Genomic DNA, 250,421 nt, shown 5'->3' with positions numbered 1-250,421 from the left:
AAGACTCGATTTCTAACCCCTATAAATAGGACCAACTCAGACCAAACACCAGAGCATCAGAGGAAAAACCCAGAGAAAAAAAAGAAAGAAAGAAAAGAAAACCAGAAACAGAAAGAGAGAGAAGATCGAGATCGGAGACCCAGGCTCGCGCGAGACCCAAGCAGCCTGGGGCTCGCGCTGGCCAGCATCGCGCGCGGCCAGGGGCTTGCGCGAGACCCAGGCAACCGCTGGCCGGCGCGGCCAGGGGCTTGCGCGAGACCCAGGCAGCCTGGGGCTTGCGCCGGCCAGCGTCACGCGCGGCCTGGGTCTCATGCGAGCCTTGGTCGCGCGCGGCCTGGGGCTCGTGTGAGCCTGGGTCGCGTGTGGCTTGGGGCTCGCGCGAGCCTGGGTCGCGTGCGGCCTAAGGCTCGCGCGAGCCCCTGGCCGCGCGCAACGCTAGCCGGCGCGAGCCCCAGGCCGCGCTAGTGAGGTTTAGCGATGAGGTTCTCTCTTTCTCTCCCTCTGATCTGATCTGAGTAGCGATGAGTTTCTCTTTCTCTCCCTCTGATCTGATCTGATCTGCATAGCGGTGAAGTTTCTTAAATTTGTTTTGGGTATTTCGGCATGTATAGACTTAGAATTTTTTGAAAAAATTTTGGGTTAGAAATCGAGTCTTAGAGACTCAATTTCTAGGTGGACACTGACGTGGAAAAAATGCCACATCAGAACTGATACAAGCATACAAATCGAGCCTCAAAGACTCGATTTATAGTCCTAAAATCGAGTCTTTGAGACTCGAGATGCTAGTAAGTTATAATGTTTGTAAACGGAGCCTACTAACTATATACTTACGATTTTAGGGCCAATTGGCCATTTTGGCCGAAAAAATGCCAACACACGTTTGACGTTTCTCTCTCTCTTTATTTATTTATTTATTTATATTTATTTACGGAATTTAAATGAATCTGTCTTTTTCTCTATTTTTGTTTTTATCGATGGACCCTTTCCGCGGAATTCCCATCTGGACTAAGACTAACCCACTTTATACTCTCCACTATTTGGCCATATTTTTCTGTCTTTTTCTTTTTTTTTTTTTTTTTTTTTGTCTCTTCAGATTGAAACAAACAAATTTCATTAAGAAAGCAATGCAATCTAAGAGCATCTCTAGTTGATTAGGCAAATTTTTGTACTGTTTGGAGAATAAACAGTAACTTTTACCTTTTAACTACCCGCTTTTTTAAATACATTTTCCAACAGATTCTCTATCTCATTTAAATATTATTTCTTCATTCATTATTTATTCTTTTTTTAACAACTATACATCTTCCAACATTTTGTTATTTAGTACCTAATTATTATAATAGAAAAAAAAAAAAAAACATTTGAAGAATGAATAGTAGCCCATCAGACTTGATGAGCTACTGTTCATGAGCCAAAAAAATTTGCGGGTATAGAGAATCCATTGGAGACTAGTTTTATGGTGTCATTCTCTATTATAGAGATTTTTATGCATTTAGCTACACCATTGGAGATGCTCTAATTAGTCATTAGATACTAATCTTCTTCTTTTTTTGTCCAATTCATCATCAAGGTTAATCAAAAGCCTGATTGTTTGTCTGGGACCAAAAGCTTGTTGTAAATTAAAAACTATTCCTATCAAGTCATAAAGTACTTAGCTTGTAAAGTATACTAATTTAAGTTTACACTACTATTTTAGATTATTAGAGCATTCACAGCAGTGGAGCTAAAAATTTAGCTATTTGGCCCCATAAAAATTTACTTTATCTATTTTATCTACACATATGCTGTAGCAGTGGATCTATTTTAGCTTTCAACACAATAAAATAATATAAATATCACAATAAAATAAGATATCTACTACAATTAAATAGTATATCCACTACACACAATCATCACAGCCACACACACACAACCACAACCACAACCACCACCACCACCACCACCACCACCACAGCCCACAACAAAGAAAAAAAAATCGACCAAGCCCACACCCACCAGACCCACCAGGCAACACCCACACCCGCCACCATGAAACCCACCCGAGCCACCCACTGATGTTGACAAACCCAACCACAGCCCATTAATGTCGATGAACCCAGCCACCCACTGACTCCGATCTTCCCACACAACCACAACCACCACCACACCACTGCCCACAGTAGAAAAAAAAAAAAAAAAACAAAAAAAACAAAAAACGAAAAGCAAAAAAAAAAAAAAAAAAAAAAAAAACAACCAAGTAAAGGCGAGATGGGTTGGCGGCATGGGTCTATGGTGTGAGCCAGTGGCGTGGGTCGGCGGCGTGGGGGTGGGCTGGCAGCGGTGAGAGGAAGTTGAGAGAGAGCTGAGAGAGTTGAGAGAGAGAGAGAGGTGAAAGTTGAGAGATGATCAGAATTGAGAGAGAGGTAATATTTTAATCGGGCAGGGATTTTTTTTTTTTAATCTCTATGCTACAGTGCATATCCATAGATAGAAATGCACGGTAGCAATGAAGCTAAAAAAAAATAGTTTTTGCTCCATTGTTGTATGCTTATTTTTGTGTTTTGGTAGAGCTAAAATAGCTATATAGCTTTTTAGCTCCACTCTACAAGTGCTCTTATACATAACAGGGATATAGAAAGAAAAAATTTATTTCTCATTTTTCTTTGACTCTTTTAAGAGCATTCACATCAACTTCCTCAATTTTTTAATCAAATTAATCCTAAAAACTCTATTTTTTTTAGTTGGGTAAATTGCAAATTACACACTTGGAGTTTGGTGTTGTTTGGATTTTACATCCCGACATTTTAACAATTTGATTTTACACCTTGAAATTTGGTTCCATTAGCAATTTACACCCCACAATTAGTTTTTGTCATTAAGTGACACATGTAATTATGCATGCTGACGAGTTTTATTTTTGTCAAATTATCAACAAACAGTACCGTTTTAGTGAAGACCAAGAGTGGACCTAGCACTATCCAAACAGTCCCGTTTTGCAGTGTAAAAACACAAAACTCAAATCCAAAACTATACCATTTCAGCCAAATTCTAAAATCAAAATCATTCATGAACCCATCCACCTGAAAACTACCGGCTCATCATGACATGAACCCATCAGCTAGCCCGACAATGGCCACAAATATGGCGAGCAACAATAGAGAAGCTCGAAGATGGAGGATTATGGAAAGAGGATACGACCGTTTATCTTTATCTATCTATCAATCCAAACCAACGGCGTTGATTTGCAAGTGTTGTAATAAAATTCAAATTCACAAAACCTAAACACTATTGGATGGATTTAATGGTATGCAAGCCTACCACTCCCAATTACTGTATATATCATGTTTTTGTTTTGTAAAATTAATTGTGATATTTTTTTTTTATTATTATTATGGATTAGAAAAGTGGAAGTGGAAGTGGACCAAGTGGTGATAAGAATGAGGTGAAATTGAAGCTGTATTCATTCTAGTGGAGTAGTTCTTCCTTCTTTAGGCTTCTCTAATGTTGCTCTCCATATTAGTGGTTATGGCCTTGGCTGCTACCGGGCTATGGGTTCAAGATGAGCCGGTAGTTTTCAGGAGAATGAGTTCACATTGAGTTCCTGCTCTGCAATTTGGAAGTAGCTAATACAAGTTATTTTGATTTTAGAATTTGGCTGAAATGGTGTTGTTTAGGATTGGAGTTTTGTGTTTTAACATTGGGCAAAACGGTATTGTTTGGATTGTGCCAAGTCTGCTCTTGGTCTTCACTAAAACAATACTGTTTAGCGCTGATTTGGCAAAATTAAAATGCATCAGCATGTACATGTGCCACTTAATGGCAAAAACTAACTGTATGGAGTAAATTGCTAACGGAACCCAACTTTAATGTGTAAAATTAAAATTTTGAAAGGTTGGGTGTAAAATCCAAACAACTCTAAACTTTAATAGTGTAATTTACAATTTACCTTTATTTTTTTTTTTTCAATACAAATGCATGAACCTCAATAAATTTGTCTTCTTTTTTTTTTCTTTTTTCTTTTTTTCCTCTTTATTCACCTGCCAAGTGCCAATAGTCACTCTCAAGTCTCATCTCATCCAATTGTTTTTTTTTTTTTTTTTAATATAATTATTTACCCAATGTTTCACTTTCCAAAGTTCAATATGCACCACAAGATTTTAAAAATATTTCCACTCTATAATAATATAATATACTTCTTCTACCATTTTTCCTTTTTTCTTCTTCTTCTTCTTCCTAATTAGCACCTTTTTTCTTTTTCCTTCCTTCAGTTTACCACTGGTCAAAATTGGAAATTAACACTGTTTGTCAAACAATATAATTAGTAGGCATTGTTTTCAAACTATATATATTACTAACATCTCGAGTTTAAAAGACTCGATTTATGGCCTATAAATCGAGTCTCAAAGACTCAGTTTTCATTGTCTGATCACGTCCGATGTGGTATTTTTTCCATGTGGCATCCACTTGGAAATCGAGTCTTTAAGACTCGATTTATGTTTAGGAAAAAAAAAATTAAGATAAGATTAAAAACATCTCTCGGCCTCTCTTTTCTCTCGTCCCTGTGCTTCTCTCACATTAACAACTAACGGTGACCGCAACCACCGCAAAAACACTAACAACCACCACATCCACACAAAAAAAAACAACCACCAATCTCAATGCTATCATAAGTAACCCATAAACTCACTGATCACAACCCACGAAAACCCATTCACCGCCAAAACACCAACAATCACCGTGATAGACGAACCCCAAAATCCAACTCACCATGACCGCCGCACACAGCCCAAACACCCATATATACCGCCGACCCAAAATACCCAACTCGCAGACCCACAGTCGTGAACCCATGACTAACTAACCAGCAACCAAAATCAACCACCGCCACCTCCATAACAACCCCACCACCACCAAACAAACATAAACACAAAAAACAACAACAATGTTTTCATTCTAAGCTTTTTTTTTTTTGGTTCCGTTAACAATGGAGAGAAAGTAAGGCTTCTTCTCGGCACTAAAAGAAGAAGTAGTCTGAGGACTCTCACCGTCCAGGTCACATGCCAACAGCCCGGCTCGAATCGGGTCACCCACGATAATGTCCGGTTTACTCTAGCAAAAGAAAAGCCACCATACGGCCCAACATAAGGCGGCGTTGATAGCGAGATCTAGTAGCCTAAGGCCGTTGGGGGAAACATTGACACCGCTGATGGAGGGTTTGGACCAAGACGAAGCGGAAATCAGAGAGTCAAAGAGAAGTGGGTCAGGTTTGGGTCAGTGGATGAAAGGACAACTGGGTAGAACTCCTTCAGTGACAGCTTCTTCCATGGGTTACAACAACAGCATTAGTAGCAACAGCACTGATAATGTTTGAATAATATTAAATGTAAAGTGTTTTTTTTTATTTGTTTTAAATGGTCAGCTTATAAATCAAGTCTTTAAGATTCGATTTCCAGGTGGACGTCACGTGGAAAAAACGCTACATCAGACGTGATCAGACCATGGAAACCGAGTCTTTAAAACTTGATTTATAGACCTAAATCGAGTCTTTAAGACTCGAGATGTTAGTAATATATATAGTTTGAAAATAGTGCCTACTAATTATATTGTTTGGCAAACAATGTTAATTTCCAATTTTGGCCCCATCTTATGCAACAACACTTCTACAGAGTAGAGTCAGGTAAGTCTATTAACTTGATTTTGTGAAATTTCTTTCATTTTCTCTCCCTTAGATCACTATTTCTCTTTTCCATCATTGAAAGAAAGGAAGGAAAATAAAAATAAGACAAAGGGGAGAGAGAGAGAGAGAGAGAGAGAGAGAGAGAGAGAGATGTTCAAAAAGGAGCTCGACCATGGAGATTTGATTTGAAGTAATAGAGAGAGATTTGAAAGTAGGAAAGTGTCTCTCCACATTTGCCGTGACACTAGTCCTCGCCAAGTTTTTTGCACTAGTTTATGATTTACGATTTTTTTTTTGAGTTTTTAATTATATATTTGTTGATATATTAAAATAACTACACCGATATGAATGCTCTAAAAATAAATTTTAGCTCCGCCACTGCTTAAGCATAAATTTAAATTTAAAGAAATTCACTTGGATATATGTGGACCACTTAGAATCAAGACAAATAGCAAGATGAAATACTTTGTTAACTTCGTTAATAATTATTCTAGATATGAGTACACATATTTGCTTAAGTTAATTTGAGGCGGTTGAAAATTTCAAACATTACTAGACGAAGGTTGAAATATAGTTAGGTGACAATAATAACGAATCAATGATAAAGAGTTTGAACATTTTGACGAGTACTATGTAAGCAACAAAAAAACGATATTGTTGAAAATTGATAGATACATAAATTTTTTTTTTTTGAAACCAGACCAATAGAATTTCATTCATTCAAAGAAACAGAGTCCAAATACATAGCCTCAATAGCAGGAGGTGGAGTTTCCTCCATCCAAAACATGTCCCCATCAATAGACCTAGCATATCTAGCTAAGGAATGAGCAGCTAAGTTGGCTTCACGTTTAACACAAGTAAATGACTTACATCTGGAACCAGCAGCCAAAACGTGGATGTCTACATAAACATTTCCCAGCCTAGAACGAAAAGCCCGTATAGAAGATAAGCACCTTATGACCGTGGAGTTGTCACCTCAATCATCAGCTCCTCGAATCCGGTATCCACAGCAAACTCCAACGCTCTCCAGCAAGCAAGTACCTCTGCCTCCTCACCGTCAACCACACTCGGTCCTTTGGCTGACATAGCAGGCATAACTTCCCCCAGGTTGTTACGGATCATAGCGCCAAATCCAGATGAGCTTGTATCAGAGAACACAGCCGCGTCGAAATTCAATTTGTATATGATCCAGGTGGAGGACGCCATTTCTGCACAATAGTATGTGTACCCGAAACAGATAAACGAAGCTGGGTAGCCTGGAATTCGTCTAAGAAATCTTTGGCTCTCTGATTTAGACGTCCAGGTTCTTGAATAACTCCTCCATGTACGATCGCATTACGTTGGTTCCAAATAAACCAGCATTGAATCCAGAAAAATTCCAACTCCTCATCCGTTAAACGGTTCTGCATATGCTCAACCAGCTGCACCATATCATCCAAGCCAGGCACTTCTTTTTGCAGTCGGCGCGAACTACCAACCCAGATATCTTGGGCTAACCCGCACTCCCACAAGACATGATACCCAGATTCCTTCGCCTGTAGACACACTCCACATCTGTCATCAGCTAGAATTTTACGACGAGCTAAATTAGACCGGGTAGGTAGGATGTCCATGCAAGCTCTCCAGCCAAAAATTCTAATTTTATTCGGGATCTTAAGCTTCCACAACTTCGCCCATATAGAACTACCCATCACCTCCCTTGAGCTTTCACCCAAATCAGCATCCTGCTTGGCTAATAATCTTGCAATGTGGTATCCTGATTTGACCGAGTAGTCCCCATCTTTGGTATGCAACCAAAAAACCATATCAGGCACATACCTACGACTTAAAGGAATACGGAGAATAGCCTCTGCATCAGAGCTATGAAAATTAGCCTCTACCATCACACGATCCCAAGTGTTCGTCCTCCAATCTATAAGGTCAGAAACTCTCCACTCCCATTCCTCCTCTACCGGTGGATGAAGCACCCGATTTGTGACATGATTCGGAATCCATTTGTCCGCCATAACCTTAATTGTAGCCCCATCTCCCACTCTCCAACAACAACCTTTTTTAAGAATTGGTTGGGCTGCCATTAAACTCTTCCACATATAGGAGCTATTCGGCACATCCATAGCCTCTAAGAAGGTGCATCGAGGGAAATATCGTGCCTTAAAACACTTGTAAAGCAAGGAGTCTTTATCTTGAATCAATCGCCACCCTTGCTTGGCAAGCATAGCCAAGTTAAAATCCTTCAAATCACGGAAGCCCATTCCACCTTCCTTTTTTGATCTAGTTAGCACCCCCCAATTTTTCCAGTGAATTTTCCTATCCTCCCCGATTTGACCCCACCAAAACCGTGCACATAGAGCATTAAGCTCATTGCAAAGTTTAGCCGGCAAAAGGAACACTCCCATAATGTATGTGGGGATGGACTGAGCTACAGCTTTAATCAGAACTTCTTTGCCTGCTCTCGAAAACATCTTCCCTTTCCAACCTTGCATCTTCTTCCAAACTCTGTCCTTCAAAAAAGAAAAGGCTTGATACTTTGATCTACCAATAAGAGTAGGCAGCCCCAAATATGATTCGAACCTGTTCACCTCCTTGACCCCCAACATATTTTTTATGAAATCTCTCCGGTCACCATCTGTATTATTGCTGAAATAAATAGATGATTTCTCAAAATTTATACATTGGCCAGAAGAATCTGCATAAAGCTGGAGAATATCTGTCACACACTGCACTTCCTCCTGAGACGCTTGGCAGAAGAGTAGAGAGTCATCTGCAAAAAGGAGATGGGAAATCCGGGGTGCACTTCTACAAATTGCCACTCCAGTAAGTAGCCCCTCCTCTTCTGATCTGGCTAGCAAAGCTGAAAACCCCTCTGCACACAACAGAAATAAATAGGGCGACAATGGGTCACCTTGGCGAAGACCTCTAGACGGTGAAATTCTTCCATAGGCTTTGCCATTGATACACACTAAGAAAGAAGGTGTAGACACACAGCACATCACCCTGTCAATCCAAGCATGGGGGAAACCCAGCCTGGTCATTATGCCCTTCAAAAAATCCCATTCAACTCCATCATACGCCTTGCTTATATCCAACTTCATAGCTAAAGAACCTTTCTTGCCTATTCTCCTACAATACATGGCATGCAAGGTCTCATATGCAACAAGGACATTGTCAGTAATCAGTCTGCCTGGTACAAAAGCACTTTGAGAAGGAGCAATCAACTGAGGAAGAATCTGTTTCAATCTGTTAGCCATAACTTTAGAAATAATTTTATAAATAACGTTACAAAGGCTAATAGGCCTAAAATCAGACATTCTTTCAGGAGATTTCACTTTAGGGATAAGGATGATATGAGTAAAATTAATATCAGGAAGCATAGAAACAGAATTCAGGAAATCTAAAACAGCTGCAGTCACATCATCACCCACTATATGCCAATATTTCTGGTAAAAAAGAGCATTCATACCATCTGGTCCAGGCGCCTTTGTTGGTCCCATCTGGAACAATGCCGCTTTCACTTCCTCTGCACTATATTCCCTGGACAAGGCTTCTTGCATATCAGAGGTCACCTTTTGTTGCACTGCATTGAGACATTCCTTCATTCTTTGGCATGTATCTGATCGGAAAATATTCTCAAAATACTCAATTGCCACACCTACAACCCTCTCTGGTTCCTCCACCCAGTCATTATTCTGATCTCTAACCCCATGGATGAAATTTCTCCTCTGCCTTTGAGAGGCTTTGGAGTGAAAATACTTAGTGTTTCTGTCTCCATGCTTCAACCAAGAGACCCTTGACCTTTGTGCCCAGTAAATTTCCTGTTTAAGTAGCAGGTCATCAAGACTTTTACTTGCAGCCAGGAACTCATCTCTATTCTCCACTGTTGGGTCAGCCATGCTCAACTCCTCAACCCTTTTTTGGATTCTCTTAATTTCCACCTCATCTGGGTGGGTTTTAGAATCACCCCAAGCCTGCAAATCCGAACCACACTTGTTGATTTTCTCCTTAACTCCCAGCAACCCCGGTTCCATGTTTCCTGCTAGCCTCCATGCCTCCCTAATGACCATCTCACAATCATCCTGGGTCAACCAAGCCTCTTCAAACCGGAATGCTCTTGTGTTTCTACCCCGGTATCTCAGTATAAACCGAGCATGTAGCAAAACTGGTCTATGATCAGAAGCATGAGAGAATAGATGAGTGACCAAGCTTTCTTGGAATTTTTCCTTCCACCCCGTATTAGCCACCACTCTATCCAACCTCTCCTTAGTGTTTTCCAACCCCGGTCTTTTGTTATTCCAAGTGAAAGGATATCCCACAAAACCCAAATCCGCCAATCTGCAATCATCCAATGTACTACGAAAATCATCCATTTGTTTAAACGGAGGGGGAAATCTACTTTGTTTTTCAGAGGAGTTGAGAATAGCATTAAAATCCCCTATACAACACCACGGACCATCAACAAATGACTGTAAATGCTTGAGAAGATCCCTGATTTATGTTTCTGACTTGCTTCAGGCCAACCATAGAAGCAGGTAAGCATCCATGCAAAGCCATCCTCCTCAACAACTCTAGCTAGGATATGGTGCTCAGTGAAATTAATAACTTCCAGTCTAACCTCGTCTTTCCAAATAAGAGCCAAGCCTCCTCCCCCAGTGGGCTTCTTCACAATAAACTTATTCTGAAAAGGTAATTCTCTACAATGATACTCGAAACCATCTCTGTCTAGGCGTGTCTCCATTAAGAAACATACTTTGGGAACATGATCCCTCACTATTTTGTGAAGGCTGCGAACTGTCCAAGAGTTCCCAAGCCCTTGGCAGTTCCAGCTTAATAGTTTCATTGTGCTCGGCAAGGATGCTCCTGCACCCCCGCCGTTTCATTGTTTTCTTCCTCTTCCTGCAGTCTTCCATGCTTCCCACACTTTCCAATATTTGCTGTATCTGCTACAAGGTCAGCTTCCTGCACTCCTCTCTTGCCCAACAACGGTTTGCTAGTTACTTGTTTAATCATGCTCAGCCCACACTCCATCCGAACTAGTCTAGTCCAAGTGGGCTTTGGTTTTGAAACTTGAAGCCCATTCTGCATGTTGGAATCCACATGAGAATCATCAAACCTATTAGTCACCCTGTCCACTTGATTCGGTGCCAACTCATTCGACAAACTCCCTTTGCTAGGAATTAACTTCTCTGCCTCAGTAACCGAAACTGATGGCCTACACCCTTCCATAATAATTCCTTCCGTTACGACATCTACCTCCACAAAATCCGGAGAATTTCCAGAATTTACTTCCTTTCCAAACCCGTAACCGTTAGCCACAGTAGGGTTCGCCTGGTTTTTTGCTTCTGCCACCGCTGCCCGCTCCAAGTTAACCTCTCCAGCCCCGCCTTCATTCCTGTCACCGCTATGCTTGTTGGATCCCATTCTCACCGGCGAACGAGCCCGACTCCCTGCTGATTTCATCCATTCACCATATTGGCATAACACTTCACTCCCATTTTTGCTTCGTGCGTAGTACTCAGCACAGTGTTTCAGGTCGTGGCCCAGGAGTCCACAAAAATGGCAAAACAGGGGATGACGCTCATATTTGTAACTGACCCAAGAACGTTGTCCGTCCGAACCTCCTATGAAACCACCCCGTCTCAATGGCTTTGATAAAGGGACAACAACCTTAACACGCATAAACCGGTTCTGCCCTTCCCTCACCTTTCGTTTTTCCACCCCGACTACCTCCCCTAATCTACTCCCAATCTCGGCAGCAACCTTGGATGAGGACATGTCAAAGGGCGCCCCCCAGATCTGTATCCAAAGGGCCACCGACTCAAATTTCACGTTCGCCGCAGTCATGCCGGGCTGCCATCTTCGCAGCATAAGCACTTGATTGTCAAAAGACCAAGGACCCTCGTTCAGCACTCTGTCCAAGTCAAATTCACGGCTAAACTTGAATTGGAAGAGGTTAGAACCTACTTCAATGATTTGCACCCCTTCTTCCAGACTCCATGCCCGCCTTAACGTGTTTTGTGCAGCCCGTTTATTGAACGGTTTGCATGTGAGGAATTTACCAACCAGATTGAGGGCACAACTCTCAATTTCCTCCTTTCGACCCTCATCGGATATGGTTATCACTTCTTCTTCTTCCGTTGTCAGCCTCATATTCTCTAATCCATTTATCACCTCATCAGCCATGATACGACAGAGCCTATCCCACAGAAAAGAAAAAAGAAAAGGCAAACCCTTAGCGGACTAAGGGATGGAGAAATCTCGCACTTAGTCGAGAGAGCGGACTAAGGGTTGTTAAATTTTAACAATTAACCAAATGGCATAGATACATAAATTGAATATACATAATAGATTTTTTGGTACACACTATATAGGGTCGGTTTAGATATAATTTATTATTGAAAACTGAAAATACTATAACAAAATAATTTTTAAATATATATATAATACCATATGACCCAATTAATTTTTTTTTTTTTACGAAAAAAGTATTTATAAGTCTCGTAAATAATATGTAAGACCCATTTCATTTTAGCAAAATGCAAGAACGCACGTTTTCCGTGCGTTCCAAACACACGAAGGGACCAGCTTCTCCGAATTTTTTAGTAGAAATCTGCCGACAGCCACACACATTATCATGTTAATAACTAATAAGTGGGATGCTGCGAACGGCCAGAGTTGAAGAGGAGAGAATCTAGCTGAATCTTGCTTTTTCTTTACTTTATTCCAATGCTCCTCGCCACGTGATTCTCTAGTCCCACCCGGGGCAGCACTTTGTAACCACTCGACATTGTTTACTTCAATTATTGGTTACTTCAATTATTGTTGGTTCGCATCATGCGTTTAATTTGCATTATTATTATTATTATTTGCATGATATCACATCAATGTGATCTGTGTGGGACTGTGGCTCGGCAGTCGGTGGAAGTAGGGAGAAAACATACACGAACACGAGTGATATGATGTATTTAATCCGTTTATTTTTTTAAAAGTTTTTTAAGTTGAAATTTTTTTATTAAAGATATTATAAATAAAAGTAAAAATTAACTAAAATAGTATAGTAAGACTTATAAATAATAGTAAAAATAAGTTAAATTGTAATAAAAATAATTAAATAGTAAAATAAGTTGGCAAAAATAATTTTTTCTAAACAGACAATAAAACTCTTCAATTATTTGGAGGTAATAATATAGAGGGTAAATTCTACAAATCACCCCTGAGGTTTGGGCTAATATCCAACCAGGTCCATGAGATTTCAAAATTGTCCACTTTAGTCCCTAAGGACAATTTTATCCTGACGAAGTTAACTTCTATTACTTATTTTTCTTTCTCCCTCTCATCCCTCTGTTTCTCTCTTTCTCTTGTTCAACCTCTCCTCTCTTATCCGCCGCCCCTTCACAAATTTTCCAAATTTGTTCAGCCAAGTTAGGTCCTCCACACCACTCTCCACCAAGCCTAACGCTGTAGCGACGTTCTTGAAGGTGATGGTAGGCGATGGTCTCCGCGATGGTTGGCGATGGTCAGCAATGGTCTCCATAGAGCGTGGGTCTACAGTGGTTTATGGTTTTGGTCTCAAGTAATGGATTTGTGGGTTGAGTTTGATTTGCAGTGGGGGTGGTTGTGGGTTCCAATGGAGTTGTGGGTTTACTACAAGTTTTTTGGATTTAAGTTTTGTTGAAGGATTTGGGTTTTGTTACTATGGATTTGGTTGAGTTTTGTGGCCAATAGTGATTGTGGGTTAAGATATGGTGGTGCTGTGGTGGGTTTGTTGGGTTTTTTTGGATTTGGGTTTTGTTGCTGAGGTGGTGGTTGTGGTTGGCTAAGGTGGTGGTTATGGTTGGCAGAGGATGACGATGATTGGACGGGTACAGAGGATGACGATGAGACCGCCTTAGGTGAACTCTGCTTCATTTTTTCTCTCTTTCTCTTGCTCTGGTTTTTTTTTTTTGATAAATTTTTATTTAGGGAGAGAGAGAGAGAGAGAGAGAGGGATTGATATGTGGTGAGGCTTGAGAGGGTAAGGAGATGGAGGCAGTGGACATTGAAGGGCCTCCGCTCTCAACCAAAAAAAGTGAGGGTTTTTTGGATTTGGGTTTGTTTGTGCTCAATTTGCATTTTCACACACACAGAGAGAGAGAGAGAGAGAGAGAGAGAGAGAGAGATGAGCTAACAGAGGCTACCGTGAAGAGAGAGAAGAGAGAAGCTAACAGAGGCTAACGGTGTTTAGGGACAAAATTGACTTTAGGGACTAAAGTGGTCAATTTTGAAATCTCATGGACCTGATTTGTATTAACCCAAACCTCAGGGGTGGTTTGTGGAATTTACCCTAATATATATTGTGGGGGCCAATAATTTGTGGGCCAAGCCCATTTATTCGCTGGGGCCGAAAGGCCCAAGCCGAGGAAAGTTATAGCCTAGGCTCGGTAATATAAGTACAAAATAGCCTTGGGATACAGCCGAGGATGATTCAGTCCTCGACATGTCCGAGGTCTCACCGGAAGGAAGGGCAAAAACGGTATAGGACCAGCTTGGAAGAAAATCTAAAATATCTGGGTCAATAGAGAAGGATACGCTGGAAAGTATAACGACCAGGGAAAGCTGCCCTTACTGTCATTCAACACTCTGCACCTGACAGAGCCATACTCTTCAGCTTTTACAACCACTCCCAACCACTCTAGGTATGGGCTGATGGGACAAGTATCAGTCTGGGAAAAGTCGATCCTACACGTGGACGAAGGATAAGGAACACATGCAAGTATAAAAGGAAAAGAAAGGAATTCAGAGGGGGGGGCGAGGAAAAATGGCCAAAAACCAGAGCCTTCCAGCCCGCCTCCAGGAGAAAGACTCCTAGGGCGAAAATGACTTAACCATGTATGAACACCACGAAAAACCCATCGTCTGGTGACTAAGGCCTAGCCTTTTAAACCCACGCTCTACAAATGATATTGTTTGGGCCTTTTTACGTACGAACCCAATACTGTTACGGGTCGTTACGAATCGTGTCCTTACATATATAATATCATGGTGTGAAATATTTATAGTAAAAATTTATATTATGTGAGAGATCTCTCATAATACAAAATTTCTAATTCCTCTTAAAAAATAAGAGTTTTGCTATTAATTATTGTTGACTTGCTAAAAAGAGGTAAGTTTACTTTTACAAGCCGTGATGCATAATTTGCCAGAATCTGGTTGAATCTTATTTGGGTCCTATTAATTTGTGTCATAAGGGCACATATTAACAATCTATTATAAGAAAATTTTTATGAGAAATTAAAAAAACTATTAAAATAGTGAATTATTTTTTCTTTTTTCCATAATTTTTAAAAAAAAAAAAAATAGATTACTAATATATGCTATAAGTGGCACACATTAGTAAGTCCCATCTTATTTTTTCTGTACTCTAATTCAATGGTCCTTGCCATGTGATTTGTAGTCCCACCCGGAGCAACACTTTTGTAACCACTAACCACTCGACATTGTTTACTTCAATTAATTGTTGGTTCGCATCATGCGTTTAGTAAGTGGGGAAATGTATTCATCAAAAACTAAGTGGGGAAATGTGATTCAAATCCATTGCCACTAATAAGCAGGGACAGAATCATTATTTTTATCTTTTGATACCAAAAAATAAAATAAAATTAAAAAAAAGAATTCAAAGAGAAAAAACATTATAAAATTCAAATTTAAATTAATAAATGAAATAAAATTAATATCTATTCAATGTTAATAATATATATAATATCACATAAAAAAAATCACTATTTGTTAATATGCTTTAATTTAATCATCTATAGTCTATCAAAATAATTTATCAAAATGAAGCAATATGTTAGCCCAATCTTATCTTGTGTGCAAGACAAGTCTTCTACTTATACTATAAGTTTATTAATCATAGTTAGTGTATGACTAGTTTAGAATTTAGCCTCTTATACCCAGGTTATGTTCATTATAACACAATATTTGTATTACACTCTCATATATTAAAAATGTAGCCCTTAATAGTTTCCTCCGTGGAAGTAAACTATGCTAAATCACGTAACTCTTGTATTCTTGTGTTGCTCTATTTTATGTTTTCACATCTATTCTAGCATATTCAATATGGTATATCAATACTAATATTCAACAACGTTCATTGATTTTCTATTAAATTTTACAATAATTTATCTTTCAATATACAAAGTCAAAGATTCCATTAGAATTTTTTTTTTTTGGTTTCATTTTGTTATGAAACTTAGATTTGACAATATAATTAATGACTGAAAATGCTCATACCTTTTTTTCTTGGCGAAAAATGTGCCCATACCTTAGTTGCACTAAAATTTGGAATAATTAATACAAGTATAACCACTTTACAAATAAATTGGTAGGTTATTGATTTTTATGACCTTTTATTAGATGGAGTTAGTGTGCATTTGGATGCGGATGAAAAAATTAAATTATTTTACTATTCAGCTTTATTTTTGCTACTATTCATGGGTCCCACTGTACTTTTTTGTACTATTCATAGATTTCATTGTACTATTTCAGCTGATTTTTACCATTATCTAAAGTACTTTCAGTAAAAACTTTTCAGTTTTAGTAAAATAAGCGGTTCCCAAATAGACCCTTACCTTCAAAACTATAAAAAAATTATAATCTTACCCCGTAGACTGAAAATTTAATGCTGGTAATCAAGAATCATAAGTCATTTGCATTAAATAAAATAAAAACGTCATAATTAATCTTAGTATGATATTCGTTTTTGTTTTGCTGGTTTTGTTTTGTTTTGTTTTTTGTTTTTTTTTTTTGTCGGGGGGAGGAATCACCCCCTTGGTCTTCAAGAGTTCAAGTAGTTCTACCATTTCACTTACGGTGTTTATCATGAGAAAATGGCGATGATTAAACTAAAAAATGATATACTCTAATCTTCTTTATTAATTCCACTTGCAAAAGAATGGTTTGTAATTTGTTTCGCATATGATTGCATTGTTTGGTGAATGGTTGTAATTCTTGAGAGTTCTTAAGATTGTGACTCTTCATGAAAGAGTGCAAACTCTTCTATTAATAAAAGAGATCTCAAAATATCAAAATCATTTTAATTCTTTTCAAACGTTCAATCATATGTAATTAGTATCCTTACAAAAACCATCCTTATCTAAAATCATTATTTATAACATATTGTAGGTATACTTTAACAGTTTTCCCCCAGTCTAAAACTTTTTAAAAAATAAATTGCCAATACTAGTTCTATTGAGAGTTTAAAAACAATTATCCAATTTAGTCTCAAAAAAACCAATACTTAACACGGCTTGAAAGTTCCCTACTCCTCTTAATCTTCTATTTTCTTCCAACAGCTTGCCTTGGTTGAATAGGTCTCATGGTGACTGCATTATATATTTATATTTGCAAAGGAGTGTTTGGGTAACCAATGATAAATAAATAGTTATTAGAGATAGTGAATGAATGAGAAGTAACACGAGATTTTTAAAACAGAATAATGACAATTTGTGCTTATGAAACAAATTATATATATTTTTAAAAGTTTTCGTAATACTTAATATTAACCCAAATCTTAGGATAATTTTTTTGTATTTTACTTTTATTTTTCTTGATTTTTTTTAATACATTCTAGTTTTTATACTTTAATCATCTCAAGATTTTTCATTAGGAGGGAACAAGTTTATACTAAAACGAATCCTTATTCCTTAGGGGGAAGAAATACTAATATTATCAATTAAATGAATTTATAAAAAATTTCTCCAAAAAATTGAATTTATAAAAAATTTAAATGAAAAAATAAAATAAACTAGAAAACAAAAGATTCCAAAAAGTGGGGTATTCACTTTTCATTTTCTCTCTTTTTTCTTTTTTCTTTTTTTTTTTGTATTTTGTATTCAAATCGTGAAATTGAATAAAGAAAAAATTACTCATTTTCATATTTAAGGGTACTTGGTAAGTTGTTTTAAATACATAATTTGAGTATAAAATACATCATACACAAATTTGGCATTGTTTTTAATAAAAAAAAAAAAAGTTACTTTTTTTACTTACATCAATCAAATGGGCCATTTGTATTTTCACTTTTCACAATATTTATAGAATTGCCATTGTATTAGGCTGTGTTTGTTTTGGCTTCAAATTATTTCCAGAAATGTTTTTCCGTAAATGTGGGTGTTTGGTTGCGCATGGAAAATAAATTTTCCGGAAATACTTTTCAGTTGACCATGTGTTGGGGTGTAAAATCATTTTCGTTTTTATTTTACTTTCAAATCTCATTTTTCGGAAAACACAGAGAGAGAGAGAGAGAGAGAGAGTGTGAGAGTGAGATCGCGCTCGCGCACAGAGAGAGAGAGAGAGAGAGAGAGAGAGAGAGAGAGAGCCCATCGCCGGTGACCCACGAGCCTTCGACTTCGCCGGCGACCCAGAGCCTTCGCGCCACAAACCCACGAACCAATCTTCGACTTCGCCGGCAAACCCAGAGCCCAGATCACGCCACGAACCCAGAGCCTTCGACCTAGAGCCAGAGCCTTCGACCCACGAGCCTTCGACTTCATCGGCGACCCAGAGCCTTCCCGCCACGAACCCACGAACTCACGAACCAATCTTCGACTTCGCCAGCGAACCCAGAGCTCAGATCACGCCATGAACCCAGAGCCTTCGACCCAGAGCCAGAGCCTTCGACCCACCGATCTTCGACCCAGAGCCTTCGGGCAACCTAGAGCCTTCGACTTCGCTGGAAACCCACGAACCGATCTCTCTCTGTGTGTGATTTTGATTTCTGTGTGATTTTGATTTTTGTTGTTGTTGTGGTGGTGTGGGTGGTGTGGGTGGTGGTGTTTTGGTGGTTTTTTTGTTGTGTGGTGGTCGGTTTTGTGTGGGTGATGGTGGAAAATAGCATTTTCAGAATATTACCAAACACATGAAAATATTTTCTAGAACAATTTTCATAATGCAACCAAACACTTGAAAATATTTTCCTTTCCCGAAAATAGTATTTCCGAAAAATATTTTGTTTTCCGGAAAATATTTTACGGGAACCAAACACAGCCTTAGTTTTTTATGAAAATGAAAATAATAAAAATGTGTTTTCATTTTTTGTATTCAAATTCAACTTTTAGAATACTGAAAATAAAAATTGAGTACAAATTTTTAAATCAAATAGGTTTTTTTTTTTTTTTTTAAATAAATACCACTGAAAATTTCAAAATGAAAACAAAAAATACTACTTTTTTTAAGCTAACCAATCGGGATCTGATAAAAAAAAAAAAAAAAAAAAAAAAAAAAAAAAAATTCAAAAAAGAAAGAAGAAGAAGATAGGCTAAGGTAATACTTGAGATCCGAGTACATAACGCACATGCCGTCTTGCAGTAAATAATGGCGTTTCGAGGGTCTTATCGTCTATGTTCGCGTTCAATGGTGCGAGGGTATTATTGACATTGACAAGACGGCAACCGAAATCACGGGATCGATTACACTTTTATTTTCCTTTTTTTTTCATCGAAAAGAACAAAAAACACGGAAAGCAATTTCGTTTTGTCTCTTTGCATATCAGTGTCACGTGGATGTCCTTTGAGCTTCTGCAACGGCAGGGTGGAACCCACATCAAATATTTTTTTTTTGAGCAGCACCCACATGGCCACATCAGATATTTGATTTATCACTGCAAATGGTGGTCCCCCTCCTAACCAAACTCTGTTTTTTCATATTTCAAAATTAAAAAAATATATATTTAAAAAAAATCCTAAGCATGTGGATCTGTACACCACGAGTCAGAAAAAAAAAAAAAAAAAATTCTCTTAAATAAATTTGCATAGAGTAAATCTCAGATATAATAGTTTAAGGTTGCATTTAGATAATTTATTTTTTGCCAATTTATTTTAGGCAAAAATCACATTTTCGTCTCTATATTTTCATGCGATTCCACTTTGATCCCTAACTTTTGTTTTTTTATCGCTTTTAGTCCCTAAATCAAAAAAGCGATCTCGTTTTTGTCTCTACTGTTAGTGCCCCAACGGCAAAATCCTAGGTGGCAAACGGAACACCCTATTAGCTGACATGACACTGATGTGACGATTAAATATTATTAAAAAAAATATTATTTGGCATTTTTATATACCACATCAGCATTTTAATTTTTTTAAAAGCCATGTCAGAAAGTTAAAAAAAAAAAATTTAAACAAAAACCTTAAATCTAATTAATTTAAAATTTTAATTAAAATTTTCTTTTCTTAATATTCATGTTCTTCAACTTGTTCTTCGTGTTCTTTATAGACCAAACCTAGCAACCAAGAACTTAAACCCATATCAGAAGAACACAAACAAAAACAAGAAGAAAATACTAACAGGAAATTTTCTTCATGTTCTTCTCAAATCCAAGAAGTATCCAAACCAATTTTTAACGAACCCCAAATCCAAATCTAGCAACCAAACCCAATCTCCATCAAATCCAGAAGAGCAAAAAATAAATCCAAGAAACAAATCGGCCCAATTTCAAAAAACAACATACAAATCTATATCAAAAGCACTTGAGAAAAAAAAAATAAAAAAGCAAAAACAAAAACAAAATTAGAACCTAGAATACAGACACTAACCCCACAAACCCAGACACAACACAGGCTACCACAAACAACACAAAACTCAGAGAAACCCTAGCCTGAATCCAAAAATCCGACGATACTGAAGCCGTAGAGTCCAAAACAAGAAAGAATCGGATGAGGCCGAGAAAGAGCTCAAAAGAGTAAGTAGGGGAACGGGGATAGGGCGAGGAGATGAGTGAGAGAGAAGCAGAGAAGAGGAGCTGTGAGAGGTGGAATGTGAAGAAAGTGAGGAGTGAAATGAGTGATGGAGCAAAAGAGAGTAATGGGTTTTTACTAGTGGACGTGGTGGTGGGTTTGATCTGCCACCATAAGGTCTGATCTGGCACTTCTCTCTGCAAGGTCTCCACCTTCGACACCGTCAAAGATTTCTAGTGGGACGTTTCTAACCTTCCTCAATTCCCTGATTTATTTATGTTTTTGTGTCTATTACTATGATTCTTGATCCGGGTTCCTCTTCATCTTTGCCCTCTTTCGTTTTTGTATGTGTTTATGGGTTTGTTTCTTGGATTTATTTTTTGTTTTTCTGGATTGGATGGAGATTGGGTTTGGTTACTGGATTTGGATTTGGGATTTGCTAGAGATTGGTTTGGTTGCTTCTTGGATTTGGGAAGCACATGAAGAAAATTTCCTGTTAGTATTTAATTTAATTTTTTCTTTTTGTTTTTGTTTGTGTTCTTCTGATATGGGTTTGAATTCTTGGTTGCTAGGTTTGGTTTGTGAAGAACATGAAGAACAAGTTGAAGAACATGAATATTAAGAAAAGAAAATTTTAATTAAAATTTTAAATTAATTAGATTTAAGTTTTTTGTTTAAATTTAAAATTAAAATTTTTTTTTCTAACGTGGCTTTGAAAAAAATTAAAATGCTGACGTGGCATATAAAAATGTCAAATAATATTTTTTTTAATAATATTTTAATCGCCACATCAATGCCACGTCAGCTAATAGGATGTTCCGTTTGCCACCTAAGACTTTGCCGTTAGGGCATTGATGGTAGGGACAAAAACGAGATCGCTTTATTTTATTTTATTTTAGGGACTAAAAGCGGTGGAAAAAAAAGTTAGGGACCAAAGTGGAAATCGCGTGAAAATATAGGGACGAAAATGTGGTTTTCGCCTTTATTATTTAGTTTATTTTTGATATTATTTATGGGCTCCACTGAACTTTTTGGTATTATTCATGGATCACACTGTACTATTTCAACTAACTTTTACCTTTATTTACAGTACTTTCAGCCAAAAGTTTCCAGTTTTAGCAAAATAAGCGGATCCCAAATAGACCCTAAGTGCAGTAAATCGTTCTCCAATTAAATTTAAAAATATGAATACATTAATATAAAAAAAGATAATTATTAATATTGATTGATAAATTTAATCCATGAAAATGTTTGAATTTAATTAAAGAAACTAATATATTGTAACTCAATTTTATTAATTTTCTTAAATGTGTAACTAGTCAAAGATATGGCTAGACAATTTTGACTTAAATAATTTTTTATGGACAAAATTTTTTGAAAAATAACTAATTCGATATTTACAACAAGAGATTAGGAATTTGAATAGTTGAACCACAGACACTGTAGGGATATTGGGCCCAGGAGCTCATTATCCATATATGTATTGGACCTAAAACCTAAGTTGAGGACTAGAAATCGTCCGAGAAGGAATAAACATTATCAAGGGAGCTTGTGTTAGTAGATGACGAGGTCAGTTTTGGACATAATGGCACAAGAGGGTAGGCCGAGGACAAATGTCACCTCGGCTAACCAAAGACGAGGTCTGAATAGGTGGTTTGCCGTCCAGGGGGATGTTCCAAGAAGTTCTACTGGCATGGATAAGCATTGCAAAAATAAAAGTACAGAGGGGAGTCCTAAAATATCTAAGGAGAAAACTGCTACCACCGCATTAATTGTTCTGCAACTAACTCTCTGGTCACATTAATATGGAAGTGATACCTAAACAGTGGTTCTCAGCCTTACAGCTATTACCTAAAGACTTTAGGAATGTGCTAATGGGACAAGTATCAATACTAACCATCTGGCCTGCATGTGGAAGGTATGAAAGGAGAAAAGAGTATAAAAGGAGGAAGCAATGAATGAAAAGATCGGAGATTTGTAAGAGAAAGTATTGTAACAGCTAATCGTATCTGTAACCATTCTCAATCAATATATATTAAAACAGACCTCCTCGAATTGTGCTGAGTATAAATTTACTTAGACAATTCCAGTCCATTTCTATTTAATTGTCTGTTAAATTCCATTCTAACTATTATCCCATTCATTAGATTTTAGTTCTCCAACCCACTCTCTACAAATTAATTGTATTGGGCTTGGATCCAATCATTCTTTGGGTCAAGTATCCAAAACGCGTCCCTACAGACACCATTGTTGGAATTTGGAAACACCACAAAGTGCTATTGATTTGGATTTAATCTAAAATGTTTTAGGGGTTTATCCAAAATTTGTAGAATCTAATTCTAAGTAAGTTGTAATTACTCAACAAAAATTAAAAAGTTGTAGTTATCGGTCTTTGGTTACATTTGTTTGAGATGACAACAATTTCAACCCTACCCTTAGTGGTGGAGTTACAAATTTTTTCTAAGGGAGATCAATTGCAAAAACAAAATCTCTTTCCCACAAACGGTGCCAACTGATAATGCTTAAAAAATTAGTAGGCTAGATGCTTCGGGCTTTAATGATTTGGAGGGCTTGAACAAGGAAAACAATGAATCAAAGGAGACCGGGGTTGATCGGCCAAAAACCCTCCGATGATGAAGTTAGTTTCTCTCTTCAAAATCTGGAATTCCAAAATTTCTAGGAATTGTGTAAAAGGAAAAACTTGCCTTTATTTGTCAGGAAATGAGTGTTTATATAGTGCTATGGAAGCGGTTATTTGTCTTGTAACTTTTCCAACATTTGTGGAGGTCAGAAGGTTTACACTTCTCATAACCGCTATAGAAGTTAGGATATGTACTCTCATTTTCTGTAATTGCTAATGGAAGTTAAGTGCTTGACAGGAGATTGCAATGATGCATCAGGATCTCACCATGTGGTTTGGTTCACAAGCTCAGGTAGACGATCCTTGTATTGAGGGTCGTCCATATCCGGATGACCTTCCTAAGTTTGGATGAGCTCTCCTTAATAACCCATGGACAGTAGCTGAGCATTAGGCTCAGCTTCTATGGCGCTTTACATCCTATGGAGGACAAACCCATAGACGAGCTTACATTCCATGGACGACTATGCAAGGACAAGCTATACTTGCCTTTCCCGTCAATTGCCCCTTTGTCCTTGCATTGTCCGTCCTAAGAATGTCCTCTATTATTTATTTATTATATATATATATATATATATTTTTTTTTGGACACGTGGTCCAATTTGATATGTTTCAATCATGGCTTTTCGTCTTTCAAGACAGATGCCACGTGGCTTATCTTGATTGGCCCTGTCGCTTCGGATGCTGAATCTCGTTGCCTAAAAATAGTAGAATTCCTCTCTTACTCTTCTCATTTCCAAAATTTTCCTTCCTGACACTTGTCGTCTAAAGGTTTCTCTGCGTCCGTAGTCCTCTTCCATTTAGAGTCAGGTATTCTCTCCCTTCTCATCTTTAGGTTTTCCTTTTAGTTTTCTTTAAAAAATGTTTGAAACTGTCATCTCCTCGACTAGCAATAGTATAGATAAGGCTATAGACGAGTATCACGACACAACCAGTTATAGTGGTTCTAGTAGTAGCACTAGCAATAGTAGTAGTGGGGGGAATACCACGGACGAGGGATACACTTCTGGCGTCCCTAGAGTCCCTTTAGAGGTTTTTCAAGCACAACTTAGGAAGAGGGCAGCCTCTAAGTCTCAAGTTGGCACCTCGACGAGTGTCCCTCCGTCTAGTCCTTTGGACGAGGTGGAGATAGGGTACAGTTGTGCAGTAGGTGTCCACTCCAAAACAAATGAACAAAGACTTAACAACCTTAGGACGTGGTACCAAATTCCAAACAAGCTTAACCCTAGGTTAGCCATCCGTGGAGAATGGTGCTGTAACCCCCATTTTGAGATAGGCATCTATAAGGCTTACTTTTTAGGGGGGTTTAGGTTACCTTTAAACGCTTTTGCTAGGGAATTACTCGTTAAATTAGGTTTAGCAGTGTGTCAGTTTAATCCTAATGCATGGAGATTGATTATCTCTATGCGAATTTTGTAGAGGGAAGTGTTTGGGGGGGACTGTCCTCTTAGTGTGGACGAGTTCCTCTTCTGCTATAAACCCTTAGAAATCAACCAATCCCTTGGCTTTTATCAATTTACGGCTAGGGGTACAAATTGTAGGCTAATAAAGTCCCTAGCCTCGTCTGACAAAAATTGGAATACGGAGTTTTTCTTCGTCTTTGGTTTCTGGGCTGGGAACCCTGTGGACGTTGGCAGGGATACATTTGCCCCTTACACTGGGGAATTAGGGAACCTTCGTCTTGAAGGTATGTCCCTCCTTCTTTTTCTTTTTTATTTTTTTATTTTTTTTTATTTTTTATTTTTTTATTTTTTATTTTTTTATTTTTACAATTGTTGGACGACCTTCTTTGAGCAAGTTTTACCATGACCGCGTCCATAGGGCTCGTCTTCACGCTAATAGGAGTTTCCATTCATTGGTTACCCTTCAACATCTTGCCAAGTGGGGACTTGGCCTTGAATCGTCCGTTAAAGCCATCGCTCATGAGGTTACAGTTTGTAGACGTAAGTTTTTACTTTATAGTTATGTGAATGTTATATGCTATACCTTCTGATCTAGTTTTAACTTTCACTTATCATCATTTTTTAGGAATGGAAACTATGAAAGAGAATAGGGGGAAGGAAGTTATGGACGAAGGGAGCAGGCTTGATTGTCCTTCTGCTGGGGACAAGAGGAAAACCTTGTCCAAGAATCTTGACTTAGGAAACCTCCCCAGCCATTGAGGGAAGAAGGCCAAGCACGGGTCGTCCAAGGCAAGAGTTGTCTAGCCTAATCCTCCCACGTCTTAAGCGTCTATCCAAATCTTTGATGTGGACTCGTCTACCCCAGTTGATGTCACTCTATCCAAAACTGTGCCTATCTCGTCCCAGCCTTCTCAAAGGATTCCCATTAATCTTAATGAAAATGAAGACCTAGCTTGGGGATGTTTTGAGAAGGCTGTGTCTGATGAGGACATAGCTGCATGTTATGACATGTCCTTAAAGGACTTCGAACACTCTGGTGTTCATGATCTTTTTAAGGTATGTAATTCCATTTTTACCTCGTCCTGGTTACTTTATACTTTTTCTTGTCTAACAATTGTTTTTGTTATTTACCTTTTTATAGGCAATGTCAAAATTCATCGCGGTGTCCAGGAAAGCCACAGAACTAGACAAGACGAGGATCTTGCTGGAGACTAGAATCCAAGAAGTTAAGGACGAGTGCAAAAAGTAGGCTGAGGTGGCGGCTAAGGCCAAGGATGAGGCTAAGGAGCTGCAAAACCATGTTGAGGAGTTAAAGACCGATGTTATAGAGAAGGATACTCATCTTGACCACCTCCAAAAGAGGAATGACGAGTTGAGTACCCTTCTTGAAAAAGCAAAGGGAGACGCGGTTGCAAAGTTCAAGGCATCCAAGCAGTTTACTGACTTGATGGACACCAACTATGCAGCCAGGTTTGAAGACTTTAGGATGGACACTATGGAGAACTTCCTTGAAGTTGACTTTAGCACCATCAAACTCAATCTTGGTGGGGTTGCCACAAGCTCCCTCCTCTAGACGAGCTTTGAAGATGTCAACATAGAGGACAATGCCACCACCCAGCCAACTCAGGACGACCCTAATGCTGATGCCCTTCCTTCATGAAGACGAGATTTAAATTTTTTGTTTATCCTTGTATTGTTTCTTCTCTTTTTCTCCTTTTATTTGGTCCGTTGTTTTGGACCTTTTAATGTAACTTAAGTACATTTATCTCGTCCATAGTTTTAGGACGAGTTCTCAAACAATTACTTTGTTAAGCTTTACTTTTTATAAGGGTTTTTGGACGTAGGTCATCCATCCTTTAATTGATGAATGAATGTTTATTTTCTTCATTTTCTTTTTATACTTATTAAACATGTTGCATGGACGAACGTTTTTTGCACCCAAGATCCTGATCTCAACCTTGGCTCATCCATGATAAAAATTTATTCATGTTTAGCATCTTCCACCGTTCTTTAAATTTTTGCAAGTATAACTTGTCCATGAATGGTGTTCCTTTTGTTAGCCTTATATAGGCTCAACACAGCATTACCCCTCGTCTATAGGTTGGATGATTCTATACTCTCGTCTCTGTCTAAATTGCCAATTTTTGCTCGTCCATAAGTTGGACTTGGTTTATCAAATTCTTTTATAGATTTTGAATATTTCTTTTGCGTGCACGTTTTTTTTTTCTCATCCATTGGTTGGGTGAATACATTAGGTTTTACCTCGTCCATTGGTTGGACGAGAACACCTTAGGTTCATTTTTCTTTGCTTTATCCTTATTAAGGAAAGCTTATAAACATTACATCCCTGCGTCCAAAGAATTTACTCGTCTTAGGCCTTTAGCCTTTTTGCAGATTAATCTGAACGAAATCAATAGGAATAAGAAAACTAGGAATTCACACATTATGTACATGACATAAATATTGTTCATAGGTAAGGCACATGCTTAGAAGCTAATGCCTTTAGGGAATTTTAAAGATACAAACAAATACTACAAGTCCATGACTTCGTCCATAATTCACACCACATAGTTTAAAAACTATCATACCCTTAAAGAGTTAACACACAATATATAATGCTAACAACACGTAGGTAAACAAAACATTCTTTGGCTCGTCTAGGATGATGCTTGTCCAGGCTAGAACCTTACTGGTAATACCTTCTTAGGTGTTCAACATTCCAAATATGCTCCAATTTCCTCCTGTCCAAGGTCTCCAAGTAATAGGACCCTTGACTTTTGCAATTGATAACCCTGTAGGGTCCTTCCCAATTAGGCCCTAACTTCCCATAAGCTGGGTTTCTAGTTGCCAAAGAAACCCTTTTTAAGACAAGGTCCCCTATGTTGAAACGCTTAGGTTTTACCATTGCATCATATTGCCTAACCATGATGTTTTTATATCTTGCTGTCCTTTGCTCTGTATCCATCCTCACTCGTCTATTAGATCAAGGTTTAGGTGGAATTGCTCCTTGTTATCTTCGTCTTGATACTTCATACCCTGTGATTGGCCATATGCAATTCTGCAGGTATAACTGCTTTATTTCCATAGGCTAGCTTGAAAGGATTTTCCCCTGTAGGGGTTCTCACAGTCGTCCTGTAGGCCCACAGAACACCTGGCAGCTCATCTAGCCATACTCCTTTTGCCCCTTCAAGCTGAGTCTTGATGATCTTCAATAAGGATCGGTTTGCCACTTCTGCTTGACCGTTTGCTTAAGGGTGGGCGAGTGAGGAGTAATGATTCTGAATTTCGAAGTATTCGCAGAAGTCCTTGAAAAGTGCATTATCAAATTGTCGTCCGTTGTCTAATATCAATACTCTGGGCACCCCAAACCTGCACATAATGTTCTTTCAGACTAAGTTCTTAACATTCTGTTGCGTGATCTTTGCTAGGGGTTCTGCTTCCATCCACTTAGTGAAATAGTCAATCCTAACCACCAAAAATTTCATCTGCCTGGTTCCAAGTGGAAAGGGACCCAAGATATCTAATCTCCATTGTGCAAAGGGTCATGGGCCATCATCGGGGTAAGATACTTCGATGGTTGCCTGGGAATATTGCTAAAGCGTTGACATTGGTCACACACCTTGATGTAAGCCTTTGCGTCTGCTTGAATAGTTGGCCAATAATAACCTACACGGACGACCTTATGAACCGATGCTTTTGCTCCTGAGTGGTTATCACATGCTCCTTCATGAACCTCCCTTAATACATTATTCGACTCATCCGGGCCTAAGCACCTTAAGTAGGGCTGAGAGAAACCCCATTTGTACAACACCTCATCTATGAGAATATACTTGGCAGCTCTGATCCTCAACTTCCTGGCCTTGTCCTTGCTCTCTGGAAGCCTTCCATCCTTGAGGTAGATGACTATTGGAGTCATCCAATTTTCTTCTCCTCAAACTTGTTGTACCTCTGGTAGATCTATGCTTGGCATGTCTTGGACTTTATCAAACTCGTCTATAGCCTCCCCTGCCGAGGCTGCTTTCGCCAAAGCACCTGCTTCTATGTTTTCCTCCCTCGGGAGTTGAACAAAACTTGCTTTTTTGAACTTCTTGACGAGCTGCCTTACTTTGTTTAGATACTTCTTCATCCGGCCTTCTTTAGCTTCACACATTCCATTCACTTGATTGATAATTAACTGAGAATCCCCTTGGACTATTACTGACTCCACCCCTAGGAACTTAGCCAATTCCAAGCCTCTAAGGAGAGCTTCATATTCGGCCTTATTGTTGGTGGTTTGATATTCTAGACGAGTTGCATACCTCAACTTGTCTCCTTCCGGGGATTTGAGTATGACTCCAATTCCTCCTGCAGATAATGTAGACAAGCCGTCCACACTGATGACCCATTTTTAAGCTTCGTCCAGCTCGTCTAGTTCTCCTTGATTTGAGGTAAGCACCACAATGAAATCTGCTAGTACTTGTGCTTTTATCGCATTTCTTGGCTAGTACCTGACATTAAACTCACTAAGTTCTATAGCCCATTGGATCAGTCATCCTGCGGCTTCCAACTTGTTCATTGCCTTCTTTAGTGGATGATCCGTCAACACATTAATGATATGAGCTTGGAAATAATGCCTTAACTTCCTAGAGGCTGTAACCAAAGCGAAGACTAGTTTTTCCATTATTGGATATCGTCCTTCTGCCCCTCTTAGCATTCGGCTTGTATAGTAGACCGGCTTCTGCACCCTTCCTTCTTCTCTAATCAAAGCCGAGCTCACTGCATGTGGGGACATTGCAAGATATAAATACAACTCTTTACCAGGCATGGACGAACTCAGCAAGGGAGCTGTAGTGAGGTAGGTCTTCAGGTCATGGAAAGCTTTCTGACACTCGTCCGTCCATTCAAATGCCTTTTTAAGAACCTTGAAAAACGGTAAACATTTGTCAGTAGCTTTTGAGACAAACCTGTTAAGGGCAGCAACTCGTCCAGTAAGAGACTGGACTTCTTTGATACTTCGTAGAGGCTTCATATCTAGTATTGCCTGAATCTTATTGGGATTTGCCTCAATTCCCCTATGCGAAACCATGAATCCAAGGAATTTTCTTGATAAAACTCCGAAAGTACACTTGTTGGGATTCAACTTCATGTTTTACTGCCTAAGTGTATTAAAGGTTTCTTGCAGGTCGTTCAAGTGCTTCCCCTCATCCAGACTCTTCACCAGCATATCATCTACATAGACTTCTACATTCCGTCCAGTCTGTGGATGAAACATATGGTTAACCAACCTTTGGTATGTTGCCCCTGCATTCTTCAGACCGAAGGGCATCTCCTTGTAATAAAACAAGCCTTGACTGGTGATAAAGGATGTCTTCTCTTGGTTTGCCTCGTCCATCGTTATCTGATTTTATCCAGAGAAAGCATCCATGAAACTTAGCAATCTATGACCTGTAGTCGAGTCCACCAACTGATCAATATGTCGTAATGGATAGCTATCCTTGGGGTAGGCTTTGTTTAGATCGGTGAAGTCCATACACATTCTCTATTTGCCATTAGCCTTCTTGACCATTACTACATTGGCCAACCAGTTTGGATAATAAACCTCTCGAATAAACTTTGCTGCAGTCAACTTCTGAACCTCTTCTTTAATGGCATTGTCTCTCTTAGGGGCAAACACTCCTTTTCTTCTGTCGTACAAGTTTAGAGGAAGGATATACATTTAGACGGTGGGTAATGATACTAGGGTCTATACCCGGCATATCCTCATGACTCCATGCAAACACATCAATGCTCTTCTTTAAGAACTGGAAAAGATCTTGCTTCGTCTTCTTTTCTATATCCGCTCCAACCCTTGTGTACCTCTCAGGGTTATTCTCATCTAAAGGAATGTCTTCCAATGCTTCAGTGGGCTTTGCCACAACTCTCCTCTCCTTAATGTTCATTGTCTGAACCTGTTCGTCCATGGCCAACATGGCCAAATAGCATTCTCTTGCTGCTAGCTGATCTTCCTGCACTTGTCTTACCCTATACTCTGTAGGGAACTTGATTGACAGGTGGTAAGTAGTCGTGACTGCCTTCCAACTATTTAAAGTTAGCCTTCCGATTATGGCATTATAAGAGGATGAACAATTTACCATAAGGAAATTCACGTCCTTGGTTATCTGTTGTGGGTATGCCCTCGCCACCACAGGTAATGTAATAGTGCCTACAGGCTGCACTTTCATTCCTCCGAACCCTACCAAGGGCGAATTCATTGGACGAAGTTGATCTTGTCCAAGCCTCATTTGCTGAAAAGCAGGATAATACAAGATGTCTGTTGAACTTCCATTGTCCACCAACACCCTTCTGGTTATATAGTCAACAATAAGCAAAGTGATGATGATGGTGTCATCATGGGGGTGGTGAACCCTTTCAGATCCTTGTCCGTGAATGTGATGGCTTGTTCATCCGTTGCCCTTGTCTTTGGTGATCGTCTAGAGAGTTGTACGTTCTGCACTACCTTCAGGTATGTCTTTCTGGACTTGAAAAATTGCCTTGTTGAGGTTCCTCCTATGATAACTCTTATTTCTCTGAGCGGGGGGCATGATGACTCTTCTACTTTTCCCTTTAACTTCTCGTCCTTGTGATCTCGTCCAAGGAAATTTCTCAATTTTCCTTGCCTGATGAGATTTTCAATCTGCTGCTTTAAATTGAAACACTCGTCCGTGTCATGCCCATGGTCTCTGTGGAAGCGGCAATACTTGTTCCTATTGCGCTTATTGGGATCTCCCTTCATTTTCTCTGGCCATTTCAAGGAAGGATCGTCTTTGATTTGCATGAGAACTTGTTCAAGTAGTATGTTCAAAGGCGTGTATTGTTGACTCCATGTCGAAGGGCCTGCCTTCTTGTTGTCTCGGTCTTTCTTCTCTCTCGTCTGCCCCTTCTTTGGGCGAGGACCTTGTTTAGAGTGGCGCGGGAGATCTGCTTCCATTCTTTCAGCTCTCTTCCTTTTCTTGGCTATAATCGCGTCTTCTGCATTCATAAAATTTTAGGCTGAATGGATGAGTTCAGCCATGGTTTGAGGCTCTTTCTTGTAAAGTTTATGGATGAATAAGTCAGAGTTAACTCCATTATGAAAGGCTGCCAATAACAACTTATCGTCCATCTTGCCCATCGTCAGGGCTTCCCTGTAGAAACAAGTGATGAAGGACCGCAAGCTTTCATTCTCTCCATGTTCAATGGTTAACAGGCTGGACGAGGAACGTTTGTGCCTTTGTCCTCCGATGAAATTATTGACAAACATCTTACTCAACTCTTCGAAAGAACTCACTGTGTTCGGAGGTATCTTGCTGAAGCACACTCGTGCTGGTCCTTTAAGGGTGGTAGGGAAGGCTCTGCACATAATCTTGTCTAGAACCCCTTGGAGGTGCATTGTAGTCTTGAAAGTAGCAATATGTTCGAAAGGGTCATGCGTTCCATCATACTAATCCAAGGAAGACATCTTGAACTTCGGAGGTAAGGGGTGACCATTGATGGAAGCCGTGAAAGGGGAATCTGTTCAATGAACTAAATCCTCTATGGGATTTGCCTTTCTCATGTTCTCCCTCATTTCATCCATGACCTTCCTCATTTGATCCATTTCCTTCTCCAAGTGTGGCAGCCTTTGTGAAGTGGTGCCTTTTGACTGGCTCTTGGGCTCAGCATTTCCTCCTCTATCTTCTTGACTCTGTGCTTGTCCTTCAACATATCCTTCATGACACTGTCTCCTTAGATTAATCTCCCTAGTCAACTCTAGGTTCTGACGAGTTAACTCCGCCATGGACTGTATGTGTTGAACGGAAGACGGTTGCGTGACAGGCGCTGACTGGCGATCTCGGTGGGGATTGCTAGAAGAATCCCTTCTCTCCTGGTGGCTTGGGCTAGTGGCCCTTGATCTTGTCCGAATCATGCAGCCTTTTCGTTGAAGAAAGATCAATTGCAAAAACAAAATCTCTTTCCCACAAACAGTGCCAACTGATAATGCTTAAAAAATTAGTAGGCTGGATGCTTCAGGCTTTAATGATTTGGAGGGCCTGAACAAGGAAAACAATGAATCAAAGGAGACCGGGGTTGACCGGCCAAAAACCCTCCGATGATGAAGTTAGTTTCTCTTTTCAAAATTTGGAATTCCAAATTTCTGGGAATTGTGTAAAAGGAAAAACTTGCCTTTATTTGTTGGGAAATGAGTGTTTATATAGTGCTATGGAGGCGGTTATTTGTCTTGTAACTTCCCCAACATTTGTGGAGGTCAGAAGGTTTACACTTACTTCTCATAACCACTATGGAAGTTAGGATATGTACTCTAATTTTTTGTAACTGCTAATGGAAGTTAAGTGCTTGACAGGAGATTGCAATGATGCATTAGGATCTCACCACGTGGTTTGGTTCACAAGCTTAGGTAGACAATCCTTGTATTGAGGGTCGTCCATATTTGGACAACCTTCCTAACTTTGGACGAGCTCTCCTTAATAACCCATGGACAGTAGTTAAGTGTTAGGCTCAGCTTCTATGGCGATTTACATCCTATAGACGACAACCCATAGACAAGCTCACATTCCATGGATGACTATGCAAGGACGAGCTATACTTGCCTTTGCCATCAATAGCTACAAGCCTAAAAGTTATTTTATAATTATTATTTTAAGTTAGAAAACAAGCCACTAATTGAAAGTTAACAAAATTTTAAAAACTTGGAAAAAGGGTACAGTAGTGGAAAGAGAAAAGAAAGGAAAAATAAAATATCTTTCTCTATATGTGTTTGGATGTAAGAAGAAAAGAAAGGAACCAAAATCTTCCCTTGTTTGGGATTTAAAAAGAATGGAAAGGAAAATAATTGTTATTTACTTTTATACCTTTAAATATATGATTTAAAAGAAAAATAGAAAGGCATATTGGTAATTTTATAATAAACTATAATATTCTAAAAATTCCTCTTCCTTTCCCTCTCTTTCCACCCAATTTGGGATGTTAGCAAAATGGAGAGCCTTATGAAAATTTAATCACTCCAAATTAACCCACTTTTATCTTCTCTCATCTAACCAAACAAGGGAAATGACTTTCCTTCCCTCCTTTTCTTTTCCTTTCACTTACTTCCCCCCAATCCAAACATAGTGTAAGAGTTTTTGCCAGCACACGGTAAACTAAAACTACTTTAGTTGGTTGGTTGGTTGGTTCTAAACTGATGTCTAAATTCAGTTCCTTTTAGTTTTTACTCTTTAGTAGTAAACAAATAAACACAGAGAGAGCAAGAGAGAGAAAGAGAGATACATGGTGGTTTTGGTTTGCACGGGAGAATAAAAGCCTAAAGCTGAGTTGACGACCATGAGCTAACAGCAAGAGGACCGGTGGCGCAAGTCATAGTAACTAAGACATTTGTTTTAGTTTTTGTTTGTTTTTGTTTTTAATGTTGATCCTTGGTGATTTGGAATGTAGAGAATTTGAATTTTTTTAGCATTTGGAAGGCCATGGGGTTGAGGAATGGGCCATCTAATGGGTATTTTGTTTTTGGGTTTTTATTTTTTTTACCAATTTAATTGGTTGGTGTTTTTGGATTACTGCAAAATTTTGATGGGCCAATTATAAATGTTTAGGATCTAAATTTTACTTTTTGATGGATCATATTCAAAAAAGAAAAAGAAAAAAAAAAAAGTGAGCAAGCCAAATTCTAACTAAAATTTTAGGTTTGGGGGGGGGGGGGGGGGAGGGAGGAGGTCAGTAAGCAAATTTTTGTTTAAGTTAGTAATTTTGTTGTGTACTTAGGCTAGTGTTAATAGAAAATTCAAAAAGCTAGGGGGGCCATGGCCCCAATGTGGCTCTGCCACTACCTGCCTTGCTCTATTTCGCGTGGTTTTTTCCTTGCCCTTAGGTAGTGATGGGGCGAGAACAAGTTTTGCTTGCCCTGTTCCATCTCAACATTTCCCGCCCCAAATATGAGTATGTTTATTTAAGATATATTTAAATTATTTTTATATACTCATTTTTTTTTACACATAACATATTTATAATTTATTTTCTTACATATTTTGATCTCCTAAAATACTTGCTTTCTCTCTCTCTCTCTTTAATAGAGGGCTTATTCATTTTCTGATTCATCTTTTGGTTTTATTAAAGTGTTTTTTTTTTTTTCCAAAAAAAAAGGTAAATTACGAATTTGTTCCTAATGTTTACATTTCAAATGTGTCAATTTGGTCCCTAACATTTCAAATGTGTCAATTTAGTCCATAACATTTCGGTATTGAGTTAAAATAGTCTTTACTGTTAATTGATGGATGGAAAATGCTGACGTGGCTAATGGTGATATTAAAATATCAATTTTTCCCAACTAAGTTGCCATGTGTTTTTAATTTAAAAAAAAAAAAAAAAAAAAAAAAACTGAACCATGCATGATGTTAAGAGAAGTGCTATTGATTATATGTGGTAAGTTGTTATTGATTCTAAGTAGTAGCAGACCCTGCGCATTGCGCGTGATAATATTTTTAGGGTAGTCTTATTAATATATATATATATATATATATATATATATAGAGAGAGAGAGAGAGAGAGAGAGAGAGAGAGAGAGAGAGAGAGAGAGAGAGAGAGAAAGAGAGAGAGAGAGAGAGATGGGTTCAAGTTACACCGGGTGTAACTTTAAAGAGTTACACATTTTTTAAACCACTGATTTAAGTAGATCCAATGGTAAAAAAAAACCCTCATTAATGCTAATATTCTAATCCATCTCATTTATTATCCCTTATTTAATATATTCCATACTTATTTCTAAACCCAAAAAAAACTATAACACCACTATTGCTTTTAGTTGTTCTCTATCTCTACATTTCTCTCTCTAGAACACTCTCTCTTTTGTTGCATCTCATGCCCAAATGTTTATCATCATTAGCAAATTGTTACGAAAGTTAAAAAATAGATAAACATAGGGACACTCTACCAACAAAAACAAAAGTTAAAAACGAATATAAAAAACTCTGATTTTGAAGATAAATTTGATTTTTTAAGGGGCCATTACAATGACCAATGGCTTATTTCGAACTTTCAGCCTCTGAAACAAAAGGGTAAATTAGTTGATCTTCATAGCTACAACATCTAATGTTGTTGCAGTGGATCATGTCCAATCGTTTGTCATCATTAGCACATAGTTTACAAATTAATTTACACAAATATTATAACATAAGGAACTTAAATCTACAAACAAAAACAAAAGAGAAGGATAAACACTTTCTTAAAGAATAAAAAAAAATCCAAAGAAGATTGTTCTAGAGAGAGAAACGTAGAGATAGAGAACAACTAAAAGCAATAGTTGTGTTATAAATTTTTTTGGGTTTAGAAATAAGTATGGAATGTATTAAATAAGGGATAATAAATGAGTTGAATTAGAATATTAGCATTAATGAGGGTCTTTTTCTTACCATTGGATTTACTTAAATCTAATGGTTTAAAAAATGTGTAACCCTTTAAAGTTACACCAGGTGTAACTTGAACACCCTTTAAAAAAAAAAAAAAAGGTGTAACTTGAACTCATCTCATATATATTTATATATATAATTTGGACTAATTTAAGAAAGAGTAATGTAATTAATAGTTATATTTTCATTAATTATAGCGAAAATCACATATGTAATATATATAATTTCTGTTGTACAAAAATCAAAACAATATAACTTTTCTTAAGAATTCAAAAGGTAAGTTAATGAAAATATTAATTTTTAATAAATTTATTTATAATATTTTGTGTATCATTAAAAAGTATATAACATTTGGAAGTTATTCTTTTAGTTTTAAACAAAATTTCTCAAACCCAATTTTTCTACCATACAATCAAAAACACTGAGAAACGTATTTAAAAATTAATAAAACCCAACAAAATTAAAATTTAAAATAAAAAAGAAAGGGAAAATAAAAGATTGTAACTATTTTTTATTTTAGAAAAAAAGAAAGAGTACAATTCCAAAGGGGAAAAAGTAGAGAATTAAAAAAAAAAAATAGAGGAAGTATTGTGTTAATGTTGTCATAATCTAATCTAATCTAATCTAACATCTAATCCAACATGTGAAAAATGAATAGATAAATAAATAATATTAAACACAAAATTTAATTTTTTTTTTCTTAAAAATCTCAAAGAATACACTAATAAGATAAAGATGATGAAGAATAATATAAAATATTCATATACACTTGAAACAATTACTCAAGCATTTAAGAATGTCATATAACAAAAGCATAACAATTTACTACTAATTTGTTAAACAAAATATTTATAAATAGTGAAAGGAAATTGCAAGAAGACCATTGTTTTCAACTACATTAACTGTTCTTCATCAGCTTGTCCAAACTATCCTGTTGTTTTCCAAATAAACTAAAACTTGACAACAAATATGACATATTATAATATGATTTTTCCCCAAATTAGATCAACAAATAACACCATTCATTAAATGTATTTAGTGTTGTAAATAAAATGATAAAAAAAATTGCATCAAGGAACACATATGAATTAGTCAATAATATGACAATGAGGGTACAAACCTCTAGTTGGAGATCCTCCTATGGGCAATTATCAGGTTGTATCTTTTCTACCATCAATAATTAAGCAAGACCTGTAAATACATTTTTAGTTATAAACAATCAAAAGTAGAATTCTAAAAAACACAAATATTCATCAATTTAAAGTAGAAATGCAAGAAAAAAAATCCAACAGAAAATGAAAAGAGAGAGAGAGAAAGTTTTTTGTATGGGAATCATATGCATAGAATGGAAGAGAGTGGCAAATTTATAGTAAGAGAATGAAAATAAGAAGAGCCAAAATAAATGAAGATAAAAAGGCAAAATAATATTTAAATTTAAAACTGCTCAAGAGGAATATATGTAGACAACAGTTTTGTTTTGATTTTCCATTGATTTATTGTTTAGTTATAACATCAGAATTAAAATAGATGAATATGTAAAATTAAAACCGCCTAAAATGAATTTGTAAAGTCAATATATTTATATACCTAATATTGTAAAAAATTAAAGATAAAAAATAAATATGAAAAAGACTGATGATGTGGCAGATGAGGTGGCTCAACCAAAGCGTAGTAATAATAAATGATACGTTTCAACTTTTAGATATATATAGATAGATTTGAATCCACAACTTAAATTACTTTTTTGCCCACTCATAACAACTAATAACAATCTAATACTTAAGATTTCTTATAAAAGTGTTTCAAAAATATTGTAAACATAGTGTTGAAAAATGAAATTTAAAAGCAAAATGTGGTTACATAAAAAAATGTCCAAGCAAGATTTATCAAAGAATATAAATTTTGGACAAGTTTATGGGACCCAGAATAAATGCCCTCTCCAAAATTAACAAAGTCAATAGTTGATATATATATATATTGAATAACCTCACACTCATGTGCAAAAGAAGTGAGGTTAATTCTTTGTCAAATTGATGGCTCAATGTCATTACCATTAAAAAAAAGAAAAAAAAAAAAAGACCCATGGACAGAGCAAAAAGAAGAGAAGGAGGAGCACGTAGAGGTTTGGAAAAATTTCAGGAACAAGTTTGTATGTGGAAATATGTTAGTTCCTTCCTAAATCTCTCTCTTCCTCTTTCTCTAAACCGAATTTTCATTTGGTAAAACAAATAGGATCAGGTTTTATAAGGAGTTCCTAACTCCATATACAAAACTTGGAGTACGAGCCCTTGACTCGCAAATCCTATTTGAGAATTACCAAATAAAAATTCTCTTAATCTTTTGTCCAATATTTTTTCAATTAAAATCCTTGACTCTACCAAATCAAATACATCAATGGAGTCCTTGACTCTACCAATTAAATAAATTAATGAAGTTCTTGACTCTACAATAATTAAATTAATGGAATCCTTAACTCTACCATTATGAATTAATTTGATAGAGTCCTTGACTCTACCATGATGAATTACATCAACTGAGTCCTTGACTTTACAAATCAAACAAACAAATAGAGTCTTTGACTCTACCATTTTGAATTAAATTTATAGAATCCTTGATTCTACCAATTTTTGTCTTCGACTCTCCACCATTTAAACAATTTGGAATTCTTGACTAGGGCTGTCTATGGGTCGGGCGGGTCGGGTTTTTGCCAAACCTGCAACCAACCCGTAACAGTAACGGGTTTGTCAGTTCGGGTTGCCGGCAGGTGGTGGTCGGTTTCGGGTGAACCCGATTATCACCGAAATGCTTCGAAATGCGGCGAGATCTCGCAAGATCCGGCTAGATCTTGCCAGATCCATCTAAGATCCGGTGAGATCCTGTCGGATTCGACGAGATTTATGGCAAATCGTGATGAGAAATCACTGTTTCGGCCAGATTCGGTGTTTATTGTGCCAAAAATCGACAGATTTAAGTGAAAAAGTGGCCGGAATCTGAAAAAAAGTGGTCGGAATCTGAAAAAATGGCCAGAATCTGGAAAAATGGCCAGATTTTGAATGGACTTCGGTTCAGGTCAGTTTCATGGGTTTTGAAATTAAAAACCGACAACCGACCTGCTGGGATTGGGTTAGTGAGGTCGGAACCTGCGTCCGACCGCTGGAGTTGTCGGATCAGGTGGCGGCAGGTTGGACAGGTTGGGCGGGTTGTCGGTTTCCATGGACACCCCTATTCTTGACTCTGCCAATTTAAAATAATATGCTTCAATGGAGTCTTTGACTCCTAAAATTATTTTAAATAGAGTGGGGGTTTCTAATTCTTTCAAATTCCAATATGACTAATTCTTTGGGATTCCTAATTCCTTAGCCAAAGTTGGAATTTCCAAAATAAAATGATCATAAAATTGATGTGAGGAAATTTTCCAATTCCCAATTTCTAAAAAATGTTCATAAAAATAAAATTGCTTCAAATCAATTTTCTTTCCCTTAATTAAATTTGGGAACTTCAATCAAACTATCATTGCTTGTTAAAATTCCTACAAAGAGGCAAATGAAAGAAAGGGAAATTTGCTTGGACATTCAACTTCTTAAAAAAAGAATCCTTGGTTCAATTTCCATAAAAACATGGTCCTTGACTTACCCTTGAAATTAAAATCAATTATGATAGGCCAAAAATGAATAGACCCCTTGTGATAGATTAATTGACTAATTAGCCAAGTTTATTAATTAATCAAATTAACATGCAAACGCGTGGTAGCACAAACTAATCACCAATTAAACTAAATGCAGCGGAAAATAAATTGACACGGTGATTTGTTTACGAATGGGGAAACCAATCACGGCAAAAACCCCACCGGATGATTTTAAGGTCATCACTCTCGAAATTTCACTATTATCACAACAAGCAGTTAGTTACAAGTAAAGAAATCCCAATACCTTATACCAACCTACAGTTGAACCCTTGCCCCAATACCCAATTGGACTTATACTATAGTGACAATTTTTCCTTTTGATGCATAGCTCCCAGTACGTGACTAACTATTTGCGCGGATCCCATTATGCGACTTCAATCACCAACTAGAGAAAGTTGTTAGCTGCAAAGTTCTTCAGTTCATCCCAACGATGAAGATCAAGAAGATGCTTGGTCACAAAACCCTGCGGTGCACAAACACAGTAACTTCTTTACAAGAAAGATGAACTAGGGCAAATCTGTGTCTCCAGTCACAAATTGCTTGAACAAACTTTGCTCAACACTTGTGTAACTTGTGAACCCTTTGACGACCCTTAAAATAATCATTTTATATGTCTAGATTTGTGAGAATAGAAAGCCCAAACACATAAACACGGATTGGAGTAAAAAAAGAACTGAAAATATGTTTTTCATAAATCTCAACAGATACTCTATATGTCGAGCTATTGTCGAGCCACGGGGCTGAACAACTCTTTAAGCTCGATAGATGGCTAGCTTCCGAGTTTTAATGACAGGCACTTTTCAGCTTGAATCTTGGATAGACTTGCATAGCTTCAACACTTGATCTTGAAACAAAGTTTCTTGAATTATTAAACACATCCTAGATCTACCCAAAATACAAGTAAAGTGCGTTTTGTTAAAAGATTAGCCAATTACATAAAATAGTAATATATGTTCCTAACAAGTAAATCACATATGTCCTAACAAATTATCTCATCCAAAAAACAAAATTAAGTCAATGCTTAATTAAACACCAAGTATTTGACTTAAATGTCCATCGTTTAAATTGGACAAAAGCATATTTGAGGATTTTAGATCTAAAACCTCAAAATAAGAATTACGAATTAGCTTAATCCCCGTCAAGGGTACGTAGGCAACCTAAATAAATTATTAGGTGCAGCCACAAATAAATAAAAACACATCCCCTCAAACACAAACACAAAAAAATAAGAAGAAAACTTATGTAGAAAGGCAACATGGTTGGAATCAAAGGGTGTTCCCTTGAAATAAGGAATTGTATTTAAGAGATACATTATCTTGAATGGGCATTACTCACATCAATAAAACCTATATGCCAAAAGACCTATGGGTGAAATTATGTTTGATGAACTTTATTAAATAAAATTTTTTGTTAAATTATATTTAACAATTTTTGTTACACATAATTTGAAAATCTTTGTTAAACAAAATAGAACAAGTTAAACATAATTTGACAATTTTGTTAAACATAATTTAACAATTTTTGTTAAACATGAGTTAACAATTTTCGTCAACACATAGCATTTCTCTAATGTTAATGAATCGGATCTAAAAAGGCTCTTGATTATATATCTAAAAATTTAATAACGAAGATACACACTAAAAATGATCCTTACAAGCGACATTAATATTAAGGAATGTAAATCATGCATTTTAAAATGAAGCAAGAACAAATATGATACATAAATCAAAATGTTGAGAATGAGAGATCTGGATTAAACTGAAAAATGAAAGAGTTGAGAGAGAGCTACTGATCTGAAACTGGAAATAATCAAATGACTCAAACCGGCAACAATCAAACGAAAAAATTAACTTAATGTATGAGAAAAATAACACAGAAGCCAAAATTTTCTTCTCTATACATTAATTTATTTCTCATTCTCTTTCTGCCTCTCCCTCTCTGTTCTGTCCTTGTCTTTATCATCTCTCACACTCTAGTTCAGATTGGTGGTAGCTTTGGGTTACAGTGGCTTCGGTGGTGACTGTGGAGGAGCACGAGGTGGCTGCGTTGAGTTTGGTCTGGGTTATGAGAAGGAGTACAGCATTGGGTTAGGTTTGGGTTTTGAAGAGGAGCGTGGTTGTGTTGGGTTGGGTCTGGGTTTTAAGTAGGAGCATGTCGTTTTGCAATTTGGGTTTTGGTTGTGGTTGATCTGATCTCTCTTTCCTTTTCAATTAATCTTTATGCTTCAACAGTGTTGGCTATGTTTTCTTCTTCTTTTTTACTTCCATTTCTTTCTTTTGGCTTTTCATTTTCTTTTCAACTTTACTACAGATGGGTTGCATCTTGTGAAAAATTATTTTTGTTTTTGTTTCGATTCTTTCTCCATTATTGAATATTTAAATGGGTGCCTTGACTTTTTTTCTTTTTAGTAGCTATGTTGGTAGGGAACATTTAATTGAAATCAATAGCTACGTTTGGCATTATAGCTTGTAGTCATCATTTGGGTATCAGAATCAGGCCATAGGCAGTGAAGATGATAAGATCTCTTATTCATTTTGAGTTTTATCTATCTTTGTGTATCTGTGAAGAAGAAGATGAGTTTTCTCTTTCTTGTTTTTAGTCCTTAGCGAGGAACTTTGTTGTTGTTAAGGTTGTCAAAATCGGGATCCTACGTAGGATCGTGAGAGGTAGGTGTGATCGTAGATTATAGGATCGGATTGTGGATCGTAAAATCCTACATATTTTTAGATTTAAAGCAAAAAACACATTGATTGTTGGAAAAATAGTATGGAGTAAATAAGAAATTGATGTTTTCTATGTTCAGTTGAAGATGTTATTATTGTTATTAAAAATGGTAAAAATCCTGAGTCCCACATAGGAAAGGAAAGAGATAATATATGAGTTTATATGCTCATGAGTTGGACATTGGGTTGGGCCTTTGGTATATGTGGACTGGGCCTACTTGTTTAAATAATAATATTTTATTATTTTAATTTATGAGTTAGTTAGTCTATGCACAGTAGTTATTATTGAAACAAAGTGCCTATTCAGTAACGTATAATTTTTCATTGTCTCTCGTTCATAAGAAACCACTTTTTTGAAAACTCTCCAAGTGAGAATATTTTTGTGCATTTTCATTTTGTGTCAGAGAGAGAAAGAGACATCGAGTAGTTTGTAGAGCACGACTTTGTGTGCTTCGTTTTTGTGTTATAGATCATTTTATCCTGGAAGGCAGACGTTCGTGAGTCTCAAAGCACCACAGTGATTGTGTGAAAGGCAAAATTTGCTTTAAGGAGATTGTGTTAAACACAAAACTTGATCTGAATCATTCATCCTTCACGCATTTGGTCTGTGAGTTTTTAATTATATGCAGATTTCTTCTTATATATATTTAGTATTTGTTTATTACTTTTGCCTATCACATCTATTTGTGTTATTGCTTATATTTAGATCTGTATGTTGTTCCTTTTGCTTTATCACAAAAGTAAATCGTTGAAATATATCTAACATTGATAATAACTTTGTATGTTGAATAATCACGTAAATTGTGATTTTATCCATAAAAAACAAATATTTGCATCGCTACGTCTATACTATGATGCATTTTACATGTTATATATCGCTATGTCTATACTAACGAAATAAATATATTTATGTTTTGACCCAATGTATCTAAAAAATTCAATAAATGTTTAATTAGCAACCAAGTACCAAAATATTTATCAACAAATATGGAAATATTTTCCAAGTTCTAAGTTTAAATTCCAAAATAAGTTATCAAATGGAAACTAGCTAACTAAAATATGAATTCTAAAAGTAAGATGAATATTAAGGTGAAGTGAACATTTAATTATTCTCATTCTAGGTTTCTTATAACCACGGTCATAATCATCACCATCCGGTTCATCATCTTTGTAGACATTGTATATTTGTATATAAGAGCTGCAAAAGAGATCAAGATACAACTTCACACTTAACTATTTAAGTTATACCACTCAGCAACAATTATAGAGCGTACTCAAAAAAATCAATCAATCAATATACAAATACAAGAAAAACATTTTAGTAATATTAAAACACAAATTAGTATATTGATCAAATAAATTTAACAACATTATAGCTTAAAAGGTAGCAAAGCCAATATAAATTCTTCATTTAGAAATAATGAAACATTCCTTCATTTTGATTACAAGTGAACTAGAAACTAGAAAACATTTGCTTAGGCTAACATAATTATATTAAAAAAAAAAAAGTCATACCATCACAACATAGAAAAATAAAAACCCTTAAAGCTTCATTAAAACCAAAAATTTATCCCATAAAAAAAAAAAAAAACCAAAAACTGATATTTTGGTAGGATTGGTAGGATCGGTAGGATCCCATATGATCCTACACGATTCTACATACGATCTTATCATTTTTACGATCTTAGTGCGATTCTAAATGTGTTGGTGAGGTGAGATTGTAAAATTGTGCGATCCTACGAGGAGGAGAGAGTAAAGTGTTGTTGCCTTTGAAAGAGATAATTAGTGTGTGTGTGAGAGTAAAGAAAAATAAGAGAGATTTTTCTTTAGCTGTGAGACATATACAAGAATTATTGTAATTGATTTGATAATAGTGAAATTATTCGGAGTTTTTTTCGTGGTTTTTTCCGTTCAAAGAGAAAATGTTTTTCACATAAATATTTGTGTTCTTGTATGTGATTATTATTTTAGATTGCTAATATTTGTGATAATATCATTTGGGACCCAACGTCACCGACTTTAGTTTGGATGGTGAAACATTTTTCATGTGTTATGTGTTTTGCATATTAGGGACAATAGTGCTTAGCTAGGTGAAGATAAGTTCAAGATGCAAACATGTTGCTTTTGTTGACTTTTCTTTTACCAAGTTTTTTCTACATTTTCAACTTGTAGGTTAATTTGTAGGAGTTAATGGCTTGTCTCCTTAGTATAGTCTTGTTTTCCATATAAAGGCATTCTACTGATTGAATCCAGCATCCAATAGAAGTATTGTATTCAATAATATAGAGATTTGCCGCCACGGAAGCTTTGATAAAATTAATTTGATATTTAAAAAAAGAAAATATCTTTTCAAATGCTTTATGATAAATCTCACCACACTCAAATAGAATATACAAAGAGATTATCAATAAAAAGAATTCTTATTAATGCTTATAACATTTACACACTTTACTACACATCATTCTATTTCACTCACCGCTTATTTCCTCACACTTATGGATTGGTGGATGGCTAGGAATAAAATTTCCTTGGGTTTGATCTAAAGATTACTATTATTGTTGTATCTATTGCTTCATTAACCAATAGTCAGTTTATTTTGAGACTTGGCACCAAATTGACAGTGGCAATAAAGGTTAGTGGTAAGATTAGTCTTGATAAAGCCATTAATGTCGTAGGAGGTAGAGTGGCTCTTTCAAGTCTTTGATTAGGCTTATGGGACCAAGAGTTTGAGAGTAACATACATTATATAGTCTTGAAATTCAAAAACTGAGTTGCTCGGTATACAAGAAAGTTACAGTTAAATAGTTTAAACCTAGATGGACCAAATTAAATACGGATGGGGCTTCGAGACTCTCAAGGCAACTGGGTTAGGGGTTTCCCTTGAGCAATAGGTACCACTTCTAGTGTTGTAGTTGAGTGTTGGGCAAATGAGGGATGGACTGATTTTGGCATTACAGCACTCCTCGAAGTGGAGTTAAACATTAAGCTGTAGTAGATCTTGTTACCAATCAATCCTTCATTAACAAAACACTTTTGGCACTCTTGAATGTTTGCAAGGCCTTGTTGAGCCAGTTTTAAGTTTTAACCAATCTCGTGTGAAGCATGTTTTCCATGAAACAAATAAGTGTGCTAATGTGCTTGCTAAGTGAAGATGCCAACAGCTGGATATTCAGGCCCTGGTGTGCTACTTCTAATCTTCTGGCCATAATTCCCATGCATTGTGCTTGAGTGTACTGGTATTTGCATGCGATTGACACAGCTCTAGTGCATGTAGAGTGCAAAGCCGGTCCCCATGCTATTGGTCGAGACTTTGAATGGCCTTGGATACTTAAGCATGGAACTTCTCAGGTATGTCAAGGAAGTCCTATCCCCTAAGTACATATTTCCTAACTTTTGTCTAAGTTGTCCTTTTGAGCTTCAACTTAACGAACTCCTCTAACTTTTGCCTGAATTGCCTTTTGATTTTCCATTTAGTGAGGTGCGTTATCTCACCATATTTTTTTTCCACACGTGGTTATTTGGGAAATTTTTCTTGGTCCTTCCTCCAGAGGTTCCCTTCGAGAGATGCTATGTAAGGTTGAATTTAATCAACCATTTTATTGGCTTTATTCCGTGCCAAATTTGCTTGTATTTCAGCATTTAGTAACCCTGTATTTAGGTGAGCTTGTTGTAAGGGTAGTGAGTGAGATAGAGTGAAGTTTACTCAAGAGTGTGCAAGAAAACAGAGACTCGCGGCTGCAAGCCGCCAGATGCAGCACACGTGCCAAGCATGCCAGAAGATGAACAGTCATGCTAGCTGGAGCACTACAGGACAAAACAGGACAACTGGCCATACGGTTATCTCGTGACTGGATCTCGCGACTCAGTCAAGGCGCGAGGTCAAGCCGCGAGCCACCCCTGTTTTGTAAATCTTGACGTTTCACATTCCTCTCTTACTCCAGTTAAATACCTCTTTTACCCACAAATGAATTAGAGTTTCCAGAGAGAATTTTGAGAGAGAAACCCTCAAGAAAAACAAGATTGATTCACCCACAATCTATACATTAGAGTCTTTTCAAATTCCTCAACTCTCTTCCTCTCCATTGTCAAATCCTTGAGAGTCATTTTACCAAACCTTGTTCTTACCATATTCATCACTGTGAGAGGGCTGTTTGGATTTCTGGGAAGCAGCTAGGAAGGAACCAATCTACATTGGTTGATGCTATGGTCTAGTAGCGGAATCCGGGAAGCTAGAAAAGAAAAAGGTTCGGCGCAACCTCGTTGGAGTAAGAAGCTTGGAGGGCTTAGGTGCACTGGGTAGATTAGGCTTGGAGGGTCTATTGCTGTCCATATATCCCAACTATATTTTCTAGTGGATTGTTTACCGCTTGGAGGGCGGCAGAGAGGTTTTACGCCGAGGGCTTCGGTTTCCTCTTCGATAACACATCGCGTGTTGTCTTTGTGTTTGTATCTTCCTTCCCTTTTATCTTTGCCTTTTTATCTGCTGTGGGTTGTGATTTTAATTTGGCTTAGATAGTTTTTCCAATTCCATATTATAGCTTATGTTAATTTTCCGCACACTAGTTGTTTGACATAATGCTTGAATTGGTTAAGTTGTAATTTGGGGGTCTAAACGTTCAAGGGTGTTTATACACATATTTGAACATTCAATTGGTATCAGAGCAGGTACACTTTTATTGGTTTCAATACCATTATGTGATCCTTGACTCCCTATTGAGATAGATTGGTCTCAATCCCTAAATGCACCTCCATATTTTGATGGTAGTAATTATGCTTTTTGGAAGGTTCGCATGAGAGCATTTCTTTGCTCAATTGATGAATCTGTTTGGAATGCTGTTGAGATTGGTTGGACCAGACCTAAGGCAGCCAAATCCACATGGGATAAGGCAGCACTTGCTACATCTAATGCTAATAGTAAAACACTCAATGCTATTTTCTGTGGTGTGTCTCTAGATGAATTTCACAAGATCCCCCACATTACCGTTGCCAAAGAAGCATGGGAGATATTGGAAACCACCTACGAAGGCACGAAGAAGGTAAAAGACACCAAGCTGTAGATGCTAACCACTCGGTTTGACGAGTTAAAAATGAGTGAGGATGAGTCATTTGACTCTTTCTATAGCAAACTGAATGAAGTAATTGTCAGCAAGTTCAATTTGGGAGAGAAAACGGAGGACTCTAAAATTGTAAGGAAGATCCTTCGATCTTTGCCGGAAAGTTTTCGTGCTAAAGTGACAGCGATTGAAGAGAGCAAGGACCTTGATGACATCAAAATCCAGGAGCTGGTTGGTTCTCTTCAGACTTATGAGATGTCACTGCCCAATCAACGGAAAAGTAAATCTCTTGCTCTTAAGACCATTAATGAGAAGGTGGAAGATCAAGACTCATCGGGAGAAGATGTGGTTGACAAAGATGTTACATACCTTGTTAAAAATTTCAGAAAGTTCTTGAAATTCAAAAATAATGGCAAATTTGATGATAAAAGAAAATTCCAAAGTTCTAGAAGGGAGAAAAGGGAATTCAAAAAGAAAGATGGAAAAGAATCCCAACCTACACATGGTGTCACTTGTTTCGAATGCAACGGGCATGGACACTTTAAGAAAGAATGTCCGAATTATTTGAAATCAAAAGGCAAAGTGTATGCCACAACATTGAGTGACTCGGATTCATCCAACTCAGAATCTGAAGAAAGCTGTGATGGAGAGGGGAATTACTCAGCTTTTATGACTATTGCTCATGTTGAGTCTTCAGACAAGTTGAATCTGCTTGTACGAGACCTTGGAGAACATAGTGACGAAGGATCACTGGGAATTGTTGAAGAATCAGATGCTGAAGAAGATGAAAGTACAGCCAATCTTCAAGAGAATTATAACTCACTCCTGGAGAAGTCGGGTGAGTACACAAGGGTGGCCAAGGCTGTTGTGAGAAAAATGAAGAAGACAGAGGAGGATTACAAAAGTCTCCTAATTCGATATAGGGAGGCCAAATGTGAGATAGAAACACTGAATGGTGAGCTGTCAGAAGCTTACACAAAAGTGAGATTTCTTGAGTAAGAGGTTGTGCAAGCTAATGTTAAAATTGAGAGGGTCACCACCAAGAAGCTAGATGATGTTATTTCATCTCAAAAGAGCTTTTTAGACAAATCCGGGTTGGGATATACCGGAGGAAGTAGCTCATCTGGAAATGTCACTAAAGAAGTGAAGTTTATAAAGGCCAAAGAATCAGCCGATGTTGGTCCTACTGTTGAGAAGCCTAAGATTGAGGAGAAGAGAAATGTGGGGAACGAATGGTTGTTGAATTCCTGTAATCAATCTGTGGGCAGGTCTGAATCTCGTGCCAAGTCACGTCCACGACCACAAAGAGGTCCTAGAGCAACTTATGTGTGTCATCATTACGGACTTCAAGGGCATACTTGACCAAATTGCCAAAAGTTGAGAGCAAAGAATAGTGCAACTCCTCAAAGGTCACGAGGACCTAGAAATGATAGAAGAAATTGGGCAGGTGAACAATCTAGAGATCAAAATGGTGATCCCGGAATGATGAACGTGATGAAGATGATTGGTGCATTCACCAACTGCTTGGAAAGCTTCTCACGAAGGTTTGAAAGCCCTAACTCCCGTATCCAATTCTATAAGGAAATCACCCCAAACGCAAGTGACGTGTGGGTGAAGAAGGGTACTCATGCATAAGCATTACAACATGTCCATGCATTAATACTTCCTATGCTTTGCGACGATGTTTGTTTGTTTGCTTGTTGTTTTTGCTGTTGGTTGTTTGCTTGTCTACTTGTGCATACTTTTGATTTTTTTTTAGTTTTTGATCAATCTTTTTCTTCTAGTGTCAAAAATCCAAAAATCACATAAAAATTAGAAAATCAAAAAGTTTGATTGACATTGTTGAGCTTTTGTCTCAAAACTTGTTTTGCCTTGTACCTTTGTACTTATGACTTTGTGCATTTTCGAGCATTGCTTGTTTCTTTGCACTCATATCACTGTGGGAGAAATCTTGAAATCTATGTGATTGTTGTAAATAGATCTTCAAACTTGTCATGAATGATTAGTGAATGGTTATGATGATCTTGAGACATGCATAGACTTGTGTCTATATATCTTCCCACTCTTTATTTTTGTTTTTGCTAAAAAGAGCTCACCAAATGTAAATCTCCAAATGAAAAGAGATATTGAGCTGCAAAAGCCTGTCGCACATTCTAGTATTCGACTAGGAAAAAGCGTAAGCGACCTTATATTAAAGTGAATGTTTATTCAAAAAGCCAAAGGCTAGTTCATTAAAGTGAAATATCAAATATCACTCTTATAATGAGAGGTGATTGTCTCAAAAAGGATCAAAAAGATCAAATGGTATGATTGAAAGTGGAGTCAAATATAAAGCTCCAAGATATGTTATCAAGTTTTGTGGGAGGTCATATATACATATTTCTATAATTGAGATAGATCACATGATCTAGTGCTAATTGTGTATGCCTTGGTTGAATTGATCATTGAAGTTTCACATTAGACTAAGGACTATCTCATTGTTGATATCCACACACAACACACAAGTTTATGTTCAATAAATGCCATAATCATTTGTGTGATTGTACTTGATGAAATGTGTTTTCACATGCTCAATCTTTGTTAATTCAAGCACAAAAATATTTTTGAGTGTTTTAGGTGTTTTTGGAAAGTATTTTGTTTAAAAAATCTAAAAATTTCAAAAATCCATTTTTGCCCTGTTTTGGCGTCTCTGTCGCGGGTAAGTCAAGTCGCGAGCCTCAGTCGCGTCTTCGCGGGTCATTTTTGGCGACTTGTTCGCGAGTGGAAGGTCCAGTCGCGAGGGTTACTCACAGATTTTCACGGCTCAGCTCGCGACTTCCTCGCGGGTAGACCTTCCAGTCGCGAAAAACACTTAGAAAAATTTTTCAAACTTTTATTTTTGAGTGTTTTGGCGACTTAAACTGGCAACTTTGTGGCGACTCTCTTCAGTCGCGAAAAACGCGTGTTTGGCAAAAATAGGGGCAGTTTTTAAATCTTTTTCAGTTTTCCCTCGAACTTTTGTGACTGTTCATCTTCTTTCTCAACTATCTCCTTCCTAAACACTCCGTGCTCCCATTTCCAAACTCCATTGTTGCGTCATTTCTTCTCAAAATCATCAAGAAAAGGTATGGGTCTCGTTTTCCTCATCTTATTTTCCCTACTTAATGAATGTTTCTTGCCATTTGGGTACATACTATGTTCGAAACATTCCTCTCTTTGTTTGATGGGTATGGCTTGTTGTGTTTGTTGTTGATTTCATCCGTTTTCATGTTGATTGGTTACAATGTGTTTAATCTTTGGTCTGATATTTGCCTGTTGTTGATTCTCAAACTCTTTTGTTAGATGGTTTGGTATTTTTGTGACTTGCTTTTTTTTTTTCACTTGTTTGTGTGTTGTAGTTGGCTTACGACATTGGTTTACTGTGTTTTTATGATTACATAACATGTGGATGATGGCATCTTGAAAGTATTCCTTTAAAACAACTTCTTTTTCTGAATGTTGTGTCTCACAGCCATGTGCTCTATTTTGGGTGCTCTGATCCTTCATTTTGAATTTTTATGTGGTCTGTTTTATGCTATCCGTTCTTAATGTTCGAATGCTGTCTTTGTATGCATATCATGATCATGGTAGACTGTCTAATTGACAGTTATTTTAGAATTTGTGTCTCTCTATGCTTTATTATTCTTTCACCTTTTTGCTGCACCTGTCGTAATGTGCACTTTAGTATTGTTGGTGGTTTGTTTGGGTCTGAACTGTATTAAGTTAGCATTTGTGTCTCAATTTCTATGGTTTTCACTCTTATTTGCATCGAATCATGTTGATATTTATCTTGTGTGGTGCTGTTTTTTGGTTCTTTGCTGTGGGCCTATTCTCTTGCAAATGTCTCGTCGATTCTCTAAGGGTAAAGACTTGGAGTTCTCACCCAATGGAAAATCCATCAGTGTTTCCTCTCTTCCTCCAAAACTGAGAGTGCTTACAATTGTGATGTTTCACAATTTGTACCCTTTATCAAGCACTGGGTATATGAACCTCGGACGTGCTTTGTTTCTTCATGATCTAATCTCTGATGTAGAAATTGACATCTGTGCTCATATCTTTCATGTTCTGCGTAAAACGGTTCTCCGAACTGAGTCCCAAACATGCATTCCTTTCTACTGTCTCATTTCAAGGATCTTGAAGCTCAAGGGAATTTATCCAACGGCAGATGAATCTCCTCTCTCGAAACCGAGTCCAATCAACATGCATACATTCAATGCAAGCATTGGACATAGTCAGAAGAGAGCCAAACCAGAAACTTTCGCATCTCACAGTGGCTCTCATTTCAGCACTCTCTCCCTTGATGAAAAACTTGATCACATTGTATCCTCTGTACACGAGTTGAATACAAAGATGTCTGATCTCACATCTACTCTACACCATCACAGCACTCGATGGGATATGAAGTTTACCTCACTTCAAACTCAATTGGATCAAATTCAGAGAAGGCTAGAAGAGGATGTATAGCCTATTCCATGACAAAAAGGGGGAGTGATAGGCCTGATCAGAGGGGGAGGATATTACCTAAGGGGGAGTGTTTTTGCATTCTTCTTCAGTTTATTTTCTTCAGTTTAAGTTGATATATTGTGTTTTGTACCTTTTTGTACCCATGTGCTTATGTAAGCTTTTAGGGTTAATGTTTTTATGCATATTCTGTAGGCTTTATGGTTTGTACCTTGCTTTATGCAGCCTTTTATGCTATGTTGAAATCAGTACTTCTATCTAAATGTCCTGCATTTTGATTTATATACTGTCACTCTTGTGCCCTTGTAGGATTGTTCCTAGATGCATATACTTTGTGTATTATGCATTGGTTGAGTGTTGAGCATACAAGTATCTTGCCTTGTTCTTGTTAAGTTGTATGTTCAAGTGTTCATTCCAAGTGTGAATGAGCACTGTGATCACTACCTTGTGGTGATTACTTGGTTGATCAAACCTTGATTTGAATCTTCACTTCATCTTTGCTTGATCACCTTAAGCTTGTTTCATATGCATTTTATGTTTTTCTGCATACAATGATCATGGTGTATTGTTGTGTTTCAGGAGTTTCATGTTCTTATGATTCAAGTGCTTCACAGCTTCTAGAGTTAGGTGTGAGTGAGTTTTGTTCAACTGTTCCCAACTCACATGTTAAGTCTAGAGTCTGTTTTAGGGTTTTGTCACGGAATAGCCAAAGGGGGAGATTGTAAGGTTGAATTTAATCAACCATTTTATTGGCTTTATTCCGTGCCAAATTTGCTTGTATTTCAGCATTTAGTAACCCTGTATTTAGGTGGGCTTGTTGTAAGGGTAGTGAGTGAGATGGAGTGAAGTTTGCTCAAGAGTGTGCAAGAAAACAGAGACTCACGGCTTGGCCTCGCGGGTGACTCGCGGCTGCAAGCTGCCAGACGCAGCACACGTGCCAAGCATGCCGGAAGGTGAACAGTCATGCTAGCTGGAGCACTACAGGACAAAACAGGACAACTGGCCATACGGTTATCTCGCGACTGGATCTCACGACTCAGTCAAGGCGCGAGCCACCCCTGTTTTGTAAATCCTGACGTTTCACATTCCTCTCTTACTCCAGTATAAATACCCCTTTTACCCACAAATGAATTAGAGCTTCCAGAGAGAATTTTGAGAGAGAAACCCTAAAGAAAAACAAGATTGATTCACCCACAATCTATACATTAGAGTCTCTTCAAATTCCTCAACTCTCTTCCTCTCCATTGTCAAATCCTTGAGAGGCATTTTACCAAACCTTGTTCTCACCATATTCATCACTATGAGAGGACTGTTTGGATTTCTGGGAAGTAGTTAGGAAGGAACCAATCTACATTGGTTGATGCTACGGTTTAGTAGCGGAATCCGGGAAGCTAGAAAAGAAAAAAGGTTCGGCGCAACCTCGTTGGAGCAAGAAGCTTGGAGGGCTTAGGTGCACTGGGTAGATTAGGCTTGGAGGGTCTATTGCTGTCCATGTATCCCAACTATATTTTCTAGTGGATTGTTTACCGCTTGGAGGGCGGCGAAGAGGTTTTACGCTGAGGGCTTCGATTTCCTCTTCGATAACACATCACGTGTTGTCTTTGTGTTTGCATCTTCCTTCCCTTTTATCTTTGCCTTTTTATCTGCTGTGGGTTGTGATTTTAATTTGGCTTAGATAGTTTTTCCAATTCCATATTATAGCTTATGTTAATTTTCCGCACACTAGTTGTTTGACATAATGCTTGAATTGGTTAAGTTGTAATTTGGGGGTCTAAACGTTCAAGGGTGTTTATACACATATTTGAACATTCATGCTATAACCGATCAAAGTTGTCAAAACCGTACCTGAGTTGTTTGGTTTGGTTAGGGGTATAAAATGCGGTTGTGTTCAATGGCAATGTACCATTTTGGTATTATTGGTGTTATATATATATATAGACTTAATCAAATGCCACTAGTCATACTAACCAAGGGTATGCATAAGTCGGGATGAGGGGTTTTTTTTCAACCCAATCCAACCCAAGTGGATTGGGTTGGGTCAGATTAGACCCATGAGTTGGACAATTTTTTTTTTTAATTACGATTATTATTATTAAATTAAGCATTAGAATAACACCATCACAAATAAGAGTAAATTTATAACTAAATAATCACGAGCATAAAACCAAACCAATATAAACTATATGAGAAAAACTTAAGGTATAGGTTTTATTTAGGTAGAAGGGCAAAAAAGTAAATAAAAAATTGTACAATATATATTTTTAAAATTTTAAATATATATTAAATATAGGTGGGTCAGGTTGGGTTAGGCGGATTTATGAATTTTATGATCCGAACCTAACTTGACCCACTATAAATTTTTTCTTTTCATAATCCAACCCAACCCACCAACTTTTTAAAACTGACCCAATTTGATAGGTTGGGTTGGATCTGGTCGATTTTAGTTGGTTGGCGAGTTGGTTGCACGCTTCGAATACTAACCTTAAAGAATCAAGCCCATATCTCAATCATTTATTATTATTATTTTTTTGTAATAATAATTTTATAAACTTATATATTTGAATAAAATACACATTTGACCTTTAAAGTTTAGGATTGTTTTTATTTTGACCATTCATGTTTGATCCCCTAGCTCTGCCTTCTAGTTCCATTAGTAGTCAGATAATCTATAATATGTTTTTTTGCCCACAACAATGAAATTCTTGCAGTCCACAGTATTTTAGAGCTAATATTTCATGAAATAGTTAAAATAAGGCACTTAATAGTTAGATTGCTAATGGAAGTGGATGGCAAAACCAATATGATAAAGAAATCAAATATGATAGGCCAATATAAAAATTTTGAATTGTGAAGGCCAAAATGAAAATAAATTCAAAATTTAAGAACCAAAAGTTTACTTTAATATGTACTTTTTTATATTATGAATTAATATATTTAATAAAAGTATATATATTTTGCAAAAAGCCCAACTCAATGCCCATCCCATTTGTTGGCCCAAATATGCTCAAGGCCATGTAATTATTGCTGGTGCGGGCAAAGTATATGCCTACAATTTGAACTCTATTTCTTCAAATTTTTTTTTTCCTAATATTTGAACCTACAGCAGTAGTAGAATTTAGATATAGTAGATTAGTTTTTCAATTAAATTTAAACACATAATTGTATTGACTAATAAAATATAAATAATTTTATATTTTTCAATAAAAAATAAATTTAGTGTTGCTATATGTTTAAATTTAGTTGAGAAATTTATTGCACTGTACCTATTTTTTACTCCCAAAGAAATTAAAAGAAAAGAAAAGAGGCCGCACATATTGCTTTTCAAAAAATGCTAAGAGCAAATATAGTAGTAGTGATAAAAACTAAGGTTATGTTTGGTAATAGTTTTCGTTTTTTATTTTCAAAAACTTGTTTTTGGGAATATAAAGAAAAAAATTTTCTTGTATTTTTGAAATCAAAAACATGTTTGGTTAGTTGAAATTAAAAAAAATAGTTTTTTGAAGAAAAAAATAGAAAATACTAAAATATGTTGTTACTAGGATTTGAACTCTAATGCTAACTCATTAAATGAGACAGATTTATTAAATTAAATGCGTATTTTCATTAACTTTTGAAAATTAGTGTGGTTACACGATTTTCCTGGCCCAACTTATGTTGATTAGGCCCTGGCCCAAAGCGCAACCCACAATAATTATTTGTAGAGGATGGGTCAAAGAACTTGGCCTCAGTGAACTTGTTCGGTCTAATGCATGGACAATATGGTTTGCAAAAAGAAAATAGAAAACACCAGAATGGATCTTTCTCAAGTCTGATTTTACTTCTTTTTGTTCCTGATACAGTTCTCTCCTCCCCTTCTTTGAGGGACTCTACTACATTATATATTCTTCTTATTTTCATCTCAGCCTTACACCTGTTAATCATCCAAGCATCCACTTGAGCACCTGTCCCATCAGACGCCCTCATCAGACCCTTTGTGAGTTGCAGAGGCCAAGGCGGTACTGTTCAGGAGTCTTTTCCTCATTAATGCGGCCAAGAGGGTGGTTGGGGCGCAATTAATGTGGTGGTAGCCTTCCGTGAGATATTTTGGATTTAATTCATTTTATATGTTGGGAAGACGAGCTGAAATGGCTGGGGCAAGTTCCTCGTTTGGGCTTCGTGATGTCCGAGGAGGAGTTACTCCTCGGACAGGTTTCCTTGGCGCTATTGGGGTTGAATAGCGCTTCATATGAGGCTTTTCTTTGGACAGGATGCTCCTTGGACGGGCCTGAGTTTGGAATAGCCCATCATTTTTGGGCCGGGCCCCACAATAGCCCCTCAAAACTCCGGTTTTTACCTCCCTTCGAGGGGAAAAGCGGGGTTTTGATGTTTGTGAGTGGAGGGAAATAAGGAGATCGTGGGGCGCGCGTGCAGACCGTTACTTTTGACGCGCTACAATTTACGAGGCGTGGCCATTAACTTCTGGAGGCGTTATGTTCCCTTCATCCAACGGCTTGGCGTGGATCGAACGGCCATCGTTTTTTTCCGTATTTTTAGGCAGGGATGATCTTTTCTCTCTCCTCCCGGCTATATAAGACGTCAGAGGGGTTCAGTTCCTTCTTTCATCTGCATTTCACAAACCTCAAAAGACTCCAGAGAACTCCATCGAATCCCGGAGATATACGAACACTTGCGTCCGTTACGCCGCCGTAGCCGTTTTTGTGAAGCGTTTCATCCAAGAGAGATTTCCAGGCGTCCCCTTGAGCGTTTTGTGAAGGTACCAGTACATTTCGCTTTTCTCTCCGTTTCAATTCCCTCCTCGGACTTTACTTTTCTTCGTGGTCTCTACTTTCATTTCCCCCTTTCAGTTCAGATGGGTAGATTCGAAAAATTAGTAAAAACTCCAGCCGCTATGGAGGCCTTTAGGGCTAAATATCACATTCCCCCTGGGGTTAGGCTGTGGTACTGTCCTCTGGAAGGAGTATTGACAGATAGAGTTGTGGGAGAAGTCGTTATTCCCATGATTGCTTTCATAGAGGGAGGGATGACACTTCCCATGCGTAGGATCACGAGGGAATACCTGTTCAACCATAGGTTGACGCCGTATCAGTGTGCCCCGAATATGTTCAAGATACTAGGCTGTGTAGATGTCTTAAACGAGCGGATGAATCTAGGCCTTACTTGGCACGATGTGGCTTATCTGTACGAATGTCACCGCCTCGGGGATGATGGGTATTATCTTAAATCCCGGAACGAGGACGTTAGGTTGATCTCTTGTCTTCCAGTTTCCAATAAGACCGTGAAGAATGACTTCCTCATTGCTTCTGGGGAGTGGTTCGACGGTATTCATTGTCCAACTCGGGCAGGAAACCCAGGTGCGGCACTTTTAGGATTGATCCTTTTTGGGGAAAGGATTTAGTGTTGAGGGGTTATTTTTCTTGCTTTCTTTGTAATTGGAAAATTTCATGGTCTAACCTCACTTTTCTTGTTTTGTTTGCAGACAAAAGTCACGTTGCTCCTCGGATAAGCCTTGTGAACATGCCAGCGCTGAACTATCTTCTTAGGTCGGAGATTTACGTCGCCCAGGACGGACAGTTGCGTGCGGCCCATCTGGTTCTGGGTTACCAACCTCTGAGCAGCGCTTTTCAGGCAGTCGGTCACGCTATAAGGGCTGGCAGTCCGAGGCTGGCTAGAATTGACGTGTCCCAGGACGGATTCCTAGCTGACCACGATTTGCCACCAGTTGTGTTGCCAGGTGTCAGAAATCCCTACTTAGCAGAGCAGCTACCTTCGGTGAACGAGCCTGGCGCTGCTGCTTTGGTTGAAGAAGAGGCTGAATCATCTCGTCTTTCCCTTGAGGAAGAGATAGATAAGTTTTATTTCGAGGAGGAAATTCAGCAAAACCTCTTGGTGGAGCTTTCTAATCCCGAAGCAGAGCAGGACCAACATTCCGCAATTGGTATTCCCTCAATCGTTATCTGCTCGGACGATACTTCAGACGAAGAGGTAGAGCCCATGGCAGGAAAGGGAAAGACTCTAAAGGAGCTGATGTCCTCCCGAAGGAAAGGTCAGTCCTCAAAGGTTCAGTCATCGAAGGGACCAAGTCCATCAAAGGTCAAAACCCTTCCCCCTGTGGTCCCTTTGGGCGTCTCGGACCCTGGCCTTAAGGTTAATCCGGACCTGAAGAAGAAGAGGCCGGTTGACACTCCTGAGGAAGGTGAGGTGACTGCCCAGCCGACCAAGCAGTAAAAGACTACGAGGGCGCCAAGGAGCAGAAGGGGTAACTCCTCGGAGAGCCGGGATGAGGAGAACCTTGCTGAAGTTCGCGCCTCCCCTCGTACATGGAATCCCAAGCTGGAGCTGGATGGGGTTGCCATCTCCTACAATGCTTCGGTCCGAGAGTATAATCGAGGCCGGGCAGGGTACGTGGCAGATGCCTTAGAGCAACCCTTACTCCTTCCTCGGGACATGGAGGCCTATAGGCGATTCTCTCAGCCCGAGCTCTTCCTATCCCTAAAAAGGGATCTCGCGTTGGTAAGTAATCCTTTTACTGTTCTATCAATTTATTTACCCCCGTTAGATTTCTTTCTCAAAGCAACCTTGTTTCGTTCGCAGATTACTCAGCAGGTGTTCGTGGCTGATGAGTTCTGCCGCGATAGCCGTAGTCGGGTTGAGGCTGAGACCCAGGCTCGGGCGGAGATGGAGAAAGCCTTGGGATCCCTCAAGCACGAGCACCTCCAACTCACGGACGAGTTCAAGGTGTCGGAGAACCGGCGCAAAAGTGCAGAGGCTGGTTTAAAGAGTGCTGAGACCCAGGCGGAGGACCAGCGCAAAGAGCTGTACACGACGCAGCTTAACCTCATCACCGAGAGGCAGGCAATGCAGGATCTCAAGATTGCCCTGCAAAAAGTAGAGGATGAGCTGAGGCAGGTAAAGGAGGAGGCCCAGCTGATCCGAGAGGCTACAGAGGCCGAGAAGAATGCTGCTCGCCAGCTCGGGGCTGAAGAGACGGAGGCCAGGCTGTCTGAGGAGATTCCTGAGGTATGCAGGGAGTACTGCGGCATTTCTTGGGCTCATGCTCTCGACGCTGCAGGAGTTCCTGCGGATTCGGCACTAAGACTGCCCGAGAGCATCTTCTATCCTAGGGAGATTCGTGCGAATCCTGAAGATGCCCAAGTGGCTTCGGAGCAGGACCTGGCGGTGCCTGATGCCGTCCTTGTGCCTGATATGGCGGAGGATCCCGCCGCAGACTCTACCATCGAGGTTCCTCCTCCTCAACCCGAGCAGAAAGAAGATCCTCCTGCTCAAGCTTAGCCTTTTAGGCTTTCAGTCTCTGTAAATAGTTTTTATTTTTTATTTTATTTTATTTTTCTTTTAAATGAGAGTTATCCTACTTTCCCCTTTTTTGTAAGGACCTCTCTTTCTAATGTACTCGGAATATTAATATAAAATGTTCGTTTTGTTTACTACGGATGTGCGTTAGTAGTGTTCTTTTTTATTTCAAACATTTGCAACAATGTAGACACAGGTTATTAGTCAAAACAAAAACGGGTTTTTGGCGCTGCGCATTTGACGATTGCGATGGTACTAAACTGCGCGCACGCATTAAAATGATTTCCTTTAAGTAATAATCTTCCAATCTATCACAAGTAATAATTTCCCCAAAAGTCTGTGGTCCGAGGAGCCAGGCAGGACTTAGGTTCTGCTTAAAACTATGAATTGTCATGAGTAATAATTTCCCCAAAGTCTGTGGTCCGAGGAGCCATGCAGGAATTAGGTTCTGTTTAAAACTATGAACTGTCATGAGTAATAGTTTCCCCAAAAGTCTGTGGTCCGAGGAGCCATGCAGGACTTAGGTTTTGTTTAAAACTTATAAATAGTTGGCTTAAGTATTACTTTCCCCTGAGTCTGTGGTCCGAGGAGCCATGCAGGACTTAGGTTCTGTTTAAAACTTATAAATAGTTGTAATGTAGACTGGCAGACGGCGAATAGTCATAAAAGAAAACGTATGCTAAGCCTTTCTTATTAATAATAATACCTCCTGAGGTTATTTACATTCCAAGGTCGAGGTACAGCTTTTTCATCCAAATCTTCTAGGTAGTAGGCGCCTATTCCGGCCACGGATGTGACACGATATGGTCTCTCCCAATTGGGCCCCAACTTGCCCCAAGAGGGGTTCTTTGCGCTGCCAAGAATCTTCCTCATCACGAGATCACCTGGACCCAGAGGCCGCAATTTGACGTTAGCATCGTACCCTTGTCTCAGCTTCTGGTGATAGTAGGCCATGTGAATTGTAGCCTTTTCCCTTCTTTCCTCGGCTAAGTCCAGACTTCTTCCTAGCAACTCATCGTTATCGCTTGGTGTAAACGAGCTAGACTTCAACGTGGGGAAGTTGTTCTCGATCGGAAGCACGGCTTCAGCCCCATAAGTCATTGAGAAGGGGGTTTCACCGGTTGAACACTGCGGCGTTGTCCGATAGGTCCACAAGACGTGCGGTAGTTCTTCTACCCATCTCCCCTTTGACTCATCCAGTCTTTTCTTCAATCCGTTCACTATGACCTTGTTTACGGCCTCGACTTGCCCATTTCCTTGGGGGTATGCAGGGGTGGAATATCGATTAATGATCCCGAATTCACGGCAATACTCCCTAAAATTCTTGCTGTCAAACTGAAGACCATTGTCGGAAATGAGTGTTCTCGGAGTTCCGAAGCGGGTGATAATGTTCTTCCAGATGAATTTCTGGGCGTCCACATCCCTGATGTTGGCCAAAGGTTCAGCCTCCACCCATTTAGTGAAGTAATCGGTTCCGACTATTATGTATCGCTTGTTCCCCGCAGCCTTGGGGAAAGGCCCGACAATATCAAGACCCTATTGCGCGAACGGTCATGGACTGGAGAGTGGGTTGAGAATCCCTCCGGGTTGGTGGATATTTGGGGCGAATCTTTGGCACTGATCGCACTTCTTAGCGTATTCCTGGGCCTGTCTCTGCATGTTCGGCCACCAGTATCCTTGGGTGAGTGCCCTGTGCGCCAGCGATCTTCCTCCGGTATGACTTCCACATACTCCCTCATGCAACTCTTCAAGAAGAGACTCGGACTCTTCTGGATGTACGCAGAGTAAGTAAGGTCCAGAGTAGGAGCGCCGATAAAGTTTGCGGTCCTCTGATAGCCAAAAACGAGGAGCATTTCTACGTATCTTCTCGGCTTCTAGTTTTTCTTCCGGTAAGATATCGTCTTGGAGGAAATTCCTTATGGGGTCCATCCAACTGGGGCTCTGTCTAATCTGATGGACTTGGGTTGGGTTTCCGCTGATGGGAGCGGCCTTGACTAGATCTTCCACTAAGATCATTCGTGGCAAATTACGTGCCGAGGACGTGGCAAGAGTGGCCAGCGAGTCTGCATGAGTGTTTATGCTCCTGGAGATGTGCGTCAGACTGAAGGATTCAAAACTCGTCTGTAGCCATTTGACTTGTCCCAGATACTCTTGCATCCTAGTATCTCGAGCCTCTAGCTCTCCCATCACTTGTCCGACCACTAATCTAGAGTCCGAGAAGGCTTCTATTACTCTTCCACCCAATCTTTGAACCATTGCCATTCCCTGAAGTAAGGCTTCGTATTCGGCTTCATTGTTCGTAGCCGAGAATCCGAGTCTTAATGATTTTTCAATGACAGCGCCGTCTGGCGATATTAAAACTATCCCAACTCCTGATCCTCTCTGGTTGGCCGCGCCATCCACGTAGACCTTCCAATGCATGGTCTCCCCGGCTGAAACTGCGCCAACTAGTTTTCCACCCAGGTTTTTCTTCTCGGTCATCGTTTCTATAGAGGGCTCAGCAAACTCCGCTACCAAGTCTGCAAGGACCTGTCCTTTGACGGAGGGTCTGGGCATATATTTAATATCAAAAGCCCCCAAAAGAGCACTCCACATGGCGATCCTTCCTGTGTAGTCAGCGCTTCGAAGCACGGCTCGAAGGGGAAGCTGAGTCAGAACGATGACCGTATGCGCCTGAAAGTAATGAGGAAGCTTCCAGGTTGCATGCACTATCGCCAGAATTGCCTTTTCTAAGGGTAGGTATCGCACCTCGGCCTCATGTAGTGATTTGCTCACATAGTACACCGGTCGCTGCACCCCATTATCATCCCGTATCAGTACCAGGCTTACGGCGTCGGGAGCTACGGCGATGTAGGCAAACAGCACCTCGTCTGCCTCCGGACTGGACATGATGGGTGGTCGGGACAGGTAGTCTTTAAGCTGTTGGAAAGCCTGAACGCAATCCTCCGACCATCTAAACTCTTTCCACTTGTTTATCAGGAGGTAAAAAGGCCGACATCGATCCGCCGATCGCGATATGAACCGGTTTAATGCCGCAATCATGCCAGTGAGCTTCTGCACCTCCTTCGGGTTCCGAGGAGTCTGTAGACTGTTAATGGCTTTGATTTGGTCGGGACTTACTTCTATTCCCCTATGGGTGACCATGTACCCTAGGAATTTCCCAGATCCGACCCCGAATGAACATTTGGAGGCGTTCAGCCGCAACCGGTGCTCCCTTAAGATAGCGAAGACTGTTCCAAGGTCTTTCACGTGCTCGGACACCCTTTTACTCTTCACAACCATATCGTCTATATATACTTCAATGATCTTGCCCAGTTGTGGCTCGAACATCCGAGTCATCATCCTTTGGTAGGTTGAGCCCGCGTTCTTTAGCCCGAATGGCGTCACCTTATAATGATAATTTCCGATGGGCGTCATGAAAGCCGTTTTCTCCTGGTCCTCTAGCGCAAGAGGTATCTGATGATAGCCCTGGAAGGCGTCCAGGAAGCTCATTCGGGGGTGCCCCACGGTTGCATCCACCAATCGATCGATTTTGGGTAGAGGGAATGGGTCCTTGGGGCACGCCTTGTTCAGGTCCGTGAAGTCCACGCAGACCCTCCACTTCCCCGTCTTCTTCCTTACCACCACTGTGTTCGCCAACCATTCGGGGTAAAAGACCTCTTTGATAGCCCCTGCTCTTTTCAACTTGGCCACCTCGTCTCTTACGGCGCTAGCGTGTTCCTTTGAAGGGCGTCGGGGTGGTTGCTTCCTCGGAGTGGAAGAGGGGTTGACGTTCAGGTGGTGGCAGATGAGGCTGGCATCAACTCCAGGGGCATCGTAGGTGTCCCAAGCGAATACGTCGACATTTTCTCTGAGAAATCTGACCAGTTCCTCCTTTTCTTGAGAGGGCAATTCAGAGCCGACCTGAAAGAACTTCTCCGGGTCATTGCTGACAGCAACCTTATCTAAACCTTCACACCTTATCTCCTCGGCCAGCCCCTCGTCTTGCTTTGTCGAGGAGGCTGGTTGCTATAAGCTCTTTGGGGCCGAGGACTCGACCAAGGGCCGATGTAATATGGCGGCCACCACACACTTCCTGGCCACGGCCTGATCTCCTCGGATCTCTTCCACTCGTCCTCTGGATGGGTATTTCACTTTCTGGTGAAGTGTGGAGGTCACGGCCTCTAGGCTGTGGATCCATGGCCTTGCAACTATCGCGGTGTAGGGTGAATAAGCGTCGACCACGATGAAATTCACCTCCACCACTTCCGCCCCAGTCTGTACGGGCAGTCGGATTTGCCCCTTTGGCGTAACGAGCTTCCCCTCGAAGTTGAGGAGGGGGGAGTCATAAGCTGTCAAATCTTCCGGCTTCAAATTCAGCCCCTTGTATAGGTCGGGGTACATTATCTCCACCGCACTTCCAGAGTCTACTAATACCCTTTTCACATCGAAACCCCCAATCCGCAAGGTGACCACCAGGGCGTCATCGTGAGGTTGAATTGTTCCTCTCTTATCCTCATCCGAGAACCCCAGTATCAAGGAGCTTCCCTTTTTTAACTTTTTGGGCTCCCTTTGCCTGCCTTCGGAGGGAAGGCGATCCACGGCTAATACCCTGGGGATGGGTGGCCCAGTTCTTCCTGGTGCAGCGAGGATGACATGTATCGTCTCGGTGGGGGGTCTTAAAGACACGTCCCTTCGAGGTTCTTGTGTTGCTTGGCCGGGATGGCCGCTCGATGGGTGCAGCAGGTGACGTAGCTTTCCTTCTCGGACCAATTGATCCAGGTGATTCCACAGATTCCTGCAGTCCTCAGTGGTATGCCCGTGGTCCTGATGATAGTGGCAATACAAGTTCTGATTACGTCTGGCAGGGTCTCCAGCCATCTTTCCCGGCCATCTGAAATAGGGTTCATCCCTTACTTTCTCCAGTACTTGTTGTACCGGCTCTCTGAATATGGCATTCACTGTTTGCGGGTTGCTCTGCCCAGCCTGTCGCGGAAAATCCCTCCTCGGCTGACCAGGATTGTGACGTTCCGTCCTGAAATCATTTGCTTTAAGGGGGACAACCTTCTCCTTTCCCTTCCCTTGCAGCTGATCCTCCTCCACTCTCTTGTACTTGTCGATTCTATCCATTAGCTGTTGGACGTCAGTAACGGGTTTTCCGGTGAGGGATTTCCTCAAGCCATGCCAGGTAGGGAGACCGCTTTTGAACGTGCTGATAGCAACATTATCATGGTTGTCATCCAAATCGTTATACACCTCCCAATACCTATCCGAGTATGCTTTCAGAGTTTCTCCTTCATGCATGGACAAGGACAGTAGCGAACTGAGAGGTCGAGGGACTCTGGTGTTTGTAATAAAACGGGAGCAAAAAGCTTGAGTGAGCTGCTTGTAGGAGCCTACGGAGTTTGTCTTCAGGCTGTTGAACCACCTCATTGCCATCGATCCCAAGCTGGATGGGAAGATCTTGCACATTAGGGCTTCGTTTTGCGAATAGATCGCCATTTTTTGGTTGAACTGACTCACGTGCTCTACCGGGTCGGTTCTGCCGGTATAGATGACGAATTCCGGTTGGTTGAAGCGTCTTGGCAGCTTAGCCCCTTCGATTCTACTCGTGAAGGGTGACCTTGAGACCTGATCCAACGCCTTCTTCATGGCGTCGCTCCCCGAACCTTTGCTGGATGGGCTCTCATACTTCCGTATTGGGCGTGGTTCCTTTTCGTAAGAAAAGGTCTCACTTGGGGGGGTCCTTGACCTTCGTCTGTAACTCATGTCCTCCGCATTAGAAGACTCGCCTGAGTCAGAGGGAGATCGTCTTCGCTGTACACGTCGTAACTTCCTTTTCAAGTCATCTATCTCTCGCTGCATGGCCTGGTGACTATTTCGCCTCTGAGACACATGACTTCCTGTCTGAGTGTGACTCTGGCTCGTTCGGATAGTATGCACACTTCCCTCACGATTCCCCCTGCCGCCTGGGTTGGTTGGGTTATTTTGCCTCTGGGACTCGGCGGGTCGTGTCCGTTGGGAGTTAGCTTGGTGAGGATCCTCCTGGTGTGGATCTAGTTCTTCCATGCTCGACCGTTGCACTAGCTGATGCCCTAGCTCTTCCCACAGACGGCGCCAATTGTGGTTACACGATTTTCCTGGCCCAACTTATGTTGATTAGGCCCTGGCCCAAAGCGCAACCCACAATAATTATTTGTAGAGGATGGGTCAAAGAACTTGGCCTCAGTGAACTTGTTCGGTCTAATGCATGGACAATATGGTTTGCAAAAAGAAAATAGAAAACACCAGAATGGATCTTTCTCAAGTCTGATTTTACTTCTTTTTGTTCCTGATACAGTTCTCTCCTCCCCTTCTTTGAGGGACTCCACTACATTATATATTCTTCTTCTTTTCATCTCAGCCTTACACCTGTTAATCATCCAAGCATCCACTTGAGCACCTGTCCCATCAGACGCCCTCATCAGACCCTTTGTGAGTTGCAGAGGCCAAGGCGGTACTGTTCAGGAGTCTTTTCCTCATTAATGCGGCCAAGAGGGTGGTTGGGGCGCAATTAATGTGGTGGTAGCCTTCCGTGAGATATTTTGGATTTAATTCATTTTATATGTTGGGAAGACGAGCTGAAATGGTTGGGGCAAGTTCCTCGTCTGGGCTTCGTGATGTCCGAGGAGGAGTTACTCCTCGGACAGGTTTCCTTGGCGCTATTGGGGTTGAATAGCGCTTCATATGAGGCTTTTCTTTGGATAGGACGCTCCTCGGACGGGCCTGAGTTTGGAATAGCCCATCATTTTTGGGCCGGGCCCCACAATTAAAAACTGAAAACAGTCTTTTACATATTTTCAGTTTCCTTCACAAATTGATTTTTGAGAACGGTTTTTGTTTTTTGTCCATTTTGAGTTGCCAAACAAATTTTTTTGTTTCAAAAATAGAAAATTGTTTTTGAAAATAAAAAATAAGGGGAAAAAATAGTTACCAAACATACCCTAAGTTTCTTAGTGTTGAAACAAAAAATCAATCTTTATTTGAGTTTCATATCCAACTTTGCTCAGATGAAGCTTCGGTAAGTATAAAAGTTTTATTATTTATTTATTTTTTGTGTGTTTGACGGTAGAAAGAATGAAAATTTCTTATTCCAAAGCTTCTTTTGTGTGTGTGTATTTTTATGTTATCAAGTTCCAGCAAAATTTTATTGATATTTTTTTTTCTAATATAATATGCATTATGTGATTTTAAACTTTTAATGCATTGAAATTAGCTTAAGGTTTTCTGTCATGCTACGTGTAATAGAAAATTATAAATTTTATGCAGTGATCTACATTATGTTATAGTGTGGACAACTTGGCATTGAAGCGTGTTTATAGTATTATTTCAATTTTACAAGATACTAGTCGCTAACCTATTGTGTATAAAGATGTAAATTATTTTTTTTCTCTTTTTCATTGATTGTACATTCGGATTCCAGTTTCATAGTTTCCTATCCTTGATATGAAACAATAAATTACGTAATGGAAAATAGAAATCAAACTTAAGTTTAAATTAAAATGAAAAATCAAATCCTTTGCATCCTCAATTATCCATTAAATGAGTGAAACCCAAATTTAAAGAACTACTTAATCAATATTTCATATAAATTAAAAGACAACTTTAATGAGTTTTTTGTATCTTCTTTCTTTGTTGTTTCGTAGTAGTCACTGAATATGTCATTTTTTTTTCCTTGATTACAGATGTTGGTGTGAGTTGCATATCGCTTTGAACATCAAATTTTTTAAACTTTGTAGAATCACCTCCTTATTCACTTGATAAGTTGCTGTTATATTCATTTGAAGTATCACTACTATAAGCCTGGCAATAGAACAGGTTGAGAAATGCATTACAACATATAGAAGTTAAAAATCAAATTTGTAATTTTGCTATATTAAAGAATACGTACTTTTGTTGTTTTATCAAGCTCAATTGCTTTGTCATTTTCTTCAAAAGATTCAAAAACTTTCTTGATGGTGAAGAATTCCCATCCATACTTGAGATTATAGTCATTTAGTTGTATTTGGAAAACAAATTATTTTCCATTGAATTAATGAATATCAATCAAGTAAAAGCAAGTCTATAGTACATAAAGCAATGTTAAGGACACAATGTTATTGTTCAAGGTTTTCTTTCTTCTTACCTCATTATCAGAGTCCCACATAATTTTGGATATTTCATTTATGGTTCTTCTATTGATGTTCATCTCTTCTTGAATTGTCACTTGTGATTTGAATTGTTTTGGCATTTGTACTATTGGTTGGTTACTTTTCACCAGCCTGTTATATTACATAAAGATATTAGATATGGAATTGTAGAAACTGTAAATATATTAAAAGCGTGAATCCAAAACAAAGCACTTACTGATCTTTGAAATTAGCAGTTGAAGGAATTTCCAAATCAATATGAACTCTTGTTCCACTTGTTGACAATAAATTATACTCTCCTGCATTTAATATAAAAATTTTTACTACCTTCTGATTTCATGATGTGAGATGGTCAATTCATCTTATTAACATTTGAATAAACCTGCAACTTTCTATTAACATGAAGCAAGCAAACACAACCGGTATTAATATTTCTCACTATTCACTAAGTCCTTTTTTAAGAATATGCCAATATCTACCAAAACATCCTAAACTTTGCATCAATTCCTAGTACAATGCCAACAGCTACCAATTATCACAATACAACTAACACTAAGTTTCTGCATCATCTGCTTTAATCAAACATGAATTCAATTAAACCCTAGAGAGATAAAGAATGAAACTCCTGAAGAATTCCCATCCATACTTGAGATTATAGTCATTATTCTGCAAGTAAAGTGCATCAGTTTTATATAGATAGAGTACATAAGTTATATAATGATCAAACAATATTAAAAACTATAAAAGAAAAACAAACCTGCTCATCAATTAAAATCAAATCTAAACTAATAATTTCATTATTTTTTGAGTTGATTGCATCCCACATCCTTGATATTCTGATCTTGACTTTCCAATTTTCTTTCTGTTTGTCTATATAATAATTCAAAAATATAACTTTGCAAAATACAACTTTCATTTAGATACTCCATAGAATAAATACAACTCTGCAAATGTAATTCACAACAAAATTGAAGCCAAACAAAACAAAGCAGTATAACAAAGATAAAAAAGAGTAATTAGCTTGTGAAAGATAGAAATATCCTTGGAAGCAATTTGGTAGAGAATCATGGTGTAGTCAGTTTCATGTTCTTTGTTTTAATACTTCTTCATCTAAAGAGTAAAGAAGTTTATACATCAAATTTAGCACCAACTTTGATAAGACAATAATAACTATAACAATTACAGCCCATCATCAAGAAAATTTCCTCAAGAGTAAAATTGTTTTAGAAACCACTTTAAAGAAACTATAGAGCTTTAATTTTTTTCTAAATATTCAAGAATGGTGTGACAATCTGATCAAATAAAAGATTTATTTGCATACATATAAGAAACTATATAACTCAATCACAATATAAGCATTTAAAACCTATAGGGACTTATCAAAAAAAACTACAGGGATTCGCAATGAAATATTTTAACTATATACGGTTTCATATGATCTAGAGGATAGGTGATTAGAGATGGCATCACAAAATTGTCTCTAACAGCCATATATGAAAGAAAAGCCAATAGGTAAAAACAAAATGCTATTCTAAAAGAGAACCAAGTAAGAGCATTTTTAAATATTATGTACCATGTCACCATAAAAGTGTTTTTTAGAGTATCTAAATCTATAGTTAATGATGTCTAAGCCCACCAAACTCCGAAATTGAAGCAGAAAATATATATTGATAATTTAAAATATATATTTAGGCAAAGATTCCTTCAGAAAAAATCATTACAGGCCAACACAAAAAATCTTAAAAGAAAGCTATAACCTATTAAAGGAATTGAAAAGCCTTCCCTCCACAGAGATTCACGTTACTACTAATATAGATTAAGGGAAAATGCCTAATTTACTCTTTCATTCCCACCTGATTTGAATTGCTTGTAACTTTGTCTAGAATAAGCTCCTGCTCTATTTCAATATTAGAAGTAACCGAAAGAGACTAAGACTCTCTTAAGTTCTTTAAATCTGCTCCTTTGTGTTTTAACCCAATCACCATAGATAGATAAATGTGAACAAATTAACAAAAAATAACTAAACTAAAACCAATTTTACTCAAATGCCTTAATCAAAACCAAATATAACCTAAAGACCTAAACTGAAACCAATCCATACAAATATCAAAAAACTTGATCATATTTAATGCACAAACCAAAAAGCAAAGAGAAAAACATAACTTAAAGACCTAAATAGAAACTACTCCAAACAAAGTGGCTAAATCAATTTGGAGAAGGAGATAAACACAAATATAAATAATATAAATGCAAAGCAATTATGAGTGACTTTTACAATATAAATTATGTTACCTCTATTAGCTGGTTCCTTGACTCAGAAATTGGTAAAAGCTTCTTTATACACAATATTTTTTGTTTCAGAAATTTTAGTCCATTTTTGCTTATAACCTAGCCACTGCAACGTACAATTGCCCATGACTAAAAAAAGGTTTTGGAAAATACACAATATAGCATCCATGTACTAACTTCAGAATAAAAATATGCAATATAGAAATTAAAAAAACATGATTCTTTGATAGAATACAAATTGTACATAAAGGTAGTAAAAACAATGGCAATCTTGAAATGAAACAATTAAACCAAACATAAAACCAAGTTTGAGATAACCAAGAAACTTAAATATGCAATCACATTCCAATTTCAAATTATTTCTAGAAACATTTTACCAATAAATATGCAAGAAATAGTACAAAATAAAAGAGAGATTGGTAAATATCGGATTGTCCTTGTCTTGTAGTTGTATTACCAAATAACCCAAATAACAAAATGCCAGATCCCTACCTGCAAAACAATAAGAATCCAATTTTCAGCTAACAATCAAGAAACATTAATAGAAGAGAAATAGTGTAGTGTAGAAAGTTTGAGACAATGCAGTGTAGTGCAGATTTTTATGAACCATAAGATTTTTATGGTCTTTGATCCTATTGCGTAGTTTTCCATGGGGGACTATTCATCTCAGGGTGTGAGTATTGGAAAGGCCTTTTCCTTGATAGTGTTACTTTCATTGCACACATAAGAGGCCCCGACATAATGGTATACTGTTATTGGTATTCCATAACAATTATTGCATTCATGGACCATAAGAATTGAAACAGGCATGAGAAATATGAATTTATGCTGCACTGTCCAATGGTCAGCTAAAATGAAATAGCTTAGCCAGCTAGGTGCATCATTGTCATAACATGGAGATATAATTTTTCCAAACCCAATAGCTAACATATGAATCATAAAAAAATTTCAAATACACAATCTCAAAGAATTAGAATTTAAAATTCCTTATGAATTTTGAATTTAAATCCACAAACTATACACTAAAATCAAGTTTTTAAGTGGTAGCCACATGAATCCAGATAAAAATTTACAAAACTAAATAAATAAAAAAAACTGAATAGAAAATCAGAATTATAAAGAGAGCAATAAAAATTCAGAATTATAAAGCAAGCAAAAAAAATTTCAGCCGTGAGTTGCATTGTAACAAATAATCCCTAAAAAAATATTATTTATAATATAATATAGGGTTATGGATTCCTAATCAAATTTGGTTAGGGTTATGGATTCCTAATCAAAATATAATATAGGGTTATGAATTCCTAATCAATTTTGGTTACCTTTGCCAACCGACATAATTGAAATATACAATGGGCTGAATAAATTCAGCCAGAGTATAATGCCCAGTTTTGATGGCTGTCGTCAGTGCTCAAAGGTAGAGATCGGTCCTTGTGAGTAGCACTGTGGAAAGGTCGATGATTGCTTCTTTCTATTTTGGAGCTGATAGTGTGGGCATGACTTCTTGGCGAGATTGATTTTCAGTGTTGGGTTTTGGGGAAGAAGAGGCTAGAGAAATAGAGAAGAGAAAGGAACGGCAGGGGTTTGCATTTTGGAGGAAGAAGGAGGTTTGTTTTGTATTTATCGGGTTTTGGAAAATATATTTTTTGCGTTTTGTTTTTTTGGTTTTAGAAAAGTTTTTTTTTTTTTTTTTAAAATATTGTGTTGACGTGGAAAATTGTGGGAGTTTCAAAGGTTTTGGTTATATATATATATATATATATATATATATATATATAGATAGATATAGATAATAGAAATATGCTCTTTTTGAGTGTTTTATGGTAGAAATACTGAAATTTCTTATTCCAAATGTTTTGTTTGTATGTGTGTTTTTTAATTTTTAATGTTTCTCAAGTTTCAGCAAAATTTTATTGATATTTTTTCCAATATAATATGCTTTATGTGATTTTAAATTTTTAATGCATTGTTTCTTAAAAAAAAAAAAAAAAAAAAAAAAAAAAAAAAAAAACTAAACTTTCAATGCATTGAATTTAGCTTAACGTTTGCTGTCGTGCTATGTGTAAGAGAAATTTATATATATAATTATATGAGTGATCTACAAATGTAATGTCATAGAGTGGACAACTTGGCATTGAAGTGTGTTTCTATTATTATTTCAACTTTACAAGATATAATAGAAATATGCCAATATGGTATTTTAAAAAAAGGGTAAAAAAATAATCGTCACATCTTCCATTTGGTCTCTCAGCACTAATTCCTGGCTCCTGGCTCCACTACTGAGGCTAGGCATCGTCATCCTGCACCTTGTTTATGCAATTATACTTTGTATTTTAATTTTAGTATTAATTTGTTTGTATATGTTTTATTAGCTTCTTATTTTTCTTACATAAGCTGTGAAAATACGTTTGAAATTTGTTTAAATTTCTACATCTTTTTAGTCAAGGAAGCTAATTTTAAAACTTTATTATTTATTTGTTTATTTTAATAATTATTAAATTACTTTTTTTTTTTTTGATAAAAAGGTCATAACTTTATTAAGACGAAGATAAAAACAAGGCATCTTAAGCCAAAACTTGCTCAATCATACTAAGATTTTCCTCAATCTAAGTCAGTGGCAGCTTTAGGATTATTTTATAGGGTGGTCAATAAGAAACATAAATTATATAAAATTTAAAACAATAGAGAATTTGAATATATCGACATCACAAAAAAAAAAAAAAAAATCAAAAACAAAAACTAAAATACATAAAGTTTATAATTGCTTTTTACAATGTTTCATATTTTGAAATCGTTGTATGATATTTTCATTATAAATTCTACGAGTTACACTTATTTTAATATGCACAACCAAGTAATCATTCATCTATTGATCTCCCATTTGATTGATTTATTTCAAATTTGTTAAGATCTAAATGGGCATTTAATTTTTCCAAAATTTTAGATTGAATTGGTTTGTTATTGGGCTTTTTTTGTGTGTTTAAAAATGCTAAGATATTGTTAAGAGGATTGTATTCAAATTTATTTCAGTTGAGCTTAAAAAAAAATCTAGAGTGAAGGTGTCTAAAATTTTATTTTAAGGTGTCAAAACAAAAAATTAATTAAAAAAATAATATATATAATTTTTTTTTGGGATAGTTCAAGGGGTTCCAAGTAGAGCCGCCCTTAATTCAAGTTACATAACTAACAACATTCTTAGCGTATTAAACCAAGATGTGTGCTGGCTGGCTGGTTGCCTTATCTTCTAACATGAGAAATTTGTATCCATCTAAACTCCCGAAATTTGTGATAAATTCCCTCAATAATATTACTTATTGTAGTCGGTCTCACTCACACCATTCAAAGCATCAGCCACAATTTGGGAGTCACACTCTACAATTACTTTCGGTATACCTACATCCCAGGCAAAAAGAACACCATCTTCTAACGCTTTAACTTTAGCTTCCAGCGGTCTCAATGGGAGAAGTAATTGTTTGCTTAAGGCCGCTGTTACTCTTCCCTCGGTGTCTCTAATAACAACCCCCACACCGGCCGACTAAGAGCTAGAGAAGACTGCTTCGTCAATGTTAAGCTTATACTAAGGAGGTTGTGGAGCTTCCCACTGGACACAGACCAGACTTATGAGGAATATTTTTCAACCCACCACATGTCGATTCAAATGATCATTTACGTATATTTTTTAGTCACATGAACTTTTTAATAAGTTATATGATTTGTTTAAATAATACTAGTAAATAATTTTATGAACGACCACCAAATAGGTTAGAAGACATTCCTCTAAATTAGGTTGGTGGAAAACTTTATTTTGTTTGGTTTTTAACATCGACATGGGTATAATATTGGCAAAATGATCCTTAGGATTTAACAGGCTGAATTTCCTACCGAAGAGTGTAAAGACGAAAGTCGGAAAGTCAATGTGAACAAAAAAAAAAATCTTGGCGCAGTACCTAGCTATGGGGTGTCATCAAAAGATATATAAAAAGAGTGTAATGAAATCAATAACTTTTGAAAGAACTGACCATCACTTTCACATTGCCCTAGTAATTATTTTGGATTTATCTACTTTATGATTCATTATACATCTAGATTCGAATGGTTTCATCATATTTGACCTAATTTAAATCATTATCATAAATTATAAAGTAAATGATAGGAATGGAAAGGATACATTAGGAATATAATAGAGGAAGATAAAAGAAGAGTGATGTTACAAATAAAATAATTGTTATAATTTTCATATATAATAGTTAAATTGACAAATTCTTACTGATTTTCATAGCTAAATGAAACAAGTAAAATGCAACAAATAATAAGAGAGATGTATTACTAAAAATTTGTAAAATATAAAAAGGGCATTATGAAAATTTTGATTAAAATTTTATTAAACTCTTTTTCATCTTCTTCAATTTCTCTTAATTTAGGGAGAATGAAGAAATGAATGTTCTCTCATACTCATTTTATTTATTTTACATACTTAAATTCCTAAACAAGAGAATAGTCTTTCCATCTCCCAAATAAAAGAATAAAAAAAAAAAGATTCTTTCCATTCCATTCATTTATCCTATCTCAATATAAGTAAACCAAGTTGCTTGTAAACAATTTAAATTTTGCTAATTTGTTTATTTGTTTGAGCTTGTTCATTAACCAAACAAACTATCCTGATTCTAAGTTTGAAGTTTGAGTAGACAAAGGAACCAAGCTTGATCAAACATTTCATAGTCAATATGTTACAACTCGAAGAAAAATATGTTGAAAATTTCATTTTCATTTGATTTTTTATTTTTTTTTATATATATTTTTTAAAATTTTTGGTGACGGCCGACCCAACACAAGTTAGTGGGAGACAATCTAAACGTTAGCCACAACTCTCTCAACTCTCATCCTCTCTCTCTCTCTCTCTCTCTCTCTCTCTCTCTCTCTCTCTCTCTCTCTCTCTCTCTCTCTCTCTCTCTCAAAAAAGCTTTTGCGTCCACTTGAAAAAGACAACACTGACGTTGTTTGCCTTTTCTTTTGCAAACTTCTAGTGCTTTGTTTTGCATTATGTCTCTTATCTCTCTCTCTCTCTCTCTCTCTCGCGTGGCATCCTTAACCAGTTCTTAAAACAAATGGGCTTCTCCGGCCCGTACAACTAGTGCGTGCATTGTTTTTATTCTTTTGGCTGGTAAAAATCCTAAAAGTGGGTGTTCAAAGCTTCAAAGTTTTAAATGCTTCACCGATCAATAAATATAAATATATATATATATATATATATATATATATATATATATAAAACTGAAAGGATTTTATTAAAACAAGAAATATATTAAATGTACAATCTGACCGTGAAAAACTCATAAAATAGAAAGTTCATAGACTTATAAAAAAAAATTGACAACGGTTGAATATAGTAGATTGTTAGTAATAGGTACAAAAGTGATGTTATTAGTAGGCTTAAATGAAATTTAGTAAAAATTTTCAACTTAATTAGTATGAAATGTTATAAATTTTTATATATGTAGCATTACTTTCTAGAAAAACATGAAGGAGTTTCCTTCATTTAAGAAAGCCCAATAACCAACCCTACAACAATACATGTGGAATCGAATATAGTTATAACAAACTCATTTTTAGCAAAGCTAATTAATAGAAGTACTATCATTTAGCCCCAAGAAAGGAATCGCAAAACCTGCTATTTTCTTAAACACAACATCAAGGGATGAACATGATGTATGAACTTTCAAACATGTCTTATTTATGCGATTACATGAAAGCCAACTAATAGTTAAGATGATCTCCAAGTCTGATGATCTAACATATAAGCAGTAATATCAACTTATATACCAAGTTTCATTGACCACTGGGCTAGACCATAGAGCATGAGTTACACCTTCCAGTTCCTCCCTATAGTCATCACATTTGAGGCCAGATTTACCTTGCGTTTGAACAAATTTATTTTGTGGCTAGTAGGCACGCCTTTCAAAGAAATAGCTTGATTTTGTTGAGTACTCGAGGTTTCCATAGTGTTGGGTTTGTAATTTTTTAGAGTGTTACTAGAATATTCATCACAAAGCATAGAATAAGCACCTTTGACAGAATATTGCCCTGGATTTAAAAACTTTGAAGAATATATAGGAAATGATTGTTCTTCAATAGTCGTCATCCCTATTTTAATTTTGCTAGCATTGCCAAGTTAAAACTGCAAAGCCCGTGGAATCTCGTTACCCTTTTAACCTTTAGCCTGCACAGATTGCCCTAGCTTAACCATCGAATTTTCTTCTTCTAAGATCTCTGGCCTCACTAGAAGGCTAGAAGCTAGTCATCATCATTGCAAGGTCCCTACAGAATCTGTCTGGTAGAAGGAAACATTCCATGCCATAAGTAGGAACGGACTATATGCCATAGCTTGATCCGAATTTCCCTACCCGTTTGTGAAAAGGTTTTCTCACTCCACCCAGCTTTCTCTAGACTCGCTCCTTGATTTCTGCAAAACCAACTCATTTGTTACACCCCACCGTATATATCTGGTAGCCCCAAATATCTCTCATATTCCTTCTCACTACTAGCCTGCATTGCTGTTTTGATTGAGACTTGAGTCTTCTGGTTGATGTTTTAGCTAAAGAATAGAGTGGTCTTCCCATTGTAGATCTTCTACCCCAATGCAACCTCAAACCTAAGGTGTTAATGATGCGTTGATACATAGGAAGCATGAACATGGATACTGGCACAGGTACAAGAATAGGTACAATATGGCGACACCGCAATTTTTGAAAAATTAGAATATAGGTATGGTGGTGATACGTATATTAATTATATATATATTTCAAAGCTTATAATTTTTTATTTTATAAAAAAAAAATTATTTGTTTTTAAATAATTTTAGAAGCATATTAAAGCCTAGTCACTAATAATATATACATGTGCCTACTGTTTACCTAGATAATGAAAAATAATTTTAAAACATTAACTACCTAGTGGTGGACTTTAACTCATAAAAGACAAAAATTTGAAAAGAAGCACCTATTTACACATTTTTTTTGTTCATGTGAGTGGCTAAAGATAAAAGAACTCTTCATGTATGATACAAAATAATAAAAAAACACACACGGAGAAAATAAGGAAAAAGGGTAAAAGAGCGGTAAAAGTGAAATAGATAAGCTGAAGAAGAAGAAAAAGAAGATATTAGAGTGGGAGGAGAAGAAGAAGATATCGGCGTGAGAGGAGTAGGAGGAGATCGGCATGAGAGGATGAAGTAGGAGGAGATTGGCATGACAAGTAGTGTGTTTCAAATTTTTTTTTTTTGGCTCAGTTTTTGTCCCAATTGTGTCCCCACCGTGTCTGTCATTTTTCAACAAAAAAATAATGGCTGGGACACACATGCAGCTGTGTCCAACACGTTTCCTAAGTCTTGTACATGTTCGATCACATGGGCATGACAATCCAAATGTCATGTCCGTGCTCTCTAGTTTGATACTCTATTAGAAATGCCCTGCAAAAAAGTAAAATATCGTCTGTAAATAATAAGTGGGTCAGCCAAGGCCCACCATTACAACTAATCACACCCCAAATATGTTTGTCCAACTCAAAAATCCGAAGAAGAGCACCCAAGCCTTCAACATAAAACAAGAAGAGGTAAGGTGATACATGATCACCTTGTTTCAACCCTCGAAAATGAGCAATGTAACCATTAGGTTTACCATTGATTAAGGCAAAATTGTACATTGTTGTAATTCAAGCAATCACTAGACAAACCCATTTAGGTATTGAGATGTATTGAAGTCCTGTTTGATAGCTTTTCTTGAGTAGCCTTTTGAGTAGTTTCTTAAGTCTTCAAAGTATACCACTCGTGTATGATTAAGGCATACTTAAACTAAGAATCAAGTATAGTAAAAGCATGTTTTATCATGTGTTTGCCAACATATACAAAAAATATAACCCTAATAATGACCATAGAGTATGTTTATGATTTTGCTTATGCTCTGAAAGTAATTCCAAGGTGAAGTGAAAGCTTTAGTATCTATCAATAATGTTCAATTGTTAAACTATGAGAATGCCAATTTAAAACAATTAAACAATGAAATTAGCAAGAATTCACTGAATATGTAAAGCATGCAAGAAAATCAATAAACAAATAACACATCTATATGTTAACGAAGTAGAAAACCAGGGGAGAACTTCTCCAAAGAACAAACTACTATGAGGGTAATCTACCCTAACAAAGCAATCCACCATATGAAGAGAATTTTACATTCTAGTATAAAACCTTTAATTGTAAATTCTAACCAGTAAATTATTGTAGTATCCCATTACAACTCTAGAACTTCTGAACTCTCAATATATGAGCGCCTACATGAATGATGCATTCTTGTGGAATCAAGTGTAAATTTTATAATTAAACATTAAGTTTTCTATGTATTAAAAAGAATTTTAAAATGGGGGAGAGTTTTAGGGTCAAGGACAACTAAAACAATTATTCTTAAATAAAGGAAAACAAATTGCATAGCATTATGTGACTGCAATTATAATGTTAGGAGTATAAATAAAATAACTCAAGTGAACTATGTGTAGAATTGAAAATCCAAAAGAAGAAAGTGTAAATTGGAAATATTGTAAATATTAACACCTAGAGTGCAATATCATGGTATATGTAAAATTGTGATTTTCAATTATGTTTTGTTGGGTTTAATTCCATGTCAAATTTGATTATAATTCTTCAATTATTTCTCTATATATTTCTAGGATTCAATGTAATGGGTTTAGTGTGTGAAATTGGTGAAGATAGATCATCTTGCGATTGACTCGCGAGTGGAGCAACCCGGGAAAAGTCACATGAGGAGAACATGCTGAAAGTTGAAGCGTTTAGTGCTTGATGGCATCTCACAAGTGGCTTGTGACTTGGCCAACTCGTGACTCGACTCGCAAGATGCACTGTCAGCTGTTTTGTGTGCCTTTCATCATTTCTTCACCCATACATTGAAGAGTTAGAGATTGCTTACTTACAATTCTCTACACATTTCTCTTAGTTTTCCTCTACTTCAACCACTCTAATTTCATATCACGTGAGAGGTTCTTAGTCCAAACACATACCTCACCCATTTTGAATGTTGTGAGTTGTTTTGGTGCTCTTGTCATGCCATTTTATGGTGGATGCAATTGGTGATAATTGCAGGATTTGGGAAGCTAGTGAAGACAAAGCTCGGTGAAGCACGTTGGTAACTGGGATTTGGAGAGTCTAAGTACAGAGGATAGTCTAGGCTTGGAGGGACTATATTGTAATCCTTGTACTCCAACTTATTCACTAGTGGATTAATTCGGCTTGGAGGGCCGCAGAGAGGTTTTTACACCAAGCACTTTGGTTTTCCTCTTCGATAACACATCGTCGTGTTATATTGTGTTTGCATCTCTCTTCTCTTACTCCTTGTATTTTATACTTAATTTTTAATTATGTATGCCCAAGCACTAGGTAATATTCCTGATTAATTGCACATTTTAATTACTTTTATTCCGCATCTAGTTGAGTAAATTAAAGCAATTAAGCCGTAGTTTTAAAATTGGGAGTCTAGACTAGCTCTAGTAATTTTACTATTGAGCTTTCAGTATCCCTGTAAGAATCTATAATATGTAGAGCATTAATATTGGTGGTGTCAAATTGCCATATTGCCAAATTTAACAACCAATACAAGAAAAATATGGCTGCATCCGTGGAGCTAAAGGTATAATTTTTGGCTCTTAATCTATAGTGCACAGACATCTTTGGCTGTGCACTATAGTTAAGATGTTATACTTAAAAAATATATTTTACTTGTCCTCTTATTATTATAATGATTGTTTCTTTTTGGTTGTGGTTGTGATTGTTATTTATTGTAGTGGATATATTATTTTAATGTGTTGAATGATAAAATAAAACCATTAATGTTGGGTGTTTAATTTGTAAAATGAGATGATAAAATAGATAAAGTAGCAATTGTATCGTAGCAACCAGACTTGGATTTTCATTTTGGACTATGTAGTTGCCTTATGCAATGGAAATGTCACGACAAGTGTCCATCGAGCGATTTCAGACATACAATCTTTTTCTTAGCAAAATACGTGTCTTTCACAGAAGATGCCGACTGATGATCGATACAAACTAATCATAAGTCCAACTTGACAATAATACATGCAAGAAACAAAGGAAAAATGCCTCATGTGCCAGTGCTTCGATTCTAAAGTTAGATCTCTCTTTTTTACTGAAAGGATAAGTCGCTCATGAGTTGCATACATTTTTCCTTTAGGTTTGTTTTCCTTTTAAAGTTGTTGTGAATGTTACTCTTGATAGTCTGCTTTTGGAGCAGGTGTAAAATTAATAAATGGCTTATGGGTTGGGTAAGGGAAAGCCTCATATGGCCTGTTAAAGCTTTTTCACTTTCAAACAAAGCATCATACGTTGTGGCTGAGGAGAACAGGCCTTGACCTAGTTGTCGAGCAGAACATATCATGTCCTACTCGGCCTATCCTTGTCCATTGTCATCAAATTGTTGTGATTCTATTGTAACTCCATTATATATGAAGCAATTAACAATGAAATTATATAATATATCAATGGAAAATGCATCACCTAGATCAAGATCTTATTCATTTTCTATATAAATGGAGAGGACTTCTCTCATAGTATAAATAAAATTCCACAATTAAAAATTCTACAATTAACATTGATATATTATATAATTTCATTTATTGAATTATGAGAGAGAGAGAGAGAGAGAGAGAGAGAGAGAGAGAATTAACATTTTAAAAATTCCACAATTAAATTCCACAATTTTATTAATCTTGACATATACGGTAGGTTTCATGTTAATTGGATATTATTTATATTCAATAATAAACTCATGTTTTATGTATAATTTTTAAAATATAAAGAAAAACATGAAATTAAAATATTTTATATACATATTATAGGTAGATTGTAGGAGAGGCAGAAGTGGGATAACCACAGATATGTGGTGCCACAAAGAATGTGATTACTGTTGAATCATCACTTGAACCCCTAATATAGCTATTAAACTCTTATTATCTTGGAATTTTGTAGGTATTGAGGGGTATAAGTAGAAAATATAATTTAACAATTGATTTGTCAAAATACATATAAAAATTTATTGAATTATGTAACTTTGACAAAACCACCACAAGAAGTAATATGACCCATACATGTATATGACTATCTTTGAAAATTTCAACCTTAAATGAACTTTGTGTGTGGGTTCCAATTATCTTAATTAGTAAAATTTGTTTAGGGTATTCAATAGTGAAAATAATTGTTGGTATTCAATAGTGAATTTGTTTAGAAAATTATCAATTTTAATTTTGAAAGAAAAATACTATTCACCTCCTGTATGTTTGGAAAAATAGAAATTTTTACACTCTAAAACTGCCACAAATATATTTTTTAAAAAAATGATAGGTCAAGAGATTCATTTGAACCCCTGGGTTGGATGTGGAGCAACCTATGCATAAGATAAAATTATATAAACTTGAGATTAATTTGTTTAAGTATGTAAATAAGTTTATGAGATATTAAATTATTCTTTTAATATTGATAATAACTATTTTCCATTTTCCAATAAAAAAATGCCAATGAATTCTACAAAACAAATATAAGATTTGTGATATAATTTTTATTCATAAATGATAATTATTATAAATTTTGTATCAATGACATACCAGGTTCCATTGAAAAATGTTTTTACCATATAAAATTTTTTTATTATTTTGACATCTTTTTATATTTCTTATAAAAGTGGTGTCAAATTAAAAAAAAAAATTGTTTATTAACAATTATCCTACGGAATTCCTAAAAAAAAAAAAAAAAAAATTATCCTAAGGGCACCTGTTAACATGATCTGTAAAATTATATAATAATAATTGAGTTATTTATTGTTTTTAAATAAAATTGTATATGGCATAAGTTCTTGACTAAAACCGTGCAAATTAAACGCACGATAATTCAACTCTTAAATCAATAATTATACTGTGACTGATGACATGATAAATAAAATTAAGACAACAATTTACTGAAGCTTCACATGCTTCAAACCTTATTCGATAAATAGTGCACGCTCATGGATTCCCCCAGATCCCAACCCAGTAAGTCAAAAAATGTAGTAAAAGTTGTCATTTTATGCCAAATGCAACAGCCTAATCCATCCAAAAAAAATGCGACACCTATCTTATGTCAATATGTCTCAGGTTTTTTGCCAAGTCTAATATTTGTGACTGTAACGTGCCCACTTTCTCTACTATTTTCCCACCATAATCAATATGTCTCAGCTTTTTAGCCAAGTCTAATCTTTGTGACTGTAATGTGCCCACTTTCTCTACTATTTTCCCACCATAATTACTGAATTCGGATTGTTATTTTACATTAGTATTATACTGGTGTGATGAACAATTTAATCAAGAATTTTATGATAAAAAATTAAAATTTTTTTTTAAAAAAATTAAATAATAGAGTGGATACAAACCTTGTTGGACCAAGTTTTTAACTAGTTCAATATACTTCTAATACATCACACGAAGCAAGGAGACTCTAAGGAAAAAGAAAAAAAGAAAAAAAAAAGGGTGAGGTTGTCTATTTGATGCCTCAATTTGCACATGAGTTTATATAATATTAATTTTATTATGATTGCTTTGAAAAAAAAAATAACTAAATATATTATTGATAATTATAGTGCACAAGAGTTCTTCTATTTTTTTTTTTTTTGACTTATAGATTTTAGTCACAATTTGTGTGAATTTTTATTACTTTTAAGTAACAATATCTCATCTAGAGCATGAATTGAATTTATTTAAAATTTTAATGGTTTTGATTAGAAAATTTTAGACCGTAGGGTTTAATTTAAAATAATGAAACTAACCTGCGGAAACTATAATGAAATTTTGTAATTTACAAAAGAATTTAATAAGGTTAAAATACTTGGTGAAGGAAAAATTACTTGGCTAAACCATGGCTTTTAGGAACAAATTTTTATTATATAGTATATAATCAATAATTTTAATTAAAAATTATAAAACTTAAGGTTTAATTTGAAACTACTGCAACCTATATGGAAATTATATAATTTAGCAAAGTCTAATAAGGGTTAGCCAATTGAAGTAGAGAGAATATAGCCACATGGCACAATCACAAGTTTTATGATTTAACTTTTATTGTATAGTATATGATAATTTTAAAATTTTATAGTTTAATTTGAAGCTAACCCAAACTATAAGAAAATTATGTAATTTATTTCTTTAATAATTTTAACTTGCTTGGCAAAGGGAGAATGTTGAAACTTGAGTCAATAGTGGTTTTTAGAACCCAACTCTTATTATATAGTATATAATTTTAAAACTCAAACTTTAGAAATTATGACAAATTATAAGAAAATTACATAATTTATTAAAGTTTTTAATAAATATTAATAAATTGAGGCATATATAGTATGTAATACTATACAGTATATAATTGGGGCATCCACAATTGAGGCATAAATTGAGGCATCCACAATTTTAGGATCAATTTTTTATTTTTATTATATAGTATGTAATACTCGTCTATGTTCTCTTACCTTCATGGTTGTCATTTTTAATTAAGGACAACGTTGCAAGTTTTGAGTTACAGTTCATCGTAATAAATAAAGGGTAAACATTAGTATTTTAATAAACTAAACACTAGTATGTGTGAACTAAACACAACCCAACTTTATGTGGTTCTAGCATTTCTCATAAATAAAGCCTCACTCAAATAGAGATGGTATATGTCACATGCATCACACTCAACTGTACGTAAGGTTAGTGTGTGCCTAAATACTTGTTTAAGAACTAATAAATGTCACATGATAAAAACCCCTTTGCCACAATCAAGGGACCATAAATTGCAAACATACGCTTTTCCTTCTATTACAATATTTCATATTCCTTCACAGCTTCTATCTTCTATGAGTTCTATCGCTAGCATTTTTTCCTTTTTCCTATTTCTCTTCTTACTTTTATACTTATGGATATCAAGAAGAGTTCAACAATTTCCACAATTTTGGCCACAACTTGCCTACATGGTGAGTTGTAAAAGTAGTGGAAAAAAAATAATGGGTCTATGTGGGTCCACAATTCCACCACTCACAAATTATTTTCTGGACAAGTTGTGATAAAGTTGTGAAAATAATTATAGTACTAAACTTACTTCAAAAGTTTTAATATTGCGTGCCATCTGTCATAAAAAATAACTATTAAAAGAGTTTTTGTTTGTGTTATTATTATTATTATTATTATTATATATAATATAATTTAGTACATCATGACTGAGCAACTACAATTATTGGGATGAAGTCTTTTGTACGCTACTAGTGAGATTTGGGCTTTTAATTATAAGCTTTAACAGATTCTATATACGGTTTGACTCATTAACAGATTTATTATAAACCTGCAGTAACAAGTCGTAGCTAGCAAACAAATACTTTCCCAAGAAGAGGCAAGATTCGAAGACTTAGGGTTAAAGACCGGCCATGTGGTGGCAATGTGAGCAACAGATAATCACCATTTTTTTTTTTTTTTTTTTAACTCTTTGTACTAATCGATTTTTACTTTCCATCCAAAATGGCCCATTTTCGCCAATATGTCGAGTACAATGTGATACAGACTGGTATTTTGATTGACCGATACGTCAAATTAATCCGATCATACTGGCTGGTATGATAGGTATTAACAACCAAAAAAAAAAAAAAAACCTTCAGTGGTTAAGCAGCAGTCGGAGACTAGAGCTATTGCACACAGCTAAACAAAGCCACTCTCCTAACTCTTAACTCTCAAATTCCTGGTTGAAGGTTTTAACTTTTTAGTTATAGTTTGTCATAATAAATTAAGGGTAAACATTAGTGTTTTATAAACTAAACACTAGCATGTGTAAACTAAACACAATGCATAAATTAAGCCTCACTCAAATGATGATGGTATATGTCACATTACACTAAATTCCACTTAGGTTGATGTGTACCTAAACAAATGTTAAAGAAATAAGAAATTCCACGTTATAAAAACCCCTTCGCTGCAGCCAAGAGACCATAAATAGCAAACATATGCTCTTCCTTCTCTTACAATATTCCTTAACAGCTTCAATCTTCTATGAGTTCTATAGCCAGCATTTTCGCCTTTTCCCTATTTCTCTTCTTTCTTTCATACTCATGGATATCAAGAAGAGTTCAAAAATCTGATAGTAGAAGGAAAGTTCCACCGGAAGCTAGCAGTGCATGGCCTTTGATTGGCCACCTCCACCTACTAGGAGGGTCACAGCCACCCCATATTACCTTGGGTAACATGGCTGACAAGTATGGACCAATCTTCACTATCTGGTTAGGTGTGCATCGAACTCTAGTAGTAAGCAGTTGGGAGATAGTTAAAGAATGTTTTACCACTAATGACAAAGCCTTTGCCAGTCGTCCAAAAGCTCTAGCTCTAGAATTATTGGGCTACAACTATGCCATGTTTGGGTTTAGCCCTTATGGTCCCTATTGGCGCCAAGTGAGAAAGATGGCCATGCTGGAAGTCCTCTCAAATCACCGCCTTGAGATGCTCAAACACATTAGAGAGGCCGAGGTAAATGATTCTATTAAAGAGATATTTGAGCTATTGGGCAAGAAAAACAAGGTATTTGTGGAAATGGAAAGATGGTTTGGGTACACAACACTAAATATGGTATCTAGGATGGTTGTAGGGAAGCGATTTGGTGGGGCTACGACCAAGTATGAGAATGAAGGGAATGATCAATGTCGAAAGGCGCTGAGGGAGTTTTTTGATTTGACTGGGACATTTGTAGTAGCCGATGCACTACCTTATCTAAGGTGGTTGGACATAGGAGGGTATGAGAAAGCTATGAAGAAGACAGCTAAAGAATTGGATCGAATGGTTGGAGAATGGCTACAAGAACATAAGCAGAGGAAACTGTTTGGCGGGATGAAGGAACGCCATGATTTTATGGATGTTTTGTTATCCACGGTCACTGACGAGAATGAAATTTCTAGTTATGACGCGGATACAATCATCAAAGCTACATGCCTGGTAAGGGTTTTTTTTTTTTTTTTTTTTTTTTTTACCTTTTTTTTTTAATAACCATATTAATTCTATATATATTATACACTACTAGAAACCTTGCTAAATGCTGGATAAGATATTGTTCATGACACACTCATTAATTTATGTATATCGTTAAAACACATATTACGTATTCATATGTTACGTGTTGATGTATATAAAAAATTATGGATAATGGGTATATATATTAATGATTGTGTGAACAATCTCTAACATCATATATGCATTGACAATATCAAAAAAAAAAGAAAAAAAAGATATGCATTGACAAATGTAGCCCTTTTTTTTTGGGCAAAGTAGTAGCTACTTTGAATACATAACTCATATGTGATGTCCCAAGATTTGAAAGAAACAATAAAATTTTGGATTTTTCTTTCTTTTTCTTTAGCTATTTGATAAATGATCGATGAGTCCATTCAAAATCTTTGGTCCAAGATCAAAATTTTAAATAAATCATTCACCAAAGCGCCCAAGAAGACAAAATTGTCGAAGGTTAGGACGACATTTTGGATCCTTAAAAAATAAATTAAAATTGAACAATTGATTACCTCTTGTCTTTGTGGATGTGGAGTTAGGATCATGTTTTGAAACTTTTGAATTATTTTTTTTAGTAATTGTTATTACTGCGAAATTCAGTTGAGTTATATTTTAACTTTACAGCATCAACGTAGAAAAATTTGGGTCCTCTCTTTACTTCTGTAGGCTATTTATTAATTCCCTACAATCCAATTATATTACTTTTGCAGGGCCTTATCTTAGCAGCCACAGACACCACAACAGTAACATTGATCTGGGCTCTCTCTTTACTTCTCAATAACCGTGAAACTCTACAGAAAGCTCAACAAGAATTAGATATCCAAGTTGGTAGAGAAAGGCAAGTGAAGGAATCAGATGTGAAAAATTTGGAGTATCTCCAAGCTATCCTCAAAGAAACAATGCGTTTATATCCTGCTGCACCACTCTTAGTGCCACATGAGTCTTTGGAAGACTGTACTTTGGCTGGCTATAACATCCCATCAGGTACACGACTCCTTGTTAATGTTCCAAAACTCCATCAAGACCCAAGTGTGTGGGTGGATCCGACTGAATTTCGACCTGAAAGATTCCTTACAACTCACAAGGATGTTGATGTTAAGGGCCAACATTTTGAGTTGATACCATTTGGCAGCGGTAGAAGAATGTGCCCTGGGATTTCATTTGCTCTACAAGTTACACAACTCACATTAGCTACTTTGTTGCATGCTTTCGAAATTGCAACCCCATCTGATGAACCTGTGGACATGACTGAGAAAGTTGGACTTACCAACCTAAAAGCCACCCCATTAGAAGTCAATCTTACTCCTCGCCTTGCGGCTCAAGCATATGCATAACTTGAATGATGTTGTATGATAAACAGTATCAATTCATATGTAATATGAAAATAATAAGCAAAAAACTTTGATATTATGAGTTGTACTATAAAGTTGTGTGTTTTCTCCATATAGATCACTATAAATATATTTGTTTTCTTTAGCTAAAACAGTTCTGTCAAAGTTTTAAATATTATTCTTAAGTTAAAACAAATTAGTTAGAATGTTAGTTAAATGATTAAGTTTATTATTTCGTAACAATTTAAATTTTTGGAATAATCAATAATTTATTGTGATATTAGAGTAGGTGATTTGGAGTTAGAATCTTATCTCATTTTGGGAAGCATTTGTTTGCTAGCTACAACCTGTTACAAGTTTAAATCTTATCATATATATAAAAATAATAAAATTTTTTGTCATGTCAAAATTTGTTCTCTATAGACAATGAAGTTGCGAGACGCTATATCAACCTAGAATTGATTTATTTTCATGGGTTGACACCATTCACCCAAGTCTGCAGGTACAGGTTTGAATTTTTTTTTTTCATATTTATGAGCAAGTTGGAAACTTATTTGAACACAATTAGAAACTCACTTATAGAAGCTTGAACACTTATCTGTACACAAACTCATTTATTGTTGACAGAAAGAAAACTCAACTACATCTACAATTCAATCAGTTTTAATATACAAACAGACATTAGAATCTATATAATATCTAAAAGTTAAAAGCATACCATTTATTATTATTACACTCCTATTTTTGAGCTACATCAATATAGTACTTCGGTCAAGTTCAATCAATTTGGTTCAGTTCAGTACAATTCGGTCCACTTGGTCTACATGTGTCCAATTGGTCCACTTCACTCTATTTAGTTCATTTTAGATTAATTGTGACTTAAATTGATTCTTTTTGTAGGTTGCTTTTTTAGTTTTAGGCTCAAATTTTTATTTTTATTTTCTTAATTTTTAGGTTAAAAAGTATGAAATTTTATTCTATTTGGGCTAAAATATTTAGTTTAGGGCTAAAAACTACAAACAAAATAGGCATTAGAAATAGGAGTTATAAGCCCTTTTTTTAAAAAAAAAATAAGAATAGTTATAAGCCCTAAAAAATAATAAAAGTGATAAATATTCAAAAGATTACTTTAAAACTCAAGTTTCAATAATATGGACATTATACTTATATTTGGAAAAAAAAAAATGCTACAATTCTAAGCTAATATAATAATTAAACTTAACGTAACATACGCATTAACATAGTACAATTTTTATTTATAGGATAATATTTATAGGATAATATTTACTTAGGTTTATTATGCAGATCTAGGTTAAAGACAAATAATCATATCACTAAGTACGGAAAAGTCAATAAGACAAGCAATATAATGATTCAAGAAAACCAATGAAACCGTCCAGTTTCAAGGTAAAAAACTTGGGGATGATTTAACCTAAACAATCCTTAAGACACAAATTCACTATATAGAATTGAAGTTTTACAATAGACTTTTCCCTAAATCTAATGTTACTTCTCGTAGTACTTACTCACTTGACCACACGCAGTTTCGAATCCATGGACTTTTCTATCTGAATTTGTTGTGCATAAACACCCCTGTTTGTGATTCTGAGAGCTCCACTTAAAGATTTAGATCATCAACACAAACTCTCCAGTTTGTGACTCCAAGACCACCATTGAAGGTTTAAATCTTTAGCACCATTGATGACTAATGATGGCAGCAACTTCTACAACACCAGATCTTGAATTTCTTCAAAAAATATTGTTGGTAGAAGATTTTAGAGAGTTTTGAGTATAGAAACTCTAGATCTACAATAGGAGGCACAAGAAGCACTCTTCTCTCTCTCCAAAAAACCACCTTAAAACGTGTCTTAGGGTTTTCTTTAAATACTAGGAGAATAAGATTTGAAACCCTAATCACTTAATGGGTTGATGGGCTTTAATTAAACTCTACAAAAATGCATCTCGATCGGTCAAACCATAGTCTCGATCGGTTAAACATGGCATGTTTCAAATTTCTTGAACTTGCAACTTCTTTGTTCTTGTATTCTGACTTGCAGCACCTTGAGCATTGTCTAATCATACTTATAGACTTTGGAATCTATATCTAGACAATTTTGTGTTCACGATTTGCGAATCATTCTAAACTTTTAGAATCTAACAAATTAGTCACACTTAAACACGATAACGTTGTGCTTATGAAACATACTTATAAGACCACAAACCTTGTAACTCAATGGTATTGTTTGGTTCTTTACTTACAAACTCAGCTTGAATCACCAAGAAACTTATGAATTCAACTCAGCAACTTACTGTAACTATCTCAAAAAAGACAAAACAATCAACTTGAATCCCCTACCCCTCCCCAAATGTATGAAGCTCTATCTGATTGTTGATTTGTAAACACCCCTCCCCCCCCCCCCCCCCCCAAATGGGGCTTTTTAGTAAACTTCAATGGCTATTTGCCATTGCCAATTAGGCTTTTGTGATGAACTTTTATGCTTTAGCAATAAAATATGGGCTTTGCCAAAAAAAAAAATCCACCTTGTTCCTTTTAGCAAAAAAAGTTAAAAACTAGTTGAATAGTACAATATGACTCATGAATAGTATAAAAGAGAAGTTAAAAACTCAAATAAACTGAAACTTGCATCAAATCCCAAACGGGCTCTAAGACAATAATTTGCTAAAACTAATTACTAAACTCCACATGCTACAAACTTTACTTGATGAATTGTGCACGGTCATCAATTTGTCCCCAGACCTAGTAACTTAAGAAAATCTAGTAAAAGTTGTCATTTTAAATTTTTATGCCAAATGCTATAAAATAAAAACGTTAATCTTTTACCTAGTCTAATTTACTCGTTATTAAAAAAAAAAAAAAAAAAAAAAAAAGAGAGTCTAATTTACATGACTATATTGCCCACTTTCTCTACTATTTTGCCACCATAATCCCTGACTAATCCAACGTAACCATTTGAGAAGCAAGCAAAATTAAAACTCAGATTGTCATTTCACATTAGTATTATCCTGGTGTCAAAACTGATTTACTTAAGAATCTTATATATAGTGAAAGTTCACTTGGTGTGTAAAACACTAGTGAATGTTTAGACCTCAAATTTCAAAAATACTAGCACAAGCTTATATTCAAACAATATATGTATATATAAGCTATACTCAAATAAACAAACTACTCAAAGTCATAATTTAATCACAACACAGTAGTAATTAAATGCAAAGAGTAAGGGATAGAGAGAAGCAAACGCAAGATAACACCGACACATGTTATCGAAGAGGAAACCAAAGAACTCGGCAAAAAACCTTTCCGCCACCATCCAAGCAGTAAAATGATCCACTAGAAAATCAATTGAGACACATGAATAGCAAAAGACCCTTCAAACCTAATCTACTCGATGCACCTAAACCCTCCAAGCTTCTTGCTCCAACAAGGTTAAGCCTAACATTGTCTTCTCTATTTTACCGGATCCCGCAATAAGCTCCATATTGCATCTACCATCCTTGGCATCTTCCAATGCTTCCCAAAGCTCCAAAAACACTCTCAACACTCTAAATGGGGTGTGGGTTGTGTTTGGATATAAATCTCCTTTCAATAGGTAGAACAATGGGAGAGGGAAGGAGAAGAGACTACAAATATTTCTTTTTAAGAATGAGTAGCTCTCTCTTTAATAAGTTGGGTGTGTTGTAGAAAGCTCTCTTAGGGTTTTTTCTCTTAATAGGCTCTTCACCATTTTTGTGGGTAATGAGGGTATTTATAGTATAAGTGATGGGCAAATAGGTCACACTTAAAAATCATCTAACCAGTGAAATTCACGGGTCACTCACGGGTCACCTGAGTCACAAAAACAACTAGTACAGCTAGCACATGACTCTTCAACTTCCATAGCTGGCACTTGACTCTTCAGCTTCTAGCATGTTCTCCTTATGTGACTTTTAGCTGTCTTGATCAAATCTCCACCGTTTAATACTAAACTCAATACAAATAAATCCCACAAAAATACAAGAAAATAAATTAATGAAATTACAACATCTTTTTGTCATGGAATAAGCCAATACAAATGTTATGAGAAAAATCATAACTTAACATATAGTAAATAAAGAAAATATTTATATAATATAATTTAAATTAAATAAGAGATTGAACTTTTAACTGGCTCAATATACTTCTACTATGTCACATGATGAAAGGAGAATAAACGGAAAATAAAAAAATAAAAAAAGTTAGGGTGTCCATTTGATGCAACCACAACATATTTGACACCATTTAGTATTTTATAAGATATGCACATTGACTTTATATAATGTTAGGACATATGTGATTCGTGTTAGGAACATATGTCAACATTTTATGTAATTGGCTAATCCTTTGACAAAACGCACTTTACTTGTAATTGGGTAGATCTAGGATATGTTTAATGATTCAAGAAACAAGGTTTCAAGTTCAAGTGTTAAAGTCATGCAAGTCTATCCAAGAATCAAGTGAAGAAGTGTTATTCATTAAATCTCGACAGCTAGTATCTATCGAGGTTTAAGAGAGCTGTTTCAGCCCAAGGCTCAATAGCTACTCGACAGATAGCGTATCTATCGAGATTTATGAAGTTTAGTTTTTCAAAGCTGATTTTCATCCAATCCGTAAATGTATGTTTGGGCTTTCTTTTCTCACAACCTAAACATATATAAGGATTATATTTAAGGGGCGTAAAAAGTTATGCACAATTGCATAAGAGCACAATTCCACAAGTATGAAGAAAAGTGTAACCAGAAACCTAGTTTGCCCTAATTCTTCTTTCTCTTGAAGAAGCTATTGTGTTTATACACCATAGGGTTTTATGACCAAGCAACTTCATGATTTTCATTGTGTGATGAATTGAAGAACTTTATAGTCAACATTCTTCTTAAGTTGGTGATCAAGTCGTGTACTGGGATCCGCACAATTGGTTAGTTACGTACTTCGAGCCGTGCATTGAAAATGAGAGATTGTCACTATAGAATAAGTCCAATTGGGTATTGGGGTAAGGGTTCAACTGTAAGTTAGTATAAGGTATTGAGATTCCTTTACTTGTAACTGCTTGTTTTAATAATAGTAGATTCTCGGGAGTGGTGACCTTAAAATCACCCGGTGTGGATTTTGCCATGTAGGTTTTACCTATTCATAAACAAATTACCGTGTCAATTTAATTTCTGCTGCATAATTAGTTTAATTGGTGATTTGTTTGTGCTACCACACATATTATATGTTAATCTGATTAATTAATCAACTTGGCTAATTAATTGGTTTATTCATCACAAGGGGTCAATACATTCTTGGCCTATCAAGCGGTATCAGAGTAGGCATACTTTGATTAGGTTTAATCTTTGCTGTGTGATCCATTAACCCCTGTTTGTCATGGATAGAAGACAATCTCTTATTATACCTCCTTTATTTGATGACACTAACTATACATACTGGAAAGTACGCATGAGAGCTTTCTTGTAGTCTTTAGATGAAAAAGTGTGGCAAGTTGTGGAGATAGGCTGGACCATGCCTACGGAAGCGCTGGTCGACTGGGATGATGCTAAGATCAAGGCAGCAAACTTCAACACTAGGGTATTGAATGCTTTATTCAGTTCAGTCACAAATGAGGAATTCAAGAAAATATCCTCTACTGAAATTGCTAAAGAAGTATGGACTATTCTTTAGACAACCTATGAAGGAATCAAGGTTGTCAAGGATTCAAAGTTTCAGAAGCTCACTACAAGTTTTGAAGAGATAAAGATGGAGGAGGATGAGTCGTTCGATGAGTTCTATGCCAAGCTCAAAGACATTGTAAACTCAGCTTTTAATTTTGGGGAAACCATTCATGAACCTAAGATTGTGAGAAAGGTACTCAGATCTCTACCCAAGAGATTCCATGCCAAGATTATTGCCATTAAGGAATCAAAGGACATTGACAAAATTCCTTTGACTGAGCTGGTTGGAAATTTGCAGACCTATGAGTTGGGTTTGACAAGGATAGGGAAATCAATCAAAAGCAAGAGCATGTCTTTGAAAGCCAAGAGCAATGACACTGATGAGTTTTGAGACGATGAAGATTCTAAGATGAGATCCTATATCACAAGGCAGTTCAAGAAGTTTATGAAGAATGCCAACGTGAAAGGATTTGACAAGGACCGAAAGCAATCCAATTCTTCGCAATTCAAAAGTCAAGACAAAGGGAAGAAGGATGCTAGGGATGGCGGTTAGTACACTATACCCTCAGAACCAAAGTGCTTTGGGTGTCAAGGTTTAGGTCATATGAAACAAGAGTGCCCTACATATCTCAAAACCATCGGGAAGAGCAAGGCACTTCCTGCTATGTTGAGTGACACTGAGCTTAAGGATGACTCCAATAATGAGGATAATGGAATCTTAAATGCCTTTACTACCACTGTAAATTCTGTTGAAAGGATTGTTGAAGATGTGAATGAAGAAGAGGAATTGTTGGATTCTAAGTTTGAAAAGATGGATGAGCTAGATGACATCCACACAGCCTATGCAAAATTATACAAAGTCTCTAAAAAGCAAGAGAAGTTGTATAGGTTGGCCACCAAGAAGCTCAGTGATGTGGAGCTTGAGCGAGAAGAAATATCTACAAAGTTTAATGAAGCCAATTAAACTATTGGAGCACTGAGATTTGAGAATAATTTCTTGACTAAGAAGACCAAGAAGTTTGAGACAAAACTATTCCAAGTCAAAACTCAATTGGAAAGGACTTCAAGCACTAAGCTCGATGAGATGCTCAGTCTTCAGAAATCTGCTTCTGATCAAACCGGTTTAGGGTATGATTTCTCCTCTCCTAGTATTACTTCTACTAGTACTACTGTTTTTGTTCCTCTTGCTAATAATGTTGAAACTAATAACAATAATGTTAAGAATAAATTAGCTAGTGAGAACGTAGACAATGGTAAATCTATCTTAGAAGCATCCCCTAAACTTGATAAGAAAGAGATTAAGAACCCTAGGGCTAAGAAGGGAAACTCTTAAAAGCCTAAGTAGAAGAAGAAAAAGAAAAAAAAAAAAAAAAAAGCAGCATTTTTGTCATCACTGTGGTGCAGCTGCACATACTCGACCTAATTGCTACAAGTAGCAACAACATGATCGCGTCAGGAAACCAAAGTCAATTTCCATCCTCTTTTGCTCCTCTTGGAGATCTTCTCAAAACCCTCATGTTTCTTTCAAATTTAAATGGTTTTAACTCTTCTCACTTACCACCGAATCAAGGGTTCACTAAACGGAAAAGTTCTTCCAAGGTGTGGAAGGAAAAGGGCTCCAAGTGATTCTGTCACTTATTCTCTCTCCCCCTCGTGTTTTTGTTTTGTATTACTTATGTGTTTTGCTTTATTATTTTGAATCAGTCTAGTTTTATTTATTGTTTTGTTTAACTTGTTTTTGTTTGTTTTCATTTTTAGTTTTGGTTTATTTTATTTTTCATATAAAAATAAAAAATCAAAATTGAAAAAAAAAAAAAAATACAAAAATAGTATATGTTTGTGTACATTGGTACTTGTGTACCTTAGATGGCCATTGAAACAAAATTTTCTAAATTTTGTATCTTTTATAACTTAGATGAGCATCTCTATGCACAACTAAGTAAGTGAGCTTTGTTGCTCGTGTTTGTGATGAGTAAGATTAAGTAATTTCTTGCACTTAACACTCGTATCACTCTTTTTGACGGGAAGGACTAGAAAATCTTAAGAGAAATGCATAAATAACAAACTCACCACTGTTACCCACCAATCATGAAATGACATTTATATGCTTAGTCATAGTAAAAGTGAAATGTCAAATACATAAAATAATTGGGTATTTCTTTTCTCTCTCTTATATTGCAATGCATGGTTTGCTTAAAAAGAAAAATATGCAAAGAAAAATAAAAGCAAAAATAATGAAAATGCTTTATATATGATTGCAAGTGTGTATTCTAGGAGTTGTGGGAGTTATAGGATGTATCTCAAAGGTGATAGTCCCCATCAAATAGTTATGATTGTGTGTGAGTTAAATTGATTTTCTTATATCTCAAATCGTCATAACATGTAGACACTTATGCAATCTTGCAATGTTTTTCACACACAACACGCAATATTATTTGCTACTTTTGATACATGTGCAGGTATAATGTGATTTGGCCATCACAAGTAATACATGTGTTAATGTATGCTTACTAAACTATCTTAACTTGTTTTTGAAATATAAAATTGGTTAGACATATTTAGTGTGTGTGTGTGTTTTGGGATCTATGCGCTTAACATTTTTTTTCTTTTGTTAAGAGATATTTTTGAGAGCTTAAAATGTTGTTTGGATACTTGGTTGAGTTATTTGTTTGATTGCATTCATGTCTATGTTTTTCTCTTCTTGAAAAACTGTTTTTAAGCAATCTCGACAACTCCTCGACACCTTTTGATACCTAGCCTATCTATCAAGCTCTACAGCTTCTTTTTATTGCAATCTTGATAGCTTCTCGATAGCTCCTTGATCCATCGAGCCTGTTTTTGCTGTGGACACCTCTGGATAGTTGCTCAATAGATTGTCAAAATTTAAACCTTGACACCTCTCGACACCTCTCGATCTGTCAAGATTTAAGAGGTTCTATATATAGGGTCCGCGCAATTTAAGACTCACTTCTCTCGATCTCTCTCAATACTTTTGTGTCTTTTCACCTCCCAAAACACATTTTTCTCACTTAATACTTCTTTCCCAAGAGTTTTTTGGCCTCAAGATAATTTTTCTTCAGCTGGTCTATTGATTTCTCCCTCTTTATCATACATTTACATGATTTTTTAACTTACTTTTGGGATTTTTGATAAACTTTAGGGTTTTTCAAAACTAATGGAGTTTTTGTGAAATTTTTGGCATGGGCTTTGTAAAAATGGTTCTAAATCATCATGCATTGCATCTCATTTGCATCATAACAATGTTTCATGCATTGTAGATGTATGTTTACTCTGTTGAAATAATTGTGTGTTGGTAGGATTGGGTTGAACCCATGATGTTTTTACTATTGCATATCACATGCTCATGCATTTTCATGCATACGTACCTTACATTATCTATATTCTTATATATTGATTGTGATTGGTGCTTTTCTGCATGTCTCTTTCTCTCCCTCTCTCTCTCTTGTTTACGTTAGTTGCATCATGGCACCTAAACGTAAATCTATTACGTCTCGGAACCCTCTTCGTTCTGGGGCATCCACTTCTTCTGATTCTACTCCCTCACATGTTCGGTTCCATAATGATAAAGCTGGACAGGACTTTTCAGAGAACTTTTCTAGACGAGGCATTCATTCAGAACACCAAGTCATTTTGTCGGGCTTCTCCAACACTGACCTACCCACTGTTATACACAGTAGAGGTTGGGAGTCACTGTGTGATGTTCCGATCACTTGTCCATCCATGCTTATACAAGAGTTCTACTCCAACATGCATGAATTTGATTATTCAGTACCTCTCTTTGTTACTCACGTTCGAGGTATGCACATCGTGGTCACTTCGGATATTGTATCCGATGTGCTCCATGTCCACAGGGTAGCGCATCCTAACTACCATGGTTGTGATCATCTTAAGACCGTGTCTAAAGATGAGCTCATATCTTCTTTTTGTGAGTGTCCCTCTAATTGGGGCGATCGTCAGTTCACTTCTTGTACGGCCTTTACTAAAGGTCCTAGGTTTATGAACCTGGTTATGACTTTTGTTTTGCATCCTTTATCTGATTATAATTCTATTATAGAGCCTTGTGCTTGATTTTTGCTTTCCCTCTTAGAGCATCTTACTATAGATTTTCCTTCTCATTTTATTCTCTCACTCATATATGTGTATAGGGATACAGTGACTCGTGATAAGCTTATCTTCCCTTCAGCTATTACGAGGATTTTACGCCATTTTTCTGTTCCCTTTCCCCTTTCTGACCACTTTCATGTCATGTCTGTCATAGACGTTGCTACCGTTAAACGGAGCGAGGCGCAGCTACGTTTGAGTCGGCCCGGGACGATGATTCCTCTAGCTTCTACAGCTCCATACACAACTTGTGCGCATGGATGCTCGCCTCAATACTCTCAGTAATGAGTTGTGTCAGGTGAACACCCGTGTTGGTCATATCACACGACACTAGGTTGCCATAGGTGGTTACATTGCTGCTTCTTCTCCTTCTCTACCGGCATCTGAGGATGAGGACGATGATGGTGATACTGATGCTTTTGATGCTGATGAGGATGATGATACTAGCTCTTCCAGTGCTGATGAGATGTCTACTTGATATACTTATCCTTTGTCACTTATGACAAAAAGGGAAAATTGTTTTGGATATGAGAGTAGTCATATTCGTAGGGGGAGGGTTAGTATAGGAGATTTTTGTTAGAGGAGTGTTCATAGTTTAAGGGATGTAGTGAAGATTTTATGTGTCTTTTTCTTTTCTCTCTATTTTAGATACATTGTTCTTGTACCTTAGATCTTGTGATCATGTTGTGATAGCAAACCTTGTACTTGTTGATATATATACATTTGAGGTTGTTATTACAATTCTTTCACCTATCTTTACATGTGTTGTTTCTTTTCTTTCTTAATACACATGTTTCTTATTTCTTGTATGCAATCTTATATTTTTGTTTCACATTAAGATGCCTTAATGAGTTTTGTTTAAAGTGTTTCAAAAATACAGGTTGTCAAAGTCTACTTGCCATAAACTCTCTTCTTACAAAGTTTTTCAAGAGTTTATGTTAGGATAGATTTTATTGTATTCAACAAGTAAGTATGAGTTGAGTGATTTATGACTTATCTCATATGTTCATTTATTTGTTGTGGTTTTATCACAAATTGCCAAAGGGGGAGATTGTTAGGACATATGTGATTCATGTTAGGAACATATGTCAACATTTTATATAATTGGCTAATCTTTTGACAAAATGTATTTTATTTATAATTGGATAGATTTAGGATGTGTTTAATGCTTCAAGAAAAAGTTCATGTGTTAAAACCATGCAAATTTGTCCAAGAATCAAGTGAAGAAGTGTTGCTCATTAAATCTCGACAGCTAACTCGACAGCTAGTATCTATCGAGATTTAAGAGAAATGTTTCAGCCCGAGGCTCGACACCTGCTCGATAAATAGGGTATTTGTCGAGATTTATGAAGTTCAATTTTTCAAAGCTAATTTTCATCTAATCCGTGAATGTATGTTTGGGCTTTCTTTTCTCACAAATCTAAACATATATAAGGATTATTTTAAGGGCCGTAAAAGGTAACACACAGTTGCACAAGAGCACAATTCCACAAGTGTGAAGAAAAGTGTAACTGGAAACCTAGTTTGTCCTAGTTCTTCTTTTTCTTGAAGAAGCTGTTGTGTTTGTACACCGTAAGATTTTGTGACCAAGCAACCTCATGATCTTCATCGTGTGATGAACTAAAGAACTTTGCAGCCAACATTCTTCTCAAGTTGGTGATCAGGTCGCGTACTGGAATCTGCGCAATTGGTTAGTCACGTATTAGGAGTTGTGCATTGAAAAGGAGAAATTGTCACTACAGAACAAGTCTAATTAGGTATTGGGGTAAGAGTTTAACTGTAGGTTGGTATAAGGTATTGAGATTCCTTGTAACCTTTTATTTTGATAATAGTGGATTATCGGGAGTGGTGACCTTAAAATCACCCAGTGGAGTTTTTGCCGTGTAGGTTTTCCCCATTCGTAAACAAATCATCGTGTCAATTTAATTACTGCTGCATACTTAGTTTAATAGGTGATTTGTTTGTGCTACCATGCATATTGTATGTCAATCTGATTAATTAATCAATTTGACTAATTAATTGGTTTATTCATCACAAGGGGTCAATACATTCTTAGCCTATCATATAATATGAATTTAATTATGATTGTTATGGTGACAATAACTAAATATGTTATTGTCTAAGTGATACTTTTAGTCACAATTTATGATAATTTGTACTACTTTTAAGTAATAATATCTCATTGAGAGCATGAATTGAATTTATTTGAAATTTAAATGGTTTTGATTTGAAAAGTATTTAATATCTTATAATTTAACTACACAAGTATTTAATAAAGGTTTAGCTACTTGGTATAAGGGAATAAGTAGTCACTTGCCTAAACCGTGGGTTTTAGGACAAAACTTTTCTTATATGGTGTATGATTAATGATTTTAATTGAAAAATATAAAATTCAAGGTTTAATTTGAAACTACTCCAAACTATAAGGAAATTATATAATTTAGAAAAGTCTAATAAAAAGGTTAGCCAGTTGAAGTAGAGAGAATATAGCCACTTGGTACAATCACAAATTTTTATGATTCAATTTTTATTATATTGTATATAATAATTTTAAAATATTTATAGTTTAATTTGAAGCTAAACCAAACTATAAGAAAATTATATAGTTTATCAAAGTCTTTAATAAATGTTAGCTACTTGGCGTAGGGAGATTGTAATGATCGACTTGATTCAATAGCAACTTTTAAAATACAAAGTCTAATATGAAATTCTCACAAATTAAAAGAAGACTATGTAATTCATTAAAATTTTTAATAAATATGAATCAATTGACGCTGGCATCTACAATTTTAGGATTATTTTATTATATGGTATGTTAATACCCGTCTATTTTCTCTTACCTTCAAGATTGTTCTTTTCAATTAGGGAAAATATGGCAAGTTCTGAGTTACAGTTTATTGTATAATAAATAAAGGGTAAACGTTAGTGTTTTAATAAACTAAACACTAGTGTATAAACTAAACACAACCCTTAAATAAAGCCTCACTCAAATGGAGCTGGTATATGCTACATATTACATAATTGAACGTGAGGTTGGCGTAGGAAATTTATTGGGTACTCCCCAAGCAATGCTCTCTCCTCTCACATGAGAGGTGGGCCCAATCCTCATGTGGGAGGGGGGAGCATTGCTTTGGGAGTACCCGCTAACTTCATGGTTGGTGTGTGCTTAAACTTATGTTAAAGAACTAAGAAATGTCACATTATGAGAACACCTTTGCCATAGTCTAGGGTCCATAAATAGCAAATATTCTCTCTTCCTTCTCTTACAATATTCCTTCACAGCTTCTATCTTCTATTAGTTCTATGGCCAGCATCTTAGCCTTTTTCCTATTTCTATTCTTTCTTTTATACTTATGGATATCAGGAAGAGTTCAAAAATCTGATAGGAAAATGGAAGTTCCACTAGAAGTTGGCAGTGCATGGCCTTTGATAGGCCACCTCCACCTAAGGCTGTAAACGAACCAAGTTTTGTCGAGTAGTGTATGTTCAAGCTTAGCTCGTTAGGAAAAATCAAAAGCTTGAGCTTGTGACAAGCCTAAAAATAGTGCTTGAGTTTGAGCTCATGAGAAAGCTAAAAAGCTTGAACTTGGCTTGGTTTGATTAATTAGTCAAGCCAAACTCAAGCTTAATATCAAGCTCAAACTCGAGCTCAGTCAAGTCTTTGAGCTTAAGATCTAAAAAAATTACATTATTAAATGCTTAAATCTCTAAAATTAGGAAAAAAGAAAAAAAAATAGTATACTCATTTTATCATGCATCTAGTCCTACTTATGATTAGCCATTATTCAAATTAATAATTTACATAATTAAATTCATTCATTCATCATTCCTTGTCCACAGGTTCAACAATTGTTTAAAATACAATTTTTATACTCACGTTAGATGGTGAAGGACTAGAAAAATATCTATTTGTAACTATTATTAATGAGAAAATATTAACATGTTTCATAACTTTACTTTAGATGATTGATAGGGAAGGATCATATGTGGTCTACTTAATTATTTATTTATTTTTGAATGTAACCACAGTCTAAAGTGGTTCTTGATCAGTTTAAAGGAAGGAAAAATTAAGGTAATATAGGTAGTGATCCCATGTTGGCAATATCATTATTAAGATATGTGTAATGAATATATTTAGCTAGCACATATGAATTTATAAATAAGTCTATGCTTGAATTGTTGTGTATCAAGCCTAATAGCTCATAAGCTTGTTTGTGAACAATTTTTTTTTGCTTGAGCTTAATTTGTTTATTAAACGAGCCTAAGACTAAGGCTCAAACTTGGCTTATTTATAAACAAACAAACACAAACAAGTTTTTTATCGAGCTAAGCCTGAATTGTTTATAATCGGCTTGATTCATTTACAGCCCTACCCCCGCCTATTAGGAGGGTCACAACCACCCCATATTACCTTGGGTAACATGGCCGACAAGTATGGACCAATCTTCACTATTTGGTTGGGTGTGCATCGAACTCTAGTAGTAAGCAGTTGGGAGATAGCTAAAGAATGTTTTACCACTAATGACTAAGCCTTTGCCAACCGTCCAAAAGCTCTAGGTCTATAACTATTGGGCTACAACTATGCCATGTTTGGGTTTAGCCCTTATGGTCCATATTGGCGCCAAATGAGAAAAATGACCATGCTAGAAGTTCTCTCAAATCATCGCCTTGAGACGCTCAAACACATTAGAGAGGCGGAGGTAAATGATTCTCTAAAAGAGATATTTGAACAATTGGGCAAGAAAAACAAGAAGTTTGTGGATATGGAAAGATGGTTTGGGTATACAACACTAAATATGGTATACAGGATGGTTGTAGGGAAGAGATTTGGTGGGGCTACGACCAAGGATGAGAATGAAGGGAATGATAATTGTCGAAAGGCATTGAGAGATTTTTTCCATTTGAGTGGGACATTTGTGGTGTCAGATGCACTACCTTATCTAAGATGGTTGGACGTGGGAGGATATGGGAAAGCTATGAAGAAGGCAGCCAAAGAATTGGATCATATGGTTGGAGGTTGGCTAGAAGAACATAAGCAGAGGAAATTGTGTGGTGGGATGAAGGAAAACCAAGATTTTATGGATGCATTGTTATCCATTGTCACTGATGAGGATGAGATTTCTAGTTATGATGCTGATACAATCGTCAAAGCTACATCTTTGGTAAGAGCTTTTTTTTTTGACCCCTTTGTTTTTTTATAACCATATTAATTCATGCATACAATAAACACTACTTAAAAATTGCTAAATATCAAACAGGGCTTATTATACAGTCATTAGTGTACGTTGTTTGTACATATTATGCATTTCATTATTAAGTGTGGACGTGTATAAAATCATGTGGACAACATGTGTGAAATTATAAGTACTATATAGTAGTATATATTAACGAGTGTATAAGAATATTTTCTCATTTGAAGCTAAATATCAAATACGCATAGGCAAACGAAGTTTTTTTTTTTTTCTTGGGTGGGGAGGGGGAGGTGTTGGGTAGTAGAGCTATTTTGATTTTTGAACACTCCTTTAAGAAATCCTTTGTCATATGTCGTGGCCCAAAATCGGTTAGTCGATTCAAAATTGGTGATCCAATATTAGTATTTCAAATAAGTCATTCACCAAGACGAAATTGTCTACGACATGTTACTGAAAATAGCAAAATTGATTTACTCTTATCTTATTGTGGAGTTAGGATCACGTCAATTCGCCACATTCCATTTACATTACTTTTGCATTGTAGGGTCTTATCTTAGCCGCCACAGATATGACAACAATAACATTGACATGGGCTCTCTCTTTACTTCTCAATAACCGTGAAGATCTAAAGAAAGCTCAACAAGAATTAGATGTCCAAGTTGGTAGAGAAAGGCAAGTGCAGGAATCAGATGTGAAAAACCTGGAGTATCTCCAAGCTATCCTCAAAGAAACAATGCGTTTATATCCTGCTGCACCACTCTTAGTGCCGCATGAGTCCTTGGAAAACTGTACTTTGGCTGGCAATAACTTCCCAACAGGCACACGACTCCTTGTTAATTTTCCAAAACTCCTTCGAGATCCAAGTGTGTGGGTGGATCCAACTGAATTTCGACCTGACACTACAACAAATCTAACTTTTTTTCAAGGGTCAAAATCCTTAAAAAAAAGTAATAAAAAACCTTGAAAAAAATTATTTTAAGAGTGCTGATAATCTTTTTTTTTTTTTTTTTTTTGAAACTGAACTTGGATATTTCATTAACCTGAAATTGGCTTACAACAGAGGCCCAAAGAGAGGCAGATACATGGAATACAAAAACAAATTTAGCATTTAGCCCTATCCACTAGAAGAACCCTCTGGATCATTGGGGGCTCTAAACCTCTCCACTGTTGAGATGTTCCAGTTGCCTTAGCAGCTTGTGCCAAAACATGTGCTGCCTTGTTGTATTCCCTTTTCAGGTGCCTCACTTTCCAGCTCTTAAAGGAACGCAGCAGCTCTAGAGAACCTTGAATGATCGGACCCAGCCCTCCATTACAATTGCCTACACTAATGGCTTCAACCACCACGACTGAATCGGACTCGATAATCACTTGGAGAAGCTCCAACTCCTTTGCCAAGCGGATTCCTTCCTCTACAGCAAGTGTTTCCGTGACATCTGCAGCAAAAGCTCCATTTAAGACTTTGCTACCTGCAGCAATCACCAAGCCCCTGCTATCTCGGATAACCACACCCACACAGAGTCCTGATAATCTTTGAAACATATACCATCGAAAATGAAATTTTGAAGGCCTTCCTATCCCTCAAAACAAGTGCTCTAATCTTATCATGATGGTCAAGAGATCCTTAAATAACCTTTTACCGAGATTTAAAAGATGTAAAATGTTATTTAAGAGATCACTTGACCTAAAAATAAGATTTTATTTATTTATTTTTTTAAAAACCACAATCATGCACAAAATATAAATATATATATATATATATATATATATATATATATATACACACAAAAATTAAGATTTTTTATTATTAAATTGATTCTTAATTTTTGGGTTGAAAAGTATGAATTTTTTTTTTTTTTTTCTATTTAGGCTAAAATCTTTAGTTTTGGGCTAAAAAATACAAACAAAGTAGGCTTTAGAAATTAGAGATATGGGCCTTAAAAAAGCAATAAAAATGATAAATATTCTATAGATTACTTTAAAATTCAAGTTTCAATAATATAGGCATTATACTTACATTTGGAAACAAAAAACAATGTTATAATTCTAAACTTATATAATAATTTAAACTTAAAGTCACATGTTAATATGTGTTCCATGGAGTTGGGGTGTGCATTTTTTAAATATTCTTGAATATGTTTAAATTAGTCAATTAATTATGATTTATTTAAAAAATAAGTCATTTTAAATTTTAATAATACATTCTCAATTTATATAAAACAATATTATAATTATGCAATTTTAACAACAAACCTAGTACACTAGAGAAATTCTCATCTGAACGAAAAATATTTGATATGGTACAAAAATGAACCTTCCTTTGATAGCTACATGAACTTTAATCTCTCATCTGACGGACTGGAAAATATTTTTTTAATACTTGATTTGTTTGCCATGGAAAATTTTGTTTCTTTAAATACAAATATGGTAGACTAAAGGCCCCCCTATCACAGCTTGCTGATAACAGAATGTAGGATTCTTTCTTTCCGTTTGTTCATACCCCAAAACCCATTACCTTTTCCCATTGAGTTGGTGGGTTACAGAGCAAAATATAGATTCATGGTCTTCTTCCAAAATTATAGTTTAATATGAAGCTAACCCAAACTGTAAGAAAGGGGCTTCATAGCTACTTTCATTCTAAAGGAAATCTAAGAACCAACTTGCATCGAAATTATATAATTTATCAAAGTCATTAATAAATGTTGGCTACTTGGTATAGAGAGAATGTAGCAACTTGATTCAATAGTGGTTTTCAAAACCCATCGCGTGTTATATAATATATAATTTTAAAAATTCAAAGTTTATGTAATTTATCAAAGTCATTAATAAGTGTTGGATACTTGGTGTAGAGAGAACGTAGCAACTTGATTCAATAGTGGTTTTCAATACCCAACGCTTGTTATAGAATATATAATTTTAAAGTCAAAGTTTATGTAATTTATCAAAGTCATTAATAAATGTTGGTTACTTGGCGTAGAGAGAACGTAGCAACTTGATTCAATAGTAGTTTTCAAAACCCAACACTTGTTATATAATATATAATTTAAAAAATTCAAAGTTTATTTAATTTATCAAAAGTCATTAATAAATGTTGGCTACTTGGCGTAGAGAGAACATAGCAACTTGATTCAATAGTAGTTTTCAAAACCCAGTACTTGTATAATATATAATTTAAAAAAGTCAAAGTTTATGTAATTTATCAAAAGTTATTAATAAATGTTGGCTACTTGGCATAGAGAGAACATAGCTACTTGATTCAATAGTGGTTTTCAAAACCCAACGCTTATTATATAATATATAATTTAAAAAAGTCAAATTTTATGTAATTTATCAGTTATTAATAAATGTTGGCTACTTGATGCAGAGAGAACACAACCACTTGATTCAATAGTAGTTTTCAAAACCCAACACTTGTTATATAATTTTAAAAATTCAAAGTTTATGTAATTTACCAAAAGTCATTAATAAATGTTGGTTACTTGACGTAGAGAGAACGTAACAACTTGATTCAATAGTGGTTTTCAAAACCCAATCGCTTGTTATCACAAATTATCAGGGCTAGAATAACCAAAAAACTCAAACCCCGCCCCCCGAACAAGCTGAGGCTGAGGCTCTACCTCGGGCTGTGGAGATGGCAAAAAGAGTGTTGGAGCCACGCTATCTTCGAGGATGATGCGGAGTGCTGTTTTGACCCCCTAATGGACAAAAGTATTGCCCCTGACTGGTCCATTAGTGCTGCTATCTCCAATATTCTTTCTTATTCCAAGTTTTTCATGCTATTTCTTTTGTATGGATTAGGAGAGCTTGCAACTCTGCAGGACATGTTGCCAGATTCACTACAACAAAGCTAACTTTTTTCAAGGGTCAAAATCCTTGAAAAAGGTATTGAAAAACATCGAGAAAAATTATTTTAAGAGTAAAATCGACCCTTAATAACCTTCGAAACTTATACCGTCAAAAAAGAAATTTTGAAGGCCTTCATGGCCCTCAAACAAGTGCTCTAATCTTATTTTAAGGGTCAAGAGACCCTTAAATAACCTTATTTACCAAGGGTTAAAAGATCTACATGTACAACCCTTGATAAATAAGGTTATTTAAGGGTCTTTTGACCCTCAAAATAAGATTTTCTTAAAAAAAAAAAAAAAAAACCACAATCATGCACAAAAGCCACATACTACAACCAAATACATCAAGTCCAATGTACTAATTGTCAAACCAATATATTTCCTGTATACTTGGGTGGCTCATTTTTTCAGATTTATATAATCTTATTACTTATCAACAAAAAAAAAAAATTCTCCTTTGCACATACATAGATCTTATTCCTAAGGCAGCGCAAAAACCGCTAGTTCATATAGAGCCATCAAACTGGCTGAACTAGCAACTAGAGCTCTATGCATTATATGGATAGATATCAATCAACCCAGATCATTATAAGACAAAAATTAACATCTGAATATAAGGATATTGTAAAGGTACTGAAAGCGCATGACCTTGGAACTGAATTCTTCTGTCGAAAGCCAAGAACCCATTTTCAACAAGGCAACCAAAGCAAGGGCAGCAGCTGAACCAAATTCAAGTGTAGAAGCTAATAATGGAACTAACTGTAGAAACAAGAAAACAAAAACATAAGCTGGCATTCAAAGACATTTCAAGTAGATATATAACATTAGAATTTCCATGTCACACCTTTTTTAGGACAATTGGATGAGGAAGCTGCTCTGCTAAATTTGGAAGCTTGCGGAAGAAGGTATCCTTTTCAACACTGTCTTTTAAATTTAGAATCTACATAAAATGTATTGTGTCCACCAGTTTATTTTGGAAATATTCTGCCAATCCATTGGTTGAAAAACTTTATAATAAGAGGAAAAAGAATGGCAGAGAAAAGAAAATCCAAGAAGCAACATTATGCCAAAAACAGAAAAGCAGAGCTGAGTATAAGAATTCATAGTGAATTTCATCAAAATAGGTACACAACTTGACATAGCCACCACTCACAAGGCACATCATGTAGCAGGTTACCAAGACTAGAGTTTCTCCAAAATTATTAAATACAATCAAGTTTAGGAACTCGCCACTATTTTCAATAAGCTTTGATGTATTCAACCTATGAGAAAGCCGCTGATAATCTGGAAGCAAAGAATGTGAGGCAAGAAAGCAGATGCAAATGAAAATTGAATTAAAGCAACCAACACATGCATAAACAAAATAACACAACAATTAATATATTACTACAATATAGAGGTATGAAGGCAAAGGTTGGGTGGAGATAGTGTAGCGAAGAGGCAGGGAAATAACTCATTGTAAGAACTCACAAAGCCCTACACAATACCAATCCAAAAGGCCAAAAAAAAAAAAAAAAAATTAAAATTACCCAATTCCTGAGCTTTACCCAATTCTGTTTAATCTAAAGTTGGATTAAAAATTTTAAAAAATCTTCAATGAGGGAGACACCTTAAGTTGTCCTCAACCGGAAAAGAGTACTAAATCCAACAGAAAAGCCTGCATAAAAAAATATTTCAATGTTAGAGTTTCAGTCTTGTTGAGGATCTATAGACTACTCCAATGTCTTGGGACTAAGGCTTTATATCAACAGTCAAAATCTGTTTTACTATTGCTAACTCATATGACCTTACAACTTTTGCTCAAGATATACCAACAAATTGAAATTGGTCCATCTTATCACTCACAGTGTGTTCAAGGTGACATTATGTTATCAAAAAAATGATTTTATCAATCAATAGCGAATCATATGCCTTCACTTGTCTCTATTGCGATCTCAATCTCCATCTTGCTTGTGAGTTGTGAGGAAGAAAGATACCCACTGTTTTACCCATTTATCACTGTGCAGAGTGTCATTTTGTTGCTGAACTTAAATGCATCATCTTTCAGGCAACATGATATATATAGAATATTATTTTTATTTTTGAAGACCCAAAATTTAAAACCATAACCTACTAGCTACTAGTGAAGATCTTTTTATTTCAGAATTGAAATCACCCTGAGACTTGAGTTGCATTGGATAAAAACAGCTTGTTAATGCCATGTGTTTGTAAAATATGGCTAAAACAAGATTTTCATAGAAATCCCATGATAAAAGCATGAGTGTGTTAACTAAATGCCTAATAAACTGTTAACAGGTGACAGAAAATTCATTGACATATAAATTTGTATGCAAGGAAGAATGATCACCTATGTCCTCTTAGTAAAAAGCTTCCGAAGAGCAGCAATGTGACCATCAGCTAAGTCCATGACATGGATGTAGTCTCGGACCTGTTTAACACAAAAACATTTGATATTTTGTAAGCGCAAAAAAATTGTCAATTTCATCGAATTTTATGTAATGACAGAAAGTCAAATACTACTGCCATGGTTATAAAGGATTATAAGTGGAATACAAAACTAGACATAGTCTGTGTCAAAAAGGTCCATGAGATGGGACTAATGGATATTACTGAAACTAGGGAAATTCCTATCAACTACTACTCAAAAATATTTACACAGAAAAGAACATACAGCACTACCATCCTTCGTGGGATAATCATGACCATTCACATTAAGCTCAAGCAATCTGCCAAAAGCTACTTGCTGTATTTATGGCAAGAGATTGTTTGGGATGTCCTTTGGATCTTCACCAATTCTACCACTCTCATGAGACCCAACAGGATTGAAGTAACTGAGTCATATAATTTTCCAATCTGGCTTCACCTTCTGAATATCTCGAGCAATTTCTTCAAGGAAAAGCTATAAATATAGAATATATTAAAAGTCAGGAAAGAAAAGAAACTGCACTCCTATGAACACAAGAAACAGCAAGTGGGATTAGCCAACTTCAAAGACGGATCCTATGTGTGGTATGCCCAAAATAAACATTATTAAGCACCCAGTGATACATACCTTGGTCCTTCCATAAGGATTCATAGCTTTCAATTCGAAATCCTCAACACACCGCATTTTTTCAGGTTGACCATAAACTGTTGCAGAAGATGAGAAAACCATCTATTTGGCCACAGGATAACATTACTTGTGTCAATAGTGGGCAGAGCATGCCAACATGTGATGTAATCAATAAAAAAAAATGGTTCACATTCCTTAAACAATTCTCTGTTGAAGATTCAACTGGAACTTGAATGCTATAACTACTTTCGACAAACAAATAATTAGACATTTTTAATGATTCAATAGTTACAAAGGTGGGTGATTTACAAGGCCTGTGGCGACAAAAGAATTAGATATCGAACATAAAAACTTCAATTTAGCAGTAAGACACCAAAAACAACAATATTGCTTCCACAAATATACAGCTACATATACAAATCATAGTTTATGCAATTATGATTTGAAAAGAAATATACTGGAATCAAAGATTTTGCAAAATCAAATATGACTAAAATGAACGTTTAATGCATAACTCAACAGCCAAAAATTCTTTAAGACATAGATTATTGTTGATTCACTTCCAAACCATTTGTTACAAGCGCAAGATTCAAAAACAAAATCAAATGAGTTCAAGAAATTAAATTGCGGACACACCTTTTTGCAATCATATTTTGCCAAAACCTCATAAAGATTAATAGTGCCAATCAAAATAACGGCGAGGGTTTGCAACACTCTCCCCAACAGCTTTTAGGCCAGCAAAATGGTTCAAAGCATCAAATCTGTCTCAAACAAAGCCAACGGCGCAAAATTAAGCCAATTCTGAAAAAGTTTATAATTCTGTTTGTTTCCGCAAAAAAATAGTTAACAGTAAAATTGAATGAAAACAGTGGAAAATCATAGCACTGCTAATGTAATTGAAATTAAACATACTGTGTTTGAGAAAAGAGCTTCTCCAAGTCCTTATTCCTAAGGTCACCCTGCAATCAAACCAACACGTAATGTAACCAAAAGCCACAAAACCTCAAAACGCCACCATATGGTTGCCAAGAAACTGTTAAAAAAAATTAAAAAAAAATATATATATATACAAATCTCCCGAAAATTAAAACCAGCATTGCTCAAGATATTCAAGAATCTCTAATTTCTAACCTTCTTTTCCCTCATTTTCTCGGTAACAAAACAAAACAGAAATTTACACACACACACACAAAATGAATACCAGGTGGAATTTAAGATTCTGAGAACGCTTAGGGCCGAACAAATCACGAACCCTATCAACAGCTTCGGTGACGAAATTATCAAGATTGTCGATGATCGAAACCCTAAAGCCTTCATTGAGAAGCTGAACCACAGTGTGAGAGCCAATGAAACCGGCTCCTTCGGTAACCAGAATCGTCTTTTCCGAGAAAGTCATTTTCAACTCGAACTATAAAGAACAGGTAGTTCAGATAATATGTTTAAACCTCATACATCCAACCCATACTTCAGATTCCAAAGGACAGGTATGTAATTCCATTTCCAAAGTACCCAAGCCCTAGCCCCAAATTATATTATTGGCAAGGAAGAGAAATATCAATGGAGAGAATGAGAGAGAGAAAACAAGAGAGAATACCAAAAATTCTTTGCAAAGTTCTACTAGGTAATTTCCAAATTCAATTTTTTTTTCTCGGGAAACAAACAGAGAGAGAGAGACCTGTAATCGGACAAAGGGGCGGAGGAGAGGGCTCTGACTATCAACGGCTAGTCGTCGTCGGGGATAGGATCGCCGACCACCGCGCCTCAACCTATCGTTGGAGATGAGATGAGCTCCGAGAGAGAGAATATTCTAAGAGTTCTCATTTTGTTTGGAGGATGGTTGAACACTTGAACAAAATGAAAATGGGTTTTCTAAGAGAGTGAGCAAAGACTTTATTCGAAAATTGGCTTTTTGAATCCTGAGCTCGTGAGAGGGAGGGACTTTATTCCTGTTAGAGATACAGTAGACATATTAGCTTATTGTAATAGCCCTAGTTATGTTTGTACGGGTAGTTTAGGATTTAGTCACCTATATATACTCATGTTAGGGTTCATTATAACACATATTATTATACTACACTCTTCTACAAAAAAGATGTAACCTTTAAGGGATTCCTCCATGGATGTAGGCCGTCAAGGCTGAACTACATAACCCTCGTGTTCTCGGTGTTCCTATTCTATGCTTCTCCTTTCGCATCCACTCTAGCATACACAATATAGTATAACACATCGCATTACTAATAATACATTTAACATGGTATCAGAGCCAAACTTCGTTCTTGGCATCAAACAAACATTTCTAGCAAGCAAAGAAGATTCTCACGTGCACATCACTATCAAAAGTCACACATGCTTGTCTATTGGATTTAGACTCCATGGCATCTCGCAACCAATATGGCTCTGTGCTGTGTCAAAATCCAACTACCAAGCAAGCCATGACTTAACTTATCAGATTTGCACAAATCCAAGCTTCACTTGATAAAACCAACACCACAAACGTGCTCCACGACCTCCCGCGACCAAACCCCAAAAATCTGGTCACTCAAAGAGCTTCCACGCGCCTCAATTGTCTCCGGAAAATCTCCGACGCGCCGCCTTAGATTCCTGACTTCCAGATCGTCTTATTAGCACACGCGTCGCCTTGATGGCCTCCTTGTTCGCCGATCTACAAAACTTGAGATTACAGCCCTCATCTGACCTCTCACGCGCCTCTAGGATTTCTGGTATTCACTTCACACATCGGTTGACTTTGCACGCACCAATCACACGTCAAACCATGTGATGATGTCATCTGATGACGTCAGCAAATGCCACATCAACTTGATCCACGTCAGCCCTGGCTATGTCATCAACCACGCAGCTCGCCACATCAGCAGTGTTGCCTCATCGGCACACGTCACCTTGTTGAATGTTGACCAGGATCGACTTGACCTGGATCACCCGGATTTGACCTATGAGCTCTGACCGTTGACTTTGACAGGAACAGTTGACTTGACTTTTGTTGACTTTGACTTTTTACGTTGACCTTTGACCAAAAGTCAAAATTCCCGACATAGCCTATCTTGCTCAGTTTTTCGCATAAATTCCAATTTTGGGCTCCGTTTCTTCATTTGAAGCTCCAAAATTGGTCAATTGGCATATTCTTCATTGTGGTTTCTTCAAAGGCATTCTTCAAGACATCTCCAAGTGATCTTCTCATGTTTATCCAATCTCAAGCCTTTATCGAGCTTCCACCTTGAGTTTGAGGGAGGGTGTTAGAGATATATAGTAGACATATTAGCCCAATGTAATAGGCCCTAGCCCAATCCTGCTTGTACTAGTAATCTAGGGTTTAATCGCCTATATATACTCATGTTAAGGTTCATTGTAACACAGGTTATTGTACTACACTCTTCTACAATAAAGATGTAACCCTTAAAGGATTCCTCCGTGGATGTAGGCCGTCAAGGCTGAACCACATAACCCTTGTGTTCTTGGTGTTCCTATTCTATGCTTCTCCTTCTGCATTCACTCTAGCATACACAACATGGTATAACACATCGCATTGCTAATAATACATTTAACAATTCCGAGAGTTATGTTAGAATTCCGTTGAAGAATTTAAAATTTTGGAGGAAACAATTACGTGGGATTTTAGTGGGGGATATTTGTAGAGTAGCTGTGTAAGGAGATTGTATATAGTAAGTTAACTAACGTTTGAAAGGATTAAGGAACTCGCTTTACAATTGTTGTGCAACTGCTTACTAAGATTAAAATTCCACATAGATCTCTGTTAGGTTCTAAAGACTTAGGTGTTTATGTATTTACAACTCTAATTTGTATTGTTGGCAAACCATGATCAAAATAATGTGTTTAGAAGTGTTTCAGTCTTGCTCAAAGTTATGTATTTAATGTAAAGTTGGAATCAAGCTAATGCAGAAAAAATTAATGCATTTCGGCCTGGCTCAATCGATCGAAGCTTAGGCTCGATCGATCGAAGCTCGGGCAGAATGTTTTTTCTGCAGATTTTCCAACTCAGCCCTAGTTGTTTTAAAACGTTTTAGGGTTTTCTAATTTGTCCTAAGTATAAAAGGCAAACCCTAGCCACGTTTTAGTGTTGCTCATATTGCGGTTTGTGTAAATCTCTTGTGAGATCTAGAGGAGTTTTCCTTTACACAAATTTAGGGTTTTCAAGGAGAAGATTTATCTACACCTTGATGATCAACTCGGTTGCTGCCATTGAAGTTTAAAGAAAACACAAGTGGGTGTGCTTGTATCTGGTGGTGAATCCAAGAAAGAAGGAGTCCGTGGATTCGAAGTTTGCACATGGTCGTGTTAGTAAGTTCTACTGGTTGGTAGCAATAAAAAGTCAAGCGTGGGGGCTTGTAAGTCTTATTGTATGAACTTCGATTCTTTTAAGATAGTGGATTCAAGTTTACCTTGAGGATAACTAAATCAAATCCTCCCCAGGTTTTTACCGGTTTGGTTTCCTGGGTGATCATATCTTGTGTTTTTTATCTATCCACTGCTTTGCATGATATGATCTTTGTTATTGTAATAACCTAGATTTGTTAAATTTGACTAAGTAACAACTTGGCTAATTACCTAGGTTAAATCAATTGTTTTAAGGGGTCTAAAAACTATCAATCTCGAGTTTTAAAGACTCGATTTCTACAAAATAAAAATCGAGTCTTAAAGACTCGATTTTCTACTTGATATTTAAATAAAGTTTACATAGAACTCGAGTCTTAAAGACTCGAGTTTCTCTGGGAAAAATTTTATAAACTTACACGCAATCTACAAAATTCTCAGACAAAATTATTAGCCCTCACACTCGAGTTCTTCTTTGAGGATCTCAAGTTTTAAACACTCGAGTTCTTCTCATATATTTATTTTTAAAATCTCACTCTTTTTTTTTTTTTTTTGTTTGGAGATATCAGCTTTTTTCCTTAGGATCTCGAGTTCTTCTCATATATATATATATTTTTAAATCTCGCTCTTTTATTTTTCATATCAGCTTTTTTACTGACTATCTCGAGTTTGAAACACTCAAGTTCTTCTCATATATATATATTAAATCTTGATTTTTTTGTGATTTTTTATTTTTTTTAAATCTCACATTTTTTTTTTCTTTTGTACAAATTAGCTTTTTTTCTTAGCTATTGCTTTTTTTTTTTTTTTTTTTTTTTTTTGCTTATTGCCATTTACAGTGGGTATAATTTTTCGCAGTGGTGGAGTCAGAAATTTTGAGTTAGGGGGCCGAACTATTGTGTCAAGATAAACTCAAATCACAAATAGACACTACCCTAAAAATGAGAGGAATATGTGTGTGTATGAAAACATAAATTTTAATTTGCTTATTCTAAAGTAAGTTATATACGTATGAGATACTTATGAACAACCGCAATGTTAGTCTAATAAATTTAGTGGAGATATATATACATATAGGTTGTCAAGATTCTTCTCTTGCCAAAAACACTAAGAAAGCAAGGGAAAGTAGGATGCTTTAGGTTAGCATTAGAAATTCTAAAACACTCAATTTTTATTTGCTTCATACTTTCCATTAACAAAATGGACAGAAAAGAGAACTGAATTTTCAGGTTTACATATTACAAACGGGGAAGCAATTAGCAATGAAATTACAATATTTTTTCTAGAAACAAAATTTAAGTACATCTTTTAAGTTGAGATCCTCTAATTGTGCTGATGTAAGTACATCTTGTACCATAGTAAACAATGAGAATACCATTATTTAACTTACAAAAAAGGTGTTCCCCTTGCTCTTCCCTGACTAGCAGAGTCAGTTTATTTCATTTTATTTTGTAACCACCATGTTAAAGACAAGTAAACTGTACAAAGTGAGAACTGAGAGATATGCTAAATTGAAATAAGGCTATTGCATCAAACACTGAGCTTAGGGTGGAAACAATAGACATATAAATGGTGCAGTCAACTCATCCAAACAAGCCATCCGGATGCATTTGGGTGTTGCGGGATTATCCAGAGCAAACTAGTCATTACAACCCACTTCTGCTCTTGCAGCTGTAATGGCATCTTTGATGACAAAAAAGATAGCTGAGGCCAGAAAAAAATGGAGGCTCACCAACACCTTTAGATGAATGGATGGCCTTCACATTTGGATGACCCTGTCAATTGACACAGAAACACATGAGCCAGGGAACCTTATCAGTAAGCTGGTATAGATTTACACCAGAAATCCAATAGCAAACTCAGAAAAGCAAGGGAAGACAATAATTTACTTTTGACATAAAAATAGCAATACAAACAGTTAAATCCCTAATAAGTTACAGCCAAAGTTAATAGCCTAATATTATATACTTAATTTACCAAATGGGAGTCATCCATGGAGGCAATGCAAACATGGTTTGAAGGCTAGGTAACAAGCAGTGTAGCATTCACTTGGTTTATTGGATTATGGTCTTTGGTTTAAGAATATAGTCTTCTATAGTCTATCTAGGGTACCAATAAAACACAACTTATAGAGAGGAAACTCTAGACAAATCCATAATCCTGTATTAAGGCGTAGATGGCAGTACCAAAAAAAAAGGAAAAAAAAATAAACTCTTCTTTGTTGCAGCATAGAAAAAAGAATTTACAACACAACTAATTGATCATAAACTAATCCACATGCATTGCTATATATTATGTAAAACTTTTTCAGAAATTTAGTTGAAAGGGGGAGGGGGTGGGGGAGAGGAAAAAAACTTACTTTTCTCAGATGTAGAACCCATCCTGCAGTAGTGTCTAGTCCCATGAAAAAAATGACAGCATTAGGAAATAATGACAGAGGCAAGAAAGACAATTATAAAAAAAAGTTCTTTTTACTTCAAACTCATATTCCCCCAAAAGTAGATCATGCTCTAATAGCTCCAAATAAATTAAATACATGCATTAATGATACGAAGGCTTCTAAGTCCACAATAATGAAAGCACTCTTTCACTCTTTCATATCAAGTTAAAACATTATTCAAAAACAAAGTACAAGGTTGCAACGAGCAAAACATTAGAGAAGGTTGCTAAGTGATCGATAATGAGAAATTTTTTTATACCCACTAGTGCAAGTCTGTCTGCTGGTGGTACTTGGACAATATGATCCAGCTGAACAGAATAACTCACTGCTACTACCAACATCAGCCCAAATATTTGCTCCTCCACAAGTATGGTTTGGATTCCCTGGAGGTAGTTGGTACAGATATCTGCAGAAACATATATCATCTTCATATATTCTGTAAGAACATAAGCCATACCATAAATGAAGTGATATTTACGATTGGAAGCAGAACTTACGGTTCACATACACCAGTAGTTTTGTTAAGAGTTGCAAGGGGACAATAGGAACCTAATGGGCAAGCTTCAAGACCATCATATCAAATGCCAACAACCAGAAGAAACATCAGAGACAGCTTTTAACCAAGGAAAAAGAAAAAGTACATATGTATAAGTACTACTTGATTCCTAGGAGATATGGAAGGAAATGGTTGACCTTTCATAAAATTTTATCCCAATAGTAACATTTATATGTGGCCTCCTATTTTAATAACTTGGTATCACAAATTTATTATGGCAATTGATGTCTACAAGACAATTGACGTTTGAAGTTTTATCAATTAGAAGCAGGGGCATAGCCACGATTTTTTACATGGGGGGGGCGATTTTCGACGACGATGATTATCATCGTTGTATGAACAATCTATATTTTTAGGTTGATATGGAGCTTCTTTGAGATAAGTTTGTTGGATTTCATCTTGTTTGTTGATAGGAAATTCACATATTTGTTTACGTGATCCTTGATCATGATCTATCTCTTCAGATTGAATTCTTGAACATTTGGGGGGGTGTTCATCATGCATTGAAGCATCAACATTTAAATCTACAGCCACATTTGTTTCTATAGTCACAGGTGTCCTAAATTCTGAATTGCTAACATCTTTTTTCTTAAAGAATGCATCAATTGTTTTTTGTTTACTAATAAATCTTTTAGTTTTAAGAATACGACTCAAAAATTAACCTGAAAAGAACTTAAAAAACCTAAAGAGACAAATCAATCAAAAGTATAAACAGACAACATAAACCAAATACCTAGACTCACGGCCCACTACTCCAATTTCCTTCCATAGATTAATTTTTTTTTTTTTTAATAATTTACTTACACAATGCAAGCCGGCAAGCCCCACCTGGCCCCCACTTAAGGGACAAGACAAACAACACAAAAGCCAAAAGGGAAAAGGTTGGTCTAAGTCTCAGAGTTAATTGATCAAACAATAAAGAATACAATAACAACAAACACAAAAAGACAAAAGACAAAGTAATAAGTATAAATTGCTTTGCTGGCAAAGGGAAATCACATACTGACTTACACATATTTGATATTTGATATTTCTATTCAAGTATCAGTATTTAGTTCAGTACCTCAGTTGTAGAGAAAAAGAGAGAGAAGTCAAGTAAAGAATGAATGAGATACCTTGAGGAGGCAACGGCGTCACGGAGAGTTGGTGGGGGCAGTAGCGTCACAGTGAGCCGGCGAGGTTTCTGAGGCAGTCAGGCAGAGGCGTGAGCCGGTGAGCATGACACTATTGGGGTTGGAGGCTTGAACTAAGAAGGTAAAAAACCTAAGGGCATAAGGCAGAGGCGTGAGGTGAGGCGTGAATGAAGATTGTTCATTTGTTCTCTCTTTTAGATTGTTCAGATGGTGAGGATTTCTTCTTCTTCTTCTTCTTCTTTTTTTTTTTTTTTTTTTTTTTTTTTTTTTTTTTTTTTTTTTCAGACGGTGAGATTGAATGCCTTTTGTTTGTGTTTAATTAGGTATTTTAGATTTTGGTTTGGGCTGGGTTGGAAGTGTTATGGTTTAGAAGAGAATAATTTGTTTGCTTAGGGAATTGGGGCTAGCTGGTGGGGTTGGATGTGGGCCAAGTTTTTTGGTGGGGCTTGAAGTTGTATTGGACAAAAAGTTTAGAACTCTAGAGAAATGGTTTAGAAAAATATGGCCGGGGGGGGGGGGGGGGGGGGCGAATCTTAACTCTTGGGGGGGCCAATGTAATTATTTGACATAATTTACTGGAAATTTGAAAAATTTTAGGGGGCCAGTGGCTCCGCCCTTGATTAGAAGCTCCTCCAGGTTTTTATAGAAAGAACTGCTATTCAGGACTCTCAAATACTTACGAATCATGCAGGTAAGACCATGAGGGAAGAAGAAACCCTCACAACAAGCCTGACAGTTGAGTGTTCTTGCGGGGATGACCTTTGAATCATTTAGGTTAACCTTCTGATATAAGCCAACACTACAAGCCCATCCCGGCTCACAGCCTTCTACCCATGAGGTTAAATTACAGTTCTTATTAGGTTTCAAGTAATTGGTACTCCCAGATCTTTCAAAGAAACTATTGAAGTAAAACTTCAATTCTGCTGCTGAACACAAGTGATGTGTAATGTCTCCTGTAGGAGAGTGAAAACCGCCATGAATAGATGAGGATATAGAGATGTTAACCTAAAAAGATTTTCAAGTAGATTGAGAAAAGTCAGCAAGGACAAAAAATTGATGGTTTGTAAATTGACTCTCATTCTTAACATATTGGAAATGAATTAATGTGAACCATGGCATTCTTTTCCTGATAAGTAAATATTCGTTGAAGAGAGAGTGAACCTTATCAGTAACAAAATGATAATTATGTTGAACTCAATGTGCCATACAATTACTGAATGTTCACAAGAAAAGAAAAGAAAATAATAGATCTAGCAAATTCTACAGTATCCCAAACATTCTAAGAACATATAATCTAATATACATCTATCTAGCAACCCAATAATCAGGCATGAATGACCACTAAATCATTACTCTTTCACAGTTTTTACATTGGTTCACTAACAACATGCAGCTTCTCGCTGATTGTTGAACATCTCAATTGGTTGCCAAAAATACTGAAGTAAAAAAAAAAGGATGCAAACATCAAGAGCGTATGATTAATGTTGTAAAGATTTCCCCATTTAATGAGAAGGTCATTTGAACTGAGTCATATGGTTATATGTTATTCAGCAAAATAGAGATTAAAATATCAAAAATCCTAAGCTACAGTTTTTTCCAGGATTTTCTCATCTTTCAAAGAGTAGCATTATCATTTTCTTTCTAATCAAAAGAACTTATACCATTAGTCTTCTGGATGCAAGAAGCTAAGAAATCCAAGTTGGTTGAAAAATTAAAGGCTCAATCCCAGTCAGTATTCCTGAAACAATAAACTAAGCTTCAAGATAAAATCAAATAAATTCAACCCTTTTATACTGGTAAACAAATAAAAAGATTAATGGGATTAAAAAATACACATATGGCAAAAAATTTGTAACGAAAGAAAGGAAATTAAAATGTTGATCTTAAACGCATAAATAGACAAAATTACAATATTCTCAAGCAGCTAAAGCTTCAATAAGCAACTACTAATCTAGCAATTGAATCCAAAGTACCATTAATAGCAAGAACTTCATTTAGCTTACCAAATTCACCCATTTACTTAAATTGTGCTGACTTTTCATAACCAAACGAAATCAATATAATAAGATTCAAAATCCAATTTTCTATTCTTCCATGCATTTTATTTTATTTTATTTATTTTTTATTTTTTTGAGCAAACAAAGTGGGATCACTCACCAATCCCTAATGTAGAAGCTGGACTGGTTGCCAATATCCTGACCAATAACAGCAGTCAGATTGGAAATCTGACTGTAAACGACCTGTGTGATAAGAGGAAGAGCTGCAGGGTTATCAAATTGGTTATTGTTGTAGTCATTCACATCTTGGCATTGGACCAAGTGTACCAAACTTGAGTTCAAATGTTCTTTTCACTCATTTTACCAGCCACCATTATTTAGCTTTTGGTGGAATTGTTTTAATTGGAAGGTCTGCAAACACTACAAGTGATCACTTGATACACAAAGATTACGGATCTGTTTGGATAGAACTTATTTTGTTGAAACTGAAAACTGAAAACACTGTAGCAAAATAATTTTTAAATGTGTGAATAGTGTCGTGAGACCCATTTTTAATGAAAAAGTTACTGAAAAGTGTTATTTGTGGGACTCGTGAACAATGCACAGGTGCACTGTTCACTGCTGACTTAGTCAAAAGGTATGGCTGAAGCAAAAAAAAAAAAAAAAAAAAAAAAAAAAATTTTGAAAATGCGTGAAAACATAAAACGCAGCTGTGGACGCAGATCCAAACCGCACCTACATCCAATTGTGGGGGTCAATATCAGGTGCAAAGTGATGGAGGCTTCCTTAAGAAACTTAGTGGAACTGAACTTCAATGAAGCAGAGAAAAACCATGTGTAGCAGGAATTTTATGGAATAAAATAAACTAATTGTGCTGATGTATCTTCATAGACCAGGAACTACAATTAAACAGAATCTTCCATGTGAGATAGTAAGAACAAATCTATATGCTAAAGCTGAGTATAGAACAAGGAAAACCCATGAAAGTAATGTCACTTTGAACCCAAGAAATTGTTGCAAACAACTTCAACGGTAAAAAAATCACAACAAAATAAGGTATCAAAATTCAAAAGCCTCAATTTTTTTTTTAAAAAAAATTTGTAATTATAACCCAAGGAAAAAGAACAAAAATAAGAGCACAAACAAAAGCACAAATTTCTCTAATTTTGAGCCCAATGAAGAAATTTGCATAATTTCTACACAAACTATAAGTAAAGACATATTACACAGATCCAAAGAGTTTTGCAACATTTGCAACCACCTCATAACAAAGATTTTACTAACATAAATCCCAGCAAGTAAACACATATCAAGCATTATTACCCAGAAACCAACAAAAAAGAGAGACAAAAACAGAACATGCCAGCAACCCAAATCATACAACAAGTAACAAAACAAATCTGTCTAACTTAAATCTTACACCAAACACTTGGGCTAAACCCAGATGGAATAATTATTTAAAAAGCTCAAATTTTTATAAGAAAAACATACCTTCAAACTTGAAAAATCTAAACTTCCGTTGGTAGGGACAAAAGGGATTTCAAGGTATGGGTGAGGGTGAAGCCGATTGTGAGGAAAAGGGATTTTCAAGGTATGGGATTTTCAAGTCTAAAGCCGATTGTGAGGAAAAAGAGAGCTTTTGAGGGTGAGGGTGATTTTTGTTGCACGCCGAGGGGTTGAGGATGACTGATTTGGGTGTTTGAGTGAGAGTGTTTGAGAGACTAAGAGAGAGTGTTTGAACTGAGAGATTGAGTGAGAGGGTGTTTGAACTGAGAGAGTGTTTAAAAGCGTCAGATTGATATATCGTGCAGATTTCGAGTCTTATAAACTCGATTTCTACGTGGCTGAATTGTATTGACAAACTAGGCAAAACGAGTTTTAAAAGCGCGAGTTCTAATTGATCTCAAGTTTTAGAAACTCGAGATGCTAGTTTCACATTTTCTTTCAAAACCGGGCAACTAACGAAATTATTACCATAGTAACGTTATTTGGAAAGGGTGTTCGATTTTAGTGTTTTAGTTTATTTCAAGGGTTTTAATGACCATTGTAAGAAGATTAATTAGATTTTAATTAGCGAGCCAGTTTTTAGCATTTGTTTCAACCATTTTCAGTGAGACCTTGGAAAAAATGAGTTGAAACAAGTCATGTTTTTTGTAGTGATTTGCTTTAGTTTTAGATTTGTCTTGTTTTTTTTTTTAATAAGGATAATCTTCTCCCAGAGTCCCAGTCCTTTCAACCATCTGTAAGGTTGATTATCCCCGTCCCTTTTCTTAGCTTTCAATGAATTGCAGTTTATCAAAATAAATAAATAAATAAATTTTTTACCCTTAGAGAAGCTCCTACACCGGATTTCACAAAATTGAAAAAGCAGCTCCACATAAACATGGATACAAAGCCATAACAAGTTTAGACCAAACCAAAACTCCACGAAGCATTTCAACAAACACTTTTTTATGCCACCAAAAAAAAAATGTGGGAGATTGATGTTTTGCCTAAATACTTTTGATTCAATCACTTCCAAAAACTATCCAATTAGATCAAATCCAACAAAAACAAAAACAAAAACTTCTTTTTTATAAGAAAAAAAAAACTATTCCGTATATTTAACAACCGATAAAGTTTTCAACTATAAATCAAATTTGAAATTCATGTTCATGTTTTACAAAACCTAAAGATTCCAACAAAGTGCTACTAAAGAAATACGATTAAAACTTGACCCATTTAATATAAAACAAAAGTAAGGCAACAAGAACTTAACCTAGTTAATATTGAGCTAAGAACGAAAAATAAAAACTAAAAGCAGTGAGATAGAGATAGCCGTAGTGGCTGGGATAGATGAAATAGAAACAGAGCTGAAGTGTTACCAACGTTGCGATGGAAAGAAACAACAGCAAAAAGTGGCAAGTAAACTGATGTAATACATTTTTAGTGATGTGTCTTCTCTCTATTGGCTGGGACTATAAGCTGACCTTGTAGTCCAGGACTAGCTAAGAATTTCCCAAAATTCATTATCTCTAGACAATTAAAGTTGTCAAACGTGATATCAACCTAGAATTGATTTATTTTAACGTGTTGACACTATTCATCCAAGTCCGGTACAAGTTTGAATTTTTTTTTCTTCTTATTTATAAGCAAGCTGGAAATTTATTAGAACACAACAAACTCACTTAAAGAAGCTCGGAACACTTGCCTGCAAACAAACTCATTTATTGTGGAAAACTCAACTACAAATACAATTCAATTTGTTCTAATATACAAAATAGACAATGGAATCTATATAATATCTAAAATTAAAGCGTAATATTTATTGTTGTTATGCTCCTATTGAGCCACATCAACGTAGCATTTCAGAATGTTCGGTCTAGTTCGGTCTAATTCGGTCCACTTTCATCCAATTCGGTCCACTTCCATCTATTTAGTCCATTTTGCTAAGTATACTTTTATCATGTTTAAAGTTTTCCTCCATCCCTAAGTGTGCATTTGGGTGGAAATGAAAAATGAAAATTATTTCACTATTCAGCTTATTTTTGCCACTATTCAACTTATTTTTGTTACTATTCATAGGCCTCACTATACTATTTCAACTAATTTTTATCTTTATCTACAGTACTTTCAGTAATAATTTTTCAGTTTCAGCAAAATAAACAGTATCCAAATACACCCTAAGTATATTTGGGAGGAACTTTTGCTATCCATAGACACTCATCTATCCCATCGGTACACATTTGAAAGTTTGGATTACTAAGTAGTAGGTGAAATATTTCGATCATAATCTAAGTGATAGTAACGGCTACATTTGTAAAAGAGAAATTTTATACCTACAAAATGATATTTTATCAATTTCATTTTACTGATGAGGTAAGATGGATCTTGACCCAATAATATGATAATAACAATTATTGAGATTTATGATATAGTAAAGAAAATTGAGAGAGAAGTCAAGTTAATTGAAAAACTCGACAGGTTTCTAACTTACTTTCTTGGATCCATCGCACAAACTCATCCATTCTATAGAACCATCAGCTTTAAAAAAATAATAAAGGTAGATTTGATTGCTTTATACGTTCTAATATTCGTGGTATAGTTTCTAGCCCAACGTTTGATCCTTCTATTTCCTTCTCTAATCTTGCAGGGGCATGTGCAGAATCGTTCCCTGTTCTGCATGTATGGGAAAAGCAAGAAATGACCTTCTCTTCTATTTTTCTGTCAAAATCCTTGACTTCACGCTCAAACAAACAAGCAAGCTGAAACAAAATTTGGGTTGTCATTTTACATACGAAATACCCAAAGATCTTCTACTGACTTTTTTTTTTTGAGAAGATCTTCTATTGACTTTATCGTACTTGTATATATATGGACCCAAAAGTATAATAATACTTAATCAACAATTATTGTGATTGACGATATAATAAACAAAATTGATGCGTTAATTTCCACTGTCTTAACTTAATTTCTTGGACTTATCGTTTAAATCACTCAAGTTTCTGACTTAATTTCTTGGCCCCATCGCAAAAGTTCGTTCATTCTGTACAACCAGCAGCTTTGAAGAAGAAGCAAAATTCCCCAGCACCACCCCTTTGCAAAACCTGCTCTACTTAAGTAATGGTGGTTCTAGGAATTTTTTATTTTTATTTTTTTTATGGTTGTGACTATAAAATTTAAATTATACAAAATCTAATAAAGTAATAACTTAAATATTTATTGCAACTGTGAGTCAAGTCGAAAAAGGAAAGCAAAATTGTTCTGACTGCAAAGCCAAAAAGAATATAAATGTCATCACCATCAAGGAAAACTCACAGCTACAATATTTTTCTTGGTATCATTTTTAAAGGAAAATTGAAAAATAGAGATTATTTTTATTGAATAGGTTGAACGAGTTACAAATTTGAATGATTAGCAATTTTTATCTTTTTGTTTTATAATAGGCTTTTTGTTGAATAATTTGTTCATTTGTTGTTGTTTGGTCTTGTCTTATTTTTGTTTGATTTATATTTGTTGTTATTTGGGCTAATATTTATTATTGTTGTTATTTAAGGTTTTTATTTTTTATTTTTAAATGATTAAGGATCATGTTTTGGGGGGGGGGGGGGTAGAATTAGTTTTGGAGTAATGATACTTCTACAACACTTTTACAATAAATTTTATGCAAAAAGCTGTTTATTGGTGGATAAAAAAATAATATTAGTATTAGGCCCAAATTATAATCATAACAACTTATCACATTGAATTTGTTGTGAAATTATTGTGAATGTAGTAATACACTTGTTTTTGTTAAACCTAAATTTTTGTAATTCCCAAGTCAGAGTGTTCAACATTTTTATTAGAGTGATCACAATAAATTAGTTTAGTATATATATATTTTTTAATAAGTGTATATATACATTTTTTTTACAAGTTAGGGTGATCTTGTGACCATCCTAGCTTGCATGTGGAGCCACCATTGACTATAAGCTATATAAGCTATAATAGAGTCAAACAAACAATAACTTGATAGAATAAGATAACTCCAGCTTAAATCTTCTAAATCTTTTTAATTTTTAGATAGATGTAAGACATATAACATTTATTTGATTTTGTGTGATTTATATGAATCTTTTAACACCATTGATTTTTTAAATATCATGTATCTTATTTGTGTCGGAATTAAAATTAGAGAAAAATGAAGGATTTTAATGCGAAGATCCTTTCCCATCAATGTTTCTGTTTTTGGATTTGTGGTAAAATAATAAAATTAGGCCGGATTTGCAAAGTAAAATGACATCGAGATAAGACAAGAGAAAATCTTAGGGTACGTAAGATGTAAAATGACAATCCAAATTTATTTTTCAGCTTGCTTGCCACGTATCTTGTAAGAACCACCTCCTTACTAAGTTCGGGCTATATATATTTTCCCACAAAACCATTAATTGTCACTCACCAGAAACATCAACCATGCTCTTCTCCTGCCCATTCTGCACAAATTCTATGGCTAGCATATTCACTATTTTCATGTTCATATTCTTTCTAATATGGATATCAAGAAGAGTTCAAAGAACTGCCACTAAACAAAGATCAGTTCTACCTGAAGCTGGTGGGGCTTGGCCTTTGATTGGCCACCTCCACCAGTTAGGAAGGTCACAACCGGCTCATATAGCCTTGGGTAACATGGCTGAAAAGTATGGACCAATCTTCACAATTTGGTTGGGTGTGCATCGAACAATAATAGTAAGCAGTTGGGAGATAGCCAAAGAGTGTTTTACTACCAATGACAAAGCCTTTGCCAACCGTCCTAAAGGTTTAGCTCTAGAAATCTTGGGCTACAACTATGCTCTGATTGGGTTCAGCCCTTATGGTCCCTTCTGGCGCCAAGTGAGAAAAATGGTCACGCTAGAGGTCCTCTCAAACCACCGCCTTGAAACGCTCAAACACGTTCGAGAGGCTGAGGTAAATGATTCTATAAAAGAGATACATAAGCTATTGGTCAAGAACAACAAGGTGTTATTGGAGATGGAGAGATGGCTAGGGTGCACAGCCCTAAACATAATATGTAGGATGGTTGTAGGACAACGATTTGGTAAGGCTACAACCAAGGTTGAGAATGATAAAAATGATCAGTGTCGAAAGGCATTGAGAAAGTTTATGGATTTGAGTGGAGAGTTTGTGGTCTCAGATGCACTTCCATATCTAAGGTGGTTGGACGTGGGGGGAAGCGAGAAAGCCATGAAGAAAACTGCAAAAGAATTGGATGATGTGACTAAAGAATGGCTAGAGGAGCATAAGCAGAGGAAAATTTCTGGTGGGGTGAAGGAACACCAAGATTTTATGGATGTAATGCTATCCATTGTCACTGATGATGATGAGACTTCCAGTTACGATGTTGATACAATCGTCAAAGCTACATGCCTGGTAAGCTTTTGATAACCCTATTAATTCACACATAGTATAATATATTTCCAAAATTTCATTTGCTACATATATTCAATTAGGTTAACTTGTTAAACACACGTTATTTTACACAATTTTTAATACGTGAAAAAAAAAAAAAAAACTGAAATTATAACTTTTTTTTTTTTGTGTGTTTGTAAAATTGTATAAAATAATTTGTGTAATAAACACTGCTTTATTGAATTTGTAGAGTTGATCCATTGACTTTGTAGACTAATAATAAAATATCTTAGATAAATGAACACATGCATGGCCCATGTAAGAAATACAAATTCTCTGTACTACTTTTTGTATTCCACTATATATTCTGCAAATCACAACTTATCATGTATTATTTTTACTTTTTTAATTTTATAAAATAATTGAAGTTTTAAATGAAATAAAATCAAATTAAACACATGGCATACCACAATTAATGGAGAATAAAGTACAATAAAAAAGTGGTACAAAATATTTGTATTCCCCGTGTCTCACATAAAATTCAACGTGGATCTGGAACTTCATTTTACAGAATTAAAATGTTTAAAAAATTTCATGATAATTATCTTGTGCATAATGGTTTATTTAAATCCTGAACTTGAAGGCATGTCATTTTCTTGTCGAATATTAAGCCATATATAATCAAATAGCACAAGTTTTAAATTCTTAATGCAATCTGAATTCTTGCTGCTACTAAAGATTCTTGGACCATGGCTAGAAATCTTAAAGCTTTAGCCGACCATATAACATTTTAACCAATTCATATTATGTTACTTTTGTAGGCCCTTATCTTAGCGGCTTCAGACACATCAACAATAACATTGACATGGGCTCTCTCTTTACTTCTCAACAACCCTGAGACCTTAACAAAAGCTCAAGAAGAATTAGATATCCATATCGGTAGAGAAAGGCAAGTGAAAGAATCAGATATGAAAAATTTGGTATATCTCCAAGCTATCCTCAAAGAAACAATGCGTTTGTACCCTGCTGCACCACTCCTAGTGCCACACGAGTCAATGGAAGACTGTACTTTAGTTGGTTACCACGTCCCCGCAGGCACACGACTTATTGTTAATCTTCCAAAACTCCATCGAGACCCAAATGTGTGGGTGGATCCTAGTGAATTTCGACCTGAAAGATTTCTTACAACTCACAAGGATGTTGATGTTAGAGGCCGAAATTTTGAATTGATACCATTTGGTAGTGGTAGAAGAATGTGCCCTGGGATTTCATTTGCCTTGCAAGTTACGCAACTCACACTTGCTACTTTGTTGCATGCTTTTGAAATTTCAAGCCCATCAAATGAACCTGTGGACATGACAGAGAAAGGTGGACTTACAAACCCGAAAGCTACCCCACTTGAAGTTTATCTCACTCCTCGCCTTCATGCTCAAGTTTATGCATAATTTGACTAGGTATAATAAAATATGGTGTGGTGCGATATGCATAATTTGACTAGGTATCATTTGATAAATTAAAATACGCATGGTGTGGTGCAATGAATTGGTGTATGCCATTTCCATGTAACCATTCCAAAGGCAAACATTAGAAAAGTAAAAGTCATTTGAAAAAGTTATCATCTTTGTTAATTTAGCTTTGTTTGAAAATAAGTTCTGTATTTTTCAAGTCATATTTCGTGTGATTTGTAATTTGCATTTGTCTTGTGAGTTCTATTTTTGAAGGTTGGATCTTTTTCTAAAAATGAAATTTTTTATTTTATTTATTTATTGTCATTTTATGTGTGTCTTGTAATTCAATTTGACTTATATATGAGTAATTAACCGTTAGGAATTGTATTCACCATATATATGGGGGGAGGTTATGTTTTTAAGATTATATGTGTATATATATATATATATATATATTTATATTATTTTTTGAGAAAGACTTAGACTAACACACACAGGGGAGTGGGGACTAAGGTTTAATATCACACAACTCACAACATACAAAAGCTGGTAAGATTATATGTATATAGATGGAGGATATGTGGAACTTCAAATCAAGCCAAAAATCTCAACTATACCCCCCAATACTGCCACCATGGCTGTCAAAATTCTGATTTGGATCCTACGATTCTACGATTTTACAATTCTACCTATCCAAAATGATCCAAATCTTTCAAAGATCTTTGCGATTGTTCAGGATTAGTAGGATCATACGATTCTGACAATCCCAAACAATCTTGGTTTCTTGTAATCTTCTTTAACTTGATAGAAGGTTCAGTTGAACCCAAATGAAAAATAAAATCCCATAAGACCAAGTTTTTCTACTCTAATGTAAAGACAGTGTCAGTTGGACTCAAATAAAAAAAATTCCAATAGAGTGTCACATTTTGAGGTTTTTGGCTTCTTTAAATAATACTTACAAATGAATATAGTGATATATGACAATTATATCAATGAATGTATAATTTATGTGATTATTTAACATGCCAATGTGTATTTTTTGTTTTTTTCTCAAATAATGTAGGATCTTACAATCCACGATCCAATCCTACGTCACATAACCTTCATCATCATTTTTGTTTATAGTCAATGGCAGTGATTTTTTGGTAAAAAATAAAACGTAGCCCAAACTTCTAAATTTCAAATGACAACGATGTAAGGCAAGATAAAATATTTGGGTACCAGGCTAGTTCAACAATTTTGGGGCACAAAAATTTTAAGTGGTGTCATTTTTTATTTATTTAAAATTTATTTTTATTTTATTTTTTGAGATGCAAAAATAATAATTAAGTTTTTGGATTTAAAGTCTAAACTTGCACAAATAAAAATTAATTTATCACCTAGTTATATAAATTAGTATCATTATAATTTGTAAAATTCAATCATTCCCAATCTTTAGGGGTGTAATTTGTAATTTACCCTAAAATAAAAGATTATTCAAATGCCGCACGCGTGTACGATGGTGGCTTACTGTGTGGGGCCATGGGCATGTGTATGTGGTGTGCCAAGATGCTATATGCCTATGCACATACAATAGGTGGGTTTAGTTAGTGATAGTGTGGAGGCTGTGAGCCATGTGATTGTGGTATGCTAATATACTATGTGCAGTGTGCTATGCGTGTAGTGTTTAGTGCAGTGTGCAGATTAAAAAATAATAATTGAAATAATGTGTAAAAAAAACCCACAGTTAGAGCGTTCACACCAGTTCTTCTAAAATACATAAAGTGACAAAATTAACACAATTTTTCTCTAAAATTACCCACATAAATGGGTGTTAAAATGCAAATATACCGATGCTTCTAAAGTACAAAAAGTGACAAAATTTACACAATTTACCTCTAAAACTATCCACATCGGTGGGTGTTAAAATGTGTATATTTGCACATTTGCTACAGCAACCGTGCAAAAACCCCTACAGCCTACATTTAAATAGGGGCAAAACTTGGTAAAAATGTTTCTTTTAACTCCCACGTAAAACACTATCTACAAAATAGGATCACACTCTCATTACACTCACAGTGGTTTTCAAACTCAAATTGATTCTTATTCAGTTCTCCAATTTTGGTTTAATCTTCTTTTCACCATTATTATCATTTTTTCTATTTGCCCTACTCAAATTTGCTCTTGCTCAATGTTATGTGTATGTTAATGTACATTGGTCTTTTCTATTTTGGTTTTCTAATTCATGAACAACTTCTTATATTCTAGAAACAATTCAAATATTTGTGTAAAATAACTCTTATATTTCAACCTCACCTTTGATTTCTTTCACATATTTCTTAAGGAACATGCACTGGGGTGTTGATCTTCAATATTTTCGTATTCTCTGTCCTCTAACTCTAACAAACTGTTTGGACTTTGGACCTAAAGTGTAGTCAACAACAAAAATGTAAGTATCTTTGATCACCTCTATTTAGATGCCTCATGCCTATTGGGTTCTCTATATTACGTTGTTTGCTTTTATGAGTTGTCATTCAATATTTACTTTCTTGTATTTGGTTTATATTTGGTTTCTTTATTTTGTTATCATTATCATTTTTCATATTATTATCTTCTCTTTAAAAAAAAAAAAAAAAACACTCACGTTTTCTTATATTTCTGTTACACTGTCCTGTTTTCTTATATTCCTATTGTTTTGTTCAAATATGATCATCGTGAAAGCAAGATCAATTGTTGTTTAGCTTCTAGCCAGAAAGGATATCAACGTGATGGTTATATTTTGAATGAGGTATTTGCCTTTGAAAATGGGTACATAAATAAGAAAAAGGATAATTATCATCAAGTACAAGATTTTTTACAACTAACCAACGTCCATTCCTCCATGTTTGAGGTGCCAGACAATGAATATAAGAAAAATTGAGTTCAAATAGAACTCATATTTGAAAACTTGAATATAAGAAAAAAAAATTTTAGTTGAACGCTAACTTAGAGTTTAGGGGGGAAAAAAAACTTTATTCTTTTATAATGATTTAGAGTCTGAAAGGAAAAAAAAAAAAAATAATAAAATAAAATCTTTTAACTCCCACTTAAAATATTATCTACAAAATAGGACCACACTCTTCTTTTTTAATCTTCTCCATTATTTGGTCAATTTGGTGAATGTTTATATTTTCTCTAATTAATGACTCTTTTTTAAAGAGTGGAAATGATATATATTTTTATCTCTTTTTTTTTTTAGTTATCGGGTTTGACTAATTATTTTAGTGTATTTGTTCTAAGTGATGCTCTCTCTTCCTCCTATTATTTTTGTCATTATATTTAAGTCTTACTCTCTATTTTTTAATATATTTTTTTAGGGTGACATATCAACAATTTTGTTAGAATGCATAGCAGTCACATTGGATGAATTCAGGTGAGTGAAGTGGTAGCCAATCTATCAAGTAGTTGTTAAAGACCATTTTTGTGAATATCCTACCATAAGAAATTTAATATTGTCCTTTGTTGTGCCTTTCATTGCACATTTGATGATTCTGTAAGCAATTACTTTATACGTAAATCTTTTTTTTTTTTTTCGAGAAACCTATATACATAAATCTTGAAAAAGAAAAATGATTTTGGGGAAGTTATCTTTAAAGAAAAGATTTAAAAATCGTGGAGAAACCTAAAACGTGGGTTTTTTTTTTTTTTTTTTCCTCTCTTTTTTCTTTAAAGATAAAATTATAAAATCATGGAGAAAATTGCTTCTGAATAATAGGCAAACTTTTAGGAATAAAAACACTTGGGTTTAATTAAACACATTAAAACGTGGGATTTTTTTCCCCTATGTTCTTTAAAGATAAAATTATACTAGTCACTAACCCGTGCACGGGAACTTACCTATTTGTGAGGTAGACAAAAATAATTTTATAAAAAATTTAAGAAACTATACCATTGCATGATTTGCTCTTTTATGACTTCAATTTGTGTTACAATTTGATGAAGAAGTCATTGCTTGAAAACTTCTGCAAAAAAAAAAATACAACATTGAATATTAAAACTTCAACATTAAATATTGATATTGTAAAAAAATAACTCAAAAATTTAGATATTCAAACTTCTGAAGGCCAAAAAATATTAAAGAATAAGATGATTCACTGCTTAGAAATTATTGAAACAAAACAAAATATATATGACTAAACAATAGAGAAATATAAGAGAAAGATGGGTTACATTCAAAAGAATAATTTCAATTATTGCAATCTTTTTTATCTTGTAAAAAATGGCCAAAGAGAGTTTGGTGGTTCATGTACAAAAATTACTTTTTAAAAAATACCATGAAAAACCATAAAATAATTTTTTTTTTTAAACAAAGTAGAGGAGAAGAAAATAACATAAAAAGTGCTCATACCTTTGCTTGGCTTTAAAAAGAAAAATATTGGGGTTTGCTTTGCTTTTATAGTGTTCATGATTAACCTAGCAAATTTGGAGATAAATTATCAACGTTTGAGTTTGAGTTGAAGTTGGACTTGTTAAAGAAATATAGTTTCACTTCTTGTTAAGTTTGGATTAAACAAAAATAGTTTTGTTTTTAAAAAAAAGATAATGATGAGTTTGAGTTTAAGTTGGACTTGTTAGAGAGATAGAGTTTCACTCCTTGATAAGTTTGGATTAAACAAAAATATTTTTATTTAAATAAAATGATAATTGTGGAAAATAGTTGCTTTTTAAAAAAATATATATAAAGCAATAAGTTTTACTGGTGTAAACTCTAAACAACAAAAACAATCACATGCGCAAAATCAAATACCAAAAAGTGATTTCATATAAGCACATTAAAAGAGTAATGAGAATAATTAAAAAAAATAATAATGGAGTAATAGAAGAATTAAAAGAACGTAGATTAAAAAAATAATAATAATGTAGATGACAAAAAAGAAAAAGAAAAAAGTACCAAGCTTAAGATGCGAGACTTGAGGCAAAGAGTAACTCAATATGATAGCGTCTAAAACAACTAAATTAAACCATGAAGAAAGAATACCATAGGTACTATATGGTTGCATGGAGCCATGCTTGAGCTTTAAGCATGTTAGCAATAGCTAGCCACACCAACTTCATTTTATGTCTAATTCTATTAGCAGTGGCAAAAGCAAAAGCCAAAAATAAAAATCCTAAATATAGCTCTTTCAATTATCATGGCTCTTCATTCTTTTTCAGCTTGTACATTGTTATATATATATATATATATATATATATATATATATATATATATATTTATAGTTGTAAGACGGTGGATAATTTGTTGAGTTGTAATCAGTATTCAACTCTACGTTGGTTAACCTATTGGCTTCCAACTATTTTTATGCAACCTATGGGAGTAATTTTTGGTTTCCAACTCTCTTTAAGCAACGTATGGGGTAAATAAAAGTTAAATAATTTGGTTTTAAAAAAATAATAATGATGTGGCAAGCTCTGAAGTGGTTTCAAAAATAATTTTATTTAAATATTGTACTGACATGAAAAATTGTGAGAGTTTCAAAAGTTTAGGTTAAATATATATATATATATATATATATATATATATATTTATAGATTATAAAATCATGGAGAAAATTGCTCCTAAATAATAGGCAAACTTTTAGGAATAAAATACCTAAAACATGGATAGTCAAGACATTTAAATGGATAGTCAAGACATGTGCCCATTTTAAAATATGTATGGAGCCCAGTCCAATTCACTCTCACACTAGAAGCAAACCAAACTTTGTGAAAAAAAAAAAAATGAAGAAGAAGATCAAATTCGTGACATCCAGCCAAAAATGGAATTCGACAAAGGCAACGCATGTTTGAGGACATTCACGGACAAGGAATTTTGTTGACTTATTTGGGGAAGGTACAAGTCCGTTCTCAAATTCTAGGTTTTAAATTTTGTGTTCATCTTTAATCTATCATGGACCTAATGTTTAATTTTAATTCTGTTTTTTATTTAGTTAAAATTGATAATTTTAAATTTTAAATTTAAGATGCTAACGTGGCATTTTTTAAATGCCAAATAATTTTTTTTTTAAATTTTAATAGCCATATCAATATTTAGTATGTTAATAGTGCATTCCGTCTGTCACGTTGACAATTTCCGCTAGTGAGATGATGATAGGGACCAAAATAAAATACATTTTTCATTTCGGGAACTAAAAGCAATAAAATAGAAAAGTAGAAACTGAAATGGAAAAAAGGTCAAACTATAGGGACGGAATATATATTTCCGCCTATTTTTAAGAAGCCAATGAGAATGATCTAAGGTAAAATATTATAGATGTGCAATCCTTGTCACATATCTAAGTATGTAACTCATGATATCATTATAGATGTGCAATTCTTGTCACATACCTAAGTATGTAACTCATGATATCATTAGTAGGTTTAGAGCATCGCAAGATGATTGACAGTCTTGATGGCTAGGGGTATTTTCAAGAAATTTCAACCCTTGCCAAGAGATTTCTTAAGTACCATCATGGAGAGCAGGAGAGGGACATCCGAGGGGGATAAAAAGAGAAGACTTTTGTTCAGTATTTGAAAACACTGGATGGATAGTCAAGACATGTGCCCATTTTTTAATATGTATGGTGTCCATGACAGTCCAAATTTTCTGTCCCACTTTTCCTGCTCCACTCTATACTTCACCAATAAAAACTTGCCACATGTTCACCTAACTAATTAATTACTACAATTAATTAATAATGGTAGCATTAATAAGTCAATAATGGTAATAATTAATTAGTTAGGTGAACATGTGGCAAGTTTTTATTGGTGAAGTATAGAGTGAAGCAGGAAAAGTGGGATAGAAAATTTGGACTCTATCCATGACTCTAAAATGATGTTTAAAATATAATTTAAAAAAAAAATCTAATCTATCAAATTTTAACCGGACCATCGTTTATTAATAACCAAATCTTAATAATTTTTTATAATTAAAATATACTGAACAAAGACTTAACGTTAAAGTTAGCAAAATAATTCCAAAAAGAATTATTATTTTTTAGCCAGAAACTAGAGTCATGCAAGAAGTCGTGTCCGACACGAGAAATTTTTGGTTCCATCGGGAGGACCACTGATGTGGTCCTCCCTGCTCCTGCCAACCAATTAATAAGTGCCATGTGGCCATTTTTCTGATTCAGGTCCACATCAGCAGCAACCCATGTCCTTTAACTCTGGTTAACAAAACCAAACCAAGGTTAAAACAAAAACAAAACTTACCCAGCCGGAAAGCCAAAATCAAACACGCCTCTTTCTTTCTCTCTCCCTCTAGCTCTATTTCCCCAATTCTCTAGAGAAGAAATCCCCATCCCTTTTCGTATGAAATTGAAATTCAAGCCGTGGCTACTACAACAGTGACAGCAACGGCAACAATAATGATAAAGATGAAGATAAAAATAGTGCGATGTCTTTTGCAGAGGCGAGGCGGCTGATGAGATTGGTGAACGTGGAAGCGTGCGAGAGCATGGGCGTCGCTAGATCTGCTGCTTTCGCTCAGGTTCTCGACGAAGCCGGCGTCATTCTTCTCTTTTGCGACAAGGTTTACCTTCATCCCGATAAGGTCGAAATCTCTCTCAACCAGCATCTTTGCCGAGAAGCAAAGATAGGACCCAAAGCCCACAAGCTCCGATCGATTTTGGTGGTCATGGGAATTTTGGGTTTTGGTTTTAAGACTCATGCCCCCATTCGATCTTAACAGGGATGTGGTTTATGAGATGAAGGCATACAGATTTTTTTTTTTTTTTTTTTTAATTTTTTTTATGGGAATTTGAATGTCGTTGTTGATGCTGCGAAATTGATGTCCCAAAGTTTTGAAGAAAGATTGTATCAGTGGCTTTGAAGGCAATGGTGTGCATTAAGGTGTGTTGGGTGATGCATAGTTGTGTGCGTTGAGGGGTGCACGGGCTGCTGCTGTATTGTGCGTGGGCTACTGTTGTGAGGTGCGTGGGTTGCTGCTTCAGCATGTACCAAAAAGTTGAGCACTTGGTTGGGATGGTCAGGGGAAGTTAGTTAGTTAGGCAGTTAGAGCAGGGTTGTTAATCATTGGGTAGTAAATTAGTTAGTTAACATGGATTCTGTTACATAAATAAGCTGGATTGTATTGATGAGGGTCATAAGGAATAACACATTTGATTTCACTTGCTTCCTTTATTGCTCTGTTTTTGGTGTTTGAATCTCTCTGTAAATTTTGTTCATTTTGGCAATAAAATTTCTCAATTCTTGGGCAGCTAGTTGTTGAGTTGGAGCTTGTTCCCAATTAAGGTGCTGATTCATCTTGAAAAAGGGACATGGAAGAAAGAATTCTAAAACATCATTTCCCTCCCAAAACCGGGCCACACACAATATCTAATAACAGGATCATAAGTATATTAAAATAACCACATCTATGAGCAAAGAAAACAAATTGAACCGTGCCTTATCTCTTCCAGCAGTGAGCAAGATCCAGCCGTCCCTAATATAATTAATGTACTATTTCTTTTAGTTAGTGCATTCACAGAAATTGCATAGCTACATAAACTTGGAAATAAAAAAAAAAGGGCATACGGATCACATGCTACTTGCATGCAATTAAAACATCAGGTAACAGATAGAAGTTACAAGTAATATAGAAGATACAAATATATCAAATTAAAATTAAAGTCTCTCTCATACAGGCATGTAAGAAAAAACATAAGTACATGACAGTTTCACACCAGCTTCATTACAGGCATCAAAGACTTGTAAAGTCCACTCCAATAAGAAATCATCCAATTTCTCAATATCACATTTTTAGAGTACATGGATAAATCTACACAATAGGAACATTCCGAAACTAAAAATGTCATAATAACTGGACAGGAATTTCCATGGCGGTTGTTCAAAAAATCACTTTCCAGAAATTTTATTTCATGTTGCAGTGACTCCATCTTACAAATACCATCCGCCATGCACATAAGGCACCTACTAAAACACCATTTCACTCCCATCAAATTCCTGACCATGAATAAACTAGCAAACCTTTTTTTTTCCTTTTCCTTGAGAAGGAACCAACTAGCAAACTAAGATAAATTCTCCTTGAAGAGGGAGAAATAAAAAATAAACATAAATTCTCCTTGAAGAGGGGTTAAATGGCTGACAGCCACAACTACTTGAAACTTGTTAAGGATGAGATTAGGGTAACAAAATCTCAATTTTAGTTTGACACAAGACAATAAGGGGGTGAACTTGTGTTTGGGTGGTTTTCAAGCTTGTGGGTGGCTGTTTTGATGGATGAACTCTTCAAAAAAAATAAGAGTGACTCCATCTTTTTTGATACCATTCAAAGGGAGATATACACAAAAGTTATACAAATGTTGGGTTGCAATTGACTTGAAAGGCATGCAAGCAAATAAATTGTTTGGAAAATAGTGAATGTTGCAATTGACTTGAAAGGCACTGTTTCCACAAAAGTAGCATGGTACTCCTCTAGGACTCTACAGGAAAGAAATTCATTTTATCTTAGAGATAGTGAAGAAAGGAAAATATAAATAAGCTAAGGGAAAGGATTTAAAGTTGTTACTTGTATCTTCTGCTAGGTGCTGTGAAGAGCAATAAGGTTCTTTCCCAACATTAAGGGCATGGTTGCAACAAGCTTAATTATCATCAAGCTTAATGATCATCTGCTATCTTAATGATCATCTGCAAAGTTGACCACTTCCTTTTGCTCCTCCTTAACCTTGCACTTGATATCTTAATGATCATTTGCTAGGTATCACCTAATCCTTGTTGGGTGTTTTTCTGCCTTGTAGGCTGGTGTTAAGAAGTGTTTTGGTTGTTGAAAGCCACCTGATACCTGCAAATCAAAGATTGAATAGTTAGACTAGCCTCCATACTAAGAGTGCTGGTGTAGGCTTTTTCCACTTGGTACTTACAAGACTTGGAATGTTTCCACAACAATTTGTCTTGGCTAGCACCTACCTTGGAGATGGGGGTTTTAAGAATTTCAGCACTAATAGTATGAGGGTATAGGGAACGGATTAAATCAGGTTTCCAGATGTGTGCAGAATGGTCAATAAGGTTAGACACAGTGCCAAGTTTAGATTATGATGTTGAAGAAGCTAATCACTGCTGAAATGAAAATACTTTTCATTTATATTAGTTATATTCAATTGGATGAAGAACAGTGTTGAATAATACAATTTTTGTCTAGAGGATGAGAAGGAATAACAAAAGAAAATATACAAAAAGGAATGTATTCTAACATATCCTAAAAATTAGCCTATTTTCATTGCCTTCAATATAAAATAACATTTCCTACAGCTTTCACTCCTCTCATCATCGATCTATACTTGTTAGTTGCATACTTGTCAAGAATCTTCTGAATTGAATACTCATCAAAAATCTTTCAAGTCAAATCACTTTTGTCCTGGATTTAGTTGCGTAAAACCATTTAAGAAAGAATTCTGCAAAATTAGATATAGACATTTTCAATTATAGTAACAAAGTGATAACTATTGATACAAATAAATAAACATAACTAATGAGGAATAAAAATAGCAAGTATATTTACCTGACTTAAATGATTTAAGCAATTGTTACTTTGAAGCATGCTTGTTAAGCTAACATTTGGAGAAGCACCACTCCAATAAGAAAAAGGGATCTACATTCAAATGATCTCAACATCAAATGGTAGATATTTATAAAAATGAAATACTAGTGCATATATCATTTTATTTTATTTTTTACTTGTACCTGATTTGATAGTTGAAAATGGTTTGAACTACTAGTCATTGGCATGCCCAGAGAATGGAATACCTATAAAATACTATAAGAGATTAAAATGTATGATCATTTAAAAATAAATAAAAAAGAGGATGCAAAGGGCTTAGATCATACTTGATTATTGTAGTTCTCATCCATGGGTACATTAGATGGGTGCATTGGCTGGCAGAGTTTGCTGGAAGTCCTCTCTTGGGCAGAGTTTGCTGGAAGTCCTCTCTTGGGCAATTGTTCTAAAAAAAGAGAGGAAATATTGGGCATTATTCACAACAAATAAATAATTGAATCATTGAACTAACATTTAAAATTTAAAAAGAAAAAGAGTTACTTGATCTTGTAATATCTTTTAATGCCTTCCTTTTACGCTTCTCCATGTTGCTTTTCATTCTCGCATTTGTGACTCCTTTTGGTCGCACACATGGGGGATCTAATATAGGCAAATTATTAAGTGAGCAATTAGTCTTCTCAACGTCACCAGAGATGTTATTATCCACAAAACTATTTACTCTTTCACCATAATCTCTTGCCCCACTTAACATCTCCATATCTTTCTCAACAAATTCTATCATCTCTCTAATTTTTCTTTTGCACATTTCAGTATGCCGAGTTGTTGCTGCACTTCTTGTGAAAAATTCATAAACTGAGCGCATTAATTCATTATGGTGTGATGTCACTGACAACTCATCATTTGCATCCGCTGATTTTGTATGATCACATACAACATTATCTTTCTTTGCATTTTTTGTCCATTGTTTCAAAATATACTGATCAGGAAGCTCTGTTACATTTTTCATAATAAGTATTCGCAAAGCATGTCGACATAGTAACCCCAATGTTTCAAACATTTTACAGCTGCACGTGATTTCATTATTTGAGGAGTTAAAATAGACAACATGAACCCTCTGACCACTTCCTTCAATGATTTCATAGGTGAAAGACACTCCATCAGAATTAACATCTTGGTGTGTGACCCCCAAGGCAGAAGTAATTTCTAACTCAAATCTTTTAAACATTGTACGAGTATAAACAGATGTTGCATGTTGCAAAAGTCCACAGTTTTGGACTATTTGAAAAGACGTACCTTGTTTGCAACGAAAATCTTCTTCTAACTCGTCTGTGCGCATATTTTTTGAAGCTTTCTCATACTCATGTACAAATTCTGTTGTCTCATTGTTTTGCATGCCATATGTTGAAAAACATTATTTGTACTCTCGCTCCTGGATGAAGTTTTCATTCGGCAAGAGAAAATGTTATGACTAAAAACTGAACACCACCTTTCATGTTAAGCCACTTATTGCCCACCAAATTGTAATCTCTAAGCAAGGCATCCCAACAAGACTGAAACTCTATTTCTGTCTCACAATTATAAAGAATCTTATTAAATTTACTCTTAAATTCAGGATTCCCATAATGCCTTGGTAAATTTTCTGCAGCATTTTTTGAGATATGCCATAAGCATAGGCGATGACAAGTATCAGGAAGCACAACTCTTATGGCATTCTTCATTGCTTGACATTGGTCAGTAAAAATTGTCTTTGGTTTTTGATTTCCCATTGATTCCAAGAATGTTTCAAACAACCAAGTAAATGAAGCAGTTGTTTCATCCAATAGAAATGCACAACCAAAAAGTACATTCTTCCAATGATGGTTGACACCTACAAATGAGGCACATATCATATTATACTTGTTAGTTCGATATGTAGTGTCAAAGCATATTACATCTCCAAAAGAGTTATAATCAATTCTTGATCTACCATCTCTCCAAAAAAAATTTGTCATTCGATTTTCTTGATTGACTTGAATTGCATAAAAAAACATAGGATCTTCTGCTTGCTTTTGTTTAAAATGGTTTACTAAACTTTGAGCATCTCCAGCCTCAACATTGATTAACTTTTGCTTGTTCACCGCATTATAGCAATCTCGTTTTATAAACCCAACATTTTCAAATCCCCCAGCTTCCTCAACTAAATAGGAATATGTACTTACTGTTCTTATGCCCGCTTCTTTAAAAGTTCTTATTACACCTAATTGAGCATCAGTTATTTTTTGATTCGACCTTAAAAACGGTCTTTCTTCAGGCTTTGCAAGCTCGTGATTATGATTAGAATTGAAATGAGTAACCTTCCACTCACCATTTGTCACTGTAAACCTGATACTAGCTTCACAACCAGTCCTAGTTTGTAATCTTTTGAATTTCTTATCATCCAAATGGTCACCATCTCGTGGAAATCCTTCTTTTGAACACACATACTCTCTCTGTCTTACACCATTTTTTGCATATCTGAGTTTTTCTTTTCGAACACTAAATCCAATTCGTATAGCATAATCATTATACAATTTATATGCTTCCTCCTCACTGTGCACCACCATTCCAAGCAAATTTTCAACATCTTGTAGTTCTTCATCGGCTCTAATATCTATAATTAAAAACATCACAAAACACATTTCTAAGGAAACTCAAATCAAAAGGATAATAAAAAAAGAAAAAAGAATGGTGTGTGCGTATAAACTATTAACTGTACAAATTCTAATTTTTAACTATTTTTACATTTTGGACTTAAGGTATGTTTAGAACTTAACTTGTGCTATGTTTCAAAAACAAAGAAATAGAGTGGCATCTAATAAACCCAAAAACAAAAAGTAGGTTCTAACAATTCACACCATAGACTCATAAAAATTTAATTTTTAATATCTATAAACTAGACAGAAAGAAAACAACACATAAAAATTTCATTATTTTAATTATTTCTTATCTTGGGTTTTTATCAAACACGTAGAAGATACCATATTTGTAAACTACATAAAAACAAAACAAAGCTAAGAGAATGATACATTGAAGAGTGAAATGAGTCTTTGTAACATACATACCTTGATCAATATTGGTTAGTTGCAATGGTGGTGTGTGGATTCCAGGAACTACTTCAGCCATAGCTTACAGTGAGTACAACTCACTATTCATCCAAGGGAGAAGAAAGAAAACCCAGCATAAGATTGTTTGAAAGGCTTGTCCAATGATGCGGGAAGGGAGAGGGAAGAGGATTGAGCGGGTAAAATAAAATTTTGTGTTTCAGAAATTGGGTGAGAAGTGGCTAACACAGTGGGTTAACAAGGTTTGATTTTGGCTAATTGATTTTGGGTTTCCGGGTAAGTGAGTAAGTCTATAAGTAGAGCTGAGATTTAACCTTGGTTTGATTTTTTAATTATAGTTAAGTTAATGGGTAAGGCTGATGTGGAGCTGAGTAAGAAAATATGGTTATGTGGCCTTTTTTTATTGGATGTTGGGACTTGGGAGAGATAAGGCACGGTTCAATTTGTTTTCTTTGCTCATAGATGTAGTTATTTTAATATACTTATGATCCTGTTATTAGATATTGTGTGTGGCCCGGTTTTGGGAGGGAAATGATGTTTTAGAATTCTTTCTTCCATGTCCCTTTTTAAAGATGAATCAGCACCTTAATTGGGAACAAGCTCCAACTCAACAACAAGCTGCCCAAGAATTGAGAAATTTTATTGCCAAAATGAACAAAATTTACAGAGAGATGCAAACACCAAAAACAGAGCAATAAAGGAAGCAAGTGAAATCAAATGTGTTATTCCTTATGACCCCCATCAATACAATCCAGCTTATTTATGTAACAGAATCCATGTTAACTAACTAATTTACTACCCAATGATTAACAACCCTGCTCTAACTGCCTAACTAACTAACTTCCCCTGACCATCCCAACCAAGTGCTCAACTTTTTGGTACATGCTAAAGCAGCAGCCCACGCACCTCACAGCAGCAGCCCACGCACAATACAACAGTAGCCCGCGCACCCCAGTGCACCCCTCAACGCACACAACTATGCATCACCCAACACACCTTAATGCACACCATTGCCTTCAAAGTCACTGATACAATCTTTCTTCAAAACTTTAGGACATCAATTTCGTAGCATCAACAACAACATTCAAATTCCAATAAAAAAATTAAAAAAAAAAAAATCTGTATGCCTTCATCTCATAAACCACATCCCTGTTAAGATCGAATGGGGGCATAAGTCTTAAAACCAAAACCCAAAATTCCCATGACCACCAAAACCGATCGGAGCTTGTGGGCTTTGGGCCTTATCTTTGCTTCTCGACAAAGATGCTGGTTGAGAGAGATTTCGACCTTATCGGGATGAAGGTAGACCTTGTCGCGAAAGAGAAGAATGACGCCGACTTCGTCGAGAACCTGAGCAAAAGCGGCGGATCTAGCGACGCCCATGCTCTTGCACGCTTCCACGTTCACCAATCTCATCAGCCTTCTCGCCTCCGCGAAAGACATCGCACTATTTTTATCTTCATCTTTATCATTATTGTTGTCGTTGCTGTCGCTGTTGTAGTAGCCACGGCTTGAATTTCAATTTCATACGAAAAGGGATGGGGATTTCTTCTCTAGAGAATTGGGGAAATAGAGCTAGAGGGAGAGAGAAAGAAAGAGGCGTGTTTGATTTTGGCTTTCCGGTTGGGTAAGTTTTGTTTTTGTTTTAACCTTGGTTTGGTTTTGTTAACCAGAGTTAAAGGACATGGGTTGCTGCTGATGTGGACCTGAATCAGAAAAATGGCCACATGGCACTTATTAATTGGTTGGCAAGAACAGGGAGGACCACATCAGTGGTCCTCCCGGTGGAACCAAAAATTTCTCGTCCGACACAGACATGCAGCCCATTCTGTCGTGTCTATACTCTATGCTACCTAGCCCTTAAAGGCTAAAGCAAGTTAGAATAAAATTTACTTAAACACACTTTCTTTTAAATAAATACTAAACCTCGGTGTGAAAGACTAGAAACAGCGACCAATTCCCATTTAAAATAGAAAAAAAAGAAACAGCAACCATGCTCATCTCGTACCCATCCCACACAACTTCTATTGCCAGCATTTTTGGCCTTTTCCTGATTTTTTTCTTTCTACTCTGGATATCAAGAAGAGTTCAAAGAACTGCTAGTAAAAAGACTGTTCCACCTATTGGGAGGGTCGCAACCGCCCTATACAACTTTGGGTAACATGCTTGGCTGACAAGTACTGACCACTCTTCACTATCTACTTGGGTGTGCATCGAATGCTAGTAGTAACCAATTGGGAAATAGCTAAAGAATGTTTTAACACCAATGATAAAGCCTTTGCCAACCGTCCAAAAGCTTTAGCTTGAAAACTTTTGGGCAACAATTATAGCATGTTTGGTTTCAGCCCTTAGAGCATTCGCGCCTCATATCTTCATTCTATTCTATTTTACCATTTCAAAAAGTCATTTTATCAATTATACAATACCATTTTATAATACACCAGCATCCCAACTTTTATTTTACCATACTACACATTAAAATAATATAAATTATACAATAAAATATATTTAATTCTCTCTCTCTCATTTCTGTTTCCCTTCCTCTTTCTCAACTAGTGGTCAAGTACCAGAGAAAACTCAATACACCAATCTACATAGCAACCACCCTCTCAACCACATTACCTCCACATAACAACCCGGTCACCACCACACAACAACCACCATGACACCAAAACCCGTTAACCAACAAAACCCTTCTTCTTCTTCATCCTCAGGATTCGTCACCTTCTTCACCAAGATCAATCACTTCAACCCAAAACCCCAACTACAAGAACAAGCCTTTACCACCACCACCGAGATCTTCCTCTTCCATGACCCGATCATCGACCCAGACCCACACCGCCACCACGATCTTCCATCTCCGCCAATCCACGCCAATCCCAAACCCAAAATCAACACCTAGCTCTGTCATGCCGATCCCAAATCCAAAATCAACACATAAATCCAAAATCTCCAATCCATGCCTAAATCAACACCTAGCTCCGTCACGCCCAAATCAACCCAAATCCATAACCCATAACCCCACCACACTGATCCACCACTTGAACCATGATACACCGATCAGAGCAAACCACCCCACATCGGAGCAAACCCATTGAAGCCACATTAAACCCATCGGAGCAAACAACACTGAGAGAGAGGAAAGGGAGAGGGAGAAATCTAAAAGAGAGAGAGACGAGGACATAGTTGAGAGAGTGGGAGAGTCAGAGCAGATGAGAGAGAAAAGGAATAAGATAATGTTTTTATTTTTACAATTGTGCTACAATGCAATTCTACATGTAAAATTGCACTATAGCGCAATTGCAAATTTTTTTGCAATAGTGTACATATACAATTCCTTACATTTGGCATTTGCAATCCCTAGTGCGAATGCTCTTATGGTCCCTATTGGCGTCAATTACGCAAAATAGTAGTTTGTGAGGTAAATAAAGAAAGTTAAGAGATAGTTTTCCTTGGATCTATTTTTTTGGATACTACCAAATACGGGAAGATGTGAAAAATTATCTTCACATAATGGTTTCCATTAAAACAAACAGATCGATCGCAGACCACTTATTAATTCCTCACATTACAATTATATTACTTTTGCATTCCTTTATCTTAACGGCCATAGACACAACAACAGTAACATTGACATAGACTCTCTTTACTTCTCAAGAATTGTGAAGTTCTAAAGAAAGCTCAACAAGAATTAGACAACCAAGTTGGTAGAGAAAGGCAAGTGAAGGAATCAAATGTGAATATTTTGGAATACCTCCAAGCTATCCTCAAAGAAACAATATGTTTATTCCCTGCTGGACCACCCTTAATGCCACATCAGTCCTTGGAAGACTGTACTTTGGCTGGCTATAACATCCCAACCAGTACATGGCTCTTGTTAATGATGGTTTCTTAGAAATCAGTAGGTTAAAAGTCTCGGGTGTTGATGATCTTAGGGCTTGATCCTGAAATAACAAGTACTAAGTTAGAGGGGACCGGTGGAGATCGGCCAAAAGTCCTCCGATGGTAAAGTCAGTGGATTTGTGATTCCAAGTAAAAAGGAAGTATTCTATGAAAAAAGTGTCTCAAAAATATCCCTTACCTTCTCATCGATGAATGCTTATATAACATACGTTAAACGGTTATCTGTTTAATAACTGTTCCTATTGTTGAGGAGTTCGGAGGATTCGGGGGTAACTTCCCTAACTGCCTTGGAAGTTACCTTATTTGGACATGTGTTCGATAATTGGTTAATGTAGAACTCGGCTCATAGCAGTTCAACTCGTCCCTTACGCTCGGTGGAAATCAAAGTCATCCAAAGTCCAACACGTTGTCCAATGAACTCGTCCATCCTTTATTAAGGATGGACGAGGTTATTAGGGACAACTTTTTAACTGATGCGTTCACTCCTTCCTAATTCCCTTTTCAAGTGTAGATCTTGTCCATCCATATGTTTCTAAGGACGGACAAGCTTTTCAAGGGGCCTCGTCCATTTAAAGGCAGACGAGGTCATTACTGGGACGATCACTACATGTGCTTGGTTCGCCCTAGTTGGTCTCTCATTGGACGAGCCATATGGACGAGCTCAGGAGTTGGTTTTTTTGTAACACCATCAGTTGCCCCCTTGTCCACATGGGTCGTCTAAAGGATTTGTGCATTTAATGTCAACTGTACATGCCATGTATCATAGTTTCACTGATGTCCAGTCTCGTCAATTTATTTTTTCAAGGGGCCAGCCACATGTCATATCCTGGTTGGTCGTGCCGTTTCGAATACCCAGTTAGATGTCTATAAATAGTGGAATTCCTCCCCTACCCTTCACATTTCTGAAACATTTCTTCGTCTAGAGCCCTCGTCTAGAAGTCTCTCCACGTCCATAGTCCTCTCTCGTGTAAAGTCAGGTACTCTTTTCCTTCTCGTCTTTAGGAATTTGGTTTCCAAAAAATGTTTCAAACTGTTATTTCCTCATCTAGTGATAGTACAGAGAAAGCTATAGATGAGTATTATGATACAACCAGTAATGGTGGTTTAAGTAAGAGTAGTCATAGTAGTGGGGAAAGCTTTATGGACGAGGGGTATACCTCTGGTGTGCCTGGGCTTCCTTTAGAAGTTATCCAAGAACAACTTAGGAAAGCCTTTGGTTCCAAAGCTGGCACTTCATCCAATGTGCCTCCGTCTAGTCCTTTAGACGAAGAGGAGACAGCTTATATTTGTGCTGTAGGTGTTCATTCTAAAACGAATGAACAAAGGCTTAACAATCTTAGGGCATGGTACCAGATGCTGGATGAGCTTAACCTAGGTTGCCCGTCCATGGAGAGTGGTGTTGCAATCCTCGTTTTGGGGTAGGTGTCTATGAAGCTTATTTCTTGGGGGGTTTTAGGTTACCATTGAATGCATTCGCTAGAGAATTATTAGTTAGGTTAGGTTTAGATATATGTAAATTTAACCCTAATGCGTGGAGATTAGTTATTTCTATGCAAATTTTGTGGAATGAAGTATTTGGGAGGGACCATTCCCTTATTGTGGACGAGTTCCTCTTTTGTTATAAACCTTCGCAGATAAATCAATCCCTTGGCTTTTACTAGTTCACAACTAGGGGTAAAGATTGTAGATTAATCAAGTCCCTGGCCTCATTTGACAGAAATTGGAAGACGGAGTTTATCTTTGTCTCCGGTTTTTGGGCAGGGAACCTTATGGACGTTGGCAGGGACCCTTTTGCCCCTTACTCTGGGGACTTAGGGAACCTTCGTCCTGAAAGTATGTCCCTCCCCTTTTTCATTTTTCTTTCTTTCAACTTGTTTTTTATTTGCTTCTAACTTTTGTTTATCATTTGTTTAATAGATGTTAAACGTCTGTCTTTAAGCAAATTTCACCGTGATCGCGTCCATAGAGCTCGTCTTTTCGCCGATAGGGATTTTCGTTCTTTAGTTACCCTACGACATCTTGCCAAGTGGGGACTTGGCCCTGAACCATCAGATGAGGCTATTGCTCACGAAGTCATAGTTAGAAGAAGTAAGTTTCTACCTGATGTTATTTTGAACACTTAACTTATTTCTTGATCTACTTATAATTTCTCACTTATCATCATTGTTTTTCACCTTTAGGAGTGTCAACTATGAAAGAAAATAAGGGAAAAGAGATTGTAGATGAAGAAGATCGTCCTGAGTCCCAGCCACAAGTTCGTCCATTGGCTGGGGACAAAAAGAGATCTTTGTCCAAAAATCTAGATTTGGGAAATCTCCCTAACCGTTGAGGCAAAAAGGCCAAGCATGGGTCATCCCAAATAATTAAGCCCAACATTTCCTCGTCTCAACAACTTGTCAAAATTTACGACGTGGACTCGTCCACTCCAATTGAGACCACTCCGTCCAAGACTCCTCCGCCTAAGACGACTGTGCCTGCCACATCTCAGCCTTCTCAACAGGTCCCTTCAAATATCATTGAAAATGAAGACCTGGCTTGGGAGCGTTTTTAGAAGGCTGTTTTGGACGAGGACATAAATGTTTGCTATGACATGTCCTTGAAGGATTTTGAACATTCTGGTGTTCACGATCTTTTCAAGGTAAGTAATTATATATTTTTCCTTGTCTTTGCCAATATATATTTTTTATCTAACCTTTATTTCATTTTTTTATTTTTAGGCTATGTCAAAATTTATAGCAGCATCTAAGTAGGCTACAGGATTGGACAAGACAAGAGTCTTGTTAGAGACGAGGATTCAGGAGGTGAAGGAGGAATCCAATAAATGGGCTGGGGTGGCTGCTCAGGCTAAGGAGAAGACAACAGAGCTCCAAAAATTGATTGATGAGTTGAAGACTGATGCAGTGGAAAAAGGCACTCGTCTTGACCATCTACAGAAGAAGAATGACGGGCTGAGTGTTCTTTTGTCCAAGGCTAAAGAGGATGCAGTGACTGAATTTAAGGCGTCCAAGCAATACACTGATCTTCTGGATGCCAATTATGCAGCAGGTTTTGAGGATTTCAGAGCGGACGCTATGGAAAACTTTCCAGAAGTGGACTTTAGCTCTATTAAGCTTAACCTTGCTGCTGTTACCAACTCTCTTCTTCAAACTAACTCCGAGGACGTCAATGTGGAAGACGATGCCAACACTCAGCCACCCCAAGACGACCCCAATGCTAATGCCCCCTCTTCTTAAAGACGAGACTTTTACACAAGCAATCCTTGTATTTCTTTTCTTTTCTTTTGGTTTTCGTTTGGTCCTTAGTTTTGGGACCTTTTTATGTAACTAAAGTACATTTGCCTCGTCCATGGTTTTAGGACGGGGCCTTAAACAATTATTTCAGTATGTTTTGACTTAACAAGGGTTTTTGGACGTAAGAGGTCCACCCTTTAGTTAATGAAAGTTTATTTTCTATCTTTGTGTGGACGAATGCTGTTATCTATATCAACTCCAGCTTTGGCTCGTCCATGGTGAAAAATATATATATATATATATATATATTATATTATTTTTGTTAATGTAACTCGTCTCTGTGGGTAGTATTTTTCATTTAGCTTTATTCGTCCTAAGACTTGCAAGCTGATTTTACATACTATCCAGTTTCTTTTGCCTAACTTTTCACTCGTCCAAGGATTGGATTGTTTCAGTTGGCTTTTGATTCTCGTCCTTAAATTGGACGAATATTCTTTATAAGGCTTTACCTCGTCCATGACTTGGACGAGTATGCCTAAGTTTTTTCCTTGTTTTACTCAGGAAAACTTATTGACGTTACATCTCTGCATCCAGAGAATTTATTCATCTTGAATCTTTTAGCCCCCTTGTGGGTTAACTTGAACGAAAATAACATGGAGATTTGAAGTTCACACAACATTTTGTACATAACATAAATATTGTTCACAGATAAGGCACATACATGCTAATGCCTTTTTTATTTCATAAGTACAAACTCCATAACTTCGTCCATAATCACGACATAAATAACCACAACATAAATAATAAAGTAGTAGTATCAAAGACAAACAACATCAAACATAAGTAGAACGTAAGTAGACAGACAAGCTCCAAGCTCGTCCATAGTAATACTCGTCCAGTCTCATTTTTATTGATAGTACCTCCTCAGGTGCTCCACATTCCAAGGATGCTCCAATTTTCTTCCGTCCAGGGCCTCCAAGTAGTAGGATCCTTGCCTCCAAAGAGAACTTTTTCAGGATGAGATCTCCTATGTTGAACCGCCTTGGTTTCACCATTGCATCATATTGCCTAGCCATGAGGTTTTTGTATTTTGCTGTCCTGTGCTCTATATCTGTCCTTACCTCGTCTATTAGATCAAGGTTCAAACGGAGTTGCTCCTCATTATCCTTATCTTGATACATCATCACCCTGTGATTGGCCATATGCACTTCTGCAGTAGGGGTTTTCACTGTCGTCCTGTACGCCCATAGAACACCTGGTAACTCATCTGGCCATACTCCCTTTGCTCTCTCAAGCCGAGGCTTGATGATTTTCAACAAGGATCAGTTTGCAACTTTAGCCTGACTGTTGGCTTGGGGATGGGCGGGCGAGGAATAATGATTTTGAATTCCGAAGTGTGCACAAAAGTCCCTGAAAAGTGCATTGTCAAATTGTTGTCTATTGTCAGACACCAATACCCTGGGCACTCCAAACCTGCACACAATGTTCTTCCACACGAAATTTTTAACATTCTGTTGTGTGATATTTGCTAACAGTTCAGCTTCCACCCATTTAGTGAAATAATCAATGCCCACCACTAGAAACTTCATCTGCCTTGTGCCTAATGGGAAGGGACCCAAAATGTCTAGTTCCCATTGTGCAAAGGGCCACGGTGCCATTATCGGGGTGAGGTACTCTGATGGTTGCTTAGGGACGTTGCTAAACCATTGGCATTGGTCGCAGACCTTGACGTATGCTTTAATATCAGCTTGCATATTTGGCCAATAATACCCCGCACGGACGACCTTGTGGACAAGTGACCTAGCTCCTGAGTGATTGCCACACGCTCCTTCGTGAACTTCTCTCAATACGTAGTTCGCTTCGTTCGGAGCGAAGCATGTAAGATAAGGCTGAGAAAAACCTCTTTTGTATAGCACCTCGTCCATAAGAACGTACCTAGCCGATCTTACCCTCAGCTTCTTGGCCTCGTCTTTCTCTTCTGGAAGTCATTCGTCTTTTAGGTATGATACAATCGGGGTCATCCAATTTCCTCTGCTCTCTACCTGTTGTACTTCTGGGATATCTATACTTGGCATATGCTGAATCTCATCAAATTCGTCCATGGATTCATTTGCTGAGGCTTCTTTCGCTATGGTATCAGCATCCACATTTTCCTTCCTTGGGATTTGAACGAAGTCAACTTCCTCAAATCTTTTCATGAGGCGCATCACCCTATTAAGGTATTTCCTCATCCATTCTTCCTTAGCTTCATATATCCCATTCACTTGGCCCATAATCAACTGAGAATTCCCCAAGACGAGTATGGACTTGGCTTCCACAAACTTAGCAAATTCTAGCCCTTTGAGGAGGGCTTCATACTCGACTTCATTATTAGTTGTTTGGTACTGCAAACGAACTTTGTGTTTCATTTTGTCTCCTTCCGGGGATTGTAGGACCACACTAATTCCTCCTGTGTGCCATGTAGACAAACCATCCACATGGACGACCCATCTCTTATTGTTTTCCGTTTCATCTAAATCATCATGATTTGGGGTAAACTCCGCAATGAAATCTGCTAAGGCTTGAGCTTTTACGGCATGCCTTGGTTGATATCTAATGTCAAACTCACTGAGCTCTACAGCCTATTGGATCAGTCGTCCTGCAGCTTCCAATTTGTTCATTGCCTTCTTGAGCGGATGATCTGTCATGACATTAATAACATGTGCTTAGAAATAATGCCTTAGCTTCCTAGAAGCTGTTATCAATGCGAAAGCTAATTTTTCCATTTGTGGATATCGTCCTTCTGCTCCCTTGTCCTAACTCTTCACTAGCATGTTATTACATAGACTTCCACATTCCTTCCGATTTACGGACGAAACATGTGGTTAACCAATCTCTGATATGTTGCCCCCGCATTCTTTAAACTGAACACCTTATAACAGAACAAGCCTTGATTGGTGACAAAGGATGTCTTCTCTTGGTCTACCTCATCCATCCTTATCTGATTGTATCTAGAGAAAGCATCCATGAAGCTAAGCAACTTGTGGCCCGCAGTGGAATCTACCAACTGGTCAATGCGTGGCAGTGGGTAGCTATCCTTGGGGCAAGCCTTATTTAGATCGGTGAAGTCTACACACATTCTCCACTTGCCGTTTGCCTTCTTGACCATTACTACATTGGCCAACTAATCCGGATAGTACACTTCTCGAATAAACTTCGCCACAATTAACTTTTGAACTTTATCTTTGATAGCATTATCTCTCTCAAGGGCAAACACCCTTTTTTTTTTTTGGTGGCTTGGAGGAAGGACATACATTCAGACGGTGGGTAATGACACTAGGATCTATACCCGGCATGTACTCATGACTCCAAGCAAACACATCAATATTTTTCTTCAAAAACTGGACGAGGTCCTTCTTAATCTTCTCTTCTAGATCTGCTCCAACCCTGGTACACCTTTCAGGGTTATTTTCATCCAAGGAAATATCTTCCAATGCTTCGGTGGGCTCTGCTACAACTCTCTTTTCTTCAATATTCATAGTCTGAACTTGTTCGTCCACGGCCAACATGGCCAGGTAACATTCTCTTGTCCTACTCCATGTTTTGTCGGAAACTTGACTGATAGGTGCTAGGTAAATGTAACAACCTTCCAACTATTTAAAGTTGGCCTTCCAATTACGGCGTTGTAGGATGATGAACAATCTACTACAAGGAAGTTCACATCCTTGGTGATTTGTTGCGGGTATGCCCCCACTACCACTGATAATGAAATAGTACCCACAGGCTGTACCTTCATTCCACCAAAACCTACCGAGGGGAGTTCACTGGACGGAACTGGTCTCGTCCTAACCTCATCTGCTGAAAAGCTGGATAATATAAAATGTTTGTCGAGCTTCCGTTGTCAACTAGCACTCTTCTGGTTGTGTAGTCAGCAATAAGCAAGGTGATGATGATAGCATCATTGTGAGGGTGGTGAATTCTCTCAGCGTCTTCATCTGTGAAAGTGATCGCTTGCTCATCCATGGACCTTGCCCTTGGTGATCGTCTAGAAAGTTGGACGCTCTGCACTACTTTCAAGTATGCTTTATTTGACTTGGACGACTGACCTGTCAAACTTCCCCTTATGATTACTCTTATTTCTCCGAGCGGTTATCATGATGATTCTTCTATCTTCCCGTTTAATTTCTCGTCCTTGTGGTCTCGTCCAAGGAAATTCCTTAACTTTCCTTGCCTTATGAGATTCTCAATCTGCTGCTTTAAATCAAAACACTTGTCTGTATCATGCCCATGATCCCTATGGAAGTGACAATACTTATTCCTATTGCGCTTATTGGGATCTCCCTTCATTTTCTCCGGCCACTTCAAGGAAGGATCATCCTTGATTTGCATAAGGACCTGCTCAAGTGGCATGTTAAAGGGGGTATACTGTTGATTCCATGCTGAAGAGCCAGGCTTCTTATTATCTCAGTCTTTCCTTTCTTCCGTCCGTCCCTTCTTTGGACGAGAGCCTTGCTCGGAATGACGATTGGGGTTTGCTTCTATTCTCTCAGATCTCTTCCTCTTCTTAGCAATGATCATGTCTTCTGCATTCATAAAATTTTGGGTCGAATGGACGAGTTCGGCCATGGACTGAGGCTTTTTTTCATAGAGTTTATGTATGAATAATTCCGAATTCACCCATTATGGAAGGCCGCCAATAAAAGCTTGTCATCTACCTCGTCCACGCTCAGGGCTTCTCTGTTGAAACGAGTGATGAATGACCGCGGGCTCTCATTCTCTCCTTATTCTATGGTTAACAAGTTGGAAGAGGAACGCTTGTGTCTTTGTCCCCCAATGAAATTATTAACAAACAACATGCTCAACTTTTCAAAAGAACTTACCGAATTCGGGGGTATTTTGCTGAACTAGACTCGTGTCGGACCTTTAAGGGTGGTAGGGAAGGCTCTACACATGATTTCATTAGGGACCCCTTGAAGGTGCATTGTTTTCTTGAAAGTAGCAATGTGATCAAACGGGTCACGCGTTCCATCATACGAATCCAGAGAAGGCAACTTGAACTTTGATGGTAGAGGGTGACCATTGATGGAAGCTGTAAAGGGGGAGTCAGTTCTGTGGACCAAATCTTCTATAGGATTTGCCCATCTTATGTTCTCTTTCATTTCTTCCATGACTTTCTTCATTTGGTCCATCTCCTCTTTCAAGTGTGGTACCGTTCGTGAAGTGGTGCCTCTTAACTGACTTCCAATTTCAGTATTTTCTCTATCATCATGACTCTGTGTTTGTCCTCCTCCTTCACGCTCTTCACGTGTCTGCCTTTTCAGATTAATCTCCATTCTTAATTCTTGGTTTTGGCGAGTTAACACCGCCATTGCAGCCGCCATAGATTGCACATGTTGGACAGATGATGTCTGCATGTCTGGTGCAGATTGCCGATCGCGATAGGGGTTGCTTGAAGCGTCCCTACTTCCCTGATGGCCTGGGTTAGTAGCCCTTGATCTAGTCCGAACCATCAACCTTTTGTCACGGAAAAGAAAACTGCAAAACAGTCTCGTCCCCACAGACGGCGCTAACTGATGGTTTCTTGGAAATCAATAGGTTGAAAGTCTCGGGCGCTGATAATCTTAGGGCTTGATCCTGAAATAACAAGTACTAAGTCAGAGGGGACCGGTGGAGACCGGCCAAAAGTCCTCCGATGGTAAAGTCAGTGGATTTGTGACTCCAAGTAAAAAGGAAGTATTCTCTGAAAAAAGTGTCTCAAAAATATCCCTTACCTTCTCATCGATAAATGCTTATATAGCATACGTGAAACGGTTATCTGTTTAATAACTGTTCCTATTGTTGAGGAGTCCAGAGGATTCGGGGGTAACTTCCATAACCGCCATGGAAGTTACCTTATTTGGACCTATGTTCGATAATTGGTTAATGTAGAACTCGGCTCATAGCAGTTCAACTCGTCCCTTACGCTCAGTGGAAATCAAAGTCATCCAAAGTCCAACACGTTGTCCAATGAACTCGTCCATCCTTTATTAAGGACGAACGAGGTTATTAGGGATGACTTTTTAACTGATGTGTTCACTCCTTCCTAATTCCCTTTTCAAGTGTAGATCTTGTCCGTCCAAATGTTTCTAAGGATGAACAAGCTTCTCAAGGGGCCTCGTCCGTTTAAAGGCTGACGAGGTCATTACTGGGATGATCACTACATGCGCTTGGTTCGCCCTAGTTGGTCTCTCATTGGACGAGCCATATGGACGAGCTCAGGGTTTGGTTTTTTTGTAACACCATCAGTTAATATTCCAAATCTCCATCGAGACCCAAGTGTATGGGTGGATCCAACTGACTTTCGATCTGAAAGATTCCTTACAACTCACAAGGATGTTGATGTTAAGAGCCAACATTTTGAGTTGATGCCATTTGGCAGCAGTAAAAGAATGTGCCTAGGATTTCATTTGCTCTACAAGTTACACAACTCATACTAAGTAACTTGTTGCTTGCTTTTGAAATCGCAACCCCATCTAATGATCCCGTGGACATGACTAAGAAAGTTGTACTTACCCACCTAAAAGCCACCCCACTGGAAGTCAATCTTACTCCTTGCCTTGCTACTCAAGCATATACGTATTTTGAATGGTATTGTATGATAAATCATATCAATTGATCATATATGTAATATGAAAATAATAAATAAAAAACTTTGATCTTATGAGTTGTACTACAAAGTTGGGTGTTTTCTTCATATAGGTCACTATAAATACATTAGTTTTCTTTAGCTAAAACTATTCTGTCAAAGTTTTAAATATTACCTTTAATTTAAAACAGATCAGTTAGAGTGTTATTTAAATAATTAAATTTATTATTTCGTAAATTTAAATTTTTGGATAATCAATAATCTACTACAATATCAAAGTAGGTGATTTGGCGTTAGAATTAATCTTGTCTCCTATTAGAGAAGCATTTGATTGCTAGCTACGCCTTGTTACATGTTTAAATCTGTAAAGTTGTGATTTACAACTATATTTTATGTTGGCTTTATTTCATGACAAAAAGTGCTGTAATTTCTTTAATTTTGTTCCTTGTATTTTGTGGGATTTTATTGTATTGGGTTTAGTATTAAGTTGGTGAAGACTTAAGCTTAATTGAAGATTAGTAGATTTTGCGAGAAGCTTGCGAGAAGCTAACCCGCGAAAAGGGCATGTGCGAAATACATGACTGAAAGCTAAAGAGTCGTGCCAGGTTATCAATTTCGCGAGTACTTCGCAGGTAAGGCCTTCCCGCAAGATACCTGCAAGACTCTCTGCCTTGAGGATTTTTGAGAGTGACTGTCTTACCCTTCACCCATACTATATATACCCTCATCACCCATAAATGTAATGGAACCTCCCAATATCTTGAAACTTTTTTTGAGCTGGCCTGGGCCATTTGGTACAACAGAAACCAAATAGTCTTCGAAGATATTGACCATTCCCCTGCATAGGTCTGGAACTATGCAAGGAGACTTATCCTTGACTTCAAAGAAGCAAGTACTATCTGCTATCAAAACCAGCAGCCAATGGTTTTAGGATGGAAAGGCCCACCTCCAGGTGTGTTCAAAATAAATGTAGATGGAGCTACCTCAGCTGATGGCAAATTGGCTAGTATTGGGGTAGTCATAAGGGATAGAAAGGGCGACACCATAGCAGCAATGTGCAAGACTCTCCTTGGCCAACATTCCAGCGAAGAGACGGAGATATTAGCGGTTGAGAATGGAGTGCTCTTGGCTAAGGAGCTGGAGCTGTCATAGATTTATATAGAATCAGATGCTCTTATGGTTGTCCAAGATATTCAAGCTGGGAATACAAATGGCAATCTTGGCCATCTGCATCAGGGGATTAATAGTATCCTTGAGACCTTCAATTGTTGGAAAATTCATCAGTTGAAAAGGGAATACCATTGTTATTAATACTGTTCCGTTCTGGCCAGAACGGCTGGAAAATTTCGTACCAGTCCTTAAACTGGTATGAATCACCCTCTTGTTCCACCTCAGACCAAATTTCGGTTCATTCCGGCCATTTCGGCCTGTTTCGGTGAATTTCGGCTAATAGACATATTTCGGCCGGTACCGAATCTACTGATAAATGCTGAAAGATTTTACGTTTTCAAGTTTTAATAGCTATTACCTTAATAGAGCCACCCATCACAGTTCATCTCATTTCGTCAGTAGCCTCAGCAACTTGGCCTTCTTCAGTTCTTCTTTTCTTCTGCACTTCGTCCTTTCCATTTTCTTCTTTTCTTTGTACATTTTCTTAGCTGTCCGCCCATTTGTTTACTCAATTGCCCTCCACTTTTTTTCATTGAGCTTTGTATTTTGGCATTTCTGTTCCAATTTTTTAGTTTTGTGAGCCACTCCACATGACTAGCATTATAATAATACAATTCAAAAGGAGAGTTAATAGGTTGCAAGCTTTGTGTCTTTTCTACCCTCTGTGATTTTTTTTTTTTGGGTCTAGTAAATATTATTGTTATTATATTTTAAAAAACTTGTTAGCTATTATAATAATAATTATTAATATTAAATATGGGCTTATAACTTTAAGATTCATGGTAATTTTTATAGGTTTGACCAAAAATATATATCAAAATGGTAAATATATATATTATGATGGTACTTTCAAAATAGTACACCAGTATTTATCAATATTGACCGGTACCGAAATATTCCGTTCTAATAGACAAACCAAAACGGGATCCGAAACGGTATTCATAACATCGGGGAATACAACAAGGTAGCTCATGAGCTAGCTAGTTATGCTTGATGTAATGGTACTTATCAGGTTTGGAAGTGGATTGATCCTCCTATGGTTCAACATCTCCTCCAACTGGAACGTGCCTAAATTGTACCCTTAGTAGTTTAGTTGCCTTGTACTTCAATTTCATCTTAATGAACTCAGTTTCATATCCCAAACCAAAAAAAAAAAAAAGTTTAAATCCTATCATATTTATAGTAATAATATCTGTCATGTCAAAATTCTTTATGTCTAAAGTTTCCAGATGTGATATCAACCTAGAATTGATTTATTTTCATGTGTTAATACCATTCATTCAAGTCTGGTACAGGTTTGAATTTTTTTTTTCTTATTTATAATTAGAAAGCTGGAAGTTTATTAGAACACACTAACAAACTCATTCATAGAAGCTTGAAACACTTGTTTACAAACAAACTCATTTATTGTTGGCAAAGAGAAAACTCTACAACTACAATTTTCTAATATACAAAACAGACAACGAAATTTATATATTATCTAAAGTTGAAACGTAATATTTATTGTTGTTACACTCTTATTGAGCCACATCAATATAGCATTTGGTGAAGTATTTTGATCATAATCAAAGTGATAGTAACGGCTACATTTGTAAAAGAGAAATTTTATGCCTACCAAATGATATTTTATCCAATTTCATTTTATAGACGAGGTAAGATGGATCTTGAACCATTAATATGATAATAACAATTATTGATATTTGTCATATAATAAAGAAAATTGAGACAGAAGTTAAAAATTTGAGAAGAAGTTAATTGAAAAACTCGACAGGTTTCTAACTTATTTGAGCAAATTACAACTTACTCACCTATAGTTTAATTGAAATTTAAGTTGCCTACCTGTGGTTTAAAATTTGACATTTTACCCATTTAAGATTTGACTGAAATTTAAGTTGCCTATTTGTGGTTTGAAATCTCATAATGCAAGTTCTGCTAGATTTTTATTTTTAATTTTTTTTAATCTTATTTGATCTTGTATTTTTATTTTTTTATTTTTTTGTATTTTTGGAGGAGAGAGACATAAAAGTGGAGCAAAATTATATATTTAGCCGAGTTTTTAATAGAGATAGTTTATAGAAATCTAACTAAGCTAACCTCAAATGGGTAAAGTGTCAAATTTCAAATTATGAGTAGATAATTTAAATTTTGACCAAACCACAGGTAGATAAGTTATAAGTTGTAATTTGCCAAACTTATTTTCTTGGATTCATCATACAAACTAATCCATTCTATAGAACCATGCATCAGCTTTAAAAAATAAAAATAAAAAATAAAAAAATTTAAAAAGGATAAATGTTCTCATTTTGTGTATCATTAAAAAGTATATAACATTTGGAAGTTATTCTTTTAGTTTTAAACAAATTTCTCAAACCCAATTTTTCTACCATAAAATCAAAAATACCGAGAAATGTATTTAAAAATTAATAAAACTCAACAAAATTAAAATTTAAAATAAAAAAAGAAATGGAAAAATAAAAGATTGTAACTATTTTTTATTTTAGAAAAAAAACAAAGAGTATAATTCCTAAGGTGGAAAAGTAGAGAATTAAAAAAAATAAAAAAATAGAGGAAGTATTGTGTTAATGTTGTCATAATCTAATTTAATCTAACATCTAATCCAACATGTGAAAAATGAATAGAAAAATAAATAATATTAAACAAAAAATTTAAAATTTTTTTTCTTAAAAATCTCAAAGAATACCCTAATAAGATATAGATAATGAAGAATAATATAAAATATTCGTAAACACTTAAAACAATTACTCAAGCATTTAAGAATGTCATATAACAAAAGCATAACAATTTACTACTAATTTGTTAAACAAAATATTTATAAATAGTGAAAGGAAATTGCAAGAAGACCATTGTTTTCAACTGTATTAACTATTCTTCATCAGCTTGTCCAAACTATCCTTTTGTTTTCCAAATAAACTAAAACTTGACAACAAATATGACATATTATAATATGATTTTTCCCCAAATTAGATCAACAAATAACACCATTCATTAAATGTATTTAGTGTTGTAAATAAAATGATAAAAAAAATTGCATCAAGAAACACATATGAATTAGTCAATAATAGGACAATGAGGGTACAAACCTCTAGTTGGAGATCCTCCTATGGGCAATTATCAGGTTGTATCTTTTCTAACATCAATAATTAAGCAAGACTTGTAAATACATTTTTAGTTATAAACAATCAAAAGTAGAATTCTAAAAAACACAAATATTCATCGATTCGAAGAAGAAATGCAAAAAACAAAATCCAACAGAAAATGAAAAGAAAGAGAGAGAGAGAGAGAGAGGGAGAGAGAATTTTTTTTTGTATGGGAATCATATGCATAGAATGGAAGAGAGTGGCAAATTTATAGTAAGAGAATGAAAATAAGAAGAGCCAAAATAAATGAAGATAAAAAGGCAAAATAATATTTAAATTTAAAACCGCTCAAGAGGAATATATGTACTTTTGTTTTGATTTTCCATTGATTTATTGTTTAGTTATAACATCAGAATTAAAATAGATGAATATGTAAAATTAAAACCGCCTAAAATGAATTTGTAAAGTCAATATATTTATATACCTAATATTGTAAAAAATTAAAGATAAAAAATAAATATTAAAAAGACTAATGATGTGGCGCATGAGGTGGCTCAACCAGAGCGTAGCAATAATAAATGCTACATTTCAACTTTTAGATTTATATAGATAAATTTGAATCCACAACTTAAATTAATTTTTTGCCCACTCATAATAACTAATAACAATCTAATACTTAAGATTTCTTATGAAAGTGTTTTAAAAATATTGTAAACATAGTGTTGAAAAATGAAATTTAAAAGCAAAATGTGGTTACATAAAAAAATGTCCAAGCAAAATTTATCAAAGAATATAAATTTTGGACAAGTTTATGGCACCCAAAATAAATGCCCTCTCCAAAATTAACAAAGTCAATAGTTGATATATATATATATATATATATATATATATATATATTGAATAACCTCACACCCATGTGCAAAAGAAGTGAGGTTAATTCTTTGTCAAATTGATGGCTCAATGTCATTACCATTTAAAAAAAAAAAAAGACACATGGACAAAGCAAAAAGAAGAGAAGGAGGAGCACGCAGAGGTTTGGAAAAATTTCAGGAATAGGTTTGTATGTGGAAATATGTCAATTCCTTTCTAAATCTCTCTCTTCCTCTTTCTCTAAACCGAATTTTCGTTTGGTAAAACAAATAGGATCAGGTTTTATAAGGAGTTCCTAACTCCATATATAAAACTTGGAGTACGAGTCCCTGACTCACAAATCCTATTTGAGAATTACAAAATAAAAATTCTCTTAATCTTGTCCAATATTTTTTCAATTAAAATCCTTGACTCTATTAAATCAAATAAATCAATGGAGTCCTTGACTCTATCAATTAAATAAATTAATGAAGTTCTTGACTCTACAGTAATTAAATTAATGGAGTCCTTAACTCTACCATTATGAATTAATTTGATGGTGTCCTTGACTCTACCATGATGAATTACATCAATTGAGTCCTTGACTTTACAAATCAAACAAACAAACAAAGTCTTTGACTCTACCATTTTGAATTAAATTTATAGAATCCTTGATTCTATCAATTTTTGTCTTCGACTCTCCACCATTTAAACAATTTGGAATTCTTGACTCCGCTAATCTAAAATAATATGCTTCAATGGAGTCTTTGACTCCAAAATTTATTTTAAATAGAGTGGGAGTTTCTAATTCTTTCAAATTCCAATATGACTAATTCTTTGGGATTCCTAATTCCTTAGCCAAAATTGGAATTTCCAATTCCCAAAATAAAATGATCATAAAATTGATGTGAGGAAATTTTCCAATTCCCAATTTCTAAAACATGTTCATAAAAATAAAATTGCTTCAAATGAATTTTCTTTCCCTTAATTAAATTTGGGAACTTCAATCAAACTATCATTGCTTGTTAAAATTCCTACAAAGAGGCAAATGAAAGAAAGGGACATTTGCTTGGACATTCGACTTCTTAAAAAAAGAATCCTTGGTTCAATTTCCATAAAAACATGGTCCTTGACTTACCCTTGAAATTAAAATCAATTATCTCATCCAAAAAACAAAATTAAGTCAATGCTTAATTAAACACCAAGTATTTGACATAAATGTCCATCGTTTAAATTAGACCAAAGCATATCTGAGGATTTTAGATCTAAAACCTCAAAATAAGAATTATGAATTAGCTTAATCCCCGTCAAAGGTACGTAGGCAACCTAAATAAATTATTAGGTGCAGCCACAAATAAATAAAAACGCATATCCCCTCAAACACAAACACAAACACAAAAAAGAAGAAGAAGAAAACTTATGTAGAAAGGCAATGTGGTTGTAATCAAAGGGTCTTCCCTTGAAACAAGGAATCGTATTTAAGAGATACATTATCTTGAATGGGCATTACTCACATCAATAAAACCTATATGCCAAAAGACCTATGGGTGAAATTATGTTTGATGAACTTTATTAAATAACAATTTTTGTTAAATATAATTTAACAATTTTTGTTACACATAATTTGACAATTTTGTTAAACATAATTTGACAATTTTTGTTAAACATGAGTTAACAATTTTCGTCAACACATAGCATTTCTCTAATGTTAATGAATCAGATCTAAAAAGGCTATTGATTAGATATCTGAAAATTTAATAACGAAGATACACACTAAAAATGATCCTTACAAGTGACATTAATATTAAGGAATGTAAATCATGCATTTTAAAATGAAGCAAGAACAAATATGATACATAAATCAAAATGTTGAGAATGAGAGATCTGGATTAAACTGAAAAATTAAAGAGTTGAGAGAGAGTTACTGATCTGAAATTGGAAATAATCAAACGACTCAAACCGACAACAATCAAACGAAAAAATTTACTTAATGTATGAGAAAAATAACACAAAAGCCAAAATTTTCTTCTCTATACATTAATTTATTTCTCATGCTCTTTCTGCCTCTTCCTCTCTGTTCTGTCCTTGTCTTTATCATATCTCACACTTTAGTTCAGATCAGTGGTAGCTTTGGGTCACAGTGGCTTTGGTGTTGACTGTGGAGGAGCATGAGGTGGCTGCATTGGGTTTGGTCTAGGTTATGAGAAGGAGCACAGCAATGGGTTAGGTCTGGGTTTTGAAGAGGAGTGTGGTTGCATTGGGTTGGGTCTGGGTTTTAAGTAGGAGCACACCATTTTTAAATTTGGGTTTTGGTTGTGGTTGATCTGATCTCTCTTTCCTTTTCAATTAATCTTTATGCTTCAACAGTGTTGGTTATGTTTTCTTCTTCTTTTTCACTTCCATTTCTTTCTTTTGGCTTTTCATTTTCTTTTCAACTTTACTACGGATGGGTTGCATCTTATGCAGAATTATTATTTTTTTTTTCGTCGATTCTTTCTCCGTTATTGAATATTAAAATGGGTGCCTTGACTTTTTTTCTTTTTAGTAGCTATGTTGGTAGGGAACATTTAATTGAAATCTGTAGCTATGTTTGGCATTATAGCTTGTCGTCATCATTTGGGTATCAGAATCAGGCCATAGGCAGTGAAGATGATAAGATCTCTTATTCATTTTGAGTTTTGTCTATCTTTGTGTATCTGTGAAGAAGAAGATGAGTTTTCTCTTTCTTGTTTTCAGTCCTTAGCGAGGAACTTTGTTGCTATCAAGGTTGTCAAAATCGGGATCCTATGTAGGATCGTGAGAGGTAAGTGTAATCGTGGATCGTAGGATCGGATTGTGGATCATAAAATCCTACATATTTTCAGATTTAAAGCAAAAAACACATTGATTGTTAGAAAAATAGCATGGAGTAAATAAGAAATTGATGTTTTCTATGTTCACTTGAAGATGTTATTATTGTTATTAAAAGTGGTAAAAATCCTGAGTCTCACATAGGAAAGGAAAGAGGTAATATATGAGTTTATATGCTCATGAGTTGGACATTGTGTTGGGCTTTTGGCATATGTGGACTGAGCTTACTTGTTCAAATAATAATATTTTATTATTTTAATTTTTGAGTTAGTTAGTCTGTGCACAACAGTTATTACTGAAACAGAGTGCTTATTCAGTAACATATAATTTTTCAATGTCCCTCGTTCATAAGAAACCACTTTTTTGAAAACTCTCCAAGTGAGAATATTTTTGTGCATTTTCATTTTGTGTCAAAGAGAGAGAAAAAGACATTGAGTAGTTCGTAGGGCACAACCTTGTGTGCTTCATTTTCGTGCTGTAGATCATTTTATCCTGGGAGGCAGACGTTCGTAAGTCTCAAAGCTCCATAGTGATTATGTGAGGAACGAAATTTGCTTTAAAGAAATTGTGTTAAACACAAAACTTGATTTGAATCATTCATCATTTACATATTTGGTCTGTGAGTTTTAATTATTTGCAGATTTCTTCTTACATATATTCAGTGTTTGTTTATTACTTTTGCCTATCACATCTATTTGTGTTATTGCTTATATTTAGATTTGTATGTTGTTCCTTTTGCTTTATCACAAAAGTAAATTGTTGAAATATATCCAACATTGATAATAACTTTGTATGTTTAAGAATCACGTAAATTGTGATTTTATCCATAAAAAAACAAATATTTGCATTCGCTACGTCTATACTATGATGCAATTTACATGTCATACATCTCAACATCTATACTAATAAAATAAATATATTTAAGTTTTGACCCAATGTATCTAAAAAAATTCAATAAATGTTTAATTAGCAACCAAGTACCAAAATATTTATCAACACATATGGAAATATTTTCCAAGTTCTAAGTTTAAAATCCAAAATAAGTTATCAAATAGAAACTAGTTAACTAAAATATGAATTCTAAAAGTAAGATGAATATTAAGGTGAAGTGAACATTTAATTATTCTCATTCTAGTTTTCTTATAACCACCGTCCTAATCATCACCATTCGGTTCATCATCTATGTAGACATTGTATATTTGTATACAAGAGCTGCAAAAAAGATCAAGATACAAGTTCACACTTAACTATTTAAGTTATACCACTCAGTAATAATTATAGAGCATGCTCAAAAAAATCAATCAATCAATATACAAATACAAGAAATTTTTTTTAGTAATATTAGAACACAAATTAGTATATTGATCAAATAAATTTAACAACATTATAGCTTAAAAGGTAGCAAAGCCAATATAAATTCTTCATTTAGATAATGATGAAACATTCCTTCATTATGATTACAAGTGAACTGAAAACTAGAAAACATTTGCTTAGGTTAACAATGAAAGTTCAAAAACGTGTACAAAACACCTTTGAACGTTTAGACCCCCAAAATACAACTTAACCAATTCAAGCAATATGTCAAACAACTAGTGTGCGGAAACTTAACACATGCTATAATATGAAATTGGTTAAAATCTATCTAAGCCATAACATAATAAAACCATAGTAGATAATATAAAGGCAAAGATAGAGAGGAAGGAAGATGCAAACACAAAGACAACACGCGATGTGTTATCGAAGAGGAAACCGAAGTCCTCGGCGAAAAACCTCTCCGCCGCCCTCCAAGCGGTAATCAATCCACTAGAAAATACAGTTGGGATACAAGGACAGCAATAGACCCTCCAAGCCTAATCTACCCAGTGCACCTAAGCCCTCCAAGCTTCTTGCTCCAACGAGGTTGCGCCGAACCTTTTTCTTTTCTAGCTTCCCGGATTCCGCTACTAGACCGTAGCATCAACCAATGAAGATTGGCTCCTTCCTAACTGCTTCCCAGAAATCCAAACAACTGTCTCACAGAGATGATAATGGTGAGAACCAGGTTTGGTATAATACCTCTCAAGGATTTGACAATGGAGAGGAAGAGAGTTGAGGAATTTGAAGAGACTCTAAGGTAGAGATTGTGGGTGAAGCAATCTGGTTTTTCTTTAGGGTTTCTCTCTCAAAATTCTCTCTGGAAGCTCTCTTTCAATCGTGGGTAAAAGGGGTATTTATACTGGAGTGGGAGAGGAATGTGAAACGTCAGGTTTTACAAAAACAGGGGTGGCTCGCGGCTTGACCAAGTCGCGAGATCCAGTCGCGAGTTAACCGTATGGCCAGTTGTCCTGTTTTGTCCTGTAGTGCTCCAGCTAGCATGACTGTTCATCTTCCAGCATGCTTGGCACGTGTGCTGCTTCTGGCGGCTTGCAGCCGCGAGTCACCCGCGAGTCCCAACCGCGAGTCTCTGTTTTCTTGCACACTCTTGAGCAAACTTCACTCTATCTCACTCACTACCCTTACATCAAACCCACCTAAATACAGGGTTACTAAATGCTGAATTACAAGCAAATTTGGCACGGAATAAAGCCAATTAGATGGTTGAATAAATTCAACCTTACAATCTCCCCCTTTGGCTATTCCGTGACAAAACCCTAAAACAGACTCTAGACTTAACATGTGAGTTGGGAACAGTTGAACAAAACTCACTCACACCTAACTCTAGAAGCTGTGAAGCACTTGAATCATATGAACATAATACTCCTGAAACACAACAATACACCATGATCATTGTAAGTAGAAAATTATAAATACATATGAAACAGGCAATATGTGATCAAGCATAGATAGAGTTAATACACAAACCATGGCTTGATCAACCAAGTAAACACCACAAGGTAGTGATCACAGTGCTCATTCACACTTGGAATGAACACAAAGACATACAAGTTAACAAGCACAAGGCAAGACACTTGTATGCTCAACACTCAACCAATGCATAACACACAAGGCATATGCATCTAGGAACAATCCTACAAGGGCACAAGAGTGACAGTACATAAACCGAAATGCAGAACATTTAGATTAAAGTACTGATTTCAACATAGCATAAAGGCTGCATTAAGCAAGGTACATACCATAAAGCCTACAAACTATGCATAAAACATTAACCCTAAAAGCTTACAAAAGCACATGGGTACAAACCACAAAAACATTCTGAATAACATTATCAAAATATATTAAAGTTTAAACCAAGAGTATAAGTTATGAGTTAGGAACAGCTATACACCAAAACACAGTGTATCAAAACCATAAAAACACTAAAAGAACCCAACAAATATAAACCTAAAACCATAAGTTTAGAGGATAAGACTAAAAACAAAAGTATGACAAAAGTATGTGTGTACTCCCCCTATCACTATGCACACTTCCCTTTGAACTTTTCTCCCCCTTACTGAATGCTCTCCCCCTTTTTGTCACGAATAGCTAAAGACTCTCGTCCAACTTTCGTTGAATCTCATCTAGCTGATTCTCCATAGTCTCGAGGCGCATTTGGACATGGTTGTTTGTGGAGTAGAGAAGTGCCACAAGCTCATCAACGCGTTTCTGAATATGCTCAAGTACACTGCCGACTCTATCAGTATGAGGAGCAGTCTGTGCTTGCGGAATACTAGCTGGTGGAGCTTCAGGAACAGCACGTGATGTAGATGTGGTATGTGCAGGTGTCTCTGAGTCAGGGGCAGATGGGGTAACCGGAGAGATGTGAGCACTTCTTGGTGATTTAGAGGAGTGACTTCTGCTAGCTTGAAGAGTGAACAAGGAAATGGGACGTTGACGAGTCAACATTTTTCCATCTGCAGGAGGAATAATGCCTGCACGAAGAATAAGCTTCATGATGAGACTACAAAATGGAATAATTCCTCGAGTTGCAGATCGACACGCGGTCTTCCTCAAGGTGTAGTAGATGTGAGCACATATATCAATGGGGGCTCCTGTAATAAGGTCACAAAGAAACAGAGCTCTCCCAAGATTGATGAATGTAGTGTTGGACAGTGGGTAGAGATTGGTGAACATGATCAACTTCAGTGTGGTTAGCTCAGGTGCAAACTTTGCGGTGCTGATGGATGTTCCTGCACTGGATACTTCATGATCGTGTCCTAGGATTTGTAAAATTTCTCCAACTTCTGGATTTCGTTCATCATAAGGAGTTAAATTCACATTCTGAGGTCTGGTGATGCTGAGAAGATCTGCGATGGAGTCTGGGGTAACACTAAACTCTGTTCCTCTGACCCAGAAAATGAGTTGAGGTCCAAGATCAGTTGCATTGGAGAAGCATTCTTTGACCAGCTCATCCATTGGATCATCAAAGTTCCCGAACAAGTTTGCCCAATCTCGTTTCTCAAAGATTCGAGGGATGAAAGTGGTCCCTAAAGTGTTGAACTCTACCACCCGTTCCACTATAGTGGTTGACTTGTCAAACACATTTGAGTAGGCGTGTGAGTTAAGCGGAAGTCTGAACCTATCCTCATTGGGATCTTGAGATGCTTGAGATGATAGACGAGTTCTTTTAGCAACTGGTGTTGCTGGTTCGTCAGCAACAATGTCTTTACCCCTGGAAGATCGACTAGACATCTGCAAGAGAACAGGCCCACAGCAAAGAACCAAACAATAATACCACACAAGATAATTGTCAACAAGATTCAGTGTAAACAAAATTTCAATATATAAACACAAACTGAGGATAGTGCAGACCCAACCAAACTTCCGACAATACAAAGAAGCACAAAATAACAGGTGCAGCAAATTGGTGATAGTGCACCAAGACATAGATAGACAGCACAACTGACAAAACTGTCAATGAGACAGGTTATCATGACCATGATATGCAAACAGATACAGCATTCGAACAATTAGAGCAGATAACATAAATCACTCCATCAGAGATATGAACAAGGGAAAATTTTTCAACATGAAGAAACCAATCAACCACACTAGAGCACATGGTTTAGAGACATACAATATGTTATCATAAAAACTCAGTAACCAAAACCAAACACCAACATCAATACTTAAGCAAGTGAAATGAGTAAGTCAAATAGACACCAAACCCATTTAGGAAAAGATTTTCAGACTCAACAATAGGCAAAAATCAGAACAATGAAAAACACATTGTGACCGCTCAGCATGAAAACAGGAGAGAACAATATCAAACGCGACACACCATACCCATTACACAAAGAGAGAAGTATTTCGAACATACTAACAGTCCAAACGGTAACAAAAATATGCAAGAAAAAGAAAATGAGATTGAGAAAGCAAAACCCATACCTTTTCTTGATGATTTGGATAAGAAATGAAGCACCAAAGAGGTTTGAATAATGGATTCACGAAGAGTTTGGAAAGAAGATAGTTTAGAGAGAAGATGAACAGTTCCAAAAGTTCGAGGGAAAACTGAAAAGAGGTTTAAAAACTGCTCCTGTTTCTGCAGAACACGCGATTTTCGCGACTTGATTAAGTCGCCACACAGTCGCCAGCTCAAGCCGCCAAAGCACAAAAGAACAAAAATTTGAAAAATTTTTCTAAGTGTTTTTCGCGACTGGAAGGTCTACCCGCGAGTGAGTCGCGAGCTGAGCTGCGAAAATCTCTGAGTGAACCTCGCGACTGGACCTTCCACTCGCGAACAAGTCGCCAAAAATGACCAGCGAAGATGCGACTGAGGCTCGCGACTTGACATACCCGCGACTGAGCCGCCAAAATAGGGCAAAACTGGATTTTTGAAATATTCAAAATTTTCAAATAAAATACTTTCCAAAAACACCTAAAACACTCAAAAATCTTTTTATGCTTGAATTAACAGAGATTGAGCATGTGAAAACATATTTCATCAAGTACAATCACACAAATGAATATGGCATTTATTGAACATAAACTTGTGTGTTGTGTGTGGATATCAACAATGAGATAGTCCTTTGTCTAATGTGAAGCTTCAATGATCAATTCAACCAAGGCATACACAATTAGCACTAGATCATGTGACCTATCTCAATTATAGAAATATGTATATATGACCTCCCACACAACTTGATAACATAACTTGGAGCTTATCATTTGACTCCACTTTCAATCATAACATTTGATCTTTTTGATCTTTTGAGGCAAACATCTCTCATTGTGAGAGTGATATATGACATTTCACTTTAAAGAACAGGCCTTTGGCCTTTTTGAATGAACATTCACTTTAATATAAGGTCGCTTACCCTTTTTCCTAGTCAAATACTAGAATGTGCGACAGGCTTTTGCAGCTCAATATCTCTTTTCATTTGGAGATTTACATTTGGTGAGCTCTTTTTAGCAAAACAAAAATAAAAAGTGGGAAGATATATAGACACAAGTCTATGCATGTCTCAAGATCAACATAACCATTCACTAATCATTCATGACAAGTTTGAAGATCTATTTACAACAATCACATAGATTTCAAGATTTTTCCCACAGTGATATAAGTGCATGAAAACAAGCAATGCTCGAAAATGCACAAAGCCATTAGCACAAAGGTACAAGGCAAAACAAGTTTTGAGACAAAACTCAACAAAGTCAATCAAGCTTTTTGATTTTCTAATTTTTTATGTGATTTTTGGATTTTTGACACAAGAAACAAAAAGATTGATAAAACAAAATTAAAAATATTCACAAGAAGACAAGCAAACAACCAACATCAAAAACAGCAAGCAAACCAAACAAACATTGTCGCAAAGCATAGGAAGTATTAATGCATGGACATGTTGTAATGCTTATGCATGAGTACCCTTTTTCACCCACACGTCACTTGCGTTTGGGGTGATTTCCTTATGGGATTGGGTACGGGAGTTAGGGCTTTCAAACCTTCGTGAGAAGCTTTCCAAGCAGTTGGTGAATGCACCAATCATCTTCATCACGTTCATCATTCCGGGATCTCCATTTTGATCTCTAGATTGATCACCTGCCCAAATTCTCCTATCATTTCTGGGTCCTCCTGACCTTTGAGGAGTTGCACTATTCTTTGCTCTCAGCTTTTGGCAATTTGGTCGAGTATGCCCTTGAAGTCCGCAATAATGGCACACATAAGTTCCTCTAGGACCTCTTTGTGGTCGTGGACGTGACTTGGCACGAGATTCAGACCTGCCCACAGACTGATTACGGGGATTCAACATCCGTTGGTTCACCACATTCTTCTTCTCCTCCACCTCGAGCTTCTCACCAGTAAGGTCAGCTACAACTGGATCTTTGGCCTTTACAAACTTCACCTCTTTAGTGACATTTCCAGATGAACTACTTCCTCCGGTATATCCCAATCCGGATTTGTCTGAAAAGCTCTTTTGAGATGATATAACATCATCTAGCTTCTTGGTGGTGACCCTCTCTATTTTAGCATTTGCTTGCACAACCTCATTCTCAAGAAATCTCACTTTTGTGTAAGCTTCGGACAACTCACCATTCAGTGTTTCTATCTCACATTTGGCCTCCCTATATCGAATTAGGAGACTTTTGTAGTCCTCCTCAGCCTTCTTCATTTTTCTCACAGCAGCCTTGGCCACCCTTGTGTACTCACCCGACTTCTCCAAGAGTGAGTTATAATTCTCTTGAAGATTTGCTGTGCTTTCATCTTCTTCAGCATCTGATTCTTCAACAATTCCTAGTGATTCATCATCACTATGTTCTCCCAGGTCTCGTACAAGCAGGTTCAACTCATCCGAAGACTCAACATGAGCAATAGTCATAAAAGCTAAATAGTTCCCCTCTCCATCACAGCTCTCTTCAGATTCTGAGTCAGACGAATCTGAGTCACTCAAGGTTGTGGCATACACTTTGCCTTTCGATTTCAAATAATTCGGACATTCTTTCTTAAAGTGTCCATGCCCGTTACATTCAAAACAAGTGACACCTTGTGTGGGTTGGGATTCTTTTCCATCTTTCTTTTTGAAATCCCTCTTCTCCCTTCCAGAACTTTGGAATTTTCTTTTATCATCAAATTTGCCATTATTTTTGAATTTCAAGAACTTTCTGAAATTTTTGACAAGGTAAGCTACATCTTTGTCAACCACATCTTCTCCCGATGAGTCTTGATCTTCCACCTTCTCATTAATGGTCTTTAGAGCAAGAGATTTACTCTTCCGTTGATTGGGCAGCGACATCTCATAAGTCTGCAGAGAACCAACCAGCTCCTGTACTTTGATGTCATCAAGGTCCTTGCTCTCTTCAATTGCTGTCACTTTAGCACGAAAACTTTCCGGCAATGATCGAAGGATCTTCCTTACAATCTTTGAGTCCTCCATTTTCTCCCCCAAGTTGAACTTACTGACAACCACCTCATTTAGCTTCCCATAGAAAGAGTCAAAAGACTCATCCTCACTCATTTTGAGCTCCTCAAACCGAGTGGTCAGCATTTGTAACTTGGTGTCTTTCACTTTCTTCGTGCCTTCATAAGTGGTTTCCAGAATCTCCCATGCTTCTTTGGCAATGGTAATGTGAGAAATCCTGTGAAATTCATCTGGAGACACACCACAGAAAATAGCATTGAGTGCTTTACTGTTAGCATTAGATGCAGCAAGTGCTGCCTTATCCCATGTGGATTTGGCTGCCTCAGGTTTGGTCCAACCAATCTCAACAGCATCCCAAACGGATTCATCAATAGAACACAGAAAAGCATTCATGCGAACCTTCCAAAAAGCATAATTACTACCATCAAAATATGGAGGTGCATTTAGGGATTGAGACCTATCCATCTTAAAAGGGAGTCAAGGATCACACAATGGTAATGAAACCACAACAAGTGTACCCGCTCTGATACCAAATGAAAGTTCAAAAACGTGTACAAAACACCTTTGAACGTTTAGACCCCCAAAATACAACTTAACCAATTCAAGCAATATGTCAAACAACTAGTGTGCGGAAACTTAACACATGCTATAATATGAAATTGGTTAAAATCTATCTAAGCCATAACATAATAAAACCACAGCAGATAATATAAAGGCAAAGATAGAGAGGAAGGAAGATGCAAACACAAAGACAACACGCGATGTGTTATCGAAGAGGAAACCGAAGTCCTCGGCGAAAAACCTCTCCGCCGCCCTCCAAGCGGTAATCAATCCACTAGAAAATACAGTTGGGATACAAGGACAGCAATAGACCCTCCAAGCCTAATCTACCCAATGCACCTAAGCCCTCCAAGCTTCTTGCTCCAACAAGGTTGCGCCGAACCTTTTTCTTTTCTAACTTCCCGGATTCCGCTACTAGACCGTAGCATCAACCAATGAAGATTGGCTCCTTCCTAACTGCTTCCCAGAAATCCAAACAACTGTCTCACAGAGATGATAATGGTGAGAACCAGGTTTGGTATAATACCTCTCAAGGATTTGACAATGGAGAGGAAGAGAGTTGAGGAATTTGAAGAGACTTTAAGGTAGAGATTGTGGGTGAAGCAATCTGGTTTTTCTTTAGGGTTTCTCTCTCAAAATTCTCTCTGGAAGCTCTCTTTCAATCGTGGGTAAAAGGGGTATTTATACTGGAGTGGGAGAGGAATGTGAAACGTCAGGTTTTACAAACACAGGGGTGGCTCGCGGCTTGACCAAGTCGCGAGATCCAGTCGCGAGTTAACCGTATGGCCAGTTGTCCTGTTTTGTCCTGTAGTGCTCCAGCTAGCATGACTGTTCATCTTCCAGAATGCTTGGCACGTGTGCTGCTTTTGGCGGCTTGTAGCGGCGAGTCACCCGCGAGTCCCAGCCGTGAGTCTCTGTTTTCTTGCACACTCTTGAGCAAACTTCACTCTATCTCACTCACTACCCTTACATCAAACCCACCTAAATACAGGGTTACTAAATGCTGAATTACAAGCAAATTTGGCACGGAATAAAGCCAATTAGATGGTTGAATAAATTCAACCTTACAAACATAATTATATTAAAAAAACAAAAAGTCATACCATCACAACATAGAAAAAAAAAACCCTTAAAGTTTCATTAAAACCAAAAATTTATTCCATAAAAAAAAAAAAAAAAAAAAACTAATATTTGGTAGGATCGGTAGAATCGGTAGGATCCCATATGATCTTACACGATCCTACATACGATCCTACCATTTTTACGATCTTAGTGCGATTTTAAACGTTTTGGTGAGGTAGGATTGTAAAATCGTGCGATCTTACGACCGCGATTTTGACAAACATGGTCACTATCCTTTTGTTTTTTATTTTTCCTGGGGTATGTTTTTCGTGTTCAATATCTGTGTGAATGGAGAGTGACCAATATCAGTTTTTGATCTTGTTTCTCAAGTATTTTTATGTCTTTTCTTTTTGGAGCAAAATGACATAAAAGGGATGCAAAATTACATATTTACCCTTATTTTTAATAGAGGTGGGTTACAGAAGACTAACAGAGCTTACCTTAGGTGGATAAAGTGACACTTTTCAAACCACGGGTAGGTAAAATGATTTTAGGCCAAACCATAAGTGAATTTACTGTAATTACCGCTATTGCATAAGTGTTGCACATCACATATTGGAAGAGTAAAGGAAGATGCTATGATTATTCCTATGCAACTAAGGGGGAGGTTTTAACAGAAAATGTGTTATATAAGTCGATCCATATTGGGAAAACAAATGAACATGCTATGATTTTTCGTTAATAAACAGGACAATCGAAGTATTTAAAGTATTGAATGTAAGGGCTAACATTCATTAGAGTTAGCCTTCTTCTGTTTAATGAATAACTTGATCCATTTATTCTTAGTGAAAGAAAAATATTAAATTGCATGTGAAACATTTTCTTTTACGCAGTCAAAAACATTTTGAAGTAAAAAATTGTTCAAATTAAACTGGTTCTAGCTCTGAGGATTAACTGGTTTCACTGTACTTTTTACCAAACTTTAAATTGGCTGATTTTTAGTTAGGATATGAATAGCCTGAAAACCAGTTCACAAGTAATTAACCAGGTCATATCAACAGGTTTAGTCTTGTTTTAAAAACCACGGTTCACGCCTTTCATCTATGCAATTGGTTTAGAAAATGATATGGTATAAATGAAATGGTATTAGTACGTACTGCGAATGATAGATGTGTAGAAAAGATAATTCACTATGGTATTAAAAAAAAAACGTTCTTCTCCAAACTTTGAACCTATAGAAGAGCCTCATTCGGCTTACTGTTTCTAAAGAAGTGAGTATTCTTGTCATCGAACAAGCTTTTGTCACCCCCAAAGGCTTGTTTCAAGTTCATTGGATAGGTGAGATGGAAGAGGATCTAGAAGAGATATGAAAGAAACTATCATTGGCTGGTGAAGAAAGTATAGTTGTAATGGTGGAAATCAATTCAACCGACAATTGAGACCAGAAAGCAGCATTGACTAATGGCCAAAGTGCTAACCACCAAGCTTATCATCGCGTCGGCAATGAAGACAATGACGAAAAAATAATGGCAACCCACGAAATACGATGCCATATTGATGTAAAATATATATATATATATATATTCTTTCCAAAAAAAGAAAAGAAAAGATACTAAATTATATTACAAAATAGCTCAGTTTTATCAAACTATCATAGGCCAGTTTAGTATATATATATATCTTTTAGCAAGTGTATATATACAATTTTTTTACCATCCTAGCTTGCAAGCTATAATAGAGTCAAACAAACAATAACTTGATAGAATAAGATAACTCCAACTTAAATCTTCTAAATCTCTTTAATTTTTAGATAGATGTAAGACATATAACATTTATTTGATTTTGTGTGATTTATATGAATCTTTTAACATCATTGATTTTTTAAATATCACATATCTTATTTGTGTCGGAATTAAAATTAGAGAAAAATGAAGGATTTTAATGCGAAGATCCTTTCCCATCAATGTTTCTGTTTTTGGATTTTTGGGTCCGTGATTGGTTGAAAAATATTAGAAAAGTCAAACTTTGCGGTTACTGTTCATTGAACAGTAGCCGCAAGTCTCAAAAACGTGTAAAAAAAAATAAAAAAACAACGCAGCCGCGCGAAATCAGCCCAATCCAAACGTACTCTAAGTTCGGGCTATATATATTTTCCCACAAAACCATTAATTGTCACTCACTAGAAACATCAACCATGCTCTTCTCCTGCCCATTCTTCACAAATTCTATGGCTAGCATATTCACCATTTTCATGTTCATATTCTTTCTAATATGGATATCAAGAAGAGTTCAAAGAACTCTCACTAAACAAAGATCAGTTCTACCTGAAGCTGGTGGGGCTTGGCCTTTGATTGGCCACCTCCACCTGTTAGGAAGGTCACAACCGGCTCATATAGCCTTGGGTAACATGGCTGAAAAGTATGGACCAATCTTCACAATTTGGTTGGGTGTGCATCGAACAATAATAGTAAGCAGTTGGGAGATAGCCAAAGAGTGTTTTACTACCAATGACAAAGCCTTTGCCAACCGTCCTAAAGGTATAGCTCTAGAAATCTTGGGCTACAACTATGCTGTGATTGGGTTCAGCCCTTATGGTCCCTTCTGGCGCCAAGTGAGAAAAATGGTCACACTAGAGGTCCTCTCAAACCACCGCCTTGAAACGCTCAAACACATTCGAGAGGCTGAGGTAAATGATTCTATAAAAGAGATACATAAGCTATTGGTCAAAAACAACAAGGTGTTACTGGAGATGGAGAGGTGGCTAGGGTGCACAGCCCTAAACATAATATGTAGGATGGTTGTAGGACAACGATTTGGTAAGGCTACAACCAAGGTTGAGAATGATAAAAATGATCAGTGTCGAAAGGCATTGAGAAAGTTTATGGATTTGAGTGGAGAGTTTGTGGTCTCAGATGCACTTCCATATCTAAGGTGGTTGGACATGGGGGGAAGCGAGAAAGCCCTGAAGAAAACTGCAAAAGAATTAGATGATGTGACTAAAGAATGGCTAGAGGAGCATAAGCAGAGGAAAATTTATGGTGGGGTGAAGGAACCCCAAGATTTTATGGATGTAATGCTATCCATTGTCACTGATGATGATGAGACTTCCAGTTATGATGTTGATACAATTGTCAAAGCTACATGCCTGGTAAGCTTTTGATAACCCTATTAATTCACACATAGTATAATATATTTCCAAAATCCCATTTGCTACATATATTCAATTAAGTTAACTTGTTAAACACACGTTATTTTACACAATTTTTAATACGTGAAAAAAAAAAAAAAAAACTGAAATTATAACCTTTTTTTGTGTTTGTAAAATTGTATAAAATAATTTGTGTAATAAACACTGCTCTATTGAATCTGTAGAGTTGATCCATTGACTTTGTAGACTAATAATTAAATTTCTTAGATAGATGAACACATGCATGGCCCATGTAAGAAATACAAATTATCTGTACTACTTTTTGTATTCCATTTTATATTCTACGAATCACAACTTATCATTTATTGTTTTTACTTTTTTTAATTTTATAAAATAATTGAAGTTTTAAATGAAATAAAATCAAATCCAACACATGGCATACTAAAATTAATGGAGCATAAAGTACAACACAAAAAGTGATACAGAATATTTGTATTCTCCATGTCTCACATAAAATTCAACATGGATCTGGAACTTCATTTTACAGAATTAAAATGTTCAAAAAATTTCATGATAATTATCTTGTGCATAATGGTTTATTTAAATCGTGAACTTGAAGGCATGTCATTTTCTTGTCGAATATTAAGCCATATATAATCAAATAGCACAAGTTTTGAATTCTTAATGCAATTTGAATTCTTGCTGCTACTAAAGATTCTTGGACCATGGCTAGAAATCTTAAAGCTTTAGCCGACCATCTAACATTTTAACCAATTCATATTATGTTACTTTTGTAGGCCCTTATCTTAGCGGCTTCAGACACATCAACAATAACATTGACATGGGCTCTCTCTTTACTTCTCAACAACCCTGAGACCTTAACAAAAGCTCAAGAAGAATTAGACATCCATATCGGTAGAGAAAGGCAAGTGAAAGAATCAGATATGAAAAATTTGGTATATCTCCAAGCTATCCTCAAAGAAACAATGCGTTTATACCCTGCTGCACCACTCCTAGTGCCACACGAGTCAATGGAAGACTGTACTTTGGTTGGTTACCACATCCCCGCAGGCACACGACTTATTGTTAATCTTCCAAAACTCCATCGAGACCCAAATGTGTGGGTGGATCCTAGTGAATTTCGACCTGAAAGATTTCTTACAACTCACAAGGATGTTGATGTTAGAGGCCAAAATTTTGAATTGATACCATTTGGTAGTGGTAGAAGAATGTGCCCTGGGATTTCATTTGCCTTGCAAGTTACGCAACTCACACTTGCTACTTTGTTGCATGCTTTTGAAATTTCAAGCCCATCAAATGAACCTGTGGACATGACAGAAAAAGGTGGACTTACAAACCCGAAAGCTACCCCACTTGAAGTTTATCTCACTCCTCGCCTTCATGCTCAAGTTTATGCATAATTTGACCAGGTATAATAAAATATGGTGTGGTGCGATATGCATAATTTGACTAGGTATCATTTGATAAATTAAAATATGCATGGTGTGGTGCAATGAATTGGTGTATGCCATTTCCATGTAACCATTCCAGAGGCAAACATTAGAAAAGTAAAAGTCATTTGAAAAAGTTATCATCTTAGTTAATTGTTTGAAAATAAGTTCTGTATTTGTCAAGTCATATTACGTGTGACTTGTAATTTGCATTTGTCTTGTGAGTTCTATTTTTGAATGTTGGATCTTTTTCTAAAAATAAGTTTTTTTTTTTTTTTTTTTTTTTTTTTTTTTTTTTAATTTATTGTCATTTTATGTGTGTCTTGTAATTCAGCATTTGACTTATATATGAGTTATATCTAAAAATAAGTGACTGCTTTTTAGGATTTAAAAAAGAAAAAATTGATGTTACATTATACCGTAATATTACATTATTGTAATCTTAATGCAATAATATAACATTACTTTGTTTAGGAAGGTGATGTGATATATTTTGTAATGTTAGATTATGGTAATGTTAGAAAAAAAAAAAAAACTTTAATGTCACATCATCGTAATCTGCATCACATTAAGAGCGTATGATCACAATGAACCAAACGCCATTTAAATAGATAGTCAAGACATGTGCCCGTTTTAAAATATGTATGGTGCCCAGTCCAATTCACTCTCACACTAGAAACAAATCAAACTTTGTGAAAAAAAGGATCAAATTCGTGACATCCAGCCGAAAATGGAATTCAACAAAGGCAACACATGTTTGAGGACATTCACGGACAAGGAATTTTGTTGACTTATTTGGGGAAGGTACAAGTCCGTTCTCAAATTCTAGGTTTTAAATTTTGTGTTCATCTTTAATCTAACGTGGATCTAATGTCTAATTTTAATTCTGTTTTTTATTTAATTATAATTGATAATTTTAAATTTTAAATTTTAAATTTAAGTTGCTAATGTGGCATTTTTTAAATGCCAAATAATTTCTTCTTTTTTTTTTTAAATTTTAATAGCCACATCAATATTTAGTATGTTAATAGTGCATTCCGTCTGTCACGTTGACAGTTTCCGCTAGTGAGATGATGATTGGGACCAAAATAAAATACGTTTTTCATTTTGGGAACTAAAAGCAATAAAATAGAAAAGTAGAAACCAAAATGGAAAAAAGGTCAAACTATAGGAACTGAATATATATTTCTGCCTATTTTTAAGAAGCCAATGAGAATGATCTAAGGTAAAATATTATAGATGTGCAATCCTTGTCACATATCTAAGTATGTAACTCATGATATCATTATAGATGTGCAATTCTTGTCACATACCTAAGTATGTAACTCATGATATCATTAGTAGGTTTAGAGCATCACAAGATGATTGACAATCTCGATGGCTAGGGGTATTTTCAAGAAATTTCAACCCTTGCCAAGAGATTTCTCAAGTACCATCATGGAGAGCAGGAGAGGGACATCCTAGGGGGGAAAAAAGAGAAGACTTGTTCAGTATTTGAAAACATTGGATGGATAGTCAAGACATGTGCCCATTTTTTAATATGTATGGTGTCCATGACTCTAAAATGATGTTTAAAATATAATTTTTATTTATTTTTTTTATAAATCTAATCTATCAAATTTTAACCGGACCATCGTTTATTAATAAACGAATCTTAATAATTTTTTACAATTAAAATATACTGAACAAAGACTTAACGTTAAAAGTTAGCAAAATAATTCCTAAAAGAATTATTATTTTTTAGCCAGACACTAAAGTCATGCAAGAAGCCGTGTCCGACACGGACATGCAGCCCATTCTGTCGTGTCTATACTCTATGCTACCTAGCCTTTAAAGCAAGTTAGAATAAAATTTACTTAAACACCACTTTTTTTTAATAAATACTAAACCTCGGTGTGAAAGACCGGAAACAGCAACCAATTCCCATTTAAAATAGAAAAAAAAGAAACAGCAACCATGCTCATCTCGTACCCATCCCACACAACTTCTATTGCCAGCATTTTTGGCCTTTTCCTGATTTTCTTCTTTCTACTCTGGATATCAAGAATAGTTCAAAGAACTGCTAGTAAAAAGACAGTTACACCTATTGGGAGGGTCACAACCGCCCTATACAACTTTGGGTAACATGCTTGGCTGACAAGTACTGACCACTCTTCACTATCTACTTGGGTGTGCATCGAATGCTAGTAGTAACCAATTGGGAAATAGCTAAAGAATGTTTTACCACCAACAATAAAGCCTTTGCCAACCGTCCAAAAGCTTTAGCTGGAAAACTTTTGGGCAACAATTATAGCATGTTTGGTTTCAGCCCTTAGAGCATTCGCATCTCATATTTTCATTCTATTCTATTTTACTATTTCAAAAAGTCATTTTATCAATTATACAATACCATTTTACAATACACCAGCATCCCAACTTTTATTTTACTATACTACACATTAAAATAATATAAATTATACAATAAAATATATTCGATTCTCTCTCTCATTTCTGTCTCCCTTCCTCTTTCTCAACCAGTGGTCAAGTACCAGAGAAAACTCAATACACCCATCTACATAGCAACCACCCTCTCAACCACACCACCTCCACACAACAACCCGGTCACCACCACACAGCAACCACCGTGACACCAAAACCCGTTAACCAACAAAACCTTTCTTCTTCTTCATCCTCGAGAGTCGTCACCTTCTTCACCGAGATCAGTCACTTCAACCCAAAACCCCAACTACAAGAACAAGCCTTTCCCACCACCATCGAGATCTTCCTCTTCCGTGACCCGATCATCGACCCAGACCCACACCACCACCACGATCTCTGCCAATCCACGCCGATCCCAAACCCAAAATCAACACCTAGCTCCGTCACGCCGATCCCAAATCCAAAATCAACACCCAAATCCAAAATCTCCAATCAATGCCCAAATCAACACCCAGCTCCGTCATGCCTAAATCAACCCAAATCCATAACCTATAACCCATAGCCCACCACACTGATCCACCACTTGACCCATGATACACTGATTATAGCAAACCACCCCATATTGGAGCAAACCCATCGAAGCCACATCAAACCCATTGGAGCAAACAACACTGAGAGAGAGGAAAGGGACAGGGAGAAATCTGAAAGAGAGAGAGACGAGAACATAGTTGAGAGAGTGGGAGAGTTAGAGCAGATGAGAGAGAAAAGGAATAAGATAATGTTTTTATTTTTACAATTGTGCTACAGTGCAATTCTACATGTAGAATTGCACTGTAGCACAATTGCAAATTTTTTTGCAATAGTGTACATATACAATTCCTTACATTTGGCATTTGCAATCCCTAGTGCGAATGCTCTAATGGTCCCTATTGGTGCCAATTACGCAAAATAGCAGTTTTTGAGGTAAATAAAGAAAGTTAAGAGATAGTTTTCCTTTGATTCATTTTTTTGGATACTACCAAATACAGGAAGATGTGAAAAATTATCTTCACATAATGGTTTCCATTAAAACAAACAGATCGATTGCATACCACTTATTAATTCCTCACATTATAATTATATTACTGTTGCAGGCCTTTATCTTAATGGCCATAGACACAACAACAGTAACATTGACATTGGCTCTCTTTACTTCTCAATAACTGTGAAGTTCTAAAGAAAGCTCAACAAGAGTTAGACAACCAAGTTGGTAGAGAAAGGCAAGTGAAGGAATCAAACGTGAATATTTTGGAATACCTCCAAGCTATCCTCAAAGAAACAATATGTTTATTCCCTGCTGGACCACCCTTAGTGCCACATGAGTCCTTGGAAGACTGTACTTTGGCTGGCTATAACATCCCAACCGGTACACGGCTCTTGTTAATATTCCAAAACTCCATCGAGACCCAAGTGTATGGGTGGATCCAACTGACTTTCGATCTGAAAGATTCCTTACAACTCACAAGGATGTTGATGTCAAGAGCCAACATTTTGAGTTGATGCCATTTGGCAGCGTTAAAAGAATGTGCCTAGGATTTCATTTGCACTACAAGTTACACAACTCATACTACGTATCTTGTTGCATGCTTTTGAAATCGCAACCCCATCTGATGATCCCGTGGACATGACTGAGAAAGCTGGACTTACCCACCTAAAAGCCACCCCACTGGAAGTCAATCTTACTCCTTGCCTTGCTACTCAAGCATATACGTATTTTGAATGGTATTGTATGATAAATCATTTCAATTGATCATTTATGTAATATGAAAATAATAAATAAAAAACTTTGATCTTATGAGTTGTACTACAAAGCTGGGTGTTTTCTTCATATAGGTCACTATAAATACATTAATTTTCTTTAGCTAAAACTATTCTGTCAAAGTTTTAAATATTACCTTCAATTTAAAATAGATCAGTTAGAGTGTTATTTAAATAATTAAATTTATTATTTCGTAAATTTAAATTTTTGGATAATCAATAATCTACTACGATATATCAAAGTAGGTGATTTGGTGTTAGAATTAATCTTGTCTCCTATTAGAGAAGCATTTGATTGCTAGCTACACCTTGTTACATGTTTAAATCTGTAAAGTTGTGATTTACAACTATATTTTATGATAGCTTTATTTTATGACAAAAAGTGTTGTAATTTCTTTAATTTTGTTCCTTGTATTTTGTGGGATTTTATTGTATTGGGTTTAGTATTAAGTTGTATGAGAAAAGAAAGAATTGGGAAAAACTGAATTACCTTGATTAATTTACTTTGTGTCTTTATATACATCACTAAGATCAGCTAGGAACGGAAACAGAGCACTGAGTACTGTGCTAAGCTAATAGAACAGAATAACCAACTAACAACTTCTCTCACGTGTAAGTAACCAACCTACACACGTGTAATTACTAATGGAAGAAAGTAAAAACTAAAACTACAAGTCGTATACTGCTAATCAAAACAAATACAGCTACTTAAACGACAAGAGATTCTGAGATGACTTCTTGAACTTCTGCTACACATGTTGAACCTGGCTTCTTCTACTCTAAGTGTTTACCTTGATCTTGATACTCCCCCTCAAGATGGACTGTAGGTTGATAAATGTTGATGAGTCCCATCTTAGATAAAAGCTCTGAAAATTGTTTATGACTCAAAGCCTTAGTGAGCAAATCTGCCAATTGGGATTGAGTTCTAACATGAATAAGTTTGATAACTTTCTCCAACACTTTATTCCTTACAACATGGCAGTCAATTTCTATGTGTTTCGTTCGTTCATGGAAAACAGGATTGGAACCTATGTGGAGTGCTGCCTGGCTGTCACAGAACAACAAGGCTTCTCTGCTGTGATTAACCTGAAGATCTTTTAGCAGATAAAGAATCCAAACTACCTCACAAGTTGAAACAGCCATAGCCCGATATTCTGCCTCTGCTGATGATCTGGAAACAGTGGATTGTTTCTTTGATTTCCAAGAAACTAATGAGTCTCAAATGAATATACAATATCCAGTAACAGATCTTCTGGTATCTGGACATGAAGCCCAATCAGAATCCGTAAAACCTTTTACATGCAATTCTGAATTTGCTGAGAAGAAAATACCTTTACCCGGTTCATTCTTCAAGTACTGCAGAACTTTAAGTGCTACCTCAAGGTGTGGTTTTCTTGGTTTAGCCATAAATTGGCTTAGTTTGTGGACTGCAAAGGTGAGGTCAGGTCTAGTGATGCTTAGGTACAGCAACCTTCCCACTAATCTTCTATATTGCCTTGGATCATCAAGTAATAGACCTTCATGTTTGCTGAGCTTCAAACTTTGATCCATAGGAACTTTTACAGGTTTGCACCCAAGAAGCCTTGCATCCTCCAAAATCTCAAGAGCATACTTTCTTTGACATAGGGAAATGCCTTTTTCTGTCCTAGCTACTTCCAAACCAAGAAAATATCTCAATGTACCCAAATCCTTCAGCTGGAATTTCTGATTCAACATCACCTTAAATTGATCAACTTGCCCCTTATCATTGCTTGCTATGAGAATGTCATCAACATATACTAACAAAGCAATGAATGAATCTCCTTGTTGCCTAGTGAAGAGTGAGTAGTCAGCCTTAGATTGAGTAAACCCAAGTTGAATCAATTTGTTTGAGAACTTAGAAAACCATTGTCTGGAGGCCTATTTAAGTCCATAAAGTGACTTATTCAATCTACATACAAGCTGTTCTCCATGCTCCCCCTTGCTGTGAAAACCAGGTGGAAGAGCCATGTAGACTTCTTCATGCAAGTCACCATGAAGAAAGGCATTATTTACATCAAGTTGGCTAAGGAACCAACCTTTCACAACAGCCACTGCAAGCACAACCTTCACAGAAACCATTTTGGCAACAGGGCTGAAGGTTTCAAGGTAATCTAAGCCCTCCTTTTGAGTAAACCCCTTTGCAACTAACCTAGCTTTGTATCTTTCAATAGCCCCACCAGCCTTATACTTAATCCTATAAACCCATTTGCAACCTATAGGATGTTTATCATGAGGCAAAGGAGGGACAGTCCAAGTATTATTGGCTTCCAAGGCAGCAATCTCAGCATCCATGGCATCTTGCCACTTAGGATCAGTTGCAGCTTGTGAAAAATGCTTAGGTTCTGTATTGGTACAAATTGAGCAACAAAAGGATTTGTAGGTAGGAGATAGAGTAGCATAAGAAAGATAAGAAGAAAGAGGATGGGAAGTGCCTGACTGAGACTGATTGTAGGTGATGGTTGAAGAAATTTGGTGAGCTCCAATCAATGACAGAAGCTGATTATACTGATCAAGAGTAAATGCAGGTGCTTGAGTAGTGACAAAATGACTATACTCAGTATTTGGAGCCAAGCAATGCCCTTGAAACTGATTTGTAATAGGATTATGATCAGTATTAGAAGCCAAGTGATGGCCTTGGAACTGATTATGACCCTGGAATTGATTTGCAACAGCTGAAACTTGATGAGCCATCATATTCCTGTTCTTGAATTTGTAGCCAGGTGGAAAACCATGGAGCTTATAACATTTTTCCACAGTGTGTCCCAACTTTCCACAGTGAGTGCACAATGGCCTTTCTTTTCCTTTTGGATTTGTGCTTGAGCTCTTGGCAGCCAAAACCGTAGACTCAACTCTAACAGGATTAGTAACTGATCTTTGCATTTCCTCTTGGATAAACAAAGAATGAGCCTTATTAACAGAAGGCAGTGGATCCATGAGCAAAATTTGTGTTCGGACTTGAGAAAACACATCATTGACTCCCATAAGGAACTTCATTGTTGCTTCTTTGATTTGAAGATCCTTCAACCTCTGATTAACATTGAAGACTCAAGCTTAATTGAAGATCAGTAGATTTTGCGAGAAGCTCGCGAGAAGCTAAACCGCAAAAAGGGCATGTGAGAAATATATGACTGGAAGCTAAAGAGTCGTGCCAAGCTATCAACTTTGCGAGTATTTCACGGGTAAGGCCTTCCCGCGAGATACCCGCAAGACTCTCTGCCTTGAGGATTTTTAAGAGTGACTCTCTTACCCTTCACCCATATTATATATACTCTCATTAGCCACAAATGTAATGAAACCCCCAATATCTTGAAACTTTTTTCGAGCTGGCCTGGGCCATTTGGTACAACAGAAACCAAATAGTCTTCGGATATATTGACCACTCTCTTGCATAGGTTTGGAACTATGCAAGGAGACTTATCCTTGACATCAAAGAAGCAAGTACTATCTGTTGTCAAAACCAGCAGCCAATGGTTTTAGGGTGGAAAGGCCCACCTCCAGGTGTGTTCAAAATAAATGTAGATGGAGCTACCTCAACTGATGGCAGATTGTCTAGTATTGGGGTAGTCATAAGGGATAGAAAGGGCGACACCATAGCAGCAATGTGCAAGACTCTCCTTGGCCAACATTCCAGTGAAGGGACGGAGATATTAGCAGTTGAGAATGGAGTGCTCTTGGCTAAGGAGCTGGAGCTGTCACAGATTTATATAGAATTAGATGCTCTTATGGTTGTCCAAGATATTCAAGTTGGGAATACAAATGGCAATCTTGGCCATCTGCATTAGGGGATTAATTGCATCCTTGAGACCTTCAATTGTTGGAAAATTCAGCAGTTGAAAAGGGAATACCATTGTTATTAATACTGTTTCGTTCTGGGCGGAACGGCAAGAAAATTTCGTACCAGTCCTTAAAATGGTACGAATCACCCTTTTGTTCCACCTCAGACCAAATTTCAGTTCATTCCAGCCATTTTGGCCTGTTTCGGTGAATTTCGGCCGGTAGACATATTTCGGTCGGTACTGAATCTACTAATAAATGCTGAAAATTTTTACCTTTTCAAGTTTTAATAGCTATTACCTTAATAGAGCCACCCATCGTAGTTCATCTCATTTCGTCAGTAGCCTCAACAACTTGGCCTTCTTCAGTTCTTCATTTCTTTTGCACTTCGTCCTCTCCGTTTTCTTCTTTTCTTTGTACATTTTCTTAGTTGTCCGCCCATTTGTTTACTCAATTACCCTCCACTTTTTTTCATTGAGCTTTGTATTTTGGCATTTTTGTTCCAATTTTTTACTTTTGTGAGCCACTCCACGTGACTAGCATTATAATAATACAATTCAAAAGGAGAGTTAATAGGTTGCAGGCTTTATGTCTTTTCTATCCTCTGTGATTTTTTTTTTTTTTTTTTGTGGGTCTAGTAAATATTATTGTTATTACGTTTTAAAAAACTTGTTAGTTATTATAATAATAATTATTAATATTAAATATGGGCTTATAACTTTACGATTCATGGTAATTTTTATAGGTTTGACCAAAATTATATATCAAAATGGTAAATATGTATATATTATGATGGTACTTCTGAAATAGTGCACCAATATTTACCGGTATTGATCGGTACCGAAATATTCCGTTTCAATGAACAAACAGATATAGGATCCGAAACGGTATTCATAACATTGGGGAATACAACAAGGTAGCTCATGAGCTAGCTAGTTATGCTTGATGTAATGGTACTTATCAGGTTTGGAAGTGGATTGATCCTCCTATGGTTCAACATCTCCTCCAACTGGAACGTGCCTAAATTGTACCCTTAGTAGTTTAGTTGCCTTGTTGTACTTCAATTTCATCTTAATGAACTCAGTTTCTTATCCCAAAAAAAAAAAAGTTTAAATCCTATCATATTTATAGTAATAATATCTGTCATGTCAAAATTCTTTATCTCTAAAGTTTCCAGATGCAATATCAACCTAGAATTGATTTATTATCATGTGTTAATACCATTCATTCAAGTCTGGTACAGGTTTGAATTTTTTTTTTCTTATTTATAATTAGAAAGCTGGAAGTTTATTAGAACACACTAACAAACTCATTCATAGAAGCTTGAAACACTTGTTTGCAAACAAACTCGTTTATTGTTGGCAAAGAGAAAACTCTACAACTACAATTTTCTAATATACAAAACAAACAACGGAATTTATATATTATCTAAAGTTGAAACGTAGTATTTATTGTTGTTACGCTCTTATTGAGCCACATCAATATAGCATTAGGTGAAGTATTTCGATCATAATCAAAGTGATAGTAACGGCTACATTTGTAAAAGAGAAATTTTATGCCTACCAAATGATATTTTATCCAATTTCATTTTACTGACGAGGTAAGATGGATCTTGAACCATTAATATGATAATAACAATTATTGATATTTATGATATAATAAAGAAAATTGAGACAGAAGTTAAAAAATTGAGAAGAAGTTAATTGAAAAACTTGACAAGTTTCTAACTTATTTGAGCAAATTACAACTTGCTCACCTATAGTTTAACTAAAATTTAAGTTGCTTACCTGTAATTTAAAATTTGAAATTTTACCCATTTAATATTTGACTGAAATTTAAGTTGTCTATCTGCAGTTTGAAATCTCATAATGCAAGTTCTGCTAGATTTTTATTTTATCTTATCTTATTTGATCTTGTATTTTTTATTTATTTATTTTTTGTATTCTTGGAGGAGAGAGACATAAAAGTGGAGCAAAATTATATATTTAGTCGAGTTTTTAACAGAGATAGGTTATAGAAATCTAATTGAGCTAACCTCAAATGGGTAAAGTGTCAAATTTCAAATCATGAGTAGGTAATTTAAACTTCGACCAAACCACAGGTAGGTAAGTTATAAGTTGTAATTTGCCAAACTTATTTTCTTGGATCCATCATACAAACTAATCCATTCTATAGAACCATGCATCAGCTTTTTTTAAAAAAAAAAAAAAAAATTAGAAGGATAAATGTTCTCATTTCATACCAAATTGCAGAGGTTTCTGAACTTTTTTTTGCAAAAGCCTACTCTACATTTTCAGGATTTTATTTTATTTTATTTTATTTTTCCTAGAATAAAGGTAGATTTGATTGTTTGGTATGGTTTCTAGCCCAACGTTTGATCCTTCTATTTCCCTCTCTAATCTTGCTGGGGCCTGGGGCATGTGCAGAATCGTTCTCTGTTCTGCGTGTATGGGAAAAGCAAGACCTTCTCAATAAGCTTGCATGCAGTTTTGAGTCCTCCACTAAATGACCTTCTCTTCTATTTTTCTGTCAAAATCCTTGACTTCACGCTCAAACAAACAAAGCAACAAGCTGACAAGCAAGCTGAAATGAGGTAAGACGAGAGAAGATCTTTGGGTACGAAAGAGCATCCCCAATAGCTTCTTCAAATTTTTATACTGTTTGAAGAGTAAACAGTTAATTTCACCTTTTACCTACTTACTTTTTCAAATACACTTTCCAACATATTTTCTATCATTTCTCTATCCCATTTAAATATTATTTCTTCATTCTTTTTTTACTATATTTTTTTCAACCTTCCTTCATTCACTATAATTTTCAAATTCTCAAATATTATATATTTTAAATCTCCCAACAGTAATATTTTTAAATTTTCCGATGATGTTTTTTTAACAAATTTAGTGGAGCACTTGTAGCAATGATATAATGAGTTGAAGAATCGTCTAATTTTAATAAGAAGTGTTTAGTTCTAAACATTTTTACAATATTTTCACAAGTCATATGTGGTAAATTTTTATTGATTTTAATTTGAACACACAACTTAAATTATTTTTTTCTCACCAGTATTAGCTAGTAACAACCCACTACTTAAAATTTATTGTGAAAACATTGTGAAAATATTGCATAAGCATATCTCAATTTTAATTTCTTATTCTTTATTTTATTTCCCCTTATCTCTTTATTTTATTTTTCATCCACATGTTTCTTTATTTTTTTCCCCTCTTTTTTTCTCCTCCACACACGTAATTCTTTCCCTTCTCTCTATCTTCACTTTTCTTTTAGCTTTTTTCTCTACCACTCCAAAACAAACCAGATTCTCTCTCTCTCTCTCTTTCTCTCTCTCTCTCTCTCTCTCTCTCTCTCTCTCTCAAAGATCGCTAGTGGATGACAGAGGCTAGGAAGATAACATTTTAAATTAGCGTTCATGCATGCCTGTCCTTCTCTTGTCCCCCTCCCCACCATAGCTTGTCCTCCTCCCTACTACTGCTAAAAAGGGTCAAATTTTTCTTTTTATTTTTTTTATTTTTTATTTCTAATTTGATTAGTTTTAAAATTTTGATTTGAGTCTGTATTTTGATTGACATTGAGTTTAGAGATGTTTGAGAGAGAAAAGATCTAGAATGATTTTTATGTTACTGTTGTGAATATTGAGTAAAAATTAAATATTTTAATTGGCTGTTGAATTTTTTATTTGAATTAATCATTTTGCTCAGTAGGTCATCAGATCAAGAGAGTGATTGTTCAATAGCAAACATTTTTTACTAATGAATAGTAACTTAGAAAGACGGTTGGAGCATCATTTTGTTGCTTTAGTCTTTAAATTTTGGGTTTAGAGAATTTGTTGGAGATGCCCTAAGATGTTAAATTGACAATCAAAATTTATTTTCAGCTTGCTTGCCACGTATCTCGTAAGAACCACCTTCGTTACTAGTTTGGGCTATATGTATTTTACCACAAAACCATTAATTGTCGGTTTGTCACTCACTAGAAACATCAACCATATATGCTCTCTCCTACGCATTCTTCACAAATTCTATGGCTAGCATATTCAACATTTTCATGTTCATATTCTTTCTAATATGGATATCAAGAAGAGTTCAAAGAACTGCTAGTTAAATAAAGTTCTACCTGAAGCTAGTGGCGCATGGCCTTTGATTGACCATCTCCACCAGTTTGGAGGGTCACAACTGGCTCATATAGCCTTGGGTAACATGGCTGAAAAGTATGGACCAATCTTCACAATTTGGTTAGGTGTGCATCGAACAATAGTAGGAAGCAATTGGGAGATAGCCAAAGAGTGTTTTACTCCAATGACAAAGCCTTTGCCAACCGTCCAAAAGGTCTAGCTCTAGAAGTCTTGGGCTACAACTATGCCATAATTGGGTTCAGCCCTTATAGTCCCATCTGGCGCCAAGTGAGAAAAATGGCCACGCTAGAGGTCCTCTCAAACCACCACCTTGAAACGCTTAAACACATTTGAGAGGCTGAGGTAAATGATTCTATAAAAGAGATATATAAGCTATGTTTGGATTGCGTTTTTGGCTCTTTAATAAATAGTAACCAAAATATATATATATATATATATATATATATTTTTATTGTTTTCAATTTTCAGTTTTCAATTTTCAATAAAATAAGTAGTATCCCAATGCACACATAAGCTATTGGTCAAAAACAACAAGGTGTTATTGGAGATGGAGAGATGGCTTGGGTACACAACCCTAAACGTTATATGTTGGACAACGATTTGGTAAGGCTACGACCAAGGTTGAGAATGATAGAAATGATCAGTGCCGAAAGGCATTGAGAGAGATTATAGATTTGAGTGGAGAGTTTGTGGTCTCAGATGCACTACCGTATCTAAGGTGGTTTGACATAGGGGGAGCGAGAAAGCCATGAAGAAAACTGCAAAAGAATTGGATGATATGACTGAAAAATGGCTAAAGGAGCATAAGCAGAGGAAAATTTCTGGTGGGGTGAACGATTACCAAGATTTTATGGATGTAATAATATCCATTGTCACTGATGATGATGAGACTTCCGGTTATGATGTTGATACAATCATCAAAGCTACATGCTTTGTAAGCTTTTGATAACCCTATTAATTCACACATAGTATAATATATTTCCAAAATCTCATTTGCTACATATTTTGAATTAGGTTAACTTGTTACACACACGTTATTTAAGACAATTTTTAACAGGTGAAAAAAAAACTGAAATAATAACCTTTTTTTTTTTTTTTTCATGTTTGTAAAATTGTATAAAATAATTTGTGTAATAAACACTGCTTTATTGAATTTGTATTGACTTCCAAGAGTAACAATTAAATTTTTTAGATAGATAAACACATGGCTCATATAAGAAATACAAATTCTCTATACTACTTTTTGTATTCCACTTTATATTTTATGAATCTCAACTTATCATATATTGTTTTTACATTTTTTTTTATAAAATAATTGAAGTTTAAAATGAAATATAATAAAATCAAGCATATGATGTACCACAATTAATGGAGCATAAATACATCACAAAAAGTAGTGTTGAATATTTATATTCCCCACGTAAGAAGCATTTACCACATCTATCTCACATAAAATTCAACGTGGATTTGGAACTTTATGTTACAGAATTAAAAGGTTCAAACAATTTCATGATAATTATCTTGTGCATAATGGTTTATTTAGATCCTAAACTTGAAGGCATGTCATTTTCTTGTCAAATATTAAGCCATATATAATCAAATAGCATAAGTTTTGAATTCTTAAAGCAATCTGAATTCTTGCTGCTATTGAATCTGATTCTTGGACCATGGCTAGAAAGCTTAAAGCTTTAGCCAACCATCTAACATTCTAACCTCCAATTCATATTATGTTACTTTTGTAGGTCCTTATCTCAGCGGCTTCAGACACATCAACAATAACATTGACATCGGCTCTCTCTTTGCTTCTTAGCAACCCTGAGACCTTAACAAAAGTTCAAGAAGAATTAGACATCCATATCTGTAGAGAAAGGCAAGTGAAGGAATTAGATATGAAAAATTTGGTATGTCTCCAAGCTATCCTCAAAGAAACAATGCGTTTATACCCTGCTGCACCACTCCTATTGCCACACGAGTCAATGGAAGACCGTACTTTGGTTGGTTACCACATCCTAGCAGGCACACGACTTAGAGCATTAGCATTGGAAAATGCTAATGCTATCCTATTTTACCATTCTAAAAACTCATTTTATCATTATACCATCTTATTTTACAATACCTCCACATCCCAAAACTCTATTCTTATTAAAATATTATTTTTTAATCTTTCTTTATTATTTATTTCCAACTGTCACATTATTTTTTCTCTCTCTCATTTCTACACAATAAAATAATAAATCCCCCATGACCATCACCCATGGCCACCAAAAATCACCACCGCCATGGCAACCCTCACCACCACCACATCAATCACAAATCCACCACCACCAGGGAAAAAAAAAAAAAAAAACCATCGCCATACCCATACCCACGGCCAAAACCACGACCAAAACTCATCATTGAGAGAGCCACCAACCTCTCTTTCTCCCTCAACCTCTAGCACCGGCCAAAACCCATACCCAGCGGCCAAACCCACGGCCAAAACCCACGTCGATTGCTGATCCACCTCAACCGCCACCAACCCACAAAAACCACAAACACCAAACCAAGGAATGATGAAACCCAGCCACCCACACCACCAAAAATGAAACCCATGCATTGATCCATGAAACCCATACCACCAAAAATGAAACCCAGCCACCGAAAATGAAACCCACACCATGGAAGATGAAACCCAGCCACCGACCCATCAGTCCTACGCCACATCTCCACCATGGAGGCTTGATTCAAGGGAAGATAGAGAGGAAAAAAGAAGAAAAAAAGATGATCACGGTGAATGATCACGGTGGATGATCCGTGAAGCTCCGTTGGTGCTTACCCATAGGTTGATGATCACAGTGGAGCTTTGTTGATTGTAGAGAAGAGGGAGAAAGAGAGGAAAGTGAGTGTGAGATAGAAAGACAAAGAGAGATGGGAGACCGTGTGATGAGAGAGAAAAAGCAGGAATAAAATATTAGTTTTTTTTTTAGAATTGTGCTATAGTGCAATTCTACCTTTGGAATTGCACTGTAGCACTATTGCAAATTTTTTTGCAATAGTTGGTGTTTACAATTCCGGATGTGGGAGGTTTTTGGGAGAAAAATGCTAAATGAAGCTTAGATATGGCATTTGCAATTCCAGATGCTGATGCTCTTATTGTTAATCTTCCAAAACTCCATCGAGACCCAAATGTGTGGGTGGATCCTAGTGAATTTCAACCTGAAAGATTTCTTACAACTCACAAGGATGTTGATGTTAGGGGCCAAAATTTTGAATTGATACCATTTGGTAGTGGTAGAAGAATGTGCCCTGGGATCTCATTTGCCTTGCAAGTTATGCAACTCACACTTGCTACTTTGTTGCATGCTTTTGAAATTCAGTTGAACCTGTGGACATGACAGAGAATTTCTAAACAAATTTTTTAAACAATTATTTTTAGGGTAGTTTTATTAATATATATATATATATATAGAGAGAGAGAGAGAGAGAGAGATGGGTTCAAGTTACACCGGGTGTAACTTTAAAGAGTTACACATTTTTTAAATCATTGGATTTAAATAGATCCAACGGTAAAAAAAAGACCTTCATTAATGCTAATATTCTAATTCATCTCATTTATTATCCCTTGTTTAATACATTCCATACTTATTTCTAAACCCAAAAAAAATTATAACACCACTATTGCTTTTAGTTGTTCTCTATTTCTACGTTTCTCTCTCTATAACACTCTCTCTTTTGTTGCATCTCATGCCCAAATGTTTATCATCATTAGCAGATTGTTATGAAAGTTAAAAAATAGATAAACATAGGGACACTCTACCAACAAAAACAAAAGTTAAAAACAAATATAAAAAACTCTAATTTTGAGGATAAATTTGATTTTTTAAGGGACCATTACAATGACCAATGGCTTATTTCGAACTTTCAGCCTTAGAAACAAAAGGGTAAATTAGTTGATCTTCATAGCTACAACATCTAATGTTGTTGCAGTGGATCATGTCCAATTGTTTGTCATCATTAGCACATAGTTTACAAATTAATTTACACAAACATAATAACATAAGGAACTTAAATCTACAAACAAAAACAAAAGAGAAGGAGAAACACTTTCTTAATGAATAATAAAAAAAAAATCCAAAGAAGTGTGTTCTAGAGAGAGAAACATAGAGATAGAGAACAACTAAAAGCAATAGTTGTGTTATAAATTTTTTTGGGTTTAGAAATAACTATGGAATGTATTAAATAAGGAATAATAAATGAGTTGAATTAGAATAGTAGCATTAATGATGGTCTTCTTCTTACTATTGGATCTACTTAAATCTAATGGTTTAAAAAATGTATAACTCTTTAAAGTTACACCAGGTATAACTTGAACCCATCTCATATATATATATATATATATATATATATATATATAATTTGGACTAATTTAAAAAAGTGTAATGTAATTAATAGTCATATTTTCATTAATTATAGTGAAAATCACATATGTAATATAAATAATTTTTGTCGTACAAAAATCAAAACAATATAACTTTTCTTAAGAATTCAAAAGGTAAGTTAATGAAAATATTAATTTTTTAATAAAATTTATTTATAATATTTTGTGTATCATTAAAAAGTATATAACATTTGGAAGTTATTCTTTTAGTTTTAAACAAAATTTCTCAACCCCAATTTTTCTACCATACAATCAAAAACACTAAGAAACGTATTTAAAAATTAATAAAACTCAACAAAATTAAAATTTAAAATAAAAAAGAAAGGGAAAAATAAAAGATTGTAACTATTTTTTTATTTTAGAAAAAAGTACAATTCCAAAGGGGAAAAAGTAGAGAATTTAAAAAAAAAATAGAGGAAATATTGTGTCAATGTTGTCATAATCTAATCTAATCTAACATCTAATCCAACATGTGAAAAATCAATAGATAAATAAATAATATTAAACACAAAATTTATTTATTTTTCCTTAAAAATCTCAAAGAATACACTAATAAGATAAAGATGATGAAGAATAATATAAAATATTCATAAACACTTAAAACAATTACTCAAGCATTTAAGAATGTCATATAACAAAAGCATAACAATTTACTACTAATTTGTTAAACAAAATATTTATAAATAGTGAAAGGAAATTGCAAGAAGACCATTGTTTTCAACTGCATTAACTGTTCTTCATTAGCTTGTCCAAACTACCCTTTTGTTTTCCAAATAAACTAAAACTTGACAACAAATATGACATATTATAATATGATTTTTCCTCAAATTAGATCAACAAATAACACCATTCATTAAATGTATTTAGTGTTGTAAATAAAATGATAAAAAAATTTGCATCAAGGAACACATATGAATTAGTCAATAATAGGACAATGAGGGTACAAACCTCTGGTTGGAGATCCTCCTATGGGCAATTAACAGGTTGTATCTTTTCTACCATCAATAATTAAGCAAGACTTGTAAATACATTTTTAGTTATGAACAATCAAAAGTAGAATTCTAAAAAACACAAATATTCATCAATTTAAAGTAGAAATGCAAGAAAAAAAAATCCAACAGAAAATGAGAGAGAGAGAGAGAGAGAGAGAAATTTTTTTGTATGGGAATCATATGCATAGAATGGAAGAGAGTGGCAAATTTATAGTAAGGGAATGAAAATAAGAAGAGCCAAAATAAATGAAGATAAATAGGCAAAATAATATTTAAATTTAAAACCGCTCAAGAGGAATATATGTAGACAACACTTTTGTTTTGATTTTCCATTGATTTATTGTTTAGTTATAATATCAAAATTAAAATAGATGAATATGTAAAATTAAAACCACCTAAAATGAATTTGTAAAGTCAATATATTTATATACCTAATATTGTAAAAAATTAAAGATAAAAAATAAATATGAAAAAGACTAATGATGTGGCGGATGAGGTGGGTCAACCAGAGCGTAGCAATAATAAATGCTACGTTTTAACTTTTAGATATATATAGACAAATTTGAATCCACAACTTAAATTACTTTTTTGCCCACTCATAATAACTAATAACAATCTAATACTTAAGATTTCTTATGAAAGTGTTTTAAAAATATTGTAAACATAGTGTTGAAAAATGAAATTTAAAAGCAAAATGTGGTTACATAAAAAAATGTCCAAGCAAGATTTATCAAAGAATATAAATTTTGGACAAGTTTATGGGACCCAAAATAAATGCCCTCTCCAAAATTAACAAAGTCAATAGTTGATATATATATATATTGAATAACCTCAAACCCATGTGCAAAAGAAGTGAGGTTAATTCTTTGTCAAATTGATGGCTCAATGTCATTACCATTTAAAAAAAAAGACACACGGACAGAGCAAAAAGAAGAGAAGGAGGAGCACGCAGAGGTTTGGAAAAGTTTCAGGAACAGGTTTGTATGTGGAAATATGTCAATTCCTTTCTAAATCTCTCTCTTCCTCTTTCTCTAAACCGAATTTTCGTTTGGTAAAACAAATAGTATCAGATTTTATAAGGAGTTCCTAACTCCATATATAAAACTTGGAGTATGAGTCCCTGACTCGTAAATCCTATTTGGGAATTACCAAATAAAAATTCTCTTAATCTTTTGTCCAATATTTTTTCAATTAAAATCCTTGACTCTATTAAATTAAATACATCAATGGAGTCCTTGACTCTACCAATTAAATAAATTAATGAAGTTCTTGACTCTACAGTAATTAAATTAATGGAGTCCTTAACTCTACCATTATGAATTAATTTGATTGAGTCCTTGACTCTACCATGATGAATTACATCAACTGAGTCCTTGACTTTACAAATCAAACAAACAAATAGAGTCTTTGACTCTACCATTTTGAATTAAATTTATAGAATCCTTGATTCTACCAATTTTTGTCTTCAACTCTCCACCATTTAAAAAATTTGGAATTCTTGACTCCGCTAATTTAAAATAATATGCTTCAATGGAGTCTTTGACTCCCAAAATTATTTTAAATAGAGTGGGAGTTTCTAATTCTTTTAAATTCCAATATGACTAATTCTTTGGGATTCCTAATTCCTTAGCCAAAATTGGAATTTCCAATTCCCAAAGTAAAATAATCATAAAATTGATGTGTGGAAATTTTCCAATTCCCAATTTCTAAAACATGTTCATAAAAATAAAATTGCTTCAAATGAATTTTCTTTCTCTTAATTAAATTTGGGAACTTCAATCAAATTATCATTACTTGTTAAAATTCCTACAAATAGGCAAACGAAAGAAAGGGAAATTTGCTTGGACATTCAACTTCTTAAAAAAAGAATCCTTGGTTCAATTTCCATAAAAACATGGTCCTTGACTTACCCTTGAAATTAAAATCAATTATCTCATCCAAAAAAAAAAATATCAATGCTTAATTAAACACCAAATATTTGACTTAAATGTCCATCGTTTAAATTGGACAAAAGCATATTTGAGGATTTTAGATCTAAAACCTCAAAATAAGAATTACGAATCAGCTTAATCCCCGTCAAGGGTATGTAGGCAACCTAAATAAATTATTAGATGTAGCCACAAATAAATAAAAACACATATCCCCTCAAACACAAACACACACACACACACAAAAAAAAAAAAAAAAAAAAAAAAAAAAAAAAAAAAAAAAAAAAAAGGGAAAAGAAAAAGAAACTTATGTAGAAAGGCAACGTGGTTGGAATCAAAGGGTCTTCCCTTGAAACAAGGAATCGTATTTAAGAGATACATTATCTTGAATGGGCATTACTCACATCAATAAAACCTATATGCCGAAAGACCTATGGGTGAAATTATGTTTGATGAACTTTATTAAATAACAATTTTTGTTAAATATAATTTAACAATTTTTGTTACACATAATTTGACAATCTTTGTTAAACAAAATGTAACAAGTTAAACATAATTTGACAATTTTGTTAAACATAATTTAACAATTTTTGTTAAACGTGAGTTAACAATTTTCGTCAACACATAGCATTTCTCTAATGTTAATGAATCGGATCTAAAAAAGGCTCTTGATTAGATATCTGAAAATTTAATAACGAAGATACACACTAAAAGTGATCCTTATAAGTGACATTAATATTAAGGAATGTAAATCATGCATTTTAAAATGAAGCAAGAACAAATATGATACATAAATCAAAATGTTGAGAATGAGAGATCTGGATTAAACTGAAAAATTAAAGAGTTGAAAGAGAGCTACTGATCTGAAACCGAAAATAATCAAACGACTCAAACTGGCAACAATCAAACGAAAAAATTTACCTAATGTATGAGAAAAATAACACAAAACTAAAAAAATTTCTTCTCTATACATTAATTTATTTCTCATGCTCTTTCTGCCTCTCCCACTCTGTTCTGTCCTTGTCTTTATCATCTCTCACACTCTAGTTCAGATCGATGGTAGCTTTAGGTCATAGTGGCTTCGGTGGTGACTGTGGAGGAGCATGAGGTGGCTGCGTTGGTTTGGTCTGGGTTATGAGAAGGAGCACAGCATTGGGTTAGGTCTGGGTTTTGAAGAGAAGCGTGGCTACATTGGTTTGGGTCTAGGTTTTAAGTAGGAGCACGCCGTTTTGCAATTTCGGTTTTGGTTGTGGTTGATTTGATCTCTCTTTCCTTGTCAATTAATCTTTATGCTTCAACAGTGTTGGTTATGTTTTCTTCATCTTTTTCACTTCCATTTATTTCTTTTGGCTTTTCATTTTCTTTTCAACTTTACTACGAATGGGCTGCATCTTGTGCAGAATTATTTTTGTTTTTGTTTCGATTCTTTCTCCATTATTGAATATTTAAATGGGTGCCTTGACTTTTTTTTCTTTTTAGTAGCTATGTTGGTAGGGAACATTTAATTGAAATCAGTAGCTACGTTAGGCATTATAGCTTATTGTCATCATCTAGGTATCAGAAACAGGCCATAGGCAGTGAAGATATAAGATCTCTTATTCATTTTGAGTTTTGTCTATCTCTGCGTATCTGTGAAGAAGAAGATGAGTTTTCTCTTTCTTGTTTTTAGTCCTTAGCGAGGAACTTTGTTGTTGTCAAGGTTGTCAAAATCGGGATCCTACGTAAGATTGTGAGAGGTAGGTGTGATCGTGGATCGTAAGATCGGATTGTGGATCGTAAAATCCTACATATTTTTAAATTTAAAGCAAAAAACACATTGATTGTTGGAAAAATAGCATGGAGTAAATAAGAAATTGATTTTTTTTATGTTCACTTGAAGATGTTATTATTGTTATTAAAAGTGGTAAAAATCCTGAGTCCCACATAGGAAAGGAAAGAGATAATATATGACTTTATATGCTCATGAGTTGGACATTGGGTTGAGCCTTTGGCATATGTGGACTAAGCCTACTTGTTCAAATAATAATATTTTATTATTTTAATTTTTGAGTCAGTCTGTGTACAGCAGTTATTACTAAAATAGAGTGCTTGTTCAATAACGTATAATTTTTCATTGTCCCTTGTTCATAAGAAACCACTTTTTTGAAAACTCTCCAAGTGAGAATATTTTTGTGCATTTTCATTTTATGTCAAAGAGAGAGAAAGAGACATTGAGTAGTTCGTAGAGCACGACCTTGTGTGTTTCGTTTTCATGCTGTAAATCATTTTATCTTGGGAGGCAGACTTTTGTGAGTCTCAAAGAACAACAGTGATTGTGTGAGGGGTGAAATTTGCTTTAAGGAGATTGTGTCAAACATAAGACTTGATCTAAATCATTCATCCTTTACGCATTTAGTTTGTGAGTTTTTAGTTATTTGCAGATTTCTTCTTATATATATTCAATGTTTGTTTATTACTTTTGCGCATCACATCTATTTGTGTTATTGCTTATATTTAGATCTATATGTTGTTCCTTTTGCTTTATCATAAAAGTAAATTGTTGAAATATATACAATATTGATAATAACTTTGTATGTTTAATAATCACGTAAATTGTGATTTTATCCGTAAAAAAATAAATATTTACATCGCTACGTCTATACTATGATGCAATTTACATGTTATACATTGCTACATCTATACTAACGAAATAAATATATTTAAGTTTTGATCCAATGTATCTAAAAAATTAATAAATGTTTAATTAGCAACCAAGTACCAAAATATTTATCAACACATAGGAAATATTTTCCAAGTTCTAAGTTTAAAATCCAAAATAAGTAATCAAATGGAAACTAGTTAACTAAAATATGAATTCTAAAAGTAAGATGAATATTAAGGTGAAGTGAACATTTAATTATTCTCATTCTAGGTTTCTTATAACCACCGTCCTAATCATCACCATTCGGTTCGTCATATATGTAGACATTGTATATTTGTATACAAGAGCTACAAAAGATATCAAGATACAACTTCACACTTAACTATTTAAGTTATACCACTCAACAATAATTATAGAGCATGCTCAAAAAAATCAATCAATCAATATACAAATACAAGAAAAACATTTTAGTAATATTAGAACACTGTAGGGTCCTGTTTTTCAGCCCAATACCACACGATGGGTGGGATCTTGGACCAGCGGGCCCAATACAATAAATTTGTAGAGAGCGGGCTAAAAGGCTAGGCCCTGGTGAACGAACAGTCGTTAGTCATGGTGTTCATGATGATCGCACAGAGGTGAACTGAGCTTATCCAAGAAGACTTTCTCCTCGGCACGGCCTAGGTGGCCCCGGCTCTTGGACCTGGTCCCCGTCCTCTTTCTGGACTGCTTCTTCCTCCTTTTATACTAGCTTTTTCCCCTTTTTACGAATGTCCATGTGTAGGTTCAGCTTTATAGGGCTGATACTTGTCCCATCAGCCCATACCCAAAGTGGTTGGGGGTGGTTGTAAAAACTGAAAAGCATGGCTCTATCAGGTACAGAGTACTTAATTGTAGTAATGGTAGTCATTCCCTTGTTCTTTGTTGTACGGCACCGAGATTCCAAAGCCCATACTGGCCTTGGGCCCAGACCCATCTAGGCCCCGGGCCCAAGCCCATACCAGCTTTGGGCGCAGGCCCAGCAGAAAGGTCCAGTTACCTTATGCCCTTCTTGAAACTGCCTTAGAGTAAAAACAAGTTTTGGGTATTGAGTTCCCAGAGTTGACCGGTTAAGCTTTCCCGGTCGAGCGTATGAGTCATGTCCGGGAAAATCATGATATGCACGGGAAATTGAGTTGCCGAACATAATCGGTCAAAATGGAACCAAGTTCCAAGATCATAAATGCTGCACCGCCCTTTCACCTAAACACCCACTTTAACCAGATAATACTGGACCTTCAGTAGCACTAACAGTGACTGTAATCATAATCTCCCCACTAACCTTGGCTATAAATAGAAGAAAGTTGGGACAAAAAGGGGTTCAGAAAATTTGAGAGAAAACAGTCAAGTGAAGTGAATATCAATTGGGCGTTGCTTTGAGTCTCTCTGCCGAGAACGACCCATAGTAGGAAATCCTCTAACCCACTACAAATAAATTGTGAGCCCAAGTGAACTAAGGCCTAGAAGGCTTATACTTGGTTCTTACAATTGGCGCCCACCGTGGGGCCCTCCTACAAAGCTGTGGTTCGACTGGGACTCAAACGACAGGAATGTCTGAGGAGCGTTTAGGAGAGCGTGCACCGAGCGGCTCCATGGGATCTTCTCGGGGGTCAACGTGGAGGGAGAGAAGGCAGCAACGACGGGAAGATAGGGAGCACCTGAGAGGGGAGGAAAGGTCCGGATTGGGAGAGGGGTCGGCTCAGACACACTGGACGGTTTCAGACGTCTCGGCGCATCGGCAGTATGACGAAAGGGACCGAGAGCTGGAGCAGTTACGCAGACTGGTAATGGATTTAGAGCTGGAAGCAAGGGGTCGGCGACATGAAAGGAATCGCAACCCCCAACAAAGGAGAAACCAGGGCGAGGGCTCCAGCCGGTCTAGTACGCAACGATCCCGAGACCGATCGCGTTCCCAAGAGTCACACCGGCAACCACGGGAACCACGTCATCAGCGGAACCGTTCACGGTCGCATGGTTACGATCACCAAGGATCAGAATCGCCGGAGGAACGACTGCACCACAATGCCGCCATGGACGCCATGAGCCGAGCCTTGCGGATGGCGGCTCGGTCACCATTCTCCGATGAAATTGAACGGGCCCCGATACCGAGCAGATTCACACGACCACCATTCAATTCGTATGAGGGGAGGACAGACCCCGTGGAGCACGTTAGCCATTACATCCACATGATGTCTTTGCATGCGCACAACGATGCATTGATGTGTAAAGTATTCCCCTCTAGTCTCGGCTCTACTGCACTGAGATGGTTCAATGGGCTGCGGAAGGGTTCTATACACAGTTTCGCCGAGCTGATTCAAGAATTCGGCAGCAGGTTCGTGACATGCAGCCGAGTGCAACAACCGGTTGACGCACTACTTTCCATGAAGATGAGGGTCGGGGAAACCCTTCGGAGTTATGCCAGCCGATACTGGGAACTCTACAACGAGATTGGTGGAGGAAACGAGAAAATTGCAGCAAACACCTTTAGGATGGGGCTCCCTGAAGATTCTGAATTACGGGAGTCACTGACGAGAAGACCCCCCGAGGATATGAGGCAACTGATGAGACGCATAGAGGAGTACAAACGCCTGGAGGATGACCGGCTGCAAAGCAGGGGGAAAGCTCCTTTAGTGGGGAGATCTCATCAAAGCATTTTGCCGACGAAACCGAAAAGAGACTTCAGAATGCAGCAACCAGAGGCGTAGATCGACGGGGTTAATGTGGTGTTTAAAGAGCCCATGCACAAGATCTTGGAACGGATCAAAAACGAGCCATTCTTCAGGTGGCCGAACAAAATGGGGGGCGACCCATCCCGGAGAAACCAAAACCTATACTGCACCTATCACAGAGACAAGGGGCACACCACCGAGCAGTGTCGGGTGTTAAAAGATCATCTCGGACAACTAGTAAGGGCCGGGTACCTAAAAGAGTTAGTAGCAGATTCCATTGACTGAGAAACCGGGCAGGGCGCCCAACAGAAAAGGAATCCCCTTCCATCACCCCTGGGGTAATCGAAGTCATCCATGCCGCACCAAGAAGGGTAGCAGCGGCAAAAAGGGTATTGACAGTGGCCTACGCGGAGGGAGAATCATCCAAGAAGAAAAAGAAAGTTGGACGGCTGTCCATCTCGTTCGGAGAAGACGATTTAGAAGGGACGGTCCAACCCCACGACGATGCTTTGGTGGTGACAGCCCGGATAGGCGGATTCCTGGTGAAGAGGGTAATGATTGATCAAGGAAGTGGGGCTGACGTCATGTACCCGGACCTCTTTGAAGGGCTCGGGTTAAAAACCCAGGATTTGGCAAAGTATGACACGCCGTTGGTCTCGTTTGACGGGAGAGTTGTAATTCCCGAGGGGCAAATCTCTCTCCCAGTGGACATGGAAGGCAAGGGAGTTATAGTTACATTTATAGTAGTCCGATCATTCGCACCATACACCGCAATCCTGGGAAGGCCGTGGATTCACGCCATGGGGGCTGTTCCGTCCACCCTTCACGTGAAAGTAAAATTTCCTACTGAGAATGGAGTTGCCGAGGTAAGGGGGAACCAACAGGTGGCGAGGCAGTGCCTTGTCGCCGCGGTCAGGTGGGAGAAGGAACAACTCGGTCAAACTAAGGAAAACAAGAAAGAGAATTCATAGCAATTACAGAAACCCCCGGGGGAAACTGGGGCGGACGTTGCTGAGCAGGTGCTAAAGGTAAGAATTCTCCCAGATACTGACAGATATTTCCAGATAGGTACAAGCACGAATGACCGGGAAAGGGTAGAGATGTTGTTGTTCCTGTTGCAGAACATAGATGTTTTCGCATGGAGCCCGTATGAAGTGCCCGGTGTAGATCCCGAGTTCATTGTCCACAGACTCAACGTGGATCCATTGTTCCCCCCGAAGAAGCAGAAACCGAGAAGAGCGTCAAAAGAACACGTCGATGCAGTAAACCTGGAGGTACAGCGGCTGAAGGAGGCCGGAGCCATAAAGGAGATATTCTTCCCGAAGTGGTTGGCAAACACTGTCGTGGTGAAGAAGAAGAATGGGAAATGGAGAGTTTGTGTGGATTTCACAGACTTGAACAAGGCATGTCCCAAGGACCCATTCCCGATGCCCAAGATTGACCAGCTAGTAGATGCAACATACGGGCACCCGAGGATGAGATTCCTAGATGCCTTCCAGGGCTACCACCAGATTGCCTTGGCGCCCGAAGACCGAGAAAAGATAGCATTTATCTCCCCGAATGCAAACTATCACTACGAGGTCATGCCGTTTGGATTGAAGAACGCCGGGGCTACGTATCAGCGAATGATGACGAGAATGTTCCGAGAAAAAATTGGATGCACGGTTGAAGTTTATATCGACGATATGGTGGTAAAAAGCAGAATTGAGTCACAGCATACCGAAGATCTCCGGGGAGTGTTTGAGATACTACGTCGGCACAAATTGCGCCTGAATGCCGAGAAGTGCACTTTCGGAGTGGGGGCTGGGAAGTTCCTAGGATATCTGATCTCTACTCGGGGAATAGAAGCTAACCCCGATCAAATAGAAGCCGTGAACCGCCTCAAACCACCAAGCAATCCCAAAGAGGTACAAGTGCTCACTGGAATGTTAGCCGCCCTGAACCGATTTATCTCCAAGTTTGCCAATCGCTGCCGGCCGTTTTATCAGCTTCTGAAAAAGTGGAAGGGGTTTCGATGGGACGAGAGCTGCGATTAAGCTTTTCGAGAACTAAAGGAATATTTGGCAAAGGCGCCGAGGTTGACGGCCCCGGAGCCCGGGGAGGATCTGTTTATGTACCTTGCAGTCACCGATCATGCCGTAAGTGCTGTGTTACTAAGGGACCGGGGAGTGCAAATGCCGGTGTATTACGTGAGCAAAACCTTGGTCGATGCCGAGACAAGGTACCTGCCTCTTGAAAAGTTAGTTTTGGCCCTGGTGCACGCCACGAGGAAGTTACCACATTACTTCCAGGCACACACAGTGTTCGTCCTCACCGAGTATCCATTGCAATCACTGTTGAAGAGATCCGACTTCATAGGACAGATTGCCAAATGGGGGACACGATTGAGATCGTTTGACATAAGATACCGACCTAGAAGCTCGGTGAAGGGACAGGTTCTCGCTGATTTCATCGCAGAATTTACACCCAAGAATGAAGGCAAGGTAATCTGTAGTGCGGAGATTCGCCCGTGGAGGTTATTTGTGGACGGCGCATCAAATGCTATGGAGGCCGGGGCTGGTATTGTCGTAATCACCCCTGAGGGTATACGACTGGAACACTCCTTCAGATTGGGGTTCAAAGTCTCGAACAACGAAGCCGAATATGAAGCCCTACTGGCCGGGTTGAGGGCAGTATTGCATCTGGGCGCAAAGGACGTGGAGATCTACTCGGACTCTCAGCTGGTTGTTTATCAGATCACTGGGGACTTCGAGGCTCGGGACCCCCGAATGAAAGCTTATCTAAGTACGGCAAAGCAGATTATCGGTCAGTTTGGAACGGTAAAGATATCCCAGGTAGCCCGGTCACAAAACAAGCACGCTGACTCTCTTGCCACGTTAGCCTCATCGGCTACCGAGGACACGCCAAGGCTTATCACGATAGAACTTATAAGGGAGCCAAGCATCTGTGTGAAGAGTGTTCTCGACCAAGCCGGAGTAGAGGTTGCGCAGGTGGCGGTGGCCGGTCCATGTTGGATGAACCCGATCATAGACTTCCTTTCCGAAGATAAAGTTCCAGAGGATGAGGCCGAGGCCAACAAGATTCGACGAATGGCTCCCAAGTACTGGCTATCTTCGGACCGAAAGTTGTACCGAAGGTCCTTCGCGGGCCCTTACCTCTTGTGCCTGCATCCCGAAAGAGTCAAGGAGCTTCTGACCGAGCTGCATGAGGGAGTGTGCGGCGGGCATGCTGAGGGACGATCCTTAGCACACAGAGCAATGACACAGGGGTTTTGGTGGCCACAGATGCAAAAGGATGCCGCCGAATACGTTCGGAGTTGCGAACAATGTCAAAAGCACGCCCTAATGATCCATCAGCCGGCAGGACGTCTAAATCCTGTCAGCAGCCCGTGGCCATTCGCACAATGGGGGCTTGACATCCTCGGGCCATTCCCCCGAGCAACGGGGAACCGCCGTTTTGTATTGGTGGCTGTAGATTACTTCACAAAGTGGGCTGAAGCTGAAGCCTTGGCTAATATCCGGGATACTGACGTGAAAAAATTTGTATGGAAAAACATAGTTACAAGGTTTGGGGTGCCGAATTCGCTAGTGACAGACAATGGGCTACAGTTCGACAGCAACGCTTTTCGGAACTTTTGCAGTGAGCTCGGCATCAAGAACAAGTATTCAACCCCGGCATACCCACAAAGCAACGGCCAAGCTGAAGCAGTAAACAAGACTATTTTGAACGGGTTCAAGAGAAGGTTGGATGGAGCGAAAGGAAGATGGGCAAAAGAGCTACCCAGTGTTTTATGGGCCTACCGCACGACCCCCAGGAGATCCACGGGGGAAACCCCGTTTTCTCTGACATACGGAGCAGAAGCAGTGATACCAACCGAGGTGAGCTTATGCAGTGCACGGGTCGTCGGGTTTGACCCCGTATAGAACGCCGACCTGATGATGGAGCATTTGGATTAGCTAGAAGAATGCAGGGAGGCCGCGACCGTACGGTTTGCCGAGTATCAGCAGAAGCTGGCCCAAAGGTACAACCGAAATGTAAAGGTCAGGGAATTCCGTGCCGGGGAACTAGTGTTAAGAAGGGTAGTGGGAAAGATGCGGGACATGGCTGCAGGGAAGCTTGCTCAGAGTTGGGAGGGACCATACAGAGTCACAGCCATCGCGAGTGCAGGGGCCTACTACTTGGAAGACCTCGACGAGAGGCCGCTCCCCCGACCATGGAACGCCAACAACTTGAAGAAATTCTACGCATAATCATCGGTGTAAGCCAGAACTTGTATTCCATTAAAATTAAGAGCATGATGAACTTTTTTGTATATGCTGTTTTTGACTCCGTAACCGCACACCAAGAGAATCGCCAATAAATCTCTAAGGACAGAAACCTGACCCTCGGCTCGATCAATATCGCCGAGCAGGTGGAAACCTTACAAATAAGTCTCTAAGGATAGAAACCTGACCCTCGGCTCGATCAATATCGCCGAGCAGGTGGAAACCTTACAAATAAATCTCTAAGGACAGAAACCTGACCCTCGGCTCGATCAATATCGCCGAGCAGGTGGAAACCTTACAAATAAGTCTCTAAGGACAGAAACCTGACTCTCGGCTCGATCAAAATCGCCGAGCAGGTGGAAACCCTACAAACAAATCTCTAAGGACAGAAACCTGACTCTCGGCTCGATCAAAATCGCCGAGCAGGTGGAAACCTTACAAACAAATCTCTAAGGACAGAAACCTGACCCTCGGCTCGACCAAAATCGCCGAGCAGGTGGAAACCTTACAAACAAATCTCTAAGGACAGAAACTTGATTCTCGGTTAAACTCAAATCTCCGAACAAGTGGAAACCTTACAAGCGAATACTCTAAGGACGAAAACACGATTCTCGGTTAAACCAAAGCCTGATGAAAACCTAACCCTTTTACAAATACTAAGTCCATTAGCGCTCTTAAATTACCCACAGCACCGCACAACAGGTTTTCGGGGGTACCATTCTATTAAGCGGCCATATCACTGGCATGATTCAAGCAAAACACATAAATAGATATAAATTCATTCAACAAATTGAAACGGAAAAAGAAAACGGACTACTAATTAAACAAATAAAGGCAATTGTTTAGTCACCACACCCCGGTGACGTGGGCAAATAAAACCAATAAAATAAAAATAAGCTAGTAAATAAAAGTAAAATCAGTTGGGAGGTTGGGTCGGCGGTGTCACTTCCTGCTGGACGGTCAGGGGAAAAGGCGAGTCCTCACCGAGAAGCTCCTGCACAGTCGGGATACTGGTGGCTTCCATTTCCTCGGGCTCAGCGTGAGCATCGATTTGTTCAACCAGCTCCCTCATACTGGCCGTCTCCTCCTCGTCAATAGCAACCGGGGCATCTTGGGCGGCAGGTGCAGGGCTCGGGAATGGAATTTGGCCGGGGTCTCTCCAAGGCGAATCCTCGGGAACTCCCATTGCTTGGAGAGCGAAAAACCACCCGGCCTCAAAACCCATATTCCGAGCCCGAGCCACTACCGGCTCTGCGGAATTCTCGGCATCGGCAAAACCGACATCGTACCATTTCTGCTCCGCGGCCGCCAAGCCTGCCCTGAGATCGGCAATCTCCTCGGCGTTGGAGGTATTAAGGCTGATGGCTTGGGCTAGCTTGACCTCCGTCTCATTCTGCTGAGTCAGGAGCTCCGCGTACCTCTTCTCGGCCAATGCTCGGTTCTTCTCCGCAGCAGCAGCCTTTTTCTCAGCAGACTCAGCAGCCTTCAGCTTTTCCTTAGCCGTTTTCACCGCTGACTCCCGCGCCTCCTTCGCGCGCTCGTTTTCCTCGGCAAGCTCCCGGGCCCGGGCAGCCACAATGTGAGCCATTTGAGCGGCCTAGCAAGCGCAAAGGTTAGAAAGGAAGCAAAAGGAAATCTATATGAAGGAGTAGATAGACAAAAGAATTACCGCAATGGCATGCCACTCTAACCGGCGCCCCACAGACTCCTCGGATCCCTCCTCAAAAGCGTGCACGTCCTCAGGAAGTTGGAGAGCTTCAGCCAAAGTTTGGGCAATACGGCCGCCCTCGCCCTTATCCCACATCCGAACACAGGCGGTTGAGGGCAATGGCTTGCCGTCCAGAAGGAACTTTGACTCCCACGCTGGAGCCACTTGGGAGGAGGACGCGCCCCCCGTGCCAGCTTCGGTTGGCGGCTCGCAGATAACGATTCCACCTGTTGGTCGGGGAGGAGTCCGGACAGCGGCATCTCCCTGTCCCGTGGAAGGTTGATCGGTAACTTTTTGTTTCTTTCGAGCGCGTCCGGCCTGCGAGGAGGGTGGGGGCTGAGACGTTTGACCCCGGCCCTGGGAAGGCGGGGGCTGATTGGGTTGCCGGGCACCGGGCACGAACCGTTCTATTGACATCACCTTCCTTGATACCATCCTTCCGCTAGGTCGGATAGCTTCAGCTAGCAGGGCAGCCGCTTCTATCACTTGTTGTTGAGGCACAGCGGCTGGATTCTCGGGAATGGGCTGCTCTTGCGCTTGGTCTTCTTGCTGTATGGCTTCGTGGGCTATCTCCCTGAGGCGCCGGGATGCTTGTTCTGCGGATTCGTCTCGCAAAGGGGCTAGCTCGTCCGCGCAAGTAAACCGCCGACCAAATTCCCTCGCTTCCCCGGTTGTAAGCTTCGGCGGCAAAAAGTTTACGTACCGGACGTCTATATATGATAGCAGAGGGCTGTCTACTATCAGTGCCTGCTTGAAAGGCTGCCAAGTAGAATAAACCGGCTCCACTCCGAGGATCAAGTGCGAGGCCCGGAGTTGTCCGTCCCAATGCACGTATATCTCGGAACGGAGGACGAAGTTTAAATCTTTGGCGTGGACGGTTTTGAGGTCCTGCACAAACACTTTGCCGTCTGCAAAAGAACAGGTGACTCATTAGTCTCCAATAAGAAGAAAAGAAGAGGTGGAGGAAAGCAATTATATGAAGGGGATGGTACGAACCCACTTCACGCCGTGTAAGGGGGCAAGAGATCTCCCCGGCAAACCAATTGCCGCGCACCCTAACGAACTCCCCGGCGGAGTTCCTGTTCGAATCAGGTAGGTATGATATCAGCCGTACCCGTGCATCTCTTGTCTTTAGGTAATAATTGGTGTCTTTACTCCCACAGAGGCTATACATTTGGTTAATGTCATGGTGGTCTAACTGTAAGTTAAAGGTGTGGTTCAACTTACTGACACAACTAACTACCCGGTAAAAATTGGGGGGAAGCTGGTGAGGGCACAGCCCATAGTAAGTGAGTGTGTTTATCAAGAGGGGATCTACGGGGAACCTGACCCCACCTTCTAAAATGGACATCAAAGGAAAGAAGGCTGTGCCCTGCCCTCGGTGGAGTTCAATATCACTCTCATGGCAGTAAGCCACATCCACGTCATCGGGAATGTTAAATTTATTCCTAAAGGTGGCCAAAGCAGCCGGGGATTCTAAAAGGTAAGAGTAACCCATCTATAACGCCTAAAACTACAAAAGTGAACTCAAAGAAATAAAGCTGAAGGAACAGGAAGGGGAAGAAAAACTTACTTTGGGTTCTAAGGAGGAAAAGAACACTGGGCAAGCAAGCGCACAGAAATGTGGTCGGCAGAGAGTAAGCACTAAAGATCAGAGGCGAAGGGAAAATGGAATGGTGTTCAGAGGGGGACTATTTATAGAGCCAAAAAGAAATGGGGGAAGAAGAAACGCTTAATCAAGCAATAAATGGGCATAGTTTACAAGCGACCCAGCGAATGCCAAGCGTAATCGATTCGCACGCCGCTTCGGTTCACGAACCGTCAGGCAATAATGACGACTGCGCCTGGCGCCGTGAAACGGCGCGTCTTTTGAGATGAATATTAATAAGAAGTGACAGTCAGAAGTCCAGGCTAGAAGATTCCCGAGGTCAAAAGGCCCAGGCAGCTCCTTGATTCTTCTCGGCGACCGAGTATGAATCAAGGGGGGGCTATTGTACGGCACCGAGATTCCAAAGCCCATACTGGCCTTGGGCCCAGACCCATCTAGGCCCCGGGCCCAAGCCCATACCGGCTTTGGGCGCAGGCCCAGCAGAAAGGTCCAGTTACCTTATGCCCTTCTTGAAACTACCTTAGAGTAAAAACAAGTTTTGGGTATTGAGTTCCCAGAGTTGACCGGTTAAGCTTTCCCAGTCGAGCGTATGAGTCATGTCCGGGAAAATCATGATATGCACGGGAAATTGAGTTTCCGAACATAATCGGTCAAAATGGAACCAAGTTCCAAGATCATAAATGCTGCACCGCCCTTTCACCTAAACACCCACTTTAACCAGATAATACTGGACCTTCAGTAGCACTAACGGTGACTGTAATCATAATCTCCCCACTAACCTTGGCTATAAATAGAAGAAAGTTGGGAGAAGAAGGGGTTCAGAAAATTTGAGAGAAAACAGTCAAGTGAAGTGAATATCAATTGGGCGTTGCTTTGAGTCTCTCTGCCGAGAACGACCCATAGTAGGAAATCCTCTAACCCACTACATTTGTCATTTTAGTACTTTTCCTGTTCGGCGAAATGACTCGGAATGTCATCACCAAGACCGAGTTGCTCCCTTTGCCCTCGGCTACATTTATGGCCGAGGAGGGTCCTTCCCATGGCCGAGGAGGATCCTTCCCATGGCCAAGGGGTGGGCATTCCTTGGATCGGGCCCTGGGCCCAGCGCAGACATTGACATGAGCTTCCCGGTTTTACACCCCCCTCACAAACACAAATTAGTATATTGATCAAATAAATTTAACAACATTATAGCTTAAAAGGTAGCAAAGCCAATATAAATTCTTTATTTAGAAATAATGAAACATTCCTTCATTTTGATTACAAGTGAACTAGAAACTAGAAAACATTTGCTTAGGTTAACAAAATTATATTAAAAAAAAAAAAAAGTCATATCATCACAACATAGAATAGTAAAAACCCTTAAAGTTTCATTAAAACCAAAAATTTATTCCATTAAAAAAAAAAAAAAAACCAAAAACTGATATTTTGGTAGGATCGGTAGAATCAGTAGGATCCCATATGATCTTACACGATCCTACATACGATCCTACCATTTTTATGATCTTAGTGCAATTCTAAACATTTTGGTGAGGTAGGATTGTAAAATCATGCGATCCTACGACCGCGATTTTGACAAACTTGGTTTCTGTCCTTTTGTTTTTTATTTTTCCTGGGGTATGTTTTTCATGTTCAATATCTGTGTGAATGGAGAGGAGTGACCAATATCAGTTTTTGATCTTGTTTCTCAAGTATTTTTATGTCTTTTCTTTTTGGAGGAGAGTGACATAAAATGGATGCAAAAATACATGTTTACCCTTATTTTTAATAGAGGTGGGTTACAGAAGACTAACAGAGCTTACCTTACAGAAGACTAACAGAGCTTATCTTAGGTGGATAAAGTGACACTTTTCAAACCACAAGTAAGCAAAATGATTTTGGGCCAAACCACAAGTGAATTTACTGTAATTACCCTTATTGCATAAGTGTTGCACATCACATATTGGAAGAGTAAAGGAAGATGCTATGATTATTCCTATGCAAATAAGGGGGAGGTTTTAATAGAAAATGTGTAATATAAGCCGATCCATATTGGGAAAACAAATGAACATGCTATGATTTTTCGTTAATAAACAGGACACTCGAAGTATTTAAAGTATTGAATGTAAGGGTTAACATTCATTAGAGTTAGCCTTCTTCTGTTAAATGAATAACTTGATCCATTTATTCTTAGTGAAAGAAGAGTATTAAATTGCATGTGAAACATTCAGTGAAGACAATACCGTACCGTACCAGCCGGTATCGGTACGAGTACCCCCTCTGTTTCGTATTGGAAAAAATATCGGCCTTACTAGATGAGTACCGGCTGTACCGGAGAAATTCGGCCGTTCTGGCCGGTAAAGAGATACCGGACCGAAACACATCCAAGCCATATTCTTTCTTTCTCTCATGCTCTCTCTCAGCTGCTCTGTCTCTCTCATCTCTTGGCTTCTCTGTCTCAGAGTCTCTAGCTGCTCTGTCTCTCACTCTACTCTATCTCGGCTTCTTACTCTACTCTGTCTCGGCTTCTCATTCCCTGTCTCGGGTCTCGGCTTCTCACTCTCAGCCCCTCGCTTGCCCCTGTTCTGAATCGAAAATCGGAATCGCTGAGAGGATTCTTTTTTTTTTTCCTTTCCCTTTTCACCTTCCCTTTTCCTTCTCTCTGTTTTTTCGTTTTGGGGCTCTGGGCCCTTCGGCTCAAGTTTGTTGTGGATCTGTGACTCAGAGACCTGAGAATGGGTATTTTTATTGTTTTTGAGAATGGGTATGTTTGTTTTGTTGTGCGTCATGGGTCTGTGATTCAGAGTAAATATATTATTTTATTTTATTTTATTTTTGCTGGGAATGGGTATGTTGTATGTGGGTATGTGATTCTATATATATATATATATATATATATATATATATATATATAATAGCGGTAAACCCAAAACGGTACACCGGTATTGACCGGTACTCGAAATATATCGTACCGTTGGCCAAACCGGTACAATCTCCGGTACGGTATTGACTTCCTTGGAAACATTTTCTTTTACGCAGTCAAAAACATTTTGAAGTAGAAAATTGATCAAATTAAACTGGTTCTAGCTCTGAGGATTAACTAGTTTCACTATACTTTAGTCTTGTTTTAAAAACTACGGTTCACGCCTTTCATCTATGCAATTGGTTTAGGAAATGATATGGTACAAATGAAATGGTATTAGTACGTACTGCGAATGATAGATGTGTAGAAAAGAAAATATACTATATAAATTCACTTTGGTATTAAAAAAAAACGTTCTTCTCCAAACTTTGAAACTAGAAGAGCCTCATTCGGCTCACTGTTTCTAAAGAAGTGAGTATTCTTGTCATCGAACAAGCTTTTGTCACCCCCAAAGGCTTGTTTCAAGTTCATTGGATAGGTGAGATGGGAGAGGACCTAGAAGAGATATGAAAGAAACTATCATTGGCTGGTGAAGAAAGTATTGTTGTAATGGTGGAAATGAATTCAACAGACAATTGAGACCAAAAAGCAGCATTGACTAATGGCCAAAGTGCTAACCACCAAGCTTATCATCGTGTCGGCAATGAAGACAATGACGAAAAAATAATGGCAACCCACGAAAGGTATGAAAGCAGCGAATGTTGACACTAAGAAGGGGGGGGGGGGGGTGTTTCGGGTAAATACGATGCCTTATTGATGTAAAATATATATATATATATATATATATATATGTTCTTTCCAAAAAAGGAAAAGAAAAGATACTAAATTCTATTATAAAATAGCTCGGCTTTATCAAACTATCAAAGGCCAGTTTAGTATATATATATATATCTTTTAGCAAGTGTATATATACATTTTTTTTACCATCCTAGCTTGCAAGCTATAATAGAGTCAAACAAACAATAACTTGATAGAATAAGATAACTCTAACTTAAATCTTCTAAATCTCTTTAATTTTTAGATAGATGTAAGATATATAACATTTATTTGATTTTGTGTGATTTATATGAATCTTTTAACACCATTGATTTTTTAACTATCACATATCTTATTTGTGTCGGAATTAAAATTAGAGAAAAATGAAGGATTTTAATGTGAAAATCGTTTCCCATCAATGTTTCTGTTTTTGGATTTGTGGTAAAATACGAATATTAGGCCGGAAATCAATTCAACAGACAATTGAGACCAAAAAGCAGCATTGACTAATGGCCAAAGTGCTAACCACCAAGCTTATCATCGCGTCGGCAATGAAGACAATGACGAAAAAACTAATGGCAGCCCACGAAAGGTATGAAAGCAGCGAATGTAGACACAAAGGAGGGGGGGGGGTGTCGGGGTGAATTCGATGCCATATTGATGTAAAAAAAAAATATACTAATCATTCTATTACAAAATAGCTCGGTTTTACCTAAATATCAAAGGTCAGTAAAGTTGGTAAAGTTGCGAATGAGTTAGCACACTGATTGACTTCCTTGAAAGATGTGCTGGATTGTCAAGTTGGTAAAGTTTCTCATCAAGTTCTTGCAGTCATTGAGAAGGGTTACATCATAATGTAGTTAATAGCCGAGTTAGAAACAGTACAAAAAATGCGCTTTGCATTTGGCTCAACACAAATCGGCCGGCTAATCCCAAGTTGGAGTGCTATGGAGAGTCCGTTCTTTGAGGCCCTTAGGTACGCTATGAGGCTAGATGTAACACCCAGGAAGCTGGCAAAACTGGTTTTTGAATGCCTAGTACTTCAACAAGTGTCACTACTAAGTTTTTTTTTTTTTTTTTTTTTTTTTTTTTTAAAAGAGGGGTAAGGTTTTTCTTGGTGTTGGGCTGTGTTGTGTTTGCGGAGTCATCACCTATAATAGGATTTTTTTTTTTTTTTTTTTTTTAATGAAGTGCCCATTCATGTATATATTTTTAATAAAAATTTAAAAAAAAAAGTGTTATTTTTTGTTTTATCTAATAGAGACATGATTGTAAATTTATACAAACTACATTTTCTGTCCTTTCATTTTTCTTCTTAACCAAACAAAAAAAATTTATATCCCTTCACTTTTCACTTCCAACCAAACATAAATGAGAAAAACTAAAATCTCTTATATTCTTTCACTTTTTCATCCCCTCTTCATTTTCTACATTTCCACTTTTTCGCTCCCCTAGTCAAAGGAGCCCTAAGTTAGGACTATGAGGGAGTGAACTTGTTGGTTAGGTTGTTGTTGTTTTATTTTATTTTATTTTTTTATGCCATGGGAAAATTATGCCATGTCATCAAAATGGTCAAAACAAAGGAAAATTAAAAATAGGCTTAGGCTATTTAAAGCCGAAGGAAGAGCCTCAAAAAGTTTTTCTAGGTTCTACACGGGTTAGGATTTTGCTAACAGATCTTCACATTCCTAAGGGTTGGACCCAAACTCAGTATTACACGAAGCAGACTCAAAAGCCCATTATAACTTGCTTCACAGATTGGGCCTAATAGACCGGACTTCACCACCATGCAAATTGGGCTTGAGGCCCACGAGCATCATTTATAAAAGTTTCAAAGCCTCAAAACACAGAATGGGCATACAAGCCCATAAACTCTTACCTCTTGAATTGGGCTTGAAAGCTCATACTTTTTCACCACACGGATCAAACTTGAAACCCAATTTAAGGTGTAATTCAAATTGTGAATTTTAATTTATTCAAGGTGTAATTCAAGGGTGAATTTTAATTTATCAAAAAATCCAAGATCCCTACACCACGCAAAATGGACCATGGGAAGCAAAAACTTCACTCAAAGAAGCCATTTGTGCCATTTGAATTGATTGGGTTTTAGGGCTCACACTCTAATACCAACCTATAGATAAAATCAAGGTAGCCCAACCCACGAAGCAAGAAAAAAGGAAAAATATTAGCTGTTGGGCTCATTCAAGGTGTAATTCAAACCAGGAATTTTAACCACTCATGGTGTAATTCAATGGTGAATTTTTAATCAGTTAGGCTTCGTTTGAGAGTTTATAAAGGAATGAAATGATTGTTTGAGAGTTTTTAAAGTATAATTTGGAAGTGAATTTTAACAATTTAATGTATAATTCAAATTGTGAATTTTAATTTATTCAAGGGTGAATTTTAATTTTTTAATAAAATAAGGTGTAATTCGAAAGTGAATTTTAATCACTTTTTTATTATAATTCTTTTATTTTTTATAATGTGAATTTTAACCACATAAGTTGTAATTGAGAATGAATTTTAACTATTTAAGGTGTAATCTAAGAGTGAATATTAATTGCTTAAGGTGTAATTTGAGAATGAATTTCATCCACTTGAGGTATAATTCGAGGGTTAGTTTAAACATGAAAATGTAATATAATAGAATTCTATGAATTTCAATATAGATATTTAAAAAAGTTTTGGAAATTTTAATCAAACAGGTGTAATTTCATATGACTTTTATCCAATTAAAACATAATCCAATGATGAATTTTCACCATCAAGGTTTAGTTATAGGATTTTTAGAATTTTAATCATCAGAGCTATAATTCTAAGAAAAAGACTTTATAATTTTTAGCCATTAAGGTGTAATTTCATGAAAAAAGGAATTAGAATTTAACCATGAAGGAGTAATTCGAAAAAAAATATTTTAGAATTTTAGTCATTAAGTTGTTATTCCGAAAAGTTGATTGTAGAATTTTAACCATTTAAGCATAATTAGAGCATTCACATTAAGGAAGTTAAAATTTTTGGCTTTTAACAACTCAAAACACTATATCTATTTTAACACTTTACTTTACTATATACCCAACATCAAAAGTTTTATTTTTATTTTTACATTTCATTTAAATATTATATTTTTATTCTCTCAATATGTTTCTTTCTCTCTCTTCTTACCTGTCTCTCTCTTTCTCTGAAACAACCCCACCACTTTCTTCTTAATCCAAACAAACCCACACGGTGGAAGAATTTACATGTTAAAATTTTTACTCAGTACGCTCTGAACGATGGAACGCTCTCTCTCCCTTGAAGAACAAGCGGAACTTGCCCGCAGTAATAAAAAAGTTAAAAATGTGAGCCATGCTGGCTTCTGTGAAGGCCAAAGCTCAGGTCCTTCATCTCCTAGCTTCGCTGGGAGGTTAGGCAGCCAAAATGCCTCCTTCAAGGACAAACTAATGGGTGAAATACCAGGTGGATACACGCAGGCTTTCTATTTTGAGGAGTTCATGGATGATGATGCTGAATCGGATGACGAAGTGGAAACGCTCAGGCAAGGGATGGTAGCTGTGAAGTTTTCAAAGGAGCTTAAACAAGAGATCCGAAGACCATGGGCGAGAGCTTTGATTGTGAAGGTATATGGTAGAGCTGTTGGATTAAATTTCCTTCAAGCTAAACTACTGTCTATGTGGAAGCCAGCGGGGCGTTTGGACGTTGTAGATTTAGAACATGGCTTCTTCCTCGTCAGGCTATCATTGAGAGAGGATGTTGAGGATGTTTTGAAGAAAGGTCCTTGATTTATAGGAGACCACTTCCTCTCGGTTAGACCATGGGAACCAGATTTCAAGCCTGACTTAGCCAATGTATCTTCCATTGCAGTCTGGATAAGACTCAGTGGGTTACCAATTGAGTATTACAATGCTAAGGCTCTTCATCATATCGGGAAGGCTATTGGTAATGTGCTAAGGATTGGTATGTTTACTGCGATTGAATCTAGAGGCAAGTTTGCAAGGTTGTGTATCCAAGTTGATGTGGATAAGCCACTTATCACTACGGTGATGATAGGAAAATTTCAGCAATCCATTACATATGAGGGTATTTATAATTTATGTTTTGAATATGGAAGAATGGGCCACAAAAGAGAGGTATGTTCGTTTGTAGTTAGGCCGATGCCGCCGTGTAAGGAAACGGAGATGGGAGGTGCAGGCGATAGAAGAGCAAGCTCACACGTTTTGCATGTTGCTGACAACACTAAGGCAAAGGTGGGACCACATGGTAAGGAGCACGGTGCTATACGCAAGGATGTGCATGAAGGATCGTATGGGCCATGGGTGGTAGTGGCACTTAGGAAGAAAGAGACAAGAGTTCAGAGAAGTGGTGGGTCCTTACCTGAACACGGTCTGGCTTATGAGCAGAGAAGTAACAGACATCAGGTAGCAAATAGGAAGGCTTAGGCTAGTGTGGTGAGGGATGATGGCTCCAATGGGCTGAGCAGGGAATCAAAAAGAAAATTGTCTCCCTTGAGGATTTTGGATAAAGCCCAAGTGGAGCAAGTGATACACAGAATAGGGAAAGAAGCCCATTCTAATTCAGCCCAAAGTTTGAGTTTTAAAGTAAAGGATTCAAAAGGTGATAAAGCCCGAAAGCCTAACTCAGTTTAAGGACTGAAGGCGTTTGTGCGTGCAAGGGCTGGGCATACTCCTTCTAGTAGCACCGTTGGGGAAGATGACATAAAGGAGCTGTTTGACCAGCGAAGTAAGGAGGAAAATGCATCATCGCACATGAAGGGTTGTTCATACCTCAATGATGGCTATGGAGATGCAAGGCCGAAAGTTGTTGGAGAATTTCATTTCACCGCCGTCACTATGTCAGAGATGGGTCAAAATCAAAGAGGAAGCAGCAGAAAAATTTCTGGTGATCGGGTTGGCTGTGAGGTGAGTAATCTTAACTTGGAATATGGATTGGGGCAGCTTAAAGATCAAGAAAGTGTGGACGGAGTGTTGGCTGACTCCACCAATTTGGTGGGTTTTTCCGGTGGTTGTTCCGACACCAGCGAAGGACCACAGGTAGCTCAATCTGATCATTATTCCTTAAGTGATGGAAGTGGGGGTCATGCAACATATGGTGCGGATCAGATGGAATTGGAAGGGGAAGGAGATGGTGGGGCTTCCATTTGATTTTTTTCAGATTCCAGACCATAACGTCCTCATGAATAGCATCATTTGGAATTGTAAAGGTGCTTCCAAGCCCTCTTTTCAAAAACGTGTTAGGGAGCTGGTTCTAAGTCATAATCCGGCTATCTTGGTGGTAATGGAAACCCGAGTTGGGGGAAACAGAGCAAGGGAAATCACTGAGAGACTTCCTTTCGATGGAGTTATACATTTTGATGCAGTTGGGTATGTTGGTGGAATTTGGGTGCTGTGGAATTCAGACAGAGTTGATGTTGCCCATTTAGCCAACACTGAACAAGAAATTCACTTCACGGTTAAGGTACAAATTTCTAATGTAATTTGGCTTTTCTCTGCTGTGTATGCTAGTCCTAGGTGTGCTAAAAGGCACATTTTGTGGAATAACCTCATGGAAGTTGCAGACCTTCATAATATGCCTTAGGTTATAGCAGGGGATTTTAATGAACCTTTGGTAAATGATGATAAATTTGGGGGTAGAGAGGTGAGTGTGAACAAGTCTCTTTTGTTCAAGGAGTGTTTAGATAAATGCAATATGATAGATATTAGTTTTGCGGGGCCTCGTTACACTTGGACCAATAGAAGGGAAATTCAAGCGTTGATTCTGGAAAGAATAGATAGGTTCTTTGTGAATCCTAAGTGGTGCTTGCTTTACCCAGATGCAAAAATTACCCACTTACCTAAGTATCATTCTGATCACTGTCCTGTTCTGTTAGAGATGCAACCAAGTTTAAGCGATGGGAAGAAAAGGCCTTTTAGGTGCCAAACGTGCTGGATGTTAGACCCTACTTTCCCGGATATTGTTTCTCAAGCATGGGGAGGTGCAAATAATCTAGTGGAGGCCGTTGATAGCTTCACTAGGAATGTGGCAGCTTGGAATAAAAATTAGTTCAAGAATATTTTTACAAGGAAGAAAATTCGGATGGCTAGGATCAATGGTGTTCAGAGGGCTATTGCTACCAAACATTCTAGTTTTCTTCTTAAGCTGGAAGAGGACCTCCTTAGGGATCTTGATCTTGTTCTCAATCAAGAGGAGGAGTTATGGGCTCTAAAGTCTCGGGTTAATTGGATGGTTCAGGGTGATCGTAATATAGCTTTCTACTATGTTTTGACGTTGGTTAGGAGGAAAAGGAATCAGATCATGGCAATCAAAAATGCAGTGGGAGAGTGGATTCATGAGGAAAGTGATATTAAAGAGTTTATTAGAAGTGGTTTTAATGGGATATACTCGACATCTCATGAGAATGCTTCAAGGGAAGAGCCTATCATTTTGCAATGTCAGACTAGATTATCGGATGGGGATAAAGAGAGCATTGGTGGAGAGGTTACTGAAGAAGAAATCAAGGCTGCCTTATGGTCCTTAAAACCATTTAAAGCCCCAGGTCCAGATGGGCTGCATGCGGGCTTTTTCCAAAAATTTTGGCCGGTAGTGGGGGACTATATGATTGAGGAAGTTAAGCAGATTTTTAGCAGTGGGAAAATGCCTGAGCATTTGAATAAAACTCTTATTGTGTTGATTCCCAAGATCCAAGGTACTGAGACTTTAGGTAATTACAGACCTATTAGCCTTTGTAACACGATGTATAAAGTGGTGACCAAGATTATTATGGCAAGGCTGAGACCTTTCTTGGATAAGCTTATATCTCCCTTACAGACGACTTTTGTTCCGGGTAGAAAGGGTATTGACAATGTCATCATTGCTCAAGAGATAATTCATTCTCTTGGGAAAAAGAAAGGGAAGACGAGGTACATGGCTTTGAAGATAGATTTGGAAAAGGCTTATGACAAGTTTGAATGGGGATTTATTCGAAACATGCTTGCTAGGATAAATCTTCCCACTAAGCTCATAGATGTCATAATGAGTTGTGTGTCGACGGTTTCCACTTCCGTCTTGTTTAATGGGGAAGCTCTTGATCCGATTCTGCCTTCTAGAGGGATAAGGCAGGGTGATCCACTTTCCCCTTATCTTTTCATCATTTGCATGGACTTTCTTGGGCAGCTAATAGAAAAGAAGTGCAATATGAAGACATGCCAGCCAATTAAAGCCTCTCAAAGTGGTCCTGAATTCTCTCATCTTTTCTTTGCGGACGATCTTATCTTATTTGCTAAAGCAGATTGGGTAAATTGTTCCGCCATTAGAGATGTTCTTGATGAGTTTTGTGATTTATCTGGGCAATCAATGAGTGAAGCTAAGTCGAGAGTGTACTTCTCTCCAAATGTGGACAGGGACACAAGGGAATTACTTTGCGACATTCTTGGGTTTACTTCCACTCCTTTCTTGGGGAAGTATCTTGGCTTTCCTCTAAAGCACCCTGACTTTTCATCTCAGGAGTACAATTTCATTCTTGATAGAGTGAAACAAAAACTCTCGGGTTGGAAGGCTAACATGCTTTCTTTGGCAGGGCGGACTGTTCTCATTCAAGCCTCTTTGGCTACTGTTCCTTCGTATGTTACGCAATGTACCCATTTGCCTAGAAGAATTTTGGATGGTTTAGATAGAGTGAATCACAATTTCCTTTGGTGATCATCAGAGGCAGCCAAGAAGATATATTGGGTTGGCTGGGATAAGGTGATAAAGTCTAAGGAGGAAGGGGGGCTGGGGTTGCAATCAGCAAAGGGCAAGAATATAGCTCTCCTATCTAAACTTAATTGGAGGTTCCACAATGAAAAGAAGGCCCCTTGGGCTAGAGTGTTGAATCTTAAATATTGTAATCAGAGAAGAAGAGGTGCTACCAATGCTAATAGGCTTCCTTGTTATCACATATGGGCTGCTATGAAAAAAGGTATGGATACTTTCAATAAGGAAAGTAGGTGGCTGGTTGGTAGGGATAGTGGGCTAAATGTGTGGCAAAATAAATGGACAAATGGAGGCTCACTTAGAGGGTTGATTCAGGGTCCTATCACAAGGGAGACTAGCCATCTAGAAGTTAAAGACTTTATGATGGACACGGGTTGGGATTGGGGGAAGATTCCCTTTGAACTTCCCTTAGAAGTTAAAAGGTTGATTCAAGCAACCCCAGTGTCGTTGTTGAGTAGAGTGAGGATAAGTTGGCTTGGTCGGGGTCTCCTAAAGGCACCGTTGATTTGAAGAGTGCTTATAGGATTGCCATGGGGGTGGAATGTATAGAACCTTTCCCAGCTCATTGGATTTGGAAAGTAAATACTCTTCCAAGGATTAGAACTTTTCTTTGGAAATGTGCCCATAATAGCATTGGAGTTAAGGTTTGCCTTGAAAGGAGGGGTGTTAGTCATGATATTACTTGCCCTTTATGCCAGGAAGGAGCTGAAAGCATTTTACATGCCCTGAGGGACTGCCCGTTATTAAGATGCTTGTGGAACCAGCTGGGGGTTTTACCTTCTAATCAAGTCTTTTGAAGGAGCAACCTCCAAGATTGGCTGATGTTAAATAGCAAATTTAAGCATAGTTTAGGTGCTTCTTATCCACCTTGGAAAGTTATTTTTCCCTTTGCTGTGTGGAATGTTTAGAAGAGTAGAAACAATTTGGTTTTCAATGGCAAAAGCAAGAACCTGAAACTAGCATTGGTGATTGTAAATCAAGCTTTAGAATTTTTTCATTGCTTTTCTTCTCCAAGGTTGCTGTCCCGAAATGTTATGATGAGGATTAAATGGGAGAAGCCAAACCAAGGCTGGTGGAAGCTTAACACTGATGGATCCTATTGTGGTAATACAGGTTTGGTAGGTTGTGGAGGGGTGGTTAGGGATGATGCAGGTAGGTGGGTTATTGTGTTTAGTAGGAGTATTGGCAGAACAACTAGCTTTGCTGCTAAGCTGTAGGGATTAAGGGAGGGCCTTCTTCTATGCAGTAACCTAAATATTAATGCTCTTGAAGTTGAACTTGATGCTAAGTCTATTGTGGATGCCTTAGGGAATCCTTCATATGTTAATATCGTTATATCACTGTTATTGGATGATTGCAAGCTCTTGATCTCTCGCATTCCGCAAGTTTGTACTAAGCATTGCTTCCGTCAGGCAAACAGGTGTGAGGATAGTCTTGCTAGGATGAGCTATTGTATAGATGCTGATTTTTCTATTTTTGATAGTCCGCCTGTGGACATAGTTGATGTTTTTAAGGATGACCTCAATGGGATGGGTTGTAATAGGGTCTGTTCTGAGTTTGTTGCTGCTTCTTAGTTGAGTAATGAATTTTTTTTTCTCCAAAAAAAAAAAAAAAAAAAAAAAAAAAAACCCACACCCACATCTACAGCTAGTCACTGCTAGCCACCACTGTCGAAAACAAACAAAAAAAACCACTAGTCAACAGCCACCATAGCTACAACTGCCACTGTCACCACTATGCACAACCGTGACCCCCAACCACCAAAATCACAACCAAATCACAAGCCAAAATCCACAATCTCATTACCACCAACAATCGGAAAAAGAAAAAGAAAAAGAAAAAAAACCCACCAAAATCACAACCAAATCACAAACCCGTAGTCTCCGCTCTCCTTGCCTTCCCTATGCCAAAAATCGCCACCCTCCCCGGCCACACCGCAGTTGCTGGATTCCTCCTTGCACTTAGCCATGATTATGTCCTCATGAGGTGCAATAGAGGTGTGCTATACATGAGCAAGTTCGATATTGGACTCACTTTTCCAGATTCCTTCATGAGGCGAGATTGATATTGAGGAATTGTTTGACCACTAGATCAAAAATCTCACACACAGAGAGAGAAAGAGAGAGACCGGTGAAAGAAAAAGAAAGAGGAAAAGAGAGAGAATATAAGAGAGAAATGTTATTTTAATTGAAGTGTGTAATAAAAAAATATATTATTATTTTAAGTTTTGAGCTACAGTAAACTGCTATAAATAGCAGTTTAGAGCATTCGCATCAGGAAATGCTACTCTATCCTATTTTACCATCCTAAAAAATTACTTTATCAATTATACCATACCATTTTACAACACTCCCAACATTCCAACTTTTATTTTCCTATTCTACTAATTAAAATAATATATCTACCCAATAAAATAATACATCCCAAAACCATATCTATTCTCTCCCATCTCTCTCCTCTCTCTAATTTTTACCTCTCTTCCACTGTAACCAAACCACCTCCACCGTCCAAAAAGGCTAAAAAAATACCACCTAGATGCCAAACCTAGATGCCAAAAACCTTAACTTTCTCGAAATTTAGCTGATTTCTCAGTAGCCCAGAACTCAAATAGACCTCCAAAAATAAAAACCCTTACAGAAACCAAATATCAATCAAACTCACTTCCAAATAACTCTCTCTCTGCATCACCTCTCGCCACCACCAACACACCAAACCCACTTCCACCGTCAACCCAACCGCCATAACAACTCCACCAATCTCCAAAGAAATCCAGGAAATTGTGGCCCACCAAGCGAAAAAACCCAACTACCACCACGTAAAACCACCATGGCACTAGCTAGCAAAAACCACCATAATCATAGTACCCACCACCATGCCACCACCATTCCAACCACCAAAACCCACGTTGACAACCTTAGATGAAACCCATGCCAACAACCACCAAGAGAAACCCACGCCGATCCGAACCCACCCAACCCACGGCAAACCCAAACAAAACCATGGCAAACCCACAACCTAACGTTGATCTCCACACCACACCCAAACACCGATCTCTGTGCCAAACCCCAAACGCCAATCTCCACGCTATCACACTAATCTGCAACGAGAGAGAGAAGAGAAATAATAAGTAGGTGGTGGCTTGCCATGGCCGGTGACAGTGGTTCAGGCCATGGGGTGGTGGCTGTGGAGTTTTGAGTCTGAAGAGAGGGAGTGAGTGAGGACTGAAAGTAAAGAGAGAATCAGAGATTAAGAGACGGAGAGAGAGACGTGAGACGGAGAGAGGGGAGGAGAGAAAGTGGCAAACAAAGGCTACAGTGAACCGAATAAAATAATATATATATATATATATATATATATATTTTACAATTGAGCTACAGTGCAATTCTACATGTAGAATTGCACTATAGCACAATTGCAAATTTTTTTGCAATAGTTTACATTTACAATTCCAGATGCTAAGCTCTTTTTGGCTTGAAATGCCAAATTTTCCTTACATTTGGCATTTGCAATCCCCAGTGCGAATGCTCTTATTGTAGTTAAGTCGTCAAAATCTTTAAGTATACCAACATTGTTGTAGTGTGTTTTTTGTGGAATGAGTTGCTAAAATAGCTTTTTAAGTTTTTAGCAACCTTAATGTGAATGTCCATAGATTCTTTTTGGGACAAAATTTAGCTAAAAAATTGGTTGTAGCCTAAGGCTACAACCTTACTCAATATATATATATATATATATATATATATATATAAATATATTTATTAGAGGTGAATTTTGATAAATCAATTATTAGATTACATCTTCTTTTTATATCCTTTATAAAAAGATCAATGGCTATGTCATCAATAAATTGTTTAAATTGTAAATTTTTGTAGTTTAAACTATGCATAAAATATAAGCTTATAAATTCTTTTGTCCTCCTTTTTAATATATATATATATATATATTTTAAATTTTATTACACCCTTTGTTTTTTTTTTTTTTTTTTTTTTTTTTTTTTTTTGTGTGGTTGGAAAAAGTAGAAATCTCAAATTATAATAAATGCAAATTATTAATCTTTACCAAAAAAATAGAAGAGCCTCTGAGCACGCGCTCAATTAAATGGTTAGATTTTCAAAATATGTAGTAATGTTTATTTTATTGAGTAAGATTGTAGTTTAATACTACAACAAATTTTGTAGCTAAATTTTGTCTATCTTTTTTAAATTCAAAAACAACAATTTGGTTTTGGGGCTTTGGAAGATTTTATTCTTTTAAAACAATCTTGGGTTTTGACTCTTTATTTGCTAGGCTTGGGCCTAAAGAACCATGGTTTGGGCGTTTAAAATTAAAAACTTTGTGGATCGTTTGATGTTTGTACACTCTTGTTTATCGGCGATTTTGGCCCATTAGCATTGATTTTTAAAATATTTAGGCCCGAAACACTGTTTGGGAAATATATAGCAATATACCACTTTTTTAGGTACTCGAGCTTGCCAAGCTCGAGTACCATGTTTTTTTAATCCACTATCGCCTCATATTCAAGGAGCCCTATAGTGGCGTTTTTAAGCCCTATAGTGACGTTTTCGGGCCCTATAGCGGCGTTTTTAAGCCCCCATACCAGATTAAGGGGCCCTATAGTGACGTTTTCGGGCCCTATAGCGGCGTTTTCCTGCAAAATTTTTTTTATAAGTCCCCATAACAGGTTCAAGGGGCCCTATAGTGGCGTTTTTAATCCCTATAGTGACGTTTTCGAGCCCTATAGCGGCGTTTTCCTGCAAAATTTTTTTTATAAGTCCCCATAACAGGTTCAATGGGTCCTATAGTGGCGTTTTTAATCCCTATAGTGACGTTTTTGGGCCCTATAGCGGCGTTTTCCTGCAAATTTTTTTATAAGTCCCATAACAGGTTCAAGTGGCCCTATAGTGGCGTTTTTTGGCCCGAAAACGTCACTATAGGGCTTAAAAACGCCACTATAGGGCTCCTTGAATATGGGGCGATAGTGGATTAAAAAAACATGGTACTCGAGCTTGGCAAGCTCGAGTACCTAAAAAAGTGGTATATTGCTATATATTTCCCAAACAGTGTTTCGAGCCTAAATATTTTAAAAATCAATGCTAATGGGCCAAAATCGCCCTTGTTTATCTCTAATTCAAGAGTTCTCATTTTTAAAGAGCCCAATTGTCCCATTTTACCTTCAAATTTCGATTGGGTCTTGGGCAAAAGCCCAAACCCATTTACCTTAAAAGCTAAAAGTGATTTTTATTTTTATTTTTATTTTTTTTGGAGAGAGAAGTGATTTTCAGTTATTGGGAGGGAGAGTTTGAACCAAACTCTTCTTCTACTTTCCAAGCTTCCTTCGTACCCGAAACAGGTCCTCTATTTTTTTCAACTTCTTTCTTTTCTTGTCTTCAATTCTTTAGATTTTCAACACGATTGTGGATATGTGTTTCATCTCTAATTCCATAGGGATAGCTTACGCATCCTCTTAAAGCCAACCTCATACACCCGTTGATCCTAGCAAGAGAAAGATCAAGAAGTACGTTGTTCCTCCATCAACGGATTATCAAGGTTGCCTTGGTGAGTCCGCTTTTCTCTTTCTTTTTGTCTTGGAAGATGAAATATTCAGTTTTGGCCCATAAAATTTTCTGCCATAGGGTGCTCTTGATGATATATTTTGCTTTTCTTTGATTTCCTTTGATACTCATTGTTGATGTTGCTTGAGTGACTTTTGTATTGGGAATTTAGGATTCCATGTCCGATTGATTTTACAACTTGGGTTCCATTTTTCTGCACTCCAATTGTTTTATGAAAATGTCCCAATGAATAAACCTTGCGACTGATTCCTAAGGAATTTGGGTATGGATTGGATCCTTCTTGAAATTTGTTTCTTTCCATGAGAATGACTTAATTTAATTATCAAGACTCATTCTTGGACTTGGACATGCTATCTTGTGAATTTTTGAATGTCATGAACAAGTTATGAATTTCCCACAAAACATGTAACTTTTAATTCCTAACACATCTTAGTTACAAAATCTAAATGTTCACCTTGTTATGAGGAATCAGACCTGGCAATGCATCACGTGAGACCTCATGTTTGAGATTTCTCTTTGATGTACTAGATATCTCATGGTGCACATGATTCTTGATTGCGAGTTGTTATGCGTTGTTTAAATCTCAAGAGCCAAACAAAGAAAATGCATTGTTTCTCTTAGGTTCTTCAGCCCAACTCTCTACGATGAGAAGTCCATGATATGATATGCTATGAATGAGAATATGAATATAATTACATGTCAACCATGTCATGAAGAACTGAATTTATATTTAAAACAATGGATGATGCAAAACATCACGTGTGAAATTTCTACTTATGCATGGAATGATGCATTGACTATTCCAACATGTTCATGACGATTAAATGTAGTGAGTCATAGGTTTATAGACTTTAATGAACTTGTGAAGGCTGTTCTGAATATTGACTTGAGTAGGATGAGTTAGTTGTGACACACCTCTTTTCGCGTTATAGTAAGTGGAGACTTGTAAGAACCCGGGGTCCTTATCTTCTCCCTCTCAAACATTGAGAGTCTCAATGTTTCATGAAACCTTCTACTTAAAGAACAACGAATTGGGCTTGATTGTAGGCAACCTAAATACATCATTTAGGTGCAGCGATAAATAAATAAAAAAACATATTTCCCCTTAAATATAAAAATCAAATTATTCATGAAGTTATTAAGGTTAGAATCAAAGAGTTTACCCTTGAAACCTAAGAAACATGGATACTCCATTATTACTCAAGTGGGTGTATTTGATACGTATCAGTACTTGATATTTATGGCAAACCTTTGCATTAGGCTTTATTTTATTTTATTTTATTTAAGAAAAAGTGATGATCGGTTTGGGATATGACCATGACATGGCCCTGATATGACCTTCTCGATCTAGATGCAATTGTAACCCAACACCTGATAGTGAGAAATTGCTGAAGCTTCTCATTCAAAGAGGGGCGGGTGGTTATTGAAGTTTGCAAAGTCTAAAACTTCATCATGTTGGATGCATCCAAACCCCGATAATCAAAATTCGAGTAGTTAGCTGAGGAAGATAAAAACTTAGCAATATATAAAAAATAAAAATAAAAATATATTAAATAATTACTTAATACATGTACCCCGCTGTTTTTTATCCTAGCTAGCATTTCAGGAATTGTTGTAGTTTTGTATCTTGTATTGTACTCGAAAACATACCTGTGCTTGTTACCTTGAAATAAAGGATGCGTGAACTCTTTCAACCTTGGCTTTTAGTTCCTTTTACTTGATCGCTTATTCAACCTTCTCTACTTGAATCTTGGCCTTAGTCTCCAAAAGTTCAAACTCCTTACTATACAATACTCCAAATCTCTCATTTTCACATGAAATTTGAATTAGGGTTCTCTACTTAGCAATGATAGCTTCATAATTTTTGGTTAATTCAGTTAATTGAATTAACTTAACCCTTGGATCCTCTTTCAATAATTTATCATCCGACTCCATTGTTGTCGCAATGGCTAAAGTGTGATGAATGAGTTTGGAAAACTTTGGACAAGTTTTCCAAAATCATCATGAGATACAATACCTTTCAATTTGGATAAAGACCTGTCTAGCTATAAGACCGCAATGGCATAATAAATCACTGAATGTAGTTGATGTGGTGAAGTAAATTGAAACGTGGTTAATAATATCCAAGATAAACCTCCCTACACTACAAAAAATGCTAGCTATAGGGGTGTTTTTTTTAGCCCCGTTTACTAAAAACGCGGCTATAGATACCCTATAGCTGCGTGTTTCAAAAATGTAGCTACAACGATAAACCTATAGTTGCGTTTATTAAACACGGCTATAGATGAGATTTGTAGCTGCGTTTTTTGGTTTTTTAGCGGCGTTTGTGTGGGTAGGCATATGGCCGTGTTTGAAAAACGCAGCTATAGACATGTCAAATTTTTTATTATTATTATTTTTAAAGATGTCCTATAGCTGCGTTTGGAAAATGCGGCCATCCTAAAGCCGCACTTTATAAAAACATGGCTACAGTGTTGTCTGTAGCCATGCGTTTTAAGCGTGGCTATAGGTTGAACAAAATCAATTTTTTATTTTATTATTATTTTTTTTGAAAAAGGACCTATAGTCGCGTTTTAAAACCACAGTTATAGCCTACCTATAGCTGCATTTCCCTAACTGCGACTTAAAGCATGTCTATAGCTACATTTTAAAACTGCGGATATAGCCTGCCTACAGCTGCATTTTCCTAACCATAGCTTAAAGCATGTCTATAATTGTGTTTTATAAACGCAACTATAGCCTTGGTATATTAAAAAAAAAAAAAAAAAAAAAAAAAAAAAAAAAAAAACCTCTCAATTTCACACAAACTCAAATCACTCCTCAAAAAAACCCTCGCTCTTTATCACTCTCAACGCCATGTCGTGCTCTGAGCCATACCATTGTGCTCTGATTGACACCATCGCCACTGAGAACTTGAAGCCACCACCGCCGAGAACCTCTCCACATCGTCCAGCAACTCGCACTCTCCACCACCCATTTCCCTTCTCCATCTCCATTCCACTGGCCAATACCGACCCATTCCTAGATCAGTTCTCAGAGATCTCTCTCTTAGCTGCCATAGCCATCATTCTTAAGCTGCCTAATCAAAAACTCGTGTTCCCAAAGCTTTCGTGGTCTACGTCATCGTCTGCCATAGGTCAAAACTCTCTCTCTTTCTCTCTCTCTCTCCCTCATAATTTTTCTTGATTTGACCCTGCTTTTTGGTTGCCAAGTAACTGAGTAAAAACTAGAATTTTTTTTTTTTTTTTTTTTGTTTGTATTTGGTGCTTTATATGCTTATATATGGATTTGCAAACTCTTTTTGGATGTGGGTCTTTGAAGCGCTTATGTGGTTTGTGAGTGTAATTTGATGTGGGTTCAGTGTGAAAAGAGTATGAAAGGTGTTTGTGAAAAGTTCTCTTAGAATTTTTCAAGTCACAATATTACTAGGTTGGGGTCATTTTGGTTCATAAAATTGTTGGTTTTGCTATTCGAACTATCTTGATAGCTTTGACATCTCCTCCTATAGTCCTATTAGTTAAGTTAATTAAACAATGATAGTTCTAGAGTTAAACTCATCATGTGGTCTTATTTGTGATTGCAATGGTAGTTTTCTTAGATTTCTTAATGAATCTGGGCTTCGCTTAAATTTCTTAGATTTCTATTGTGTGTAAGAACTATGAGCTAGTTGTATGTACGCAAAGGACTATGTTAATTAATACCTATGATGAAGGGAACAAAATATCTTTATACACAATATTTCTTGTGTGAACACCTTCCTCCTCAGGTATTCTTCCTTTTTGCATCAATAGTTTTGTGGTGGATTGGGAAACTCCCCTTGACAATGCCACATATAATTGGCCATGACTAAAAACATGATCAGGAAGATAAATTCCAATAGTTGGAATTGTTTGACCTTGTGCTTTGTTTATTGTAATTGCAAAGCTCAAACGTACAAGAAATTGTTGTTTGATCATTACAAATGGTAGGTGTACATTTTATGTTGTCTTCAAAGGGATTCTTGGCAAGAAAATGCATGTACTCACATAATGTCTAGTCAAAATTTCAGCTTCAATTACGTTGTTAAAACATCCATAACATATCAATCTTGTACCATTATATAATCCAGCTTTTGGATCTATATTGCACAACAATATAATTGGAGCACCCTTTTTTAGCCTTGATATATGTGATGGTAAACCCCCTAGAGATATATAATTTAGGAATTCTTGTTGATATAGATGTTGTGTGTCTCCTTCAACCTCATCAAAAGAATGTAACATAAACTCGTCTCCTAGGAGCTGAGAAATTATCGTTGCATTAAGCTGTTCAATCATCATTTATAGGTGTTAGCAAAGCCCAATCAACCATATATCTTGCATCATTGGCATGTTCTTGCAAACTTGGAAAAACTTGATCAATCAAGTTGTATATAGAATGTTGACCCTCCCATTGCATTACCATTGAAGGGGGTAGTTTAATCAAATCATCCACTATAAATGGTTCATTCCCATCACCAATGCATTGTATATACTTAGCAAACTCTTCATCGTTGACAAACCTCATATTCTGCTTCAAATATAACACTTTGACGTCTTTCCATAATGGGGACTTGACTGTGCATGCATCAATCATTTCTGCCTTTGTACCCTTTGGAACAACTGGAAGTACTTGACGAAAATCTCACCCCAAAATTAGCACCTTCCCACCAAAAGGTAAATTTACTTCCATAATATCTTTAAATATTTTATCTAAAGATTCAAGTGCACGTCCATTTACCATTGGGGCTTCATCCCAAATAATTATGGTGGCACATCTAATAAGTTCAGCTAAGTCTGATTGTTTACTTATTGAGCAAGTAGATGAAGCATCTAGAGTTAAAGGAATCTTAAACCTGGAATGCGCTGTTCTTCCACCAGGGAGTAATGTTGCTGCTATACCAGATGTAGATGTGACAATTGCAATGTGACCGGCTTTTCTCAAGGTTGCCAATATTGTGCAATACAAAAATATTTTCCCAATTCCCCCTGGCCCATCGACAAAGAATGTCATGCTTTTCTTACGATAAATAACAGTCATGATTGTCTCATATGCAACTCTCTGGTAGTTATTCAATTTCTCAATTAAAGTGAGTTCTTCATCTACATTAGGAATAGTTAGCTCATCTTGTATGAGTCTTGGTACAGCTAAATCATTGTCATATTCTCCAGTTGAAATCGGCAAATCATACTCTATGATGTGCTTTCCATGTTGCAAGAGCAACGCCTCTAAATCATTGAGAAGTTTATTTGTACGGCGTGTCTCTGTTGTAACAGATGTTGATGGGTAATCTTCTATCATATATGGGTAGAACTCATTCCACAATTTTCTTACTCAAGTTGGTAGAAAAAATACCAATATTGTTGCAAACAATCTTCTTAAAGCTGATGGCATTCGAATGTCTTTTGCCTCAAGCAGACACTGTTATATGCTGTTATCATTCTCTAGTAAACCCTTTGTTTAGTTGCTTGCTTAAAAGTTGGATAGGTTATCCCATTAACAGTCAATAAATAGTCAAATCTTGTTGGCTTCTTAACATGATTAAGAAGAACACATAGATTGAACTTCTCTCCATCAAATGGTGAAACAGTATATACCCTGCGCATTACTTTTTTATGAGATCTTCTTCGTGTCTATGTTTTGTTTTTATAATCCCAACAATAATGCTTAGGAAACTCTCTATATAGATAATTTCATGCATCCTGATCAATCATATTCATATAAAAAAATTCAGTTAGCATTGTCTTTTTACTTCGCTCCAAAACATTAGCAATAGGTTCATGTGGTCTAAAGCGTACCTGTTGTCTATTTGGAAGATGAATTTGCAAATGAAAAATGGTAGGGTACATTTGATACATAGGAAAAGCAAATATCTTCCAACGTGCCTCTGGAACACATACCCATCTTGCATCAATGTACTGTTGGACCTTATCATAATTTGAGCTTGATCTAACTTCCATAGAGACACGATTTGGGCCTTTATACACATATTTATATAAGTACTTTACACTCTTGATACTGCAACATATTCCAACATTAATATGGCAATTATATTTCAGCAGTAACCAAGGATTATATGGAACAATCCAAGTGTTATCTATCCTGCACTGATCATTAAATGGCACAATATTATTTGCATCATATCGTTTGTAAACAGGACATAAGTCATTGCCTTGGTAGGTTTTTGGCGAGAAAGGCTTTGGGTATCCTTTTTTACATTGTCCATTTTTCATTCACAATGATCTTAGATTTTGTATTCCACAAGGATCATATATCATATGCTTTAGTACAGCTTTATGTAACTGACGTTGTTCCTCCTTACACGGCATTTCTACTTTAACATCCTGATTGTAACCCTCTGGATTATGTAATTTATCATCTTCATTGAGAATTATAAGTATGTGTGCATGTGGTAAAAACCTTTTTTGGAACTCGAAGACTTGCACATATACAATAACTCTTCCAAGAACCCCCTAAACCATGATATCATCTTTCAATTCTTCAAATTTCAATTTGAAAACTCTTGCAAGCAAGTCTGGACGATCTTGTGCGGTATGTGTAGGTAAAAGCTCATTTTGGATTTCTTCTCATCCTGGATTGCACATCATTGTGATGAATAAATCTGGCTTTCCAAACTTTTGAACCAATGACATTGCATCTTGAAATCATTGGATCATATCGCATGGGCTTCCCACGAATAATGATGGTAGAATGGTTCTATGTCCAACATTTCCTAAATATAAGATGACAAAGTTGGGCCATTAATAAATATTGATATAAATTCGCCATTTATAAAGTAATGTAAATTTCAAGTGTGAAGTTTACATTACTTGTATCACTCTCTCCTTCATGGAAAGTATCTTGTAGGCCTTCGTACAGATCATCCTTAATAGAATCTTGATTATGCTCAAACCACCTAAGCTTGTGTGTTTCAATTTTTACATAATTATCAACAACATATTGTTGTGAAAGGCATCCTCCATACCAGATCATTGTGGCAAATCTTCGACAATAGTAAAAATAGATTTAGGTTTAATTATTTCATAGTGTAAGCGGCATTTTGAAGTAATAGATTGAAAACAATAAAACTATTACTTGAAGGATGTATGCATAATAATCGAGACATCACGCTTTATTTCTATTAGCGTTGCATGTGTTGATATCTCATCCATATGTTTCAAATGGAAAAAATATTGGGTACTACAAGGGATCATAAAATCCTGCAATATCTTAAACATTGATCAAATTAACACCAAACCAAAATTTCGCCTATTATTTAGATATTATTTAGAAGTAATTTTTTTTCCATGATTTTATAATTTTATCTTTACAAAAAAGAGAAAAAAAATGAAAACCCACGTTTTATAAATTTTTACCCAGGTACTTTTTATTTATTAAACTTTTGGGCTTAGGTTCAAAAAAATAATATATGCACCAAAAATTTTTTGGTAAGGATATTTTTCCATCCTTGCAACACTTTAAGGATGTCTCTTGGGCATTACAAAAGCGACATATCTTTGGTTGTGGTAGTTGGTACTTAATGGTTGCTCTACCTTCTTTAAAATCTTTGACACAATTGTATCTGCCTTACATACAATTTGTTACATGTGCAGTACCATCAAATGTGTTGTCAACACCTAATTTTGATTTTGAGGAAAAAATTAGAGATAAAGAGTGTAATGATAGTTGTAAAAGAAAATATTAAAAATTGTATCAAATATTATGTTGTGAAATAAGCAAAATATTAATAATGTTTCGAATATGCAGCATGTAAACAAATAATAAAATTGATAATAAAAAACATGTAAATTGAAATAAAAATTGTGACATTGAATGACAAACCTTGTTCTCTGTAGCCATCCCCATGATTTTGATCATTTATATTTTCAACTTCTTCAGTTCTTTATACATCCGCAATGTAATTATAAAAAAAAAATGCTAATTTTTTATAATAAAAAAGAAATTATAATGGTGCAAAGTTTATAAATATTTGACATAAAACTTACCATCATTAATATTAGAATTTATATGACTTGGTCCAGCCTCAAAATCATTTGGCATTATAGTTTGATATATCGGAGGTAAACCTAAAGTTATTATAAATATTAAGTTAGTATTGTTCTTGATATTGGCATGATTTTTGGCATGTTAGTTTTATGTCAATATCAAGAACAATACTAACTTAATGTTTATAATAACTTTAGGTTTACCTCCGATATATCCAACTATAATGCCAAATGTTTTTGAGGCTGGACCAAGACATATAAATTATGATGTTTATATGACTTGGTCCAGCCTCAAAATCATTTGGCATTATAGTTTGATATATCGGAGGTAAACCTAAAGTTATTATAAATATTAAGTTAGTATTGTTCTTGATATTGGCATGATTTTTGGCATGTTAGTTTTATGTCAATATCAAGAACAATACTAACTTAATGTTTATAATAACTTTAGGTTTACCTCCAATATATCCAACTATAATGCCAAATGTTTTTGAGGCTGGACCAAGACATATAAATTATGATGTTAATGATGGTAAGTTTTATGTCAAATATTTATAAACTTTGCACCATTATATTTTTTTTATTAAAAGATTAGCGTTTTTTATAATTACATTGTCGATGTAGAAAGAACTGAAGAAGTTGAAAATATAAATGATCAAAATCATGAGGATGGCTATAGAGAACAAGGTTTGTTACTCAATTTCACTATTGTTATTTCAATTTACATGTTTATTATTATCAATTTTATTATTTTTTTACACGCTGCATATTCAAAACATTATTACTATTTTGCTTATTTCACAACATAATATTTGATACAATTTTTAATATTTTTTTTACAACTATCATTACACTCTTTATCTCTAATTTTTTCCTCAAAGTTAAAATTAGGTATTGACAACACATTTGATGGTACTGCACATGTAACAAATTGTATGCAAGACAGATACAATTGTGCCAAATATTTTAAAGAGGGTAGAGGTACCAACTATCACAACCAAAGACCTGTCGCTTTTGTAATGCCCGTTTGTTCCATCGAGAGACATTCTCGATGTGTTGCAAGGATGGAAAAATATCCTTACCAAAGATTTTTTGGTGCATGTATTATTTTTTTGAACCCAAGCCCAAAATTTTAATATATAAAAAATACCTAGGTAAAAATCTATAAAACGTGAGTTTTTATTTTTTCCTCTTTTCTTTAAAGATAAAATTATAAAATCATGGAAAAAATTACTTCTAGATAATATCTAAATAATAGGCAAAATTTTTGTTTGGTGGTAATTTGATCAATGTTCAAGATACAACATGATTTTATGGTCCATTGCAATACCCAATACTTTTTCCATTTGGAACATATGGATGAGATATCAACACATGCGACGCTGATAGAAATAAAGTGTCATGTTGCGATTATTATGCATACGTCCTTCATCTAATAGTTTTATTGTTTTCAATCTATTACTTCAAAACGCTGCTTACACTACGAAATAATTGAACCTAAATTTATTTTTACTATTGTCGAAGATTCGCCACAATGATCTATCAATGATCTAGTATGGAGGATGCCTTTCACAATAGTATGTTGTTGATAATTATGTAAAAATTGAAACACACAAGTTTATGTGGTTTGAGCATAATCAAGATTCTATTAGAGCAGATCTGTACCAAGGCCTACAAGATGCTTTCCATGAAGGAGAGAGTGATACTGGTAATGTAAACTTCACACTTGAAATTTACATTACTTTATTAATGGCGAATTTGTATCAATATTTATTAATGGCTCAACTTTGTCATCTTATATTTAGGAAATGTTGGACATAGAACCATTCTACCATCATCATTCGTGAGAAGACCATGCGATATGATCCAACAATTTCAGGATGCAATGTCATTGGTTCAAAAGTTTGGGAAGCTAGATTTATTCATCTTAATGACGTGCAATTCAGGATGGGAAGAAATCCAAAATGAGCTTTTACCTGCACAAACTGCACAAGATCGTCCTGACTTGCTTGCAAGAGTTTTCAATTCGAAATTTGAAGAATTGAAAGATGATATCATGGTTAAGGGGGTTCTCGAAAGAGTAATTGTATATGTGCAGGTCTTTGAGTTCCAAAAAAGGGGTTTACAACATGCACACATGCTTATAATTTTCAATGAAGATGATAAATTGTATAATCTAAAGGATTATGATTGGGTTGTTAAAGAAGAAATACCGTGTAAGGAGGAACAACCTCAGTTACATAAAGCTGAACTAAAGCATATGATACATGGTCCTTGCGGAATACAAAATCCAAGATCACCGTGCATGAAAAATGGGTGATGTAAAAAAGGATACCCAAAAACTTTCTCGCCAGAAACCTACCAAGGCAATGAGTCATATCCTGTTTACAAACAATATTATACTAATAATCCTATGTCAATGAATGATCATTGTAGGATTATGATAGATAACACTTGGGTTGTTCCATATAATCCTTGGTTATTGTTGAAATATAATTGCCATATTAATGTTGAAATATGTTGCAGTATCAAGAGTCTAAAGTACTTATATAAATATGTGTATAAAGGCCTAGATTGTGTCTCTATGGAAGTTAGACCAGGCCCAAATTATAATGAGGTCCAATAGTACATTGATGCAAGATGGGTATGTGCTTTAGAAGCATGTTGGAAGATATTTGCTTTTCCTATGTATCGAATGTACCCTACCATTTTTCGTTTGCAAATTCATCTTCCAGATAGATAATAGGTACGCTTTAGACTACATGAACCTATTGCTAATATTTTGGAGCGAAGTAAAAAGACAATGCTAACTGAATTTTTTTATATGAATATGATTGATCATGATGCATGGAATTATCTATATAAAGATTTTCCTAAGCATTATTATTGGGATTATAAAAGCAAAACATTGACATGAAGAAGATCTCATCAAAAAGTAGTGGGCAGGGTATATACTGTTTTACCATTTGATAGAGGGAAGTTCAACCTGTGTTCTTCTTAATCATGTCAAGGGGCCAATAGGATTTGACAATTTATTGACTGTCAATAGGATAACCTATCCAATTTTTAAGCAAGCAGCTGAACAAAGAGGTTTACTAGAGAATGATAACATTATATGATAGTGTCTGCTTGAAGCAAGAGACATTTGAATGCCGTCAGCTTTAAGAAGATTGTTTGCAACAATATTGGTATTTTGTCTACCAACTAGAGTAAGAGAATTGTGGAATGAGTTCTACCCATATATGGTAGAAGATTACCCATCAACATCTATTACAACAGAGACACGTTGTACAAATAAACTTCTCAATGATTTAGAGGCGTTGCTCTTGCAACATGGAAAGCACATCACAGAGTATGATTTGTTGATTTCAACTAGAGAATGTGACAATGATTTAGCTGTACTAAGAGTCATACAAGATGAGCTAATTGTTCCTAATGTAGATGAAGAACTTACTTTAATTGAGAAGTTGAATAACGACCAAAGAGTTGCATATGAGACAATCATGACTATTATTGATTGTAAGGAAAGCATGATATTCTTTGTCGATGGGTCAGGGGGAACTGGGAAAACATTTTTGTATCGCACAATATTGGCAACCTTGAAAAAAGCCGGTCATATTGTAATTGCCACATCTACATCTAGCATAGTAGCAACATTACTTCCTGGTGGAAGAACAACTCATTCCAAGTTTAAGACTCTTTTAAATCCTGATGTTTCATCTACTTGCTCAATAAGTAAACAATCAGACTTAGTTGAACTTATTAGACGTGCCACCATAATTATTTGAGATGAAACCCCATTGGTAAATGGACATGCCCTTAAATCTTTAGATGGAACATTTAAAGATATTATGGAAGTAAATTTACCTTTTGGTGGGAAGGTGCTAATTTTGGGGGGAGATTTCAATCAAGTACTTTTGGTTGTTCCAAAGGGTACAAAGGTAGAAATGATTGATGCATGATAGTCAAGTCCCCATTATGGAAAGATGTCAAAGTGTTACATTTGAAGCAGAATATGAGGTCTGTCAACGATGAAGAGTTTGCTAAGTATATACAATGCATCGGTGATGGGAATGAACCATTTATAATGGATGATTTGATTAAACTAGCCCTATCAATGGCAATGCAGTGGGAGGGTCAGCATTCTATATACAACTTGATTGATCAAGTATTTCCAAGTTTGAAAGAACATGCCAATGATGCAAAATATATGGTTGATAGGGCTTTGTTAACACCTATAAATGATGATGTTGAACAACTTAATGCAAAGATAATTTCTCAGTTCCTAGGAGATGAGTTTACGTTACATTCTTTTGATGAGGTTGAAGGAGATATGCAAGATCTATATCAACAAGAATTCCTAAATGCTGTATCTCCAGGGGTTTTACCACCACATATATTAAATTTGAAAAAGGGTGCTCCAATTATGTTGTTGCGCAATATAAATCCAAAAGCCGGATTATGTAATGGTACAAGATTGATATGCCGTGGATGTTTGAACAACATAATTGAAGTTGAAATTTTGACTGGACAATATGTGGGTACACGCGTTTTCTTGCCAAGAATCCCTTTGAAGACAATAGAAAATGTACACCTGCCATTTGTAATGATCAGACGACAATTTCCTGTACATTTGAGCTTTGCAATTACAATAAACAAAGTGCAAGGTTAGACAATTCCAACTGTTGGAATTTATCTTCCTGATCATGTTTTTAGTCATGGCCAATTATATGTGGCGTTGTCAAGAGGAGTCTCCCAATCCACCACAAAACTATTGGTGCAAAAAGGAAGAATACTTGAGGAGGAAGGTGTTCACACAAGAAATATTGTGTATAAAAATGTTTTGCTCCCTTTATCATAGGTATGAATTAACATAGTCCTTTGGTGTACTGACTTCGAGCCCTCTTAGAATTTGCATCATTGTCAGTTGAAGAATTATTTTCTATTAGCGTTGTAGTCCTGTAGATAAGGTAGGGATCCTTACTACGCACTATGAGATCAAAATCATTTCCAAATTGTTGAATGAATCCTCTAATATGTCTATTTGTATGGTTTTAATATAAAAAACTAGTACATTTCTTATGATAAGATTGTCCTATCAAGTAATGAACCCAAAGAGCTGAAAGAACCAAATAAGGTGTAGAGAATTTGATTGAGTATCGACATTACTAGTAATAGCATTATCCTCGATGATACATGCTTAGTATAAAAAATTGAACCAATCTTGTGTGTCTTAGGAGCAATCCTTCCCCTTTTGCTAGTTTTTTAAAACTACGAACTTATTCTTGTTGAGAAAAACTGGTAAGAGATACATTAGCAAGAGGGTTCCAACCATAATTCTTGGTCGGGACAAAATTGGCCTCTGCCTTTTTCGGGCAAAATAAATAGCATTCTACCCCTTTTCCCAAACTAATTATGGAAATGTCCCTCTTTTGAAATTCGACTTTCTCAAAATCAAGTTAAAAAAAAAAAAAAATTTAGAGCCCTATAGTAGTGTTTTAAGAAGCCTATAATAACGTTTTAATGACCTATAGTAGTGTTTTGTAACTCGATTTCCATGAAGTTGAGTTACATGCAATTTTTTTACCTATAACTCGATTTCATGGAGCTTGAGTTAAAAACGCCACTATAGGTTTTTAAAAACATCACTATAAGTCCTTAAAAATATCATTATAGGACTTAACTTGATTTTGAGAAAGTCAATTTTCAAAAGAGAGACATTTCCCTAATTAGTTTGAGAAATGGGATAGAATGCTATTTATTTTGCCCAAAAAGGGCAAAAGCCAATTTTGTCCTTCTTGGCCAACCTAGATTAGTAATACCTAGAGTGAACAAATTCGAATTGCTCAAAGGTCACCATAATCTAGATCAATCCCGTCTACTCTCTCATTAAATGAAAAAGGATGGTGAATAATATTTTCAGAATTTCTGAAGGATATTAGGTGCCAAACAAGATAAATTATTTGCCCTTACACCTGTGTATCTAGCAAGTCGAGGAAATTCAGTAGGAAACTCATGACCCAGCCTTTGACAATACAATAAAGGCTTATACTCCCCAACCAAGAACGTAATGAACAAGAAAATTCAAATTAGTCATGCCAGGGTTTATAGGGTGAAAGATAGCTTGGTTAATACCGTAATAAATATAACCCAAAAAAATTAATAAAAATGTCAAAGAAACTAACTCCTTCAGCCATTAAGGATGCCATGTAAAATTTCTCTAGTTTCATCACATCATTTCGATACGAAAGAATAAAGTGACTAAGCCATAATGCCAAAAAAAGAAACCAACTTCTCCTTCTCTAAAATAGACAAGGAAAATTCATGCGTGAAATAATGAGCTTCCATCCCTTGTAAGTAAAAGTAAAATTTTCTCCAAAACCAGCGTAAACTAATTCTTTTCAATAAAAATAGTGAATCTATTGAGACCAAGTAACCATAGAGTCTCCGAAAAAAACACATAACTTTACATGAATTCTTAAAACTTCCATTAACGTAGGAAGGAAGTTATTCCTATATATTAATAACTCATTTGTTGGGATAAATTCATTATAAGGAACGCGAAATACTTGTAAACACCCCAATAATTTTGAAAGCACATAAGTTTAAACTCATCTCGCCAGTGCCATGATACAAGGTTTCAGTTAAATGAGCTTCACAATTCACACAATTCCCTTTAAATATTTTTGTCATGATTAAAAGAATAACATGATACATCCACTGCACCATAAATATTGCCTGGTGTAAAACATCATTCAAAATCAACAAAGACCATTCTATCAAATAAAGTTGGAGAGTGGCTTTTAATAAAAAGGACTTAGTTGATTTTGGAAAAACAAAATGAGGTTTTATGTCGGGTCAATATTTATGCTGTAGTGGGTGTATCATGTTACTCTTTTGATTGTACTCATAAGGGAATTTTGTAAATTGTGGAGCTCATTAAATAATACCTTGCACCATGATACTAGTGAGATGAATATTAATACATGTGATCTCAAAATTATGAGTTTACCAGTATTAGGTGTTCTTTACGATGAATTTATCCCCACAAATGAGTTATTAATATGTGAGAATGTCTACCTTCCTGTACCAGTGGAAGTTTAAGGATTCATGAAAAGCGATATACTTTTCTTGGAGACTTAGGGTACTTGGTCTCAATGGATTCACTACTTTTCTGGGGAAGAATTAGTTTATGTTGGTCTTGAGGGAAATTCTACTTTACTTACAAGGGGATGGAAGTTCATTTTTTCATGCATGAATTCCTTTTGTTTGTATCAGATTAGGGGAAGTTGGTTGCTTTTTTGGCGTTATGACTTAGGGAACGTTTGGTACATTGTAATGGTGATTACATACATGGCATGCCCTAGGTTTAGGCCAATTAGGCCATTGCCTAGGGCCCCCTTACTAGAGAAGGCCTCAAATTTGGGGGCAAATTTTTTTATTTTATTTTTATATATAAATATTTTTGGGAGATATTAAAACATTTTGGTTTACATTTTTTTTCACTATTAAAAAGGCTCATAGAATTACGTAATGCTAGAGATAGAGATAAGACAAACTTAAATAAATAGGTCTTTCAATAGATGTGTTACTAATCACAAGTAATTCAAATAGGAAAATGTTAAAAATACTATAAATTTTACTACATAACTTTTATTTATTTAATTATTTTTATATAAAATAAAAATTCTACTCTAGCCTAATGGCACTAATTTAAGTGTACATGTGTGTGAAACTCTCTTCTAGTGACTTAAATCTCAGCCATTACCCTCCACACCCCACAAGAATTTATACTCGTGGAGTTATCATTGCACCAAGGGTGCGTGGTGGTCTCCATAATTTTTATAATTTGATGTGACAATAAATATAATAGGTAGATTTCAACAAACTATTGAATGCACTTTTGAATGAATATTTGTGATTGGTGATATATCGTTGTAATTCTCATGTTGTAAATTTTATAATATTTCTAGTATTTTTGTAAGCCTCATGTCATTAATTACATTCATTACAATACCAGTTTGTAGTAAAATTTGTTATAACTTTAGCATTTTCTAAAAGAAAAAAAAAAGTCATATTAAAAAGTAAAAAGAATGAATTTAAAAAAAAAATTATTATATAAAATGTTAGTTAAATATTATTTAAGTGATAACATAAAGTCCCTATTTGAAGATTTCACCTTAGACCTCCAAAACACTTGGGCCGGCCCTGATTACATAGGAATAAAAATAAGTATTACAAGGAATAAAAGAAGTTGTAATGAAATAATTATTACTATTTATTTGTTTGGTGACAACAAAGTAAAGATGTTGAAGTGAAAGCCCAGTTAAATTAAATTTCCTAAAATACCCTTCTTTTTTAAATTTATATTTACAATTTTTGTGGTTCTACCTTTAACATTTTATGAAGTACAAATTAAATAATTTTACAAATAATACATGTGTTATTTGGTCAAAATTAATATCTACATAAATGTTAAAAACAAAAATGATTGAGGGGAAAAAGCTCATGATTCAAAAAAGAAATGGCAAATATCCCTATAAAAAATGGAAAAGATCAATTAATATAATTTTTTTATTAATATTAATATTAAAAAGAAATGGCAAATATCCCTAACTCTCGTGGATTGTAATTTTTTTTTTTTTTTTGATTTGGACCTTCATTTGTACTTCGCTATTTTTATTCTATAATAAAATACACAGTTTTGTCGAATTTAAAAAAAAAAAAAAAAAAAAAAAAAAAAAAAAAAAAAAAAACTACTGTCAATTGCGAAACTGTAATCCTTTAATTCCATAATTATCTATTAATATCCCAAGGACTAGCAAGATATCAATACTCGTTGAGGGTGTTTGCTAGAGAAATATAGCAGCAAAAAAGGGACCTACCTAATTGTTAGGATATATGTGTTTCACTTGTTAAGAACATACGTCATGAGTTTATGTAATTGGCTAATCCTTTGACAAAACGCACTTTACTTGTATTTGAGTAAATGTAGGATGAGGATTAATACTTCAAGAAACAAGATTTCAATATCAAGTGTTGAAGTCATCAAGTCTGTCTAAGAAACAAGTGAAGAAGTGTTGAGTTTTTAAAGCTCGATAGCTACTTGACACAGCTAGGCTATCTATCAAGCCTCTTAAGGTGTTTCTTATCGCAATCTCGACACCTTCTCAATAGCTGGTCGATCGATTGAGAAATCTTCTGTCTCCTCGATAGTTTCTCAACACCTGGTGGATCGATTCCTTGACACCTTCTCGACACCTTATCTGTCAAGCTTTACGAATTTCAGATTTTCAGATTTGATTTTCAGCCCATGTTTATGTATTTGTGTAGGGTTTCTTTCCTTACAACCCTAGACCTATATAAGGCTTATTTTAGAGGCCGTTACATATGAGAATACAATGAGAACATATGCAAAAGGTGACCGAAGCCTTATTCTCTCTAAAAGAAGTTACTGCGTCTTCGCGCCTTAGGGTTTTGTAACCATGTGCTACTTGATCTTCATTGTTGATAAAGTGAAGAACTTTGCAGCCAACAATCTTCTTCTAGTTGGTGATTAAGTCGCGTACTGGGATCTGCGCAATTGATTAGTCAAGTACTGGGATTTATGCATTAAAAATGATGACATTCATATATTGAATAGTTCAAAGGTTCTGAAGCGGTAGAAGGTTTCTGCTGTGAGTTCATCTACGGAGATTGTAGAGTCTAGGGACAAAAGTTTTGTATTAGATCTGAAACTTCTCTTTATTATAGTGGATTGCTTTTTGGGAAGGTTTCCCCCTAGGTTTTTTTTACTGTGAAACTAGTTTGTTTCATTGGTTTTCCTAGGTTATCATATCTTGTCTTATTTATTTTTCTGCTGCATGATTTTGACATGATATTGATGTTTGTTTGTTTTTAACAAGTTTTATTCATAATAAATCTAATTAACAACTTGAGTTTAAAATTTGTTAATTTTATCAATCAGGGTCTAAATTTCCCAACAAAGTGGTATTAGAGCGGGTACACTTTGAGTGGATTAATTTCCTGAGTGTGATCCTTGACCCCCGTTGTCATGGATCATGGACAATCTCTTTTGATTCCTCCTTTATTTGATAGAACTAATTATGTGTTCTGGAAAGTTCGTATGAAAGTTTTTTTGTAGGCTTTAGGTAAATAGGTATGGCAAGTTGTTGAAGTTGGCTGGATTAAGCCAAAGGAAGCGCCGGTGGATTGGGATGATGCAACAATCATAGCGGCAAATTTCAACAGTTGGGCCTTGAATGCTTTGTTCTGTGGGGTGACCAATGAGGAATTCAAGAAAATATCATCCACGGAAGTTACCAAGGAAGCATGGACTATTCTTGAGACCACCTATGAAGGTACCAAGGCAGTAAAGACTGTGAAGCTTCAAAGACTCACTAGTATTTTTGAAGAAATAAGGATGGAGGAGGATGAGACCTTTGATGAGTTCTATGCTAAACTCAAGGATATTGTGAATTTTGCCTTCAACCTTGGAGAATTTATAGCTGAATCCAAAATTGTTAGGAAAATCCTTACGTCCTTACCTGAAAGATTCCATGCCAAGATCACTGCCATTGAGGAAGTGAAGGACATTGATCAACTTCCTTTGACTGAGCTTGTAGGGAACCTTCAAACCTATGAGATGGGAATAGGCTCAATGGGAAAAGGTGGAAAGAGTAAAAACATGTCTCTTAAGGGTATAGAGGAAGAGATTGAGGACTCTGAAGATGAAGATGAAAGTGAAGATGAGGATGAGGATCTAACTTTCATAACTGATAAGATTATCAAGCTTTTTCAATTTAGGAAAAAGGATAAGGGTAAACCACCTAGGAAATCTAAATCCTTTAGAAATGGCAAGAATGAGAAACCCCTCATCCAATCCCATGAGTGCAAAGGTTTTAGTCATATGAGGATAGAGTGCCCAAACTATCTCATGAAGGAAAAGATCAAGGAGTCAAAAGAGAAAGGGATAGTTGCTACCTGGAGTGACACTGAGAATGACTCTTCTGATGAGTATGTGGATGAATGTCGTCACCTTATGACCTTTGCTGCCTCAATCGATAAGGTGATTGTGGAGAGTGCTAGTGACAATGGGGATTCTTCTGATAATGAAGTATCCAAGAAGATGACCCTTCAGGAAGCCTATGATAAGTTATGCACTGAATTCATAAAATCTGAAAAGACTTCTCATCTTTGTAGAAAAGAGCTTAATGAGGTAAAGACTGAAAAAGCTGATTTGTTAGTCAAACTAGATGAGACTACAAGATTAGTTGAGACTCTTGTTGTGGAGAACACCTTATTGAAGTTGAGCTTAGTCAAGCTAGAACTCAAATAGAGAGAATGTCTAGTACAAAGCTTGATGAGGTATTGAGTGCTCAAAAGCCTAGTTCTGACAAGATTGGCTTAGGATATGCTGTTTCCTCTAGCCCCTCCTCTTCCACGGCTTCTAGATCAAGGACTATCTTCGTACCCCAATCTGAGAAAGGTGATAAATGTATACTGATCTGGCTAATTCTAAATCCTTTGTTAGACCTCATGTTTGTCACCATTGTGGTGTTTCTGGACACATTCGTCCTAATTGCTTTAAGTTGTATCCTCAAAAGCAATTTTCCAAACGGTCACAGGTTTCCTCTCAAGGACCTACACCTTTGTTTGGAGAGTTATTAAAAACTTTGAGCATTTTAACTCAATTTCAAGAGAATCTTAATTCTTCTATGTCCTTTAATAGACATACTAGGACACGTGCCTTTTCATCTTCACGGCCAAAGACTCGTGCTGTGTGGGTGAGAAAAGAGCCTAAGACTTGATTGTATTTTCTGTTTGTCCTTTGCTTTAATTCTTTCTATCTAAAGTAGGACTTTCTTTACTTGATTTCTTATCTGCTTTTGGAATCATGCCTTCATGCATTTACACCTTTCTATCATGCCTTCATGCATATGCATCTTTCTTCATGCTTTCATGTTGTTTGTCTGTTGTTTGTCTGGTTGTTTAGTCTTTATTTTGTTTTTTTTTTTCAAAATAAAAAGAGAAAAATCAGAAAAATACAAAAACAATGTGTGTTTGTGTACATTGGTACTTGTGTACCTTGGATGGCTATTGAAACAAAGTTGTCTAAATTTTGTATCTCTTGTAACTTAGATGAGCATCTCTATGCACAACTAAGCAAGTGAGCTTTGTGGCTCTTGTTTGTGATGAGTAAGATTAAGTTATCTCTTGTACTTAACACTCATATCACTCTTTTTGACGGGAAGGACTAGAAAATCCTAAGAGAAAAGCATAAATAACCATCTCACCACTATTGCCCGCTAATCATAATATGACACTAGTATGCTTCGGCATAGCAAAAGTGTAGTATCAATGATATTTGTGTGCTTCAATATAGTAAAATTGGAATGTCAAATATCATTGGGTATTTCTTCTCTCTCTTATATGCCCGTGCATGATATGCTTAAAAGAAAAATATGCAAAGAAAAATCAAAAGCAAAAAGATAAAAAATGCTTTAAAAATTGATTGCAAGCATGTATTCTAGAAGATGTGGGAGTTATAGGATGTATCTCAAAGGTGATAGTCCCTATCAAGCAGTTATGATTGTGTGTGAGTTAAAGTGATTTTCTCATATCTCAAATCATCATAACATGTATACACTTATGCAATCTTGCGATGTTTTTCACACACAACATGCAATATTCTTTGCTACTTTTGGTACATGTGCAGGTACAATGTGATTTGGCTATCACAAGGTTTACATGTGTTAATGTATGTTCATTAAATTGTCTTAACTTGTTTTTGAAATATAAAATTGGTTAGACTTGTTTAGTGTGTGTGTGTGTGTGTTTTGCATCTTTTTATTATCTTGTCATCCATAGCATTTTATTTCATTACATTCATGCATTTATATGGATTTCTTGTGCCCCCTTGATCATCCTTGATCATGTTTTTATGTCTCTCGGGTGAAGCTTTCTAGTTTCTTGTACCCTTTGTCAATTATAACAAAAAGGGGGAGAATTTGTGAAAACATTTGTGGTTTATTTTTAAGATTCTACATGTTAGGGGGAGAAATACATTCCTTAGTAAGAGGGAGATGTGTTTCATCTTGTTAGGGGGGAGTGCTTATCTCGTTCTTCGTGTACACCAGTCTTGTGACTATGTTTACATACATTGTGCATATCTTTAATATATATATGATGATGTATGTCTTCTTCACCTATCTTTACATGTGTTGTTTCTTTTCTATCTCTATACATATGTTTCTTATTATTTGTATGCAATCTATTATTTCTGTTTCACACAAAGATGCCTTGATGAGTTTTGTTTAAAGTGTTTCAGAAATACAGGTTGTCAAAGTCTACTTGCCATAAATTCTCTTCTTGCAAAATTTTTCAAGAGTTTGTTTTAGTATAGATTTTATTGTATTCAACAAGTGAATATGAGTTGATTGATTTATGACTTCTCTCATATGTTCATTTGTTTGTTGTAGTTTTGTCACAGATTGTCAAAGCGGGAGATTGTTAGGACATATGTGTTTCACTTGTTAAGAACATATGTCATGATTTTATGTAATTGGCTAATCTTTTGACAAAACGTACTTTATTTGTATTTGGGTAGATCTAGGATGAGGTTTAATACTTCAAGAAATAAGATTTCAAGATCAAGTGTTGAAGTCATCAAGTCTGTCTAAGAAATAAGTGAAGAAGTGCTGAGTTTTTAAAGCTCGATAACTAATTGACACCTCTCGACAGTTAGGCTATCTATCGAGCCTCTTAAGGTGTTTCTTATCGCAATCTCAACACCTTCTCGATAGCTAGTCGATTGATCGAGAAATTTTCTGTCTCCTCGATAGCTTCTCAACACCTGGTGAATCGATCGAGATGTTCCTCGACACCTTATCTGTCGAGCTTTACGAATTTTAGATTTTTCAGATATGATTTTTAGCCTATGTTTATGTATTTGTGTAGGGTTTCTTTTCTCAGAACCCTAGACCTATATAAGGCTTATTTTAGATGCCGTCACTTATGAGAATACAAGGAGAACATATGCAAAAGGTGACTGAAGCCTTATTCTCTCTGAAAGAAACTACTGCGTCTTTGGGCCTTAGGGTTTTGTAACCATGTGCTACTTGATCTTCATTGTTGATGAAGTGAAGAACTTTGCAGCCAACAATCTTCTTCTAGTTGGTGATTAAGTCGCGTACTGGAATCTGCGCAATTTGTTAGTCACGTACTGGGATTCGTGTATCAAAAAGGGTGGCGTTCATATATTGAAGAGTTTAGAGGTTCTGAAACGGTAGAAGGTTTCTACTGTGAGTTCATCTACGGGGATTGTAGAGTCTAAGGAAAAAGATTTTGTACTAGATCTGAAACTCTTCTTTACTATAGTGGATTGATTTTCGGGAAGGTTTCCCCTCAGGTTTTTTACTGTGAAACTAATTTGTTTCATTGGTTTTCCTGGGTTATCATATCTTGTCTTATTTATTTTTCCGCTGCATGATTTTGACATAATATTGATGTTTGTTTGTTTTTAACAAGTTTTATTCGTAATAAATCTAATTAACAACTTGTGTTTAAAACTTATTAATTTTATCAATTGGGATCTAAATTTCCCAACACTAATTGTTGTTTGTGGGTCTAAATCTAACATGGCGCAAAGAGAGAGAGAGAGAGAGTTGATGAGGGAGTCAAGGAGAGTTTAGGAATTTTAAATTTGTAGGGTTAAGGAATAGAGGTTACATAGCTTTTTAAAAGAATAACTATTCCTCGTTTTAAAGAATAGTCATTCCTTTATGAATAGCTATTCTCTCCAACAAAACACAACCAAACAACTGAATACCTATTCCTCTTGAATAGCTATTCCATTACAGGGTCTATTACAGTGTATCAAACGTGCCGTTAGTCTTTTTGTTCTTCATTATGGGAACGATGTGGTGAGGCGATAGACATTTGACATGGACTTAGGCGATATTTATCATGGACTTAACCAGGTTGCCTTTCACCTAAGAGGCTCTGGTATGACCAATCTAAATTTTTATGTGCACTACGTTCTTGGTTGGTTTAAGGAGTATATGCTTGTATTGTACCATCAGAGTCTAGCTTATAAGTTTCCTGCAGGATTTCCTTTTCTCGCGAAATGTATAGGTGTACGGCAAATGATTTTACCTTGTTTGGTGCTTGCATGTCCTTAAAAAGTTCTGAAAATATTATTCGTCCTCCTTTTTTGTTTAACGAGAGTGTAGATAGAATTGATCTCATGGATCTTGGTGACCTTTTGGATGAGCAGTTCGAATTCCTGGTGTTTATTCACTTTGGGGTATTGCTAGTCTAATTGGGTCAAGAATTATGGGTGGAAGCATACTACCCAAATAGATGTGCTTTATAGTTTGCTCTTACCGGTATTATCGATACTGAGTCAAATGCTCTACACCTAATTTGGGCCTATTAGTTCATCGAGTTTATTACTTGACAGGACAATCTTATCATAAGAATGAACCCAATTTTGTTATTAAAATTATACCAATAGAAACTTCCAATATTAGATTACCCATTTTGACTATAAGAAATTGATTCTAATCCCACAATGAATAGTAAGGATCCCCCATTTATTTGCAAGACT

At 36.3% G+C, this 250,421-nt stretch overlaps 12 protein-coding genes and 3 pseudogenes across 18 annotated transcripts; 8 read left to right on the top strand and 7 right to left on the bottom strand.

Annotated features, from left to right (window-relative positions):
• Nucleotides 1–58,154: 58,154 nt before the first annotated feature.
• LOC126704046 (uncharacterized) lies at nt 58,155–66,759 on the top strand. The gene is made up of 3 exons (XM_050403086.1): nt 58,155–58,246; nt 58,328–58,753; nt 66,748–66,759. The coding sequence occupies exons 1-3, from the start codon at nt 58,181–58,183 to the stop codon at nt 66,757–66,759; spliced, it is 504 nt and encodes a 167-aa protein (XP_050259043.1). The 5' UTR covers nt 58,155–58,180.
• A 17,771-nt stretch (nt 66,760–84,530) lies between these two features.
• LOC126703181 (cytochrome P450 CYP82D47-like) lies at nt 84,531–87,073 on the top strand. The gene is made up of 2 exons (XM_050402112.1): nt 84,531–85,521; nt 86,301–87,073. The coding sequence occupies exons 1-2, from the start codon at nt 84,589–84,591 to the stop codon at nt 86,922–86,924; spliced, it is 1,557 nt and encodes a 518-aa protein (XP_050258069.1). The 5' UTR covers nt 84,531–84,588; the 3' UTR covers nt 86,925–87,073.
• A 12,952-nt stretch (nt 87,074–100,025) lies between these two features.
• LOC126704045 (demethylepipodophyllotoxin synthase-like) lies at nt 100,026–103,022 on the top strand (annotated as a pseudogene).
• Nucleotides 103,019–103,456, bottom strand: LOC126704044 (uncharacterized). The gene has a single exon (XM_050403085.1). It carries the CDS (start codon nt 103,454–103,456, stop codon nt 103,019–103,021), a length of 438 nt encoding a protein of 145 aa, XP_050259042.1.
• A 2,643-nt stretch (nt 103,457–106,099) lies between these two features.
• Nucleotides 106,100–110,480, bottom strand: LOC126702620 (bifunctional UDP-glucose 4-epimerase and UDP-xylose 4-epimerase 1-like; annotated as a pseudogene).
• Nucleotides 110,481–114,361: 3,881 nt separating this feature from the next.
• On the bottom strand, nt 114,362–121,129 carry LOC126702619 (ABC transporter G family member 24-like). Of its 5 annotated transcripts, XM_050401374.1 has the most exons (7): nt 120,776–121,129; nt 119,445–119,527; nt 118,949–119,025; nt 117,968–118,292; nt 115,862–115,981; nt 115,518–115,552; nt 114,362–114,933 (listed from the first exon to the last, which is right to left on the bottom strand). In XM_050401374.1, the coding sequence occupies exons 3-7, from the start codon at nt 118,949–118,951 to the stop codon at nt 114,805–114,807; spliced, it is 612 nt and encodes a 203-aa protein (XP_050257331.1). In that variant the 5' UTR covers nt 118,952–119,025; nt 119,445–119,527; nt 120,776–121,129; the 3' UTR covers nt 114,362–114,804. The 5 variants fall into 5 exon arrangements, 4 of the variants coding, with proteins under 4 accessions (XP_050257331.1, XP_050257332.1, XP_050257335.1 ...); XR_007647805.1 differs by lacking the exon at nt 120,776–121,129 and having other exon boundaries at nt 115,858–115,981; nt 117,968–118,240; nt 119,445–119,609; XM_050401375.1 differs by lacking the exon at nt 120,776–121,129 and having other exon boundaries at nt 115,518–115,540; nt 119,445–119,617.
• A 4,053-nt stretch (nt 121,130–125,182) lies between these two features.
• Nucleotides 125,183–177,600, top strand: LOC126702617 (cytochrome P450 CYP82D47-like). Of its 3 annotated transcripts, none has more exons than XR_007647804.1 (3): nt 125,183–126,169; nt 126,970–127,646; nt 177,368–177,600. XR_007647804.1 is itself a non-coding variant. In XM_050401373.1 (2 exons), the coding sequence occupies exons 1-2, from the start codon at nt 125,216–125,218 to the stop codon at nt 127,591–127,593; spliced, it is 1,578 nt and encodes a 525-aa protein (XP_050257330.1). In that variant the 5' UTR covers nt 125,184–125,215; the 3' UTR covers nt 127,594–127,920. The 3 variants fall into 3 exon arrangements, 1 of the variants encoding a protein (XP_050257330.1); XR_007647803.1 differs by having other exon boundaries at nt 125,184–126,169; nt 177,412–177,600; XM_050401373.1 differs by lacking the exon at nt 177,368–177,600 and having other exon boundaries at nt 125,184–126,169; nt 126,970–127,920.
• Nucleotides 137,958–139,502, bottom strand: LOC126704043 (protein FAR1-RELATED SEQUENCE 3-like). The gene is made up of 5 exons (XM_050403084.1): nt 138,650–139,502; nt 138,439–138,554; nt 138,295–138,357; nt 138,113–138,202; nt 137,958–138,005 (listed from the first exon to the last, which is right to left on the bottom strand). Exons 1-5 carry the CDS (start codon nt 139,500–139,502, stop codon nt 137,958–137,960), a joined length of 1,170 nt encoding a protein of 389 aa, XP_050259041.1.
• Nucleotides 139,552–141,265, bottom strand: LOC126704042 (protein FAR1-RELATED SEQUENCE 5-like). Its single transcript, XM_050403083.1, has 2 exons — nt 141,190–141,265; nt 139,552–140,738 (listed from the first exon to the last, which is right to left on the bottom strand). The coding sequence occupies exons 1-2, from the start codon at nt 141,248–141,250 to the stop codon at nt 139,552–139,554; spliced, it is 1,248 nt and encodes a 415-aa protein (XP_050259040.1). The 5' UTR covers nt 141,251–141,265.
• Nucleotides 174,948–177,361, top strand: LOC126702616 (cytochrome P450 CYP82D47-like). The gene is made up of 2 exons (XM_050401372.1): nt 174,948–175,937; nt 176,735–177,361. Exons 1-2 carry the CDS (start codon nt 174,984–174,986, stop codon nt 177,356–177,358), a joined length of 1,578 nt encoding a protein of 525 aa, XP_050257329.1. The 5' UTR covers nt 174,948–174,983; the 3' UTR covers nt 177,359–177,361.
• A 7,491-nt stretch (nt 177,601–185,091) lies between the features above and the next one.
• On the top strand, nt 185,092–192,933 carry LOC126704041 (cytochrome P450 CYP82D47-like; annotated as a pseudogene).
• Nucleotides 192,934–207,412: 14,479 nt separating this feature from the next.
• On the bottom strand, nt 207,413–209,126 carry LOC126704040 (uncharacterized). The gene is made up of 2 exons (XM_050403082.1): nt 208,166–209,126; nt 207,413–208,093 (listed from the first exon to the last, which is right to left on the bottom strand). The coding sequence occupies exons 1-2, from the start codon at nt 208,637–208,639 to the stop codon at nt 207,413–207,415; spliced, it is 1,155 nt and encodes a 384-aa protein (XP_050259039.1). The 5' UTR covers nt 208,640–209,126.
• A 9,535-nt stretch (nt 209,127–218,661) lies between these two features.
• Nucleotides 218,662–219,528, top strand: LOC126704039 (uncharacterized). The gene is made up of 2 exons (XM_050403081.1): nt 218,662–218,943; nt 219,064–219,528. Exons 1-2 carry the CDS (start codon nt 218,662–218,664, stop codon nt 219,526–219,528), a joined length of 747 nt encoding a protein of 248 aa, XP_050259038.1.
• An 11,921-nt stretch (nt 219,529–231,449) lies between these two features.
• LOC126704038 (uncharacterized) lies at nt 231,450–232,106 on the bottom strand. The gene has a single exon (XM_050403080.1). It carries the CDS (start codon nt 232,104–232,106, stop codon nt 231,450–231,452), a length of 657 nt encoding a protein of 218 aa, XP_050259037.1.
• Nucleotides 232,107–238,053: 5,947 nt separating this feature from the next.
• LOC126704037 (uncharacterized) lies at nt 238,054–238,599 on the top strand. Its single transcript, XM_050403079.1, has one exon. It carries the CDS (start codon nt 238,054–238,056, stop codon nt 238,597–238,599), a length of 546 nt encoding a protein of 181 aa, XP_050259036.1.
• The last annotated feature ends 11,822 nt before the right edge of the window (nt 238,600–250,421 follow it).

Source organism: Quercus robur, chromosome 10 (genome assembly GCF_932294415.1).
Source record: "Quercus robur chromosome 10, dhQueRobu3.1, whole genome shotgun sequence".
NCBI lineage: Eukaryota > Viridiplantae > Streptophyta > Magnoliopsida > Fagales > Fagaceae > Quercus > Quercus robur.
This window is presented reverse-complemented; position numbering and strand designations above follow the sequence as displayed.

Excerpts from the sequence above, each read along its gene's own strand:
- LOC126704046 (XM_050403086.1), top strand. The coding sequence starts at position 58,181 with ATGGAGGCCTATAGGCGATTCTCTCAGCCCGAGCTCTTCCTATCCCTA. Across the intron at positions 58,247-58,327 it reads TAAAAAGGGATCTCGCGTTG|ATTACTCAGCAGGTGTTCGT; the intron begins GTAAGTAATCCT and ends TTTCGTTCGCAG.
- LOC126703181 (XM_050402112.1), top strand. The coding sequence starts at position 84,589 with ATGAGTTCTATAGCCAGCATTTTCGCCTTTTCCCTATTTCTCTTCTTT. Across the intron at positions 85,522-86,300 it reads TCATCAAAGCTACATGCCTG|GGCCTTATCTTAGCAGCCAC; the intron begins GTAAGGGTTTTT and ends TTACTTTTGCAG.
- LOC126704044 (XM_050403085.1), bottom strand. The coding sequence starts at position 103,456 with ATGTTTCAAAGATTATCAGGACTCTGTGTGGGTGTGGTTATCCGAGAT.
- LOC126702619 (XM_050401374.1), bottom strand. Across the intron at positions 115,553-115,861 it reads CAGCAGACAGACTTGCACTA|ACACTACTGCAGGATGGGTT; the intron begins GTGGGTATAAAA and ends TCATGGGACTAG. Across the intron at positions 114,934-115,517 it reads GGGTTCTACATCTGAGAAAA|GGTCATCCAAATGTGAAGGC; the intron begins GTAAGTTTTTTT and ends GTCAATTGACAG.
- LOC126702617 (XM_050401373.1), top strand. The coding sequence starts at position 125,216 with ATGCTCTTCTCCTGCCCATTCTGCACAAATTCTATGGCTAGCATATTC. Across the intron at positions 126,170-126,969 it reads TCGTCAAAGCTACATGCCTG|GCCCTTATCTTAGCGGCTTC; the intron begins GTAAGCTTTTGA and ends TTACTTTTGTAG.
- LOC126704043 (XM_050403084.1), bottom strand. The coding sequence starts at position 139,502 with ATGCAAAACAATGAGACAACAGAATTTGTACATGAGTATGAGAAAGCT. Across the intron at positions 138,203-138,294 it reads ATTTTCAACTATCAAATCAG|ATCCCTTTTTCTTATTGGAG; the intron begins GTACAAGTAAAA and ends ATTTGAATGTAG. Across the intron at positions 138,006-138,112 it reads GCTTAAATCATTTAAGTCAG|AATTCTTTCTTAAATGGTTT; the intron begins GTAAATATACTT and ends CTAATTTTGCAG.
- LOC126704042 (XM_050403083.1), bottom strand. The coding sequence starts at position 141,250 with ATGGCTGAAGTAGTTCCTGGAATCCACACACCACCATTGCAACTAACC. Across the intron at positions 140,739-141,189 it reads ACTAACCAATATTGATCAAG|ATATTAGAGCCGATGAAGAA; the intron begins GTATGTATGTTA and ends TTTTAATTATAG.
- LOC126702616 (XM_050401372.1), top strand. The coding sequence starts at position 174,984 with ATGCTCTTCTCCTGCCCATTCTTCACAAATTCTATGGCTAGCATATTC. Across the intron at positions 175,938-176,734 it reads TTGTCAAAGCTACATGCCTG|GCCCTTATCTTAGCGGCTTC; the intron begins GTAAGCTTTTGA and ends TTACTTTTGTAG.
- LOC126704040 (XM_050403082.1), bottom strand. The coding sequence starts at position 208,639 with ATGGTATCAAGGAAGGTGATGTCAATAGAACGGTTCGTGCCCGGTGCC. Across the intron at positions 208,094-208,165 it reads TAGAGTGGCATGCCATTGCG|GCCGCTCAAATGGCTCACAT; the intron begins GTAATTCTTTTG and ends TGCGCTTGCTAG.
- LOC126704039 (XM_050403081.1), top strand. The coding sequence starts at position 218,662 with ATGAATAGCATCATTTGGAATTGTAAAGGTGCTTCCAAGCCCTCTTTT. Across the intron at positions 218,944-219,063 it reads AAATTCACTTCACGGTTAAG|GTTATAGCAGGGGATTTTAA; the intron begins GTACAAATTTCT and ends AATATGCCTTAG.
- LOC126704038 (XM_050403080.1), bottom strand. The coding sequence starts at position 232,106 with ATGATAGAAGATTACCCATCAACATCTGTTACAACAGAGACACGCCGT.
- LOC126704037 (XM_050403079.1), top strand. The coding sequence starts at position 238,054 with ATGGTAGAAGATTACCCATCAACATCTATTACAACAGAGACACGTTGT.